At 46.5% G+C, this 288,358-nt stretch overlaps 1 protein-coding gene across 2 annotated transcripts; it reads left to right on the top strand.

Moving 5' to 3' along the window:
* The first annotated feature begins 85,057 nt into the window (after positions 1-85,057).
* B9d1 (B9 domain-containing protein 1) lies at positions 85,058-239,928 on the top strand. 2 transcript variants are annotated; one of them, XM_084603911.1, is made up of 8 exons: positions 85,058-85,670; positions 196,864-196,931; positions 213,448-213,516; positions 216,653-216,764; positions 232,115-232,211; positions 234,680-234,810; positions 238,266-238,395; positions 239,817-239,928. In XM_084603911.1, coding segments are annotated over exons 1-8 (726 nt in total). In that variant the 5' UTR covers positions 85,058-85,552; the 3' UTR covers positions 239,818-239,928. The 2 variants fall into 2 exon arrangements, with proteins under 2 accessions (XP_084460037.1, XP_084460036.1); XM_084603910.1 differs by lacking the exon at positions 239,817-239,928 and having other exon boundaries at positions 238,266-238,399.
* The last annotated feature ends 48,430 nt before the right edge of the window (positions 239,929-288,358 follow it).

Raw genomic sequence — 288,358 nt, 5'->3', positions numbered from 1 at the left:
GTGGATTTCCTGGGTAACAAATAGCGTCTTCGTCACTTTCTTTAGTTGTTTTATGGCGGCTAAGGAGTCTGTATAGATGTGGGCTTCTGTTATCGAATCTATTTTATTTATGGCCTCCATAGCATCGCGGATTGCATAGAGTTCCATCACAAGCGGGTCCGCGTATTCTAAAAGATACTCTTTATGTACCTTTAGTTCGCTGTGTGTTGGACTAGTAGCTGCTGTTCTACCGCCATTTTCTATAATTGATGCGTCCGTATATGCAATTAAGGTACCTGGAAGTGCATCAACCAGAGGTCGAGATGCCAGCTTTTCTTTGCGACAAAGCCGAGTGGTCTTGTTTGTCGTGATAGTAGTGAATTCCCAAGGAGGGGGGTCAGCCATTGGTGGTGTTCGAACTGCCACTTCGTTGTACAAGGATGCTATGGGATGCTCATCTAAATTTTTTAAGACACGAATAGTGGCTGTCACTGTCGTTGTAAAAAAGAAGAGTTCCAAAGCTGTTATATACGGTTCCTTCATATCAATGAGGCAGCGCGATTTCCAGAATCAAGCCATGTATCAAGTGCACTTGCAGGTCTGGGCTCCAGGCTGACTGAGACAGTGCGCATTATTAGCCGAAGACAGTGCGTAAGACAGTGGGCAATATTAGATTAAAATCCCATTTTTAACATAAGCTTTACCTCGTCAAACCTGCATCGCGACCTTGAACAATGAGAAACTGCCAGCTTGTTGCTTATGGGCGCTGCGTCGAAGCTGCGCTTTGGAATGGCACGCAGTTATTTTTCCATGATGTGTTTATCAAAAGGTGGTTTTGTTTACCACAACGGTCTTACCTAACCCCTTCTCACTAAAAAAATATATATATATTTATCATATTTATAATTTATGAAGATTCGCTAGACAGATTTTGGTTGGCATGGATTCCGGTGTCCTCCGAAATAGCGCTAAGATGGTGTTTTTGGTCTTAAAGAAGATCCGTTTCCCGTCACCTGAAGAAATTTTCAAACCTATACACGCAACCTTCTACGCTCCGAGAATGTGTATGAATTCGAGATTTTGGTGGTGGCCCACCTAAATTTGGAAATCTCCGTTTTGACAATAATCGACTAAGTTAGAGACCGATGCTCTTAAAGCCAAATTTTTGGGTACGGATACACATTTTCTACGGACACGTTGTGCGTACCAGTTCTGTACACGCTTTTCCGCACGCGCATGAGCTGTGTAAGCTTACACATTAAAAAGGCTTCCCTTGACCATGCCGTCAACGTACTACGTCTCTGATTAATTGCGGTAACAAAATGTCCCATAGGCCTTATGAAGAACTGTTGCCACATATCGGACCGTTAGGGAACCGCGTAACAAGACGCCATGTTTAATGCTTGAATCGGCTGCGCTGCTGAAGTCGCGCAAGTTGCACCTATTTTGTGCTGAGAGTTTCGTTCTGTTCGCTTGCATCCAGAGCAAAAAATGACGGAATAATAAAGGCCGTAATTTTACACGCTGCCTACATCCCCATTTTATTTCGTAAAGTGATACTGCGTTGCCAAAACTTATCGCGAACGGCAACATCAACGTGGCCACAAAAAGCAGAACAGTCGCTACCGCCATTTAATTTTCCTCGCTACTCCGTCGAATTTCTTACCACACTGCTCGAATAAGCGTCTATGAAATATATTGATATTGTTTTCGATCGTAATAGACGTACACCTGTGATTACGCTGCGTCAGCCGCCCCACGAAACTTTCGAGCCCAGTACAGGCCGGGCTCAACTTGTTACTGCGCCCGATGCTCGGCCTTGATATTTGGCGTTCCATGCTACTGTGCGAACAGGTTTACTCGAAAGTGTTTGATATTGTTTATGTTTTAAAACAGATTATCGGCGCATCTTGTATAACCCAGAGAGAAAAAAAGTTCACAATGGCTTAGCTGTAGTTAAGCCTAGGAGATTGCGAAAGCAAGAGAGGTGAAGTGTCTCCAATGGAAGACGACATCGATGGATGGATGAAATATAGGAGCGTCCTCTTTGAAACGGGGTGGTAGCAGTTGCTATCATGCTCCTGTTACGTGTCTCGAGTTGCACAGGCAGACGCCATGATCAATTCGGTGAATGTACAGGGTCGTCCACTTCTAGCTATAACACGGTCACTGATTTCAAAGCAACATTGCGCCCGACGTAGGCATATATCGATGCAAAGCGATTCGAGCACAGAAGGACCCGGGCGTGTTGCTTCACATGGTCTGCCACTAAGCTATATTGCTTGGCCGAGTCGGACGTAATGACGCTTTGAAAGCAGTGACCGTGTTATAGCTAGAAGTGGACGAGGCTGTACGTATAGCACAGACTGCGCTAGGAAAACCGGAAAACCCCGCGGAGGTCGCTATATGGCAGCACTTTTGCATAAGGTCTGTTGTTATAGTGCCATTGAAGTATGGTAGGGTTTTAATTCATTTAAACCGGGTAGTACGTGCGAAAGCTCTTGGGCCCAGATGGTAGCTGAGGGAGGCGACGACGAAGTCCACTGCGCGTCAGTGTGTTGTAGTTTGCACGCGAGGCAATGGGATGCGCTGTTTTCGAAAGATGGTGCCGTCTTACTTTTCGCTGGCGCATTCAGAGGTATTGCATCTTAATTGGTATTTTCCCTTAGCTACATTTTTTTATTTTGAACAAGAAATAAAAAATTAAAGATGTGTTAAGCAGAACGTTCTTTACTCGCCCCCCACGAGAAAATCTCGGTCTTGAATACGCTACGGCTTTTTTTCCTTTACTGCGGAGGCAACAAAAGCGCTAGGTGATTTTGCTGGGCTGTGTCCGGGGAGCAGCGTTGAACCAGTGATAATGTGCAAAGACACTGTTTGAATTGCCCGCGCCTGAACACATGGATTGTGACGTCACAATCTGGTAGGCTCATGAGGCGTCAGGCGCGAATACTTGCTAGCCTCTGATAATGTATAGCAGTGCTTTTGCACAATTAATTTTTTTTCTTGTGGTACGAAATAATTACTGCAGGCAAAGTGGAATAACTCTTCCTATACTAATTTCGTATATCAGCTAATTAAATATTTCCTACATCAGTGACAGCGAGCAGCACAGCAGCACACTGTGGAGAAATAGCTACGGCTTTTCACATGGTGTGGCATGCCAATTAAATCCCTTTATCGATAAACTTCCTAATTCCAATTTGGAGCAGTGGGAGGCCATTCTGCACAGCGAGGACCCCGACCAACAACGAGGACTGGTTCGCAGGGCCCACGCTGCGGCGCAGGCCACTGAGCTGCCGGAATAGGCGGACCACCCACAACTCCGAGAACTCCCATGCACTCAATAAAGATTTCAATCAATCAATCAATCAATCAATCAATCAATCAATCAATCAATCAATCAATCAATCAATCAATCAATCAATCAATCAATCAATCAGCACAGCCGCGTCGTATAAGATATCGCATATGCTTTGAGGGTTTGTTTCTTGCGGCTTTGCATGCTGAAGTTTTGTTCACTCACCTGCAAACATAACATATTTATCCTATGTTCTGTTCGTATAGGTGGTAGGAATTCTATATACATAATCAGGGCTGCCCGTACAATAAGTGAATAAGCCAAGAATGCTCAAAAGCAGGAGTCGTGACCAAACATCTAATTTTTGAAAGCCAGAGCAAGTTATCCGAAGCAGACAATGATGAACGAAAGTGAATGCGAACAAACGTTATAATACGTTCTCTAAAACTGTGCTTTCACGTTTGAAGCACGAAACGGCCTAAGCAAAAAGATAAATGGATACAAATAAAACAATGTTAATGACATGTTATTCAGTCTCGTTTATTTAGCCCAAATACAAAGTTTCAGAGCTTTATCAAATCCACTATTGCCAAATGAGGAAGAAATATTGCAAGCACTGTAAGTAAACTTCATCTGAGCGTAATCATCATCGGTCATTGGGCCATGAAAGACAAAGTGGTGATGAGGTGTGGCTAGTCGATAGCTGCTGCTTCGGCTTATCTGACATAGAAAGGTGAATTTGCTGGTGTGCTCCGACTTAATAATTTTGTGATTTTAAGGTACAGCCTTTGTCAAAAGTTCAGAGCACAGAGGGTTGCTTTTAAACCATATATTATGACTTCTTTAACAATTATGAAAGTACTAGCCATTGGAGAGGGTAGGACGAAACATATTCTTGCCTTCAGCAAGTTTGGAAACCTGGGAATTCATTACGAGCGAGGTAGTATGGCTCTGATGTAGACCCCGTGGGCTCAAGACTTTTGACAAAGGGTGTACGGGATATTATACCGAAAACAGCAGGGAAGGATAACTGATTATAATCAAAGTGGATTGTAGGGCGAGTTGGCTGGACATAATGATCGTAATCCTCACCCTTTGAAAACGTGGGAACTTCCGCTCTTTCTTTTCCTGAATTGTCGTCACAGTCAGCTTTACTGGCGAAGGTTCCGGACTTTGACCACTGTAAAGGTCTGAAAAAAGCTGGAAAGTAGTGGGGTAGGAAACCACATGTTAGTGCACATACTCTTACCGTATATTAGAAGGGTAAGGAAAGAATGCAGAGAGCACTGTGGAATCAAAACTGCAGGAATGCGAAAGCCGAGGCTCTCTGGTGCACAGGGGGCTGGATGGTTTGTGGTTTGTGGGGTTTAACGTCCCAAAGCAACTCAGGCTATGAGAGACGCCGTAGTGGAAGACTCCGCAATTTTTGACCACCTGGGGTTCTTTAACGTGCATTAACATCGCACAGCACACGGGCGCCTTGCTTTTCGAAGCTTTTCGCTTCTATCGAAAAGCTGCCGCCGAGGCCGGGATTCGATCCCGTCCTTGGGAACAGTAGTCAAGCGCCGTAACCACTGCACCACCCCGGTGGGCACAGGGTGCATCACGTTTGATATCATTATTATTATCAACTAAATGAACTGCGGATTTTCAGAAAGTAGCAAGGAGAGATAAGAATGCCTTCCTGAACATACAGTGCCAAGCAGTTGAGGACAACAGCCAATTAAGGAACACTGGAGCTCTGTATAAGACAATCAAAGATATCAAAGGAAGCTTCTGTGCTAAGCTGGGTGTGATAAAGGACAAACAAGGCAAGGACCTCACTGAAGCCTCAGAGATAAAGAAGAGGTGGCAGGAATACACAGAAGAACTGTACAAGAAGGACCCGAATGTGCAAACCCAACATAAGACGGTTGTGATTACTGATCTCGAGCCGGGCATCCTGAAGAGTGAAGTTGAATGGGCCTTAGCCAGCCTTGCTAAGAACAAAGCTAGCGGAATTGATGGCATTCCAGCTGAGTTGCTTCAAAACCTCAACCATGACGCTGTTAACATTCTGCATACATTATGTCGGAAGATTTGGACAACCGTGCAGTGGCCACAGGATTGGAAGAGGTCAGTTTATATCCCCATTCCAAAGAAAGGCAGTGCCAAAGATTGTTCCAACTACCGCACGATCGCGCTTATTTCGCATGCTAGCAAGGTGATGTTGAAAATCCTCCAAGGTAGGCTGCAGCAGTATGTGGATTGGGAGCTTCCGGACGTGCAAGCTGGGTTTCGCAAGGGCAGAGGAACTAGAGACCAAATTGCTAACCTTCGCTGGATCATGGAAAAAGCAAGAGAGTTCCAGAAACCCATCTACTTCTGCTTTATTGATTATGCGAAAGCGTTTGACTGCGTAGATCACAGCAGATTGTGGCAAGCTCTCCAAGAGATGGGAGTTCCAATTCACCTCATCTGTCTCCTCAGGAACCTGTATGAAGGGCAAGAGGCCACAGTCAGAACTGGGCTTGGTCTTACTGATTGGTTTCCGATCGAGAAAGGAGTGAGGCAAGGCTGCATACTGTCGCCCTGCCTATTTAACCTATATGCAGAGTGCATCATGAGGAAGGCCGGTCTGGACGAGTCTTCAGCTGGAGTGAAGATTGCTGGAAAACGTATCAACAACCTTAGATATGCGGATGATACCACTTTAATGGCAGAAAGTGAAGTGGAACTCAAGAGACTTCTGATCCGCGTACAAGAAGAGAGTGAGAAGTTTGGGCTTAAACTGAACATTAAAAAGACAAAGATCATGGCGTCTTGCCCTATCAAGTCCTGGAGCATCAAGGGACGTGAAGTGGAAGCTCTGACAGATTTTCTGTTCTTGGGCTCCAAGATTACCTCGGAAGGAGACTGCAGCCATGAAATTAGGAGACACCTGCTTCTGGGAAAGAGAGCAATGGTGAGCCTTGACCACCTAGTAAAGAGCAGAGACATTAGTCTGCCAACCAAGATCCGTATAACTCGTGCTATGGTCTTTCCAGTGGTGATGTATGGATGCGAGAGTTGGACTGTGAAAAAGGCTGACCGCCGAAGAATTGACGCGTTTCAATTGTGGTGGTGGCGAAGACTCTTGAGAGTTCCTTGGACTGCCAGAAGATCAAATCAGTCGATATTGTCGACCATAAACCCTGACTGCTCATTGGAGGGTCAAATTTTAAAGTTAAAGCTCAGCTACTTTGGTCATCTGATGAGAAGAGAGGAGTCGCTGGAGAAAGATTTGATGTTGGGAAAGGTTGAGGGTCGCCGGAGAAGGGGTAGGCAGCGAACGCGTTGGTTAGATGGCATCCTCGAGGCACTGCAGATGAAGTTATGTGATGTTAGGAAGATAGTGAGTGACCGGAAAGCGTGGCGTGACATGGTCCATAGGGTCACGAAGAGTCGGACACGACTGAACGACTAAACTGAACTGAAATGAACTGTCATTATCATTGCTAACGTCATCGTTGTCATAATCACGAACTGTAGTGTCCTTATCATCGGTATTATTATCATCGCAGTAGACAAGAATTAAGATGTGCGTTTCACGATCGCGGGCTTGCCACAGTTGGTTAAAGCGCTCGTGTGGGGATGAAAGGGATGGAGGTTCTATTCCTGGTGAATAAAGGATTTTTACCTTTTCTGATGACGCCATTTTACTGACAGCAATAGTGTGACTGAACGCAGACAGTATGAGCAATTAAAGGCTTTCGCCCTAAAAAGAAATAAAAATCTGATGTGTTTTGTTAAACGGATGGGCGACTAAGGAAACGTTCACATGCCAACCAGTGCGCAGCAAAAAATCGCGATCACGGCATTGACAGATGCTAGTTGGCAAATCACAAAACCGAACACTGATTGGTGGGCAGGTGATTTGACGTCGAGACAACACGTCATATGTTAGATTTGGCACGCGCTGTCTGCTCAGGCTTCGCTTTTACTCAGGGGGTGAGATATGGAAGTCGAACCTTCCTGGACCTTTTGATCACGGGTCAACGTAAGTTTGCTCCCGCAGATACTAAAATTGTTAAGTAAATAAGTAAAATAAGAATGCGAAGGGAGTATATCTGGCTGTTAATTTCCTATCATCGACGAAGGCTTACTCAGAGAAGGCTCAGAGAACAGGAAACTATATAACCGTTGTATTTTAGCGTTCGTCAGGGATCAGGCAGAAACATGGAGGTTAACATAAAGGGTTCAACATAAACTGAGAACCGGCAACGATCTAGACAAAGGAACATATTAAATCGAACTATTAAAGATAAGAAGCAAGTACAGCGTATCAGAGAATAATCGTGAGTGATTGACATCATCATCGAAGTCAATAAGGAAAAATGGCTTTGTCCATTGCCGGTAACGCGATGGTATGGTAACTCATTACGTACAACTGACTGTACTATTAGGGAACGTCAGCGTAGCAAGCGAGCAGAAAGATATATGCGAAAATGAAATTTAAATACATCAGGGAATAAAAAGGTACCGTCTTTGCCATAAGTAACCAGGCTGCTCCGAAGGCTGCCGGAGCAAGCACGTGGCCATGTGGCGGCGTTGCGCTTGCTGTGGCTTATCGGTGCTCGTCAGCTCCGAAGGTACAACAGCTGATGTAACTTCGCACCCTCACTCTCGCCCATTGGATGATAAAAACTAGGCTCGTATGGTGTCCCGGCGGCGGCTTCACGTGTGCAAAGCCTGGTAAATGCCCAGTGAGGGCGCTCAGTATAGAGACGGGGCTATTCGCTCTTTTCATCAACTGCCCTGAAGCAGATATGTCGCGTTTCTCGCTACACAATTATACTTGCTTGTGTTCTGTAATTCGCTGCTGAAACGCACCAGCACAATTGCACTTTCCTGCGTGTTTTATACGCCTGTACATTAAAGAATGATAGCGCATCTCGAAATTTCACTATGCTTTCTCCAAGGTGTCTTGCGTACTGCCACTTTACGGGCCGTGACTCCGGTACAAAGATATAAGAGAACTTGTGTAAAATTTTGTTAGCTCCTTGGGGAGGCTGTGTATAAGTAAGTGAAATGATTGATTCTAACAAATTCTTGCATTTTTTTGTAGGTAAGGTCTGGTTAAAGTACCGAACTATAATGAAACCTTCCTCACGCTTAGCCATTAGATGCACATGATTACTTTCTCGTTCTAGGAACCCTTATTTCAGGGCAACACACTGACTGGCAAACCTAGCAGATATTCGTCCCAGAAACGTGCAACTAGAGCTCACTGTGTCTACTATCACCTGCAGTTCAGTTTTTCGCAGTTGCCGAGAATAGCGAATAGCCCCGTCTCTATACTGAGCGCCCTCGCTGGGCACAACAAGGCTTCGCACACGTGAAACCGCAGCCCGCGCTTCATACGGGCGTAGTTTTTATCATCCAAAGGGCGAGAGTGAGAGTGCGAAGCTGCGTCAGCTGTTGTACCCTCGGAGCTGACCAGCACCGATAAACTACCACAAGCGCAACGCCGCCACACGGCCGCGTGCTTGCTCCGGCAGCCTTCGGAACAGCCTGGTTACTTGTGGCAAAGACGGTACATATTGCATAGGAAAACCTGAGTTCAATAGCTAGCGCATATTTATTTCCTCTGCAGGTGTTGTGTTTAAGGTGGCTATGAATATTATAGCTTGTACTTAAAAAGCAGCGACTAATTACAGCTTACAAGAATTTTCTTTCTATCTGATAAATACGACAGAGTGACTCTTCTTAGATTTCTTATTGTTGCAGTCTTGCGCCAATTTCATTTACAAACCTGACAAGCTTTTATAACGACCGATATGAACATTCGTCCACTAACTGAAAAATGTTTCATAACAGTGTGTACATGGCTCCTTTAGTGGGCCCCTAATGCCAGTTAATCTTGTTGGACATCTATAGGTTTCGTCAAATTGGTGTTTTAGACGTTCTTACGTTCTTGATAGGGCACGAAATGAAGCGGATGATGGTATAAGGATCAGCTTGGCTGCCCATTCAAGCATGCTACTCCAAGTCTAAGCCGCCACGCTCATGCGGCTTGGTTAAAACAGGGCTTTATTTGTCGGGTGGTAGCCTATGCTACTGCGTCACAGTCCTAAATGCAATGCCTCAAATGCAATGTGTCCCCATTATTTATTTCAAACACTGTTCATCCAACATTTATGGTATTCGCATATACTATATCCACATTCCTGGCTGTCTGAAACTACACTTTCTTGTACTCTCGCTGTACCATGTACTTCGAGCACATAGTGAACAGAAGCACATCTGCCTAAACTATCAGCTTTTGAAGCAAATGTCAGCCACGTTAAAAATCCCCTTGTGGTAGAAACTACTCCGCAGTCCTCCACTACGGCTACGCTTCTCTATTTCCCCTTCCACTCTCATTTTCCTCCCTTCACTCACGGCGCAGCTCAGGTGTCCACAGAGCATATGTGACAGATACACACTACTTTCGTTTCCTGCGAACTAATTATTACTATAAGAGGGTTCCGTGTGCCGCGGGATGTCAGAGCGCGTCAAATATCCCCAGGTGGTTGAAATAACTCCTAAGCCATCCTGTACGGCTCCCCTTGTTTCTTTCCATTTCCACTACCACCTTATCGTTTTTTACAGCGCTCAGGTGTCCACAAAACAAGTGTATAGATACAGCGCCTTCCCTCTCCTATCAACCAATTACAGGAAAAATTAAGAAAAGACCGCGGATTGAAAAAACGGCGCTGCAGAAGCTATTTCTGCAACCTGACAGCTTTCCCTCTATCACTAGATTTAAGGCATGCTGAAACTCCCAATTTTGTTGTAATTTATAGCACCAACGCTGAATAAAAAGCTCATGATCACCTAACGTGAAAGAAAAGAGAAAGCATTTAATATTTATTCGTGTGTGGTCCGACATTCTTAACGTCCGAAATTAGCCACAGCCTGATTATCATCCTTGCAGTTTTTGGGCCCAGAGTTGAGAATAACAAGAGCGTCACTGGCACCTCTAGAACAAGGCTACACCAGAGGAAGCACTTAGAGGAAATCAAGGTTTTCTTAAGTTGATATGTATAATTTTAGTGAGATGCCAGCAAACGACGGTTTAATGCGTCGTGATGCTGGCCAAGCGTCGACCCGTGGTTATAATCCTACTCTGCATTATCTCATTTTGGCCCGTTTGTAGTGGGCCGTGAGGCTTGTACTTCTCGAGCGAACCCCGGGCCTGCTGGACGGCCTATAGTTGACTGTCCTTGTCTGACATTGCACAGCACTTTGATCTTCGGGTAGGTTACAACAGTAGATATTCGATCCCTGTGGCCACTTGAGTGCTCCCCTGAGGAACCTAGTGCGGACATAGGCAACCTGTGTAACTGATATAAAGATTTTGTTTCCGTCTACCAAACGTTATTCAGTGGCGTAAGGGTAGTGTGTCTGTTTAGTGACCGAAGGGTCAAAGGTTGCGTTGGACCGTTCGATTACCAAATTTCCTTAAATAACTTCACCACGTACAGCTTCATGTCGATGTCGCAACCTCATTCTACCAACTAGGTTTTTTAAGAACCCCAAACGGCGCCTATAGCGCCAAACGGGACAGTTAAAGCTTTCGCGTTAAAAGCTGGTTAAGGAAGGCATGATTTCCGCTGAGCACCGCTGGCGCGATGCTTTAGAATCCGACCGAGATCACATTGAAGTGGAGTATACAGGGTGTTCGGTATTTATGTGCTCGAGTTGTAAAAAAATTCTCCTGCAGAAAGTACCTGACTATTCAGACTCAAACACCGATCACAATGTAACTTCTGACGGAATACGCGTTTAGATGATATAATGTAACGTATACTTGCCTGCATTTTCCGCATCGGCGAAACATTGCCCTATTAGCCTGCGGCTGAACGTGTCGTCGTGGCGAGCAGACCAGCCGATTCGACAGGCTGCGCCATCTGGAAAACTGCAAGGCCGGCCTCGCATTATGCAGGATATTGGTCGCATTGCACTTCGAGCTATGATGCAGCCTGTAGAACCCTCTTATCTGCTCGCCACGAAGAAACATTCCGTCGCAGGCGACTGAAGTTTTTCGCTGATTCCGAAGAATGCCGACAAGGTCAGACGTTAAACTCCTTGATCTTATCCAGAAACATAAACCATCAAAACGTTTCTTGTGGTCTGCGTTGAAGCCCGAAGAGTCCAGTTTGCGCAGGAGAATTTTCCCAACTTGGACGGATAAACGCGGAATACCGTGTATGTTTAACAGATACATGGCTGTAATATTTAAGGACCTCACACACGAGCTGAGCATGACATATAGCGCTAATGGGCCCTGAGTAAGTATTTCACTTATTGTGAACATCTGCAGCCATTCAGATTTTTCGGAACCAACGTAGAACAGTCGTATATGATAATACGAAACAGTTTCTATCCTTGCTGCACATGCGCAATAAACCTTCCGTATTTACCCTGCAGTACTGCAGGATCAAATGTGTTCATCATGTCGAGGATGCCGCACATCCGAAACGTTTCCACATTATCAGATGCCCTTCGCCTGTCGTTGCACTTCTGATTCATTGCGAATAGGGAAGGAGTTCATTGCGCTCCTAAACGACATATCTAAATATATTTTCTTTAACAGAGGCATTTCTAGACAATCAATAAATATGCAAAGCTGCGGCACATGTCTGATGAACAGAGAGTTCAACTCATCAAAGATCTTCGCTTTATCCAGGACAACTTCTTGGCCTTCTTCGTCGGTTCTGGTGATTGGCGGCTGGACGCAAACTCGTAAGGACTCGTTTCGCCCGACGGCAAGATCTGTTGTAAGGAGGAAGTAAAAAGTGCTCAGGTTACTTTTTAGCAATGTAGGTTTTCCTGTTTAGCTTTAAAAACAGTCTTCGGTTGTCCAAGGTCTCAACCCCGATGCGAAAAAGAGCGAGGCAGAGGTAAGGCTAGGCGGTTAACCCAGTGCTTTGTCTAGTTGCCTATCCTGCATGGTGCAAAATTGAAGATGGGCGTATAAGAAAAAGCTATTAAGCTTACTATTGAGCACTTAAGCTTGCCTTTTTGGGGGCATAACGTTAGCGTAGCCGCATACTCGGCGTACAAAACCCGGCTTGAACCAAGCCGTATGAACTGTGCCTGCATGACATCGGTGCATTGTGCCCAACTCGATAGACACTACAGCACTGGAAAGTTTATTCTCATTCCACCTTCCAACTTCAAATGAGGAATTAGCCGAGTAGGCAGCTCTTTCCAACTTTCTCTTATGTGGCGCCGTTAGGTCGCTTAATCATCCAATAGTCAAGGCCTGGCAAAGCGAACCACCGCCTGCCAGTATCATGTCAGTGATTTTTTTATTACGACGGTGACGCCCGATTTTCTGACAGCACGTTTACCGCTATGGCATTAAAATGCGAAAGAGAAAAGTACAAGTCACAGAGAACTGCAGAAATGTCATGAGCACTACCCGCTGCAGCAACCTTCGACCTCAACGGAAAAAAGCATCCGCGTTCCTACAGGAACCGTAGGACATTCGTAAAGCGAAAGATCTATACAGCGAAGCAGCTCTGCTTAACAGGCAGGGTGCTAGTCCTGGAATAGGGTTACACCTTCGATGGTAAAGGTTTGGGCGATATCAATGCATTAAAAGCTCACCAGGAAAGTAGGAGGCACAGCCGATAATCGGGGGAGCTTTGCTCAGCCTATATATCTGGAAAGTGCGCTTAGGCTTTTTTGTTTGGATTTCGGGACCATTCGCAAGTAGCCTGAGGTCGCGATATTGGTTGCTTTTGTCCTACCACTTTCTTGTAGGCCCATGCTGGCCGCATTATGATTACAGAAGGAAGTATGTACATGACGAGGCTCAAAGAAGCAACGCATTTCACTCGTCACCGCGAGCCGATAGACAACACTTATGCGTTGTGATTATATGTGCAGGAAAGAGAGAGCCTTGATTTACTCGGTTTATCTTTTTCATATCTTGATTAGGACTGACGGTGCCGTCTTCTCACCGTAAAGTCGCTCGTGACGTGTGTGGAGAGAGTTCTCGCCGCAGAGTAGCCCGTGACAATTGGTGTGCTTCTTGTCCTGGACTTTGCTGAGTAATGAAAAAAAAAAAAACAGTATTTTGTTTGCCTTATAGACAGCGCTTATAATGCACGTGATGGTCCATCCTGTCGGAAAAAACGAGTTACAGGTTTTAAATGTCATGTTTTGGACATTTTTTTTAGGTAATTCAGAACATTCGCGCTTTCTTACCGAAAGAAGGTAGTGAAGGCTGCGACACTATACTTTTACAAGTAGTTGTTCATGGATGTAATTGTATTTACTTTCACTCACTCCATCAACTATTTCAGGGTGATATGCGAGGACGGCTGGCCGCCAGCTCTAGGTAAGGCTGCGTGATAAAAAAAAAAGCTGGGTTACGAATCCACTTCAGATTTAATGCGTACACTAATCAAGGAGAGAAATCTGGAACGTAAATCAGAAATAATCTAGCATTATGCACTTAAACTTCAGAACTAAAACTAGCGTAGGTTCAATGCAAATACCATATTTAGGCATTCGTAAGTTTATTATGACGATGAACGTCATTTATAGACTTGGAAGAACAAAATATTTTGCAGGTGCATTATTGTACAGGAAGTCCAAAACAAGCTTAAAAGTACAAATATAAGATAAATGTGAGTGGCAAAGCGTATGGGATACCGCTGAGAAGTGCTTAGGGAGAAAAGAGGCGCCAGATATAGCGCTATATTTCCAGGCCAGCTGAAAGACAATTATAAGGACGCAATCTATAGAAAAATAATTGAATAATGACTGCACAGGTTTCCCACAAAGACAGCCTGCGACATCAAAGAAAAGCTGCTCAGGTTCGGAAGAAATCCTGAATTTTACGTATCCTGCCCTAATCCGTGGATCAAAACTGGGAACCGCATTTAAAATTGATAGTCGCCCTGTCTAGCCTCTGCTCCCAGCAAGTAAAATAATAGAGCAGGTCGTATTCGTCAATAGCATCACAAGAGCGTTGCTGGATGGACCTGTTTAGGGGACTCGGACGAATGACGAAACATTTGAAGTAGAATAGAAACTATTCTTTCACTAGCATAGTATCGAGAGCGACTATTTCGGAAATATTCGGGATTGATTAACAGTATCATTTCTAAATTTAATTAGGCGAAGATAATTTTGCAAGCCATGGGCAGATTTTAGGAAATCTATAATGCCGCGCCTGGGTCAATTTTCATAAGCAACAATTCCTTTCCTGCAAAACTATTCTGTTTTAGATGCTTTCGTGAATGCATATGGAGCGGTAAAACATGTGGAGTATATAATATAAACGACACAACTGATGTAGTGATATGAAAATAATTTACGTGAAAGTAATGTTTTGCGTACAGCAGAAAAGCTCGATGCTAGATCACGTATCGCAGGAGTATATTAACCCTACCGGCGACATGCGGGTGGGCTGGGGACTGGTTATGATTGCCTCACCGACCGTATCCTGGAGTCCTTTTCGAAAGTTTATCAAAGTTGACTCTGAACGATAGCATTTTACAAAAGAAAAGTATTAGCAAATGCCTACAACGCTTCAAGGAAGATGCAGAAAATGCTTTCTACTTTGGCAGCGAATGCCGTTCTTTACATCCTTTGTTTTAGCTTTTTCCGGGTTTTCGCGTTTTTAAGCAAAATGGCTTCAAACGTGAAAATTCATCAGAACTTTTCTGTTAACGCATATGTAACGGTAGAACGTGTAGAGCTCGTGTTTTTTTTCGGCTTCACTGCACAGGTTGAAGTATTTTCTACATACGGAATGTTTTCCGAATGCTCATTTACTAGTCAGTATGTAAGTGATTCCAGTTTGCTACTTGTGTGCGAAATGAGCTGAGTAGAAGTCATATACGGTTTATGTGATATATTTACAGGTATATCGTTGAAGGTACTGACATATTTTTTGCAGCATTTAATTGCTTCATAACCAAAACTGATTCTTTCTGCAGGGTACAACAAAGTCAGGCATAAGACAAGATTGAATCCTTAGAAGTGACGACTATAAATGATCCATTTGATCAATATTATGTTAAATACATTAATCAAAAGCAAAGCTACGTAATGTGCGCTTGGCCAGCAGAATAATGAAGATCAATAATAAAAGCTGAAATAAAAATATCCACTCACTTCATCCCTTGACGACTTCAGCTCAGGATCACCTTTGAGTTGCTTTTCTTTAAAGAAAATTAAGAAGCGTTTTTTAGGTTGTGCTTTCCAGTAAACACACCGAAGTGTATGTTTTTGTAACAAGCGTTTCGTTTTGGGTTAAAGGATTTAACTTCCAAAAGTGGATTAGGCTATGATGGACGACGTAGTGAAAGGCTTCCGAAATTTTGACCACCTGGAGTTTGTTAACTTGCACTTACTCTGCACAGCAAAAGTTTCTTTGGACGTTTTGCCCCATCGACGTTCCTAAGCGCTTACAGCGCTCAACTGCTCAAGCGTAAGACACGGGAACTAATCTCGGCAGAGGCCGCTTTTGATGGAGGAAGACGTGGACGAATGAAGAAGCCCAGGTGGTCGAAATTTCCGCAGCCGTCCACTGCGGAGTCCCTCATAGCCTGAGTCGATTTGGAACGTTAACCACATACACGAAGCTAAACCGGCCGTTTATATTTCTGCTAATGGCTGAAATAATGGAGACAATATGACGGGGGTATGCGCTTTGTTACCAGTGCTTTTTAAGACATGCGAGTTGTCATTAGTACAGAGCACAGTTCGGTAGGATAAGTTTAGCAATGAGCTCAGTATTGAAGAAAAACGCTACCTAGATGCCGAAAAATTACATGTACAGAGTGTATAGCAATTAATGTGGATTACTCTCTTGTCAGTTCGTGAAGCACTCCTGGAAAGTTTGAAACTCTGAAAAATAGAAGGATATTAATTTTCACAGTCCATAGCGCAATCAGTTCGATAAGTTTGGAACAGATGAAAATCAACTATTTTGGCATCAAGATCCCTAAATTCATAGAATACTTTAGAGGAACCCTGGGCTTCGCAGCCCACATACCTAAATATTAACGGTAATAAATGAGATGGACGGGTATAGTAGATAAATGCAGAGCTCTGAATACTGCTCAATATAAATGCCAGGTGGCTGCGTATATTTAATCTCAGGACTTAAAGAAACTTCCAGACAAAGCTAGACAGTTTTTAACGCCGCTCTGTACTCATTAATATCGATTTTGCTAATAAATAAATCAATACCGGCACCCTAACACGATATCTTTTTGAAAACTTCATCTGCAACGGAACCATCACATGCCGTTCAAGCGAAGCCTCATAGAAGGAGCATGCTTTTTTATCTCACCATGCTGTGGTCGGGGGACGATGCACTTCCTACGTCGTGAGCCTGACCCAACCGCTTCGGGATTTCCCTTTGTTTTGAGTGTGATGTTTCATCATGACAGCACGTCCCAGTCTTGCTTCCACGAAGCCTTGCGGGGAGTACCAAACCACCAGCCTTTTTCTTCTTCTTCTTTCTTTGCGCTCGTTCACTGTTAGTGTCACTGCGCATTGCCGTTCCCCTAAAACTGCAGCAACGAAGATGGCGGGTACGTTACTAAAAATAAAACGCAACAAAAATTAAGTCAGTTAAGATTTAAGCTTTGTTCGAGCATACAGCGAAGTACGCGCGCACTGAAATGCGCTATTATAAAATAGTTTTCTGAATTAAAATCACTTGCGGTAGAGAGCTTAATACATCGGTAGTGTCCGTTGCGCCAGCTTTGCTATGTTGAATAAGTTACCTTGGATATCGGTGCGGCGCGCAGGCATAGTGCCCCACTAGGCTTTATGTCGGAGTCTGGCGCCCTCAACCTCACCTAACCCTACCGCTTCCCCTCTAGACATGAGGTCATCCTTATGAATACAAATTTATGAATGAATGAATGAATGAATGAATGAATGAATGAATGAATGAATGAATGAATGGCGCAATTCTGTTTTCTCAACGGTAGGGTTCGGCAGCTTCTTTCTCCTCACTGGTTGTTCTAAGCGAGTAAAACGGCGGCTTTTGCTGAGAGATGTCTCTGAAGGCAACCTGAAGGTAACATACACTCACTGAAGGCAGAAAGTGATTATGCTGAAGGTAATTACATTGTGTAACCGTTATCATACCGTCACCTCCTGGCTGCGTTCTTGGCTGGTTTTGTGGCTTTTAAGAAGAAAAAAAACATCACACTATGCAACCTACCAAATAACACACTCCAGGAAAGGTGTTTGTAACTTATTTGCATGCTTTGAAATAAAGTAAAAAGCTGCACTCACAGGATTTGAATACATGTTTTAGTGTTGAGATAAGTAGGTTAATCCTTTGCGCGACAGAGTTGTTTCTTTATTGCAAGGAAAGACTTGAAGCTCAATTTGACCAGGTCGCATCCCGCAACCTGTCATACACAGTAGCACCAGCATCGAGCTCTCACTTTGCCCACACATCAAAATGCCGGGAGACATATACATGCATCGTGGAAAGATAACCAGGCAGGACGTCGGTCCTACGCAGCATATAGCCCCGAACCATAGCACATTGTTCTCTGAACAGAGACTTCGATAAACGTGGTGGCTCTGCGTGAAGATGTCATGCTGTTCTTCCTCGGGCTAAACAGTCCCATGAGTACAAAAAGATCACATCGCACCAGAGAAGCTTCCATTGTAGGCAGAAATCTTATAGTATAGGGCGTAATATCAATGTCCTTTTTGAGAATCCGCTGAAGAATGTCCGAAAACAACACTGCATCACAGCAATACACAAAGCGATGATCGATAGGTTCTGGCTGCTGACACAGGCGACAATCTACTGACCATGGCTCAAAAGTCCATCTTGCACGAAGCCACATTTTTCAGTTAAGCCTCACACGTGAACTTCACGTGTGAGGCTTAAAAAAGACGGTCCTTGGGGCCTTTTTATATACATTTGTTGTACCCTCTTTAATACACCATTGACTAGAAAGGGCAGATAGGGCTACAAAAGCGACGAGAATCGCGGGTTTTACTGTCCTTTGGTGTTTTTCTCTCTTCGTTTGGTTGTTATACCTTTATAATCCAAGAAAGAAACAGTCCCTGGAGCCAGTCCCTGGAACCGTCGACGGAGCGATGCACTGGGGTGGGCACAGGGCTGGCGCGACGTCTTTCAGATGGAGACTCTTGCATAGGTGATCGTACCCAGCAGCTCCACCAGAATGTCACGTACAAGGTGATTGAGGATACCAAGAATAGCAAGGGGTTAGTCCAGACACAACGGCAGCGAGCAGAACAGACGCAAACGCGCAAGCGACACTTCGTCGTCCTTTCAACTTTGTCCTCCTTCACTCAGTCATGCGCCACCTGGCAACGCTAGGTGGCAGGTTTTTTCATCTCATATCTAACAGCATAAATCCTTTTCTACTGGATTCATGTGTGGCCAATCCCCCTCGTGGGTATGTGCCATTATCTCAGGGCATAACAAAAACACCAACTACCTAGTAGCGTTGAGCTGTTCTTGGCGAGAGAGGTAGCGTGTGTGATCTCGATGTGCGCTAGCGTGGCTTACGATGCAGGATTTCGTTGGCTAGGTATTGGGCGGCTGGTCCTGTTGTTCGATTTCCCCTGCGTCTTTGCGTCTTTTACAGTGTAGCAACGCTCGCGGTGAAATTGTAATCCTAAATTCATTTCTATGTTGTTTCCCGGCCAGGGGAGCTCCCCCTGGTCGGCTTCTGCCACAGGAAGCTTTCCAACGCTCCGGCGTTCGAAGCATTCCTGTAGCGTTGGTGCCTAAGGATGTTGACGTCTTCAAAATCGCCAACCTTGGAGCTGTTTGAGCTATCCTGCAGGCAGCCTCTTCCCTGCATGATACAATTACGGAAGTGAGGCTGTTCGGACATGGCTGCATACTGTACCGATCAACAGACCTTGATTGCGTTAAGGGTCTCTTGAAATTCACTTCATTTGGATCTGTTCTGGTGAGAAGTTTTATCCCTTCTCATCTTGCTTGCTCAAAAGGAATGGTCCGAAGAGTAGACGCTCCTTTGCTAAGAATCCTGACCTTCTCTGTGCGGCTGCTGTTGTTGCGGTATATCTATGCAGCCGGGACGTTATTAACATGTGGGTCCCAACCGAGTCAGTAATTTCCACATTTGCCGGAAACTTCATACCCGTCAAAGGTAAAGGCATGGATTTTGATCTTTCGTGTTGATGCTCTTCCATCTAAGCCACAACATAGCACCAATTGATGGCGGTATGGTCATAGTGCACGTGGTTGCAAGTCCACCTTGCGGTGTTGCACATGCGGCGATGGTCATTTTCGTTATCATGGCCAGACAAACGGTGCTCTGCGGTGGAGCCCATGCAACGAATCCCCTAGGATTACTCATCACGAACTCAGGAATTACCAAATTCTAAATGGGATAGGACGAAAATGATGTTCACGACGTGTTAGCGATGACAGAAGTTAGAGAGATTACATGGCAATGTATGTGTGTCAGCCCAATAAGGTGGGCCACTAGACGAAAAAATTTCAAAGGCAATAATGACTGTTGTGGAGGCCTCTATGGCTAAAATGGTGGACGCAATAGTTACTACTGCCTTATAGTGTTTTACTAACTTTCTGGCAGTTCCACTTACAAAATCCTGCCAAACTGGAACGGCCCCTTTCATGTTAAACACGCCTTTTGAAATGTATTAGCCTCAAGAAAGAACTACTGTTGATTTTCCTCACAGGCCTACTGCTCCAGGTGAGGGTGTAATAATTAGTGACGCAGAGATGGCGAGGTCAGATGCAAGAATTGTAAAACGTAGCGGTTCTCCCATGTACAACGCTTCTTCTCCGCAGTCCCAGCCAAAATAAAAGAAGCATCGGCTTGACCCTAAGCCAAAGGAGAGTATTCTGGCGCAGCCAGCTGTGGCTGCACAGATTTCGCAATCATAGAGGTGCTAAAAGTTATCAAGTGGAACTGTCGATCGATTCTATAAGCTTCAACAGATTTTCTTTACATTTCTTGAAACTGTAATCCAAGCGTAATTATTTTGCATGAAACTTGGTTTATAATACTTAGGACAAAATTGAATTTTGAAAGTTATATGCAATACAGCACAACACGCCACACCCGTAACAAACACGAAATGACTATCTTGATGCCGCGATGCCGAACAAAACCATAATTTTGTTCCTTTTTTTCACGCACCATTTCCGAATGAAACCGACTGCCAAGCGATTTTGCCAACCTGGTATCTTCAGAAACTTTCTTGTCTGCTGTCACATCTCCAGTATCGAAGTAGCGCGTCTAGTACATATAGTGTATATCGGTTTCTTCGTTTTATTCTGTTCACCCCGTCTGCTTGACGTCGGATGATTTGGCGATTTTCTTTGCTTCCTGTTAGTTTTAATGAATTGTCATCGTACTGAAGTCCCCCTTTGTTGCTGTCCTTTTGTTGTTAGTACTTTGTAATTCTTTTGAACGTTTTTCACTCCTGCCTGGACCGCCAAAGGGCAGTTGGGAGTATGTATGAAATAAATAAATAACAGCTGATAACTATTCCCTTTTACAAAATTACCGCTCATTCCGACAAGATCAACACTCAAAAGGATATCGGTTTAATTACACCCGTTTCTTCGAAATTCTGTCACAGGGCAAATATTTCTTTCCAGCTATTTTCCCTGGATGTTGAGTTAATGGCTCTTGAGTTTAAAATTCCACTGCGCTGCCCGTTTTCATTAGTGAATGCTTATTTCCCTTGCGATGCAGAAGATACTAGACCTCTAGATCTTGTAATATTTAATTGTCGGAAGTCTGTTTTTTTAGCTGCTGATTTTATCCGGATATGTCGAGCGACTACAATACCGATATCTGCGGCAAGCGTTTTTAGGATACGGTAAAAAAATTGTAGCAGTCCTGACGAAGATGAACAGGATAGCAGAATACATTGATAAATGTTCAGAAAGACTCGTGTAGGCCGCGCAGCCGTTGACCAGCAGAGTTTCTGCCTTGTCGGCTTTTTCAGCACTCAGTCGAACCACGGTCGTACCAAATTGAAGCAGGTGCTAGATACGCCTACCCTAACGACGCATCTTCACCGCTGAAGCCTCGCCGGACCCTTCGCCTCACTTCTCTCTCTCCCAATCAAGTGAGAATGCAGCTGACTACTGAGCAGTCCCGTCGATCCTAAGTCGATGCAGCACACCCACAATACATTAGAGCTTAACATTTCCGCTGGTAGTTCAGCGTTTGTTTTTAGGAGGTACCAGCGCGTGTATGTATTAGTTTCTCCCAGATAGCTGCCGCATCATCACTGCTTTCGCTTCTACACAAAAAGGTACCTTAATTTTATGCTACAGGCCTCCGTATCGGCAGGAGTTGAAAAAAAATAAAATACTGGTGCCGCCCCGAACGTCGGAACTTCTCGCAGCGACGCATAAACAGCGGTAACCCGTATCCAAGAAGGACTTTTGAAAGCGGCCCCTATACGGCCTTCAGTGGTGCCCCTATATTCGGTGCACGGGGCGTATAGTAACCAATTATTTTCGTAATTGTTAAGTTACTTTTAGGGGCCTAAACTGACAACAAAAATGTCTAATTTAGAGAAAATAATTGTAATAATTTACTTTCTGTAACATGTGCAATACTCCTGCACAAACACTTTGAAGTGAAACCCCTAATATTTAAGACAATGCAACATACCCTAGTATAAGAGTCAACAGTGAAATTAGATTCATGCTAATAAGGCAACTACTGCTGAAAGTGATACCAAAATGTTTATGTGGATCTTTGTATATTTCTTTGCGCAATCGTTTCGTACTGCGAAGCAGAGGGCAGTGACTCACAGGAAGTCAAATCTCCGACTTGGGTTTTTTATAACAGAAACTATGCAATGGTGAGAGCAAATCTAGTCTCTGTGCCCCTGCTGCAGTGCGAGCATCATCTGTAGAGCTGAGTAGCTGTGTAAATATTTCGCTGCCTTTATGTGGCAGGGCAGTGCTCAAGCACTCTGGAAATGTGCTGACAGTTGTGCGTGATGGGATATGTGATGATGAACAGAGTTTAAGAGGGTAACGGAGCTTGTTATGAGGTGCAACGCCGACGACGACGACGACGACGCGAAACCCAGGAACGAGCGCCGAAAAGCTGCGCTCTAAAACATAGGGCGGTGGAGCGCCTTCGTGGTTTTTCTGATTCCGCTGCGCTGCAGCCCGCGGCTCAGCAGACGACCGTTCGCCGGAGTGGAGCGTGATGCTGGCCTCATTATTTAGTTGTACTACATGCGCGCTTCTTCGTACTTCCACCTTCTTGGCTGGCGATAACATGCGTATACCTTGACGACAGCTCTTTCACAGCTCGCGGAGTGGCTTCTCCAATTTTTCATTTGTTGGCAATTAACTGCGCGTGAATCAGGGTAGAACGCGCAAAAGTTGTATTTGCTTATGAAGGGTTCTTGTTTCTGCGTTATATCTAGCTACTCCTGTCGACCCTTCTATTAGTGATCGTGTTCAGTATCCTCAAGTACATGACGACCCGCGAATGTTGGGGATTCAACGTATGTTACTGACATTTCTGCAAAGTATTACGTACAGTTTACGCTGTATAAACAGTCAGGGTCCGTTTTGATTGCTTACACTCACCTTCCTGCTCTCAAGAGAATGGAAAGAGTACCCATGTTGGCAGAAAACAAGCGGGTAACGAATGCTTTTAAACAACGCGAGGTCATGTCTCAAATGCTTCAGATTAGGCGACGTGCTATTCAGCCTGTCCCTGGCTGTTTGGCTCCTCGCTTCCTGTCGGGCGGACTAATATATTCGTCACCGCCGCGAGGCATATAGTCAATATATGGGATTGCCTGTATATGCATTGCTGTTGCCATCGGGCTGCGGACATTTCGACTTTCGTTTGGGGATTAGGCAGTCGTACACCTTCCCAATATATACGTAAGGCATCCCTGACAGCAATGAGCTTATACGTTTTTACCGTCACCTTTAAGTTGCCCAGCAAAAATGCATGCGATGACAGTGCAACGGCGTGGAAAGGGGACATATATGCACGACTATGTTCTTAAAATTTAATGAGTGACCTCCAGAGAACAGATAGCGACACTTTCGATAACGACGCAAACTCGTAATACGGGCCCAGGTCAGGACGTTTGCGTACGAAACTTTATATATACCGCATGAAGATATATTGCCAGCATTCTCACGTTAGACTCCATCTCTCTCTCACTGTGTGCATTGCGTTAATATTTTATTATGAATATGTACTTACAAGAACAATATCCAGCGAGCCGCAGGAGTGTCAGAACAGGTGTCTTCGGCTTGGCTCCTTGCACACATTATTTCGAAGAAAAATGCCATCGTTTGCAGACTGAGGATAATGCGAAAAGGTTTGGTCACCATCGCGAAATACACGTTTAGGTTTGAAAACTTTAGTTCCGTAGCGTATAATAAAACTAATGTGAACAGCCTCTAAAAACAAAAACCTGATGCAGACATGCGCTTTGCGAAAGGTGACAAGTAGTAATCTAGAGCCCACTTTCCAAATCTTTTCTGGCGACTTACGCTAATCTCAGCCACCTCAGTGCACCGCATTCCAAGTCGCGGTAGTAAGCACTCAGGATTAAGCGGTGATACCTTTAATATCGCCAGCATGCTTTGAGCACAATAGCAGTAGCTTTTGTTAGCGACCGGAGACTATTTGTGTGTAATAAAGTTCTTTCTCAATGCCAAGCCAGCCTACCATAGTTGGGTTATCTACTGCCAATTCATGCGCGAATAAGTAGCACTGGAGTGCATGTTTCCAAACGTCATAAGAATATGATAGAGAACGATAGAAACATATGGTACTGCACCATGACAGTCGCAATGTCTTCTGTAGTTCTCACAACAGCGCGCACTGCACTGAACCACACTAAACTGTATTAAATGCGATTAGTATAGCCAAAAGTTCGCTGCCACGAGTACAAAAAGAAACGTGCAAGCAGCTCTGCCCTATAGCGGAGCCTGAAAGATATATTCAGGAAGGTAAAGAAAGCACAGACTGAGAACAAAAGTCGCTATGTGGTACACTTGGAATCCAAAAAGTTCTAGATAGGATGAAGATCTACTCCATAAATTCATAGTGCTTCGCAATGTCTAGTTGTTCTTTGTAGTAGAGGGCGAGCCCCGAAGCCACAGTGACCGTGGTGAACACCAAAACAGCGAGCGACCTGCCCACAGGTGCTATGTCCCAACAGCTGATGCTCAAGTTTTGCTGGCGTGCTGCAGCACATGCAAGCGCGCCCGGAAGGCTGAGCTCTGGCTGGTCGCACAGTTTGTACGCTAGTGTGTCTATGGTCTCCAGGGCCTCGAGGTGCAGCCTGGAGCCAGCCTCCGAAAATAGAAGCCACAATGCCACGATGAGCACAAGGTTGACCAGGATCAAACTCATAGGCACCAAGGCCGATGCGCTGGCTTTCAGGCAGAGCGATATGGTTTCCGCAATGAACACCGCGGTCCACATGAATGCGATCGGTCCAAGAGCGTTGTCAACAACGCTTATCATGCTGCAGAGTAATCCGTATGCCTGGCGGGCCCCGTCCATGGCGCGCACGCTTAGTGGACCGTCCAGAAAAAGGGCAGCATTGAGGCTCTTCAGCTTCGAGGTCAAAACGAGGCAGAGGCTTGATGTGAGAACAGCTCCAATCCAGATGTGGTTCCTTACAACGATGCATCGAAGGCATGTCACGGGTGTGGCTAGTGTAACGTTGACTGGACGGGAAAGGTCGGCTGCGGTCATAGATGCCTGCGCGATCCAGGGAACGAACGCAAGACCAAATACCAGCGAGCGCATTTGTGCTGTGAGTCTGCACGGACCCAGAGCTCGCACGACTGCCGCCAAGCCTGCTGAATGTCTCTGCATTTGGTACTGAACGCCCAAAGCTGACAAGACTCCGATGAGGTCATTGATGAAGCGGACATCGACGAGAAAAGGTTCCATACTTGACATCTGTAAGCCCCACATAGTTATGTAGGCGACGAGAAGGGCCCAAACGATAACCTTCCAGAGGACGAGGCGTGTGCTCCCACCTCCAACCCACAGACCAAGAGCTGCCATATCAGCAAAGATGGGCTGAAAGTCACGCACCGCGGGGTTTTCTTCGTCTGGTTGCGGGTTTAGAGTCATGCCTCAGGCAGCGCGATGCTCCAAGCCCGTCTACGAAAAGAACTGTTCTCGCACGACAAATTCGTGACTGTAGGACTCGCGCATGCGTAGGAAGCCGTGCCATATTTACATCAGCGTATCAAGGACGAAGGCAAACACTTGGGTGCTGGATACGGATGTGTTAGCAGGTCCCGTCACTGTTAAAAAAAAGAATATCAAATGCAAATAACGTGCGCACAAAGTGGCGTTGCGAATGGATTTCCACCAGGTGCGGTCGATTCGGAAAAGTGCCAATGAGGAACGCGCACGCGATGTGCCTGTCACAGGGACTGATCGAACACTGCCACGCTTTCCACGCATCGATCCTTAATGGTGAAAAACATTTCTGGAGTTGAGTAGCATGTATTCATCGGGACGGAGAAATTCAAAACCTTTAATTATTTCCAGTAGAAAATGTAATATGCGCATATTCATATTTATGTGTGGAACAAAGTGAACCGGTTTTAGATTCGTGGGCTTTCAGCAACAGTCATTTGAACAATAGAGAACAACGCAAACTATCCTAATTTATGGAACGAAAAGGAGGAGATTGTAATTTGCAGATGCAATCGCAAGTCGCATGCTGATAATTTATCGCATGAAAAACCCTGATGCGTGCGATGCGATATTTACATAAATAATGGGGAAATGATTTTATTTTTAGAAACACACGTCCAAAACATAAGCTGGAAAACCAGAACTGAAAGTGTTTGATAGTGTTAGATCGGCTGTGCAGGCACGGGTGCATTCCCCAAGCTAGGGAGGCACTTTTGTATTTTAAAGCTGGTCAGAACCGAACTGTTAGTATCTGTAAACATGCCTGAAAGAGCAAAAAGGAGCTTTCAAGAGACTAGACGTTAGGTGTTGTATGTTTCGCGACACAAATAATTAATTTTGGGTCTTACTCGTAACATTTTATTCCACTTTGTAGGCCAGACTTCATATTTTAAGTTAGACCTCACCATATTTTGTCTTGATAATCATCTTACAAAGCTTTTCAGTATCAGTTCCTGTTGTGAAGAAATCTGGCTTTTTCTGCACCCTCAGAAACAGAACAAATGAACTTCATACCATTTCCCTTGCCTACATGATGCTTGAAGCTGCAGCTGCGGCTTTTTTTCCATATGAAGACAGTTCATCTATTAAGAAAATGTCCAGAACAGCAGCTTGGTATGCACTGACATGATTACTTTGACAACACTATATGTATGAATCAGTCCACAGAGTACGCTTCAGAGCGTAGCTTTACAGGAAATGCAGCGGAGGATTTTTTGTACCAGAATGTGAGCAGTGCTGTGTGGCTGTCTTTAATGAAGGTCCATAAACAAAGAGCAGTTAATCTTCACTTAACCTGGTCGAAGGCATGAAGTAGTGAGCCGTGCTAGCAGAGATAGAGGGCGCTTCTGTGTTTTATTGTAATACATGTACCGAAATGCTGATTTTGAACCGTTATCATGCAGCATATTTGAATAAATAGCTCTTGCCGAGGTAATATAAAAAAATAACAGAATGAGCATGCACATTGACATCCTGACAACGCTAGGGGTACCTTGTGCACTATGAATATGAAATCAGGTTGGCCATTGTTTCTGATGGGAAAACAGTGTGTACAGAGTGCATGTATATCAACTAGATTTCCTCGTGTCCTATTTATCATTCTCGTCTCATTTGGAAGAGTAATGACTCTTGGCGTATACGAGTACGTAAGCTTGTTTTTTCAAGTATCTATGCGGAATCTCCCATGGTGCTCTGTGAGAGCGTTAGGTGTCACTTTTTTGTTCTTTGCATCACTCTGGTGTTCTTTCATGCATCTCATGAAATAGCCTGCCTTACCTATGCAGGAAGCGTCGCCTACTTGAAAAAATCATTACACATGCAAATGACAGCCACAGCGATAAATATGACACAGGAAAATCTACCCGAGATATTTATCTGACCTGTATGCAATATTTTTTCATTTAGGAAGCGAAGGCCATTCCGTTTCATCTTCATTGCGAGCAAGGCACCCGTAGTGGTGTTGAAGCGTTGATGCTTTTATGTTTTATTTTGCTCTGATATCTCGCCGAATGGTGTTTCTTCAAATATGCCATATTTCCCTTTCCGGATGTGTTCCCATCAAATCCTGAACTCTGTATTATACAGTATAACGATGGCAGGAACAGGAAACGAAGAATATATTGGCTGCTCATTATTGTGACCCCTGTTAATTGGACAATTCAGATTACAGACAGTTTTTCTAGGGACTAAACTGTTGCATAGTTACTAGGCAAACTAGCTGTCTCTGGGGTGGGAAATGAGATAATTCGCATAACCCTTAAAATGTACATGTATTTTTGTCTCATTAATAAGGACAGTGACGAGCACGAAATCTGTACTGCCTAACCAGGTACATCACATTCTGCATTCTATGTGCACGGAATTCGAGGAATGTAGTGAAAAATTGAAGATTACTGAGTGATGGCTTTTTTTCTTCACTGGTTCCATGTATAATACTGAAACCTTGCCGAGTAGATGCGTCTTACTATTTTTATTCTCATGATTTACAATGAATAAAACTGTGTAGACACTGCCAGGTAGAAATTCACAACTATCAGCTGTTAGCTGACTGAATGTAGATATTTAGTTGTGGCTGCTGGGATGTGAACATTCATAGTAATTGTTAGGCTGTTTGTTAAAATATTCCTTTATGTCAAAATATTTCAGGCCCAATGGCAACCAGAATAACTACTTGTAATTCCTAAATTTATAGTTTATGTCAATTTCACCCCTCACAGTACAATGCACAGAAGCAGGCCTTGAGCAGCGTGTTTTTTCTTAATCTTTTTTTGCAATTCGTTATTAAGAATGATTCAGTTTATGGAAAGTTTTGCTAGGAATCAGTGTCCGTGTTACAAGGCATGACTGTACTGTGTCCTGCAGTAAATACCCTCGTTGGCTTCAGTTTGGATGAAATAATCCGACACATATCTTTAAAAAGACAAATGTGTAATTGGAGAATGAAGATCACAGAATTGGATGCCTCGGAATTGATTTTGACCACTTGGGGGAAGCGAGTTCAAGGGGGTTTAACCTGCACCAACCCTCAACACACGACCAGGTTTCCATTTTTAGAGCGCAGCCTTTTGGCGCCCGTTCCTGGAGGAGGAGGAAAAAACATTTATTTAAACCCAGTAACTAGGCACTGGTGATTAGGTGGTCGTGTCCACTTCAGGCGGCCTCCTCAGTCCAGGATGCCGGCAGCTGCTGCTATCCCGCGCGCCCGCTCGATCAGCCGTTGCTGATCTTGCAGGTGTGAGCTAGACAGAGCAGCTTCCCAAGAGGAGACGGTGGGGCGGGGAATGGGCGGGAAGCCTTGCGGCTTTGGACACGCCCATATGGAGTGGTATAGTGTTGGTTTGGTGCTGGCGCATGATTGGCAGATTGAAAGGTACCGCGAGGGAAAGAAAAGGTGTTTATGGTAGAGGTTCGGGAATGTGTGCGTTTGAAGTTGACGCCAAGCAGTGGCATCTGCTCTGGAGAGAGATTTGTGCGGTGCGGGTAGTGTTCTTCGTTGTTGTCTGTAATATTCGAGGGTAAGTGTGTAGGTGAGTGGTTCTGTGGTGGTTGATAGCTGAGAGCTTGATGGTGGCCTCGGAGCATCTTCCTCTCCGGTTTCCGTATTAGCTGGTAATCGGCCGTCTTCAGTCTTCCCTCCTGGTGCCCGGCAAGTTAGTTCGCGGGCGAGCGCGTGAGCGCGCTCGTTGCCAGAAAGGAATGCGTGACCTGGTGCCCAAAGTATTCGAATAAGCGGCGTTTGCGTCTTTTCTTTGCACTGACGAAGGATTTAGTGGGTTTTGGGAGACAGCATACCGTTTGAGAAGGCTCGGCATGCTGCCTGTGAGTCTGTGACAATAGTGCAGGTTTTCAGGTGTTTGTTCAGGGGCTTTGATGAGATGTATCGGATGGCGAGGGCTATGGCTGTCTCTTCCGCCGTTCTGATCGAGGTCGTGAGGATGGAGCCTGTTACTTGTACCTGACCGTCATCGTTCGTGACGGCCAGGCTCGCAGCAGGTTTGCCGGGGTAGCTTGTTGCGTTGGTGTATAATACGAATTCATTATTTCTTAATGTACGTTGAAGTGCCCGTACTCGGGCCTGCCGTCGGCCAGCGTTAAGATCTGGATGCATGTTTTTCGGGATTGGGGCCACTTGGATCTTTGCTCTCATTAAGGGGTCCATGGGCTCCGGATCTGGTGGTAAGGGGGCGCTGGCGGCTGGATAGCCGAGTCTCGCGAGTAGGGCGCGTCCGGTGCGTGTGCTTCGTAGTCTAGTTACCTGTCCTACCCGCTGTGCTTCAATTAATTCTTCCACCGTATTGTGGATGCCTAAGTGAAGAAGGCGTTGAGTGGCCGCGTGGGAAGGGACACCCAGTGCCGTCTTTACCGCCGACCGGAGTGCCGCGTTAAGTTTTTCTAGTTCGGTCCGATTGAGGTGATGGTACGGGAGGTGGTACGTGAGGCGACTGATGATGAGCGCCTGAACTATGCGAAGCGTTTCCCTCTCCTTAAGACCGCTTCGTCGGTTGGAGACCCGCTTATCATGTGGGTGATTTGAGACATTTGTTTGCGGAGAAGATGTACTGTGTGTGTGGCTCTACCATTAGATTGGAGGTGTAGCCCCAGCACCCGAAGCCTCTCCACTTGTGGTATTGGCGCACCTTTAAGGAAAAGGTCGATCACTGGAGGCTGTTTTCTCCTTCCATGGCTGTTCTTGCTTATAACCAAGAGTTCGGACTTCTCCGCTGCGCAGGTTAGCCCGCCAGCAGCGGCGTACGTCTGGACCACGTCGATGGCTTCCTGAAGCGCGTCTTGCACATCGCCGTCAGAGCCCAGGGTCCGTGACCCAGATTGTGACGTCATACGCGTAGAGAGCATTACGAACCCGGGGGATGTTGTCTAGCAGAGGTGGCAGTTTTGCCATCGCCACATTGAAAAGAGTCGGAGAGAGGACCGAGCCCTGTGGCGTCCCTCGGCCTGTAAGAGCGATATTGTCGGAGCGTAGTTCGCCTAGTCCTATGGTGGCCGTGCGGTCCGTCAGAAATGCTCTGATGTAGTTGTACATCCTATTCCCACAGTGGGACGATGCCAGGTTGTCAAGGATGAGGTCATGTGCAACGTTATCAAAAGCGCCTTTTAAGTCGAGCGCAAGTATCGCCCTCGTTTGCAGCTTGCTAGGATGGTCCATTACTTCCTCCTTCAGTTGCAGCATGACATCTTGTGTGGATAAATTTGGTCGGAAACCAAACAGAGTGTCCGGGAAGAATCTTCGTGCTTCGAGGTGGGGGTGGAGCCGGGATAATACGATGTGTTCGAATAGTTTTCCGATACACGAGGTGAGCGAGATTGGCCGAAGAGTTGCGAGTGAGAGTTGTTTGCCAGGTTTGGGAATGAGCGTAATTTCGGCGTGCTTCCACTCTTGAGGGAGGGCTCCCGTCGTCCAGGCTTTGTTGTAGAACGACGTCAGCTGGGAGATTGATTGGTCGTCCAGGTTTCTAAGTACCTTGTATTGAATGCCATCCGTACCTGGCGCCGCATTCTTTGTGACATTTTGTAGAGCTGCTCGGACTTCGGCCTCTGTTATGTCAGCGTCGAGTGGACTGTTCTCGTCGTCGTAGGGGTAGTCCTTGTACTGGGGGCGCGGGCCAGAGCTGATGTAGCGCTGTTCTAGTTGGGCGAGGACAGCGTCGTCTTCACACTGTTCCTTGCGCAGGAGCGTACGTATCGCCTTGCTCGTCTCGGATTTGGATTGTTTGGGGTCTAGTAAAGCGCAGAGCAGCGACCACGTGCGAGCCATGCCGAGAGTGCCTTGGAGATGGTCGCAGAAGCGGTGCCAGTTGTTATTTGTCAGCTCGGCAGCATAGTTCTCTGCTTCGGCAGTGATTTGGGCTATTCTTAGCTTCAGCTTCCTGTTGTGTTTTTGCCGTTTCCACCTCTTGACGAGCCCCCTGCGAGCCTCCCACAGGTGGAGCAGGTGGTTGTCTACGTCAGGTGTAGTTGTAGTGGCTGAGACCGTAGTAGTGGCTCGTCGTAGGTCTTTTTGTATTTCTTGCACCCATTCCGGAAGGGGCAGAGGTGAGGGCGGATTGGGTGTTCCTTTTACCCCGTTACACCCTCTATCCGTCGCGGTCCCTCTTGTCTGTCAATCCCGGCGGAAGGAGTCCCAGTTGGTTAATCTTGTCTTGCGACCAACCTTGCGGGTGCCGGCTGTTTTAATATCGGCGGTTATTATGTAATGATCGCTACCCAACGTCTCTCCTAAGTTCAACCACGTGCTCGGGGTATTTGCTCTGGCCAGTGTGAGGTCGGGGCACGTGTTCCTGTTTACACTGTTTCCCATGCGGGTGGGTTTGTCCGGCTCCGTTAGTAGGGTGAGTTGATTTCTGGCGATAGTCAGGGCAAGTTTGCGGCCTTTCGGGGTCTCCGATTCGTAGCCCCACATTGGATGGGCCGCGTTGAAGTCTCCCACAATTATAACTTGATTTCTCTTGCTGGCTAATTTTAGGGTAGCTTCTATTATTTCGTCGAATGCATCCCGTTTCCCTCCTTTAGGTGGACTGTACAAGTTAAGGATGAACAGGGATGCCTGGTTGCGTTTGGCGGGGACTACCTCGAGCAGAACGTGCGCGATGTGCGTGTTCTCGATAGTGTGTTCTACAGCGGTGAGGTGCTTGGATACCAAGGTAGCTACTTTGGGTGGCGTCGTGTCTGCTTCGTCGTGCATTCTTGGCTTATTGGCGTGTGCTGTGAAGCCTGTGAGGGTGGGTTCGCAGTTTACTTCTTGCATTGCTATTATATCTGGATGGGGAAGCGGGGAGGAAGGGTTAGATAGACTGGCTAGGTACTGTGTGAGGAGTCCCTTCTTGCGTCGGTATCCTCGACAGTTCCACTGCCATAGCCGAATGGGCGGATGGCCTACTTGTATTTTTGTTTTAGTTTTTCGTTCAAGCCTGCTATCCATGCTGTTGTTGTTGTTGGTGATTATGAGGCGGAGGCGTCAGATATGGCTTGACTGATGCCTGTGGTGAAGTTATCGCGATATCGGCGGTGCCAGTGTCGGCTACCGTCGGTAGGGCTTGTGCAGCGGCAGCGACGATCAGTGAGGTGGGAGGCGGTCGCGCATATGGGTGCAGGCGTCGTGCTTCACGGTTGTCGCGCTCGCCGTGCGTGTCTACCGGGAGATTTACCTCAGGCGGACACTGTGCCGGAGGGGAGAGTGTAGGGGGTTGTTGATCTGTCGTGAGAAACTGGCGCAACAGCACAGTCTGTTGATGCATCTGTTGTTGCATTCGCTGGTCAATATGTTGGAGAAGTCGTTCGAATGTATCTTCCCTTTCCCTCCTGACTTCCTCATGGAGGCTCTCTACCATTGTTTTTGTTTCGGCTCGAAGAGTAACGGTCATGGCCTCCATCGACCGGTCTATCATAGCTTGAATCTTTTCGATAGAGAGATCTGGGGAGGGAGGGGCAAGTGGCGCTGTTTTTTCAACCGTTAATGGAGTGAGGGGTTTGGTGTTAGGTTGTGATGAGGAGGTGTGAGAATTTTTAGTGGAGTTTGTTTGTGGCTTGCGTGATTTGTCTGCGGTGGTTGAATTGGGAGGGGTGGCTTTGGGGAAAGGGCGAGGAGGGAAATGCTCTGTCGAGCTCACCTTCAGATGGCTTCGATTTTCATAGCCCTTGTTTTTGGACGGGGGCTGCCGTGTCGGGCTTTCCCAGCGGGACCCTCGACCGGTGCTAGTTTGTTGGGGTGGTGGCGCAGCAGAGTCCGTCCCCGGGCCTTTCTTTTCCTGAAGTGTTTCACGGTTGCCTTCTGGGTGCGAGCCTCCCGTCGTCGCTGTCACTGCAGCTGCCACGTCGGGGGCGTTGCTGCGCGACTGGTGCTGATTTTCCCGGTTTGAGTGTTGTGCTGGGGGACCGTTCGAGGCACTCCCTTGTAGTTGGGATTCTTTTTGCTGATTGTGTGCGATTGCCAACTTCTTGTTGAAGGGCTTCCGCTGTCGGCTTGGGCAGCGGGGGTCCGTGGCCGGGTGTTCGCCGCCGCAATTGATGCAGCAGGTTTGGCACTGGTGGCTTTCTCCGGGATCGTTTGCGCCGCATTTGGCACATCTTGTTTTTTCCGGGTTGGGACACACGTCTGCCCTATGGCCCATGCCGAGGCATACACTGCACACTTGGCGCCTGGGTTTGTGTGGTCGGCATCGATATTCGGCGCCGCCGTATTTCACGTAGTAAGGGACGTGGAATCCCTCGAAGGTGATCAGGGCGGCGGTGGATTTTCCCAACATTCTGGCGTGTAGGATCTTCGTGTCTTTTACTCGCAGTTCTGCCATGAGGTTGTCAATGCTGGTTCCCTCCTCCACGCCCGTGATCACCCCTTTGCATGAGGCTTCCGGGGTTGCCACGTACGCGACGACTTCATATTGCTTGTTGCCGAAGTCTAGCGAGCTGATACCGCGTAGCCGGTGAGTGAGCTCTTCACTCGGGGTGCTGATGACCGCCAGGTTTTGTTCTGGTCTTACTCGGATTATTAGTTCGCGCCGGGTTTCTGCCGGAAGCTGTGCTGCAGCACCGATGGCTAGGGCGATTTGATGTGTTGTCCAATTTCGTAAGTTAAGTCCGTCTCGGGGTCTTATCACAGTTTTGAGGTCGTCAATTGGTTTTGATTGTCGTCGTCGTCGGCGTCGACCGCGTCGGCCTCGGAACCAGCTCCGCCCCCCTTTCATCCCCCAGTTCGAGCCGGCGCTTCAGCAACAGGAGCCTTGCAAGAAGAGAGGAGGGGGTACACTCAGCGGCGAACGATGAGGGCAGCTGCGCGCGCAGCAACCGGAGAACACGAGGAAAGGAAGGGGGGGGGGGGTCGCCAGAGGCATCGCTAGCAGCGACTGACTGATGCCGCTGACGCCGCTAGCGCGTTCCAGAAAACCCTCGCAGCTGAGTACCCCTTGCAAGAACTCTACAATAGTATGCAAAGTTACTGTCGGTGCAAATGCAGCTTCAGGCCACTTCGAGTTGTAATCAGTAATGGTTATTATGTATCGACAGTGCCCATTCGAAAGGTTTACCAATGTCCATCGCGAGATTTCGCCTCGGTTTGTCTGGGAATGTCACAAGTTGCAAAGGCGCGAAAGAGGGTTCAGCAAGCTTATGGAGTGTATGAAAAATCTGACAGTGGCTTATAACTTCAACTTGCTTGTCCATGCTGGGCCACAGGGTGGTTTTCGTGTGCAAAGCTGGCAAGCATAGTATTCAGCTCGTAGGAGATTACAAACTTTTCTTCTGTGAGCAACCAGCCATTAACCTGGTGCAGTTCCCATCGCACGTCACTGTAAAGAAGGGCATCAAGTGCCACAGACGTTTTCGGGGGCCGCCCTTTCGTGACGTATCTCACAACTTATTGTAATAGCTCGTTTGTAGCAGTAGCAAGCTGTAGCTGCTCTTATGTCACAGATGATGACACGACAGACGCATTTTTTTTTCGTTTAGGGGTTCATTTGAAGCGCTTTATTAGGCAGGCGTGAAAGTGTGTCTGCAATGACATTTCGAAGCCCTTTGTGAAGCTCGATCGAAAAGTTTTAGTACAGTAAGCGAGCAAGCCATCGGGATAAAGGGGCCGACGTCCTGCGCCAGCTGACGAAAGCAATTACTAAAGCTTGATGGTCTGTGGGCAACACAAAATGTCTTCTCCAAAATTCTGTGGTGTCTGGTGTTCAAACAGAGGGAATGAACAGCCTCAGTTGACAGCTCCTGTAGAATGTTTATTTACAACAGAGAGTGTGAGCGTCTTTTTTAGAGAAAGGGCTGATGATGATAGAATAGGCTTTATGGAAAATTAAACGGAAACTTATGCGGGATGCATAAGTATCCATATGTTGTATTAGTCCTGCAGCAGTCTTCTGCTGTTGTTGTTGATGTAGTGGTTATTTATTGTATGTATACAAAAGGAAGGAAAAGGCGTTTTCCAGCCCTAGTATCTGCTATCTGATATTTGAAGCACCTGAACTTGGGCGGCGGAAATAAATGGATAGCGAGAAAAGGGTACAGAAAATCTAAGAGTTGAGCGATAGGGGGAAAGAAAAGGGTAAGTAAAAGAAAAAAAAAAACATATGGTACAGTGTACAGTAGTTTGCTTGAGGCCAACCCGCAAATGTCTTAGGTCACTGAGCACTCGGTTCATAGGGCGGGCCTCCGCAATAGCTCTGCGTCCATGCAACTGTTCACGACGCACGCACGTGCACACAGTACAAAACACTGACGGTCGACGTGGGGCGATCGAAAAAAATTTTGATGTTACTTCAAAAATTTCGGCTGTCACAAGTTCACTGTGAAAAACTGCACAGAGATTGTGCTGTGACGACAGAAAGTTTTGTAGTATTTTCGACAGGTATTAACGCAAACTTTATTGAGCAACTTAAGAATAAGTAGGCGAGCGGAATGAGGCCGATGTAGAGGGGAGGGAGGCTATGGCTAGAAGAAAACAGTCAAACGTTTACCCTATTTTGTTTCAATTTCTAGAGATATAAAGAATGTTCGCATTCATAAAATTATGGGATCAATACCACAGGTGAGATTGTGGTAATACGTGTAAAAACTCGAGTGTAATAACACACCGGCAAGAAATAAGAGGAACAGCCGCTCCGAGCTGGGCGTCGACTACATTACGTAAAAACGGGCATGTGCTACAAGATTCAAATTTGCACACCAAGAACAATCGAATAAGCACGTTTACAGTTATTTTCGCTTATCGCAGCAGAGAAGTGCAAAAATTAAACATTTGCATGATTTTGGATTTCTTTATATACGGCAATAATTACTGCAATAATATGAACAGGCTTTCGGTTCACACGGAAAGATTTCGGTGCATCATGTCACGGCGAAATATACCACTCGAACACGGAATCGTTTCTGCTTTGCGGGACATCTACTGAAATTCTGAAAACACTCTAAGAAAAACGCTGCTTTTCACTGATTCAACCCGAGTAGGACTGTTGGAAACGCGCAAGTGCAATGCAGACCTAGAGAGTGCGTTGGAAGCTAACACGCTGGCTCAACAGATGCTGAGCAGGTGCCTGTTCTCAGTAGCTGCAAGCAACATTCTGATTGAGCTTCACTGTGCGAAGTAGTCATTTCCCACTAAAGAAAATTTAATCTCGACCTCATAGGAGTAAAGCCATGACATGAAGCTGTGTCTCCATGTCGCCTGCAGAGAATCAAACTGCTGTTAAATGGTAAATTTAAGCTGCGCAGGTTTCTAAATATATTCTCATTTCATTTTGGCAAGGTTTTACTAAGATCTTGTAGCGGTCGCAACTGCTTGTGATTATTCCGTATTCAGTTACGCTTTCTCACCGACTTGAAAGAGTGCTAAATAAAATCAGCAATTTCAAGGCCAGATCCGCGAAATAGCATATTTATATCTCCTTGCCCATGATAAGCCAGAGCAATCCAGAATATTTGCCAAATGCTCCTCCTCCTTTCTGTATGCCTACTTTCCGCATGCTTACAGAACAACAGAACGATATAGCTCTCGTGTGATGTAAACAGGAGCGAGGACAGCTGTTTATGCACTGCGCACAAAAAGTAAAGATAAACTTCAACGCCCCTATATCTGCCACATGAAAACACAGGATAGACGATGCTAGGCCCTTGTTATGCGCCCACGCCACGATAAAACTAGACATCTACCTCGTAGTGTGTAGTGAAGGTTTGGTTTGGTTTGGTTTTGGGGTTTAACGTCCCAAAGCAACTGAGGCTATGAGAGATGCCGTAGTGGAGGACTCCAAAAATTTCGACCTCCTGGGGTTCTTTAACGTGCACTGACATCGCAGAGCACGCGGGCGCCTAGCTTTTCGCCTCCATCGAAAAGCGGCCGCCGAGGCCGCGATTCAATACCGCGTCCTTGGGCCCAGTAGGCGGCTTTGATGTAATACGCCGTCAGGCATACACAGAAGATTACGAGGACCCCAAATGAGTCTAATTGCAGGAGTGCGGCTTATATGAAGCACCTCTTTACACCTAAAGGCACGTTTCATATTCGATTCTCGTATAGCAATTTGTGGAGAAAACTGTCTGCAACTGCGTCACCTAAAATAAATATGAGTGATGGTACCGATTGAAAACGCGCACAGAAACACTGATGTTCTGTCGCTTTATTCATCAAGCACAGATGACTAAAGCGAATATTTCAGATGGAAATGCACTTACCTTCAAGGAGAGATTTCAAATCTGTCAAGGTAACAAGAGGATATTCAGAATAGTTTATTTTCCATACAGTCGCCTCAATGCCAGCACAGATAGTCAGGAATGTATTCGAAAATGAAATGTGAAACTCAGCTTCATTAGCTCCTTTTTGTACTAAGAAACACGGGTGAAACGAGGTGGTGATAGCATATTTCAAAATGTATATTCATTAAAGACGTACTACGAATATAGAGAAAGCGAGTCGTGTTTAGCGTACAGCCAGGACACCCATTTCGCCAAAGTGTATTTAACACTGGATTCGACTCCGATATAGACAATTTATAACTCTAGGAATGTTCAATGCCAAATAAGGGACTCAGACCCTTTTTGGAAAGACTGTGCAGCTCCACGCCCTGCACTCATTCTCCGAAGTATCTATGCTGCATTCATAACCATTATATATATTTACGAAGATTCGAGGCTCATACAGTGACTCAAGACTTGTCTAATTGCCCGAGGCAGCATGCGGAACTCCGAGTGTTCTCTTTAGGTTGTCAGCAATTATTTCTTGTCGTTCAAACATTGATGTAAATGAAAAGGTTAAAGACAATTCATACATTGCGCGAGTCATCATTAGGGATTAACCGAATGCGTTGTTGAAGAAGAGAGGTGCTGTATAAGTATCCAATTGAGGCACACAGCGAGAAGGGAGAATAGAGAGCATAGTTCATAATACTTTCAACACTAATCAGGAACAAAGCCAAGGTCACTGTAGTTTAACTTTTCTGAACCACATAAGACAGAGCGAAAGCTCCGTCACACTCGGCTGCACATTGTGAAACGTAACCAATCGTAGCCAAGTGCTAAGGAGCTTTCGACGTTGGGGCTATTGTTGACTGCAGATGGGGTTAACCTGGCGGGTTCTGCCAGTGATTGTTCCATCCTAACACCATTTAACTAGTAATCAGGGTAAAAAAATCAGGCACCTACACAAAGTCGCATGTAATAGTCACACATGGAGTCCAGGACTGAGTCGTGCGGGAAAACTAAAAGGCATGCGAAATCCTTTCTACAAGACCGATTTTTGCACAGACAGACCATGTTCTGAAGTGAACTATGGTGGACTCCTGTTTTCGTGAGAGTATGCCCTCGAAAGCACATTTTTCAATGTTGTATACCCTCGCACACAGTACATGTGGAACACAGCTGATGGATGGTTATAATCAGAGCCCGTATGAATTTCATATATTTATGTCGCATTGGAACATTTTATTTATTTGGTAACGCATGCCTTGTAGAGTGAACTCCAAAATAATGAAAATCTGCAAAGGCTGTTTCTCTGAATAGCAATTTAGTGCCTTGAGGAACCATTCTTGATGGACGCCCTGAGAGCTCTTCACGGGCTAAGTTGTTGCCACCTCGATGCCTATGACATCCAAGTGCTAGGGCACACATTGGGAACGTTTTGAAAAGCCTCTGCTCTGCAGAGTATGCGCCAAGTACAGAAAGGTGAGGGTCACGTCATTTATGCACAACTCACGCTCTCACCTTCGAAGGGAATATTTGAAACCCGTCAAAATCACAACAGTTTGAGCCGGATGTGACTTTATCGTCCGTAAAGCCGCCTTAATGGCAACACCTTCGGCCGTTTTAAAGACACGACTTCAGTAAAGCGTAGAAACCATGAATTTTTCAAAGGAATGTGAAAACGCGCTCTGCTGGCTTCTCTACCCTTGCCCACAGAACCATCAGTGAAAAGATTAAGATGGCGGGCATACTCTCTTTCCAAAATCTCACGTACGAACCAAATCGTTGTTGCCAAAGGAAAACTGCTTTTGGAGCGCACGGGAGCTAACGGAAGGTAATGTCGATTTGAAAACGACCAGGTTCAAAGGATTTTTTATTATTCTATCATTAAGGGCTAGAAAACTAAGTGTTTAAAATGCTAGTAGGCTCAAGTCTCAGTACTTTTGCGCAACCACTGGAGATGCGCTCGTACAGCTACAGACACCCTGAATAGGCCAAATTGCAACAGTAGTATCTGTAAAGCGATCAGCCTAAAATATTTAGACAGTGCCTCATTTCGCTGTGTCTTACTTGGCTTAGGACAGATATCCCACGGTGGTTTCTGCAGAAGCAGCTCGGTCAGTCACATCTGCAAGGTGATCTCAAGCAGCCTACGCAACAAGCTAACCGCTCACTGGGCCGCCAAATATAGCCGTGTAAAACTGTCCTCCATGGCGAGGTGCATAACCGACACGCCCCCTCTCTTTTCAAGTGAGCAGCGAATCATGTTATTCGTCTCATGGACATGGTCGGCGAGGCGGAGTTCGGCGCAGCAGGAGCAGTTCTAGCGCTTCATGTGTATGATGTCACGACACACCTTCGGCGCCCCTGGGAATGAAGGTCAAATTATCACACCCGATGAGATTGTCGAAGCAAGGTATAGTGCAGCTTTCTGCTTAAAAAAGGTTCATGTGAATAAACAGGCGAAGGCACGAGTTCCCGTGAATAATGTTTCCTCAGGCGCCTTTTGACGGTAACCTCGTACTGAAGTTAGGATCTATCAAACTACCAGGGCTAATCGCTAATGTTAGTAGATAGTGTGGCAAATCTCACACCATCGAACACGTGACAAACTAAGGCTCCAGGCCACAGTGCTCATTCACGAAAATGCTTATGTGCCCAAGGAACATTTAAGTGTTATACGTAAGCTGCTTATGTACCGAAATGCGAATTCATTGCCAGTTTCGTGCCTAGTTCTGTTATGAGTTCTGTGCTTTGTTGATCTGTACTTTTCCATGGTTGCTGCTGCTATGGTCAATGTCGACCAAAGTTAAACTTTGGGGGTCAAGGATGGCCTTTCTAGGATGGCCTAGCAAATTTGGAAGTCATCATTGAGTAGCCCATAGTCAAATTAAGCTAGGCGGCAATTGCAGTCAATATTGGCCGAAGTCAAATTTCACGGGTATAAGGGGGCTAAGTTTGGGAAAGGCTCAAGTCCCCATTAATTTGACCATACATTAATTAAGTTAGACACCAATTTTAGTCATATTCTAAGTCATATTTCATGGCTCCAGGTAAGCCAAAGTTTGGAGGTGGCCCGCTAAGTTTGGGGATCGCTCCTGAACTAGGCGTACTCGATAGGCCAGACATTGAATTTGGTTATATTCTGACGAGGAAAAATTTGGAGGGACTTGAGGTCCAAAGGCACAACCTTGCAATGAAAACTGTGAAAATTAACAGTGCGAGACTCCGGCGCAAAAATAAGGTTGTCCTGCGACTCCTAATGCAGGACAGCACAGCACCTCCTAGCGGGCATCTACAGACATGGCCTCGTGCTCGAACAGCTACGTGCAGTCAGCTTGGTGCAGCAAGTGCTTGACGGTGCGAGCTGATCACAACCGCCTGACACAGTTGCAACTGCTTTGCTGTCTCCTCGCGCTGCGACCTCGCACATACAGCTCAAACTCTGACGGACTGTGGCATCGTTCTTCGTCTTGCCTCACAGGACGTGGCACATGGCCACTGCTGGAGGGAATTGTCAGGGTTTGGGCTTGGAAACGAAAATCTTACAGCAGTGCTCTGTCGTTTTGTTCCTTGAAGCTTCCTTTAGAAGGGTCCGCTATGGTTAATGGTAAGCGACACTCGAGCAGCCAAAAGGCTAATCAGAGTTGATAAACCAAATTGTCTTCATATATTGTTATACTCACTTGACTCGGATACTTTGCCAGATCATGAATACTGCTGCCATTTCAAGGTTATTGTGCGTAAGGGAGATAACACGCTCTCAAGCCTCACCTCATGGCATAACCTCCAGCACTATAGAAATAGTGTTTCAGAAGTATACAGTGATCATAACAACTAGGCCTACGGTCAGCGCAGACCACCCATTTATAACAAAATACGACGCGTCTGTGCAGATCCCATAGCTTGATATTTGCCGAATATGCAGAGAATAGGGGCAACCCTACTGAAAAACCAAAAGTTCTACCAGAAAATAACCTTATAAAATCTCATCTAATCGCACAGGCACTCATATAGTGGACATCATGATAATAAAATGTCGTACATAATTTATGATAATGTACAAGAAACTATGAGACCTTATTCAATTATATGCGACTTATAAGGGATTTGTTGTATGAGTTGAGTGAGATTGTGTGAGAAAATGTGAGATTACAATTTTTCATACAATTTTTTCAGCAGGGAAGCATTCATAAAGTAAAATTTGCAGACGTCACGTTGGACGCATGCCAGAGCAGACGTTCATTTCTTCATTCCTCCCGTCATACGCCACTACTCGAATATTCGACTCCCCTAGCGGAAGTAACCCTTGTCGAGATTATTAGCTCTTTTTGTATTCAAAGGAAAGAAACTTTAGGCACAGTTTTTCTTCCAAACACAAGAATTTTATTGATGGCTTAAATAAGAACATCAATGGTGCGAATATGCTTCGAGCTGTGTGCACCAGCAGAAGCTTATGCCTAGCGATGATCGAAGGACCTGGTGTCGCAACGTAGCTCTGTTTGTAAGCCACGCTGGCGATTACGAATAACAACAGCGATTCATGAGTATGTGGCAGAAAGGTGGGCTGTGGACATCGCATATCTGACGCGGAATGCTGTCGTCTTTGAATCATGGAGAAATTGTCCTCAGGCTAACAAAAAGACTAGCATACACTCGACAGAATGGGACGTCACGCTAGCCAATGAGCAGCGTTGTTAGGTTGCCGGAGAAGCGGTATCAAATTACCGCCTCCACATTTGGAGCAGGGGCTAAACGTTGATTGACGATACTCAGGTTGAATAGGATTGCCGCGTGCACCATCCATCCAGTTGTCCTTACGGAGCTGGGAATCAGGCCCGTGCATTCCATGGACGCTGTCACCGTCGACTCTACTTGTTGTTACCTGTGTTTGCTACGAAAGACTGTAGCAGGTGCAGCAAGTTTCTGCTTGGCACAACGGATGGTCGAATATGCCATGCCTTGAGGTAAATCCATCTCTTATCTGATGGTTCTCACAGAGAGAACATCATCTCTCCGGCGAATAGGGGGCTATCAACATCATCAGCTGAAATGTGTGAACATTTCTTGTTTCGGAAATATTATCTTGTTGCCTTTGATATTTATCTTCTGAACAGCTTTGTGATAGAATCTTGCCTTACACAACTTTTGTATACTGTGTTGATACTTCTCCAGATAGCAGCGGTTATCAAGACATGCCGCAGATTGCTCGCTTTGCGAAAGTTACCGCAGAAGCTCATGCACATATCGAAGGATACTCTCTTCTCATTTGGAAACGTATTTCTTACACTCAAATATAAAACGAGTAGCCTGTCCTCTCATAAAAGCGGTGGTATGACAAGTGAAAAAGTCCGTTCGTGGAAGGGCAAAAGCCAAGCCTGCGGAAACGGCTGATGTACAAGCTAGAGCAATTCCCCTGTATTCCTACGCGCGCGCTCAGAACAGAACGAGCACGCTACAGAACCCACAGGAAATAAAAGCACAATCTTATGGTGTAGCTGATCAAGAAACCTCTTCTTGTGGGGTAGCGTTCCAGTTTCCGAAACATGTTGCAAAATTAGTTTTACACGGAAGGGTTAAATCGACTCCAACAACCAAGAATCAACTCGAAACAAAACAGGAACACCGAACTGCACATCAAGCACATGAAAGTGGAGAGGAACGCTAATAATTCATGTATTTGAGCGATTCGATTCTCGCCTTCTTTTTCGCTACAGTACTTACTTTCAGTTGACTCCTGACCACAATTTTTCGGCTGGAAATGGAACGGAGGCAGTTCTGTCTCGAACAATCTCTGGAGGAGTTTGTCGTAAGGCTTGGCGAAACGATAGCCCTTTCTAAAAGGAATAGAGGCAAAAGCAAGATTTAATGATTCTCGTGACTCAACGAACTGTCCACCTGGTGCCTCGTGTAAGCAGCGCTCAATCGCACACATAACGCAAACAAAACCACTCCTGTTTGCACATCTCAGGCAGTCCACGGGGTATTGAAATAAAAGAGAGGTCCGTTCCTGATGCCGCTTGAACGCCTTCCCCAGCTTTGCAATGAGAGTGTCCTTGCCGTATGGGGTGCTGCCATCTACCTCCATCTGCACGCAACCGTCTTGCCGCATGCATGGCGTAATCTCTCTTTTGTCGAGCGCCTCTTCTAGCTCATCCAGAGTGTCGATAGGATTTGGCGGAATGGCCACGGCCAGTAGGGATGTCAGCTCACTGCGGTAGTAAAAGGACACCGGCATGATTCCCAGCATCCATACGCTCAACAGGATGGCACGTGACAACCTACCTGGTTTCTGCCTATGATCTGTATTCGCCGTATGTATTGGTACCGACGTCGCCAGGAAAGAAGCGATCAGAAAGAGTGCTGTATCTATCGACCAGTCCAATCGAAAAGCACGAGATTCGAAGTAGTAGCCTAAGTTCCATGCTAGCCAAACCGTGAGCATGCCAAAGATAAGTGTCAGAAAAGCCCACTCAGAATTCTTAAGTACTCCGAAAAATGTTATATCCGCATTACCGCACTTTTTAACAACGTAGAATGTCTGGTATGTGTAAACGACCGGACGAGAAATGAGTAGGAAGGCCGAAATAATGTCGTCCGCTTTTATAATCGCGAGGTAGACATCCGCGGTGCCATCAATGAGAGCAAAAACCGCTTCAGGCCTGTTTCTGAATATCCTGAAACCTAACGTCACGTTCAGTGCTACAAGTGCCTCTTGTATTCCTTTTGAAATGCCGTATTCGCAGCTTGAGTACACCGAACCTCTTTGCAATCGTTGGGGAGTGCAGGCAACAAAGATCTGCTGCCCGGACAACGACGAGAATGAATCGTACTGACCGTTGTCCGGGAAGCCGTACTTCATGGTCAAGGCGGTCGCTCCGACCAGCGACAGCAGGACATATTTTTGTTTTGATGACTGAGCGGAAGTCCCGTGGTTTGAAAATGACCTTCGTACTGTGGATGTCGACTTGCCGCCATAAGCAGGCAAGACAATCCAATCTGTAAGATATTGCCAAAAGCGGTTCTTCTGGACGCGTTTTGCACACAGCTCCTGCTCATCGGGGGAGCTCAGCAGAAGAACCACACTCCTTACGTTCTTATGTGTGTTCTCCTTCAGCTCTCGGTACAGTCTGGGGCTTGGAGAGGTCCAAAACGTTCTCGTGGTTGGAAGAACTTTCAATACTGGATAGTGCAGGATTTTATGGCAGTTAGAGCACGTGAGAAATATTACGGCATCGCGAGGTGATACCCAGTACTCAATGCTGTTAGATGCACGGAGAGATTCTCTCCACCGAAACGAGGCAGAGGTAGTGGACAGGCTGCTGGATCTTACTGCTAGAAGAGTGAAAATGAATTGAAGGCGAGTGCCGTTAGAAAGCATCGTTTTTTGATTAAAAAGGGCGGTCTGCAAATCACAATTTTCTATATTTTGCACGATTTCCGACCAAATGCACACGACCGACGAGCACGGCTGTGACGTTTTCTTTGCTGGCAGAATTACGAAATGGGAGAACGGCGAGCGTCGATGATGTCAAGTGCTTTCGTGTGGCCCTTGATACGCAATAATGTGCGGCCCTTTCCGCTAACAAAATATGCACTCTAGAAAGTGATGCACCCTAGAAAGAATACGGTGATGAAAGCGTAAACATTGACTGCTCTATTCAGTGAATCTTCTCAGCTCGAAAAAATCGATCATGTGTTGGCTTGACGAAACCGAGCGAATCAGCAATTTTAATGCAGCAATATTCCATGACGGCTGCACTTTGAGGTAAATTATTCCATCGAGCCGGGAAAGAGCTTCTTTATTGGCTGCACGAGTGTGACGCATGTAGAGGAAACAAGGTTAGAAGCAAAACAAAAGTAGTGTGCGTCGCTGCTTAACAAAAAATTATCAGTAGAAAATTATTTTCTAATTTTACTTGATTTGCAGAGAAACGTTCACTCGAGCAAGGACCATTGATTATCATACCCCCGGTCTGGAAGGTACAGAGGCAAGAGCAGAAAGAAGGCTAAACTACGTCTAATCCTTCACCGTAACCGGTGACCCTTCGCAGCTATGAAGATGCGCGTTTTCTGCGGTGCATGACGTAGTTATGACAACCGGGACTGGAGAGATGGCGCGCGTTATTTGGTGCAGCATAATAACGCACAGTGGATCGATCATGGGCTAAGTCGATTGAAAATACTGAATCAGCAATTCTAATACAAGAAAGTTTGCCGATAATGGTGTTGCGCCTGTCTTATGCGTTGCTTATAGACCCCTACCCAAAAGTTACTTTATGCTTTATATGCATAGCCAAAGTGCACATTATTGGACGGAGAAGGCCCAAATGCTTAGAAATAGAGCAGCGTTAGGAGCAAGGACTGAATAAGCGAACAACACACGCGCTGAATATTAAGAGGACAGGGTTAGGTCTTTCTTTTCTAAGGCGCGGACGTGGCCACCAAACATGTAGTCAAAATCGCGCGAGATCGGCTTTCGGTCAATGGAAGGGCGTGAGATGATGCGGGATAGGAGAAAGGTGGCAATTTTCAAAAGATCGCATTACATTTCTTTCTTCCCTAAATCATCTTAGAAAACTAAATGTAATGTTTCGTTTTATTTGGGAAGTTAAACCTTAAATACCAAACCAAAAGCCAAACCATTACACTCAATTTACTAAGGGTCCCGGATGCGTATTTGGGTTTGCTCGGTACGGTGGCTCCGCAAGGGACAAAGCGACAGAAGAGACGAAGAAAGAGGGCTGTTCCGACTAGCATCTACCGCTCCCAGGAGCCGAGCAGCCTAGCAATTAGCGGCGCATGCTTTTTCAATGGGCGTCATGTTAGACGCGGCACTAGCTTGACAGAGCCTACAATGCTGTTACTTCTACTACTACAAAATACTGATAATAATAATACACAAAGTAATACTTCTCTGCTAATGATTATTATTAATATTATTATTATTAGTAGTAGTAGTAGTATAGAGGAAGACTCGTTTTACGAAGTTGGCAATAAATTGTCTGTAGGTAACGGTCGAATTAACTGGCTAAATATTATCTTCACAGTTTTAATAATAATAATAATAATAATAATAATAATAATAATAATAATAATAATAATAATAATAATAATAATAATAATAATAATAATAATAATAATAATAATAATAATAATAATAATTAATTCACAGGAAGGGAAAGGCGCAGTATCTGTCAGACTTGTGTCTGTGGACACCTCAACTACTCCGTAGCCCTCCACTTTGGCTCCTCTTTCTCCCTTTCCACGTTAACTCCCACCTTCATCCCTTCTCTTAGGGCGCGGTTCAGGTGTCCACAGACACAAGTGTGACACATACTGCGCCTTTCCCTTCCTGTGAATCAATTACTATTATTATTAATAATTAAAACTGTGAAGATATTTAGCCAGACAATTCGCCCGTTACATAGACAATTCACTGCCAACTTCGTGAAACGAGTCTTCCTCTATACTACTACTACTACTGCTACTACTACTATTACTACTACTACTACTACTACTACTACTACTACTACTACTACTACTACTACTACTACTACTAATAATAATAATAATAATAATAATAATAATAATAATAATAATAATAATAATAATAATAATAATAATTATAATAGTAGTAGTAGCAACAGTAGTAGTAGTATAGGCTTTCTCAAGCTAGTGCCGCGTCCAGCATGACGCCCATTGAAAAAGCATGCGCCGCTAATCGCTAGGCTGCTCGGCTCCTGGGGGCGGTAGAAGCTAGTCGGAACAGCCCGCTTTCTTCGTCTCTTCTGTCGTTTTGTCCCTTGCTGAGCCACCGTACCGAGCAAACCCAAATACGCGTACCGGATACCAAACTGCACGCGCGGCGCACACTAACATGGTGTTTTGCTACTTTGCGTTCATCTTTCTCGCTGTTGCTACCATAGCCCCTGTTGCTACCATAGCCCATAGCCCATCTTTTAGTTTCATTATTTAATTAAGGGTGCGATTTGGCCGCGTTGGTACTGATTTGTAGTGAAAACAGCGCGGGAAAACGAGACGAACGAAGAAAGACACAACGCAAGCGCTGACTCGCAACTGAATATTTATTCGAAAGAATCATTCCCCAAATGCTTGCCTATCCAGGAAATCACCAAAAGCAAAGGAAGACAACAAAAACTACTAATCAAACATGATAATGACAAGACGCACAATCATCACCATGGCGCATGCACGTGAGACAGTTAGATGCCTTTCGGGATTAATAAGAGAACTCTTTATCATTGAGAGCGATAGAAGGAGCGCTGATGCCACCGCCATAGTTATCATGGGTATGAAATGCCTCTATAATTTCACGTGCTAACTTATTTTTAGGTTTGGAGAGGGTGACGGTGTTAGAGAAAAGAGTGAATGTACCTTTCTTCCAATGGCGGGCAAGATTGCATAAATAATCATTGGAATGGCAGTTGTAATTTTCACTGATACGAACATTTATTCATCGCCTCGTCTGGTCTTAAACCGCTCCGCAATTACAAGGTATCCTCTACACCACCCCAGCACTGCATGGTACAAGGCGACTCTGATGGTTAATCTGGCAACCACGCATCGTTTTCTTTTTTGTGATTGTTCCCTCCGCTTTTACCTCCACTAGCCTGCACACGCGGTGATGTTTGCTTGGTGCTGAAAACACAACGTCAATGTTGTATCTTTCTGCAACATTCTCTAACCCATGTGCTACACCATGAGTGTACGGCACTACCACAAACTTCTTTTTTTCTTTCTTTTTCGGTGAAGAATGGTGATAAGCCGAAACGGGAAACAAAGAGGTTTAGAAATGTGGTAGCTCTATTAGCCAACAGGCAGTATATTTACATGCATTGGTTAATGTGGAGATTCGGAATTTGGTTTTTACCAATTGAAGATGATAATGGCCTACCGCTGGACGTGATCATGTTATTGGGCCTGCACAGTATCTGGCGATCCAAAATGGCTTTCAGGAATGCAGGCGTTGATGCGAGGAAAATACGGCAGTATTTTAGCGAAGCCGTTGCGAGTGTTATTGAAGTTCTCAAGACACAAGATGAAGTGCCTGAGTGGCTTCCGAGAATGGAAGTGTTGCTGCACATGCCTGATTTGTAATGGATCACGCAGCCCGAAATCGTGTGGTTTTAACCCACGTTGTGTGTTCGTGAAGTAATATTCTTTCTGTGTAAAATCTGCTTATAAATTCGTCGATAAAGAAAAAAAAAAACGAGGGCGATGCAGTCGACTTTACCATGAACGCAATTAGGTCGGGTGTAATGGTAATGAATGATGTAACTGATGAAAAACGTACATTGCAATGGAGTGAGACACTAAAACATGAAAGACCATAAATATCTCGGTGTATGGATAAACGAAGGACACTATACTTGGAAAAGCATGAACATGTCATCAGGGAGAAGGGAAAAATGATGCCGGATATTGAAACGCAGAGCAATATGGGAGTGCAATAGATGTGAAGCATTTAAGGGTATTTGGAAAGAAATAACGGCATCAGGGCTTCCATTCGGGAATGCGGCTTTGTGCTTAAGGGCAGGCGTCCAGTCGGGGGTTGAAATAAACTGCAGGTCTTTGGGAAGGTTAGCACTTTGAGAACAGGGCAAAACTACAAAGGAACCATTACAGGGAGACATAAGCTGGGTTTATTTCGAGGCACAAGAGGCTCACAGCAAAACATTGTACGAAGAACGCCTCAGGAAAATGGGCAATAGGTATGGACAACTAAAGTATTTAAATACTTCTGCCGAAAGGGCATTGACTCACAGTGTCAAAAAAGACAAATAAAGAATATGACTCAGCAATATGGAACCCCCACCAGGCCTACTTGATCCAGACGCTCGAAGCCATCCAGAATCGTGCAGCACGCTTCATAACTTCCCAGTATTCAGCTCGACACAGCGTTGCTGACTTGAAATCATCTCTCGGCCTTCAGCCCTTAGCGCTTTGTCGGAAACTTGCGATCATTTGTCTTTTACATACATTATATTTCAACTTTCCTGCACTCCGAGAAAACCCATTACGTGCTCCTTTCCGCTCATCTCGCCGTTTATTTAACACCCGTAGCATACAACGTTTGCATGGTTGAACAAACGCCTTCAACCAATCCTTCCTCCACATTACCACAGAGGAATGAAACATACTTCCCGAAAGCATCGTTACCGAGTCTAATCCCTCCAAATTTAGGCAGTTACTGATCATTTCGACCTGCCATGGACAGTTTTTCTTGCGGTCCATTATTAGCAATCCGATTTGCGTGCACTGTTGGGTCAACGTCTAATTTTCTGTATATCATCTTTTTGCCACTATTGTTTACTATAGTTAATTTTACTACATATCATTATTTTGTTATGCCTTGCTACATGCTTATCTGTATTTTGTGTACACTGTATCGGTTGCCCGACCTTTCGTCTTCCCTTAACGTTTTTTGTTTCCAAATTTGTCAATGTTATGCACTTTTGTATACTTTCCCTTTGTTTTAATGCTAATGTATGACCCTTTCTCACCCTTGTCTCCCCCCCCCCCCCTTATGTAATGTCCCTGATAGGGATCTTTAAGGGAATAATAAATGATGATTATGATGATTAAACGAAAGATAAACAATATACAGGAATATAAATAAAAAAGCTGGCTCCCGATATATACAGGAAATTTCAAACCTCGGATCAAGAAGGAAACCTTCTGTGACAACTCAAGAGGCAGCGGCCTTCACTTCGAAGCTAGAGCCCGGTGTCTTAGAACCCGAAGTTAAAGAAGAAAGTTCAGTCAAGAAGATGAAACTTGTGCTACGTGCTGCAGGTGCCCAATAACAATTGAACATCTTATACTGCAGTGAGCAGCGTCCATTTTGATGTCCATGCGGACATAGTCACTCTAGCCGAGCGGATAAATAGCAGGATGGGACGCATGTAAGCAAAATCGAAATTAAATAATGTATTTAAAGATAACCGGTGTCGAAAAGTAAAGTTGTTAAAGTTCAAGCATCGCCTCGGTTAAAAAGCATAAATACAAAAAGTTGAACTTGGTGGATACTATCACCACCCCGCTTCGAAGAAGACACTCTTATCATCAATCCAACCATTCAGCGCGTGCCGATCGCGTCGAGACCTAATAATGCGGGGGCACTCTCGGTATAAGGAATCCCGTTACTCGAGAAACGTAGACAGCAACACGCAACATGGTCTCCTAGACGTGTCGGATGACTGCCCTTTCCCTTGCACTACTCTGCGAGGCAAAAGAGTGCATATCATGTGGCGCAACACCAGCTGCAGTTTGTATCGAGTGTCGCAGCTAGGGCACACGCCATTATTGGACGTCGACTTTGCATACATTGTCACGTAGCCGTAGGTCCGTAACCAGAAGGTTGGGTTTTAATGGGGGGTTGATGTAGCAGGCGTAGGAGAGCAGGTCCTGAGCACCGAGAGACAGCAGCGAACTTCAGCTTCTTCTCATCGAACGCCACGGGGCCACCTCTTCGAGTCCGCGCACAAGACTCTCGATGAGCAGCCGCCTAGCGGCTGCAGTTGCACACGCTACAATATCATCCTGCGCGTCTTGCGCTTAGTTTTGATTTCGCACTAAACATACGTCGAAATGCTCGTGCTGCAGTGCTTTCTAAAATGAGTTTTATTAACTTCAATAACTGGTACGGCTTCGCCTTGTCACCAGCTTCAAACTCCTCATTGCGACTAACCACCAACTGCGATAATTGTTTACTGTAGGAGTAGAAATTATGTCGTTCGTTCCTTTTCGGAAGGTTCTAAAGAACGCTTCCTCTTATGTAGTTCGGCGTATAGGTGCCCAGGAGGCGTATTTGAAGGTGATGATGGTAGAGCATATGTTTACAGCATGACATATATATATATATATATATATATATATATATATATATATATATATATATATATATATATATATATATATATACAGAGTAACACCGGAACATGAAATGAATTTACAAAAACAACACTCTGCGCTACTTTACTCTTCGACCTAACTGGCTAGAGCCTAAGCAGAACAGCCGCGTTACATGCCTACGCATGGAGTCCCAGCTCAGACTGGACTGAACTCTCTTGGATCACGTCTAATTTTACACCTTCACAAAACAAAGAAGTAGGGGCGGTCATTTTCAGAGGCCAGCCACACACATCAACTGTCCAATAAGAAAATATCCTAGATGGGCCCAGCCCCATGAGTTGGCCTTAGCCTCTAACCCATAGCCCCACTAGCAATACAAATTACAACAAAGAAAGCACAGCGAAACTCTTTCCCAAGTGAGCGTGCCGAACCCTCTCCTCTCAGAAGACTTTCTTCCCACTTGTCTCCCGCACACAGCCGCCTCATCCACGCTGCCGATGCTGGCTGAATCCTTTCCACAGTGCATTGCCCCGCGCCACCCGTGTTTACTACTACGAGCGAGCCGACATTCTGCAGGTCTGGCGACGGATTAAAGGGGAGCTTCTGGCTTGCCCGCTCTGAGCACAATACCCGAGTCAACTCCTGAATGCTTCTTCGGGCGCCCTTTTGTCGCAACTGCAGACAGGATAAAATTCCTTTCGCACTGCTCAAAGTCGCAGTGTAAAAAAAAATGCCGAAGGGTCATTTGGGTGCTCGCTACCAACCAGTACGAAGGATGCCATACATGCGAGCACCCAGCAGCACGTTCCGCTACGCATGTTCCCATGAATGACCTTCCGGGTAAAACGGTCCCACAAATCCGGCGCCGATGGTCCGGTCAGCTCTCCCCACCCGCGGTGCGCTTGTAGTAGGGGAATCGCTTTTACAATACCAGAAGCAGACAGTCGGGTGGCGCCGCCGTGCAGAGACGCGCAACTGCAAGTGGTTATCCTTGGGCGCGGCCCTACACGCCCCTTCTAAGAGTATAACCGAGCTTGCTATCAGCTCGTTCATACTAACTCTTCACAAGGGCCGCACTACCTTCACGGCAGCAATGTCATTCCTGTTGGAGCGCCAATATCTACACGTCACCGCGACACTCAGAGAAAAACATATACAACGAAGTAAGCAAATCACAAAACACAACATTGGTGCATGCTGTTGTCCAGGTCTGCTAAGCAGTCAGCAATATCACTTTGCAGGGAGTCCACATTCATGTACACCGGCGTACACACAAAGTCATATTGTTCATCGCGGCTCGCATGTCCGCGCACACAACACTGACGACACTAGCTGAATATCAGCGAGAAATCTCTTCCAAGTGTCCGATATATCACATACACAGCCCACCGCACCCAGCGTCGGCTGAGTAGGAACGTTCACGCTTGTCTAGGTTGGCATGGTGGCATCGCTAGTTCTGAGTCTCAGGTCAATCTTAGGACCCATGGATAGCGCATCTGCATTTCCATTCCCGATGCCTTTTCTGTGTTTCACCGTTATGTTGCAAACGCTGGAGTGCCAGCGCCCACGTATCTAATTTAGCCCCGAGTGGAGTGCACGTAATCAGGCGGTTGTCAGAGAAGACATTGTCTTCAGCGCCAAAGAGCCCGTGATCGAGTTCCATCATCATCAGCCTGATTATACCCACTGCAGGGCGAAGGCCTCTCCCACATTTCTCCACTTAACCCGGTTCTGTGCTAGCTGCATCCACTTGACCCCTGCGAACTTCTTAATCTCAACCGCCCACCTAACTTTCTGCCGCCCCCTGCTACGCTTTCCTTCCCTTGGAATCCAGTTTGTTACCCTCAGCGACCATCGGCTATCCTCTCTTCGCACTACACGTCCTGCCCATGTCCATTTCTTCTTCTTAATTTCCACTAGAATGTCGGTAACTTGAGTTATTTCCCTGACCCACTCTGCACGCTTTCTATCTCTTAATGTTATCCCTACCATTTTTCGTTCCATAGCCCTCTGGGTTGTCCTCAGCTTAAGTAGAACTCTCTTGGTTAGCCTCCACGTTTCAGCCCCATAGGTGAGTACAGGCAAGATGCAACTGTTGTATACTTTTCTCTTGAGCGATACCGGTAAGCTGCTAGTCATAATCTGCGAGTGCTTGCCAAATGCGCTCCATCCCAATCTTATTCTTCTTGTTATTTCCTTTTCATGGTCCGGATCTGGGGTTACTACCTGTCCTAAATAGACATATTCGCCTACTACTTCCAATATTTCGCTACCTAATGTAAACTGCTGTTCCTTCCCGAGGCTGTTGAACATTACCTTAGTCTTCTGCATATTGATTTTCAAGCCTACCTTTCTACTTTTCCTGTCTAGGTCATCAATCATTATTTGCAGTTCATCCCCCGAGTTGCTTAGCAAGGCAATGTCATCAGCAAATCGCAGATTAATGAGGTATTCTCCATCTACCCTTATCCCTAACTGCTCCCATTCCAAGTCTCTGAATACTTCCTCTAAACAAGCTGTGAATAGTACTGGGGAGATTGTGTCTCCTTGCCTAACACCTTTCTTTATGGGAATTTGTTGCTTTCCTTATGCAGAACTATGGTTGCTGTGCAGCCACTATATATATCTTCCAGCACTTTCACGTACGGCTCGTCTACCCCTGATTTCGCAATGCCTGCATCACGGCCGAGGTCTCAACTGAGTCAAATGCTTTTTCGTAATCAATGAATGCTATGTATAGGGGCTGGTTATATTCCGAGCATTTTTCTATCACCTGATTGATGGTATGGATATGATCGATAGTAGAGTACCGTTTCCGAAACCCTGCTAGATCCTTTGCTTGATTGCAGTCTAAGGTTGTCCTGATTCTATTAGCGATTACCTTAGTAAATACCTTATACGTAACAGACAGTAAGCTGATTGGTCTGTAATTTTTAAGGTCCTTAGAGTCCCCTTTCTTGTGAATGAGGATAATGTTTGCATTCTTCCATGGTTCCGGTACCGTCGATGACACCAGGCACTGCGTATACATGGTGGCCAGTTTTTCTAGCACGATATCCCCCCCGTCCTTAAGCAAACCTGTAGTTATCTGATCCTCTCCAGCTGATTTCCCCCTTTTCATAGTTTCTAGTGCTTTCTTGACCTCGTCCTTCGTCACTGGTGGAACGTCTGACTGTTTTTCCCTACCGCCAATCTCATTACGGTCCTGAATACTTTGGCTACTGTAGAGATCTTTACAGAACTCCTGTATAGATTAGGCTTAATAAGCGGTATAAACTGAAGGTTGTACAGGCCTATGCACCTGCATGTAGTTATGATGACCAGGCAGTTGAAAGCTTCTATGAAGATGTAGAATCGGCAATGCGAAAAGTAAAGACGCAGTATACTGTACTAATGGGCGACTTCAATGCCAAGGTAGGGAAAAAACAGGCAGGGGACAAGGCAGTAGGTGACTATGGCATTGGTTCTAGGAATAGCAGGGGGGAGTTACTAGTTGAGTTTGCAGAGCGCAATAGCTTACGAATAATGAATACCTTCTTCAGCAAACGGAAGAACCGGAAATGGACATGGAAAAGTCCTAACGGAGAGACTAAAAATGAAATCGACTTCATAATGTGTTCAACCCCCGCCATTGTGCAGGATGTAGAGGTAATCGGGAAAGTGCGATGTAGTGACCACAGGATGGTGAGGTCCCGAATTAGCCTAAATCTGAAGAAGGAACGCAACAGATTAGTAAGAAAGAAACCCATCAACGTATTAGCGGTGAGGGGGAGGGCAGAAGAGTTCAGGATCTCGCTACAGAATAGGTATTCAGCTCTAACTGAGGATGGCGGCATTACCCTAGAGGCAAGGAACAATAACTTCAGAGATATCATTACTGAGTGCGCGGTAGAAGTAGGCGGTAGGATAGTTAGAGAGGATACCGGTAAGCTGTCTAAGGAGACGAAAGATTTGATTTAGAAACGCCAGAGTATGAAAGCTTCCAATCCAACAGACCAGATCGAATTGGCCGAGATATCAAAGCTAATCAATAAGCGCAAGGTGGCCGATATAAGGAAGTATAACATGGAGAAAATTGAGCATGCTTTAAAGAACGGGGGAAGCCTTAAAGCGGTAAAGAAGAAATTGGGCATAGGCAAAAACCAGATGTATGCGATAAGGGACAAGGCGGGCAACGTCATCACTAATATGGACAAGATAGTCAAAGTAACCGAGGAGTTCTATACAGATCGAGTTTATCTAGAGCGCAAATAGTGAACGCCTCGCTCTCTCTGGTCGACCAACTCGCCAGAGCCGCGCCGAAACGATGACTTGCGAACGCTATAGGCCTCTCATCGCACTTTTCCGTCGCGTGTGCGAAACAAGTCCCAGCAACCGTTGCTGATGCTCAAGTGAGCAGCCAGTATGGCTAGGGAGGTTGCGGAGCGCTCAACGCCACAGTTCTGCAGAGCGAGTCCTTCGGCTGTTCTAATGCGCACTGCGCATAATCCGACCGCGGGTCAAGTTGGAAACTCCTCGCTTTGTCAGCGCCTTCAGTGGGCCAGCTATTTTAGCATGCCCAGGCACATTCTCACATACATTTCTCGAGCTCTCATTGCCGACCTGCACTGTTAGAAACCTTACAAGCTGGCTAGACAACGAAACTGCATCTTCTTTCTCACTTGAATCAGCTTCCTCTCGTGGATAGCCGACGTTCATTGCCCCGCCTACTTCGCATACCAGTGCCGCAGATTTCTGATTTTTTGCGTTTCCAACTTCTGCAACCGGCGGACCACCGACTTCAGCACGGGTATTTGTGCACGCCGCCTCACTGGTCTCATTTAGCAGTTGTCAGTCCTCTAACGACAGCAAACAGTTCACCTCATCGGTCAGCTCATCAGTGAGGGCACATACTATGCCTATTTTTTGATTTGCAACTGTTCCTGGCTTAGATATTTTGATAGGAATCGTCGCCAACTTCGCCTGAATTGAGCTGCCGAAAGCCGACATTAGCTTCACTGTCCCTGATGGTTGCGTCAGCTCCTGTGGTAGTATTACCGTTCTCTCGTATTACAGTTATTTCACTACCCGTATCATGAACTGCCTCTGTGCGAACGTCTCCACACACCATGTCTACAAACTGAAGTTTTGATGATGCTGCCTTCGATCTTTGCATCGGCACTTCAACTCTAGCAGTTAAACCCGTAATTTGGTTAACCACTGGTTCTTTTACCTCTGTCTGATCGACCAGCGCGACCTTCTGCACCCTTTGCCCGTGCCCATTTTCTTGTTTCGGGCGCGGTTCATTTCCCGTTGCTTGCGGGCAATTCCTAGCAATGTGCCCCTGCCCATGGCATAGGTGACTTTTTACTGTGCGCTTTTCAGCATTAATCTGATTTTGGCTCACTTGCTGTACTGGTACCGCAAACTGCTTTGTAGCCCGGCCTTTACCTTTTGTCTGTTTAAAGATTTGTAGATCCTTTGATAGCTCTTTAGGCTTCAGCCAACTCTCTCCTTTTGCGAAGGAGCACATATTCAATTCCCTCCGTGCTGAGACCGGCCTTAATGCGATCGGACGCCATTAGATCGGTCAGCGCCTCCTTTGAGTCCACCTCTCTAGCCTGGATGTAGTATGCTAGGTACGTTTTCACGCGCGATACAAACTGAGCCCATGTCTCCTCCTTCCTTTTCACAGCCTTTTCATATCTTTCAAGGTACTCAGTGGGGGTTAGCTTTAGTTCACTTAGAACCGCTCCTTTTACGGCCTCATAGTCCGTACATTCCGCTCCGTCGAGGTTACGAAGCAAGTACCGGACTCGCTCTGTCAGTGCCTGCATAATTAAACGCACTCGGCTACTGTACGGCACACTGAATATAGCGAACAGCTTCTCCACCTCCTCAAACCACAATAGCACATCAGCATCACATGGCATTTTATAGCCCTTAATGACTTTCGCACACTGTGTTATTGAATCTTGGCCTATACCTCGCTCATCGCTCCGTCCCGACCCAAGCGGTGACAGTCGACCATTTGACAGTCCAAGCTCCATTTGCTTTAAGGCTAGTCGCTCTCAAGATTCAATTCCACGAATTCATAGCTCCATTTCCAACTCCATAGGCGAATAGCCATCCTCTCTGTCTCGGCTCCTGTCGCGTCTAGTGACAATGTTGGTCTCTGGTCGCCGACCTGTAACCTGTTCACCACATTTCAATCACCCTCCATAGTCACTACCTCACTCTGATCAGTAACCATTTCTACTCCTCCCCCTAGCAATTGCTGCTCCTGTTGAGGATTTGACCTCAATTCACTCTCAGGATTAGATTCGCTTTGTTTAGCGGCTAGCATTCTCCTCGTCTCAACCATAAGTGCCACAAACCAACCACCATGCCAACTTAAACAAACGCAAGAAATCCCACTCACCCAGCGCAGATCTTTTGTTGTCTGCCGCCCAGAGCCCGGATGATGCGTCCGCTCCAACGGCGTCGGTGGCAGCCGAGGTAGAATCGTCCCTTGACGGTTCCTCGCTGCTCCGTGTCGAAGGGCCTGTGGTTGCCGGTGCGATGCTTGTCCTTGTAGATGAGACGTGCCGAACCCTGTCGAGCTGCGCCAGTAGACTTTATGTCGTTTGTTCTTTTTCGGAAGGTTCTTTAAACCCTTCCTGTTGTGTAGTTCGGCGTAGAGAAGACCATGGAGGCTTACTTGAAGGTGATGATGGTAGAGCATATATTTACAGCATGACACACACACACATATATATATATATATATATATATATATATATATATATATATATATATATATATATATATATATATATATATATAGTAAAACTGGAACATGAAATGAATTTACAAAAACAACACTCTGCGCTACTTTACTCTTCTACGTAACTAGTTAGAGCCTAAGCAGAACAGCCGCGTTACATGCCTACGCATGGAGTCCCAGCTCAGACTGCACTGAACTCTCTTGGATCACGTCTCATTTTACACCTTCACAAAACAAAGAAATAGGAGCGGTCATTTTCAGAGGCCAGCCACACACATCAACTGTCCAATAAGAAAATATGCTAGATGGGCCCAGCCCCATGGGTTGGCCTTAGTCTCTAACCCACGGCCCCACTAGCAATACAAATTACAACAAACAAAGCACAGCGACACTCTTTCCCCAGTGAGGGTGTCGAACCCTCTCCTCTCAGGAGACTTTCTTCCCACTTGTCTCCCGCACACCGCCGCCTCATCCACGCTGCCGCTGCTGGCTGAATCCTTTCCACAGTGCATTGCCCCGCGCCACCCGTGTTTACTACTACGAGAAACGACATGGAAAGAGAAAGATCCACCAGCCGCCATTCTGCAGGTCTGGCGCCGTATTAAAGGGGAGCTTCTGGCTTGCCCGCTCTGAGCACAATAACCGAGTCAACTCCTGAATGCTTCTTCGGGCGCTCTTTTGACGCATCTGCAGACAGGATAAAATTCCTTTCGCACTGCTCTAAGTCGCAGTGTAAAAAAAAAGGGCCGAAGGGTCATTTGGGTGCTCCCCACCGGCCAGTACGAAGGGTGCCATACATGCGAGCACCCAGCAGCACGTTCCGCTGCGCATGTTCCCATGAATGACCTTCCGGCTAAAACGGTCCCGCAAATCCGGCGCCGACGGTCCGCTTTTACAATACCAGAAGCAGACAGTCGGGTGGCGGCGCAGTTCAGAGACACGCACCTGCAAGTGATTATCCTTGGGCGCGGTGTTACTTGTGATGTGATAATTGTTAATTGTTACTTGTTAATTGTGGTGTTACTGTCGTAACATCACAATTTTCTGCAGAACTATAGTTATTTCAATTGTTGTATAGTTTTTTTGTAGTATCTGTGGTGTCCGGTATCCGGACGGAGGGAACGAACAGGCGCAGATGGCAGCTGATTTATGATTTATTTATAGGAAGGAGAAGGCGCTGTAACTGTCTCACTTGTTTTCTGTGGACACCGCAACCGCGCCGTAAGGGAAAGGAGGAAGGTGGGAGGGAAAGTGGAAAGAGAGAAAGAGTAGCCGTAGTGGAGGGCTACGGAGTAATTTCGACCGCCTGGGGATCTTTAACGTGCGCTGACACCGCACAGCACACGGACGCCTTTTCGTTTCGCCTCCATTGAAACGCAGCCGCCGAGGTCGGGCTCGAACCCGGGTACTCCGGCACAGTAGTAGGGCATCTTAACACTGCACCACCCCGGCGGGGCCGCAGATGGCAGCTGGTAGGTTTTGTTTACAACAGAGAGTTACGCGTTCGGGCTTCATATAGGAGACAGAACAGTGCTGTTGATGATAGCACAAGCTATATGGAAAACGAAACTGAAACCTGAGCAGAATACATCGCATCCCACTTTAAAAGATGAGACGCACTAAAAGCACAGTATGCGCAATAACCACAAGAGTAAAGTCAGTATTGAAGTCTGTCAGGTGGGCAACGCTCTTATGCATTTAGACGCAGCTGTTTTCCCGTGTCGTTGCTTTGCGCAGGAGTTGAGCTTGCTTCAACCATTGGAGAAGTAGAATGCGGTTCAGACATCATTGTTCGAACTTGCGTTGGTTCTGCGAGATCTCCAGAGGTAGTTTGCTCATTGCTTAGAGACATTGACAGGGCGGTGTAGGAGTCAGAGCTGTTTTTTTTGGCACGCGAGTTAATTTAGATGCATTCCAGATGCGGCAGTCAATTAGGACAAATTCCGGCCTATCTTTCTGACTACTTTAACTGGACCAGTGTATGAGAGCAATGGCTTGCCTGCAGCTGTGGGAACTGATACTCAACGAGGTCACCGTTTCGAAATGTTGGGGCCCTATAACCGCATCTCCTATCCGTATACAGTTGGGTGTATGACTGCTTAGCTTGAAACCTTTCGAGAACTGACTTCAGCCCAGCCGTAGAGTGCACGTCGCTCCCAGAGGGCATTTCAGCAATACTGAGCCATGTTTGGATTAACGACATTGTAGGAGCTTCACAGGTGACACGCCAGTCGTCGCGTCCTGATTCGACCTATATGTTCCAAGGTAGTCGACCAAGGAAATTTGCAAAAGACGTTTTTCCAATCTCGCCATTTGTCTCTGATCTTTGAGCACCGTGTTGAATATTTCTATTGCACCATTTCCGGGAAAGTAGTAGGCTGAAAAGAAATGATGAATAATGCGTTCCTCGAGCAAGGATACCTCGAACATTTGGGATTTGAACTGTGGTCTGTTGTTCGTTACAATTTCTCCCGGAAAACTCCCGCAGCTGAATATCCCTTGCAGGAAGTCTACAATTGTATGCGACGTTACTGTCGGTGCGAATGCAACTTCAGGCTATTTTGAGTTGTAATCAGTAATGGTTATTATATATCGACAGTAGTAAGGTGCCCATTCGAAAGGTTTTACAAAGTCCATCGCAAAATTTCGCGTCGGTTTGCCTGGGATCGTCACAGGTTGCAAAGGCACGAAACAGGGTTAAGCAAGCTTATGGACTGTATGAAAAAACTGGCAGTGGCTTATAACTTCAACTTGTTTGTCCATTCTGGGCCACAGGGTGGTTTTCGTGTGCAAAGCTGGCAAGCGTAGTATCTTTTCGTAGAATCTTTTCTTCTATGAGCAACCAGCCATTAACCTGGTTCAGTTCTCATCGCACGTCAGTGTAGAGAAGGACATCAGGTGCCACAGACGTTTTCGGAGGCCGCCCTTTCGTGACGTATCTCACAGCCTATTACAATAGCTCGTCTGTAGCAATAGCAAACTGTAGCTGCTCTTATGTCACAGATGATGACACGACAGACACATTTTTTTCGTCTACGGGTTCATTTGAAGCGCTTTTTTAGGGAGGCGTGAAAGTACATCTGCAGTGACATTTCCAAGCCTTTTACGATGCTGCATTGAAATGTTGTAGTACAGTGAGCGAGCAGACCATCGGGATAATCAAAGGGGCCCACGTCCTGCGCCAGCTGACGAAAGCGATTACCAAAGCTTTATGGTCTGTGGGCAACCCAATATTTCTTATCCAAAATTATGTGGTGTCTGGTATCCCAATGGAGGGAATGAACAGGCTCAGACGACAGCTCCTGTAGACTGTTTATTTACAACAGAGTGTGAGCGTCTTTGTTAGAGAAAAGAGAGAAATTGCTGATGATGATAGAATAGGCTTTATGGAAAATGAAAATGAAACTTGTGCGGGGTGAAACAGCATCCGTATGCTGTATTAATCCTGCAGCTCTCTTCTGCTGTTGTTGTTGATGTAGTGGTTATATATTGTATATACAAAAGGAAGAAAAAGATGTTTTCCAGCACCGGTATCTGCTATCTGATATCTGAAGAACCTGAACTGGGGCGGCGGAAATACAGGGTAGCGAGGAAGGTTAGAGGAAATCAAAGAGATGAGCGATAGGGGGAAAGAAAAGGGTAAGTAAAAATAAAAAGAAATATATACTTCAAGGTTAGTTTGCTTGAGGCCGACCCGCACATGTCTTTGTTGACTGAGCACTCGGCACATAGGGCGGGCCTCCGCAAAAGCTCTGCGTCCATGCAACTGCTCACGACGCACGCACGTGCACACTGTACACAACACTGACTGCCGACGTGGGGCAATCGGACAAAATTTTGATGTTACTTCAAAAACTTCTGCTGTAACAAGTTCACTGTGAAAAACTGCACAGAAATTGGGCTGTGACGACAGAAAGTTTTGTAGCTGTTTTCGACAAGCATCAACGCAAACGTGATTGAGTAACTTAAGAATAAGTAGGCGAGCGGAATGAGGACGATGTAGAGGGGAGGGAGAGGCTATGGCTAGCCAAACCTCTATGGCTATGGCTAGCCAAAATAGCCAAACGTTTGCCCTATTTTTTTTTTTCAATTTCTAAAGCTATATAGAATGCTCTCATTCATAAAATTATGAGACTACTACCATAGGTGAGACTGTGGTATTACGTGTAAAAAAATCGAGTGTAATAACACAACGGCAACCAAGCTGGGCGTCAACTACATTACGTAAAAACGGCCATGTGCTACGAGGAGATTCAAATTGGCACACCAAAAACAATCGAATAAGCACGTTTATGGTTATCTTCGCTTATCGCAGCTGAGAAGTGCAAAAATGTAACATTCCCATGATTTTGGATTTCCATTATACGGCGATGATTACTACAATATTATGAACAAGCTTTCAGTTCACACGGAAAGAGTTCGGAGCATCAAGTCACCGCGAAATATGCCACTCGAAGACGGAATCGTTTCCGCTTTGCGGGACATCCACTGAAATTCGGAAATTCTAAATTCGGAAATCCACTGAAATTTAACCCGAGTAGGACTGTTGGAAATCATAGAGTTTCTTACACTAACTAGAGGGAAAGCTGAGGGCGCTGCACTTCAGCCACCATGGGCGCGCTACGAGTCATGGGCCGGTGTGCTACTTGTTGCGGAACAGTCGGTTTTTCCCGGATACATAGAGTGGAGTTACTATATTATTTCTTTTTCATCATCATTATTATTATCATCATCATCATCATCATCTCGAGGTGCATACATAGACTGCAAAAGCCATAGTAGCGAAGGTGCAAAAGCGGACGTCGCTACTATGGTTTCTGTTTCCCGAAATGCCACTAAAAACTTTTTAAAGTAATGCACAACTATAAATATTTCCAAAACGTTTCTTTTCAAAGTGTGCCTATTAAGTGCAAAATATTGGTATTTGTGCTGCTCAAAACTACGCCAATAGGAGTAAGATCCATCGCTTATATTGGATAAATCTCGCACTGACGTGCCGTTTCTCTGCCTTTTTAAAATTTATAGTCACAATGTTGAATGATAGGACATTATTTACGGTAGAACAAAGTTTATCTTTGAATTAGTTTCGGCTAAAAGTTGTAGTTCTGCACTCGGTAGCTCTCCGGCCCATGATGCTTTGCGCGCCCATGGTGGCTGAACCGGTCGTCTGGAAACTCCATGTAAACTGCCATAGATGGCTGCAAACCTTTCCCTCTAGGTAAGAGTAAGAAACTCTATGTTGGAAACGCCGAAGTGCAAAGCAGACCTGGAGAGTGCGTTGGAAGCTAACACGCTGGCTCAGCAGATGCCGAGCAGAAGAATGTTCTCAGTAGCTGCAAGCAACATTTTGATTGAGCTGACCTGTGCGAAGTAGTGATTTCCCATTAAAGGAAATTTAAACTCGACCTCACAGAAGTAAAGCCATGACATGAAGTTGTGTCGCCGTGTCGCCTGAAGTGAATCAAACTGCTGTTAAATGGCAAATCTAAGCTGCAGGTTTCTAATTCATTTTCGCAAGGTTTTACTAAGATCTTGTAGCGGTCGCAACCCCTGATAATTATTCCGTATTCAATTACGCTTTCGCCGCGACATGAAAGAGTGCTAATTAAAATCAGCAATTTCAAGGCCAGATCAGCGAAATAGCATATTTATATCTCCTTTCCCATGATCAGCCAGAGCAATCCAGAATATTTGCCAAATGCTCCTCCTCCTTTCTGTATGCCTAGTTTCTGCACGCTTACAGAACAACAGAACCGTATAGCTCTCGTGTGATGTATACAGGAGCGAGGACAGCTGTTTATTCACTGCACAGAAAAAGTAAAGATAAAGTTCAAAGCCCCCATAACTGTCAAATGAAAACACACGATAGATGATATTAGGCCCGTCTGATGCGTCCACGCCGGGGTAAAACCTGACATCTTCCTCGTATTGTGTAGTGATGGTTTGGTTTGGTTTTGGGGTTTAACGTCCCAAAGCAACTCAGGCTATGAGAGATGCCGCAGTGGAGGACTCCGGAAATTTCGATCACCTGGGGTTCTTTAACGTGCACTGATATCGCAGAGCACGCGGGCACCTAGCTTTTCGAATCCATCGAAAAGCGGCCGCCGAGGCCGGGATTCAATACCGCGTCCTTGGGCCCAGTAGTCGGCTTTGATGTAATACGCCGTCAGGCATACACAGAAGATTGCGAGGACCCGAACGAGTCTGCAATGCAGGAATGCGGCTTATATGAAGCACCTCTCTACACCTAAAGGCACGTTTCTTTATCGATTCTCGTACAGCAATTTGTGGACAAAACTGTCTGCAACTGCGTCACCTAAAATAAGTATGTTTGATGGTACCGACTGAAAACGCACACAGAAACCACTGATGCGCTGTCGCTTTATTCATCAAGCACAAATGACTAAAGGGAATATATCAGGCGGAAATGCACTTACCTTCAAGGAAAGATTTCAAATCTGTCAAGGTAACAAGAGGATATTCAGAAGAGTTTATTTTCCATATAGTCGCCCCAATTCCAGCACAGATAGTCAGGAATGTATTCAAAAATGAAATGTGAAACTCAGCTTCATTAGCTCCTTTTTGTACTAAGAAACACGGGTGAAACGAGGTGGTGATGGCATATTATATTTCAAAATGTATGTTCGTTAAAGAATTACTTCGAATATAGAGAAAGCGAGTCGTGTTTAGCGTACAGCCAGGACACCCATTTCGCCAAAGTGTATTTAACGCTGGATTCGATTCCGATATAGACAAGTTATGACTCTAGGAATGTTCAATGCCAAATAAGGGACTCAGACCATTTTTGGAAAGACTGTGCAACTCCACGCCCTGCACTCATTCTCCGAAGTATCTATGCTGCATTCATAACCATTATATATTTACGAAGATTCGAGGTTCATACAGTGACTCAAGACTTGTCTAATTGCCCGAGGCAGCATGCGGAACTCCGAGTGTTCTCTTTAGGTTGTCAGCAATTATTTCTTGTCGTTCAAACATTGATGTAAATGAAAAGGTTAAAGACAATTCATACATTGCGCGAGTCATCATTAGGGATTAACCGAATCCGTTGTTGAAGAAGAGAGGTGTTGTATAAGTATCAAATTGAGGCACACAGCGAGAAGGGAGAATACAGAGCATAGTTCATAATACTTTCAACACTAATCAGGAACAAAGCCAAGGTCACTGTAGTTTAACTTTTCTGAACCACATAAGGCAGAGCGAAAGCTCTGTCACACTCGGCTGCACATTGTGAAACGTAACCAATCGTAGCCAAGTGCCAAGGAGCTTTCGACGTTGGGGCTATTGTTGACTGCAGATGGGGTTAACCTGGCGGGTTCTGCAAGTGATTGTTCCATCCTAACACCATTTAACTAGTAATCAGGGTCAAAAAGTCAGGCACCTACACAAAGTCGCATGTAATAGTCACGCATGGAGTCCAGAACTGAGTCGTGCGGGAAAACTAAAAGGCATGCGAAATCCTTTCTACAAGACCGATTTTTGCACAGACAGACCATGTCCTGAAGTGAACTATGGTGGACTCCTGTTTTCGTGAGAGTATGCCCTCGAAAGCACATTTTTCAATGTTGTATACCCTCGCCCACAGTACATGTGGAACACAGCTGATGGATGGTTATGATCAGAGCCCGTATTAATTTCATATATTTAAGTCGCATTGGAACATTTTATTTATTTGGTAACGCATGCCTTGTAGAGTGCACTCCAAAATAATGAAAATCTGCAAAGGCTGTTTCTCTGAATAACAATTTAGTGTCTTGAGGAACCCTTCTTGATGGACGTCCTGAGAGCTCTTCACGGGCTAGGTTGTTGCCACCTCGATGCCTATGACATCCAAGTGCTAGGGCACACATTGGGAACGTTTTGAAAAGCCTCTGCTCTGCAGAGTATGCGCCAAGTACAGAAAGGTGAGGGTCACGTCAGTTATGCAAAACTCACGCTCTCACCTTTGAAGGGAATATTTGAAACCCGTCAAAATCACAACAGTTTGAGCCGGATGTGACTTTATCGTCCGTAAAGCCGCCTTAATGGCAACACCTTCGGCCGTTTTAAAGACACGACTTCAGTAAAGCGTAGAAACCATGAATTTTTCAAGGGAATGTGAAAACGCGCTCTGCTGGCTTCTCTACCCTTGCCCACAGAACCATCAGTGAAAAGAATAAGATGGCGGACTTACTCTCTTTTCAAAATCTCACGTACGAACCAAATCGTTGATGCCAAAGGAAAACTGCTTTTGGAGCGCACGGGAGCTAACGGAAGGTAATGTCGACTTGAAAACAACCAGGTTCAAAGGATTTTTTATTATTCTATCATTAAGGGCTAGAAAACTAAGTGTTTAAAATGCTAGTAGGCTCAAGTCTCAGTACTTTTGCGCAACCACTGGAGATGCGCTCTTACAGCTACAGACACCCTGAATAGGCCAAATTGCAACAGTAGTATCTGTAAAGTGATCAGCCTAAAATATTTAGACAGTGCGTCATTTCGCTGTGTCTTACTTGGCTTAGGACAGATATCCCACGGTGGTTTCTGCAGAAGCAGCTCGGTGAGTCACATCTGCAAGGTGATCTCAAGCAGCCTACGCAACAAGCTAACCGCTCACTGGGCCGCCAAATATAGCCGTGTAAAACTGTCCTCCATGGCGAGGTGCATAACCGACACGCCCCCTCTCTTTTCAAGCCAGCAGCGAATCATGTGGTTCGTCTCATGGACATGGTCGGCGAGGCGGAGTTCGGCGCAGCAGAAGCAGTTCTAGCGCTTCATGTGTATGATGCCACGACACACCTTCAGCGCCCCTGGGAATGAAGGTCAAATTATCACACCCGATGAGATTGTCGAAGCAAGGTATAGTGCAGCTTTCTGCTTAAAAAAGGTTCATGTGAATAAACAGGCGAAGGCACGAGTTCCCGTGAATAATGTTTCCTCAGGCGCCTTTTGACGGTAACCTCGTACTGAAGTTAGGATCTATCAAACTACCAAGGCTAATCGCTAATGTTAGTAGATAGTGTGGCAAATCTCACACCATCGAACACGTGACAAACTAAGGCTACAGGCCACAGTGCTCATTCACGAAAATGCTTATGTGCCCAAGGAACATTTAAGTGTTATACGTAAGCTGCTTATGTACCGAAATGCGAATTCATTGCCAGTTTCGTGCCTAGTTCTGTTATGAGTTCTGTGCTTTGTTGATCTGTACTTTTCCATAGTTGCTGCTGCTATGGTCAATGTCGACCAAAGTTAAACTTTGGGGGTCAAGGATGGCCTTTCTAGGATGGCCTAGCAAATTTGGAAGTCATCATTGAGTAGCCCACAGTCAAATTAAGCTAGACGGCAATTGCAGTCAATATTGGCCGAAGTCAAATTTCACGGGTATAAGGGGGCTAAGTTTTGGGAAAGGCTCAAGTCCCCATTAATTTCACCATACATTAATTAAGTTAGACACATATTTTAGTCATATTCTAAGTCATATTTCATGGCTCCAGGTAAGCCAAAGTTTGGAGGTGGCCCGCTAAGTTTGGGGATCGCTCCTGAACTAGCCGTACTCGATAGGCCAGACATTGAATTTGGTTATATTCTGACGAGGACAAATTTGGAGGGACTTGAGGTCCAAAGGCACAACCTTGCAATGAAAACTGTGAAAATTAACAGTGCGAGACTCCGGCGCAAAAATAAGGTTGTCCTGCGACTCCTAATGCAGGACAGCACAGCACCTCCTAGCGGGCATCTACAGACATGGCCTCGTGCTCGAACAGCTACGTGCAGTCAGCTTGGTGCAGCAAGTGCTTGACGGTGCGAGTTGATCACAACCGCCTGACACAGTTGCAACTCCTTTGCTGTCTCCTCGCGCTGCGACCTCGCACATACAGCTCAAACTCTGACGGACTGTGGCATCGTTCTTCGTCTTGCCTCACAGGACGTGGCACATGCCCACTGCTGGAGGGAATTGTCAGGGTTTGGGCTTGGAAACGAAAATCTTACAGCAGTGCTCTGTCGCTTTGTTCGTTGAAGCTTCCTTAAGAAGGGTCCCCTATGGTTAATTGTTAGCGACACTCGAGCAGTCAGAAGGCTAATCAGAGTTGATAAACCAAATTGTCTTCATATATTGTTATACTCACTTGACTCGGATACTTTGCCAGATCATGAATACTGCTGCCATTTCAAGGTTATTGTGCGTAAGGGAGGTAACACTCTTTAAAGCCTCACCTCATGGCACAACCTCCCATCACTAGAAATAGTGTTTCAGAAGTATACAGTGATGATAATAACTAGGCCTACGGTCAGCGCAGACCACCCATTTATAACAAAATACGACGCGTCTGTGCAGATCCCATAGCTTGATATTTGCCGAATATGCAGAGAATAGGGGCAACCCTACTGAAAAACCAAAAGTTCTACCAGAAAATAACATCATAAAATCTCATCTAATCGCACAGGCACTCATATAGTGGACATCATGATATTAAAATGTCGTACATAATTTATGATAATGTACAAGAAACTATGAGACCTTATTCAATTATATACGACTTATAAGGGATTTGTTGTATGAGTTGAGTGAGATTGTGTGAGAAAATGTGAGATTACAATTTTTCATACCATTTTTTCAGTAGGGAAGCATTCATAAAGTAAAATTTGCAGACGTCACGTTGGACGCATGCCAGAGCAGACGTTCATTTCTTCATTCCTCCCGTCATACGCCACTACTCGAATATTCGACTCCCCTAGCGGAAGTAACCCTTGTCGGGATTATTAGCTCTTTTTGTATTCAGAGTAAAGAAACTTTAGGCACAGTTTTTCTTCCAAACACAAGAATTTTATTGATGGCTTAAATCAGAACATCAATGGTGCGAATATGCTTCGTGCTGTGTGCACCAGCAGAAGCTTATGCCTAGCGATGATCGGCGGACCTGGTGTCGCAACGTAGCTCTGTTTGTAAGCCACGCTGGCGATTACGAATAACAACAGCGATTCATGAGTATGTGGCAGAAAGCTGGGCTGAGGACATCGCATATCTGACGCGGAATGCTGTCTTCTTTGAATCAAGGAGAAGTTGTCCGTCTGGCTAACAAAAAGACTAGTATACTCTCGACAGAATGGGACGTCACGCTAGCCAGTGAGCAGCGTTGGTAGGTTGCCGGAGAAGGCGGTATCAAATTATCGCCTCCACATTTGGAGCAGGGGCTAAACGTTGATTGACGATACTCAGGTGGAGTGGGATTGCCGCGTGCACCATCCATCCAGTTGTCCTTACGGAGCTGGGAATCAGACCCGTGCATTCCATGGACGCTGTCACCATCGACTCTACTTGTTACCTATGTTTGCTACGAAAGACTGTAGCGAGTGCAGCAAGATTCTGCTTGGCACAACGGATGGTCGAATATGCCATGCCTTGAGGTAAATCCATCTCTTATCTGATGGCTCTCACAGAGAGAACATCATCTCTCCGGCGAATAGGGGGCTATCAACATAATCAGCTGAAATGTGTGAACATTTCTTGTTTCGGAAATATTCTCTTGTTGCCTTTGATATTTATCTTCTGAACAGCTTTGTGATAGAATCTTGCCTTACACAACTTTTGTATACTGTGTTGATATTTCTCCAGATAGCAGCGGTTATCAAGACATGCCGCAGATTGCTCGCTTTGCGAAAGTTACCGCAGCAGCTCATGCACATATCGAAGGATACTCTCTTCTCATTTGGAAACGTATTTCTTACCCTCAAATATAAAACGAGTAGCCTGTCCTCTCATAAAAGCGGTGGTATGACAAGTGAAAAAGTCCGTTCGTGGAAGGGCAAAAGCCAAGCCTGCGGAAACGGCTGATGTACAAGCTAGAGCAATTCCCCTGTATTCCTACGCGCGCGCTCAGAACAGAACGAGCACGCTACAGAACCCACAGGAAATAAAAGTACAATCTTATGGTGTAGCTGATCAAGAAACCTCTTCTTGTGGGGTAGCGTTCCAGTTTCCGAAACATGTTGCAAAATTAGTTTTACACGGAAGGGTTAAATCGACTCCAACAACCAAGAATCAACTCGAAACAAAATAGGAACACCGAACTGCACATCAAGCACATGAAAGTGGAGAGGAACGCTAATAATTCATGTATTTGAGCGATTCGATTCTCGCCTTCTTTTTCGCTACAGTACTTACTTTCAGTTGACTCCTGACCACAATTTTTCGGCTGGAAATGGAACGGAGGCAGTTCTGTCTCGAACAATCTCTGGAGGAGTTTGTCGTAAGGCTTGGCGAAACGATAGCCCTTTCTAAAAGGAATAGAGGCAAAAGCAAGATTTAATGATTCTCGTGACTCAACGAACTGTCCACCTGGTGCCTCGTGTAAGCAGCGCTCAATCGCACACATAACGCAAACAAAACCACTCCTGTTTGCACATCTCAGGCAGTCCACGGGGTATTGAAATAAAAGAGAGGTCCGTTCCTGATGCCGCTTGAACGCCTTCCCCAGCTTTGCAATGAGAGTGTTCTTGCCGTATGGGGTGCTGCCATCTACCTCCGTCTGCACGCAACCGTCTTGCCGCATGCATGGCGTAATCTCTCTTTTGTCGAGCGCCTCTTCTAGCTCATCCAGAGTGTCGATAGGATTTGGCGGAATGGCCACGGCCAGTAGGGATGTCAGCTCACTGCGGTAGTAAAAGGACACCGGCATGATTCCCAGCATCCACACGCCCAACAGGATGGCACGTGACAACCTACCTGGTTTCTGCCTATGATCTGTATGCGCCGTATGTATTGGTACCGACGTCGCCAGGAAAGAAGCGATCAGAAAGAGTGCTGTATCTATCGACCAGTCCAATCGAAAAGCACGAGATTCGAAGTAGTAGCCTAAGTTCCATGCTAGCCAAACCGTGAGCATGCCAAAGATAAGTGTCAGAAAAGCCCACTCAGAATTCTTAAGTACTCCGAAAAATGTTATATCCGCATTACCACACTTTTTAACAACGTAGAATGTCTGGTATGTGTAAACGACCGGACGAGAAATGAGTAGGAAGGCCGAAATAATGTCGTCCGCTTTTATAATCGCGAGGTAGACATCCGCGGTGCCATCAATGAGAGCAAAAACCGCTTCAGGCCTGTTTCTGAATATCCTGAAACCTAACGTCACGTTCAGTGCTACAAGTACCTCTTGTATTCCTTTTGAAATGCCGTATTCGCAGCTTGAGTACACCGAACTTCTTTGCAATCGTTGGGGAGTGCAGGCAACAAAGATCTGCTGCCCGGACAACGACGAGAATGAATCGTACTGAACGTTGTCCGGGAAGCCGTACTTCATGGTCAAGGCGGTCGCTCCAACCAGCGACAGCAGGACATATTTTTGTTTTGATGACTGAGCGGAAGTCCCGTGGTTTGAAAATGACCTTCGTACTATGGATGTCGACTTGCCGCCATAAGCAGGCAAGACAATCCAATCTGTAAGATATTGCCAAAAGCGGTTCTTCTGGACGCGTTTTGCACACAGCTCCTGCTCATCGGGGGAGCTCAGCAGAAGAACCACACTCCTTACGTTCTTATGTGTGTTCTCCTTCAGCTCTCGGTACAGTCTGGGGCTTGGAGAGGTCCAAAACGTTCTCGTGGTTGGAAGAACTTTCAATTCTGGATAGTGCAGGATTTTATGGCTGTTAGAGCACGTGAGAAATATTACGGCATCGCGAGGTGATACCCAGTACTCAATGCTGTTAGATGCACGGAGAGATTCTCTCCACCGAAACGAGGCAGATGTACTGGACAGGTTGCTGGATCTTACTGCTAGAAGAGTGAAAATGAATTGAAGGCGAGTGCCGTTAGAAAGCATCGTTTTTTGATTAAAAAGGGCGGTCTGCAAATCACAATTTTCTATATTTTGCACGATTTCCGACCAAATGCACACGACCGACGAGCACGGCTGTGACGTTTTCTTTGCTGGCAGAATTCCGAAACGGGAGAACGGCGAGCGTCGATGATGTCAAGTGCTTTCGTGTGGCCCTTGATACGCAATAATGTGCGGCCCTTTCCGCTAACAAAATATGCACTCTAGAAAGTGCGTCATATAGATACGGTGATGAAGGCGTAAACATTGACTGCTCTATTCAGTGAATCTTCTCAGCTCGAAAAAATCGATCATGTGTTGGCTTGACGAAACCGAGCGAATCAGCAATTTTAATGCAGCAATATTCCATGACGGCTGCACTTTGAGGTAAATTATTCCATCGAGCCGGGAAAGAGCTTCTTTATTGGCAGCACGAGTGTGACGCATGTAGAGGAAACAAGGTTAGAAGCAAAACAAAAGTAGTGTGCGTCGCTGCTTAACAAAAAATTATCAGTAGAAAATTATTTTCTAATTTTACTTGATTTGCAGAGAAACGTTCACTCGAGCAAGCACCATTGATTATCACACCCCCGGTTTGGAAGGTACAAAGGCAAGCGCAGAAAGAAGGCTAAACTACGTCTAATCCTTCACCGTAACCGGTGACCCTTCGCAGCTATGAAGATGCGCGTTTTCTACGGTGCATGACGTAGTTATGACAACCGGGACTGAAGAGATGGCGCGCGTTATTTGGTGCAGCATAATAACGCACAGTGGATCGATCATGGGCTAAGTCGATTGAAAATACTGAATCAGCAATTCTAATACAAGAAAGTTTGCCGATAATGGTGTTGCGCCTGTCTTATGCGTTGCTTATAGACCCCTACCCAAAAGTTACTTTATGCTTTATATGCATAGCCAAAGTGCACATTATTGGACGGAGAAGGCCCAAATGCTTAGAAATAGAGCAGCGTTAGGAGCAAGGACTGAATAAGCGAACAACACACGCGCTGAATATTAAGAGGACAGGGTTAGGTCTTTCTTTTCTAAGGCGCGGGCGTGGCCACCAAACATGTAGTCAAAATCGCGCGAGATCGGCTTTCGGTCAATGGAAGGGCGTGAGATGATGCGGGATAGGAGAAAGGTGGCAATTTTCAAAAGATCGCATTACATTTCTTTCTTCCCTAAATCATCTTAGAAAACTAAATGTAATGTTTCGTTTTATTTGGGAAGTTAAACCTTAAATACCAAACCAAAAGCCAAACCATTACACTCAATTTACTAAGGGTCCCGGATGCGTATTTGGGTTTGCTCGGTACGGTGGCTCCTCAAGGGACAAAGCGACAGAAGAGACGAAGAAACAGGGCTGTTCCGACTAGCATCTACCACCCCCAGGAGCCGAGCAGCCTAGCAATTAGCGGCGCATGCTTTTTCAATGGGCGTCATGTTAGACGCGGCACTAGCTTGAGAGAGCCTACAATGCTGTTACTACTACTACTACTACAAAATACTGATAATAATAATACACAAAGTAATATTTCTCTGCTAATGATTATTATTAATATTATTATTATTATTATTAGTAGTAGTAGTAGTATAGAGGAAGACTCGTTTTACGAAGTTGGCAATAAATTGTCTGTAGGTAACGGTCGAATTAACTGGCTAAATATTATCTTCACAGTTTTATTAATAATAATAATAATAATAATAATAATAATAATAATAATAATTAGTTCACAGGAAGGGAAAGGCGCAGTATCTGTCACACTTGTGTCTGTGGACACCTCAACTACTCCGTAGCCCTCCACTTTGGCTCCTCTTTCTCCCTTTCCACGTTAACTCCCACCTTCATCCCTTCCCTTAGGGCGCGGTTCAGGTGTCCACAGACACAAGTGTGACACATACTGCGCCTTTCCCTTCCTGTGAATCAATTACTATTATTATTAATAATTAAAACTGTGAAGATATTTAGCCAGACAATTCGCCCGTTACATACAGACAATTCACTGCCAACTTCGTGAAACGAGTCTTCCTCTATACTACTACTACTACTGCTACTACTACTACTCCTACTACTACTACTACTACTACTACTACTACTACTACTACTACTACTACTACTAATAATAATAATAATAATAATAATAATAATAATAATAATAATAATAATAGTAATAATAATAATAATAATAATAATTATAATAGTAGTAGTAGCAACAGTAGTAGTAGTATAGGCTTTCTCAAGCTAGTGCCGCGTCCAGCATGACGCCCATTGAAAAAGCATGCGCCGCTAATCGCTAGGCTGCTCGGCTCCTGGGGGCGGTAGAAGCTAGTCGGAACAGCCCGCTTTCTTCGTCTCTTCTGTCGTTTTGTCCCTTGCGGAGCCACTGTACCGAGCAAATCCAAATACTCGTACCGGATGCCAAACTGCACGCGCGGCGCACACTAACATGGTGTTTAGCTACTTTGCGTTCATCTTTCTCGCTGTTGCTACCATAGCCCCTGTTGCTACCATAGCCCATAGCCCATCTTTTAGTTTCATTATTTAATTAAGGGTGCGATTTGGCCGCGTTGGTACTGATTTGTAGTGAAAACAGCGCGGGAAAACGAGACGAACGAAGAAAGACACAACGCAAGCGCTGACTCGCAACTGAATATTTATTCGAAAGAATCATTCCCCAAATGCTTGCCTATCCAGGAAATCACCAAAAGCAAAGGAAGACAACAAAAACTACTAATCAAACATGATAATGACAAGACGCACAATCATCACCATGGCGCATGCACGTGAGACAGTTAGATGCCTTTCGGGATTAATAAGAGAACTCTTTATCATTGAGAGCGATAGAAGGAGCGCTGATGCCACCGCCATAGTTATCATGGGTATGAAATGCCTCTATAATTTCACGTGCTAACTTATTTTTAAGTTTGGAGAGGAGGAAGGTGTTAGAGAAAAGAGTGCATGCACCTTTCTGCCAATGGCGGGCAAGATTGCATAAATAATCATTGGAATGGCAGTTGTAATTTTCACTGATACGAACATTTATTCATCGCCTCCTCTGGTCTCAAACCACTCCGCAAGTACAAGGTATTCTCTACACCACCCCCGCACTGTATGGTACAAGGCGACTCTGATGGTTGATCTGGCAACCACGCATCGTTTTCTTTTTTGTGATTGTTCCCTCCGCTTTTACCTCCACTAGCCTGCACACGCGGTGATGTTTGCTTGGTGCTGAAAACACAACGTCAATGTTGTATCTTTCTGCAACATTCTATAACCCATGTGCTACACCATGAGTGTACTGCACTACCACAAACTTCTTTTTTTCTTTCTTTTTCGGTGAAGAATGGTGATAAGCCGAAACGGGAAACAAAGAGGTTTAGAAATGTGGTAGCTCTATTAGCCAACAGGCAGTATATTTACATGCATTGGTTAATGTGGAGATTCGGAATTTGATTTTTACCAATTGAAGATGATAATGGGCTACCGCTGGACGTGATCATGTTATTGGGCCTGCACAGTATCTGGCGATCCAGAATGGCTTTCAGGCATGCAGACGTTGATGCGAGGAAAATACGCCAGTAATTTCGCGAAGCCATTGCGAGTGTTATTCAAGTTCTCAAGACACAAGACGAAGTGCCTGAGTGGCTTCCGAGAATGGAAGTGTTGCTGCACATGCCTGATTTGTAATGGATCACGCAGCCCGAAATCGTGTGGTTTTAACCATGTTGTGTGTTCGTGAAGTAATATTCTTTCTGTGTAAAATCTGCTTATAAATTCGTCGATAAAGAAAAAAAAACGAGGGCGATGCAGTCGACTTTACCATGAACGCAATTAGGTCGGGTGTAATGGTAATGAATGATGTAACTGATGAAAAAACGTACATTGCAAAGGAGTGAGATACTAAAACATGAAAGACCATAAATATCTCAGTTTATGGATAAACGAAGGACAGTACACTTGGAAAAGCATGAAAATGTCATCAGGGAGAAGGGAAAAATGGTGCCGGATAATGAAACGCAGAGCAATATGGGAGTGCAATAGATGTGAAGCATTTAAGGGTATTTGGAAAGAAATAACGGTATCAGGGCTTACATTCGGGAATGCGGTTTTGTGCTTAAAGGCAGGCGTCCAGTCGGGGGTTGAAATAGATTGCAGGTCTTTGGGAAGGTTAGCACTTTGAGAACAGGGCAAAACTACAAAGGAACCATTACAGGGAGACATAAGCTGGGTTTATTTCGAGGCACAAGAGGCTCACAGCAAAACATTGTACGAAGAACGCCTCAGGAAAATGGGCAGTAGGTATGGACAACTAAAGTATTTAAATACTTCTGCCGAAAGGGCATTGACTCACAGTGGCAAAAAAGACAAATAAAGAATATGACTCAGCAATATAGAACCCCCACCAGGCCTACTTGATCCAGACGCTCGAAGCCATCCAGAATCGTGCAGCACGCTTCATAACTTCCCAGTATTCAGCTCGGCACAGCGTTGCTGACTTGAAATCGTCTCTCGGCCTTCAGCCCTTAGCGCTTTGTCGGAAACTTGCGATCATTTGTCTTTTAGATACATTATATTTCAACTTTCCTGCACTCCGAGAAAACCAATTACGTGCTCCTTTCCGCTCATCTCGCCGTTTATGTAACACGCGTAGCATACAACGTTTGCATGGTTCCACAAACGCCTTCAACCAATCCTTCCTCCCCATCGCCATGGAGCAATGGAACATACTTCCCGAAAGCATTGTTACCGAGTCTAATCCCTCCAAATTTAGGCAGTTACTGATCATTTCGATCTGCCATAGACAGTTTTTCTTGCGGTCCATTATTAGCAATCCGATGTCCGTGCACTGTTGTGTCAACGTGTAATTTTCTGTATATCATCTTTTTGCCACTATTGTATACTATAGTTAATTTTACTACATATCGTTATTTTGTTATGCCTTGCTACATCCTTATCTGTATTTTGTGTACACTGTATCGGTTGCCCGACCTTTCGTCTTCCCTTAACGTTTTTTTGTTTCCAAATTTGTCAATGTTATGCACTTTTGTATACTTTTCCTTTGTTTTAATGCTAATGTATGACCCTTTCTCACCCTTGTCTCTCCCCCCCCTTATGTAATGTCCCTGATAGGGATCTTTAGGGGAATAATAAATGATGATTATGATGATTAAACGAAAGATAAACAATATACAGGAATATTAAATCAAAAAGCTGGCTCCAGATATATACAGGAAATTTCAAACCTCGGATCAAAAAGGAAACCTGTGACAACTCAAGAGGCAGCGGCCTTCACTTAGAAGCTAGAACACGATGTCTTAGAACCCGAAGCTAAAAACGAAAGTTCAGTCAAGAAGATGAAACTTGTGCTACGTGCAGTAGGTGCCCAATAAAAGCAATTGATTATCTTATACTGCAGTGAGCAGCGTCCATTTTGATGTCCATGCGGACATAGTCACTGTAGCCGAGCGGATAAATAGCAGGATGGGACGCATGGAAGCAAAATCAAAATTAAATAATGTATTTAAAGATAACCGGTGTCGAAAAGTAAAGTTGTTAAAGTTCGAGCATCGTCTCGGTTAAAAAGCATAAATACAAAAAGTTGAACTTGGTGGATAATATCACCACCCCGCTTCGAAGAAGACACTCTTATCATCAGTCCAACCATTCAGCGCGTGCCGATCGCGTCGGGGCCTAATAATGCGGGGGCACTCTCGGTGGGAGGAATCCCGTTACTCGAGAAACGTAGACAGCAACACGCAACATGGTCTCCTAGAGGTGTCGGATGACTGCCCTTTCCCTTGCACCAATCTGCGAGGCAACAGAGTGCATATCATGTGGCGCAACACCAGCTGCAGTTTGTATCGAGAGTCGCAGCTAGGGCACGCGCCATTATTGGACGTCGACTTTGCATACATTGTCACGTAGCCGTTTAGGCCCGTAACCAGAAGGTTGGGTTTTAATGGGGGGTTGATGTAGCAGGCGTAGGAGAGCAGGTCCTGAGCACCGAGAGACAGCAGCGAACTTCAGCTTCTGCTCATCGAACGCCACCCAAGCAGCACGCCGTCAATGGACCACCAATGGTCCAATATTGGGATATATTGGTCCCAATATTGGTCAATATTGGCGTCTGATTGGGGCGCACAAAAAGCCAAGATATATGCCAACCGATTTGATCGGCTCTCCTATCAAAACCAGTATTGGCATACTACCTTGTTTACTGGCATTCAACGGCACTCAATGGCTACTCAATATCTTCCACCCAAGCTCACTCACTGGTTGTTATATCACGGCCATCCCGCCAAGCTCACTGGCCATCCAATATCTTGTATCCATGCTTATTCACTGGATATTCACAACTGGCATTCAGCCAGATTTATCGGCTACCCAATATTTCCAATCCAATCTTGCCCAATGGTTTTGCATTATTGGCATCCAGCCAGAGCAATTGGCAATCCAGCTAGTTGCTTTTTCGTGCTATGACTAATAGGCACCTGCAAAGCCATCCCCTACTTAGGCAGTGCAGATATTTTTCATGCAGCTTTTTATTTAAATAAAGCATGCTGAGGATATCCATGCACAGAAAATTATACAGCTGAAAGGTTCACTGCATGATGATTTATTAGGTGTGCACATGTTACAGGGCATGGAAACATTTAGGCAGAACTCTTAGACTTCAGTGCTGCTCCTGTCTTTGCGTCCCTTGGCAAGGTGTTCTCAGGTCCCAGGTTGGAGGAAGGCGCTGCGTTCATCGCAGCTTCTTTTGTGGTCGGTTGTAGGGGCAGCAGCTCCATGCAGCCTTTAAAGATATGGACTTGAGCAGCGTGCATAACAATGCATTTCCTTTCGCAGATGGCACCTGGAAATAAAAGCAACATTCATAAATCCCATTAAGACAGAAAACTTTTGGAAAGTGGAAGTGCAGCTAGACCGTGGAGTAAAAATGCAAAATAAAGCACTACCTGTTGGCCCTCAGGCAACTTTCTTGTCTGATTTATTCAGGTTGAAATAAGCTGCATGCTCAGGGAGGCCGGCCATATTAACGTGGTTACATTGGTTGCGACATCTGGCAGTGGACGGCTTCCCATGTGGATGTGTTGTTGACGCTGGAAACATAAAACAAAATGATATTTGTCGTTATCTATTCGTTAAAAGGTAGTCAGTGCTCGCCCCCTTATACTTGTAGTGCCTTTGTGATCGAACACCTGTAGAAGAAAGACGTCGTCATAACTGGAAGCTTCAAATCAATAGCTTTCATTTGAATAGATTGCCGCAAGAACTAAAAAGAAACTACAAAGGAAAAAACAGACACAAAAAATGGCAGTCGCACTTCGACCGCGGCTACTAAATTTAGTGTGCACCGCATCATTACTGCAAACAGAACGTTTTAAAAGTTGTCAAGGCTGCAGCCAAAACAACGTACGACACAGATGCTTTGGGGTTTGTATTATACACTCGAACTGAAAAAAATAAAGAAATCCGTAACTTAGCATCACGTTTGTTGTGGGAACAAGTTTGTACGTGTGGTAAAGTATAAGAACTATGGTAGCAACTGTAAATAGCCTATTTTAAGCGGCTATTTTATGACACTTCTACTACTCGGAATTAGCGCAAGAGAAAGATCAAACACGTGAATAAGCTACGCGTCGTTTAGACCAATTCAATAGCGCATTCATAACGGCAAATTACAATATTAAATATTCGCTCGCAACTAAAAATCATGTCCGAGAAAGCTAGACTTTACTCTGAGTTTTGAATATAGTTTGTAAAAGAAACTGACCACTTCAGGCACACAACACACGCGCGACGAAGTTGTAACCTGAAAATCACACAAAACACGCGTCATGTTTTACAGGACCACGTTTTTCTTTTGCAATACAAATTGGCCACCTCTGCGCCGTAAATTTTGTCATTATGACCAGAGTTTATGCATACAAAATAGTGCGCTGAAAATACAGTTCAGAACTGACTGGCGTGGTGCGGTCGAAATAAATGACTTTCCGTTCTCGCAAGCATATCGGTTATTGACATGATGATCAAGGCTGACAACATACTGCACCAAATAATGCAAAAAAAGTATCTTACCATACGGCTAGCGCAGATTTGCAGACCTCAGTTGCAACAATCCAAAATGAATGCTGCCACGCAAAGTACAGGGATCTCCCAGGGATCTGATGCTTTATACACCTGGTAAGAAAAAGCAGCGATCTTACAAGGAGACAAAGCAAGAAATAATCTCAGAGAGCTCAGTTATGAACAAACAACTTAAAATGCTGGTGGTACTCACAAATATCCTCTTTCAGGCATGGCCATTAAAACGAATCGGAATTTTCACAAGGCTTGGTTTTTCGGTTCTGCTGTCCAAAGCTGCGGGAGCTCGAGCAGCTCGAGCGGGTGGGGATTGTGTGGCCGACCAGACGCCTCTGAATCAGCAGCTTCTGTCGAGTTTTTAGGCACGATTGGAAGGGGGCAGAAGGATGGTTGTGTTTTCTCTCCCTCTTTTTTTTTTTTTGCTTGAGATCTGTCGAAAGAGTAGGCATAAAGCTCGAAAGGGGGTGAGAGAAATGAAAGAGGTCCCGCAGGACCACGTGACCCCAGAAGGCTGCCGGCCAGGAAAGTTGGCGGGAAGGAAGGGAAGAGTGAGGGGGAGTAGAGTGGGGGGCATTGTGAGCAACGCCTGCCCCGGGAGGAAAGAGAGGGCAGTGAAGGTCGCTGGCCGTCCGCGATGACTGCTTTACGGGGAGAAAAGGCTACAAGACGGGAAGTTGAAAGCGGTTTGGAGAATTGCTTTAGTCAAGGCCCTCGGGTGGAGAGGCGACAAAAGGACGAGAGAATGGAAACCATATGTTCTTTGCGCCAAGCGTGTGAGGAGGAATGCGCAGAGTTTTGCCCTTGGCTTCGCTAAAACAACGAGGAGTGCGTTCGGAGCTCTTTGGTCGCCTCGACTGTTGGCTGGGTAACATTTTCAGTGGAATGATAATTTCGTTATATTTTTTTTTGTTAATGCAAAATAAGTTTCAAATAATAATCACATACGTAAAACAATCTTCAGTTTTCACGGAATCGTCCTCGGTTCGAACAAATGGACATATTTTTTTATTAAAGATGGACACAGGTCGCTGTTCATACGGAATGCTCTTGAAACGTCATCACGCGCAACTGAGCGATGCAACAGCCCGTATACTTGCTGTATTCCTATTAAGGAAAAGAAAAACGAAAACGACCATAACTACGAGTACTTCAAGGTTAAAATTCCCATGTTATTCTTTTTTTTTTTTTTTTGCAAATCAGCTGGACATTTAGAGGAAGAAAAAATCCGCGTAGAACTAAGCGTGGGCATATCAAGAAATACAAAATACTCGACGAGCTAAGATCCGAAGAACTAAATTTGCAGTAAAGAAAAAAATAGAAAGAAAGCAAGGGTCAACATTGAAACTATATGTACGAACTTGGAACAAGGTTGTCCTCAGAAAGAAGCGCGGTATAATAATCTTTCAGCCCGCGGAAGCAGCGCTTGTGAAAGCGGCAGAATATTTCACAAATGAACCCTAATTCCCAATCATGTGTTAAATTCTTCGAGAGTGGTGTCCTCTAAAAATGCCTCAAAACTGCTAAAGTAACGCACTCGCATTACTTTTAATATATATGAATTGCAATTAGCTGCCTGGTTGACATGATGGGATAGAATTATATAGTTCTCTGAAGGGAAACGCCTTCGGTGCGGTGATTATATGGTTGGATAATAAGGCAATGAATGTTTGAAGAATAGTTTCTGAACAATGCTTAGGAGAGCGCTGTCAAACGCTGGTCAAATGCATCATTATGAGTCATATATTACAGCTTTCGAACAAAAATAACTTCCATAAAGAACATCGTTATTATGCAATTTTAATTTTGTTACCATATATGCTGGCGACACATGTACGCGCATTCATTACACTATAGGTAATTGTTTCAAATTTTATTTCTTTTTTCGTTTGCCTTGCCCCATGCAGTGCTGTTGATTATTTTTATTATCTTGTACATGTACACTACTTTTTGGCAGTGTGCGATTTACGTCGCATTAGAATACGAACTATTCCAGGACAGTTCAGATTTGTTTACTTGTCAACTGAATTAGCTAGACATAGCGTAGAATATATGTTTCTTGTATTTTTTCTTTGAGCTGAAATATTTTATGCGCTGCTGCACCGATGGCCAAAGTCGTTCAGTCTGTCTGTTGCTGAAGCCCACAGCAGAGCGCAAAAGAGCACAGTACAAATTTGTGTTTAGTAGATATTAGAAATCGAAGGCCCTGAAAGCAGCCCAACATATCTGTCTATAAGAACAGCTAGTACTGAGGCGTGGTATAGTCGGTGCTTATGCTGAATGCCGGAAACAGCTAGGGTAATGGCGAATCATGCAGTGCGTGTTTGATTGGCTAGCGCGATCGATCTCTCCCACCTCTGCTCAGCTTGAACATGTTGGGTTTCTTTCCATCACGTAAAAAAAAGGCGGAAATAATGATGCTACGCGTGCGTGTTTTCAATCATGGACAAACGTTTACAGGATGTGGATTCACCGGATATATTCGATCGTTTCTGCGTTTACTATCCAAACGTAACCCCTGGTGTTTGTTCAAGCGACACACACGTTCTGTTGCGTTCTTTGCATTTGAGTACCTTGCGTTTCTTGACTGCGCAGGACTTTTTTCGCGGACACGCATCTATTAAACATATGCTTGTCAGATCAGATGTGTGCTCGAGCGTGCGCGTATGCTTGTACTCGTATGCGTATAAATAGGCCCATGGAACGAAATCCCGTGCGCGAGAGTTGTGCGCGAGATGTGTTCGAGATCTGTGCATGGATATATCTGTGCATCGGATCTGTGCATTGATGTGTCAATCACTTTCAATCATCCTGATTTGACGAGATCAGAAAAACAAATCGTCTTCACCGGGAATCGAATTCCTAGCCTAGTTAACGCTTTAACCAACTGCGCCAAGCCCTGAATCGCGAAACTGGCACCATACGTAATTCTCATTGTCTACCGTGAGGATAGCGACGAGAATGACGCTGCAATTAGTGATAATGACAATGATGACAGAATCAATGGTAATGACGCTGCGTTTAGTTGATAACGATAATGATACGTAATGCACCGTATGCAGTAGCATTAATCTCGCCTTCGCTAATTTCTGCAGTGTAGATTCCATGTGCTGTCAGAATTTTTTCAACGCTTGGCTAAAGTTTGGAACACTATCTTTGATAGCTACGTCCACGCGTGATCGACATCCGGGCCTCTAGTCTGCAGGAATTGTCTCGAAGATATTATATGCAGAATTTTACATAACAATTAATCGTGCCTAAAGTCGTAAATTTCTCTACCAAAATTGTCAAGTATAATCGCAGGTCATCCACAGCAATTAGCGAATCACGAAAAATGTATTCAGAAAAATATATTCTACATTTTCCGTGATGGGCACTTCTGATCATTTTGTCTGGTCAGCTCAATCAAACAATTTTAGGACAATCTATACATTAATCCCAATAAACATTATATATATGGTGGCCCAAATTACGTATGGCGTATGAATATCTTCTACAGTTGAACGTAAACTGACGTCCGGGCCAGCGAAAAATTTAGTTGCGACGAAATTAGCCCCAACACACTGTCATATTGAGATGCAAGCATTAGAAATGTCTCTGTCGGTCAGAGCTGCTTCTACTGTTTTTTTAGCGCCGCCGCAGCTTGAAATGTGCAAAGGTGGCCAGCCATCAAAGCTCGTTAGACAATATCGACCACTAGAAACCATGATATATAAAATGTTGGGATGCCATCAAAGCTGATGGGACAATATTGACCAATCTATGTCAAGATATATGCAATGTTGACAAGCCATCCATATTGGCAGAACATTATTGCCCAACCTATGCCATTAGGGTGTAATGCTGGCTAGCCATCACAGTCCATCGAACAATATTGAACAATATAATGCATATGTATACATTGTTGGCAGGCCGCCATGACAGGTGGGTCACTATTGACCAATATATGCCATGATTTATTTATTGCTGACAAGACAATCATAATGGCCGGACAATATTAACCTATTAATGCCATTGCATGTGCAATGCTGGCCAGCCATCAGACATCATTAGGCAATATTGACCGCTATAATCCAAGATATATACAATGTTAGGATGCCACCAAAGCTGGTGGGGCAATATTGACCAATGTATGCCAAGATATATTCAATGTTGACGAGGCAACCATAATGGCCGGACAATATTAGCCAAGCTATGCCATGATATGTGCAATGCTGGTCAGCCATCAAGGCTCATTAGACAATATCAACCACTAGAAACCAAGATATTACAATGTTAGGAAGCCGCCAAAGTTGGTTGGACATTATTGACCACTGTATGCCTAGATATATTCAATATTGAGAAGCCACTGTTATTGACCGGACAATATTTACCAGGATATACCATGGTGTGGAAGATATTGGCAAACAATTGCAGCTGGTTGGCCAATAATGACCAGGCTGCCTCATTGTGTATACAATAATGGCAACTGTTCAATATGAATGGGCATTATTGACCGCTCTTAGCCGGTTGAATGCCAATAACGGATATGGGTGAAAGTTCACTGGGCCAATAATGATTATGGTATAGCATGGCTGCACATTATTGGTGGCTCAATGGCACCATTGGGCCACTTGTGGGCCAGTAATCCCCAATCAATCCCCATTATTGGGCCGATGAAATGTGCTGCCTGGGCACGGGGCCACCTCTTCGAGTCCGCGCACAAGACTCTCGATGAGCAGCCGCCTAGCGGCTGCAGTTGCACACGCTACAATATCATCCTGCGCGTCTTGCGCTTAGTTTTGATTTCGCACTAAACATGCGTCGAAATGCTCGTGCTGCAGTGCTTTCTGGAGTGCTTTCTGGGAGTGGGCTTGGCGGCACCGGTTTGACAACGACAATGACCAACCCTCTTCTGTTGTTCGCACAGGTGCTGCTGCTGCTTTGTTCTTCGCCAGAGCCGGCCAGCGGTGAATTCTTCACAGTAAAGCCAGACCAGGATTCCTCTATCAAGATCGACAAATTTGACCATCACAGGCATTTTCCCGCCGAGTTGCCGGCGGTCGACGATTTCACTTGGACAACGCCAGGAAAATGGACATCAACAGAGGGGGCGTTTTCTTCGGGCCGGGATTTCCGTCGTACCGTCAGTGGGCTTGGCGGCACCGGTTTGACAACGACAATGACCAACCCTCTTCTGTTGTTCGCACAGGTGCTGCTGCTGCTTTGTTCTTCGCCAGAGCAGGCCAGCTGTGAATTCTTCACAGTAAAGCCAGACCAGGATTCCTCTATCAAGATCGACAAATTTGACCATCACAGGCCTTTTCCCGCCGAGTTGCCGGCGGTCGACGATTTCACTTGGACAACGCCAGGAAAATGGACATCAACAAAGGGGGCGTTTTCTTCGGGCCGGGATTTCCGTCGTACCGTCAGTGGACTTGGCGGCACCGGTTTGACAACGACAATGACCAACCCTCTTCTGTTGTTCGCACAGGTTGGTGAAAAGCGTTTTATATCTACTATCAGAGACGACTGTCGTGGTCTACTTGTGCTGCCAAGCCCACAGGCACTTTGTGTAATTATTGCTGATTTTTGGGACACAATGGCACTGTTGCTGAAGTGTTGCGGGGATATTGAAGCAAGTCCAGGTCCTGACGGTGACATAATAGGTATGATGCAGATGCTTTTGGACGGGCAGCATGAAATTAAAGAGGGTATAGCTGAATTGAAGCAAAAGCTCGTTGACCTAGAAATGGGGCTTTCGAAGACCTCAGAAGAATGTAAAAGGATTGAGCAGGCTGAACATGATATTGTAGATTTGAGCTCCAGTGTTGGGGGCGTATCAAAAAAGCTTGATGACATTGAAAATCGCAGCCGCAGTAAGAACTTGGTGATCCGGGGCATTCTTGAGGTACAAAATGAAACCGAGGAACAATTGAAGCAGAAAGTGATTGCGGGAGTCTTCGCGCAAAAACTTAACGTAGCAGTGACGAGTGCAGAACGGGTACATAGAATTGGAAAGCCTTCTACGGGAAACTCGAGACCAGTCATTGTGCGGCTTGGGAATTATAACGAAAAGAAAGAAATACTGCGCTACCGGACCAGACTGCAAGGAACAAAGATCTTTATTGACGAAGACTTTTCATACGAAGTAAGAAGAAGACGACAACGTCTTTGGAGCAGCGCAGTAAACGATAGGAAAAGTGGAAAAAAAGTTACACTTGTTTTCGACAAGATTAAGATAAATGGTGTAACTTACGCGTGGGACGAAGCGACAAACCGGCGCTGTCGTGTGAAAGAACAGCTATCTGATAAAGCGCGAGTGGCTCACGCAGGGGATTGACTTGCGCATGACGGAGTGTTCACGGTGCTGAATCTTAACGCTCGTAGCCTTGTAAACAAGTGTGTTGATTTTGAACATGTGCTGATTGAGCATGACCCTGATGTTGTTGTCATGACCGAGACCTGGTTGCACGATGATGTACGTGACTCTGAAATATGCCCGCCTGGTTACAACGTGCTTAGGAACGACCGTGGCAGCAGAGGGGGCGGGGTAGCTATTTTCATTAAAAGGTCTATTAATTACACATTCATTTGCAAAATGACCGACATTGAAACATTATTGTGTAAAATCTTTTTAGGAACAAAAGAGCTGTTTTTAGCGGCTGTGTTTCGTGCACCTGGGTCCGGTTCACACGGTATTAATAAGCTAAATTATTTTCTTTATTACCTGCGCGCACAGCACAAACATGTTGTTGTTGCTGGAGATTTGAACCTTCCGGATGTAAAATGTGATGAAATGGAACCGGGTTCACGGGAGAATGAAGCTGGGATAGCTGCTGTTGACATGTGTTTTTTCCACGGGCTGACACAGGTAGTCAGGGAGCATTCTTGTGTTCACGGTGATGGTGGATCGGTTCTGGATCTAGTCTTCATAACAGACAGTGTCTCATCATGGCTGCACAAAGTTGCCATTCTACCTGGAATCTCGGATCATTCCTCGGTTAGTGTAACTTTGCAGTTGGGTCCATTCTCTTGTACGCAAAAACACCTGACATACTACAGAGATTTCAATAGAGCTGATGACACTGCCATACTTGACGAATTAAGCTACCGTTATGACTACTTTGACAAATTAAGCCACGATGAGTCCGCACACATAAATGAACTATGGCTAACTTTCAAAGAAACTGTTCACAAATGTATAACACAATATGTACCCTTGAAATGTAAGAAAAAACGTATCCACAACCCGTGGATTACGAGAGAAATTCTTCAACTAAAAAGAAAAGTGTCCAGACGTAAAGCAAGGTTGCGGCGATCACTGAACCCGGCGTTACGTGAGGACTTAACGACATTAAGTGAAAGGTTGAAATTAATGATTAAAGAATCGAAACATAAGTTTTACAACATCACAATGAGTAAATATCTTCGTGAATCTCCCCAAAAGTTTTGGAGACACTTGTCGGCAACCAAGACACAAATAACAAAAATGAATACGCATCAGGGTCTCACTGAGGATAAGGCTAAAATTGCGGAGGCTTTCAATGGGTTCTTTGCAAGTGTTTTTACTTCGGATGACGGAGAACCGACACAGTTTGCGTCGCATAACAATTTACCCGAATTAGACGAATTGCAAGTGTCATAAGAGGGAATTCTGGCTTCACTGCTGAAGCTAGACACTTCAATGGCTGCAGGCCCGGATGAAATACCGAATTTATTTTTAAGGAGGTACGCTGAATGGACGGCCAGGTATCTCTTCGTAATTTTTAAGAAATCTTTAGCCACAGGTATGCTTCCTGATGATTGGAAGATTGGTAAGGTTACCCCAGTTTTTAAGGATGGTGACGCTGCTAACGTTTCAAATTTCAGGCCAATAGCACTAATATCAGTGTGCTGTAAGCTTTTAGAGCATATTGTATCAAAACATATTCGCCAGCACTTAACGCGCAATGATTTTTTTAGTGAATACCAATATGGCTTTCGGGAGGGCTTGTCAACAGTGACACAACTATTGGAATGTTGTCATGATTTTTGTAAAGTGGTTGATTGCAGGGGCCTGATGGATGTTATATTCTTAGATTTCAAAAAAGCCTTCGACAAGGTTAACCACAGAAAGCTTCTAATTAAGGTAAAAACTGTTTTGGGACATAACTGTGTAGTTCGATGGGTCGAGGACTTCCTAAGAGGTCGCAGACAGTATGTTGTCATTGGGGATAAGAGGTCCGATTGTTGCGAGCTTAGATCAGGTGTACCCCAGGGGTCAGTTCTTGGCCCCCTCTTATTTCTGATATACATTAATGACATGATCCGGGATTCACCAGTAAAAGCGAGGCTATTCGCAGACGACTGTATTATCTACCATGAAATCAGATCCGTTAATGACCAAATTCAGCTTAATGATTATCTACTCCAAATTGATAATTGGTGCACGGAATGGCAGATGTCACTAAACCCACACAAGACAGTTTGCATGACAATTACTCACAAGCTTGAGCCCCTGAAGTATGTGTATAGCTTGCAAGGTAGCCCGCTTTCCAGAGTAAATGAATGCAAGTACCTCGGCGTGACCATCACCTCAAATCTTAGCTGGGCAAAACATATTGACAACATTGTCGCGAAGGGAAACAAGCGATTAGGCTACATTAGACGCGTCCTAAAACAGGCTTCTACGGACACAAAACTGACAGCGTACAAGATGCTTGTACGGCCTTTACTTGATTACGCATGCGAAAAATGGGACCCATATCACAAAAAAATCTGTCTCTAAGCTTGAGCAGATACAGAGACGGGCGCTACGGTTCATTTTCTCCCGGTATCGACGATTGGATTCAGTGACCCCTCTTTATGCTCAAGCCGATGTGTCTCTTCTTTCCCACAGACGAAAAGAAAAAAGACTAACTTTGTTTTATTGTGTAATAAATGGTTTAGTCCTGGTTAAGAAAGAACGATACATAAACGAAGCAAAGACGCGCATCACTCGTAATAAGCATAATAAACACGTCCAAGTAGAAAAATTTTTTAAGGACTGTTTTAAATACTCTTTTTTTCCTGCCACATCATCCGACTGGAACAGCCTTCCTAACCACGTTGTGAACGCTCAATCCCGAGAGCAATTTGCTACCCTTATATGCAAATATTTAACGCAGGAGTGCACATAATTTGTACATTACATTGACTGTATTTTATGAACCGTGTTTTATTGACTGTACTTGCTGTTTTATCGTACTGGCCTGCGTTTATGAATTTTGATGTCAAACCCACTTCTTAGTCCAGATGGACTGATAGTATGTACAAATAAATAAAAAAATAAAATGAGTTTTATTAACTTCAATAACTGGTACGGCTTCGTCTTGTCACCAGCTTCAAAATCCTCATTGCGACTAACCACCAACTGCGATAATTGTTTACTGTAGGAGCAGATTTTATGTCGTTCGTTCCTTTTCGGAAGGTTCTAAAGAACCCTTCCTCTTATGTAGTTCGGCGTAGAGATGCCCAGGAGGCGTACTTGAAGGTGATGATGGTAGAGCATATATTTACAGCATGACATATATATATATATATATATATATATATATATATATATATATATATATATATACATAGAAAGTAAAACTGGAACATGAAATGAATTTACAAAAACAACACTCTGCGCTACTTTACTCCTCGACCTAACTGGCTAGAGTCTAAGCAGAACAGCCGCGTTACGTGTCTACGCATGGAGCCCCAGCTCAGACTGGACTGAACTCTCTTGGATCACGTCTCATTTTACACCTTCACAAAACAAAGAAGTAGGGGCGGTCATTTTCAGAAGCCAGCCACACACATCAACTGTCCAATCAGAAAATATGCTAGAATGGGCCCACTACTACTACGAGCGAGCCGACATTCTGCAGGCCTGGCGACGGATTAAAGGGGAGCTTCTGGCTTGCCCGCTCTGAGCACAATACCCGAGTCAACTCCTGAATGCTTCTTCGGGCGCCCTTTTGTCGCATCTGCAGACAGGATAAAATTCCTTTCGCACTGCTCAAAGTCGCAGTGTAAAAAAAAAAAAAGGCCGAAGGGTCATTTGGGTGCTCGCTACCAACCAGTACGAAGGATGCCATACATGCGAGCACCCAGCAGCACGTTCAGCTACGCATGTTCCCATGAATGACCTTCCGGGTAAAACGGTCCCACAAATCCGGCGCCGATGGTCCGGTCGGCTCTCCCCACCCGCGGTACGCTTGTAGTAGGGGAATCGCTTTTACAATACCAGAAGCAGACAGTCGGGTGGCGGCGCCGTGCAGAGACCCGCAACTGCAAGTGATTATCCTTGGGCGCGGCCCTACACGCCCCTTCTAAGAGTATAACCGAGCTTGCTATCAGCTCGTTCATACTAACTCTTCACAAGGGCCGCACTACCTTCACGGCAGCAATGTCATTCCTGCTGGAGTGCCAATATCTACACGTCACCGCGACACTCAGAGAAAAACATATACAACGAAGTAAGCAAATCACAAAACACAACATTGGTGCATGCTGTTGTCCAGGTCTGCTAAGCAGTCAGCAATATCACTCTGCAGGGAGTCCACATTCATGTACACCGGCGTACACACAAAGTCATATTGTTCATCGCGGCTCGCATGTCCGCGCACACAACACTGACGACACCAGCTGAATATCAGCGAGAACTGTCTTCCAAGTGTCCGATATATCACATACACAGCCCACCGCACCCAGCGTCGGCTGAGTAGGAACGTTCACGCTTGTCTAGGTTGGCATGGTGGCATCGCTAATTCTGAGTCTCAGGTCAATATTAGGACCCATGGATAGCGCATCTGCATTTCCATTCCCGATGCCGTTTCTGTGTTTCACCGTTATGTTGCAAACGCTGGAGTGCCAGCGCCCACGTATCTAATTTAGCCCCGAGTTGAGTGCACGTAATCAGGCGGTTGTCAGAGAAGACATTGTCTTCAGCGCCAAAGAGCCCGTGATCGAGTTTCATTATCATCAGCCTGATTATACCCACTGCAGGGCGAAGGCCTCTCCCACATTTCTCCACTTAACCCGGTTCTGTGCTAGCTGCATCCACTTGACCCCTGCGAACTTCTTAATCTCATCCGCCCACCTAACTTTCTGCCGCCCCCTGCTGCGCTTTCCTTCCCTTGGAATCCAGTTTGTTACCCTCAGCGACCATCGGTCATCCTCTCTTCGCACTACATGTCCTGCCCATGTCCATTTCTTCTTCTTAATTTCCACTAGAATGTCGGTAACTTGAGTTATTTCTCTGACCCACTCTGCACGCTTTCTATCTCTTAATGTTACCCCTACCATTTTTCGTTCCATAGCCCTCTGGGTTGTCCTCAACTTAAGTAGAACTCTCTTGGTTAGCCTCCACGTTTCAGCCCCATAGGTGAGTACAGGCAAGATGCAGCTGTTGTATACTGTCCTCTTGAGCGATACCGGTAAGCTGCTAGTCATAATCTGCGAGTGCTAGCGAAATGCGCTCCATCCCAATCTTATTCTTCTTGTTATTTCCTTTTCATGGTCCGGATCTGCGGTTACTACCTGCCCTAAGTAGACATATTCGCCTACTACTTCCAGTAATTCGCTACCTAATGTAAACTGCTGTTCCTTCCCGAGGCTGTTGAACATGACCTTAGTCTAGTGCATAATGATTTTCAAGCCTACCTTTCTACTTTTCCTGTCTAGATCTTCAATCATTATTTGCAGTTCATCCCCCGAGTTGCTTAGCAAGGCAATGTCATCAGGAAATCGCAGATTAATGAGGTATTCTCCATCTACCCTTATCCCTAACTGCTTCCATTCCTAGTCTCTGAATACTTCCTCTAAACAAGCTGTCAATAGTACTGGGGAGATTGTGTCTCCTTGCCTAACACCTTTCTTTATGGGAATTTTGTTGCTTTCTTTATGCAGAACTATGGTTGCTGTGCAGCCACTATATATATCTTCCAGCACTTTCACGTACGGCTCGTCTACCCCCTGATTTCGCAATGCCTGCATCACCACCGAGGTCTCAACTGAGTCAAATGCTTTTTCGTAATCAATGAATGCTATGTATAGGGGATGGTTATATTCCGAGCATTTTTCTATCACCTGATTGATGGTATGGATATGATCGATAGTAGAGTACCGTTTCCGAAACCCTGCTTGATCCTTTGCTTGATTGCAGTCTAAGGTTGTCCTGATTCTATTAGCGATTACCGTAGTAAATAACTTATACATAACAGACAGTAAGCGGATTGGTCTGTAATTTTTAAGGTCCTTAGAGTCCCCTTTCTTGTGAATGAGGATAATGTTTGCATTCTTCCATGGTTCCGGTACCGTCGATGACACCAGGCACTGCGTATACAGGGTGGCCAGTTTTTCTAGCACGATATCCCCCCCGTCCTTAAGAAAACCTGTAGTTATCTGATCCTCTCCAGCTGATTTCCCCCTTTTCATAGTTTCTAGTGCTTTCTTGACCTCGTCCTTCGTCACTGGTGGAACGTCTGACTGTTTTTCCCTACCGCCAATCTCATTACGGTCCTGAATACTTTGGCTACTGTAGAGATCTTTACAGAACTCCTGTATAGATTAGGCTTAACAAGCGGTATAAACTGAAGGTTGTACAGGCCTATGCATCTACATGTAGTTAGATGACCAGGCAGTTGAAAGCTTCTATGAAGATGTAGAATCGGCAATGCGGAAAGTAAAGACGCAGTATACTGTACTAATGGGCGACTTCAATGCCAAGGTAGGGAAAAAACAGGCAGGGGACAAGGCAGTAGGTGACTATGGCATTGGTTCTAGGAATAGCAGGGGGGAGTTACTAGTTGAGTTTGCAGAGCGCAATAACTTACGAATCACGAATACCTTCTTAAGCAAACGGAAGAACCGGAAATCGACATGGAAAAGTCCTAACGGAGAGACTAAAAATGAAATCGACTTCATAATGTGTTCAACCCCAGCCATTATGCAAGATGTAGAGGTAATCGGGAAAGAGCGATGTAGTGACCACAGGATGGTGAGGTCCCGAATTAGCCTAAATCTGAAGAAGACACGCAACAGATTAGTAAGAAAGAAACCCATCAACGAATTAGCGGTGAGGGGGAGGGCAGAAGAGCTCAGGATCTCGCTACAGAATAGGTATTCAGCTCTAACTGAGGATGGCGACATTACCCTAGAGGCAAGGAACAATAATTTCAGAGATATCATTACTGAGTGCGCGGTAGAAGTAGCCGGTAGGATAGTTAGAGAGGATACCGGTAAGCTGTCTGAGGAGACGAAAGATTTGATTAAGAAACGCCAGAGTATGAAAGCTTCCAATCCAACAGACCAGATCGAATTGGCCGAGATATCAAAGCTAATCAATAAGCGCAAGGTGGCCGATATAAGGAAGTATAACATGGAGAAAATCGAGCATGCTTTAAAGAACGGGGGAAGCCTTAAAGCGGTAAAGAAGAAATTGGGCATAGGCAAAAACCAGATGTATGCGATAAGGGACAAGGCGGGCAACGTCATCACTAATATGGACAAGATAGGTAAAGCAGCCGAGGAGTTCTATACAGATCGAGTTTCTCTAGAGCGCAAATAGCGAACGCCTCGCTCTCTCTGGTCGACCACCTCGCCTGAGCCGCGCCAAAACGATGACTTGCGAACGCTATAGGCCTCTCATCGCACTTTTCCGTCGCCTGTGCGAAACAAGTCCCAGCAACCGTTGCTGATGCTTCAGTGAGCAGCCAGTATGGCTAGGGAGGTTGCGGAGCGCTCAACGCCACAGTTCTGCAGAGCGAGTCCTTCGGCTGTTCTAATGCGCACTGCACATAATCCGACCGCGGGTCAAGTTGGAGAATCCTCGCTTTGTCAGCGCCGTCAGTGGGCCAGCTATTTTAGCATGCCCAGGCACATTCTCACATACATTTCTCGAGCTCTCATTGCCGACCTGCACTGTTCGAAACCTTCCACGCTGGCTAGACAACGAAACTGCATCTTCTCTCTCACTTCAATCAGCTTCCTCTCGTGGATAGTCGACGTTCATTGCTCCGCCTACTTCGCATACCAGTGCCGCAGATTTCTGATTTTTTTCGTTTCCAACTTCTGCAACCGGCGGACCACCGACTTCAGTACGGGTATTTGTGCACGCCGCCTCACTGGTCTCATTTAGCAGTTGTCAGTCCTCTAACGACAGCAAACAGTTCACCTCATCGGTCAGCTCATCAGCGAGGGCACATACTATGCCTATTTTTTGATTTGCAACTGTTCCTGGCTTAGATATTTTGATAGGAATCGTCGCCAACTTCGCCTGAATTGAGCTGCCGAAAGCCGACATTAGCTTCACTGTCCCTGATGGTTGCGTCAGCTCCTGTGGTAGTATTACCGTTCTCTCGTATTGCAGTTATTTCACTACCCGTATCATGAACTGCCTATGTGCGAACGTCTCCACACACCAAGTCTACAAACTGAAGTTTTGATGAGGCTGCCTTCTAACTTTGCATCGGCACTTCAACTCTAGCAGTTAAACCCGTAATTTGGTTAACCACTGTTTCTTTTACCTCTGTCTGATCGACCAGCGCGACCTTCTGCACCCTTTGCCCGTGCCCATTTTCTTGTTTCGGGCGCGGTTCATTTCCCGTTGCTTGCGGGCAATTCCTAGCAATGTGCCCCTGCCCATGGCATAGGTGGCTTTTTACTGTGCGCTTTTCAGCATTAATCTGTTTTTGGCACACTTGCTGTACTGGTACCGTAACCTGCTTTGTAGCCCGGCCTTTACCTTTTGCCTGCTCAAAGATTTGTAGAACCTTTGATAGCTTTTTAGGCTTCAGCCAACTCTCTCCTTTTGCGAAGGAGCACATATTCAATGCCCTACGTGCTGAGACCTGCCTTAATGCGATCGGACACCATTAGATCGGTCAGCGCCTCTTTTGAGTCCACCTCTTTAGCCTGGATGTAGTATGCTAGGTACGTTTTCACTTTCGATACAAACTGAGCCCATGTCTCCTCCTTCCTTTTCACAGCTTTTTCAAATCTTTCAAGGTACTCAGTGGGGGTTAGCTTTAGTTCACTTAGAACCGCTCCTTTTACGGCCTCATAGTCCGTAAATTCCGCTCAGTCGAGGTTACGAAGCAAGTACCGGACTCGCTCTGTCAGTGCCGCATAATTAAATGCACTCGGCTACTGTACGGTACACTGAATGCAGCGAACAGCTTCTCGACCTCCTCAAACCACAATAGCACATCAGCATCACATGGCATTTTATAGCGCTTAAGGACTTTCGCCCACTGTGTTATTGAATCTTGGCCTATACATCGCTCATCGCTCCGTCCCGACCCAAGCGGTGAGAGTCGACCATTCGACAGCCCAAGCTCCAATTGCTTTAAGGCTAGTCGCTCTCGGGATTCAATTCCACGAATTCGTAGCTAGATCTCCAACTCCATACGGCGAATGGCCATACTCTTTGTCTCGGCTCCTGTCGCGTCTAGTGACAACGTTGGTCTCCGGTCGCCGGCCTGTAACCTGCTCTCCACATAGTAATCACCCTCCATAGTCACTACCTCACTCTGATCAGTAACCATTTCTACTCCTCCCACTAGCGATTGCTGCTCCTGTTGAGGATTTGACCTCAATTCACTCTCAGGATTAGATTCGCTTTGTTTAGCGGCTAGCATTCTCCTCGTCTCAACCATAAGCGCCACAAACCAACCACCATGCCAACCTCAACAAACGCAAAAAATCCCACTCACCCGGCGCAGGTCTTTTGTTGTCTGCCGCCCAGAGCTCGGATGATGCGTCCGCTCCAACGGCGTCGGTGGCAGCCGAGGTAGAATCGTCCCTTGACGGTTCCTCGCTGCTCCGTGTCGAAGGGCCTGTGGTTGCCGGTGTGGTGCTTGTCCTTGTAGATGAGACGTGCCGAACCCTGTCGAGCTGCGCCAGTAGACTTTATGTCGTTTGTTCTTTTTCGGAAGGTTCTTTAAACCCTTCCTGTTGTGTAGTTCGGCGTAGAGAAGACCATGGAGGCATACTTGAAGGTGACGATGGTAGAGCATATATTTACAGCATGACATATATATATATATATATATATATATATATATATATATATATATATATATATATATATATATATACAGAGTAAAACTGGAACATGAAATGAATTTACAAAAGCAACACTGCGCTACCTTACTCTTAGAGCCTAAGCAGAACAGCCGCGTTACATGCCTACGCATGGAGTCCCAGCTCAGACTGGACTGAACTCTCTTGGATTATGTCTAATTTTACACCTTCACAAAACAAAGAAGTAGGGGCGGTCATTTTCAGAAGCCAGCCACACACATCAACTGTCCAATAAGAAAATATGCTAGATGGGCACAGCCCCATGAGTTGGCCTTAGCCTCTAACTGAGGGCCCCACTAGCAATACAAATTACAACAAACAAAGCACAGCGAAACTCTTTCCCCAGTAAGCGTGTCGAACCCTCTCCTCTCAGGAGACTTTCTTCCCACTTGTCTCCCGCACACCGCCGCCTCATCTACGCTGCCGCTGCTGGCTGAATCCTTTCCACAGTGCATTGCCCCGCGCCACCCGTGTTTACTACTACGAGAAACGACATGGAATGAGGAAGATCCACCAGCCGCCGGATTAAAGGGGAGCTTCTGGCTTGCCCGCTCTGAGCACAATAACCGCGTCAACTCCTGAATGCTTCTTAGGGCGCTCTTTTGACGCATCTGCAGACAGGATAAAATTCCTTTCGCACTGCTCTAAGTCGCAGTGTAAAAAAAAAAAGGGCCGAAGGGTCATTTGGGTGCTCCCCACCGGCCAGTACGAAGGGTGCCATACATACGAGCACCCAGCAGCACGTTCCGCTGCGCATGTTCCCATGAATGACCTTCCGGCTAAAACGGTCCCGCAAATCCGGCGCCGACGGTCCGGTCGGCTCTCCCCACCCGCGGCACACCTGTAGAAGGAAAACCGCTTTTACAATACCAGAAGCAGACAGTCGGGTGGCGGCGCAGTTCAGAGACACGCACCTGCAAGTGATTATCCTTGGGCGCGGTGTTACTTGTGATGTGATAATTGTTAATTGTTACTTGTTAATTGTGGTGTTACTGTCGTAACATCACAATTTTCTGCAGTACTATAGTTATTTCAATAGTTGTATAGTTTCTTCTGTAGTATCTGTGGTGTCCGGTATCCGGACGGAGGGAACGAACAGGCGCAGATGGCAGCTGATTTATGATTTATTTATAGGAAGGAGAAGGCGCTGTAACTGTCTCACTTGTTTTCTGTGGACACCGCAACCGCGCCGTAAGGGAAAGGAGGAAGGTGGGAGGGAAAGTGGAAAGAGAGAAAGAGTAGCCGTAGTGGAGGGCTACGGAGTAATTTAGACCGCCTGGGGATCTTTAACGTGCGCTGACACCGCACAGCACACGGACGCCTTTTCGTTTCGCCTCCATTGAAACGCAGCCGCCGAGGTCGGGATCGAACCCGGGTACTCCGGCACAGTAGTAAGGCATCTTAACACTGCACCACCCCGGTGGGGCCGCAGATGGCAGCTGGTAGGTTTTGTTTACAACAGAGAGTTAAGCGTTCGGGCTTCATATAGGAGACAGAACAGTGCTGTTGATGATAGCACAAGCTATATGGAAAACGAAACTGAAACCTGAGCAGAATACATCGCATCCCGCTTTAAAAGATGAGACGCACTAAAAGCACAGCATGCGCAATAACCGCAAGAGTAAAGTCAGTATTGAAGTCTGTCAGGTGGGCAACGCTCTTTTGCATTTAGACGCAGCTGTTTTCCCGTGTCGTTGCTTTGCGAAGGAGTTGAGCTTGCTTCAACCATTGGAGAAGTAGAATGCGGTTCAGACATCATTGTTCGAACTTGCGTTGGTTCTGCGAGATCTCCAGAGGTAGTTTGCTCATTGCTTAGAGACAGTGCCAGGGCGGTGTAGGAGTCAGAGCTGTTTTTTTGGCACGCGAGTTGATTTAGATGCATTCCAGATGCGGCAGTCAATTAGGACAAATTCCGGCCTCTCTTTCTGACTACTTTAACTGGACCAATGTATGACAGCAATGGCTTGCCTGCAGCTGTGGGAACTGATACTCAACGAGGTCACCGTTTCGAAATGTTGGGGCCCTATAACCGCATCTCCTATCCGTATACAGTTGGGTGTATGACTGCTTAGCTTGAAACCTTTCGAGAACTGACTTCAGCCCAGCCGTAGAGTGCACGTCGCTCCCAGAGGGCATTTCAGCAATACTGAGCCATGTTTGGATTAACGACATTGTAGGAGCTTCACAGGTGACACGCCAGTCGTCGCGTCCTGATTCGACCTATATGTTCCAAGGTAGTCGACCAAGGAAATTTGCAAAAGACGTTTTTCCAATCTCGCCATTTGTCTCTGATCTTTGAGCACCGTGTTGAATATTTCTATTGCACCATTTCCGGGAAAGTAGTAGGCTGAAAAGAAATGATGCATAATGCGTTTCTCGAGCAAGGATACCTCGAACATTTGGGATTTGAACTGTGGTCTGTTGTTCGTTGCAATTTCTCCCGGAAAACTCCCGCAGCTGAATATCCCTTGCAGGAAGTCTACAATTGTATGCGACGTTACTGTCGGTGCAAATGCAACTTCAGGCTATTTTGAGTTGTAATCAGTAATGGTTATTATATATCGACAGTAGTAAGGTGCCCATTCGAAAGGTTTTACAAAATCCATCGCAAAATTTCGCGTCGGTTTGCCTGGGATCGTCACAGGTTGCAAAGGCACGAAACAGGGTTAAGCAAGCTTATGGACTGTATGAAAAAACTGGCAGTGGCTTATAACTTCAACTTGTTTGTCCATTCTGGGCCACAGGGTGGTTTTCGTGTGCAAAGCTGGCAAGCGTAGTATTCAGCTCGTAGAATCTTTTCTTCTATGAGCAACCAGCCATTAACCTGGTTCAGTTCTCATCGCACGTCAGTGTAGAGAAGGACATCAGGTGCCACAGACGTTTTCGGAGGCCGCCCTTTCGTGACGTATCTCACAGCCTATTACAACAGCTCGTCTGTAGCAATAGCAAACTGTAGCTGCTCTTATGTCACAGATGATGACACGACAGACACATTTTTTTCGTCTACGGGTTCATTTGAAGCGCTTTAATAGGCAGGCGTGAAAGTACATCTGCAGTGACATTTCCAAGCCTTTTACGATGCTGCATTGAAAAGTTGTAGTACAGTGAGCGAGCAGACCATCGGGATAATCAAAGGGGCCGACGTCCTGCGCCAGCTGACGAAAGCGATTACCAAAGCTTTATGGACTGTGGGCAACCCAATATTTCTTATCCAAAATTATGTGGTGTCTGGTATCCCAATGGAGGGAATGAACAGGCTCAGACGACAGCTCCTGTAGACTGTTTATTTACAACAGAGAGTGTGAGCGTCTTTGTTAGAGAAAAGAGAGAAATTGCTGATGATGATAGAATAGGCTTTATGGAAAATGAAAATGAAACTTGTGCGGGGTGAAACAGCATCCGTATGCTGTAATAATCCTGCAGCTCTCTTCTGCTGTTGTTGTTGATGTAGTGGTTTTATATTGTATATACAAAAGGAAGAAAAAGATGTTTTCCAGCACCGGTATCTGCTATCTGATATCTGAAGAACCTGAACTGGGGCGGCGGAAATAAAGGGTAGCGAGGAAGGTTAGAGTAAATCAAAGAGATGAGCGAAAGGGGGAAAGAAAAGGGTAAGTAAAAATAAAAAGAAATATATACTTCATGGTTAGTTTGCTTGAGGCCGACCCGCACATGTCTTTGTTGACTGAGCACTCGGCACATAGGGCGGGCCTCCGCAAAAGCTCTGCGTCCATGCAACTGCTCACGACGCACGCACGTGCACACTGTACAAAACACTGACTGCCGACGTGGGGCGATCGGACAAAATTTTGATGTTACTTCAAAAACTTCTGGTGTCACAAGTTCACTGTGAAAAACTGCACAGAAATTGGGCTGTGACGACAGAAAGTTTTGTAGCTGTTTTCGACAAGGATCAACGCAAACGTGATTGAGTAACTTAAGAATAAGTAGGCGAGCGGAATGAGGACGATGTAGAGGGGAGGGAGAGGCTATGGCTAGCCAAACCTCTATGGCTATGGCTAGCCAAAATAGCCAAACGTTTGCCCTATATTTTTTTTTCAATTTCTAAAGATATATAGAATGCTCTCATTCATAAAATTATGAGACTACTACCATAGGTGAGACTGTGGTATTACGTGTAAAAAATCGAGTGTAATAACACAACGGCAAGAAATAAAAGGAATAGTCGTACCAAGCTGGGCGTCAACTACATTACGTAAAACCGGCCATGTGCTACGAGGAGATTCAAATTGGCACATAAAAACAATCGAATAAGCACGTTTATGGTTATCTTCGCTTATCGCAGCTGAGAAGTGCAAAAATGTAACATTCCCATGATTTTGGATTTCCATTATACGGCGATGATTACTACAATATTATGAACAAGCTTTCAGTTCACACGGAAAGAGTTCGGAGCTTCAAGTCACCGCGAAATATGCCACTCGAAGACGGAATCGTTTCCGCTTTGCGGGACATCCACTGAAATTCGGAAATTCTAAATTCTGAAATTCACTGAAATTTAACCCGAGTAGGACTGTTGGAAATCATAGAGTTTCTTACACTAACTAGAGGGAAAGCTGAGGGCGCTGCACTTCAGCCACCATGGGCGCGCTACGAGTCATGGGCCGGTGTGCTACTTGTTGCGGAACAGTCGGTTTTTCCCGGATACATAGAGTGGAGTTACTATATTATTTCTTTTTCATCATCATTATTATTATCATCATCACCATCATCATCATCTCGAGGTGCGTACATAGACTGCAAAAGCCATAGTAGCGAAGGTGCAAAAGCGGACGTCGCTACTATGGTTTCTGTTTCCCGAAATGCCACTAAAAACTTTTTAAAGTAATGCACAACTATAAATATTTCCAAAACGTTTCTTTTCAAAGTGTGCCTATTAAGTGCAAAATATTGGTAATTGTGCTGCTCAAAACTAAGCCAATAGGAGTAAGATCCATCGCTTATATTGGATAAATCTCGCACTGACGTGCCGTTTCTCTGCCTTTTTAAAATTTATAGTCACAATGTTGAATGATAGGACATTATTTACGGTAGAACAACGTTTATCTTTGAATTAGTTTCGGCTAAAAGTTGTAGTTCTGCACTCGGTAGCTCTCCGGCCCATGATGCTTTGCGCGCCCATGGTGACTGAACCGGTCGTCTGGAAACTCCATGTAAACTGCCATAGATGGCTGCAAACCTTTCCCTCCAGGTAAGAGTAAGAAACTCTATGTTGGAAACGCCGAAGTGCAAAGCAGACCTGGAGAGTGCGTTGGAAGCTAACACGCTGGCTCAGCAGATGCCGAGCATTAGAATGTTCTCAGCTTCAAGCAACATTTTGATTGAGCTTACCTGTGCGAAGTAGTGATTTCCCACTAAAGGAAATTTGAACTCGACCTAACAGGAGTAAAGCCATGACATGAAGTTGTGTCGCCGTGTTGCCTGCAGTGAATCAAACTGCTGTTAAATGGCAAATCTAAGCTGCGCAGGTTTCTAAATATACTCTCATTTCATTTTGGCAAGGTTTTACTAAGATCTTGTAGCGGTCGCAACTGCTTGTGATTATTCTGTATTCAATTACGCTTTCGCCGCGACATGAAAGAGTGCTAATTAAAATCAGCAATTTCAAGGCCAGATCCGCGAAATAGCATATTTTTATCTCCTTTCCCATGATCACACAGAGCAATCCAGAATATTTGCCAAATGCTCCTCCTCCTTTCTGTATGCCTAGTTTCCGCACGCTTACAGAACCACAGAACCGTATAGCTCTCGTATGATGTACATAGGAGCGAGGACAGCTGTTTATTCACTGCGCAGAAAAAGTAAAGTTCAACGCCCCTATATATGCCACATGAAAACACAGGATAGACGATGTTAGGCCCGTCTGATGCGTCCACGGCGCGGTAAAACCTGACATCTTCCTCGTATTGTGTAGTGGTGGTTTGGTTTGGTTTGGCTTTGGGGTTTAACGTCCCAAAACAACTCAGGCTATGAGAGATGCCGTAGTGGAGGACTCCGGAAATTTCGATCACCTGGGGTTCTTTAACGTGCACTGATATCGCAGAGCTCGCGGGCACATAGCTTTTCGAATCCGTCGAAAAGCGGCCGCCGAGGCCGGGATTCAATACCGTGTCCTTGGGCCCAGTAGTCGGCTTTGATGTAATACGCCGTCAGGCATACACAGAAGATTGCGAAGACCCCAAATGAGTCTGCAATGCAGGAATGCGGCTTATATGAAGCACCTCTCTACACCTAAAGGCACGTTTCTTTATCGATTCTCGTACAGCAATTTGTGGACAAAACTGTCTGCAACTGCGTCACCTAAAATAAATATGTTTGATGGTACCGACTGAAAACGCACACAGAAACCACTGATGCGCTGTCGCTTTATTCATCAAGCACAGATGACTAAAGGGAATATATCAGACGGAAATGCACTGACTTTCAAGGAAAGATTTCAAATCTGTCAAGGTAACAAGAGGATATTCAGAAGAGTTCATTTTCCATATAGTCGCCTCAATGCCAGCACAGATAGTCAGAAATGTATTCAAAAATGAAATGTGAAACTCAGCTTCATTAGCTCCTTTTTGTACTGAGAAACACGGGTGAAACGAGGTGGTGATAGCATATTATATTTCAAAATGTATATTCGTTAAAGAAGTACTACGAATATAGAGAAAGCGAGTCGTGTTTAGCGTACAGCCAGGACACCCATTTCGCCAAAGTGTATTTATCGCTGGATTCGATTCCGATATAGACAAGTTATGACTCTAGGAATGTTCAATGCGAAATAAGGGACTCAGACCATTTTTGGAAAGACTGTGCAGCTCCACGGCCTGCACTCATTCTCCGAAGTATCTATGCTGCATTCATAACCACTACATATTTACGAAGATTCGAGGCTCATACAGTGACTCAAGACTTGTCTAATTGCCCGAGGCCGCATGCGGTACTCGGAGTGTTCTCTTTAGGTTGTCAGCAATTATTTCTTGTCGTTCAAACATTGGTGTAAATGAAAAGGTTAAAGACAATCCACACATTGCGCAAGTCATCATCAGGGATTAACCGACTCTGTTGTTGAAGAAGAAAGGTGTATACGTATCAAATTGAGGCACACAGCGCGAAGGAAGAAATGAAAGCATAGTTCATAATCCTTTCAACACTAATCAGGAACAAAGCCCAGATCACTGTAGTTTAACTTTTCTGAACCACCTAAGACAGAGTGAAAGCTCCGTCACACGCGGTTGCACATTGTGAAACTTAACCAAGCGTAGCCAAGTGCTAAGGAGCTTTCGACGTTGGGGGCTATGGTTGACTGCAGATGGGGTTAACCTGGCGGTTTTGCCAGTGATTGTTGGTTTGGTTTGGTTGGTTTGTGGGGTTTAACGTCCCAAAGCAACTCAGGCTATGAGAGACGCCGTAGTGGAGGACTCCGGAAATTTCGACCACCTGGGGTTCTTTAACGTGCACTGACATCGCACAGCACACGGACGCCTTGCTTTTCGCCTCCACCGAAAAGCTGCCGCCGAGGCCGGGATTCGATCCCGCGTCCTTGGGAACAGTAGTCGAGCGTCGTAACCACTGCGCCACTCCTAACACCATTTAGCTAGTAATCAGTGTCAACAAGTCAGGCACCTACACAAAGTCGCATGTAATAGTCACACATGGAGTCCAGAGCTGAGTCGTGCGGGAAAACTAAACGGCACGCGAAATCCTTTCTACAAGACCGGTTTCCGCACGGACAGACCATGTCCTGAAGTGAACTATGGTGGACTCCTGTTTTCTTTAGAGAAGCGAACAGCACACTATGCCCTCGAAAGCACATAATTCAATGTTCTATACCCTCGCACATATACATGCGGAACACAGCAGAGACATTGCTAGGCTCGTCTTGTACTTCCATGGATAGTTATGATCAGTGCCCGTATGAATTTCATATAACTAAGTCGCATTTGAACTTTTTATTTATTTGGTAACGCATGCCTTGTAGAGTGAACTGCAAACTAATTAAAATCTGCAAAGGCTGTTTCTCTGAATAGCAATTAAGTGTCTTGAGGTACTCTTCTTGATGGACATCCTGAGAGCTATTCACGGGCTAGGTTGTTGCCACCTCGGTGCCTATGACATCCATGTGCACTCGTTGGGAAGATTTTGAAAAGTCTCTGTTCTGCAGAGTATGCGCAAAGTGCAGAAAAGTAAGGGTCACGTCAGTAATCCAAAACTCACGCTCTCACCTTTGAAGGGTATAGTTGGAGCCTGTCAGAATCACGACAGTTTGAACCCGGTGTGACTTTATTGTCCGTAAAGCCGCATCAATGGCAATACCTTCGACCGTTTTAGAAACACGACTTCAGTAAAGCGTAGAAACCATGAATTATTCAAACGAATGTGAAAGCTCGGTCTGCTGGCTTCTTTTCCCTTGCCCAAAGAGCCATCAGTGAAAATGTTAAGCTGGCGGGCATACTCTCTTTCCAAAACCTCACCTACAAACCAAAGCGTTGACGCCAAAGGAAAACTTTTTTAGAGCGCACGAACGCTAACGGACTGTATGGTCGATTTGGAAATGACCAGGTTCAAACCACTGACTCTCCTTGTATCATTAAGGACTAGAAAACTAAGGGTATAAAATGGTAGTAGGCTCAAGTCTCAATTCTTTTGCGCAACCACTGGAGAGGCGCTCGTACAGCTACAGACACCCTGAATAGGCCAAATTGCAATAGTAGTATCTGTAAATCGAGAAGCCTAAAATATTTAGATAGTGCCTCATTTCGCTGTGTCTTACTTGGCTTATGACAGATATCCCACAGTGTTTTCTACCGAAGCAGCTCGGCGAGCCACATCTGCTTGGTGATCGCAAGCAGCCTGCGGCATATGCAACAAGCTAATCGCTCACCGGGGCCTCAAAACCTGCAAGACTGTCCTCCATGATGAGGTGCACAGCCGAAACGCTCCCTCTCTTTTTAAGCGAGCGGCGAAGCATGTGGTTCGTCTCATGGACATGATCGGCGAAGCAGAATTCGGCGCAGCAGAAGCAGTTCTGGTGCTTCATGTGTATGATGTCACGACACACCTTCGGCGCCCCTGGGACTGAAGGTCAAATTGTTACACCCGATGAGATTGTCGAAGCAAGGTATAGTGCAGCTTTCTGCTTAAAAAAGGTTCATGTGAATAAACAGGCGAATGCACGAGTTCCCGTGAGTAATGGCTCCTCAGGCGCCTTTTGACGGTAACCTCGTAGTGAAGTTAGGATCTACCGAACTACCAGGGCTAATCGCTAATGTCAGTAGATAGTGTGGCGTAGCTCACACTATCGAACACGTGACGCACTAAGGATCCAGGCTACAGTGCTCATTCACGAAAATGCTTATGTGCCCAAGCAACGTTTAGGTGTTATACGTAAGATGCTTATGTACCGAAATACTAATGCATTGCCAGTTCCGTGCCTAGTTCTGCTGTGAGTTCTGCGCTTTGTTGATCTGCACTTTTCCATAGTTGCTGCTTCTGTGGTCAATGTCGACCAAAGTAAAACTTTTGGGGTCAAGGATGGCCTTTTTAGGGTGGCCTAGCAAATTTGGAAGTCATCATTGAGTAGCCCATAGTCAAATAAGGCTAGAAGGCAATTTGGGTCAATATCGGACTAAGTCAAATTTCACAGGTATAAGGGGGCTAAGTTTTGGGAAGTTTGGGTAAATGTGAAGCCCCATTAATTTGACCATACATTAATTAGGTTAGACACCAATTTTAGTTGTGTTCTAAGTCAAATTTCACGGCTACAGGTATGCCAAAGTTTTGGGGTGGTCCGCTAAGTTTGGGGATCACTCCTGCACTATCCGTAATCGATAGGCGAGACGTTGAATTTGGTTATATTCTGACGAGGACAAATTTGGAGGGACTTGAGGTCCAAAGGCACAACCTTGCAATGAAAACTGTGAAAATGAGCAGTGCAAGACTCCGGCGCAAAAATAAGGTCGTCCTGCAACTCCTAATGCAGGACAGCACAGCACCTCCTAGCAGGCGTCTACAGACATGACCTCGTGCTCGAACAGCTACGTGCAGTCAGCTTTTTGCAGCTAGTGCTTGATGGTGCGAGCTCATCACAACAGCCTGACACAGCTGCAACTGTTAGCTGTCTCCTCGCGCTGCGACCTCGCACATACAGCTCAACCTCACACGGACTGTGGCATCATTCTTCGTCTTGCCTCACAGGACGTGGCACATGGCCACTGCTGGAGGGAATTGTCAGGGTTTGGGCTTGGAAACGAAAATATTACAGCAGTGCTCTGTCGTTTTGTTCCTTGAAGCTTCCTTTAGAAGAGTCCGCTATGGTTAATGGTAAGCGACACTCGAGCAGCCAAAAGGCTCATCAGATTTGTTAAACCAAATTTTGTTCATACAGTGTTATACTCACTTGACTCGGACACTTTGCCTTATCATCAATACTGCTGCCATTTCAAGGTTATTGTGCGTAAGGGAGATAACACGCTTTAAAGCCTCACCTCATGGCACAACCTCCCAGCACTAGAAATAGTGTTTCAGAAGTATACAGTAATGATAACTAGGCCTACGGTCAGCGCAGACCACCCGTTTATAACAAAATACGACGCGTCTGTGCAGATCCCACAGCTTGATATTTGCCGAATATGCAGAGAATAGAGGCAACCCTACTGAAAAACCAAAAGTTTTACCAGGAAATAACCTCATAAAATCTCATCTAATCGCATAGGCTCCCATACGGTGGACATCATTATAAAATATCGCATATAATTTGTGATAATGTACAAGAAACTATGCGACTTTATGCAATTATGCGCGACTTGTATGTGATTTGTTATGTGAATTGAGTGAGATTTTGTGAGAAAATGTGAGATTATTGCCTCATACAATGTTTTCAGTAGGGAAGCATTCAAGAAGTAAAATTTGCAGACATCATATTGGGCGGATGCCAGTGCAGAAGTTTCTTTCTACATTCCTTCCGTCGTACGTTGCTACTCGAATATTCGACTCCCCTAGAGGAAGTAACACTTGGCGGGTTTATTAGCGCTTTTTGTATTCAAAGGAAAGAAACTTTAAGCACAGCTTTTCTTTCAAACACGAAAACTTTATTGGTGGCTTAAATCAGAACACCAATGGTGCTAATTTGTCTCGTGCTGTATGCACCAAGCAGAAGCCAATGACCAGCGATGATCGGTGGAGTTGGTGTCGCAACGTAGCTCTATTTGTGAGCAACGCTGGCGATTCTGACAAGCAGTAGCGATTGATGGGTATGCGGCATAAAGGTTGGTTGAGGACATCGCAATCTGACGCGGAATGCTGTCTTTTTTGAATCAAAGAGAAATTGTCCGTCTGGCTAACAAAAAGATTAGCATACACTCGACAGAATGGGACGTCGCGCATGCCAGTGAGCAGCTTTGTTAGGTTGCCGGAGAAGGCGGTATCAACTTATCGGCTCCACATTTGGAGGAAGGGCTAAACGTTGATTGACGATACTCAGGTGGAATGGGACTGCCGCGTGCACCATCCATCCAGTTGTCCTTACGGAGCTGAGAATCAGACCCGTGCATTCCATGAACGCTGTCATCATCGACTCTACTTGTTGTTACCTATATTACCTATCGAGGCATTGCAGATGAAGTTATGTGATGTTAGGAAGATAGTGAGAGACCGGAAAGCGTGGCGTGACATGGTCAATAGGGTCACGAAGAGTCGGACACGACTGAACGACTGAACTGAACTGATGTTTGCTACGAAAGACTGTTGCGAGTGCAGCAAGATTCTGCTTGGCCCGACGGATGGTCGTATATGCCATGCCTTGAGGTAAATCCATATCTTATCTGATGGTTCTCACAGAGAGAACATGATCTCTCCGGCGAATAGGGGGCTATCAACATCAACAGCTGAAATATGTGAACATTTCTTGTTTCGGAAATATTCTCTTGTTGCCTTTGATGTTTACCTTCTGAACAGCTTTGTTATAGAATCTTACTTTACACAACTTTTGTATACTGTGTTGATACTTCTCCAGATAGCAGCGGTTATCAAGACATGCCGCAGATTGCTCACCTTGCGAAAGTTACCGCAGCAGCTCATGCACATATCGAAGGATACTCTCTTCTCATTTGGAGACGTATTTCTTACCAATAATATAAAACGAGCAGCCTGTCCTCTCATAAAAGCCGCGGTATAACAAGTGAAAAAGTCCGTTCGTGGAAGGGCAAAAACCAAGCCTGCAGAAACGGCTGGTGTACAAGCTAGAGCAATTGCCCTGTAGTTCTACGCGCGCGCTCAGAACAGAACGAGCACGCTGCAGAACCCGCGGGAAATAAAAATACAATCTATGGTGTAGCTGATCAAGAAACCTCTTCTTGAGGGGTAGAGTTCCAGTTTTCGAAACATGTTGCAAAATTAGTTTTACACGGGAGGGTTAAATCGACTCCAACAACCAAGAATCAACTCAAAACAAAATAGGAACACCGAACTGCACATCAAGCACATGAAAGTGGAGAGGAACGCTAATAATTCATGTATTTGAGCGATTCGATTCTCCCCTTCTTTTTCGCTACAGTACTTACTTTCAGTTGACTCCTGACCACAATTTTTCGGCTGGGAATGGAACGGAAGCAGTTCTGTCTCGAACAATCTCTGTAGGAGTTTGTCGTAAGGCTTGGCGAAACGATAGCCCTTTCTGAAAGGAATAGAGGCAAATGCTAGATTTAACGATTCTCGTGACTCAACGAACTGTCCACCTGGTGTCTCGTCTAAGCAGCGCTCAATCGCACACATAACGCAAACAAAACCACTCCTGTTTGCACATCTCAGGCAGTCGACGGGGTATTGATATAAAAGAGAGGTCCGTTCCCGATGCCTTTTGAGCGCCTTCCCCAGCTTTGCAATCAGAGTGTTCTTGCCCCATGGGGTGCTGCCATCTACCTGCGTCTGCACGCAACCGCCTTGCCGCATGCATGGCGTAATCTCTCTTTTGTCGAGCGCCTTTTCTAGCTCATCCAGAGTGTCTATAGGATTTGGCGGAATGGCCACGGCCAGTCGGGATGTCAGCTCACTGCGGTAGTAAAAGGACACCGGCATGATTCCCAGCATCCACACGCTCAACAGGATGGCACGTGACAACCTACCTGGTTTCTGCCTATTGTCTGTATTCGCCGTATCTATTGGTGCCGACGTCGCCAGGAAAGAAGCGATCAGAAAGAGTGCTGTATCTATCGACCAGTCCAATCGAAATGCACGAGATTCGAAGTAGTAGCCTAAGTTCCATGCTAGCCAAACCGTGAGCATGCCAAAGATAAGTGCCAGAAAAGCGAACTCGGAATTCTTAAGTACTCCGAAAAATGTTATATCCGCATTACCACACTTTTTAACAACGTAAAATGTCTGGTACGTGTAAACGACCGGACGAGAAATGAGTACGTAGGCCGAAGTAATCTCGTCCGCTCTTATAGGCGCGAGGTAGACATCCGCGGTGCCATCGATGAGAGCAAAAACCGCTTCAAGCCTGTTTCTGAATATCCTGAAGCCTAAAGTCACGTTCAGTGCTACAAGTGCCTTTTGTATTCCTTTGGAAAGGCCGTATTCGCAGCTTGAGTACACCGAACCTCTTTGCAATCGTTGGGGAGTGCAGGCAACAAAGATCTGCTGCCCTGACAACGACGAGAATGAATCGTGCTGACCGTTGTCCGGAAAGCCGTACTTCATGGTCAAGGCGGTCGCTCCAACCAGCGATAGCAGAACATAATCTTGTTTTGATGACTGAGCGGAAGTCCCGTCGTTTGAAAATGGCCTTTGTACTGCGGATGTCGACTCTCCGCCATCAGCAGGCAAGACAATCCAATCTGTAAGATATTGCGAAAAGCGGGTCTTCTGGACGCGTTTTGCACACAGCGCCTGCTCATCGGGGGAGCTCAGCAAAAGAACTACACTCTTCACGTTCCTATGTGTGTTCTCCTTCAGCTCTCGGTACAGTCTGGGGCTTGGAGAGGTCCAAAACGTTCTCGTGGTTGGAAGAACTTTCAATACTGGATAGTGCAGGATTTTATGGCTGTTAGAGCACGTGAGAAATATTACGGCATCGCGAGGTGATACCCAGTACTCAATGCTGTTAGATGCACGGAGAGATTCTCTCCACCGAAACGAGGCAGAGGTACTGGACAGGCTGCTGGATCTTATTGCTAGAAGAGTGAACATGAATTGAAGGCGAGCGCCATTAGAAAGCATCGTTTTTTGATTAAAAAGGGCGGTCTGCTAATCACAATTTTCTATATTTTGCACTGTTTCCGGGCACACGACCGACGAGCCCGGCTGTGACGTTTTCTTTGCTGGCACAATTCCGAAACGGGAGTACGGCGAGCGTCGATGATGTCAAGCGCTTTCGTGTGGCCCTTGATCCGCTAACAAAATATGCACTCTTGAAGGTGCGTCATATAGATACGGTGATGAAGGCGTAAACATTGACTGCTCTATTCAGTGAATCTTCTCAGCTCGAATGAATCTATCATGTGCTGGCTTGACGAAACCGAGCGAATCAGCTATTTTGATGCAGCAATATTCCATGACGGCTGCACTTCGAGGTAAATTATTCCATCGAGCCGGGAAAGAGCTTCTTGATTGGCAGCACGAGTGTGACGCATGTAGAGGAAACAAGGTTAGAAGCAAAACAAAAGTAGGGAGCGTCGCTGCTTGACAAAAAAATTATCAGTAGAAAAGTTATTTTCTAATTTTACATGATTTGCAGACAAAAGTTCACTCGAACAAGTGACCATTGATTATCATACCCCCGGTTTGGAAGGTAGAAAGGCAAGCGCGAAACGAAGGCTAAACTGCGTCTAATCCTTCCCCGTAACCTGTGATCCTTCGCGGCTATGAAGGTGTGCGTTTTCTACCGTGCATGACGTAGTTATGGCAACCGGGCCTGTAGAGATGGCGCGCGTTATTTGGTGCAGCATAATAACGCACAGTGGATCGATCATGGGCTAAGTCGATTGAAAATACTGAATCAGCAACTCTAATACAAGAAAGTTTGCCGATAATGGTGTTGCGCCTGTCTTATGCGTTGCATTAGACGCCTACCCAAAAGTTACTTTATGCTTTATATGCATAGCCAAAGTGCAAATTATTGGACGCAGAAGGCCCAAATGCTTAGGAATAGACCAGCGTTAAGAGCAAGGGCTGAACAAGCGAACAACACACGCGCTGAATAGTAAGAGCACAGGGTTAGGTCTTTCGTTTCTAAGGCGAGCGTGTGTCAACCAAACATGCAGTAAAAATTGCGCGAGATCGGCTTTCGGCCAATGGAAGGGCTTGATATGATGCGGGATAAGAGAAAGGTGGCAATTTTCAAAAGACCGCATTACATTTCCTTCTTCCCTATATCCTCTTATAAAACTAAATGTAATGTTTCGTTTTATTTGGGAAATTAAACCCTAAATACCAAACCAAAAGCCAAACCATTACATTCAATTTACTAAGGGTCCCGGATGCGAAACTGCACGCGCGGCGCACACTAACATGGTGTTTAGCTACTTTGCGTTCTTCTTTCTCGCTGTTCTACCATAGCCCCTCGTTCGCAATGCCACGCTGTTGGGAATTTCAGTACAGCCCATTATTTAGTTTCATTATTTATTTAAGGGTGCGATTTTGCCGAATTGGTACTGATTCGTAGTGAAAACAGCGCGGGAAAACGAGACGAACGAAGAAAGACACAACGCAAGCGCTGACTCGCAACTGAATTTTTATTCGAAAGAATCGTTCCCCAAATGCTTGCCTATGTAGGAAATCACCAAAAGCAAAGGAAGACAACAAAAACTTCTAATCAAACATGATAATGTCAAGACGCACAATCATCACCATGGCGCATGCACGTGAGACAGTTAGATGTCCTTTCGGCATTAATAAGGGAACTCTTTATCATTGAGAGCGATAGAAGGATCGCTGATGCCCCCGCCACAGTTATCATGAGTATGAAACGCCTCTATATTTTCACGTGTTAACTTATTTTTAGGTTTGGCGAGGGTGACGGTGTTAGAGAAAAGAGTGAATGTACCTTTCTTCCAATGGCGGGCAAGATTGCATAAATAATCGTTGGAATGGCAGTTGTAATGTTCACTGATACGAACATTTATTCATCGCCTCCTCTGGTCTTAAACCGCTCCGCAAGTACAAGGTATTCTCTACACCACCCCCGCACTGCGTGGTACAAGGCGAGTCTGATGGTTCATCTGGCAACCACGCATCGTTTTTTCGTTTGGTGATTGTTCCCTCCGCTTTTGCCTGCACTAGTCTGCACACGCGGTGATGTTTGCTTGGTGGTGAAAACAACGTTAATGTTGTATCTTCCTGCAGCATTCTCTACCCCATGTGCTACACCATGAGTGGTGGTGGTGGTGGTGAAAACATTATTATAATACATATAGGTATGTACATTAGGTGGGATGCCTACACAGGCACTCCATTGGCGTTTGCCGCAGCCCGGGCGCGCTACGTTAAGACCTTTTGGGCCTCTAGGGTGCTAGCAGCCGGACAGGGTCGCCTCCCAGTTCTATCGGGTGGGGTTGGGGATAGGGGGCAAAGATGGGGTTTTCTGGCAGGCCCACACCATGTGGTAGATGTCAGACACCTCCCCACAGTGCGAGCACAGCCCGTCGAATTGCGGATCAAAATGTTTTAGAGTAGCCGGGCACAACATTGTATTGGTAAGCAGGCGCAGGAGCACCCGCTCGTTAGCCTTTTCCAGCCCTTTGCACGGGGTGGGAAGAGTTTGGTGCGTAGATCTGTAATATTCACATATTTCTTTAAATTTATACACTGGGCTAAAATCAAAATCCCGGTCCGCGTCCGGTCCCGTGGGAAATGCCCGGAGAGAAAGCGCGCGGGCGGCGGCGTCGGCTGCCTCATTCCCTTGGAGACCTTGGTGACCTGGAGCCCAAACGATAGATCGGTACGCGGGATCCGAATCTTGACTGCAATTTTTTTATATGCGGTAAGCTAGAGGAGAAGTCCACCCTTGCTGGACGTTCCGACAAGCCCCTCGCGAGTCGGTTATGATGTATTTGGAGGAGGAGTCAGAGGCTGCGAGGGCGATGGCAACCTCTTCTGCGTGTGTTGGTGACTGGGCCGTGAACGTAAGGCCATCTACTGTTTTGCCCTTGTGGATGACCGCGGCTGTGTACCAACCCCTAGGGTTTGAGCCGGAGACATCCACATAGAAAACTCCTGGTCTGCTTCAATAATGGCGGTCCAAGGCTTCCACCCGCGCCAGGCGCCGACCATTATGGTCCTCTTTGGACATGTTGGCGGGGAGAGGCCGCACATGGAGGGCGCGTCTCCATTTTTCGGGAATGCGACATCTCTCCTCTGTGAGTTGGGTGTGTTGGATGTGAAGTCGGGCAAGAAGACGGCGACCCGACTGTGTCTTTGTTAGACGCGTGTACTGATTGGTGAGGTGGGCCTCCCGAAGCTCCTTGAAAGTATTCACCATACCCAGCGCCATGAGACGGCTGGTAGAGGTGGAGACCAGGAGGTCCAGTGCTCGTTTCATGATTTTACGGAGGATAACTTCGAGAGTATCCTCCTCCTGTTTCCGCAGGTGGAGGTAGGGAGTCGAATACAAGATTCGACTGGTCACGAATGCGTTCGCCAGCCGCAAGGAGTCCTTGCATCGTAACCCACCGCGCTTGTTGGAAACCCGGCGGAACATGCGGCCCACCTGGTCCGCCACCTGCCGGTCACCATGAGTGTGCGGCACTAGCACAAACTTCTTTTTTTCTTTCTTTTTCGGTGAAGAATGGAGATAAAGCGAAACGGGAAACATAGAGGTTTATGGTAGTGGTAGCTTTATTAACGAACAGCCAGATATATTTACATGCATTGGTTAATGTGGAGATTCGGAATTGGATTTTTACCAATTTATGATGGGCTACCGCTGGACGTGATCATGTTATTATCCCTGCACAGTATCTGGCGATTCAAAACCACTTTCAGGAATGCAGACGTTGATGCGAGGAAAATACGGCATTATTTTCTCGAAGCCGTTGCGAGTGTTATTGAAGTTCTCAAAACATAAGACGAAGTGCCTGAGTGGCTTCCGAGAATGGAAGTGTTGCTGCACATGCCTGATTTGTAATGGATCACGCAGCCCGAATTCGTGTGGATTTAACCCATGTTGTGTGTTCGTGAAGTAATGTTCATTCTGGTGTAAAATCTGATTATAAATTCGTCGATAAAGAAAGAAAACGAGGGCGATGCAGTCGACTTTACCATGAACGCAATTACGTCGGGTGTAATGGTATTGAATGATGTAACTAATAAAAAAAAGTGCTATGCAAAGGAGTGAGATACTAAAACAACGAAGTCCATAAATATCTCGGTGTATGGATAAACGAAATACAGTATACATGGAAAAGCATGAACATGTCATCAGGGAGAAGGGAAAAATGATGCCGCATAAGGAAACGTCGAGCAATATGGGAGTGCAATAGATGTGAAGTATTTATGGGTATTTCGAAAGAAATAACGGTATCAGGGCTTCCATTCGGGAATGCGGTTTTGTACTTAAGGGCAGGCGTCCAGTCGGGGGTTGAAATAAATCGGAGATCTTTGGGAAGGTTAGCACTTTAAGAACAGGGAAAAACGACAAAGGAACCATTACAGGGAGACATAAGCTGGGTTTTTTTCGAGGCACAAGAGGCTCACAGCAAAACATTGAACGAAGAACGCCTCAGGAAAATGGGCAATAGGTTTGGACAACTAAAGTATTTAAATACTTATGCCGAAAGGGCATTGACTCGCAGTGGCAAAATAAAGAAATAAAGAATATGACTCAGCAATATGGAATCCCCACCAGGCCGACTTGATCCAGACGCTCGAAGCCATCCAGAATCGTGCAGCACGCTTCATAACTTCCTAGTATTCAGCTCGACGAAGCGTTACTGACTTGAAATCATCTCTCGGCCTTCAGCCCTTAGCGCTATGTCGGAAACTTGCGATCATTTGTCTTTTACATGCATTATATTTCAACTTTCCTGCACTCCGAGAAAGCCCATTACGTGCTCCTTTCCGCTCATCTCGCCGTTTATTTACCTGCCGTAGCATACAACGTTTGCATGGTTCCACAAAAGCCTTCAACCAATCCTTCCTCCCCATTACCACAGAGGAATGAAACATACTTCCCGAAAGCATTGTTACCGAGTCTAATCCCTCCAAATTTAGGCAGTTACTGATTATTTCGACCTGCCATAGAGAATTTTTCTTGCGGTCCATTACTAGAAATCCGATTTGCGTGCACTGTTGTGTCAACGTCTAATTTTCTGTATTTCATCTTTTTGCCACTTTTGTTTACTATAGGTAATTTTACTACATATCGTTATTTTGTTATGCCTTGCTACATGGTTATCTGTATTTTGTGTACACTGTGTCGGTTGCCCAACTTTTCTTCTTCCCTTAACGTTGTTTTTTTTTTTCAAATTTGTCAATGTTATGCATTTTTGTATTCTTTTCCTTTGTTTTTATGCTAATGTATGACCATTTCTCACCGTTGTCTCCCCCCTCCCTTATGTAATGTCCCTGATAGGGATCATTAAGGGAAAATTAAATGATGATAATTAAACGAAAGGTAAAAATATCCAGGAATAATTAATCGAAAAGCTCGCCCCAGATACATACAGAACATTTCAAACCTCAGATCAAAAAGGAAACCTTCTGTGACAACTGAAGAAGCAGCGGCCTTCACTTCGAAGCTAGAACCCGGTGTCTTAGAACCTGAAGCTAAAGAATAAAGTTCAGTCAAGAAGATGAAACTTGTGCTACGTGCAGTAGGTGTCCAATAACAATTGAACATCTTAGACTGCAGTGAGCAGCGTCCATTTTGATGTCCATGCGGACATAGTCACTCCAGCCGAGCGGATAAATATCAGGATGGGGACGCATGGAAGCTAAATCGAAATTAAATAATCTATTTAAAGATAACCGATGTCGAAAAGTAAAGCTGTTAAAGTTCAAGCATCGTCTCGGTTAAAAAGCATAAATACAAAAACTTGAACATGGTGGATACTATCACCACCCCGCTTCGAAGGAGACACTCTTATCATCCATCCAACCATTCAGCGCGTGCCGATCGCGTCGGGACCTAATAATGCGGGGGCACTCTCGATGGGAGGAATCCCGTTACTCCAGAAACGTAGACAGTAACACGCAACATGGTCTCCTAGAGGTGTCGGATGACTGCCCTTTCCCTTGCACTACTCTGCGAGGCAAAAGAGTGCATATATGTGGCGCAACACCAGCTACAGTTTGTATAGAGAGCCGCAGCTAGGTCACACGCCATTATTGGACGTCGACTTTGCATACATTGTCACGTAGCCGTTTAGGCCCGTAACCAGAAGGTTGAGTTTTATTGGGGGGTTGACCTAGCAGGCGCAGCAGAGCAGGTCCGGAGCACCGAGAGGCAGCAGCGAACTTCAGCTTCTTCTCATTGAACGCCACGGGGCCACTTCTTCGAGTCCGCGCACAAGACTCTCGATGAGCAGCCGCCTAGCGGCTGCAGTTGCATACGCTACAATATCATCCTGCGCGTCTTGTGCTTAGTTTTGATTTCGCACTAAACATGCGTCGAAATGCTCGTGCTGCAGTGCTTTCTAAAATGAGTTTTTATTAACTTCAAAAACTGGTACGGCATCGTCTTGTCCCCAGCACCAAACTCCTCATTGCGACTAACCACCAACTGCGATAACTGTTTACTGTAGGAGTAGAATTTATGTCGTTGGTTCCTTTTCGTAAGGTTCTTTAAACCCTTCCTGTTATGTAGTTCGGCGTAGAGATGACCAGGAGGCGTACTTAAAGGTGACGATGGTAGAGCATATATTTACAGCATAACATATATATATATATATATATATATATATATATATATACCGGGTGTCCCAGCTAACTTGAACCAAGGGTTAAAAAATAATATATTTGCGGTAGGTCAGTGAAACCATTTGCATACAACTGCCAGCCTGTTTGTGCACTACAGGCAATTTTTTGTTTTGCAAATACTTAATTAGCTAATTATGTTCATTTTTCTAATTTATTAAATATCGACTTTTGACCAAAAATGTGAATAGGAAATTTGTAGACCACCTTCAGAAACCCCCATTCCATTATTTGCGATAAAGAAAGTCTCACGTGTATCTTTTTTTCCGGACTCAGAAGAAAGCCCGCGAAATACAAATAATACCACGTGACTAGCGCATTTGTGCGCCGCGATTGTGGTGCTCTCAGTCGTGGTTTAAGCGAACGAAATCAGCTGCGGCCGTGACCGGATGGTCCCGTCGCAGCGGCAGGCAGAAATGTTGGCGATGGTTCGAGCGAGTTCGAGCTCGCCCGTCGCCACGGCGATATTGGCCAGGGCTGCGCACCGCAGCAGCTTACATTTACGACAGGCGGATGACGATAAAGAACAGCAAATGAAGGTGCAGCGCTAATTTTAGTCGAGTCACATGATGTCATCTCGCCCCTTTACCCAAGCGTGTATGCGCAGATTCAGTGGCTGATACCTTATCGCTCATCCGTTTGTCGTGGCGTTCGCTGATGGGAGAGAAGGAGGCCTTGTTAGAATCTAGGTGGTGTCGGCTCGCCGCTATCGCTACTACTGCACCGTCACGTGGGCCGTTGTCTGACGCGGGCGAAAAAGCCATCGCAGGCATAACGGCCTGCCGCTTTAACGGATCCAGGAAGACACAGCCGCAGCTAATTTCGTTCGCTCAAACCACGACTGAGAGCACCACAATCGCGGCGCACAAATGCGCTAGTCACGCGGTATTATTTGTATTTCGCGGGCTTTCTTCTGAGCCCGGAAAAAAAAGATACACGTGATACTTTCTTTATCGCAATTAATGAAATGGGGGTTTCTCAAGGTGCTCTACAACTTTCCAATTCAAATTTTTGGTCTAAAGTCGATATTTAATAAAAATGAGAAAAAATAACATAATTAGCTAATTAAGCAATTACAAAACAAAAAATTGCCTGTAGTGCGCAAGACGGCTGGCAGTTGTATGCAATCGGTTTCACTAACCTACCTCAAATATATTATTTTGTACCCCTTGGTTCAAGTTAGCTGGGACACCCGGTATATATATATATATATATATATATATATATATATATATATATATATATATATATATATATATACATAGAGAAAAACTGGAACATGAAATGAATTTACAAAAACAGCACTCTGCGCTACTTTACTCCTCGACCTAACTGGCTATAGCCTAAGCAGAACAGCCGCGTTACATGCCTACGCATGGAGTCCCAGCTCAGACTGGACTGAACTCTCTTGGATTACGTCTCATTTTACATCTTCACAAAACAAAGAAATAGGAGCCGTCATTTTCAGAGGACAGCCCAACACATCAACTGTCCAATCAGAAAATATGCTAGATGGGCCCAGCCCCATGGGCTGGCCTTAGCCTCTAACCCAGGGCCCCACTAGCAATACAAATTACAACAAACAAAGCACAGCGACACTCTTTCCCCAGTGAGAGTTTCGAACCCTCTCCTCTCAGGAGACTTTCTTCCCACTTGTCTCCCGCACACCGCCGCCTCATCGACGCTGCCGCTGCTGGCTGAATCCTTTCCACAGTGCATTGCCCCGCGCCACCCGTGTTTACTACTACGAGCAACGACATGGAAAGAGGAAGATCCACCAGCCGCCATTCTGCAGGCCTGGCGCCGGATTCAAGGGGAGCTTCTGGCTTGCCCGCTCTGAGCACAATACCAGAGTCGACTCCTGAATGCTTCTTCGGGCGCTCTTTTGTCGCATCTGCAGAGAGAATAAAATTCCCTTCGCACTGCTCAAAGTCGCAGTGTAAAAAAAAAAAGAGCCGGAGGGTCGTTTGGGTGCTCGCTACCGGCCAGTACGAGGGTGCCATACATGCGAGCACCCAGCAGCACGTTCCGCTACGCATGTTCCCATGAATGACCTTCAGGCTAAAACGGTCCCCCAAATCCGGCGCCGACGGTCCGGTCGGCTCTCCCCACCCGCGGCACGCCTGTAGTAGGGGAACCGCTTTTACAATACCAGAAGCAGACAGTCGGGTGGCGGCGCCGTGCAGAGACGCGCACCTGCAAGTGATTATCCTTGGGCGCGGTGTTACTTGTGATGTGATAATTGTTAATTGTCACTTATTATTGTGGTGTTACTGTCGTAACATCACAATTTTCTGCACTACTATAGTTATTTCAATAGTTGTATAGTTTCTTCTGTAGTATCAGTGGTGTCCGGTATCCGGACGGAGGGAGCGAACAGGCGCAGATGACACCTGATTTCTGATTTATTTATAGGAAGAAGGCGCGGTAGCTGTCTCACTTGTTTTCTGTGGACACCGCCACCGCGCCGTAAGGGAAAGGAGGAGGGTGGGAGGGAAAGAGGAAAGAGAGAAAGAGTAGCCGTAGTGGAGGGCTACGGAGTAATTTAGACCGCCTGGGGATCTTTAACGTACGCTGACATCGCACAGCACACGGACGCCTTTTCGTTTCGCCTCCATCGAAACGCAGCCGCCGAGGTCGGTATGAACCCCGGCTACTCCGGCACAGTAGTCGGGAGTCTTACCACTGCACCACCTCGGCGGGGCCGCAGATGGCAGCTCATGGTAGGTTTTGTTTACAACAGAGAGTTGAGCGTTCGGGCTTCACATAGGAGACAGAACAGGGCTGTTGATGATAGCACAGGCTATAGAAAAACGAAACTGGAACCTGAGCAGAATACATCACATCCCGCTTTAAAGGATGAGACGCACTAAAAGCACAGCATGCGGAATAACCGCAAGAGTAAAGTCAGTATTGAAGTCTGTCAGGAGGGCAACGCTCTTTTGCATTTCGATGCAGCTGCTTTCCCGTGTCGTTGCTTTGCGCAAGAATTGAGCTTGCTTCAACCATTGGAGAAACAGAATGCGGTTCAGACATCATTGTTTGAACTTGCGTTGGTTCTGCGAGATCTCCAGAGGTAGTTGGCTCATTGCTTAGAGACAGTGCCAGGGCGGTGTAGGAGTCATAGCTGTTTTATGACACGCGAGTTGATTTAGATGCATTCCAGATGCGACAGTCAATTAGGAGAATTTCCGGCCTCTCTCTCTGACTACTTTAACTCGACCAATGTATGAGAGCAATGCCTTGCCTGCATCTGTGGGAAATCATACTCAACGAGGTCACCGTTTCGAAATGTTGGGGCCCTATAACCGCATCTCCTATCCGTATAGAGTTGGGTGTATGACTGCTTATCTTGAAACCTTTCGCGAACTGACTTCAGCCCAGCCGTAGAGTGCACGTCGCTCCCAGAGGGCATTCCAGCAATACTGAGCCACGTTTGGGTTGACGACATCGTAGGAGCTTCGCAGGTGGCAAGCCAGTCGTCGCGTCTTGATTCGACCTATATGTTCCGAGGTAGTCGACCAAGGAAATTTGCAAAAGACGTTTTTCCAATCCCGCCGTTTGTCTCTGACCTTTGAGCACCGTGTTGAATCTTTCTATTGCACCATTTCCCAGAAGGTATTAGGCTGAAAAGCAATGATGAATGATGCTTTTTTCGAGAAAGGATTCCTCGAACATTTGGGACTTGAACTGTGGTCCGTTGTTCGTTAAAATTTCGCCCGGAAAACTCCCGCAGCTGAATATCCCTTGCAGGAAGTCTACAATTGTATGCGACGTTACTGTCGGTGCAAATGCAACTTCAGGCTACATCGAGTTGTAATCAGTAATGGTTATTATATATCGACAGTAGTAAGGTGCCCATTCGAAAGGTTTTACAATGTCCATCGCGAAATTTCGCGTCGGTTTGCCTGGGAATGTCACAGGTTGCAAAGGCGCGAAACAGGGTTAAGCAAGCTTACGGACTGTATGACAAAACTGGCAGTGGCTTATAACTTCAACTTGTTGGTCCATTCTGGGCCATAGGGTGGTTTTCGTGTGCAATGCTGGCAAGCGTAGTATTCAGCTCGTAGGGGATTAAAATCTTTTCTTCGGTGAGCAACCAGCCATTAACCTGGTGCAGTTCCCATCGCACGTCAGTGTAAAGAAGGACATCAAGTGCCGCAAACGTTTTCGGAGGCCGCCCTTTCCTGACGTATCTCACAACCTATTGCAATAACTCGTCTGTAGCAGTAGCGAACTGTAGCTGCTCTTATGTCCCAGATGATGACACAACAGACACAATTTTTTCGTCTACGGGTTCATTAGAAGCGTTTTAAGAGGCAGGCATGAAAGTATATCTGCAATGATATTTCGAAACATTTCATGATGCTCGATCGAAAAGTTGTACAGTTAGCGAGCCGACAATCGAGATAATCAAAGGGGCCGACGTCCTGCGCCAGCTGACGAAAGCGATTACCAAAGCTTGATGGTCTGTGGGCAACCCAATATTTCTTCGCCAAAATTATGTAATGTCCGGTATCCCAATGAAGGAAATGAACAGGCTCAGAGGAGAGCTCCTGTAGACTGTTTATTTACAACAGAGAGTGTGAGCGTCTTTGTTAGAAAAAGACAGAAAATGCTGATGATGATAGAATAGGTTTTATGGAAAATGAAAATGAAACTTGTGCGGGGTGCAACAGCATCCGTATGCTGTATTAATCCTGCAGCTCTCTTCTGCTGTTGTTGTTGATGTAGTGGTTATATATTGTATATACAAAAGGAAGAAAAAGATGTTTGCCAGCCCCGGTATCTGCTATCTGATATCTGAAGAACCTGAACTGGGGCGGCGGAAATAAAGGGTAGCGAGGAAGGTTAGAGGAAATCAAAGAGATGAGCGATAGGGGGAAAGGAAAGGGTAAGTAAAAATAAAAAGAAATATATACTTCATGGTTAGTTTGCTTGAGGCCAACCCGCACATGTCTTTGTTGACTGAGCACTCGGCACATAGGGCGGGCCTCCGCAAAAGCTCTCCGTCCATGCAACTGCTCACGACGCACGCACGTGCACACTGTACAAAACACTGACTGCCGACGTGGGGCGATCGGACAAAATTTTGATGTTACTTCAAAAACTTCTGCTGTCACAAGTTCACTGTGAAAAACTGCACAGAAATTGGGCTGTGACGACAGAAAGTTTTGTAGCTGTTTTCGACAAGGATCAACGCAAACGTTATTGAGTAACTTAAGAATAAGTAGGCGAGCGGTATGAGGACGATGTAGAGGGGAGGGAGAGGCTATGGCTAGCCAATCCTCTATGGCTATGGCTAGCCAAAATAGCCAAACGTTTGCCCTTTTTTTTTTCAATTTCTAAAGATATATAGAATGTTCTCATTCATAAAATTATGAGAATACTACCATAGGTGAGACTGTGGTAATACGTGTAAAAAAATCGAGTGTAATAACACAACGGCAAGAAATAAAAGGAATAGTCGTACCAAGCTGGGCGTCAACTACATTACGTAAAACCGGCCATGTGCTACGAGGAGATTCAAATTGGCACACCAAGAACAATCGAATAAGCACGTTTATGGTTATCTTCGCTTATCGCAGCTGAGAAGTTCAAAAATGTAACATTCCCATGATTTTGGATTTACATTATACGGCGATGATTACTACAATATTATGAACAAGCTTTCAGTTCACACGGAAAGAGTTCGGAGCATCATGTCACCGCGAAATATGCCACTCGAAGACGGAATCATTTCCGCTTTGCGGGACATCCACTGAAATTCTGAAATTCTATATTCTGAAATCCACTGAAATTTAACCCGAGTAGGACTGTTGGAAATCATAGAGTTTCTTACACTAACTACAGGGAAAGCTGAGGGCGCTGCACTTCAGCCACCATGGGCGTGCTACGAGTCATGGGCCGATGTGCTACTTGTTGCGGAACAGTCGGTTTTTCCCGGATGCATGGAGTGGAGTTACTATATTATTTCTTTTTCATCATCATCATCATCTCGAGGTGCGTACATAGACTGCAAAAGCCATAGTAGCGAAGGTGCAAAAGCGGACGTCGCTACTATGGTTTCTGTTTCCCGAAATGCCACTAAAAACTTTTTTAAGTAATGCACAACTATAAATATTTCCAAAACGTTTCTTTTCAAAGTGTGCCTACTAAGTGCAAAATATTGGTATTTGTGCTGCTCAAAACTAAGCCAATAGGAGAAAGATCCATCGCTTATATTGGATAAATCTCGCACTGACGTGCCGTTTCTCTGCCTTTTTAAAATTTATAGTCACAATGTTGAATAATAGGACATTATTTACGGTAGAACAACGTTTATCTTTGAATTAGTTTCGGCTAAAAGTTGTAGTTCTGCACTCGGTAGCTCTCCGGCCCATGATGCTTTGCGCGCCCATGGTGACTGAACCGGTCGTCTGGAAACTCCATGCAAACTGCCATAGATGGCTGCAGACCTTTCCCTCTATGTAAGAGTAAGAAACTCTAAGTTTGAAACGCCGAAGTGCAAAGCAGACCTGGAGAGTGCGTTGGAAGCTAACACGCTGGCTCAGCAGATGCCGAGCAGAAGAATGTTCTCAGTAGCTGCAAGCAACATTTTGATTGAGCTGACCTGTGCGAAGTAGTGATTTCCCATGAAAGGAAATTTAAACTCGACCGCACAGAAGTAAAGCCATGACATGAAGTTGTGTCGCCGTGTCGCCTGAAGTGAATCAAACTGCTGTTAAATGGCAAATCTAAGCTGCAGGTTTCTAATTCATTTTCGCAAGGTTTTACTAAGATCTTGTTGCGGTCGCAACCCCTGATAATTATTCCGTATTCAATTACGCTTTCGCCGCGACATGAAAGAGTGCTAATTAAAATCAGCAATTTCAAGGCCAGATCCGCGAAATAGCATATTTACATCTCCTTTCCCATGATCCCACAGAGCAATCCAGAATATTAGCCAAATGCTCCTCCTCCTTTCTGTATGCCTAGTTTCCGCACGCTTACAGAACCACAGAACCGTATAGCTCTCGTGTGATGTATACAGGAGCGAGGACAGCTGTTTACTCAATGCGCAGAAAAAGTAAAGATAAAGTTCAACGCCCCCATATCTGCCACATGAAAACACAGGATAGACGATGTTAGGCCCGTCTGATGCGTCCACGGCGCGGTAAAACCTGACATCTTCCTCGTATTGTGTAGTGATGGTTTGGTTTGGTTTGGTTTTGGGGTTTAACGTCCCAAAGCAACTCAGGCTATGAGAGATGCCGTAGTGGAGGACTCCGGAGATTTCGATCACCTGGGGTTCTTTAACGTGCACTGATATCGCAGAGCACGCGGGCACCTAGCTTTTCGAATCCATCGATAAGCGGCCGCCGAGGCCGGGATTCAATACCGTGTCCTTGGGCCCAGTAGTCGGCTTTGATGTAATACGCCGTCAGGCATACACAGAAGATTGCGAGGACCCGAACGAGTCTGCAATGCAGGAATGCGGCTTATATGAAGCACCTCTCTACACCTAAAGGCACGTTTCTTTATCGATTCTCGTACAGCAATTTGTGGACAAAACTGTCTGCAACTGCGTCACCTAAAACAAGTATGTTTGATGGTACCGACTGAAAACGCACACAGAAACCACTGATGTGCTGTCGCTTTATTCATCAAGCGCAGATGACTAAAGGGAATATTTCAGTTGGAAATGCACTTACCTTCAAGGAAAGATTTCAAATCTGTCAAGGTAACAAGAGGATATTCAGAAGCGTTTATTTTCCATATAGTCGCCTCAATGCCAGCACAGATAGTCAGGAATGTATTCAAAAATGAAATGTGAAACTGAGCTTCATTAGCTCCTTTTTGTACTAAGGAACACGGGTGAAACGAGGTGGTGATAGCATATTATATTTCAAAATGTATATTCGTTAAAGAAGTACTACGAATATAGAGAAAGCGAGTCGTGTTTAGCGTACAGCCAGGACACCCATTTCGCCAAAGTGTATTTATCGCTGGATTCGATTCCGATATAGACAAGTTATGACTCTAGGAATGTTCAATGCCAAATAAGGGACTCAGACCATTTTTGGAAAGACTGTGCAGCTCCACGCCCTGCACTCATTCTCCGAAGTATCTATGCTGCATTCATAACCATTATATATTTACGAAGATTCGAGGCTCATACAGTGACTCAAGACTTGTCTAATTGCCCGAGGCCGCATGCGGTACTCGGAGTGTTCTCTTTAGGTTGTCAGCAATTATTTCTTGTCGTTCAAACATTGATGTAAATGAAAAGGTTCAAGACAATCCACACATTGCGCGAGTCATCATCAGGGATTAACCGACTCTTTGTTGAAGAGGAAAGGTGTATACGTATCAAATTGGGGCACACAGCGTGAAGGGAGAAATGAAAGCATAGTTCATAATCCTTTCAACACTAATCAGGAACAAAGCCCAGATCACTGTAGTTTAACTTTTCTGAACCACATAAGACAGAGTGAAAGCTCCGTCACACGCGGTTGCACATTGTGAAACTTAACCAAGCGTAGCCAAGTGCTAAGGAGCTTTCGACGTTGGGGGCTATGGTTGACTGCAGATGGGGTTAACCTGGCGGGTTTTGCCAGTGATTGTTGGTTTGGTTGGTTTGTGGGGTTTAACGTCCCAAAGCAACTCAGGCTATGAGAGACGCCGTAGTGGAGGACTCCGGAAATTTCGACCACCTGGGGTTCTTTAACGTGCACTGACATCGCACAGCACACGGACGCCTTGCTTTTCGCCTCCACCGAAAAGCTGCCGCCGAGGCCGGGATTCGATCCCGCGGCCTTGGGAACAGTAGTCGAGCGTCGTAACCACTGCGCCACTCCTAACACCATTTAGCTAGTAATCAGTGTCAACAAGTCAGGCACCTACACAAAGTCGCATGTAATAGTCACACATGGAGTCCAGAACTGAGTCGTGCGGGAAAACTAAACGGCACGCGAAATCCTTTCTACAAGACCGGTTTCCGCACGGACAGACCATGTCCTGAAGTGAACTATGGTGGACTCCTGTTTTCTTTAGAGAAGCGAACAGCACACTATGCCCTCGAAAGCACATAATTCAATGTTCTATACCCTCGCACATATACATGCGGAACACAGCAGAGACATTTCCAGGCTCGTCTTGTACTTCCATGGATAGTTATGATCAGTGCCCGTATGAATTTCATATAACTAAGTCGCATTTGAACTTTTTATTTATTTGGTAACGCATGCCTTGTAGAGTGCACTGCAAAATAATTAAAATCTGCAAAGGCTGTTTCTCTGAATAGCAATTAAGTGTCTTGAGGTACTCTTCTTGATGGACATCCTGAGAGCTATTCACGGGCTAGGTTGTTGCCACCTCGGTGCCTATGACATCCATGTGCACTCGTTGGGAAGATTTTGAAAAGTCTCTGTTCTGCAGAGTATGCGCAAAGTGCAGAAAAGTAAGGGTCACGTCAGTAATCCAAAACTCACGCTCTCACCTTTGAAGGGTATATTTGGAGCCTGTCAGAATCACGACAGTTTGAACCCGGTGTGACTTTATTGACCGTAAAGCCGCATCAATGGCAATACCTTCGACCGTTTTAGAAACACGACTTCAGTAAAGCGTAGAAACCATGAATTATTCAAAGGAATGTGAAAGCTCAGTCTGCTGGCTTCTTTGCCCTTGCCCAAAGAGCCATCAGTGAAAATGTTAAGCTGGCGGGCATACTCTCTTTCCAAAACCTCACCTACAAACCAAAGCGTGAACGCCAAAGGAAAACTTTTTTTAGAGCGCACGAAAGCTAACGGACTGTATGGTCGATTTGGAAATGACCAGGTTCAAACCACTGACTCTCCTTGTATCATTAAGGACTAGAAAACTAAGGGTATAAAATGGTAGTAGGCTCAAGTCTCAATTCTTTTGCGCAACCACTGGAGAGGCGCTCGTACAGCTACAGACACCCTGAATAGGCCAAATTGCAATAGTAGTATCTGTAAAGCGAGAAGCCTAAAATATTTAGATAGTGCCTCATTTCGCTGTGTCTTACTTGGCTTAGGACAGATATCCCACAGTGTTTTCTACCGAAGCAGCTCGGCGAGCCACATCTGCTTGGTGATCTCAAGCAGCCTGCGGCATGTGCAACAAGCTAATCGCTCACCGGGGCCTCAAAACCTGCAAGACTGTCCTCCATGATGAGGTGCACAGCCGAAACGCTCCCTCTCTTTTTAAGCGAGCGGCGAAGCATGTGGTTCGTCTCATGGACATGATCGGCGAGGCAGAATTCGGCGCAGCAGAAGCAGTTCTGGTGCTTTATGTGTATGATGTCACGACACACCTTCGGCGCCCCTGGGACTGAAGGTCAAATTATTACACCCGATGAGATTGTCGAAGCAAGGTATAGTGCAGCTTTCTGCTTAAAAAAGGTTCGTGTGAATAAACAGGCGAATGCACGAGTTCCCGTGAGTAATGGCTCCTCAGGCGCCTTTTGACGGTAACCTCGTAGTGAAGTTAGGATCTACCGAACTACCAGGGCTAATCGCTAATGTCAGTAGATAGTGTGGCGTAGCTCACACTATTGAACACGTGACGCACTAAGGATCCAGGCTACAGTGCTCATTCACGAAAATGCTTATGTGCCCAAGCAACGTTTAGGTGTTATACGTAAGATGCTTATGTACCGAAATACTAATGCATTGCCAGTTCCGTGCCTAGTTCTGCTGTGAGTTCTGCGCTTTGTTGATCTGCACTTTTCCATAGTTGCTGCTTCTATGGTCAATGTCGACCAAAGTTAAACTTTTGGGGTCAAGGATGGCCTTTTTAGGGTGGCCTCGCAAATTTGGAAGTCATCATTGAGTAACCCATAGTCAAATAAGGCTAGAAGGCAATTTGGGTCAATATCGGACTAAGTCAAATTTCACAGGTATAAGGGGGCTAAGTTTTTGGAAAGGCTCAACTAAATGTGAAGCCCCATTAATTTGACCATACATTAATTAGGTTAGACACCAATTTTAGTCGTGTTCTAAGTCAAATTTCACGGCTCCAGGTATGCCAAAGTTTTGGGGTGGACCGCTAAGTTTGGGGATCACTCCTGCACTATCCGTAATCGATAGGCGAGACGTTGAATTTGGTTATATTCTGACGAGGACAAATTTGGAGGGACTTGAGGTCCAAAGGCACAACCTTGCGATGAAAACTGTGAAAATGAGCAGTGCAAGACTCCGGCGCAAAAATAAGGTCGTCCTGCAACTCCTAATGCAGGACAGCACAGCACCTCCTAGCAGGCGTCTACAGACATCACGTCGTGCTCGAACAGCTACGTGCAGTGAGCTTTTTGCAGCTAGTGCTTGATGGTGCGAGCTCATCGCAACAGCCTGACACAGTTGCAGCTCCTTTGCTGTCTCCTCGCGCTGCGACCTCGCACATACAGCTCAAACTCACACGGACTGTGGCATCATTCTTCGTCTTGCCTCAGAGGACGTGGCACATGGCCATGCTGGAGGGAATTGTCAGGGTTTGGGCTTGGAAACGAAAATCTTACAGCAGTGCTCTGTCGTTTTGTTCGTTGAAGATTCCTTAAGAAGAGTCCGCTATGGTTAATTGTTAGCGACACTCGAGCAGCCAAAAGGCTAATCAGAGTTGATAAACCAAATTGTCTTCATATATTGTTATACTCACTTGACTCGGATACTTTGCCGGATCATCAATACTGCTGCCATTTCAAGGTTATTGTGCGTAAGGGAGATAACACGCTCTAAAGCCTCACCTCATGGCATAACCTCCCAGCACTATAGAAATAGTGTTTCAGAAGTATACAGTGATGATAACAACTAGGCCTACGGTCAGCGCAACCACCCATTTATAACAAAATACGACGCGTCTGGGCAGATCCCATAGCTTGATATTTGCCTAATATGCAGAGAATAGAGGCAACCCTACTGAAAAACCAAATGTTTTACCAGGAAATAACCTCATAAAATCTCATCTAATCGCATAGGCTCCCATACGGTGGACATCATTATAAAATATCGCATATAATTTGTGATAATGTACAAGAAACTATGCGACTTTATGCAATTATGCGCGACTTGTATGTGATTTGTTATGTGAATTGAGTGAGATTGTGTGAGAAAATGTGAGATTATTGCCTCATACAATGTTTTCAGTAGGGAAGCATTCAAAAAGTAAAATTTGCAGACATCATATTGGGCGGATGCCAGTGCAGAAGTTTCTTTCTACATTCCTTCCGTCGTACGTTGCTACTCGAATATTCGACTCCCCTAGAGGAAGTAACACTTCGCGGGTTTATTAGCGCTTTTTGTATTCAAAGGAAAGAAACTTTAAGCACAGCTTTTCTTTCAAACACGAAAACTTTATTGGTGGCTTAAATCAGAACACCAATGGTGCTAATATGTCTCGTGCTGTATGCACCAAGCAGAAGCCAATGACCAGCGATGATCGGTGGAGCAACGTAGCTCTATTTGTGAGCAACGCCGGCGATTCTGACTAGCAGTAGCGATTGATGAGTATGCGGCATAAAAGTTGGTTGAGGACATCGCAATCTGACGCGGAATGCTGTCTTTTTTGAATCAAAGAGAAATTGTTCGTATGGCTAACAAAAAGACTAGCATACACTCGACAGAATGGGACGTCGCGCATGCCAGTGAGCAGCTTTGTTAGGTTGCCGGAGAAGGCGGTATCAACTTATCGGCTCCACATTTGGAGGAGGGGCTAAACGTTGATTGACGATATTCAGGTGGAATGGGACTGCCGCGTGCACCATCCATCCAGTTGTCCTTACGGAGCTGAGAATCAGAACCGTGCATTCCATGAACGCTATCATCATCGACTCTACTTGTTGTTACCTATGTTACCTATCGAGGCATTGCAGATGAAGTTATCTGATGTTAGGAAGATAGTGAGAGACCGGAAAGCGTGGCGTGACATGGTCAATAGGGTCACGAAGAGTCGGACACGACTGAACGACTGAACTGAACTGATGTTTGCTACGAAAGACTGTTGCGAGTGCAGCAAGATTCTGCTTGGCCCGACGGATGGTCGTATATGCCATGCCTTGAGGTAAATCCATATCTTATCTGATGGTTCTCACAGAGAGAACATGATCTCTCCGGCGAATAGGGGGCTATCAACATCAACAGCTGAAATGTGTGAACATTTCTTGTTTCGGAAATATTCTCTTGTTGCCTTTGATGTTTACCTTCTGAACAGCTTTGTTATAGAATCTTACTTGACACAACTTTTGTATGCTGTGTTGATACTTCTCCAGATAGCAGCGGTTATCAAGACATGCCGCAGATTGCTCACCTTGCGAAAGTTACCGCAGCAGCTCATGCACATATCGAAGGATACTCTCTTCTCATTTGAAGACGTATTTCTTACCAATAATATAAAACGAGCAGCCTGTCCTCTCATAAAAGCCGCGGTATAACAAGTGAAAAAGTCCGTTCGTGGAAGGGCAAAAACCAAGCCTGCAGAAACGGCTGGTGTACAAGCTAGAGCAATTGCCCTGTAGTTCTACGCGCGCGCTCAGAACAGAACGAGCACGCTGCAGAACCCGCGGGAAATAAAAATACAATCTATGGTGTAGCTGATCAAGAAACCTCTTCTTGAGGGGTAGAGTTCCAGTTTTCGAAACATGTTGCAAAATTAGTTTTACACGGGAGGGTTAAATCGACTCCAACAACCAAGAATCAACTCAAAACAAAATAGGAACACCGAACTGCACATCAAGCACATGAAAGTGGAGAGGAACGCTAATAATTCATGTATTTGAGCGATTCGATTCTCCCCTTCTTTTTCGCTACAGTACTTACTTTCAGTTGACTCCTGACCACAATTTTTCGGCTGGGAATGGAACGGAAGCAGTTCTGTCTCGAACAATCTCTGTAGGAGTTTGTCGTAAGGCTTGGCGAAACGATAGCCCTTTCTGAAAGGAATAGAGGCAAATGCTAGATTTAACGATTCTCGTGACTCAACGAACTGTCCACCTGGTGTCTCGTCTAAGCAGCGCTCAATCGCACACATAACGCAAACAAAACCACTCCTGTTTGCACATCTCAGGCAGTCGACGGGGTATTGAAATAAAAGAGAGGTCCGTTCCCGATGCCTTTTGAGCGCCTTCCCCAGCTTTGCAATCAGAGTGTTCTTGCCCCATGGGGTGCTGCCATCTACCTGCGTCTGCACGCAACCGCCTTGCCGCATGCATGGCGTAATCTCTCTTTTGTCGAGCGCCTCTTCTAGCTCATCCAGAGTGTCTATAGGATTTGGCGGAATGGCCACGGCCAGTCGGGATGTCAGCTCACTGCGGTAGTAAAAGGACACCGGCATGATTCCCAGCATCCACACGCTCAACAGGATGGCACGTGACAACCTACCTGGTTTCTGCCTATTGTCTGTATTCGCCTTATCTATTGGTGCCGACGTCGCCAGGAAAGAAGCGATCAGAAAGAGTGCTGTATCTATCGACCAGTCCAATCGAAATGCACGAGATTCGAAGTAGTAGCCTAAATTCCATGCTAGCCAAACCGTGAGCATGCCAAAGATAAGTGTCAGAAAAGCGAACTCGGAATTCTTAAGTACTCCGAAAAATGTTATATCCGCATTACCACACTTTGTAACAACGTAAAATGTCTGGTACGTGTAAACGACCGGGCGAGAAATGAGTACGTAGGCCGAAGTAATCTCGTCCGCTCTTATAGGCGCGAGGTAGACATCCGCGGTGCCATCGATGAGAGCAAAAACCGCTTCAAGCCTGTTTCTGAATATCCTGAAGCCTAAAGTCACGTTCAGTGCTACAAGTGCCTTTTGTATTCCTTTGGAAAGGCCGTATTCGCAGCTTGAGTACACCGAACCTCTTTGCAATCGTTGGGGAGTGCAGGCAACAAAGATCTGCTGCCCTGACAACGACGAGAAGGAATCGTGCTGACCGTTGTCCGGGAAGCCGTACTTCATGGTCAAGGCGGTCGCTCCAACCAGCGATAGCAGAACATAATCTTGTTTTGATGACTGAGCGGAAGTCCCGTCGTTTGAAAATGGCCTTTGTACTGCGGATGTCGACTCTCCGCCATCAGCAGGCAAGACAATCCAATCTGTAAGATATTGCGAAAAGCGGGTCTTCTGGACGCGTTTTGCACACAGCGCCTGCTCATCGGGGGAGCTCAGCAAAAGAACTACACTCTTCACGTTCCTATGTGTGTTCTCCTTCAGCTCTCGGTACAGTCTGGGGCTTGGAGAGGTCCAAAACGTTCTCGTGGTTGGAAGAACTTTCAATACTGGATAGTGCAGGATTTTATGGCTGTTAGAGCACGTGAGAAATATTACGGCATCGCGAGGTGATACCCAGTACTCAATGCTGTTAGATGCACGGAGAGATTCTCTCCACCGAAACGAGGCAGAGGTACTGGACAGGCTGCTGGATCTTATTGCTAGAAGAGTGAACATGAATTGAAGGCGAGCGCCATTAGAAAGCATCGTTTTTTGATTAAAAAGGGCGGTCTGCTAATCACAATTTTCTATATTTTGCACTGTTTCCGGGCACACGACCGACGAGCCCGGCTGTGACGTTTTCTTTGCTGGCACAATTCCGAAACGGGAGAACGGCGAGCGTCGATGATGTCAAGCGCTTTCGTGTGGCCCTTGATCCGCTAACAAAATATGCACTCTTGAAGGTGCGTCATATAGATACGGTGATGAAGGCGTAAACATTGACTGCTCTATTCAGTGAATCTTCTCAGCTCGAATGAATCTATCATGTGCTGGCTTGACGAAACCGAGCGAATCAGCTATTTTGATGCAGCAATATTCCATGACGGCTGCACTTCGAGGTAAATTATTCCATCGAGCCGGGAAAGAGCTTCTTGATTGGCAGCACGAGTGTGACGCATGTAGAGGAAACAAGGTTAGAAGCAAAACAAAAGTAGGGAGCGTCGCTGCTTGACAAAAAAATTATCAGTAGAAAAGTTATTTTCTAATTTTACATGATTTGCAGAGAAAAGTTCACTCGAACAAGTGACCATTGATTATCATACCCCCGGTTTGGAAGGTAGAAAGGCAAGCGCGAAACGAAGGCTAAACTACGTCTAATCCTTCCCCGCAACCTGTGATCCTTCGCGGCTATGAAGGTGTGCGTTTTCTACCGTGCATGACGTAGTTATGGCAACCGGGCCTGTAGAGATGGCGCGCGTTATTTGGTGCAGCATAATAACGCACAGTGGATCGATCATGGGCTAAGTCGATTGAAAATACTGAATCAGCAACTCTAATACAAGAAAGTTTGCCGATAATGGTGTTGCGCCTGTCTTATGCGTTGCATTAGACGCCTACCCAAAAGTTACTTTATGCTATATTTGCATAGCCAAAGTGCAAATTATTGGACGCAGAAGGCCTAAATGCTTAGGAATAGACCAGCGTTAAGAGCAAGGGCTGAACAAGCGAACAACACACGCGCTGAATAGTAAGAGCACAGGGTTAGGTCTTTCGTTTCTAAGGCGAGCGTGTGTCAACCAAACATGCAGTAAAAATTGCGCGAGATCGGCTTTCGGCCAATGGAAGGGCTTGATATGATGCGGGATAGGAGAAAGGTGGCAATTTTCAAAAGACCGCATTAGATTTCTTTCTTCCCTAAATCCTCTTATAAAACTAAATGTAATGTTTCGTTTTATTTGGGAAATTAAACCCTAAATACCAAACCAAAAGCCAAACCATTACATTCAATTTACTAAGGGTCCCGTATGCGAAACTGCACGCGCGGCGCACACTAACATGGTGTTTAGCTACTTTGCGTTCTTCTTTCTCGCTGTTCTACCATAGCCCCTCGTTCGCAATGCCACGCTGTTGGGAATTTCAGTACAGCCCATTATTTAGTTTCATTATTTATTTAAGGGTGCGATTTGGCCGAATTGGTACTGATTCGTAGTGAAAACAGCGCGGGAAAACGAGACGAACGAAGAAAGACACAACGCAAGCGCTGACTCGCAACTGAATTTTTATTCGAAAGAATCGTTCCCCAAATGCTTGCCTATCTAGGAAATCACCAAAAGCAAAGGAAGACAACAAAAACTTCTAATCAAACATGATAATGTCAAGACGCACAATCATCACCATGGCGCATGCACGTGAGACAGTTAGATGTCCTTTCGGCCTTAATAAGGGAACTCTTTATCATTGAGAGCGATAGAAGGATCGCTGATGCCCCCGACACAGTTATCATGAGTATGAAACGCCTCTATATTTTCACGTGTTAACTTATTTTTAGGTTTGGCGACGGTGACGGTGTTAGAGAAAAGAGTGAATGTACCTTTCTTCCAATGGCGGGCAAGATTGCATAAATAATCGCTGGAATGGCAGTTGTAATGTTCACTGATACGAACATTTATTCATCGCCTCCTCTGGTCTTAAACCGCTCCGCAAGTACAAGGTATTCTCTACACCACCCCCGCACTGCGTGGTACAAGGCGAGTCTGATGGTTCATCTGGCAACCACGCATCGTTTTTTCGTTTGGTGATTGTTCCCTCCGCTTTTGCCTGCACTAGTCTGCAGACGCGGTGATGTTTGCTTGGTGCTGAAAACAACGTTAATGTTGTATCTTCCTGCAGCATTCTCTACCCCATGTGCTACACCATGAGTGGTGGTGGTGGTGGTGAAAACATTTATTATTGTAATACATATAGGTATGTACATTAGGTGGGATGCCTATACAGGCACTCCATTGGCGTTTGCCGCAGCCCGGGCGCGCTGCGTTAAGACCTTTTGGGCCTCTAGGCTGCTAGCAGCCGGACAGGGTCGCCTCCCAGTTCTATCGGGTGGGGTTGGGGATAGGGGGCAAAGATGGGGTTTTCTGGCAGGCCCACACCATGTGGTAGATGTCAGACACCTCCCCACAGTGCGAGCACAGCCCGTCGAATTGCGGATCAAAATGTTTTAGAGTAGCCGGGCACAACATTGTATTGGTAAGCAGGCGCAGGAGCACCCGCTCGTTAGCCTTTTCCAGCCCTTTGCACGGGGTGGGAAGAGTTTGGTGCGTAGATCTGTAATATTCACATATTTCTTTAAATTTATACACTGGGCTAAAATCAAAATCCCGGTCCGCGTCCGGTCCCGTGGGAAATGCCCGGAGAGAAAGCGCGCGGGCGGCGGCGTCGGCTGCCTCATTCCCTTGGAGACCTTGGTGACCTGGAGCCCAAACGATAGATCGGTACGCGGGATCCGAATCTTGACTGCAATTTTTTTATATGCGGTAAGCTAGAGGAGAAGTCCACCCTTGCTGGACGTTCCGACAAGCCCCTCGCGAGTCGGTTATGATGTATTTGGAGGAGGAGTCAGAGGCTGCGAGGGCGATGGCAACCTCTTCTGCGTGTGTTGGTGACTGGGCCGTGAACGTAAGGCCATCTACTGTTTTGCCCTTGTGGATGACCGCGGCTGTGTACCAACCCCTAGGGTTTGAGCCGGAGACATCCACATAGAAAACTCCTGGTCTGCTTCAATAATGGCGGTCCAAGGCTTCCACCCGCGCCAGGCGCCGACCATTATGGTCCTCTTTGGACATGTTGGCGGGGAGAGGCCGCACATGGAGGGCGCGTCTCCATTTTTCGGGAATGCGACATCTCTCCTCTGTGAGTTGGGTGTGTTGGATGTGAAGTCGGGCAAGAAGACGGCGACCCGACTGTGTCTTTGTTAGACGCGTGTACTGATTGGTGAGGTGGGCCTCCCGAAGCTCCTTGAAAGTATTCACCATACCCAGCGCCATGAGACGGCTGGTAGAGGTGGAGACCAGGAGGTCCAGTGCTCGTTTCATGATTTTACGGAGGATAACTTCGAGAGTATCCTCCTCCTGTTTCCGCAGGTGGAGGTAGGGAGTCGAATACAAGATTCGACTGGTCACGAATGCGTTCGCCAGCCGCAAGGAGTCCTTGCATCGTAACCCACCGCGCTTGTTGGAAACCCGGCGGAACATGCGGCCCACCTGGTCCGCCACCTGCCGGTCACCATGAGTGTGCGGCACTAGCACAAACTTCTTTTTTTCTTTCTTTTTCGGTGAAGAATGGAGATAAAGCGAAACGGGAAACATAGAGGTTTATGGTAGTGGTAGCTTTATTAACGAACAGCCAGATATATTTACATGCATTGGTTAATGTGGAGATTCGGAATTGGATTTTTACCAATTTATGATGGGCTACCGCTGGACGTGATCATGTTATTATCCCTGCACAGTATCTGGCGATTCAAAACCACTTTCAGGAATGCAGACGTTGATGCGAGGAAAATACGGCATTATTTTCTCGAAGCCGTTGCGAGTGTTATTGAAGTTCTCAAAACATAAGACGAAGTGCCTGAGTGGCTTCCGAGAATGGAAGTGTTGCTGCACATGCCTGATTTGTAATGGATCACGCAGCCCGAATTCGTGTGGATTTAACCCATGTTGTGTGTTCGTGAAGTAATGTTCATTCTGGTGTAAAATCTGATTATAAATTCGTCGATAAAGAAAGAAAACGAGGGCGATGCAGTCGACTTTACCATGAACGCAATTACGTCGGGTGTAATGGTATTGAATGATGTAACTAATAAAAAAAAGTGCTATGCAAAGGAGTGAGATACTAAAACAACGAAGTCCATAAATATCTCGGTGTATGGATAAACGAAATACAGTATACATGGAAAAGCATGAACATGTCATCAGGGAGAAGGGAAAAATGATGCCGCATAAGGAAACGTCGAGCAATATGGGAGTGCAATAGATGTGAAGTATTTATGGGTATTTCGAAAGAAATAACGGTATCAGGGCTTCCATTCGGGAATGCGGTTTTGTACTTAAGGGCAGGCGTCCAGTCGGGGGTTGAAATAAATCGGAGATCTTTGGGAAGGTTAGCACTTTAAGAACAGGGAAAAACGACAAAGGAACCATTACAGGGAGACATAAGCTGGGTTTTTTTCGAGGCACAAGAGGCTCACAGCAAAACATTGAACGAAGAACGCCTCAGGAAAATGGGCAATAGGTTTGGACAACTAAAGTATTTAAATACTTATGCCGAAAGGGCATTGACTCGCAGTGGCAAAATAAAGAAATAAAGAATATGACTCAGCAATATGGAATCCCCACCAGGCCGACTTGATCCAGACGCTCGAAGCCATCCAGAATCGTGCAGCACGCTTCATAACTTCCTAGTATTCAGCTCGACGAAGCGTTACTGACTTGAAATCATCTCTCGGCCTTCAGCCCTTAGCGCTATGTCGGAAACTTGCGATCATTTGTCTTTTACATGCATTATATTTCAACTTTCCTGCACTCCGAGAAAGCCCATTACGTGCTCCTTTCCGCTCATCTCGCCGTTTATTTACCTGCCGTAGCATACAACGTTTGCATGGTTCCACAAAAGCCTTCAACCAATCCTTCCTCCCCATTACCACAGAGGAATGAAACATACTTCCCGAAAGCATTGTTACCGAGTCTAATCCCTCCAAATTTAGGCAGTTACTGATTATTTCGACCTGCCATAGAGAATTTTTCTTGCGGTCCATTACTAGAAATCCGATTTGCGTGCACTGTTGTGTCAACGTCTAATTTTCTGTATTTCATCTTTTTGCCACTTTTGTTTACTATAGGTAATTTTACTACATATCGTTATTTTGTTATGCCTTGCTACATGGTTATCTGTATTTTGTGTACACTGTGTCGGTTGCCCAACTTTTCTTCTTCCCTTAACGTTGTTTTTTTTTTTCAAATTTGTCAATGTTATGCATTTTTGTATTCTTTTCCTTTGTTTTTATGCTAATGTATGACCATTTCTCACCGTTGTCTCCCCCCTCCCTTATGTAATGTCCCTGATAGGGATCATTAAGGGAAAATTAAATGATGATAATTAAACGAAAGGTAAAAATATCCAGGAATAATTAATCGAAAAGCTCGCCCCAGATACATACAGAACATTTCAAACCTCAGATCAAAAAGGAAACCTTCTGTGACAACTGAAGAAGCAGCGGCCTTCACTTCGAAGCTAGAACCCGGTGTCTTAGAACCTGAAGCTAAAGAATAAAGTTCAGTCAAGAAGATGAAACTTGTGCTACGTGCAGTAGGTGTCCAATAACAATTGAACATCTTAGACTGCAGTGAGCAGCGTCCATTTTGATGTCCATGCGGACATAGTCACTCCAGCCGAGCGGATAAATATCAGGATGGGGACGCATGGAAGCTAAATCGAAATTAAATAATCTATTTAAAGATAACCGATGTCGAAAAGTAAAGCTGTTAAAGTTCAAGCATCGTCTCGGTTAAAAAGCATAAATACAAAAACTTGAACATGGTGGATACTATCACCACCCCGCTTCGAAGGAGACACTCTTATCATCCATCCAACCATTCAGCGCGTGCCGATCGCGTCGGGACCTAATAATGCGGGGGCACTCTCGATGGGAGGAATCCCGTTACTCCAGAAACGTAGACAGTAACACGCAACATGGTCTCCTAGAGGTGTCGGATGACTGCCCTTTCCCTTGCACTACTCTGCGAGGCAAAAGAGTGCATATATGTGGCGCAACACCAGCTACAGTTTGTATAGAGAGCCGCAGCTAGGTCACACGCCATTATTGGACGTCGACTTTGCATACATTGTCACGTAGCCGTTTAGGCCCGTAACCAGAAGGTTGAGTTTTATTGGGGGGTTGACCTAGCAGGCGCAGCAGAGCAGGTCCGGAGCACCGAGAGGCAGCAGCGAACTTCAGCTTCTTCTCATTGAACGCCACGGGGCCACTTCTTCGAGTCCGCGCACAAGACTCTCGATGAGCAGCCGCCTAGCGGCTGCAGTTGCATACGCTACAATATCATCCTGCGCGTCTTGTGCTTAGTTTTGATTTCGCACTAAACATGCGTCGAAATGCTCGTGCTGCAGTGCTTTCTAAAATGAGTTTTTATTAACTTCAAAAACTGGTACGGCATCGTCTTGTCCCCAGCACCAAACTCCTCATTGCGACTAACCACCAACTGCGATAACTGTTTACTGTAGGAGTAGAATTTATGTCGTTGGTTCCTTTTCGTAAGGTTCTTTAAACCCTTCCTGTTATGTAGTTCGGCGTAGAGATGACCAGGAGGCGTACTTAAAGGTGACGATGGTAGAGCATATATTTACAGCATAACATATATATATATATATATATATATATATATATATATATACCGGGTGTCCCAGCTAACTTGAACCAAGGGTTAAAAAATAATATATTTGCGGTAGGTCAGTGAAACCATTTGCATACAACTGCCAGCCTGTTTGTGCACTACAGGCAATTTTTTGTTTTGCAAATACTTAATTAGCTAATTATGTTAATTTTTCTAATTTATTAAATATCGACTTTAGACCAAAAATGTGAATAGGAAATTTGTAGACCACCTTCAGAAACCCCCATTCCATTATTTGCGATAAAGAAAGTCTCACGTGTATCTTTTTTTTCCGGACTCAGAAGAAAGCCCGCGAAATACAAATAATACCTCGTGACTAGCGCATTTGTGCGCCGCGATTGTGGTGCTCTCAGTCGTGGTTTAAGCGAACGAAATCAGCTGCGGCCGTGACCCGATGGTCCCGTCGCAGCGGCAGGCAGAAATGTTGGCGATGGTTCGAGCGAGTTCGAGCTCGCCCGTCGCCACGGCGATATTGGCCAGGCCTGCGCACCGAAGCAGCTTACATTTACGACAGGCGGATGACGATAAAGAACAGCAAATGAAGGTGCAGCGCTAATTTTAGTCGAGTCACATGATGTCATCTCGCCCCGTTACCCAAGCATGTATGCGCAGATTCAGTGGCTGATACCTTATCGCTCATCGGTTTGTCGTGGCGTTCGCTGATGGGAGAGAAGGAGGCCTTGTTAGAATCTAGGTGGTGTCGGCTCGCCGCTATCGCTACTACTGCACCGTCACGTGGGCCGTTGTCTGACGCGGGCGAAAAAGCCATCGCAGGCATATCGGCCTGCCGCTTTAACGGATCCAGGAAGACACAGCCGCAGCTAATTTCGTTCGCTCAAACCACGACTGAGAGCACCACAATCGCGGCGCACAAATGCGCTAGTCACGTGGTATTATTTGTATTTCGCGGGCTTTCTTCTGAGCCCGGAAAAAAAGATACACGTGAGACTTTCTTTATCGCAATTAATGAAATGGGGGTTTCTCAAGGTGCTCTACAACTTTCCAATTCACATTTTTGGTCTAAAGTCGATATTTAATAAAAATGAGAAAAAATAACATAATTAGCTAATTAAGTAATTACAAAACAAAAAATTGCCTGTAGTGCGCAAGACGGCTGGCAGTTGTATGCAATCGGTTTCACTAACCTACCTCAAATATATTATTTTGTACCCCTTGGTTCAAGTTAGCTGGGACACCCGGTATATATATATATATACACAGAGTAAAACTGGAACATGAAATGAATTTACAAAAACAACACTCTGCGCTACTTTACTCTTCGACCTAACTGGTTAGCGCCTAAGCAGAACAGCTGCGTTACATGCCTACGCATGGAGCCCCAGCTCAGACTGGACTGAACTCTCTTGGATCACGTCTCATTTTACACCTCCACAAAACAAATAGGGGCAGTCATTTTCAGAGGCCAGCCCCATACATCAACTGTCCAATCAGAAAATATGCTAGATGGGCCCAGCCCCACGAGTTGGCCTTAGCCTCTAACTCAGGGCCCCACTAGCAATACAAATTACAACAAACAAAGCACAGCGAAACTCTTTCCCCAGTGAGAGTTTCGAACCCTCTCCTCTCAGAATACTTTCTTCCCACTTGTCTCCCGCACACCGCCGCCTCATCCACGCTGCCGCTGCTGGCTGAATCCTTTCCACAGTGCATTGCCCCGCACCATCCGTGTTTACCACTAAGAGCAACGACACGGAAAGAGAAAGATCCACGAGCCGCCATTCTGCAGGCCTGGCGCCGGATTCAAGGGGAGCTTCTGGCTTGCCCGCTCTGAGCACAATACCAGAGTCAACTCCTGAATGCTTCTTCGGGCGCTCTTTTGTCGCATCTGCAGAGAGGATAAAATTCCCTTCGCACTGCTCAAAGTCGCAGTGTAAAAAAAAAAGAGCCGGAGGGTCGTTTGGGTGCTCGCTACCGGCCAGTACGAAGGGTGCCATACATGCGAGCACCCAGCAGCACGTTCCGCTACGCATGTTCCCATGAATGACCTTCAGGCTAAAACGGTCCCACAAATCCGGCGCCGACGGTCCGGTCGGCTCTCCCCACCCGCGGCACGCCTGTAATAGGGGAACCGCTTTTACAATACCAGAAGCAGACAGTCGGGTGGCGGCGCCGTGCAGAGACGCGCCCCTGCAAGTGATTATCCTTGGGCGCGGTGTTACTTGTGATGTGATAATTGTTAATTGTCACTTGTTAATTGTGGTGTTACTGTCGTAACATCACAATTTTCTGCACTACTATAGTTATTTCAATAGTTGTATAGTTTCTTCTGTAGTATCAGTGGTGTCCAGTATCCGGACGGAGGGAGCGAACACGCGCAGATGACAGCTGATTTCTGATTTATTTATAGGAAGAAGGCGCGGTAACTGTCTCACTTGTTTTCTGTGGACACCGCCACCGCGCCGTAAGGGAAAGGAGGAAGGTGGGAGGGAAAGTGGAAAGAGAGAAAGAGTAGCCGTAGTGGAGGGCTACGGAGTAATTTAGACCGCCTGGGGATCTTTAACGTACGCTGACATCGCACAGCACACGGACGCCTTTTCGTTTCGCCTCCATCGAAACGCAGCCGCCGAGGTCGGTATGAACCCCGGCTACTCCGGCACAGTAGTCGGGAGTCTTACCACTGCACCACCCCGGCGGGGCCGCAGATGGCAGCTTATGGTAGGTTTTGTTTACAACAGACAGTTGAGCGTTCGGGCTTCACATAGGAGACAGAACAGGGCTGTTGATGATAGCACAGGCTATAAAAAAACGAAACTGGAACCTGAGCAGAATACATCGCATCCCGCTTTAAAGGATGAGACGCACTAAAAGCACAGCATGCGCAATAACCGCAAGAGTAAAGTCAGTATTGAAGTCTGTCAGGTGGGCAACGCTCTTTTGCATTTCTACGCAGCTGCTTTCCCGTGTCGTTGCTTTGCGCAAGAATTGAGCTTGCTTCAACCATTGGAGAAACAGAATGCGGTTCAGACATCATTGTTTGAACTTGGGTTGGTTCTGCGAGATCTCCAGAGGTAGTTGGCTCATTGCTTAGAGACAGTGCCAGGGCGGTGTAGGAGTCAGAGCTGTTTTTTACACGCGAGTTGATTTAGATGCATTCCAGATGCGGCAGTCAATTAGGAGAATTTCCGGCCTCTCTTTCTGACTACTTTAACTCGACCAATGTATGAGAGCAATGCCTTGCCTGCATCTGTGGGAATTCATACTCAACGAGGTCACCGTTTCGAAATGTTGGGGCCCTATAACCGCATCTTCTATCCGTATACAGTTGGGTGTATGACTGATTAGCTTGAAACCTTTCGCGAACTGACTTCAGCCCAGCCGTAGAGCGCACGTCGCTCCCAGAGGGCATTCCAGCAATACTGAGCCACGCTTGGGTTGACGACATCGTAGGAGCTTCGCAGGTGGCAAGCCAGTCGTCGCGTCTTGATTCGACCTATATGTTCCGAGATAGTCGACCAAGGAAATTTGCAAAAGACGTTTTTCCAATCCCGCCATTTGTCCCTGACCTTTGAGCACCGTGTTGAATCTTTCTATTGCACCATTTCCCGAAAAGTAGTAGGCTGAAAAGCAATGATGAATGATGCTTTTTTCGAGGAAGGATTCCTCGAACATTTGGGACTTGAACTGTGGTCCGTTGTTCGTTACAATTTTGCCCGGAAAACTCCCCCAGCTGAATATCCCTTGCAGGAAGTCTACAATTGTATGCGAGGTTACTGTCGGTGCAAATGCAACTTCAGGCTACGTCGAGTTGTAATCAGTAATGGTTATTATATATCGACAGTAGTAAGGTGCCCATTCGAAAGGTTTTACAATGTCCATCACGAAATTTCGCGTCGGTTTGCCTGGGAATGTCACAGGTTGCAAAGGCGCGAAACAGGGTTAAGAAAAGCTTATGGACTGTACGAAAAAACTGGCAGTGCCTTATAACTTCAACTTGTTTGTCCATTCTGGGCCACAGGGTGGTTTTCCTGTTCAAAGCTGGCAAGCGTAGTATTCAGCTCGTAGAATCTTTTCTTCTATGAGCAACCAGCCATTACCCTGGTGCAGTTCCCATCGCACGTCAGTGTAAGGTAGGAGATCAGGTGCCACAGACGTTTTCGGAGGCCACCCTTTCGTGACGTATCTCAGAACCTATTGCAATAACTCGTCTGTAGCAGTAGCAAACTGTAGCTGCTCTTATGTCCCAGATGATGACACAACAGACACAATTTTTTCGTCTACGGGTTCATTTGAAGCGCTTTAAGAGGCAGGCATGAAAGTATATCTGCAATGATATTTCGAAACCCTTTATGATGCTCGATCGAAAAGTTGTAGTACAGTGAGCGAGCAGACCATCGGGATAATCAAAGGGGCCGACGTCCTGCGCCAGCTGACGAAAGCGATGACCAAAGCTTGATGGTCTGTGGGCAACCCTATATTTCTTTTGCGAAATTATGTAATGTCCGGTATCCCAATGGAGGGAATGAACAGGCTCAGACGACAGCTCCTGTAGACTGTTTATTTACAACAGTGAGTGTGAGCGTCTTTGTTAGAGAAAAGAGAGAAAGTGCTGATGATGATAGAATAGGCTTTATGGAAAATGAAAATGAAACTTGTGTGGGGTGCAACAGCATCCGTATGCTGGATTAATCCAGCAGCTTTCTTCTGCTGTTGTTGTTGATGTAGTGGTTATATATTGTATATACAAAAGGAAGAAAAAGGTGTTTGCCAGCCCCGGTATCTGCTATCTGATATACGAAGAACCTGAACTGGGGCGGCGGAAATAAAGGGTAGCGAGGAAGGTTAGAGGAAATCAAAGAGCTGAGCGATAGGGGGAAAGAGAAGGGTAAGTAAAAATAAAAAGAAGTATATACTTTATGGTTAGTTTGCTTGAGGCCAACCCACACGTCTTTGGTGACTGAGCACTCGGCACATAGGGCGGGCCTCCGCAAAAGCTCTGCGTCCATGCACCTGCTCACGACGCACGCACGTGCACACAGTACAAAACACTGACCGCCGACGTGGGGCGATCGGACAAAATTTTGATTTTACTTCAAAAACTTCTGCTGTCACAAGTTCACTGTGAAAAACTGCACAACAATTGGGCTGTGACGATAGAACGTTTTGTAGCTGTTTTCGACAAGGGTCAACGCAAACGTTATTGAGTAACTTAAGAATAAGTAGGCGAGCGGAAGTGAGGACGATGCAGAGGGGAGGGAGAGGCTATGGCTAGCCAAACCTCTATGGCTATGGCTAGCCAAATAGCCAAACGTTTGCCCTATTTTTTTTTTAATTTCTAAAGATATATAGGATGTTCTCATTCATAAAATTATGAGACTACTACCATAGGTGAGACTGCGGTAATACGTGTAAAAAAATCGAGTGTAATAACACACCGGCAAGAAATAACAGGAACAGCCGCGCCAAGCTGGGCGTCGACTACATTGCGTAAAACCGGCCATGTGCTACGAGGAGATTCAAATTTGCACACCAAGAACAATCGAATAAGCACGTTTATGGTTATCATTTCATTTCATTTTCATTTATTAATACTGTCAGCCACCATAAGGGGCTGTAACAGGAGTGGGAAATACAAAACGAAAAATGAGCAATATAGAACACGATGAAAATCAATAGTCAATCAAAAATTGTCTCTGAATGCACACACAAACAAAACAAAAACGAATTACACAGAAATCGGAACAGCAGCCATCCTACACAACAGCAATAGAACCTCACCACCCTGTGGTAGTGCCATAGATGAAATTTTCTAAAGAGCGTACAAATTCAGATAATGATGATGATTGAACAGCAGAATCTGGAAGGGAGTTCTAGTCCTTACAAGTTCGCGGGAAATAACTAAACTTGAAGCAATTATTTTTTATAGCCGGCAATGGAATGAACCTACTATGACGATGCCTTGACGTCTCATTTGTTTTGATCTCAAAGTAGTCTGATTTATTATTTTTACACAATTATTGATAATGAGGTAAAAAGTTTTTAGTCTTTCATACCTGGTTCTGCTTTCTAACATTGGTAGTTTGGCTTGTTGGCAGAGGTCTGTTGAAGAATGGTTACGGCGGTATTTATTATATATAAACCTTGCAGCGAGCCGCTGAATACTATCTAGCTTGTCAATGTTAGTTGCTGTGTGAGGATCCCATACTACTTTGGCATATTCAATAATTGGTCTGACTAGGATTTTGTAAGCCAGGCACTTTACATCCGGCGTAGCACTGTGCATTGTGCGCCACAGGTACCATAGTGTTTTAAAAGCTTTGGAGATGACATTTTCAATGTGGGTATTCCATCGTAGGTCTGATGTAAAAGTTAAGCCTAGGTATTTATACTGATCAACTCTTTCGAGCATGTAACCATTTATTTGATAATTGAAATTAAGAACATTCTTTTTCCTAGTTACTGACATGAACACAGACTTTTTAAGTTTAACTCCATCTGCCAGTCGTTACACCAATTGACTATTCTTTGTAGGTTTAAATTTAATTTAATCTGATCATCAATCGTATTTACGTATACTGTACATCACGCAGTCGCCAGCAAACAGTCTTATTGGAACATCAATGCTACTTTGCAAATCATTAATGAAGATGAGAAAGAGGAGTGGGCCTAAAACGGTACCCTGCGGCACACCAAAAACAACAGGAAGAGTGCTAGATTCACAACCTCTAACAAAAACATACTGTTCACGAGAGGATATATACGCGGAAAACCACAGTGTGAGTGTTTGATTTTTAAGGATCGCATTAACCTTATATAACAATTTTTGGTGTGAAACTTTATCAAATGCTTTCGCAAAGTCAAGGTATATAATGTCTGTTTGACCACGTGAATTTATTGCTTCTGCGAGGTCATGAACTATTTCTATCAGTTGGGTAGTTGTGGACAGTCCCTTTCGGAATTCGGTCGAGGTAGTTGAGCAGGTGTTTAGATATGATATGTTCAAGCAACTTCGAAACTGTACTAGTGAGCGAGATTGGGCGATAATTGCCAACAGCATTATTTCCGCTTTTATGGACTGGTATAACTTTTGCTCGCTTTCAGTCAGTTGGGAAGCATCTGCTAGTAAAAGAAGACTGAAATATTTTGGTCAAGTATTTAGATACCCATTCAGCGTACCTATATAAAAACTCGTCAGGGATACGATCTGGACCTTGTCTTTTCTTGATGTCAATATGTAATAACAGATTTAGAACACCTTGCTCATCAATTTGTAAGTTAGTAATAGGAGGCCTCTCAGTTTCAGCATTAAAAGGAGGCAGTACACCATTATCACGTATGTAAACAGATGAAAAATATAAATTAAAATCTTCGGCACGTTTATGGGCGTTCTCCTCGGTCTCAGCATGGTGCAGAACCTTTGACGGATTTATATAGCGCCAAAATTTACCAGGTGACTCGCGAAGAAACATTCCCATGATTTTGGATTTCCATTATACGGCGATGATTACTACAATAATATGAAGAAGCTTTCAGTTCACACGGAAAGAGTTCGGTGCATCATGTCACCGCGAAATATACCACTCGAAGACGGAATCGTTTCCGCTTTGCGGGACATCCACTGAAATTCTGAATTCTGAAATCCACAGAAATTTAACCCGAGTAGGACTGTTGGAAATCATAGAGTTTCTTACATTAACTAGAAGGAAAGCTGAGGGCGCTGCACTTCAGCCACCATGGGCGCGCTAAGAATCATGGGCCGGTGTGATACTTGTTGCGGAACACTCGGTTTTTCTCGGGTACGTGGAGTGGCGTTACTGCGATGTTTCTTTTTCGTCATCATCATCATCTGAAGGTGCGTACATAGACCGCGAAAGCCATAGTAGCGAAGGCGCAAAGCAGACGTCGCCAATAAATGGTTTCTGTTTCCCGAAATGCCACTAAACACTCCCTTAAGTGATTGCACAACGATAAATATTTCCAAAACGTTTCTTTTCAAAGTGTGCCCATTAAGTGCAAAATATTGGTATTTGTGCTGCTCAAAACTAAGCCAATAAGAGAAAGAGCCATCACTTATATTGGATAAATCTCACACTGAGATGCTGTTTTTCTCCCTTTTTTGAAATTTATAGTCACAATGTTTACTGATAGGACATTATTTACGGTAGAACAACGTTTATCTTTGCATTAGTTTGGGCCAAAAGTTGTAGTTCTGCACTCGGTAGCTCTCCGGCCCATGATGCTTTGAGCGCCCATGGTGGCTGAACCGGTCGTCTGGAAAATCCATGTAAACTCCCTAGATGGCAGCAGACCTTTCCCTCTAGGTAAGAGTAAGAAACTCTATGTTGGAAACGCCGAAGTGCAAAGCAGACCTGGAGAGTGCGTTGGAAGCTAACACGCTGGCTCAGCAGATGCCGAGCAGAAGAATGTTCTCAGTAGCTGCAAGCAACATTTTGATTGAGCTGACCTGTGCGAAGTAGTGATTTCCCATGAAAGGAAATTTAAACTCGACCGCACAGAAGTAAAGCCATGACATGAAGTTGTGTCGCCGTGTCGCCTGAAGTGAATCAAACTGCTGTTAAATGGCAAATCTAAGCTGCAGGTTTCTAAATATATTCTCATTTCATTTCAGCAAAGGTTTTACTAAGATCTTGTAGCGGTCGCAACCCCTGATAATTATTCCGTATTCAATTACGCTTTCACCGTGACATGAAAGAGTGCTAATTAAAATCAGCACTTTCAAGGCCAGATCCACGAAATAGCATATTTATATCTCCTTTCCCATGATCAGCCAGAGCAATCCAGAATATTTGCTAAATGCTCCTCCTCCTTTCTGTATGCCTAGTTTCCGCACGCTTACAGAACAACAGAACGATATAGCTCTCGTGTGATGTAAACAGGAGCGAGGACAGCTGTTTACTCAATGCGCACAAAAAGTAAAGTTCAACGCCCCCATATATGCCACATGAAAACACAGGATAGACGATGTTAGGCCCGTCTGATGCGTCCACGGCGCGGTAAAACCTGACATCTTCCTCGTATTGTGTAGTGATGGTTTGGTTTGGTTTGGTTTTGGGGTTTAACGTCCCAAAGCAACTCAGGCTATGAGAGATGCCGTAGTGGAGGACTCCGGAAATTTCGATCACCTGGGGTTCTTTAACGTGCACTGATATCGCAGAGCACGCGGGCACCTAGCTTTTCGAATCCATCGAAAAGCGGCCGCCGAAGCCGGGATTCAATACCGTGTCCTTGGGCCCAGTAGTCGGCTTTGATGTAATACGCCGTCAGGCATACACAGAAGATTGCGAGGACCCCAAATGAGTCTGCAATGCAGGAATGCGGCTTATATGAAGCACCTCTCTACACCTAAAGGCACGTTCCTTTATCGATTCTCGTACAGCAATTTGTGGACAAAACTGTCTGCAACTGCGTCACCTAAAATAAATATGTTTGATGGTACCGACTGAAAACGCACACAGAAACCACTGATGCGCTGTCGCTTTATTCATCAAGCACAGATCACTAAAGGGAACATATCAGACGGAAATGCACTTACCTTCAAGGAAAGATTTCAAATCTGTCAAGGTAACAAGAGGATATTCAGAAGAGTTTATTTTCCATATAGTCGCCTCAATGCCAGCACAGATAGTCAGGAATGTATTCAAAAGTGAAATGTGAAACTCAGCTTCATTAGCTCCTTTTTGTACTAAGAAACACGGGTGAAACGAGGTGGTGATGGCATATTATATTTCAAAATGTATATTCGTTAAAGAAGTACTACGAATATAGAGAAATAGAGTCGTGTTTAGCGTACAGCCAGGGCACCCATTTCGCCAAAGTGTATTTAACGCTGGATTCGACTCCGATATAGACAAGTTATGACTCTATGAATGTTCAATGCCAAATAAGGGACTCAGACCATTTTTGGAAAGACTGTGCAGCTCCACTCCCTGCACTCATTCTCCGAAGTATCTATGCTGCATTCATAACCATTATATATTTACGAAGATTCGAGGCTCATACAGTGACTCAAGACTTGTCTAATTGCCCGAGGCCGGATGCGGTACTCGGAGTGTTCTCTTTAGGTTGTCAGCAATTATTTCTTGTCGTTCAAACATTGATGTAAATGAAAAGGTTCAAGACAATCCACACATTGCGCGAGTCATCATCAGGGATTAACCGACTCTGTTGTTGACGAAGAAAGGTGTATACGTATCAAATTGGGGCACACAGCGTGAAGGGAGAAATGAAAGCATAGTTCATAATCCTTTCAACACTAATCAGGAACAAAGCCCAGATCACTGTAGTTTAACTTTTCTGAACCACATAAGACAGAGTGAAAGCTCCGTCACACGTGGTTGCACATTGTGAAACTTAACCAAGCGTAGCCAAGTGCTAAGGAGCTTTCGACGTTGGGGCTATGGTTGACTGCAGATGGGGTCAACCTGGCGGGTTTTGCCAGTGATTGTTCCATCCTAATACCATTTAGCTAGTAATCAGTGTCAACAAGTCAGGCACCCACACAAAGTCGCATGTAATAGTCACACATGGAGTCCAGGAAAACTAAACGGCACGCGAAATCCTTTCTACAAGATCGGTTTCCGCACGGACAGACCATGTCCTGAAGTGAACTATGGTGGACTCCTGTTTTCGTGAGAGAAGCGAACAGCACATTATGCCCTCGAAAGCACGTAATTCAATGTTCTATACCCTCGCACATAGTACATGCGGAACACAGCAGAGACATTGCCAGGCTCGTCTTGTACTTCCATGGATAGTTATGATCAGTGCACGTATGAATTTCATATAACTAAGTTGCATTTGAACCTTTTATTTATTTGGTAACGCATGCCTTGTAGAGTGAACTCCAAAATAATTAAAATCTGCAAAGGCTGTTTCTCAGAATAGCAATTTAGTGTGTTGAGGTACTCTTCTTGATGGACATCCTGAGAGCTATTCACGGGCTAGGTTGTTGCCACCTCGGTGCCTATGACATCCATGTGCTAGGGCACTCATTGGGAACATTTTGAAAAGTCTCTGTTCTGCAGAGTATGCGCAAAGTGCAGAAAAGTAAGGGTCACGTCAGTAATCCAAAACTCACGCTCGCACTTTTGAAGGGTATATTTGGAGCCTGTCAGAATCACGACAGTTTGAACCCGGTGTGACTTTATTGTCCGTAAAGCCGCATCAATGGCAATACCTTCGACCGTTTTAGAAACACGACTTCAGTAAAGCGTAGAAACCATGAATTATTCAAAGGAATGTGAAAGCTCGGTCTGCTGGCTTCTTTGCCCTTGCCCAAAGAGCCATCAGTGAAAATGTTAAGATGGCGGGCATACTCTCTTTCCAGAACCTCACGTACGAACCAAAGCGTTTGTGCTGTTATCATCTGTTTTGGTTTGGCTTGGCTTGGCCAAGCCAAACCTGCCTGGCGCTGGCGTTGACGTGGGCAGCGGAAAGGTTTGATGAGTATATACGTGGTCTGGAAGTTGTTTTTGAAACTGACTATAAGCCCTTGGTGTCGCTGTTGGGTCACATGGCAATCGACGCTATGCCCCCAAGAATTCAACGTTTTCGTCTGCGCCTGATGCGATACAGTTTTTCTGTATTATATGTACCAGGCAAATCGCTAACCACTGCTGATACTCTTTCACGTTCGCCGTTAGCTCGTACGAAAGTGGAAAGCTGTTTAACTGTCTCAGAGGTAACCGCTTACTCGAAAGCTTGTTTACTGGGTTTAGAAACAGGCGACGATTTCTTGAAAAGAGTAAAAGAAGGTCAAGCAAAAGACGAAGTGTGTCGAAGCTTGCGCACAGTGTGCAAAAAAGGGTGGCCCAGGAAACAAAATGTTCCCTGTTATCTTCTGCCATACTGGCAGGAACGTGCATGCATTACTTTGGTGAACGGGTTTCTACTCAAAGGTATGAGGCTTACCATTCCTCAGACCCTTCGCAAGGAAGCGCTAAGCAAACTGCATGACGGTCACCAAGGCATCTCGCGATGCCGCAGTGTGGCTAAAGGTTCTGTCTGGTGGCCGGGACTTAGCACTGAGATAGCGTCATTCGTGAAACAGTGCAGCGTTTGCGCGAGGCATGCGCCAGAACAGATCGAACCGATGATTGCATCGCCAACGCTCTCTTTTCCTTGGGAGAGAGTAGGGGTCGATCTGTTTCAAATTCAGGGACAGCAATATCTTGTCGTAGTAGACTATCTTTCGCGATACCCAGAGATTGCCATTCTTCCGTCAACAAAGTCTGCTACCGTGATAAGCCGAATGAAAAGCATTTTTGCGAGACATGGCATTCCCGAGTGTGTGGTGACCGACAAGGGTCCCCAATTTGTCAGTGCCGAGTTCGAGAAATTTGCAAAACTGTATGGCTTCCGTCATGTCACCTCGAGTCCGAGGCACCCCCAGGGAAACGGGGAAGTCGAACGTATGGTAAAGACGGTTAAGAATCTCATTCTAAAATCGGACGACCCTTACTTAGCCTTGCTGGCTTATAGGGCCACACCAGGTGTTCTGAACGTCAGCCCAGCGGAGATACTGATGGGGAGAAGGCTTAGGACGAGAGTCCCAATGCTGCCTTCGCACCGCAATCCGGGACAATGCTGTCTACAAGAAGCGGCAGCCAAGGACCGTAAAGTCAGAAAGGAGCAAAGCTGCCACTTCGACCGACGTCACCGGTCTAAAAATCTCCCAAAGCTGGAAGCAGGTGATGTGGTGTGGGTGACTGATCTCCGTACCAAAGGTACAGTGCTCGGAGCAGCACCACAGTCGCGTTCATACCGTGTTCAAACGGAAAACGGGGTTGAAGTCCGTCGAAACAGGAGAATGCTTAACCGTCTCCTAAAAGACCGGGTAGATAGCAGGAACTACTAATTTCCGGATAGTCAGGAACAGCCCAGCAGGGCCGGATTGGTAACTGGAGTAGACAACCAATTTGACGAAGCTCCGGAAGCTTTGGTGCCTCTAACTCAGACGGAGACTGACGGTGGCAATTCTCAAGCTAGAATTGTAACTACGACCAGATTTGGAAGAGTTGTTCGCAAACCCATAAGGCTGGGCGTGGACGACTGATGCTGGAGTGACTGTGTTCTGTCGTGTTTTCTTGGGTGTGTTCCAATGTTATTTTGAAGTGTATGCATGTAAAGTTAATAGTGCTTGAAAAGGGGGATGTGCTGTTATCATCTGTTTTGGTTTGGCTTGGCTTGGCTGGCAGCTGCGACTGCGATAGTGGCGCTAGTGTATCTGTGGCGCAAGTGTGGCGCAAGTGTATAAAAGCGGAGTGCGAGAATAAACGGGGGTTCATTTCGTCGCTTGGGAGCTCGGTGTCTGGACTGCTTTCTCTGGCAGCGTTCCGGCGCGGGTGCAACGGCGCACCCCTGCCTGGGCTAACACGACAGCGTTGACGCCAAAGGAAAACTTTTTTTAGAGCGCACGGGAGCTAACGGACTGTATGGTCGATTTGGAAATGACCAGGTTCAAACCACTGACTCTCCTTGTATGATTAAGGACTAGAAAACTAAGGGTATAAAATGCTAGTAGGCTCAAGTCTCAATTCTTTTGCGCAACCACTGGAGAGGCGCTCGTACAGCTACAGACACCCTGAATAGGCCAAATTGCAATAGTAGTATCTGTAAAGCGAGAAGCCTAAAATATTTAGATAGTGCCTCATTTCGCTGTGTCTTACTTGGCTTAGGACAGATATCCCACAGTGCTTTCTACCGAAGCAGCTCGGCGAGCCACATCTGCTTGGTGATCTCAAGCAGCCTGCGGCATATGCAACAAGCTAATCGCTCACCGGGGCCTCAAAACCTGCAAGACTGTCCTCCATGATGAGGTGCACAGCCGAAACGCTCCCTCTCTTTTTAAGCGAGCGGCGAAGCATGTGGTTCGTCTCATGGACATGATCGGCGAGGCAGAATTCGGCGCAGCAGAAGCAGTTCTGGTGCTTCATGTGTATGATGTCACGACACACCTTCGGCGCCCCTGGGACTGAAGGTCAAATTATTACACCCGATCAGATTGTCGAAGCAAGGTATAGTGCAGCTTTCTGCTTAAAAAAGGTTCGTGTGAATAAACAGGCGAATGCACGAGTCCCCTTGAGTAATGGCTCCTCAGGCGCCTTTTGACGGTAACCTCGTAGTGAAGTTAGGATCTACCGAACTACCAGGGCTAATCGCTAATGTCAGTAGATAGTGTGGCGTAGCTCACACTATCGAACACGTGACGCACTAAGGATCCAGGCTACAGTGCTCATTCACGAAAATGCTTATGTGCCCAAGCAACGTTTAGGTGTTATACGTAAGATGCTTATGTACCGAAATACTAATGCATTGCCAGTTCCGTGCCTAGTTCTCCTGTGAGTTCTGCGCTTTGTTGATCTGCACATTTCCATAGTTGCTGCTTCTATGGTCAATGTCGACCAAAGTTAAACTTTTGGGGTCAAGGATGGCTTTTTTTAGGGTGGCCTAGCAAATTTGGAAGTCATCATTGAGTGGCCCATAGTCAAATAAGGCTAGAAGGCAATTTGGGTCAATATCGGACTAAGTCAAATTTCACAGGTATAAGGGGGCTAAGTTTTGGGAAGTTTGGGAAGTTTGGGTAAATGTGAAGCCCCATTAATTTGACCATACATTAATTAGGTTAGACACCAATTTTAGTCGTGTTCTAAGTTAAATTTCACGGCTCCAGGTATGCCAAAGTTTTGGGGTGGCCCGCTAAGTTTGGGGATCACTCCTGCACTATCCGTAATCGATAGGCGAGACGTTGAATTTGATTATATTCTGACGAGGACAAATTTGGAGGAACTTGAGGTCCAAAGGCACAACCTTGCAATGAAAACTGTGAAAATGAGCAGTGCAAGACTCCGGCGCAAAAATAAGGTCGTCCTGCAACTCCTAATGCAGGACAGCACAGCACCTCCTAGCAGGCATCTACAGACATCACGTCGTGCTCGAACAGCTACGTGCAGTCAGCTTTTTGCAGCTAGTGCTTGATGGTGCGAGCTCATCGCAACAGCCTGACACAGTTGCAACTGCTTAGCTGTCTCCTCGCGCTGCGACCTCGCACATACAGCTCAAACTCACACGGACTGTGGCATCATTCTTCGTCTTGCCTGAGAGGACGTGGCACATGGCCACTGCTGGAGGGAATTGTCAGGGTTTGGGCTTGGAAACGAAATTCTTACAGCAGTGCTCTGTCGTTTTGTTCCTTGAAGCTTCCTTAAGAAGGGTCCGCTATGGTTAATGGTAATTAAGCGACACTCGAGCAGCCAAAAGGCTCATCAGATTTGATAAACCAAATTTTGTTCATATAGTGTTATACTCACTTGACTCGGACACTTTGCCGGATCATCAATACTGCTGCCATTTCAAGGTTATTGTGCGTAAGGGAGGTAACACGCTTTAAAGCCTCACCTCATGGCATAACCTCCCATCACTAGAAATAGTGTTTCAGAAGTATACAGTAATGATAACAACTAGGCCTACGGTCAGCGCAGACCACCCGTTAATAACAAAATACGACGCGTCTCTGCAGATCCCACAGCTTGATATTTGCCGAATATGCAGAGAATAGAGGCAACCCTTCTGAAAAACCAAAAGTTTTACCAGGAAATAACCTTATAAAATCTCATCTAATCGCATAGGCTCCCATACGGTGGACATCATTATAAAATATCACATATAATTTGTGATAATGTACAAGAAACTATGCGACTTTATGCAATTATGCGCGACTTGTATGTGATTTGTTATGTGAATTGAGTGAGATTGTGTGAGAAAATGTGAGATTATTGCCTCATACAATGTTTTCAGTAGGGAAGCATTCAAAAAGTAAAATTTGCAGACATCATATTGGGCGGATGCCAGTGCAGAAGTTCCTTTCTACATTCCTTCCGTCGTACGTTGCTACTCGAATATTCGACTCCCCTAGAGGAAGTAACACTTGGCGGGTTTATTAGCGCTTTTTGTATTCAAAGGAAAGAAACTTTAAGCACAGCTTTTCTTTCAAACACGAAAACTTTATTGGTGGCTTAAATCAGAACACCAATGGTGCTAATTTGTCTCGTGCTGTATGCACCAAGCAGAAGCCAATGACCAGCGATGATCGGCGGAGTTGGTGTCGCAACGTAGCTCTATTTGTGAGCAACGCTGGCGATTCTGACTAGCAGTAGCGATTGATGAGTATGCGGCATAAAGGTTGGTTGAGGACATCGCAATCTGACGCGGAATTCTGTCTTTTTTGAATCAAGGAGAAATTGTCCGTCTGGTTAACAAAAAGACTAGCATACACTCGACAGAATGGGACGTCGCGCATGCCAATGAGCAGCTTTGTTAGGTTGCCGGAGAAGGCGGTATCAACTTATGGGCTCCCCATTTGGAGGAGGGGCTAAACGTTGATTGACGATACTCAGGTGGAATGGGACTGCCGCGTGCACCATCCATCCAGTTGTCCTTACGGAGCTGAGAATCAGAACCGTGCATTCCATGGACGCTGTCATCATCGATTCTACTTGTTGTTACCTATGTTACCTATCGAGGCATTGCAGATGAAGTTATGTGATGTTAGAAAGATAGTGAGAGACCGGAAAGCGTGGCGTGACATGGTCAATAGGGTCACGAAGAGTCGGACACGACTGAACGACTGAACTGAACTGATGTTTGCTACGAAAGACTGTTGCGTGTGCAGCAAGATTCTGCTTGGTCCGACGGATGGTCGTATATGCCATGCCTTGAGGTAAATCCATCTCTTATCTGATGGTTCTCACAGAGAGAACATGATCTCTCCGGCGAATAAGGGGCTATCAACATCAACAGCTGAAAACATTTCTTGTTTCGGAAACATTCTCTTGTTGCCTTTGATGTTTACCTTCTGAACAGCTTTGTTATAGAATCTTACTTTACACAACTTTTGTATACTGTGTTGATACATCTCCAGATAACAGCGGTTGTCAAGACATGCCGCAGATTGCTCACCTTGCGAAAGTTACCGCAGTAGCTCATGCACATATCGAAGGATACTCTCTTCTCATTTGGAGACGTATTTCTTACCCACTAATATAAAACGAGCAGCCTGTCCTCTCATAAAAGCGGCGGCATGACAAGTGCAAAAGTCCGTTCGTGGAAGGGCAAAAACCAAGCCTGCGGAAACGGCTGGTGTACAAGCTAGAGCAATTGCCCTGTAGTTCTACGCGCTCGCTCAGAACAGAACGCGCACGCTGCAGAACCCGCGGGAAATAAAAATACAATCTTATGGTGTAGCTGATCAAGAAACCTCTTCTTGAGGGGTAGAGTTCCAGTTTTCGAAACATGTTGCAAAATTAGTTTCACACGGGAGGGTTAAATCGACTCCAACAACCAAGAAACAACTCGAAACAAAATAGGAACACCGAACTGCACATCAAGCACATGAAAGTGGAGAGGAACGCTAATAATTCATGTATTTGAGCGATTCGATTCACGCCTTCTTTTTCGCTACAGTACTTACTTTCAGTTGACTCCTGACCACAATTTTTCGGCTGGGAATGGAACGGAAGTAGTTCTGTCTCGAACAATCTCTGTAGGAGTTTGTCGTAAGGCTTGGCGAAACGATAGCCCTTTCGGAAAGGAATAGAGGCAAATGCTAGATTTAACAATTCTCGTGACTCAACGAACTGTCCACCTGGTGTCTCGTCTAAGCAGCGCTCAATCGCACACATAACGCAAACAAAACCACTCCTGTTTGCACATCTCAGGCAGTCGACGGGGTATTGAAATAAAAGAGAGGTCCGTTCCCGATGCCGTTTGAGCGCCTTCCCCAGCTTTGCAATCAGAGTGTTCTTGCCCCATGGGGAGCTGCCATCTACCTGCGTCTGCACGCAACCGCCTTGCCGCATGCATGGCGTAATCTCTCTTTTGTCGAGCGCCTCTTCTAGCTCATCCAGAGTGTCGATAGGATTTGGCGGAATGGCCACGGCCAGTCGGGATGTCAGCTCACTGCGGTAGTAAAAGGACACCGGCGTGATTCCCAGCATCCACACGCTCAACAGGATGGCACGTGACAACCTACCTGGTTTCTGCCTAAGGTCTGTATTCGCCGTATCTATTGGTGCCGACGTCGCCAGGAAAGAAGCGATCAGAAAGAGTGCTGTATTTATCGACCAATCCAATCGAAATGCACGAGATTCGAAGTAGTAGCCCAAGTTCCATGCTAGCCAAACCGTGACCATGCCAAAGATAAGTGTCAGAAAAGCGAACTCGGAATTCTTAAGTACTCCGAAAAATGTTATATCCGCATTACCACACTTTTTAACAACGTAGAATGTCTGGTACGTGTAAACGACCGGACGAGAAATGAGTACGTAGGCCGAAGTAATCTCGTCCGCTCTTATAGGCGCGAGGTAGACATCCGCGGTGCCATCAATGAGGGCAAAAACCGCTTCAAGCCTGTTTCTGAATATCCTGAAACCTAACGTCACGTTCAGTGCTACAAGTGCCTCTTGTATTCCTTTTGAAATGCCGTATTCGCAGCTTGAGTACACCGAACCTCTTTGCAATCGTTGGGGAGTGCAGGCAACATAGATCTGCTGCCCTGACAACGACGAGAAGGAATCGTGCTGACCGTTGTCCGGGAAGCCGTACTTCATGGTCAAGGCGGTCGCTCCAACCAGCGATAGCAGAACATAATCTTGTTTTGATGACTGAGCGGAAGTCCCGTCGCTTGAAAATGGCCTTTGTACTGCGGATGTCGACTCTCCGCCATAAGCAGGCAAGACAATCCAATCTGTAAGATATTGCGAAAAGCGGTTCTTCTGGACGCGTTTTGCACAGAGCGCCTGCTCATCGGGGGAGCTCAGCAGAAGAACTACACTCTTCACGTTCTTATGTGTGTTCTCCTTCAGCTCTCGGTACAGTCTGGGGCTTGGAGATGTCCAAAACGTTCTCGTGGTTGGAAGAACTTTCAATACTGGATAGTGCAGGATTTTATGGCTGTTAGAGCACGTGAGAAACATTACGGCATCGCGAGGTGATACCCAGTACTCAATGTTGTTAGATGCACGGAGAGATTCTCTCCACCGAAACGAGGCAGAGGTACTGGACAGGCTGATGGATCTTACTGCTAGAAGAATGAACATGAATTGAAGGCGAGCGCCGTTATAAAGCATCGTTTTTTGATTAAAAAGGGCGGTCTGCAAATCACAATTTTCTATATCTTGCACGATTTCCGACCAAATGCACACGACCGACGAGCACGGCTGTGACGTTTTCTTTGCTGGCACAATTCCGAAACGGGAGAATGGCGAGCGTCGATGATGTCAAGCGCTTTCGTGTGGCCCTTGATACGCAATAATGTGCGGTTCTTTCCGCTAACAAAATGTGCACTCTAGAAAGTGCGTCATATAGATACGGTGATGAAGGCATAAACATTGACTGCTCTATTCAGTGAATCTTCTCAGCTCGAATGAATCGATCATGTGCTGGCTTGACGAAACCGAGAAATCAGCAATTTTAATGCAGCAATATTCCATGACGGCTGCACTTTGAAGTAAATTATTCCATCGAGCCGGGAAAGAGCTTCTTGATTGGCAGCACGAGTGTGACGCATGTAGGGGAAACAAGGTTAGAAGCAAAACAAAAGTAGTGAGCGTCGCTGCTTGACAAAAAATTATCCGTAGAAAACTTACTTTCTAATTTTACATGATTTGCAGAGCAAAGTTCACTCGAACAAGTGACCATTGATTATCATACCCCCGGTTTGGAAGGTACAAAGGCAAGCGCGGAAAGAAGGCTAAACTGCGTCTAATCCTTCACCGTAACCTGTGACCCTTCGCGGCTATGAAAATGCGCGTTTTCTACGGTGCATGACGTAGTTATGACAACCGGGACTGAAGAGATGGCGCGCGTTATTTGGTGCAGCATAGTAACGCACAGTGGATCGATCATGGGCTAAGTCGATTGAAAATACTGAATCAGCAATTCTAATACAAGAAAGTTTGTCGGTAATGGTGTTGCGCCTGTCTTATGCGTTGCTCATAGACTCCTACCCAAAAGTTACTTTATACTTTATATGCATAGCCAAAGTGCAAATTATTGGACGCAGAAGGCCCAAATGCTTAGGAATAGAGCAGCGTTAGAAGCAAGGACTGAATAAGCGAACAACACACGCGCTGAATAGTAAGAGGACAGGGTTAGGTCTCTCGTTTCTAAGGCGCGGGCGTGGCCACCGAACATGTAGTAAAAATCGCGCGAGGTCGGCTTTCGGCCAATAGAAGTGCTTGAGATGATGCGGGATAGGAGAAAGGTGGCAATTTTCAAAAGATCGCATTAGATTTCTTTCTTCCCTAAATCCTCTTAGAAAACTAAATGTAATGTTTCGTTTTATTTGGGAAGTTAAACCCTAAATACCAAAGCAAAAGCCAAACCATTACATACAATTTACTAAGGGTCCCGGATGCCAAACTGCACGCGCGGCGCACACTAACATGGCGTTTAGCTACTTTGCGTTTTTCTTTCTCGCCGTTGCTGCCATAGCCCCTCGTTCGTAATGCCACGCTGTTGGGAATTTCAGTATAGCTCATTTTTTAGTTTCATTATTTAATTAAGGGTGCGATTTGGCCGAGTTGGTACTGATTCGTAGTGAAAACAGCGCGGGAAAACGAGACGAACGAAGAAAGACACAACGCAAGCGCTGACTCGCAAATGAATTTCTATTCGAAGGAATCGTTCCCCAAATGCTTGCCTATCTAGGAAATCACCAAAAGCAAAGGTACACAACAAAAACTACTAATCAAACATGATAATGACAAGACGCACAATCATCACCATGGCGCATGTACGTGAGACAGTTAGATGTCCTTTCGGGATTAATAAGAGAACTCTTTATCATTGAGAGGGATAGAATGATCGCTGATGCCCCCGCCACAGTTATCATGAGTATGAAATGCCTCTATAATTTCAGGTGTTAAGTTATTTTTAGGTTTGGCGAGGATGACGGTGTTTGAGAAAAGAGTGCATGCACCTTTCTTCCAAAGGCGGGCAAGATTGCATAAATAATCTTTGGAATGGCAGTTGTAATGTTCACTGATACGAACATTTATTCATCGCCTCGTCTGGTCTTAAACCGCTCCGCAAGTACAAGGTATTCTCTACACCCCCCCCCCCCCCCCCCGCACTGCATGGTACAAGGCGACTCTGATGGTTGATCTGGCAACCACGCATCGTTTTCTTTTTTGTGATTGTTCCCTCCGCTTTTACCTCCACTATTCTGCACACGCGGTGATGTTTGCTTGGTGCTGAAAACACAACGTCAATGTTGTATCTTCCTGCAATATTCTCTAACCCATGTGCTACCCCATGAGTGTAAGGCACTACCACAAACTTCTTTTTTTCTTTCTTTTTCGGTGAAGAATGGTGATAAGCCGAAACGGGAAACAAAGAGGTTTATGGTAGTGGTAGCTCTATTAGCCAACAGCAAGATATATTTACATGCATTGGTTAATGTGGAGATGGAGATTCGGAATTGGATTTTTACCAGTTGAAGATGATGATGGGCTTCCGCTGGACGTGATCATGTTATTGGGCCTGCACAGTATCTGGCGATCCAGAATGGCTTTCAGGCATGCAGACGTTGATGCGAGGAAAATACGGCAGTATTTTCGCGAAGCCGTAGCGAGTGTTATTGAAATTCTCAAGACACAAGATGAAGTGCCTGAGTGGCTTCCGATAATGGAAGTGTTGCTGCACATGCCTGATTTGCAATGGATCACGCAGCCCGAAATCGTGTGGTTTTAACCCATGTTGTGTGTTCGTGAAGTAACGTTCTTTCTGTGTAAAATCTGATTATAAATTCGTCGATAAAGAAAAAAAACGAGGGCGATGCAGTCGACTTTACCATGAACGCAATTCATCATCCTCATCATCATCAGCCTGATTATACCCACTGCAGGGCGAAGGCCTCTCCCATATTTCTCCACTTAACCCGGTTCTGTGCTAGCTGTATCCACTTGACCCCTGCGAACTTCTTAATTCATCCGCCCACCTAACTTTCTGCCGCCCCCTGCTACGCTTTCCTTCCCTTAGAATCCAGTTTGTTACCCTCAGCGACCATCGGTTATCCTCTCTTCGCACTACATGTCCTGCCCATTTCCATTTCTTCTTCTTAATTTCTACTAGAATGTCGGTAACTTGAGTTATTTCTCTGACCCACTCTGCACGCTTTCTATCTCTTAATGTTACCCCTACCATTTTTCGTTCCATAGCCCTCTGGGTTGTCCTCAACTTATATAGAACTCTCTTGGTTAGCCTCCACGTTTCAGCCCCATAGGTGAGTACAGGCAAGATGTAACTGTTGTATACTTTTCTCTTGAGCGATACCGGTAAGCTGATAGTCATAACCTGCGAGTGCTTGCCAAACGCGCTCCATCCCAATCTTATTCTTCTTGTTATTTCCTTTTCATGGTCCGGATCTGCGGTTACTACCTGTCCTAAGTAGACATATTCGCCTACTACTTCCAATATTTCGCTACCTAATGCAAACTGCTGTTCCTTCCCGAGGCTGTTGAACATTACCTTAGTCTTCTGCATATTGATTTTCAAGCCTACCTTTCTACTTTTCCTGTCTAGGTCATCAATCATTATTTGCTGTTCATCCCCCGAGTTGCTTAGCAAGGCAATGTCATCAGCAAATCGCAGATTACTGAGGTATTCTCCATCTACCCTTATCCCTAACTGCTCCCATTCCAAGTATCTGAATACTTCCCCTAAACAAGCTGTGAATAGTACTGGGGAGATTGTGTCTCCTTGCCTAAGACCTTTCTTTATGGGAATTTTGTTACTTTCTTTATGCAGAGTTATGGTTGCTGTGCAGCCACTATATACCGGGTGTCCCAGCTAACTTGAACCAAGGGTTACAAAATAATATATTTGAGGTAGGTCAGTGAAATTAGTTGCATACAACTACCAGCCTGCTTGCGCACTTCAGGCAATTTTTTGTTTTGCAGTTACTTAATTGGCTAATTATGTTAATTTTTCTAATTTAATAAATATTCAGCTTAGACCAAAAATGTGAATTGGAAAGTTGTAGAGCACCTTGAGAAACCCCCATTCCATTAATTGCGATAAAGAAAGTCTCACGTGTATCTTTTTTTCCGGGCTCAAAAGAAAGCCCGCGAAATACAAATAATACCACGTGACTAGCGCATTTGAGCGGCGCGATTCTGGTGCTCTCAGTCGTGGTTTGAGCGAACGAAATCAGCTGCAGCCGTGACCCGATTGTCCCGTTGCAGCGGCAGGCAGAAATGTTGGCGATGGTTGGAGCGAGCTCGATCTCGCCCGTCGCCACCGCGATCTTGGCCAGGCCTACGCACCGCAGCAGCCTACATCACGACAAGCGGATTACGATAAAGAACCGTCAAATGAACATGCAGCGCTAATTTTAGTCGAGTCACATGATGTCATCTCGCCCCTTTACCCAAGCCTGTATGCGCAGATTCAGTGGCTGATACCGTATCTCTCATCCGTTTGTCGTGCCGTTCGCTGATGGGAGAGAAGCAGGCCTTGAATCCCCGTGGTGTCGGCTCGCCGCTCTCGCCGCTACTTGCACCGTCACGCGGGCCGGCTGTCTGACGCGGGCGAAGAAGCCATTGCAGGCATATCGGCCTGCCGCTTTAACGGGGCCGAGACACGGCCGCCGCTAATTTCGTTCGATCAAACCACGACTGAGAGCACCACAATCGCGGCGCACAAATGCGCTAGTCACGTGGTATTATTTGTATTTCGCGGGCTTTCTTTTGAGCCCAGAAAAAAAGAAACACGTGAGACTTTCTTTATCGCAATAAATCGAATGGGGGTTTCTGAAGGTGCTCTACAAGTTTCCAATTCACATGTTCGGTCTAAAGTCGATATTTATTAAATTAGAAAAATTAACATAATTAGCTAATTAAGTCATTGCAAAACAAAAAATTGCCTGTAGTGCGCAAGGAGGCTGGCAGTTGAATGCAATTGGTTTCACTGACCTACCTCAAATGTATTATTTTGTATCCCTTGGTTCAAGTTAGCTGGGACACCCGGTATATCTTCCAGCACTTTCACGTACGGCTCGTCTACCCCCTGATTTCGCAATGCCTGTATCACCGCCGAGGTTTCAACTGAGTCAAATGCTTTTTCGTAATCAATGAATGCTATGTATAAGGGCTGGTTATATTGCGAGCATTTTTCTATCACCTGATTGATGGTACGGATATGATCGATAGTAGAGTACCGTTTCCGAAACCCTGCTTGATCCTTTTTCTTGATTGCAGTCTAAGGTTGTCCTGATTCTATTAGCGATTACCTTAGTAAATACCTGATACGTAACAGACATTAAGCTGATTGGCCTGTAATTTTTAAGGTCCTTAGAGTCCCCTTTCTTGTGAATGAGGATAATGTTTGCATTCTTCCATGGTTCCGGTACCGTCGATGACACCAGGCACTGCGTATACAGGGTGGTCAGTTTTTCTAGCACGATATCCCCCCCCCCGTCCTTCAGCAAATCTGTAGTTATCTGATCCTCTCCAGCTGATTTCCCCCTTTTCATAGTTTCTAGTGCTTTCTTGACCTCATCCTTCGTCACTGGTGGAACGTCTGACTGTTTTTCCCTACCGCCAATCTCATTACGGTCCTGGCTACTTTTGCTACTGTAGAGATCTGTATAGAACTCCTCGGCTACTTTGACTATCTTTTCCATATTAGTGATGACGTTGCCCGCCTTGTCCCTTGTCGCATACATCTGGTTATTGCCTATGCCCAATTTCTTCTTTACTGCTTTAAGGCTTCCCCGTTCTTTACAGCATGCTCAATTTTCTCCATGTTATACTTCCTTATATCGGCCACCTTGCGCTTATTGATTAGCTTTGATATCTCGGCCAATTCGATCTGGTCTGTTGGATTGGAAGTTTTCATACTCTGGCTTTGCTTAATCAAATCTTTCGTCTCCTTAGACAGCTTACCGGTATCCTCTCTAACTATCCTACCGCCTACTTCTACCGCGCACTCAGTAATGATATCTCTGAAATTATTGTTCCTTGCCTCTAGGGTAATGTCGCCATCCTCAGTTAGAGCTGAATACCAATTCTGTAGCGAGATCCTGAACAATCTATACATTAATCCCAGTAAACGTTATATATACGGTGGCCCAAATTACGTATGGCATATGAATATCTTCTACAGTTGAAAGTAAACTGACGTCCGGGCCAGCGAAAAATTTAGTTGGGACGAAATTAGCCCCAAAACACTGTCATATTGGGATACAAGCATCAGAAATGTCTGTGTCGGTCAGAGCTGCTTCTGCTGTTTTTTTAGCGCCGCCGCAGCCAGAAATGTGCAAAGGTGGCCAGCCATCAAAGCTCGTTAGACAATATCGACCACTAGAAACCATGATATATATAATGTTGGGATGCCATCAAAGCTGATGCGACAATATTGACCAACTTATGTCAAGATATATCCAATGTTGACAAGCCATCCATATTGGTAGCACATTATTGCCCAACCTATGCCATTAGCGTGCAATGCTGGCTGGCCATCACAGTCCATCGAACAATTTTGAACAATATAATGCATATGTATACATTGTTCGCAGGCCGCCGGGACAGGCGGGTCACTATTGATCAATATATTCCATGATTTATTTATTGCTGACAAGACAGCCATAATGGCCGGATAATATTAACCTATTTATGTTATTATATGTGCAATGCTGGCCAGCCATCAGACCTCATTAGGCAATATTGACCGCTATAACCCCAGATATATGCAATGTTAGAATGCCACCAAAGCTGGTGGGGGAATATTGACCAATGTATGCCAAGATATATCCAATGTTGACGAGGCAACCATAATGGCCGGGCAATATTAGCCAAGCTATGCCATGATATGTGCAATGCTGACCAGCCATAAAAGGCTCATTAGACAATATCGACCACTAGAAACCAAGATATTACAATGTTAGGAAGCCGACAAAGTTGGTTGGACATTATTTGACCACTGTATGCTTATATATATTCAATATTGAGAAATAATTGTTATTGACCGGATAATATTTACCAGGTTATACCATGGTGCGGAAGATATCGGCAAACCATTGCAGCTGGTTGGCCAATAATGACCAAGCTGCCTCATTGTGTATACAATAATGGCAAACTGTTCAATATGAATGGGCATTATTGACTGCTGTTAGCCGGTTGAAGGCCAATAACGGATATGGGTGAAGTTCACTGGGCCAATAATGATTATGGTATAGCGTGGCTGCACATTATTGGTAGCTCAATGGCACCATTGGGCCACTTGTGGGCCCGTATCCCCAATCAATCCCCATTATTGGGCCGATGAAATGTGCTGCCTGGGTCAGAGGACTTTCTTCCCACTTGTCTCCCGCACACCGCCGCCTCATCGACGCTGCCGCTGCTGGCTGAATCCTTTCCACAGTGCATTGCCCCGCGCCCCCGGTGTTTACTCCTACGAGCAACGACATGGAAAGAGAAAGATCCACCAGCCGACATTCTGCAGGCCTGGCGCCGGATTAAAGAGGAGCTTCTGGCTTGCCCGTTCTGAGCACAATACCCGAGTCAACTTCTGAATGCTTCTTCGGGCGCTCTTTTGACGCATCTGCAGACAGGATAAAATTCCTTTCGCACTGCTCAAAGTCGCAGTGTAAAAAAAAGGGCCGGAGGGTCATTTGGGTGCTCGCTACCGGCCAGTACGAAGGGTGCCATACATGCGAGCACCCAGCAGCACGTTCCGCTACGCATGTTTCCATGAATGACCTTCCGGCTAAAACAGTCCCGCAAATCCGGCGCCGACGGTTGGGACGGCTCTCCCCACCAGCGGCACGCCTGAAGAAGGGGAACCGCTTTTACAATACCAAAAGCAGACAGTCGGGTGGCGGCGCCGTGCAGAGACGCGCACCTGCAAGTGATTATCCTTGGGCGCGGTGTTACTTGTGATGTGATAATTATTGATTGTCACTTGTTAATTGTGGTGTTACTGTCGTAACATCACAATTTTCTGCAGTACTATAGTTATTTCAATAGTTGCATAGTTTCTTCTGTAGTATCAGTGGTGTCCGGTATCCGGACGGAGGGAACGAACAGGCGCAGATGGCAGCTGATTTCTGATTTATTTATAGGAAGGAGAAGGCGCGGTACCTGTCTCACTTGTTTTCTGTGGACACCGCAACCGCGCCGTGAGGGAAAGGAGGAAGGTGGGAGGGAAACCGGAAAGAGAGAAAGAGTAGCCGTAGTGGAGGGCTACGGAGTAATTTCGACCGCCTGGGGATATTTAACGCACGCTGACATCGCACAGCACACGGACGCCTTTTCGTTTCGCCTCCATCGAAACGCAGCCGCCGAGGTCGGGTTCGAACCCGGCTACTCCGGCACAGTAGTCGGGCGTCTTACCACTGCACCACCGCGGCGGGGCCGCAGATGGCAGCTCATGGTAGGTTTTGTTTACAACAGAGAGTTGAGCGTTCGGGCTTCACATAGGATACAGAACAGTGCTGTTGATGATAGCACAGGCTTTATGGAAAACGAAACTGAAACCTGAGCAGAATACATCGCATCCCACTTTAAAAGATGAAACGCACTAAAAGCACAGCATGCGCAATAACCGCAAGAGTAAAGTCAGTATTGAAGTCTGTCAGGTGGGCAACGCTCTTTTGCATTTCGACACAGCTGCTTTCCCGTGTCGTTGCTTTGCGCAGGAGTTGAGCTTGCTTCAACCATTAGAGAAATGGAATGCGTTTCAGACATCATTGTTTGAACTTGTGTTGGTTCTGCGAGATCTCCAGAGGTAGTTGGCTCATTGCTTAGAGACAGTGCCAGGGCGGTGTAGGAGTCAGAGCTGCTTTTTTGACACGCGAGTTGATTTAGATGCATTCCAGATGCGGCAGTCAATTAGGAGAAATTCCGGCCTCTCTTTCTGACTACTTTAACTCGACCAGTGTATGAGAGCAATGCCTTGCCTGCAGCTGTGGGAATTCATACTCAACGTGGTCACCGTTTCGAAATGTTGGGGCCCTATAATCGCATCTCCTATCCGTATACAGTTAGGTGTATGACTGCTTAGCTTGAAACCTTTCGCGAACTGGCTTCAGCCCAGCCGTAGAGTGCACGTCGCTCCCAGAGGGCATTCCAGCAATACTCAGCCATGTTTGGGTTAACGACATTCTAGGAGCTTCGCAGGTGGCAAGCCAGTCGTCGCGTCTTGATTCGACCTATATGTTCCGAGGTAGTCGACCAAGGAAATTTGCAAAAGACGTTTTTCCAATCTCGCCATTTGTCTGTGACACTTGAGCACCGTGTTGAACCTTTCTATTGCACCAATTCCCGGAAAGTAGTAGGCTGAAAAGCAATGATGAATGATGCTTTTCTCGAGCAAGGATTCCTCGAACATTTGGGACTTGAACTGTGGTCCGTTGTTCGTTACAATTTCGCCCGGAAAACTCCCGCAGCTGAATATCATCCCTTACAGGAAGTCAACAATTGTATGCGACGTTACTGTCGGTGCAAACGCAACTTCAGGCTACTTCGAGTTGTAATCAGTAATGGTTATTATATATCGACAGTAGTAAGGTGTCCATTCGAAAGGTTTTACAATGTCCATCGCGAAATTTCGCGTCGGTTTGCCTGGGAATGTCACAGGTTGCAAAGGCGCGAAACAGGGTTAAGCAAGCTTATGGACTGTATGAAAAACTGGCAGTGCCTTCTAACTTCAACTTGTTTGTCCATTCTGGGCCACAGGGTGGTTTTCGTGTGCAAAGCTGGCAAGCGTAGTATTCAGCTCGTAGAATCTTTTCTTCAATGAGCAACCAGCCATTAACCTGGTACAGTTCCCATCGCACGTCAGTGTAAAGAAGGACATCAGGTGCCACAGACGTTTTCGGAGGCCGCCCTTTCGTGACGTATCTCACAACCTATTGCAATAGCTCGTCTGTAGCAGTAGCAAACTGTAGCTGCTCTTATGTCCCAGATGATGACACAACAGACACATTTTTTTTCGTCTACGGGTTCATTTGAAGCGCTTTAAGAGGCAGGCATGAAAGTATATCTGCAATGATATTTCGAAACCCTTTATGATGCTCGATCGAAAAGTTGTAGTACAGTTTGCGAGCAGACCATCGGGATAATCAAAGGGGCCGACGTCCTGCGCCAGTTGACGAAAGTGATTACCAAAGATTGATGGTCTGTGGGCAACCCACTATTTTTTCTCAAAAATTATGTGGTGTCCGGTATCCCAATGGAGGGAACGAACAGGCTCAGACGACAGCTCCTGTAGACTGTTTATTTACAACAAAGAGTGTGAGCGTCTTTGTTAGAGAAAAGAGAGAAAGTGCTGATGATGATAGAATAGGCTTTATGGAAAATGAAAATGAAACTTGTGCGGGGTGCAACAGCATCCGTATGCTGGATTAATCCAGCAGCTCTCTTCTGCTGTTGTTGTTGATGTAGTGGTTATATATTGTATATACAAAAGGAAGAAAAAGATGTTTGCCAGCCCCGGTATCTGTTATCTGATATCTGAAGAACCTGAACTGGGGCGGCGGAAATAAAGGGTAGCGAGGAAGGTTAGAGGAAATCAAAGAGCTGAGCGATAGGGGGAAAGAGAAGGGTAAGTAAAAATAAAAAGAAGTATATACTTTATGGTTCGTTTGCTTGAGGCCAACCCACACATGTCTTTGGTTACTGAGCACTCGGTAGTTAGGGCGAGCCTCCGCAAAAGCTCTGCGTCCGGACAAAATTTTAATGTTACTTCAAAACCTTCTGCTGTCACAAGTTCACTGTGAAAAACTGCACAGAAATTGGGCTGTGACGATAGAAAGTTTTGTAGCTGTTTTCGACAAGGGTCAACGCAAACGTTATTGAGTAACTTAAGATAAGTAGGCGAGCGGAAGTGAGGACGATGTAGAGGGGAGGGAGAGGCTATGGCTAGCCAAACCTCTATGGCCATGGCTAGCCAAAATAGCCAAACGTTTGCCCTATTTTTTTTTTTCAATTTCTAAAAATATATAGAATGTTCTCATTCATAAAATTATGAGACTACTATCATAGGTGATACTGCGGTAATACGTGTAAAAAAATCGAGTGTAATAACACACCGGCAAGAAATAACAGGAACAGCCGCGCCAAGCTGGGCGTCGACTACATTACGTAAAACCGGCCATGTGCTACGAGGAGATTCAAATTTGCACACTAAGAACAATCGAATAAGCACGTTTATGGTTATCATTTCATTTCATTTTCATTTATTAATACTGTCAGCCACCATAAGGGGCTGTAACAGGAGTGGGAAATACAAAACGAAAAATGAGCAATATAGAACACGATGAAAATCAATAGTCAATCAAAAATTGTCTCTGAATGCACACACAAACAAAACAAAAATGAATTACACAGAAATCGGAACAGCAGCCATCCTACACAACAGCAATAGAACCTCATCCCCCTGTGGTAGTGCCATAGATGAAATTTTCTAAATGGCGTACAAATTCAGATAATGATGATGATTGAACCGCAGAATCTGGAAGGGAGTTCCAGTCCTTACAAGTTCGCGGCAAATAAGTAAACTTGAAGCAATTATTTTTTATAGCCGGCAATGGAATGAACCTACTATGACGATGCCTTGACGTCTCATTTGTTTTGATCTCAAAGTAGTCTGATTTATTAATTTTTAGATAATTATTGATAATGAGGTAAAAATTTTTAGTCTTTCATACCTGGTTCTGCTTTCTAACATTGGTAGTTGGGCTTGTTGGCAGAGGTCTGTTGAAGAATGGTTACGGCGGTATTTATTATATATAAACCTTGCAGCGAGCCGCTGAATCCTATCTAGCTTGTGAATGTTAGTTGCTGTGTGAGGATCCCATACTACTTTGGCATATTCAATAATTGGCCTGAATAGGGTTTTGTAAGCCAGGCACTTTACATCCGGGGTAGCACTGTGCATTGTGCGCCGCAGGTACCATAGTGTTTTAAAAGCTTTGGAGATGACATTTTCAATGTGGGTATTCCATCGTAAATCTGATGTAAAAGTTAAGCCTAGGTATTTATAATGATCAACTCTTTCGAGCATGTAACCATTTATTTGATAATTGAAATTAAGAACATTCTTTTTCCTAGTTACTGACATGAACACAGACTTTTTAAGTTTAACTCCATCTGCCAGTCGTTACACCAATTGACTATTCTTTGTAGGTTTAAATTTAATTTAATCTGATCATCAATCGTATTTCCGCTACTGTACATCACGCAGTCGTCAGCAAACAGTCTTATTGGAACATCAATGCTACTTTGCAAATCATTAATGAAGATGAGAAAGAGGAGTGGGCCTAAAACGGTACCCTGCGGCACACCAAAAACAACAGGAAGAGTGCTAGATTCACAACCTCTAACAAAAACATACTGTTCACGAGAGGATATATACGCGGAAAACCCCAGTGTGAGTGTTTGATTTTTAAGGATCGCATTAACCTTATATAACAATTTTTGGTGTGAAACTTTATCAAATGCTTTCGCAAAGTCAAGGTATATAATGTCTGTTTGACCACGTGAATTTATTGCTTCTGCGAGGTCATGAACTATTTCTATCAGTTGGGTAGTTGTGGAAGTCCCTTTCGGAATTACCATGCTGGCGATAATAAAGGATGTCGTACTGGTCGAGGTAGTTGAGCAGGTGTTTAGATATGATATGTTCAAGCAACTTCGAAACTGTACTAGTGAGCGAGATTGGGCGATAATTGCCAACAGCATTGGGAATTGTGCGATTGGGAATTGCGGTGGGAATTGTGCGATTGCAGCTGTTTTCTCCGGGTCTGGTCGAATACCGCCCTTGCTAACTACGTGACCTAGGAACCGGAGTTCTTCGTAGGCGAAGTGACACTTCTCTGCTTTTAGCGTTAGTCCCGATGACTTGATGGCTTCCAACACTGTCTGTAGTCGTTTGAGGTGGTCTTCAAAGGTTGACGAGAAGACAACAACGTCGTCCAAACATACCAAACAAATTTGCCACTTCAAGCCTGCCAAGACTGTGTCCATTACTCGTTGAAACGTGGCTGGTGCGGAGCAGAGGCCAAATGGCATCACCTTGAACTCATAAAGGCCGTCCGGTGTGATGAATGCGGTCTTCTCGCGATCTCTTTCGTCGACCTCAATTTGCCAATATCCGCTCTTTAGGTCCATCGTTGAGAAGTACCTTGCATTGCAGAGCCGGTCGAGAGTGTCGTCGATGCGGGGAAGCGGGTAGACATCCTTCTTCGTTATGCTATTCAAGCGGCGGTAATCAACGCAGAAGCGAAGTGTGCTGTCTTTCTTCTTGACCAAAACGACTGGTGCCGCCCAGGGGCTGTTCGATGGCTGGATTAGGTCATCACGCAGCATTTCCTCAACTTGATTGCGAATGGCCTGCCGTTCTCGCGGCGATACACGATAAGGGCTTTGGCGCAGAGGTCGGTCGTGTTCGTCCGTTATAATGCGGTGCTTGGCCAGTGGTGTTTGTCGTACTTTTGATGATGACGAGAAGCACTCCCTGTAGTTTCGAAGAAGACTGCAAGTCTGGTTTTTCCTGCTGTGGGTCAATACTGAGTTGATGTCAAATGTGGGCTGACGGAATTGGTCCGGTGCGTCTTCCAGTGGTTGGTCGTGGATGGCGAATACGTCTTTAAGGGCCGCTAATTCGTCGAGAAAAGCGATGGTCGTGCCCTTGTTGAGATGCCGGTATTCTTCAGTGAAGTTTGTTACCAGCACCTGAGCTTGTCCTCTCCGGAATTTCGCAATGCCTCTTGCGATGCCGATACCTCGTTCCAAGAGCAATTGGATATTTCCTTCGACGATGCCTTCAGCGGTTTCGATGTCTGTGCTACCTACACTGACGGCCACGCTTGATCGGGGCGGCACGGTCAATTCTCCGTCGAGGACGTTTAGAGCTACGTGTTGCGTCGAAGTCGTCGTAGCAAGTATGGCTTTGTCTGCAGAGAGCTTGATGAGCTTGGATCGGAGGTCAATGATAGCCCTATTTTCATTTAGGAAGTCCATGCCTAAAATCACGTCGCGGGAGCACTGCTGCAAGACCACAAAACTGGTGGGGTAAGTACGCCCATTTACAGTTATTCTTGCAGTACACCGTCCCGATGGAGTAATCAGGTTGCCACCTGCGGTGCGAATCAGCGGGCCATCCCAAGCGGTTGTAACTTTCTTGAGATTTGAGGCTAACGGTCCACTGATGACTGAATAGTCAGCTCCGGTGTCTACAAGGGCAGTGACTCTGCGACCGTCGATATCAACTTCAAGGTCACTTATTCGCGTCCTCGCATTGCACGTGGGCCTTAGTGTCCGATCTCTGCTCCGTCGTTTCTTCAGGTCATGGCCGGGGCATACCGTTATTATTTCACTGGGCGGCGGTGTAGGCTTGCACTCTGGTCGTGTTGTCGTCGATGTCGTCGTGTGGAGCGGCAATGAAATAGCTGCGTTGTCGTTAGTGGTTGTCGGCGGCAGAGGATGTTCGTCTTTTCGCCATTGAGCAACCTCACCTCCAAAGGTTGCTGCCTTTAGTTTCCCCTACGGGGACTAGGAGACCATCCTTGCACGTAACCGCGGCCCGGCGATGCAAATCGGGCATTGTACGGTGATGGGGATCGTGATAGACGCTTTGGCGACGAGTGCTCTCCGCTGCGCAGGAAGTCGTTGATTTCCTGTGGTCGCTCGCCAGGACGGTGTCGTGGGGCGTCGACAGCGAAACCACGGAGGCCGATCCGCCTGTACGGGCAGTGACGGAGGATGTGTCCTGCCTCACCACAATGGAAGCAGAGCGGTCGGTTGTTTGCTGTCCTCCAGGCGTCGCACTTTCTGGGGCTTGGGGGTCGTTGGTAGGCTTGGCGGGCGGGGGCCAAGGGGTGGCTTTCGGGAACAGGACGGTTGCGGCGAGGGCTCGGAAAGTCATCACGTCGGGGTGGAGGGCGACGTAATGCACCAGCGTAGTTCATCGCTGTTGCCTCGTGTGCTGGAACAGTAGCAGCCATCGCTTGAGAAACGCCCAGCGCCTGCTGGACTTCACGGATGACGTCCGCGAGCGTCGCCACCTGCGGTTGTTGCGATGATGGCATCAGTCGGCGGAGCTCCTCTCGCACGATCTCCCGGATGAGGTCCCGAAGGTTCTCTCCGCTTGTGGATGCGTTGGGGTAGTGGTTTGAGCAGTCCGGCTGAAGCGGTCGCTCGTAGTGGCGCATCCGGGTGGCCTACGTCTTCTCGATAGTAGACGGATCGAATGGGGTCAGGCAGCAGACCGTGTTCGGGTTGTAGGCCTTGAAGTCGGCGGCTAGCTCGCTGACCTGTAGGCTGGTCTTCCAGGGCGGCAGGAACACGGCTTGGGTCTTCGCTCGAAGGATCAAAGGCAGCACCTCCACCAGATGTCACGTAGTGGTGACGAGGTCGACGACACAAATGAAGGGGTCGATGGTTGCACTAACGAAACTCTTTATTTGGGCTGACTTGCGCCCGCAAAAGAACTAAGCAACTCGGCGGCGGCGATAGAAACAAATGTGCTCGTCGTTCGTCGGACAAAGAATGCTCGTCACACTCGGCAACGCTCAATTTAAAGGCTGCACAGAACAATCTAGATAACGTCGCAAACAGCTACCAGCACGGGCTGGAACATTTTGGAGAGACACCCGAGTGGCCGGAACCTTCGAGACAGATCTCGGTGCATCTTGTGCTGCAACAAAACTGATAAAGGTGTGACTCGCGACATCGAGCATTAACAAACAAAGATTACGGAACTGATACGCGGTCCAGAATCAGAGTGATAAGCCTGTATGCCGGCGGCCGTTAAAAAATAACAAATACTGTTTTGAAGGTTTCGCGGCAATATTTACGAAGATTCGAGGCTCCTACAGTGACTTAAGACTTGTCTAATTGCCCGAGGTCGCATGCGGAACTCCCAGTGTCCTCTTTAGGCTCTCTCGAGAAATTATTTCTTGTTGTTCAAACATTCATGTAAATGGAAAGGTTGAAGACAATTCACACATTACGCGAGTCATCATAAGAGATTAACCGACTCCGTTGTTGAAGAAGAAAAGTGTTGTATAAGCATCAAATTGAGGCACACAGCGAGGAGGGAGAATAGAGAGCATAATTCATAATCCTTTCAACACTAATCAGGAACAAAGCCAAGGTCACTGTAGTTTAACTTTTCTGAACCACATAAGACAGAGCGAAAGCTCCGTCACACTCGGCTGCACATTGGGAAACGTAACCAAGCGTAGCCAAGTGCTAAGGAGCTTTCGACGTTGGGGCTATTGTTGAATGCAGATGGGGTTAACCTGGCGGGTTCTGCCAGTGATTGTTCCATCCTAACACCATTTAACTAGTAATCAGTAGTCAACAAGTCAGGCACCTACACAATGTCGCATGTAATAGTCACACATGGAGTCCAGAACTGAGTCGTGCGGGAAAACTAAAAGGCATGCGAAATCCTTTCTACAATACCGATTTCCGCACAGACAGACCATGTCCTGAAGTGAACTATGGTGAACTCCTGTTTTCGTGAGAGTATGCCCTCGAAAGCACATAATTCAATGTTGTATACCCTCGCACACAGTACATGTGTAACACAGCTGAGACGTTGCCAGGCTCGTCTTATACCTCCATGGATGGTTATGATCAGAGCCCGTATGAATTTCATATATTTAAGTCGCATTGGAACTTTTTATTCATTTGGTAACCCATGCCTTGTAGAGTGAACTCCAAAATAATGAAAATCTGCGAAGGCTGTTTGTCTGAATAGCAATTTAGTGTCCTGAGGAACCCTTCTTGATGGACGTCCTGAGAGCTCTTCACGGGCTAGGTTGTTGCCACCTCGGTGCCTATGACATCCAAGTGCTAGGGCACACATTGGAAACGTTTTGAAAAGCCTCTGCTCTGCAGAGTATGCGCCAAGTGCAGAAAGGTGAGAGTCACGTCAGTTATGCACAACTCACGCTCTCACCTTTGAAGGGCATATTTGAAACCCGTCAAAATCACAACAGTTTGAGCCGGATGTGACTTTATCGTCCGTAAAGCCACCTTAATGGCAACACCTTCGGGCGTTTTAAACACACGCCTTCAGTAAAGCGTAGAAACCATGAATTATTCAAAGGAATGCGAAAACGCGCTCTGCTGGCTTCTCTGCCCTTGCCCACAGAACCATCAGTGAAAAGAATAAGATGGCGGACTTACTCTCTTTTCAATATCTCACGTACGAACCAAAGCGTTGACGCCAAAGAAAAACAACTTTTGGAGCGCACGGGAGCTGACGGAAGTTAATGTCGATTTGAAAACGACCAGGTTCAAATCATTTTTTCTTCTTCTATCATGAAGGGCTAGAAAACTAAGGGTATAAAATGCTAGTAGGCTCAAGTCTCAGTTCTTTTGCGCAACCACTGGAGAGGCGCTCGTACAGCTACAGACACCCTGAATAGGCCAAATTGCAATAGTACTATCTGTAAAGCGATAAGCCTAAAATATTTAAATAGTGCCTCATTTCGCTGTGGCTTAGGACAGATATCGTACAGTGGTTTCTACAGAAGCAGCTCGGTGAGTCACATCTGCAAGGTGATCTCAAGCAGCCTGCAGCCTACGCAACAAGCTAACCGCTCACTGGGCCGCCAAATATAGCCGCGTAAAACTGTCCTCCATGGCGAGGTGCATAACTAACACGCCCCCTCTACTTTCAAGCGAGCAGCGAATCATGTGGTTAGTCTCATGGACATGGTCGGCGAGGCGGAGTTCGGCGCAGCAGAAGCAGTTCTAGCACTTCATGTGTATGATGTGACGACACACCTTCGGCGCCCCTGGGACTGAAGGTCAAATTATCACACCCGATGAGATTGTCGAAGCAAGGTATAGTGCAGCTTTCTGCTTAAAAAAGGTTCATGTGAATAAACAGGCGAAGGCACGAGTTCCCGTGAATAATGTCTCCTCAGGCGCCTTTTGACGGTAACCTCGTACTTAAGTTAGGGTCTATCGAACTACCAGGGCTAATCGCTAATGTTAGTAGATAGTGTGGCGAAGCTCACACCATCGAAACGTCACGCACTAAGGATCCAGGCCACAGTGCTCATTCACGAAAATGCTTATGTGCCCAAAGAACATTAAAGTGTTATACGTAAGTTGCTTATGTACCGAAATGCGAATGCATTGCTAGTACCGTGGCTAGTTCTGATATGAGTTCTGCGCTTTGTTGATCTGTACTTTTCCATAGTTGCTACTTCCATGGTCAATGTCGACCAAAGCTAAACTTTGGGGGTCAAAGATGGCCTTTTTAGGGTGGCCTAGCAAATTTGGAAGTCATCATTGAGTAGTCAAATCAGGCTAGACGGCAATTTGGGTCAATATCGGACGAAGTCAAATTTCACGGGTATAAGGGAGCTAAGTTTTGGGAAAGGCTCACCTAAATGTGAAGTCCCCATTATTTTCACCATACAAAAATTTTGTTAGACACCAATTTTAGTCATGTTCTAAGTCAAATTTCACGGCTCCAGGTGAGCCAAAGTTTTGGGGTGGCCCGCTAACTTTGGGGATCGCTTCTGAACTAGCCGTACTCGATAGGCCAGACATTGAATTTGGTTATATTCTGACGTAGGACAAATTTGCAGGGACTTGAGGTCCAAAGGCACAACCTTGCAATGAAAACTGTGAAAATGAACAGTGCGAGACTTCAGCACAAAGATAAGGTCGTCCTGCGACTCCTAATACAGGACAGCACAGCACCTCCTAGCGGGCATCTACAGACATGGCCTCGTGCACGAACAGCTACGTGCAGTCAGCTTGGTGCAGCAAGTGCTTGACGGTGCGAGCTGATCACAACCGCCTGACACAGTTGCAACTCCTTTGCTGTCTCCTCGCGCTGCGACCTCGCACATACAGCTCAAACTCTGACTGACTGTGGCATCGTTCTTCGTTCTTGCCTCAGAGGACGTGGCACATGGCCACTGCTGGAGGGAATTGTCAGGGTTTGGGCTTGGAAACGAAAATCTTACAGCACTGCTCTGTCGTTTTGTTCCTTGAAGCTTCCTTAAGAAGGGTCCATTATGGTTAATTGTTAGCGACACTCGAGCAGCCAAAAGGCTAATCAGAGTTGATAAACCAAATTGTCTTCATATATTGTTATACTCACTTGACTCGGATACTTTGCCAGATCATGAATACTGCTGCCATTTCAAGGTTATTGTGCGTAAGGGAGATAACACGCTCTCAAGCCTCACCTCATGGCATAACCTCCCAGCACTATAGAAATAGTGTTTCAGAAGTATACAGTGATGATAACTAGGCCTACGGTCAGCGCAACCACCCATTTATAACAAAATACGACGCGTCTGTGCAGATCCCATACTTTGATATTTGCCGAATATGCAGAGAATAGGGGCAACCCTACTGAAAAACCAAAAGTTCTACCAGAAAATAACCTCATAAAATCTCATCTAAACGCACAGGCACTCATAAAGTGGACATCATGATAATAAAATGTCGTACATAATTTATGATAATGTACAAGAAACTATGAGACCTTATTCAATTATATGCGACTTATATGTGATTTGTTGTGTGAGTTGAGTGAGATTGTGTGAGAAAATGTGACATTACAATTTTTCATACAATTTTTTCAGTAGGGAAGCATTCATAAAGTAAAATTTGCAGACATCACGTTGGACGCATGCCAGAGCATACGTTCATTTCTTCATTCCTCCCGTCATACGTCACTACTCGAATATTCACTCCCCTAGCGGAAGTAACCCATGTAGGGTTTATTAGCTCTTTTTGTATTCAAAGGAAAGAATCTTTAGGCACAGTTGTTCTTCCAAACACAAGAATTTTATTGATGGCCTAAATCAGAACATCAATGGTGCGAATATGCTTAGTGCTGTGTGCACCAGCAGAAGCTTATGCCTAGCGATGATAGAAGGACCTGGTGTCGCAACGTAGCTCTGTTTGTAAGCCACGCTGGCGATTACGAATAACAACAGCGATTCATGAGTATGTGGCAGAAAGGTGGGCTGAGGACATCGCATATCTGACGCGGAATGCTGTCTTCTTTGAATCAAGGAGAAATTGTCCTCTGGCTAACAAAAAGACTAGCATACACTCGACAGAATGGGACGTCACGCTAGCCAGTGAGCAGCGTTGTTAGGTTGCCGGAGAAGGCGGTATCAAATTATCGCCTCCACATTTGGAGCAGGGGCTAAACGTTGATTGACGATACTCAGGTGGAATGGGATTGCCGCGTGCACCATCCATCCAGTTGTCCTTACGGAGCTGGGAATCAGACCCGTGCATTCCATGGACGCTGTCACCATCGACTCTACTTTTTGTTACCTATGTTTGCTACGAAAGACTGTAGCGAGTGCAGCAAAATTCTGCTTGGCACAACGGATGGTCGAATATGCCATGCCTTGGGGTAAATTCATCTATCTGATGGTTCTCACAGAGAGAACATCATCTCTCCGGTGAATAGGGGGCTATCAACATCATCAGCTGAAATGTGTGAACATTTCTTGTTTCGGAAATATTATCTTGTTGCCTTTGATATTTATCTTCTGAACAGCTTTGTGATAGAATCTTGCCTTACACAACTTTTGTATACAGTGTTGATATTTCTCCAGATAGCAGCGGTTATCAAGACATGCCGCAGATTGCTCGCTTTGCGAAAGTTACCGCAGCAGCTCATGCACATATCGAAGGATACTCTCTTCTCATTTGGAAACGTATTTCTTACCCTCAAATATAAAACGAGTAGCCTGTCCTCTTATAAAAGCGGTGGTATGACAAGTGAAAAAGTCCGTTCGTGGAAGGGCAAAAGCCAAGCCTGCGGAAACGGCTGATGTACAAGCTAGAGCAATTCCCCTGTATTCCTACGCGCGCGCTCAGAACAGAACGAGCACGCTACAGAACCCACGGGAAAAAAAAGTACAATCTTATGGTGTAGCTGATCAAGAAACCTCTTCTTGTGGGGTAGCGTTCCAGTTTCCGAAGCACGTTGCAAAATTAGTTTTACACGGGAGGGTTAAATCGACACCAACAACCAAGAATCAACTCGAAACAAAATAGCAACACCGAACTGCACATCAAGCACATGAAAGTGGAGAGGAACGCTAATAATTCATGTATTTGAGCGATTCGATTCTCGCCTTCTTTTTCGCTACAGTACTTACTTTCAGTTGACTCCTGACCACAATTTTTCGGCTGGAAATGGAACGGAGGCAGTTCTGTCTCGAACAATCTCTGGAGGAGTTTGTCGTAAGGCTTGGCGAAACGATAGCCCTTTCTCAAAGGAATAGAGGCAAAGGCTAGATTTAATGATTCTCGTGACTCAACGAACTGTCCACCTGGTGCCTCGCCTAAGCAGCGCTCAATCGCGCACATAACGCAAACAAAACCACTCCTGTTTGCACATCTCAGGCAGTCGACGGGGTATTGAAATAAAAGAGAGGTCCGTTCCTGATGCCGCTTGAACGCCTTCCCCAGCTTTGCAATCAGAGTGTTCTTGCCATATGGGGTGCTGCCATCTACCTCCGTCTGCACGCAACCGTCCTGCCGCATGCATGGCGTAATCTCTCTTTTGTCGAGCGCCTCTTCTAGCTCATCCAGAGTGTCGATAGGATTTGGCGGAATGGCCACGGCCAGTAGGGATGTCAGCTCACTGCGGTAATAAAAGGACACCGGCATGATACCCAGCATCCACGTGCTCAACAGGATGGCACGTGGCAACCTACCTGGGTTCTGCCTATGGTCTGCATTCGCCGGATGTATTGGTGCTGACGTCGCCAGGAAAGAAGCGATCAGAAAAAGTGCTGTATCTATCGACCAGTCCAATCGAAAAGCACGAGGTTCGAAGTAGTAGCCTAAATTCCATGCTAGCCAAACCATGATCATGGCACAGATGAGCATCAGAACGGCCCCTTCGGAATGTTTAAGCACTCCGAAAAATGTTATTTCCGCAATATCGCACTTTTTCACAACGTAGAATGTCTGGTATGTGTACACCACCGGGCGAGAAAGGAGCATGAAGGTCGAAGTAACATCGTCCGCTTTTATAGGCGCGAGGTAGACATCCGCGGTGCCATCAATGAGAGCAAAAACCGCTTCAGGCCTGTTTCTGAATATCCTGAAACCTAACGTCACGTTCAGTGCTACAAGTGCCTTTTGTATCCCTTTCGAAAGGCCGTATTCGCAGCTTGAGTACACCGAACCTCTTTGCAATCGTTGGGGACTGCAGGCAACAAAGATCTGCTGCCCTGACAACGACGAGAATGAATCGTGCTGACCGTTGTCCGGGAAGCCGTACTTCATGGTCAAGGCGGTCGCTCCAACCAGCGATAGCAGAACATAATCTTGTTTTGATGACTGAGCGGAAGTCCCGTCGTTTGAAAATGGCCGTTGTACTGCGGATGTCGACTCTCCGCCATAAGCAGGCAAGACAATCCAATCTGTAAGATATTGCCAAAAGCGGTTCTTCTGGACGCGTTTTGCACACAGCGCCAGCTCATCGGGGGAGCTTAGCAGAAGAACTAGACTCTTCACGTTCTTATGTGTGTTCTCCTTCAGCTCTCGGTACAGTCTGGGGCTTGGAGAGGTCCAAAACGTTCTTGTGGTTGGAAGAACTTTCAATACTGGATAGTGCAGGATTTTATGGCTGTTAGAGCACGTGAGAAATATTACGGCATCGCGAGGTGATACCCAGTACTCAATGCTGTTAGATGCACGGAGAGATTCTCTCCACCGAAACGAGGCAGATGTACTCGACAGGCTGCTGGATCTTACTGCTAGAAGAATGAACATGAATTGAAGGCGAGCGCCGTTAGAAAGCATCGTTTTTTGATTAAAAAGGGCGGTCTGCAAATAACAATTTTCTATATTTTGCACGATTTCCGACCAAATGCACACGACCGACGAGCACGGCTGTGACGTTTTCTTTGCTGGCACAATTCCGAAAAGGGAGAATGGCGAGCGTCGATGATGTCAAGCGCTTTCGTGTGGCCCTTGATACGCAATAATGTGCGGTCCTTTCCGCTAACAAAATGTGCACTCTAGAAAGTGCGTCATATAGATACGGTGATGAAGGCGTAAACATTGACTGCTCTATTCAGTGAATCTTCTCAGCTCGAATGAATCGATCATGTGCTGGCTTGACGAAACCGAGCGAATCAGCAATTTTAATGCAGCAATATTCCACGACGGCTGCACTTTGAAGTAAATTATTCCATCGAGCCGGGAAAGAGCTTCTTGACTGGCAGCACGAGTGTGACGCATGTAGAGGAAACAAGGTTAGAAGCAAGACAAAAGTAGTGAGCGTGGCTGCTTGACAAAAAATTATCCGTAGAAAAGTTACTTTCTAATTTTACATGATTTGCAGAGCAAAGTTCATTCGAACAAGAGACCATTGATTATCATACCCCCGGTTTGGAAGGTACAAAGGCAAGCGCGGAAAGAAGGCTAAACTGCGTCTAATCCTTCACCGTAACCTGTGACCCTTCGCGGCTATGAAGATGCGGGTTTTCTACGGTGCATGACGTAGTTATGACAACCGGGACTGAAGAGATGGCGCGCGTTATTTGGTGCAGCATAGTAACGCACAGTGGATCGATCATGGGCTAAGTCGATTGAAAATACTGAATCAGCAATTCTAATACAAGAAAGTTTGTCGATAATGGTGTTGCGCCTGTCTTATGCGTTGCTTATAGACTCCTACCCAAAAGTTACTTTATGCTTTATATGCATAGCCAAAGTGCAAATTATTGACGCAGAAGGCCCAAATGCGTAGGAATAGAGCAGCGTTAGAAGCAAGGACTGAATAAGCGAACAACACACGCGCTGAATAGTAAGAGGACAGGGTTAGGTCTTTCGTTTCTAAGGCGCGGGCGTGACAACCAAACATGCAGTAAAAATCGCGCGAGATCGGCTTTCGGCCAATGGAAGGGCTTGAGATGATGCGGGATAGGGGAAAGGTGGGAATTTTCAAAAGACCGCATTACATTTCATTCTTCCCTAAATCCTCTTAGAAAACTAAATGTAATGTTTCGTTTTATTTGGGAAGTTAAACCCTAAATACCAAATCAAAAGCCAAACCATTACATACAATTTACTAAGGGTCCCGGATGCCAAACTGCACGCGCGGCGCACACTAACATGGCGTTTAGCTTCTTTGCGTTTTTCTTTCTCGCTGTTGCTGCCATAGCCCCTCGTTCGTAATGCCACGCTGTTGGGAATTTCAGTATAGCCCATTTTTTAGTTTCATTATTTAATTAAGGGTGCGATTTGGCCGAGTTGGTACTGATTCGTAGTGAAAACAGCGCGGGAAAACGAGACGAACGAAGAAAGACACAACGCAAGCGCTGACTCGCAAATGAATTTTTATTCGAAGGAATCGTTCCCCAAATGCTTGCCTATCCAGGAAATCACCAAAAGCAAAGGAAGACAACAAAAACTACTAATCAAACATGATAATGACAACACGCACAATCATCACCATGGCGCATGCACGTGAGACAGTTAGATGTCCTTTCGGGATTAATAAGAAAACTCTTTATCATTGAGAGCGATAGAATGATCGCTGATGCCCCCGCCACAGTTATCATGAGTATGAAATGCCTCTATAATTTCACGTGTTAACTTATTTTTAGGTTTGGCGAGGATGACGGTGTTTGAGAAAAGAGTGCATGCACCTTTCTTCCAAAGGCGGGCAAGATTGCATAAATAATCTTTGGAATGGCAGTTGTAATGTTCACTCATACGAACATTTATTCATCGCCTCGTCTGGTCTTAAACCGCTCCGCAAGTACAAGGTATCCTCTACACCACCCCCGCACTGTATGGTACAAGGCGACTCTGATGGTTGATCTGGCAAAAACGCATCGTTTTATTTTTTGTGATTGTTCCCTCCGCTTTTACCTCCACTATTCTGCACACGCGGTGATGTTTGCTTGGTGCTGAAAACACAACGTCAAAATTGTATCTTTCTGCAATATTCTCTAACCCATGTGCTACACCATGAGTGTAAGGCACTACCACAAACTTCTTTTTTTCTTTCTTTCTCGGTGAAGAATGGTGATAAGCCGAAACGGGAAACAAAGAGGTTTATGGTAGTGGTAGCTCTATTAGCCAACAGCAAGATATATTTACATGCATTGGTTAATGTGGAGATGGAGATTCGGAATTGGATTTTTACCAGTTGAAGATGATGATGGGCTTCCGCTGGACGTGATCATGTTATTGGGCCTGCACAGTATCTGGCGATCCAGAATGGCTTTCAGGCATGCAGACGTTGATGCGAGGAAAATACGGCAGTATTTTCGCGAAGCCGTAGCGAGTGTTATTGAAATTCTCAAGACACAAGATGAAGTGCCTGAGTGGCTTCCGATAATGGAAGTGTTGCTGCACATGCCTGATTTGCAATGGATCACGCAGCCCGAAATTGTGTGGTTTTAACCCATGTTGTGTGTTCGTGAAGTAACGTTCTTTCTGTGTAAAATCTGATTATAAATTCGTCGATAAAGAAAAAAAACGAGGGCGATGCAGTCGACTTTACCATGAACGCAATTCATCATCCTCATCATCATCAGCCTGATTATACCCACTGCAGGGCGAAGGCCTCTCCCATATTTCTCCACTTAACCCGGTTCTGTGCTAGCTGTATTCACTTGACCCCTGCGAACTTCTTAATTCATCCGCCCACCTAACTTTCTGCCGCCCCCTGCTACGCTTTCCTTCCCTTGGAATCCAGTTTGTTACCCTCAGCGACCATCGGTTATCCTCTCTTCGCACTACATGTCCTGCCCATTTCCATTTCTTCTTCTTAATGTCTACTAGAATGTCGGTAACTTGAGTTATTTCTCTGACCCACTCTGCACGCTTTCTATCTCTTAATGTTACCCCTACCATTTTTCGTTCCATAGCCCTCTGGGTTGTCCTCAACTTAAGTAGAACTCTCTTGGTTAGCCTCCACGTTTCAGCCCCATAGGTGAGTACAGGCAAGATGCAACTGTTGTATACTTTTCTCTTGAGCGATACCGGTAAGCTGCTAGTCATAACCTGCGAGTGCTTGCCAAACGCGCTCCATCCCAATCTTATTCTTCTTGTTATTTCCTTTTCATGGTCCGGATCTGCGGTTACTACCTGTCCTAAGTAGACATATTCGCCTACTACTTCCAATATTTCGCTACCTAATGCAAACTGCTGTTCCTTCCCGAGGCTGTTGAACATTACCTTAGTCTTCTGCATATTGATTTTCAAGCCTACCTTTCTACTTTTCCTGTCTAGGTCATCAATCATTATTTGCAGTTCATCCCCCGAGTTGCTTAGCAAGGCAATGTCATCAGCAAATCGCAGATTACTGAGGTATTCTCCATCTACCCTTATCCCTAACTGCTCCCATTCCAAGTATCTGAATACTTCCCCTAAACAAGCTGTGAATAGTACTGGGGAGATTGTGTCTCCTTGCCTAAGACCTTTCTTTATGGGAATTTTGTTACTTTCTTTATGCAGAATTATGGTTGCTGTGCAGCCACTATATATATCTTCCAGCACTTTCACGTACGGCTCGTCTACCCCCTGATTTCGCAATGCCTGCATCACCGCCGAGGTTTCAACTGAGTCAAATGCTTTTTCGTAATCAATGCATGCTATGTATAAGGGCTGGTTATATTCCGAGCATTTTTCTATCACCTGATTGATGGTATGGATATGATCGATAGTAGAGTACCGTTTCCGAAACCCTGCTTGATCCTTTTTCTTGATTGCAGTCTAAGGTTGTCCTGATTCTATTAGCGATTACCTTAGTAAATACCTGATACGTAACAGACAGTAAGCTGATTGGTCTGTAATTTTTAAGGTCCTTAGAGTCCGCTTTCTTGTGAATGAGGATAATGTTTGCATTCTTCCATGGTTCCGGTACCGTCGATGACACCAGGCACTGCGTATACAGGGCGGCCAGTTTTTCTAGCACGATATCCCCCCCCGTCCTTCAGCAAATCTGTAGTTATCTGATCCTCTCCAGCTGATTTCCCCCTTTTCATAGTTTCTAGTGCTTTCTTGACCTCATCCTTCGTCACTGGTGGAACGTCTGACTGTTTTTCCCTATCGCCAATCTCATTACGGTCCTGACTACTTTTGCTACTGTAGAGATCTGTATAGAACTCCTCGGCTACTTTGACTATCTTTTCCATATTAGTGATGACGTTGCCCGCCTTGTCCCTTATCGCATACATCTGGTTTTTGCCTATGCCCAATTTCTTCTTTACTGCTTTAAGGCTTCCCCGTTCTTTACAACATGCTCAATTTACTCCATGTTATACTTCCTTATATCGGCCACCTTGCGCTTATTGATTAGCTTTGATATCTCGGCCAATTCGATCTGGTCTGTTGGATTGGAAGTTTTCATACTCTGGCTTTGCTTAATCAAATCTTTCGTCTCCTTAGACAGCTTACCGGTATCCTCTCTAACTATCCTACCGCCTACTTCTACCGCGCACTCAGTAATGATATCTCTGAAATTATTGTTCCTTGCCTCTAGGGTAATGTCGCCATCCTCAGTTAGAGCTGAATACCTATTCTGTAGCGAGATCCTGAACTCTTCTGCCCTCCCCCTCACCGCTAATTCGTTGATGGGTTTCTTTCTTACTAATCTGTTGCGTGTCTTCTTCAGATTTAGGCTAATTCGGGACCTCACCATCCTGTGGTCACTACATCGCACTTTCCCGATTACCTCTACATCTTGCATAATGGCTGGGGTTGAACACATTATGAAGTCGATTTCATTTTTAGTCTCTCCGTTAGGACTTTTCCATGTCCATTTCCGGTTCTTCCGTTTGCTTAAGAAGGTATTCGTGATTCGTAAGTTATTGCGCTCTGCAAACTCAACTAGTAACTCCCCCCTGCTATTCCTAGAACCAATGCCATAGTCACCTACTGCCTTGTCTCCTGCCTTTTTTTTCCCTACCTTGGCATTGAAGTCGCCCATTAGTACAGTATACTGCGTCTTTACTTTTCGCATTGCCGATTCTACATCTTCATAGAAGCTTTCAACTGCCTGGTCATCATAACTACATGTAGGTGCATAGGCCTGTACAACCTTCAGTTTATACCGCTTATAAAGCCTAATTACGATGCCTGCAACCCTCTCATCAATACTATAGAATTCATCTATATTACCCGCTATATAATTATTGACAAGGAAACCTACTCCTAGTTGTCGCCTCTCTGGTAAACCTCGATAACACAGTACATGCCTATCCTTCCGTAGAGTATATGCCTCATTCGGCCTCCTAATCTCACTAAGCCTTATGACATCCCATTTCATGCCCTCTAGTTCCTCTAACAGCATTGCTAGACTAGCTTCACTAGCCAGGGTTCTAGCATTAAACGTTGCCAGGGTCAGTTTCCAATGGCCGCCTGTCCAGCGGAGCCAGGCTTTCTTAGCACTCTCTGCTGCGTCACAGGTCTGACCGCCGCCGTGGTCAGTTGTACCGCAGCCGCTGGTGACTGAGGGCCGGGGTTTTATGGAGCTTATCATAGGAGGTTGCGGCCAATTACTGCACCAGGGTGGCCAACTCCTGTTCTGGTGAGGGAGTGCGTTGCCGGAGGTGTTCACCGGCATCAGGTCGCACCCCAAACCTGCCTATGCAATTCCATCGACAGGCGGATTTTTTTTTTTTTCATCCGGTGGAGAATTGCGCGGCACCGGGATTTGAGCCCCTGTCCTCTTGCATGCGAGGCGGATGTTCTACCGCTACGCCACCGCTCCACTTCGGTCGGGTGTAATGGTATTGAATAATGTAACTGATAAAAAAACGTACATTGCAAAGGAGTGAGATACTAAAACATGAAAGACCACAAATATCTCGGTGTATGGATAAACGAAGGACAGTATACATGGAAAAGCATGAACATGTCATCAGGGAGAAGGGAAAAATGATGCCGCATAATGAAACGCAGAGCAATATGGGAGTGCAATAGATGTGAAGCATTTAAGGGTATTTGGAAAGAAATAACGGTATCAGGGCTTCCATTCGGGAATGCGGTTTTGTGCTTAAGGGCAGGCGTCCAGTTGGGGGTTGAAATAAATCGGAGATCTTTGGGAAGGTTAGCACTTTGAGAACAGGGTAAAACTACAAACGAACCATTACAGGGAGACATAAGCTGGGTTTATTTCGAGGCACAAGAGGCTCACAGCAAACCATTGTACGAAGAACGCCTGAGGAAAATGGGCAATAGGTTTGGACAACTAAAGCATTTAAATACTTATGCCGAAAGGGCATTGACTCAAAGTGGCAAAAAAGAGAAATAAAGAATATGACTCAGCAATATGGAACCCCCGCCAGGCCTACTTGATCCAGACGCTCGAAGCCATCCAGAATCGTGTAGCACGCTTCATAACTTCCCAGTATTCAGCTCGACACAGCGTTACTGACTTGAAATCATCTCTCGGCCTTCATCCCTTAGCGCTTTGTCGGAAACTTGCGATCATTTGTCTTTTACAAACATTATATTTCAACTTTCCTGCACTCCGAGAAAACCCATTACGTGCTCCTTTGCGCTCATCTCGCCGTTTATTTAACTTCCGTAGCATACAACGTTTGCATGGTTCCACAAACGCCTTCAACCAATCCTTCCTCCCCATCGCCATAGAGGAATGGGACATACTTCCCGAAAGCATTGTTACCGAGTCTAATCCCTCCAAATTTAGGTAGTTACTGATCATTTCGACCTGCCATAGACAGTTTTTCTTGCGGTCCATTATTAGCAATCCGATTTGCGTGCACTGTTGTGTCAACGTCTAATTTTCTGTATTTCATCTTTTTGACACTTTTGTTTACTATAGTTAATTTTACTACATATCGTTATTTTGTTATGCTTTGCTACATGGTTATCTGTATTTTGTGTATACGGTTGCCCGACTTTTCTTCTTCCCTTAACGTTTTTTTTTTTTTCAAATTTGTCGATGTTATGCATTTTTGTATTCTTTTCCTTTGTTTTTATGCTAATGTATGACCCTTTCTCACCGTTGTGTCCCCCCTTCCTTATGTAATGTCCCTGGTAGGGATCTTTAAGGGAAAAATAAATGATGATGATTAAACGAAAGGTAACACTATACAAGAATAATTAATCGAAAAGCTGGCCCCAGATACATACAGAACATTTCAAACCTCGGATCAAAAAGGAAACCTTCTGTGACAACTGAAGAAGCAGCGGCCTTCACTTCGAAGCTAGAGCCCGGTGTCTTAGAACCCGAAGCTAAAAAAGAAAGTTCAGTCAAGAAGATGAAACTTGTGCTACGTGCAGTAGGTGCCCAATAACAATTGAACATCTTATAGTGCAGTGAGCAGCGTCCATTTTGATGTCCATGCTGACATAGTCACTCTAGCCGAGCGGATAAATAGCAGGATGGGGACACATGGAAGCTAAATCGAAATTCAATAATGTATTTAAAGATAACCGGTTTCGAAAAGTAAGGTTGTTAAAGTTCAAGCATCGGCTCGGTTAAAAAGCATAAATTCGAAAAGTTGAACATGGTGGATACTATCACCACCCCGCTTCGAAGAAGACACTCTTATCATCCATCCAACCATTCAGCGCGTGCCGATCGCGTCGGGACCTAATAATGCGGGGGCACTCTCGATGGGAGGAATCCCGTTACTCCATAAACGTAGACAGCAACACGCAACATGGTCTCCTAGAGGTGTCGGATGACTGCCCTTTCCCTTGCACCACTCTGCGAGGCAAAAGAGTGCATATATGTGGCGCAACACCAGCTGCAGTTTGTATCGAGAGCCGCAGCTAAGGCACACGCCATTATTGGACGTCGACTTTGCATATATTGTCACGTAGCCGTTTAGGCCCGTAACCAGAAGGTTGAGTTTTAATGGGGGGTTGACCTAGCAGGCGCAGGAGAGCAGGTCCGGAGCACCGAGAGACAGCAGCGAACTTCAGCTTCTTCTCATAGAACGCCACGGGGCCACTTCTTCGAGTCCGCGCACAAGACTCTCGATGAGCAGCCGCCTAGCGGCTGCAGTTGCACACGCTACAATATCATCCTGCGCGTCTTGCGCTTAGTTTTGATTTCGCACTAAACATGCGTCGAAATGCTCGTGCTGCAGTGCTTTCTAAAATGAGTTTTTATTAACTTCAAAAACTGGTACGGCATCGTCTTGTCCCCAGCTTCAAACTCCTCATTGCGACTAACCACCAACTGCGATAATTGTTTACTGTAGGTATTACGTCTTTGTTAATTGGCTAGAAAACTGGAAGATTTTTGAAGCATATTTTGTAAGCCGCTGTTGAGAGATTATTCCAGCAAGTACTTCGTTATTATTCTGAACTTACTGCTTTCGGGAATTTTAAGTGTTCGCAGCAACACTGTGCTTCGCATTTGGGAAACAGCTAAATAGGCTGCAAATTTTGTACCACATAATAATTTAACTCGATTGAGTGAATATCAAACAGAATATCAGAATATCAGCCGCCTACTCAAAGTCACCTTTACTTTGTAAATAATGTAAAAAGCTCCCCTGTCCTTTCTTCCTTTCGCTCCCCTCTCTACTTCCCCTTGCTATCCTCTCCCTATCCCCTTTTCCTTCCCGCCGGCCGCAGCTCAAGTGCTTCAGTTTGTTAGATAGCAGTTGCCGCGGCCGGCAATACTCTTTTCCTTCTTTTTGATTATTTTTAAAAAATAATAAATCAACCACTACTACCCTTACCTATCATTCTGCCATATCAAGCAGCGGAATCGAAGCTACAATGACCTCTGCATGATTTATATAAACACCACAAAGAACCAGTAGAAGACGAAATTCTGCGAAAAAAAACTTTACACTACAATATGTATTGGAAGTTAGACAATTCAAGCTGTTCATACGTTTACAAGCAGTGTCGTGGCGTTCTTCCTAGTGTTGGAGGAGCCCCACACGTTTGTCTATTCGCAACAAGGCTTCTCTTCGAGGGATAAAGTTGGCGACTTTATGTTTCCCCGAATATTTTGTACTTCCGCTCTGGTGACGTCACTTCCCTATATCCAGTCATCTACTCTCATGACGTAAAGTCAGGGACAAAATTTTTTGCTGGACCTGGTTTTTTTGAAAAACATTTATTTCTTCGTTTCCTCGCTAGTCTGTCGCCTGATAATTTTTTTTCTGAATGGGGCATGTGCCTCCCCTAGTTATTCAGGACATTTCATTCAACATTTGCCCGAGCAGTCAAATAAATAATTTTTCATGAACTCGCGTCCCGCGAATTTTTACCTCTGGCTGCACGTACAGTTCTTTATTTTTTTATTTCCCGATGAGGCTTTTAATGTCATCGTCCTATAAAGGCACCGATAACGGTAACTGGTGCACCTGAGAACCTACTGATCACGAACATCCTTCACATGACGAACAAGAATGGTGGACACGATTCGCCTAGGGCGTTGCTTTTTTTTTTTGCGGTCACATTGCCGTATCTGTGCAACGGTGCTTGAGTTTACGCCAATAGGAATATGACACTCGTCTTTAATCTGTGATGCACAAGCGTTTTACTTCTGCTTGTTCCAACATTATCTACTCTGAAGAATACAGAGTATAAAATTCTTCAGAATCTTTAATTCATCAATTTTACAGCTCAATGCCGTTATTGTTGCTTTCAATATGTCGATAACACTGGCTGCAGGAAGAAGAAAACTAAGAAATTTTGTTATGCTGGAAAATGACACAAGTTACGATGTGCGTAAGTAATGCTACCGCTCCTAAATAATTGTTCCGCAACCATGCCTTTATAAGCCACTTATTTTACGAGCGGAATGAGAAACGTGTGTTCGTCTCCTTCCACAGTGTTCAAATTTGTTATAGAAATGCCTGGCCACCTTCATTATTATTCTACCTTCCAAAAACCTCAGCCTATCTGCTCTTCCGATAAGCAAGGTTGCCAAATGTAACCTTGCTGTTTTTTTTTTTTTCGTGGTTCATTTTGAGAACTATTTATGGTTGTAAAACCCTTCGTTTCATATCCTTTGTGATACATCATACTGAAAGCCTATGCATTCCCTTTTATTTTCCCTGCACTAACGAGAAAATTGTTTTTTACACTAAACAGCGGGTTCTAAGGCGACAGCGTTAAAATTTCCGCATACAAATTCCATAGTCGGAGGTGTTAGCGTTGTCAGAATGGTAAGTGAAAAAAAAAAATTGGTTGTGGTTTAATTGTGGTTGTGGTTTAATGGTTAAGTTGAATTGCGATAGCAACGGCGGAAGCTTAGTTTGCCTGCTACATTATTCCCCTATCCCGCCCTATCAGTGTAAGGTGCTATATTATTGGGGCAACTTCAGCTCATCCTTTGAGAGTATGAGGGGAGAGCGTAAGCTACCAGCGCACATATAAATGAGAAGGGTTCAATGCTGCTGAACCGAATGCGGAGCGAAAGCATTAGCTGCCGGTTGATGATGATGATGGTGATGATGACCTCAGACAAAATGGCACATACCCACGGCGGGGGATGGGCCAGGGTGCATTGTAGATTGTAAATATATATGTTCAAGGACTGAAGTATTTATATAATTATGGATGTTTAACTAGAATTTGGAAAAAATAAAAAGTAAAAGAAAAGGTAATGAAATCATACCTAGCATAGGAATCTACCTGTTGAAATTATATAATGATGAATGGCATCGCACACTGGTTTTAAGGCATATCCCTTGACGCTTGCCCCGAAGGAGAGGAGAACTGGAATGGTAAGTGGAAGGCCTAATCTCAAAAAGGGAGTTGCTAAGTAAATTTTGCGTAGAGGCGCGAACCTCCGGCAGAAGAGAAAAAAAAAAGATCGATGGATTCAATTTCTTTCCAAGACTCACGGAGATTAGTAGAGGATAGCCCCGAACGACATAAATGCAGATTTAGTTTCGGTAATCTGCAGCGCAAGAGAGTTATAGACACTTCGCATAGCCTTGAAACACACATGCGGCCACGCCAAGGCCATCTGATGTGTTGGTAATCTGGTGCAGAAAGGAGAGGCTCGTTACTGAGGTGATGGAGACGTTGAAAATTTTGAAATCGTGCTAAAGTTAAGTAAACTATATTTGTTATGAATGGAACAAGAGGTCCACTAAGAGCGGATTTTGCTAAACAATCTGCCCTTTCATTATATGTAATACCACAGTGGCCAAGGACCCATTGAAAACGCACATCTGAAATGTGAGGAGGAAGAGCAATATAAAGGGAACGGGAAAGCAAAATGTCCCTCGAATTTTCGAGCGATGACAAAATGAATAAGCTGTCAAAGAAATATAGCCTTAGAAACATTACTAAGGATTTTAGTCAAGGCCAACTCAATAGCCAGAAACTCAACAGCGAAAATTGGCGTATAGTCGTGGACCCGAAACGAATAACTCCAATCAAGAGCATCGGAGTATATGCCAATAGCTGCTTTTTCATCCTGCTGAGACGCATCTGTAAAAATGGCGATATGGCTCGGAAAATTGTCTAGGTAATCCTCTATAAGGGCATTTAATACATTGGCAGACAAATGCTTAGCATTCCCTGGGAGGGTGACATCAAATGAGATTATAGTATCAGGCCGCCGGTGGTTAACTAGTACTAAAGAGGTTACTGATACTGAAAGTTTCGACAGCAGGGAATTAGTAAACACAACCTGAGGGAGCTTATACCTAGGCCAAATGTTATCAAAGAAGTATGATAGGATGGAAGTAAATATAGGGTTAGCCACTCCAGGGACTGGCTCTAAAGACCTTAAATATGCTCGCACAGTTGGAAGCTGAAATCGCGAATTTAGATTAGGTATCCGAGCTTCCAAGTATAGCAAAGCATTGGCCACTGATTTGGGCAAACCTAAAAGCTGCCAGTTACCGAGCGTTCTTTCTTCTTCTTCTTCTTCTTCTTCTTCTTCTTCTTCTCCTTCTTCTTCTTCTTCTTCTTTTTCTTCCACTTCTTCTTCTTCTTCCTCTCCTTCTTTTTCTTCTTCTTCTTCTTCTTCTTCCTCTTTTTCTTTTTCTTCTCCTTTTTCTTCTTCCTCTTTTTCTTCTTCTTCTTCTTCTTCTTCTTCTTCTTCTTCTTCTTCTTCTTCTTCTTCTTCTTCTTCTTCTTCTTCTTCTTCTTCTTCTTCTTCTTCTTCTTCTTCTTCTTCTTCTTCTTCTTCTTCTTCTCCTTCTCCTTATCCTTCTTCTTCTTCTTCTTCTCCTTCTTCTTCTTCTTCTTCTTCTTCTTCTTCTTCTTCTTCTTCTTCTTCTTCTTCTTCTTCTTCTTCTTCTTCTTCTTCTTCTTCTTCTTCTTCTTCTTCTTCTTCTTCTTCTTCTTCTTCTTCTTCTTCTTCTTCTTCTTCTTCTTCTTCTTCTTCTTCTTCTTCTTCTTCTTCCCGGCTGTTCAAGGTGAAACGTGGCCCTTCACGAGACGACGCGACGGGACGCGGGTATTGCTGTGGCAATAAAATCCCCAGCATGCATCTTGAGGGTAATACTTTGTGGAAGACAAGAAGCCCTGATTGGTAGGCGGGTATGATGAGGTCGCGAGATTAACATGACGTCAATGAAGTGGCAGAACTATATGAGTTGGGAGGATCACTAAAATCGATGCCAGTGCACGTGAATCCCGATAAGGACACGCTCCTTCTGTGTCACGAAGGCAACATCGTATAGCTTAGTTAAAGCCATGCTTTATATCTGGGTATCATGGTGTGGTAGCACAACTGTGTGCTAATGATGATATTTTAGATAATAGAGGTACAAAGAAAAGAATTATTAGCATGTATATTTACACATTTCGAGTCAGTTTCGGACATTACAAGTAGTCGTTTAACATATTGGTGGTTCCGCAGTAATGCTGAGTCACGCGTAGTCATTATCACTGATAGCGAGGCACATTTACTCTTTTCCAGTCAGGTGCGGCCATTAAAAGTCGTCGTTTGACGTAGTGGTCAATCCGTAGTCTTGCTGAGTCATGCTTAGTCATTACAGTCATTACCACTCATAGTTAGGCATGGTTAGTAACTTATTTCTAGCCAGTCGTGCGGTTTTCACAATACTTCCTCAATATTAGATTGTCATTTTTATAAATATAAAAATGATTTCTTCGTAGTGGCACGATTTTTTTTAAATAAAAATACGACACTAAAATTGATTAAATTGACGAAAATGGGATAATAGGGCCAAGAAACAACACAAACACATGCGCAGAATAGGATTGATTAAGTGAGGACTTCAGGAGACGAGCCCGGAACGACAGAAGCAGCCAAACTATTGCCACAAATGACAGCTCAGAAAAGGGTTAAGAGAGGATAGGAAAGTGCCCGATGTAAAGAAATGTACACAATTGTAGAGGAGAGTCGGGCGGTTCATAACGATGAATACGACATTACTGCGCTATCAGACGGGACGGGAGAGAAATATACGTTTCTATCTTGAAGAAGGCGACACTCTCTCGTCCAGTGGTTGTTTCATTATGAACCAGACATCCCGACTCAGCCTCTTCTGGACTGGGATAATTGCGAGACCTCAGGAACACGCTACATGAACCACATATAAAATGACAAATTGTCGTTTGAAAAATAACAGCCAATTTGTTCTGCAAACAACCTCTCTATCTTAAGGAGCCGTGTGCAGAGTATACAATGACCGGGTGAGCTTTGCAACGTTTACAAGCACAAAAGTGCGCAAGCACGTGTAAGCTGTAACTACAAGTCGCACTGGTAGAAAAGTTTCCCACTTTCTGTACTGCCAATCTCATCTTTTTTCTACCCGTTACACGGTTCAACGATGTGAAGCTCGACAACAAACCCCAAAGATGTGTGTTCCAAACCCGGCCGTGGCGGCCTCTTGTCGATGGAGGCAAAAATCAAGGAGTCCATGTAATGTTCAAACGTCAATGCACGTTACACCACAAGATGGCCGAAATTTTAGGATCCCTCCACTACGGCTCCCTCGTAGCCTGAGTCACTTTGGAATGTTAAACGCCACACACAAAAATATCATTTTTGCTCTAGAGAACAGCTTTGAAATTAATTTGATGCAAATAAGACTCGTGTCGAAGTTCCTCAAATTTTGTTGGTTTTTCTGCGTTTTTCCCCTTATCCAATTACTTGCATTTCCAATGCGATATTGCTGTGCTACACAACATTTGAATTAAACACGTTGCGCTAGTCGTTTAAGCTGTCAGCAGATGGCGCCAGCGTACGCGACAGCTGCACTTAGCACGACCACCGCTGTATGGTTGGTCTCCATGGCGACGTGTTTGTTGCGGTTCGCTGCACGCGCGTGTTGCCGGCGTGCTTGCGCGCGGAAACGAGTGGCTCCTCTCCCTGTAGTCGTCGTTTTGCTTGGAAGCTGCGATTGGTAAGCCACCAACACGTTCAGTCCTCATGCACCTCGTCAGTGCCAATGGTTCTAGATTCCTGACAACATTCGTGGTCATGACTAGTTTAAAAACTTCACAACAAATGCGGCAGACGGAAGTCGTGAATGAATGCAAAGCCATCTTCTACGACTCAAGAAAGCGGTACTGTGGATTCTAAAGGACGATTGCGGCAGTTAACTCAGTTTAGAGAACGTTTTAGTGTTGGCCACTTTCACTGAGCAGAGATTTTGTGCGTGTTGTGTGGTGTAGTGTTTTATGCTGCGTAACAGAAGGATAGGATAGGATAGGAAATACGTTAGTTTCCCTAGGAGGGTCTTGTGCTAGTAGCAGAAGAGTTCCATCTTCCGCCTTCTCACAGGGTCGGTGCCCCTATTCCAGGGCTCCGCTGAGCTTCGCTGCTCGCTGGGCGTGCTGGATTAGACCTAGTTGGCAATCCAAATCGCCGCTGGAGAGCCGGCTCTCCCACTGTTCCGCACTCGGGTCTTTACGAAAGCTGTCGTTATTTATGCATTGCCACGTGATGTGGTATAACGAAGGTGTGCTACCACACCATGGACAGGTGTCCCGATATTGTGACGGGTAAATTTTGCTTAGGATATGCAGGTTAGGGAATGTTCCTGTCTGCAGTCTTCGCCAGTACACTGCCTCCTGTTGTTTTAGACCCCGATGAGGCGGCGGATAGCGGATCCGTACCCCCTTATAGTAATTCAGAATATCTGAGTACGTAGGGCCGACTCGCTCGGGTAGATCGTCCGATTGGGGAGGAAGCTCGGCTCGTGTACCCTCGAGCTACCTGATCGGCGCGTTCGTTCCCCTGCGTAACAGAAAAGTTATTTTCGCCATTCTCATTTCAAGATTGCAAGCAAGAAGACCGTTAAGGAAAGGATTTAAGAACTATGTCATGAATTGAAATATATCACTGCGAACCGAATTTCAAAATGGAGAAAATTTTTTTATTTTTTTGTAGCCCTCGATTTTCTGCTTTTTGATTTACTCTCCGCAGAACAGTTCACCCTTAAAGACCGATTCAGTGATTAGCATAATAACATTCTTGCTTTCAGAGAGCTCGCTTGCCAGTCCCAGTGTTAAGGTCATCTGCTACATCGGTGTGACATGTAAGGCGGCGAAATAGATGCACTAGGCAGACTTTATATACCAGGGTTCCGAATCTTGTTCATTACAGATATCAACGTTATGGAGGCCAACGTCCTTTTCATGCTGAATGTCAGCGGGCAAATAGAATCGGCTCAGGTAAGCAACATTTTTATATATCAGCAGGATTACATTTTACCTGCCGTAAAACGAAAGTCCATGCAAATAATGTGAAGCGAGAAAGACTTTCTATTGCGTATACAGCTACACGAATGCTGATACTCTCAACAGTAAAAAAAAAAAAAAAAAAAAAAAAAGAAGTTGAATTCGAAAAGTGGGCGCTAAACGCTCATTTTCGGTTTTGCTTTATATTGCACATAGAACAAGAACCCATTTCCTTTATTTTACATCAGACAGCTAGCCGTTCAAGTTTCGCAGGTGTTCTGAATAATGTAAAGAGCACGCTATCCTTAATATATCTGAACGCCCGCAGTATTATTCGTTAAAGACGAGCCATGACCACGCAGCACTTCTTTGCTCTAACTATTTCGACTCGCAGATGAATCTTCTGAGACATTCTAAGCTGCGCTACTGAAATTGATCCTAACAATAAGGAATGTGATTCTTGTCTGCAATTATAGTGCGCTTTGATACTAACTGTATTTCTACATTACATGAAGGTTCATGGTTTCTCGAGCACTCCCAAACAAAAATTTTTAGCGCGCAACCTGCGTACATATATTTCAGACTTAGTTTAAACGCAGAGCGTAACAAAAGCGGACTTAGGAGGCAGAAAACGAGTCCTCATTGAAAGGTTGTCTAGAAATTTTGTTTTTTAAGAAAATGAGAAGGTATCGTTTGGGACCCAAAGTGGCGACGTCGTGGTCCAAGAAGCTGCAAAGATAAAGTGAAACGTATTTTTATTTTCACTTTTTTCTTCGTGGTCAGCTGATTAATAGTTATGACCAAATTATCTCACCGTGGACGTGCCCCATTAAGAGGATCATACATACGTGAAACACTGCTGCTGGTTCTTTTCAATTTTTTTCTTTTTCGTTTTCTTTTCGCTTCGAATTTGTTAGTAGTGACCCTCATTCTAGTGTGCACTTTATGAGGTTATACAATATATGTTAAAATGCAAAAAGGTGTGCATGGCTGGCTCTAATCTAACCTCGCTCTATAGATAGACAGACATTAATTCTCATCTTCACCTTCTCGAACTACATGCAGAGCTGGCCATCGGTTCCAATTCTATCAGTGAGTGTTGCTCGAATAGCAGGGTTCCGTCCGTTATCTACGATAGTACAAGGGTACAGTGTTGATAGGTAGAGCAAACTATAAGAGAATACATTCAATGAGGCGCCAGTTGAGAAAAACAATATCTAAGGTCCACTTGATTTCTTCAATCAAGACTTGTATTTCAGTAAGCGCTTCCGTAAAAGTATTCAGTGGTATACGAGTATACACAGTTTTAGAAAAACGTAGTCACTTTTCAGAAATAAGCCCACCCCTCATGTAAAGTCCCATAATGGGGCCTTTGAAATATCAATAAATAAAAATAAATATATAAATAAACGAAATAGTGGCATCCAAAATAGGTCTAAGTTTTCTCTACTGGCAAGAGCGTTTATAGCTTTAAGAACATAACAGATAAAGTTACTCCAAAGCCTAGAAAACAAGCTTGCAAAACATATACGTCAAATGAAAAATCGCTTGGTCCTGGTAATGTGTACTTATTGCCAAATGTAAGCAGGCGTATAGTTTGCTTTTGCCTCATGTTGTGGAACTATCAAGGCTTCAATGAACAACAAAAGTTATTAAAATTGTGATAATAATGATTGCATTTGCCTTTGAGGAACTTATAGGTGGAGAAGCAGGACTCTGAAGTGCTGTCACTCGGTCACTCGGACGAATCAGGGGACAATGCGGCGGCACATGCCGCGGCTGTCTTGGCAGGTGGGATGTCCACATTTACTTCCCCACCCCCCTTGATTAATCCTTACTCGACCTTGGGCGGGCAACTCACCCCTTCTCTTGCCCTTATGCACTATACTCGGACCAGTCTTCGTAGCTTCAGTCATCATCGCATGTAGGTGGCCACACCAGAACCACCTTTTACGAGAAAAACCCGCCTCACCCGAAGCCAAAAAGTCTTTTTGAACAAGCTCATTGCCTATGCAGCTTACACGCCACGTATTATGGCCCGCTGGCGTCAGTATACAGAGAAAATGATTACGTGCCCCCACTGTACGACTCTAACTCGCGGCGGCATATCTCATCTACTCTGGGATTGCCCTACTTTTCCTACTGGACGCTCCGAGATCAAACCCTACCGCCTGAACTACCGTTCCCTTCTAGAAACTGATGCTAACACACAGATGATATTTGCCAAGTATGGCTGGCTTAGTGGCCTGATTAGAGCAATGTGATTTGAGTGACGACCTAAACAATGAAGATTCTGTCTACTTCCCTTTATCCCCATCCCTGGCCATGAGCCTTCCCATTCAATAAAGGACATTCAATCAATCAATCTTTCGGTAACGCTGTCAAGGTCGGTAACAGTTCAGTTAGTAAGAGCACCAGCTACGTTGTTGTTGTTGCTCTAGGAACAAAGAAAAGAAAATGCACGGGCCTGCTACTGGCTCTGTAGCTGAGCCACCTCCGCTGCCTCGTGCGGACAGAAGAGGAAACAGACAAGAAAGAAAAAAAGAAGAAGAGGGAGAGAAAGACACGCGCCGCAACAACAGCCGTCATCCGCCACCACCGAAGCGGTGGCGGGTGCAATGACAGCCTACAACAGAAAAAAATGAGTGGCTGGCTAGCCCCCTCCGTAAGCGGCATTGACCTACCGTCCCAGCCCCGTAGGGCCAGGAACCGCCACCCTTCCCCAGCTACGTGATATTCGGAGGTCGTGGCTTCTGTCCCCAGAATCGGCGCGTTCTGTTTACTTCGACTTTGTATTTAATTACTGATTACCGCAGTAATCAGTGGACTGGTGTTCGTGATATAATACAAGAAGTTGCTACTAAGGTAGTTCCAAAGCAAATGAAATGCAAGAAAGCAAACTGGTTATCTGAAGAGGCTTTGCAAATAGCTGAAGAAAGGAGGATGGCAAAAGTTATGGGGGAAAGAGAAAGATAAAAGGTTCTCAATGTGGATTTTCAGAAAATAGCAAGGAGAGATAAGAATGCCTTCCTGAACATACAGTGCCAAGCAGTTGAGGACAACAGCCAATTAAGGAACACTGGAGCTCTGTATAAGACAATCAAAGATATCAAAGGAAGCTTCTGTGCTAAGCTGGGCGTGATAAAGGACAAACAAGGAGAGGACCTCACTGGAGCCTCAGAGATAAAGAAGAGGTGGCAGGAATACACAGAAGAACTGTACAAGAAGGACCCGAATGTGCAAACCCTACATAAGACGGTTGTGATTACTGATCTCGAGCCGGGCATCCTGAAGAGTGAAGTTGAATGGGCCTTAGCCAGCCTTGCTAAGAACAAAGCTAGCGGAATTGATGGCATTCCAGCTGAGTTGCTCAAAACCTCAACCATGACGCTGCTAATATTCTGCATACATTATGTCAGAAGAATTGGACAACCCTGCAGTGGCCACAGGATTGGAGGAGGTCAGTTTATATCCCCATTCCAAAGAAAGGCAGTGCCAAAGATTGTTCCAACTACCGCACATCGCGCTTATTTCGCATGCTAGCAAGATGATGTTGAAAATCCTCCAAGGTAGGCTGCAGCAGTATGTGGATCGGGAGCTTCCGGACGTGCAAGCTGGGTTTCGCAAGGGCAGAGGAACTAGAGACCAAATTTAATAACCTTCGCTGGATCATGGAAAAAGCAAGAGAGTTCCAGAAACCCATCTACTTCTGCTTTATTGATTATGCGAAATCGTTTGACTGCGTAGATCACAGCAGATTGTGGCAAGCTCTCCAAGTGATGGGAGTTCCCATTCACCTAATGTGTCTCCTCAGGAACCTGTATGCAGGGCAAGAGGCCACAGTCAGAACTGGGCATGGTCTTACTGATTGGTTTCCGATCGAGAAAGGAGTGAGGCAAGGCTGCATACTGTCGCCCTGCCTATTTAACCTATATGCAGAGTGCATCATGAGGAAGGCCGGTCTGGACGAGTCTTCAGCTGGAGTGAAGATTGCTGGAAAACGTATCAACAACCTTAGATATGCGGATGATACCACTTTAACGGCAGAAAGTGAAGTGGAACTCAAGAGACTTCTGATCCGCGTACAAGAAGAGAGTGAGAAGTTTAGGCTTAAACTGAACATTAAAAAGACAAAGATCATGGCGTCTTGCCCTATCAAGTCCTGGAGCATCAATGGGCAAGAAGTGGAAGCTGTGACAGATTTTCCGTTCTTGGGCTCCAAGATTACCCCGGAAGGAGACTGCAGCTATGAAATTAGGAGACGCCTGCTTCTGGGAAAGAGAGCAATGGTTAGCCTTGACCGCCTAGTAAAGAGCAGAGACATTAGTCTGCCAACCAAGATCCGTATAACTCGTGCTATGGTCTTTCCAGTTGTGATGTATGGATGCGAGAGTTGGACTGTGAAAAAGGCTGACCGCCGAAGAATTGACGCGTTTGAATTGTGGTGCTGGCGAAGACTCTTGAGAGTTCCCTGGACTGCCAGAAGATCAAATCAGTCGATATTGTCCACCATAAACCCTGACTGCTCATTGGAGGGTCAAATTTTAAAGTTAGAGCTCAGCTACTTTGGTCATCTGATGAGAAGAGCGGAGTCGCTGGAGAAAGATTTGATGTTGGGAAAGGTTGAGGGTCACCGGAGAAGGGGTAGGCAGCGAACGCGTTGGTTAGATGGCATCCTCGAGGCACTGCAGATGAAGTTATGTGATGTTAGGAAGATAGTGAGAGACCGGAAAGCGTGGCGTGACATGGTCCATAGGGTCCCGAAGAGTCGGACACGGCTGAACGACTAAACTGAAACTGAAACTGAAACAGCAGTAATAACCGGTACATCATAACGAGCCCTCACTTCTTTCTCAAGCTATACATACATATATATATATATATATATATATATATATATATATATATATATATATATATATATATATATATATATATATTTATTGTGAGCCTTCTGTCGACCTTCTTTCATTTGTACATGCCATGATCTTCTTCTTTCATTTGTACATACCATCATCATCGTCCCGCGGCGCCGGCTCCGGCGCGCGCCTGGGTTCGTGATCGGATTAAAGCGCTAGACAAGGCTTGGCTGTCCTTGCCGCCACGACCTTGCCATCTCGACCTAGCCTTCTTTTACAAGTGGTGGAGGCGAAATTTGATCCCCTTGCTGCCTTGGGCCCTGCCTCTCGCTGGAGCTACGTTCCGGTCGCCGTTTGGCAACTGCCACAATCGCTATGTCTACCGACAGTACCCACGAACAAGCCGGACCCTCTACCTCGGCTGCACCACCCCCTCCGACTGTGCCCACACGACAGCGCGACCCGCCGCTGTTCGCTGGTCGTCGCGATGAAGACGTCGATGACTGGCTTGACACCTACGAACGCTGCAGTGCCTACAACCGGTGGGACGATGCTCTGAAATTTCTCAACATCTCGTTCTACCTTATTGAGGTCGCCAGGACTTGGCTCATCAACCGCGAGCCCCACGCAACTAACTGGACCACCTTGAAACAGCAGTTCCGACAGTACTTCGCCGACCCGGCAGTTCGGACTGAGATCGCGAAGACCAAGCTCGCTTCACGCCGTCAAGGTCCTGATGAGTCATATGCGTCTTACATAGAGGCCATACTTGCACTCTGCCGGCGTATTAGTCCCACCATGGCGGAACATGAACGAGTACACCACGTCTTGAAAGGAATCAATTCTACGGCGTATAACATCCTAGTTGCTCAGAATCCTTCAATTATTGATTCCATTATTACGACCTGCCAACGCATCGACCAGCTGCAGTCCTCCCGATTGCAGCCCGCCAACGCTACTGGCCCGACCTATGCTGATCTCGACCTGCGGGCACTTATTCGAGCCATTATCCGCGAGGAGCTCCAGGCGCTCAAGCCTGTCTGTCGACACGGGTGCGAACACTCTTCCGCAACATCTAATGACGCAGGTCTTCGCAGCATCATCAAAGAAGAGCTGGCAACAATCACCGAACCTATAACATCTGGCCCTCCGGCACCCCGCTCAGTACCGACTTACGCGCACGTCGCAGCATCCCCCCCTCCTTTAGTTCCCCCGCCTCGACCGGCACCAAACTACAATCACGTCGATGCAATAACGACGGCTCAACCTGCAACACCCTATTACGCACCTTGGCGCCCCTCCCGACCAATTTGCTATTACTGTGGCATTAGAGGACATATATCTCGCGTCTGTCGTCGCCGCCTCCAGAACGAGCGCCGTGGTTACGATACCTTTGAAAGTGACATCCCTCCAACGTCATATTATAAACGCCGGTTTACTCCAAGCTCACCTCGAAGGTCATCCCCACCTCCGGAATCCTCGTCTGAGCCTCGTGGAACCCATGCATCCCGACGTCGGTCCCTATCTCCATACCGCCGCTCAGTTTCCCCTCTCCGACCCGCAACAACTATCCCTGTCCGCCATCCGGAAAACTAAGCGCTGCAGTTTCTGGAGGTCAAACTGCACTCTGCGAACTTACCAAAAGTCCTCCAGATCGCCCGTATAATGTGATTTCTGTTTTCGCTGAAGGATTACCGGTCGAAGCTATAATTGATACAGGAGCTGCAATTTCTGTCATTCACGCTGATTTGTGCTACCGTTTGCGAAAAGTGACGACACCATATGATGGGCCTGAACTCCGTGGAGCCAATGACGTCCCTTTGCGCCCTTTAGCAATGTGCACCGTACGAATTGTTATTGACGGCGTCCGCCATCATGTGCAGTTTGCTGTGCTCTCACCATGTGCGCATCTGATGATTTTAGGATGGGATTTTTTGTCAACCGCTTCGGCGTTAATTTCTTGTGGCGACCGTGTTATCCATATGACAGACAGCGATTTTTCATCTGAAGTTTCTGAACGACATCATCCCCTAGTTGCCGCCTCTGATACTGTTTTGCCTCCTCAGAGCGAAAAACTGCTTACCGTTGTTTCTGACCACATCACTGACGGGGACGTACTCATCGCACCATCTCATCGTCATCTTGCACGCGGTATCGCCTTCCCGTCTAGCCTTGTGAGGTTCTGCAACGGCGACAGTAGCGGCCACTAACACTTCACGTGAATCCCTCGTGCTCCGAAAAGGAACTTCTCTCCCCTGCATGCTGGATGTTCAACCTTCGTCCTTGATGGTGCTCACCGCCCCTCTGCCTCAGGGCCGTGTTTCGCCAGACGTCTCTCTTTCTGTTCTCACAAAGACTATTAATCCTAACCTCACGCCGAACCAACGCCAAGAACTGCTGACATTGCTTCGACACCACCAAGCCATTTTTGATGCCACTTCTCCACCACTGGGACGGACTAGTGTTGCGCACCATCGCATCATTACTAAAGGTAACTCTATCGTTCGCCGACGGCCTTATCGGGTTTCCCTCTCTGAACGAAAAGTAATTGAAGAAAATGTAAATGACATGCTCTATCGCAATATTATTCGTCACTCGACAAGCCCATGGTCCTCCCCAGTAGTGTTAGTTAAAAAAAAGGACGGCTCGGTACGCTTTTCTGTTGATTACCGGGCACTCAACAAAATTACCCGCAAAGTTGTATACCCAATGCCAAGAATTGATGACGCCCTTGACTCTCTCCAAGGCGCCGAATATTTCTCGACTTTGGACCTACGCTCAGGTTATTGGCAAATACCTATGCACGCGGACGATAAAGAAAAAACCGCTTTCTCAACTCCCGATGGCCTTTACGAATTTAATGTTATGCCTTTCGGACTTTGTAACGCACCAGCGACATTTGAAAGAATAATCGACACTGTACTTCGTGGCCTAAAATCGAGAACCTGTTTATGTTACTTGGATGACATTGTCATCTTTTCGTCAACTTTTAACGACCATCTCACGCGCCTGAATGAGGTCCTCACGTGTCTCGCTTCAGCGGGCCTCCAGCTCAACACCAAGAAGTGCCACTTTGCACAGAAGGAAATTAAAATGTTGGGACATCTAGTCAGCCATGACGGCATTCGTCCAGACCCTGAAAAAATCGTCGCGGTCTTGAACTTTGCTCGTCCACAACGGATTACAGATATGCACAGTTTTCTCGGCCTGGCGTCTTATTTCCGGCGTTTTATAAGGCATTTTGCAAGTATTGCTGCTCCACTTCGTGAACTACTTAAAGCACGCAGCACTTTCGTGTGGACTGAACAGTGCGAAGCCGCTTTTAATAATCTGAAGCACGCCCTCACATCAGACCCTGTTCTTGGCCACTTCAGTGACAGCGCTCCAACCATCCTGCACACTGATGCTAGTGGTCTCGGTCTTGGAGCTGTACTACTGCAGCGCGATGCAGCTTCGCGTGAGAAAGTGATTGCCTTCGCCAGTCGGACTATGACTCCAGCTGAGAAAAACTACATCATTACCGAGCAGGAGTGCCTTGCCGTCGTCTGGGCTGTCCAAAAATTTCGCCCTTACCTATATGGTCGGCATTTCACAGTTGTGACCGATCACCATGCTCTTTGCTGGTTGTCTTCGCTCAAAAATTTGACAGGCCGACTTGGCCGTTGGATTCTACGCCTGCAAGAATACAATTTCGACGTCACTTATAAATCGGGTCGCCAACACCAAGACGCCGACGCTCTTTCTCGCTGTCCACTTTCGGAATCGGCTTGCTGTTTTTTTTCCCAATGCATTTCCACCTATGACCACAGCCGACCATCTCTTTCGTCGACGTATATCACAACAGTTTCATTTGATGACTCTGAAAACAAACACGCTCTCCGCTCACAGCAATTCGCCGATGCCTACTGCCGACCCATCATCGACCGCCTTATTGGCGCTTCGGACCCACCCAATGCTCGGCTTCGCCGACAACTTCGCAATTTTAAGCTCGAAGATGGCATCCTACTCCGCTTCGTGTATTGCCCTGATGGAACTCGCTGGATCCCAGTCGTGCCGCGTGTGCTTCGTCCACGTATACTGGCGGCTCTCCACGATGACGCTACTGCAGGTCACCTTGGTGTTGACAAAACCTACGACCGAGTGAAAAAAACGATTCTTTTGGCCTGGCCTATCTTCCTGCGTTGCCGAATACGTCGCATCCTGCCCTCTGTGCCAACGTCGCAAACGGCCGACGTCTTCGCCCGCTGGCCTTCTACAACCTGTTCCCTGTCCCGCCACGCCATTCGACGTAGTCGGCATTGACTTATATGGTCCCCTACCTCTCTCCGATGGGGGTAACCATTGGATTATAACAGCTGTCGACCAGCTTACACACTACGCTGAGACAGCACCTGTACCGACCGGTTCCGCTCAAGAAGTAGCAAATTTCTTTTTGCGATCAATTGTATTGCGTCATGGCGCTCCTCGGGTGCTCCTAAGTGACCGCGGGACGGCCTTCTTTTCGGCAGTCGTTGCCGAAGTTCTTCACGCGTCATCCACCCTTCATAAGACAACCTCAAGCTACCATCCCCAGACTAACGGGCTGACTGAGCGATTTCACCGCACCTTATCGGATATGATCTCCATGTACATCACACCGGATCATCGAAATTGAGACACTATTCTACCATTCGTCACTTTCGCCTATAACACAGCAGTACAGCGGACTACCGGTTATTCTCCATTTTTCCTCGTTTATGGCCGTCCTCCCACTACAATTCTCGACGCTTCCTTCTTCTCTACGCCCGACTACTCCACATCAGTACCTACCCAGTTCTTATCTCGTGTGGCCAGATGCCGTCATCTTGCCCGCCTCAACACAGCAGCGTGCCAGGAAGACCGCAAGAGTCGCTACGATTCTACGCATCGCGTGGTCTCTTATCGTCCCGGTGACTAAGTACTGCTGTATACACCACTGCGCACCCCTGGCCTTAGTGACAAATTCCACCACCGCTACCTTGGCCCCTACAAGATTATCAGCCAAACTTCTCCAGTTAACTACAAAGTCACGCCTGTTGATCCCCCAGCCGATCGACGCCACCGTAGAACTGAAATTGTTCATGTTTCTCGCCTGAAACCGTTTGTGCGCCGCGGTACATCGGTTAATTAGGAGCGACCAGGCTGGCCGCTTCCGTCCCCCCGGGCAGATTGTGTGAGCCTTCTGTGGACCTTCTTTCATTTGTACATGCCATGATCTTAATTCTTTCATTTGTACATACCATCATCATCGTCCCGCGGCGCCGGCTCCGGCGCGCGCCTGGGTTCGTGATCGGATTCAAGCGCTAGACAAGGCTTGGCTGTCCTTGCCGTCACGACCTCGCCGTCTCGACCTAGCCTTCTTTTACAATATATATATATATATATATATATATATATATATATATATATATATATATATATATATATATATATATATATATATATATATATATATATATATATATATATATACCCTGTCGAGGTAGGGCAGTGATTACAGCACTCGACTACTGTTCCCAAGGACGCGGGATCGAATCCTGGCCTCGGCGGCGGCTTTTCAATGCAGGCGAACAGCACGGCGCCCGTGTGCTGTGCGATGTCAGTGCACGTTAAAGATCCCCAGGTGGTCGAAATTCTCCACTACGGCGTCTCTCATAGCCTGAGTCGCTTTGGAACGTTAAACCACACAAACCAACCATATATATATATATATATATATATATATATATATATATATATATATATATATATATATATATATATATATATATATGAATCTAGGAAATATACATAGGAATTAAAGATCCCCAGGTGGTCGAAATTACTCCGTAGCCCTCCGCTACGGCTTCTCTTTCTCTCTTTCCACTTTAACTCCCATCTTCCTCCCTTCCTTTACGGCGCGGTTCAGGTGTCCACAGACACAAGTGTGACCGATACTGCGCCTTTCCCTTCCTGTGAACCAATTATTATTATCTTTACCGTGCGCTGACATCGCACAACACGCGGACGCCTCCTCTTATCTGCAAATTTTTTACGCGATCCAGGCAAATTTTGAGGGTGGCGTCTCTACTCTGGTATGGCGAGGCTCCCGTTCATGCTTCCTGGTCTCTTCAGAAGTAACGGTACGTCTGGAAGAAGCAGTGTTACGAGGCAACTGTTGTCACTGACGTCAGCCCACAAGATGCACAGAAGCGAAACACTCTGTGCATCAGTGTCATCTAGTCAATATTTAGAGCTGATCGTTACTAGAAGCGCGCGGCTTTAATGACGGTTCCTCTGTTGCATCCGCCAGCCAGTACTACTGCAGTCTGTTATTGTTAGCCGCCTTCGCACGCCGCGTGACGGCCACCTCCGTTGCGAGAGCAACTGACCGAGCTCCACTCTGTCACTTTCACCCTTACCCATATTGCCGTTTTTCTCCTTTCTACGCGTGATGCTCCGCGGTGTTCTTTCCATACCACCATTGTCCCCACACATTAGTCCCCATTAAGAATTCCAATCCAAGTCCTTCCATGATTGCGCATATCTTAATATTTGTCTGTCGAACTCTTGTAACAACCTGTCCTTCGTGAGGGAAGAGTTGCGCGCATCCCCAATCGTCTTGCTGTCATAAAGTTCTGGGCTTTAGGTTGAAACAAACCGCCTTCAGTGGAAAGCCGCCAATTTCAGTACAAACATTTGCAGATAGAAATGTAGAATAGTATTAGTGTGTAATACAGCGTAATGTTTGGAAACTGCCGCTCTTGTCGGCTCCAACAAAATTAAATTCTCATTTGATACTCCTAATTGTGAGCTGGCCTACTTCTCACCTTCCTTTTATTTTCAACGCGAGCGAAGACAACATCGTTTTTTCTTACTTGCAGTCTTCTTTATTAAACCGATTTTAATAGCGAAAAGCTTTACTACTCCTCACCCTATCTTCTTCACCGTGCCCGCCGTATGCGCGTGTTTGACCTTGAACCGAGCAGAAACCCCGTGGAAACTATGACGTCACTCAGCCACCGTCAAAACCGGGGTAACCGCGCGCTCTCCTCTGCCTGTGCACGTGACAACGGTGACGTCATTCAATTGTAGCTAATCTGGAGCGGTGCCGTTCACTCTGTCTGATAGCTGGTGCAAAAAGATCGAACAGCTCTCAACAATTTAACGCTTGCAGTCCTCATGGATGATCCAGGCGAGACGCGTAATGAACAGTGTGCGCCTCAGAGGTTGCGAAGATGACAGGCCGAATATGATCATTAGTGGACGTAGCTCGCCCAGAGGCTGCTGTACAAAGACGAAGAGGGGCAGGGTCGAACGAAACGTGCCGTCACTTTTGCTTTGGTTACTTAGGTTCAGCTGGGTTGAACCTTTTGCCCAATTTTTCTCACCCATGTAAGGCTGAAGTCAATGACCGGGGTACAGCTGTTCTCCTTGCCATCCCGTCTGTGTGGGCGGAATCCGAACATGGTGCCTGCGAATGCATGTTTTTGTTCAAGATATTCAGATAGCCGGTCCCGCACCATCGTCTCCATTAGTCTGCCCACACGGGAGGTGAGAGAGATGTGATGGAGGTTATCTGTGTCAATTGGTTTCCCTGATTTAGGAATAAAGGTTACCAGAGCCGTTTTCCAGTCGCTTGGCAGGGGGGTGTCCCCGCGCCAAATCGCATTGATGTAGTCGAGGAGGGACTGGTATGCCGAGTCGGAAGGTTCGTCAAAAGCTTGATGGTGACCTTATCCCTTCCCGGGGCAGTGCCCCGTTTCATTTTGGCGAGAACCGCCCGCAGATCATGGAGCTGGAAATGTTGATCCAGCTCTGTGTTCTCTCTGCCTGCATAAGAGTATGATGATCCACGGGGGTCTTGGGCTGTACACAGATACTGGTCCCGTAGTTTCTGTGCCAGTTGAGTCGTGTTGCCAGAGAAAGCATGCATGGCTCTCTGCAAATGTTTCTGTGTTTCGGTTCGTGCTTGGGTTCGGTCGATGAGGGCTCGAAAGAGGCGCCATGTGTTGCGGCTAGACATTTTATCGCGCAGCCGTGTTGCATCTATCCACCCAGTTGGAGTCGGCGAGATGGGCCGCGTACTCAGCCGCTTTCTGGGTGAGCTCGGCAATTCGAGCTTTAAACTTTCTGTTGTGTTTCTGGCGTCGCCAACGGCGGACGAGGCTGCGACGGGCTTCCCAGAGGTGTAGGAGGTGGTTATCCACGCCCGTAACCGCCTCTGAGAGCTGGATCTGTGTTTCATGTGAGCGAAGGTGTGTCAGCAGCTGTTGGGACCATGCTGAGTAGCCCTGCTCGGAAATGGGTGTGTTATCAAGTGAGTCAAAATTTTGCCTGAATTTCATCCAATCTGGGATACGGGCTTGTGTTGTGGGACGTTTGAGCGGGCGTGTGTGTATTGTAATGATAAGGATGCAGTGGTCACTGCCGAGGGTTTCCTCGGTGTTGAGCCAGTCCGCGTGTCTTATGTTGCGAGTGAAGGTTAAGTCCGGACACATATCCCGTGTCACGAGGTTCCTAACCGTCTTGGGCAGACCGGGTCAGTGTGGAGGGTGAGGCCCAACGTGGACGCAAGTTCCGCCAACTTACGTCCACGCTACTCCTCCTTGCGATACCCCCACAGCTGACTGGGAGCGTTAAAGTCGCCCACGATCAGGAGGGGATCGCGACCCGCTACTCTTAGCGCGCGGCTGAAGAGGTCCGCGAATGTCACTCGCTTGAGTTTGGAAGGGCAGTACACGTCGAGTACATGCAATGGCGGGCCCCTGCGACGGAGTGGTAGGATTGTCACCATTACATAGGAATAATCTAGTTGGAGATCGAGATCCACTAAGTTGGCTGTGCATGCTTTGTGTATGAGAAGACAAGACGCGGGATCCTGTTGGAACGTCGTGTAATTTGAAAGTGTGGCGCCCAGGCCTGGCTCCTGGAAGGCAACCACGGCTGGTACCGACTCGAATGTTTCAAGGTAGAGGCGGAAATTGGCCCGCTTAGTGCGGTCCTTAAAGCCTCTACAGTTTCATTGTGCTATTAATGTTGAGATGGCCGAATTGGAGGTAGAAGAGCGCCTGTAACTAAGGTGTCTCGCCATGATTGAACATTTTTGGAGGGGAGGAGGAGGGAGTGGCTGCCCCAGAGCCAGCTACCTGCGGCACCAAGGGGGTTGCGGCAGGAGCGGGGCAGCTGTCCTCATTGTCCGAATCAGTGATCCGACGGTTGAATTTTGCAGGACGGAATAAGTCCTTAACGGGCTCCGACCGACGGAGGAGGCGGGGGTTGTCCGAGATGTGTTTTGAGACGACCGCGGGTATGGCAGTTATGACCTTAGTGAAGATCTGGTCCATAGCGGCCTCGATCATAGATTGCATTCTTGAGGATAAGCGTTCCTCCATCGCGGAGATCGCTGTCACGAGGGCTGGCGAAAGCTCCGCATCGCTCTCCATCACATCCGAGTTCTGCGGGCTCGGAGCGGCGGACGCCAATTTTGATTCTAAATTTTCAATTTTGTTCAGTAAAATTTCATTCTGTGCCCGAAGCACATCAATCTGTTTTTTGTATTCCGCATCGAGCGCGGAGACGGTGAGTGGGGAAGAGGGGGGCTGGGGAGAAGAGGAGGCGATCCCCGCCAAGTTGCTCTCCTGTTTGCCATGTTGGGGCGCGGATGCCCGGGCGCCGGCAGCGCCACCCGTCTTGAGAGCCGGGAAGTGGTGGTTGTCCGTGCCGCTGAGCGGTGGCGGTGGAGGCGCCTTTTTTCCAGGCGGCGTTTTCATGTCGGTGGCAGGAGCAGCAGGCGGCGTTCCGCCATTGCCACCTGAAGCTTGTTGCCTTGGCTGCCGCCGTTTTGCTGGGGGCTCACGGCGTTTGGCCCAACACACCACACTCATGGAAGACAGGTGTCGCATCCCAGAATTGTGGAGACGCGCCCTCTGCCAGCGAATATGTCACACGAAGATCATAATGGTCGGCGCCTGGCACGAGCGGAAGCCCTAGCCCGACATAATGGCAACAAAACAGGTGTATACTACGTGGACGCCTCCGGCCCTCACCACGGGGGATGGTACACGGCCGCTGTAGTTCACAACAGCAAAACGGTTAACGGTCTCACCTTCAGAGCCCACAGTACAACACACTCAGAAAAGGTGGCGATTGCTCTCGCGGCCTCTCATTCCGACTCAAAATACATAATTACCGACTCGCGAGGAGCCTGTCGGAACATCAGACAAGCCTGTACTCCCTTACTAGCCTATAAAATTTACTTAAATTGCATACGGGATACGGACCCCGCACACCGCTACCTTATATGAGCCCCTGCTCATCAGGGTTTGGCAGGAAACGAGGCAGCAGACGCAGCCGCCCGCGCGCTCTCTCACCGGGCTGTTTTCTCCTCCCTACCTGATCAGGAACCCGATTTTAATCCGGCCCACACCTTCAAAGATATCACGACGTACTTTCAGAATTGTCATCGGCTTCACCCCAGCCCATGTAAAGGTCTAAAAAAGGCGGATGAGCGGCTCCTTCTCCGCCTTTTCACCAATACATTGCTGTGCCCGGCAGCCCTAAAACATTTTGACCCCTCCTTTAGTGCCAGCTGCCCACACTGTGGAGCGGTGTCTTCTGTCATCTATCACATGGTGTGGGCCTGCCCCTCCAACCCGGCTATTCCCCCCATCCCCAACCCAACCCGAGAGAACTGGGAGGTGCTCGGCTGCCACGACTTACAGGCCCAACAAGCCTTAGTCGGACGCGCCCGAGCGGCGGCAACCGCCCCTGGGGTCCCCAACTAGAGACCTCCACCTAGTGCTTGCAAGGACCGGTCCCTTATGGGCCGATCCAAACATACCTCCTGTCCCTTGTGTAAATAAATGTTCTTACCACCACCATCCCATCTGTCATGCTTTGGAAAACTTCAACGTCGTAGTGAGCGCTGATTTTCACTAGAGGATAAATCAAAGCCAAAGAGGGTGGCCTCTTCTGCAAGCCAGCGCACATATCTTAAGCTATTTCACAATATTTTTATAGGCGCAACATATTAGCCTAAAGATTTACACATGAAAGCTCCCAGCTATATATCCTCCCGTTTAGATCATTCTTTAAAGATTCAAGAATACCAGTGCCGTATAAATGTCTTTAAAAACTCGTTTTTTTCCCAAAAAGTGCCTGACTGGAATAAATTGCCAGAAGTTTTCTTAGCCCCGCAATCTTCGTTTGAAAATGCTTTGTCGCGCCTTTTGTTGAAACAACCTTCTTTTTTATGTGCTGTGCTGCTGTGCGTTTTCAAAAATATTTTGTTTTTGTATACGATTGGTTATTATTCAATACGTCATTTTTTGCTTCTTCCTTGATTTCATGATTCTTTTGTTATGACTTTGCTCAGTAATGAAATGCGTTGTACTTTTTATCATTTTTATTGTTTTTTTTGCAAGTTGTCATCTGCACGACAATGTATGCTTTTATACTGTATCCCACCTACAAAAACGCCCTCGACGGGTGCTTTAGGTACATGTATAAATAAAAAAATAAATAAATTGTTACATATTTTGATTAGCCAAGAGGGCCTGAACTGACATGTCTGTCTGTCTTACAGGCATCTGTTTTGAAAATATTTCATTTCTGAAGCACGAATTGTTTTCTTTGGTGAACTTTCTCTATAGCTGACGGGAGCCGATGACGTCTACTGTAAGTACTCCTTCGTGCACGGAGCCGACTGGACCGTCGCTGCGGTAAGATTATCCCATGGAGAGTCTGTTATAACCTTTGATTTATCAATCAGGATGCGAGGCTATTTTACTTGTGCACGCTACGGCACGCAGAAACGTAAATACAACTTACCAGGGCTGAACCTCTAACGCGGGATTTTTTTCTTTAATCGTACGCATGAAACCAACCAGCACATCTTTCATAATCATTTAAAGATAAAACGCAACCAGTCTCTCAATAATGGCGCCAAGGGGTCATTTTTAAGGCCGGCGCTGACAGAAAATGTAGACATTTCAAAGACGTTACGGCACCCCCTAAAGCGAAATTTGAGCAGCTGTTTTAGCTTTCTTTGCGATGTACTAGGGCAAATAATTTGAGATTCTTGTATGTATGTATGTATGTATGTATGTATGTATGTATGTATGTATGTATGTATGTATGTATGTATGTATGTATGTATGTATGTATGTATGTATGTATGTATGTATGTATGTATGTATGTATGTATGTATGTATGTATGTATGTATGTATGTATGTATGTATGTATGTATGTATGTATGTATGTATGTATGTATGTATGTATGTATGTATGTATGTATGTATGTATGTATGTATGTATGTATGTATGTATGTATGTATGTATGTATGTATGTATGTATGTATGTATGTGCAGTTACAAAGGACTCTTCATTTTTCTCACGAAGCTAAGAGAATTTCTCAGGAGAGAAAGAAGAGCGACGGAACGAGCGGTGCAGATCTTGTGGCTCCTGTACCGTTCTTTCTTTGGCTCGTGACCCTGTTTCCCTCGATTACACCGGCAACGACAGCAACGGAGAAGCGGCCGAACCTCCAATTGGGCGCATGAAAACTGCATTCTGAAAATGTGCGTCGAGTCAAAAACGATCATGGCGTTACGTGAACAGTCGTCGTATTCCAAACAGACCAACCGCCTCTGACACACAGTTCGTTTGCATAACAGACTGAACAGGTCACCAGATGAATTTTATGTTATTTAAATGAACGAACAAAACATAACCAAATAGGAGCCCTATGTCACTAAACCTAAGCAAAAAAACCTTAAATATTAGCAAAGCTTCTCAAGGAGGCGGCCAAATATTGTCTTTCTGTCGTAACACCAGACGTTTCTGCAGTCCTAAAGCACTGCTTTCTAGTTTTGTAGTTTTTCTGGAGTATTTTTATATAGGCTGTTGTTCTGCAGTAGTTTGCAGTTGAAACAACACATAACTGTGATTTTAATAGACATGTTTCTGTCGTCACAACAACTTCACTGTCTAAAACCGCACATAAGTTTCGTTATGGCAATGGAAAATTTTGTGTAGTTTTTCGACTGATACTTTTTCATATATAGCTATGGTTACCTCAGAATTACATCCCCTAATATGTGATATAAGGTTCATATGTCCCTTTTCGCCATATATTTCTGTTTGCACTGCTTTCGGCTGTACAATCGAGTTTGGTTGGTAAATATAGTTTTCTCAAAATATTTATGGTATTTTCTACTCCTACCTCCTGGTTAGGTTCCTTGGTTACATTTAATTGTCCATATTCCGGAACCACAGGACCAAACATTGATTTGCTCGATTTTAGCCTAATACTGGTACTTACGCGTCTATGCCATATCGTGGATGATTCCATTAGGATAATGAAATCCGTAAGGAATGGAGATATAACGCAGTATTCCTATATATGCGCCAACAGCATTCCGATGCCTACATCGCTGAGGGAAGTTGCATTGATCTAAAGCACTAGCAGTCAAGGGCCCAGCAGTCATCCTTTTCTCTTCTCCACCCAGGCGGTACATTGAAATTTCAGGAAGCGTTGTTTATTACTTGAATTACGCCTTCCTTGTAGTGCTGTCTCCACTCACCACGCCAATGTCCGTCCTTCTTTGATCGCCTCTGAAAAATCCTCCCTTTGGACCCTCTTCATCAAGAAGGCCCTGTCGCTGTCGCTTGCTTGCGGAGTTTAAAAGCAATTGTGTGAGAAACACCGTGAGGTCGAGTCTCGTAATGGAAATGAGGACTCGTCGAGCAAGGGTGTCCCCGTTATTCGAATGCCAGCGCCAATGAGTTGAGGTAGTGCTGTCGTATCAGCGGCCGTTTGTTTGCGGGGGGCAAAAGTTTCACTGAAGCTGCATTTAACCTCAAATAGTCTTACCGGTGCTGCTCTACAGAAAAAATTGTATGAGGCAATAACCTCACATTTTCTCACACAGTATCACTCAATTCACATAAGAATCACATACAAGTCACATATAATTGCATAAGGTGTCATAGTTTTGTTTTACATTAACATAAACTATGTACGATATTTTATGATAATGATGTACACTGTACGAGAGTCTATGCGATTAGATGAGATTTTATGAGGTTATTCCGGTAGTACTTTTGGTTTCCCAGTAGAGTGGTCCTGCAGTACCTGCCCTAATCGCCCTCTGCGACAATATTTCTTTCGCCTGATTACCTGATTTGCCCACAGATGCACACATCCCTGTCGTGCGCAGCAGCCAAAACACGGGCAGTTTCGAGAGAAAATACGCTATTGTAGATAATTGCTTCAGTTGCTGGAAGGCCATAAAAACCGCATATTAAGAACTTTTAGTGCGAAAACAATTTACGATAGTCTGAGGAGAGCGAAGATCTTTGCGGTTCCTCGCCTGATTACTATAGTAACGGTGACGTCCGAGGTTGTCAAGACATCGAACGAGCATGTATACATATATAGGAAAATACTGTTCACACTAGATACCCCTGTGGCATGGCCCCTCCACCTATCCCCACTGGCGCGCCAATCTCTCGTATGGCATCACTAACTACAGGATTGGCTCTCTTTCTTATCAAAATCGGAACGGAACCCTTCTTCGCGAAGCCTTCTGTGTGGCGCCATGCCATTTCGGTTGCAATTAGCATCCACAGCTATTATCAAGGCGGAGGCTAGTTGCAGATAGAGGCACGAACCGATCACATATATACCTCCTCTGTATGCTGTGTAATAAAAATGTTAAACACTGCTGGAAGGTCTGTACAAACCTCTAATTTCTAAGCTGCAATTTAAAAGCATGCCAAACAGTGCTTTAGTGCGTCTTATTCGGTATACATAAGTTTAAACCACGGCTAATTGTTTTCTTTCCTCCACAGGGAGTCGAAGAAGGGATCTCGCAGGTGACGAGGAAAAGCCGAGATTCCCGCCGTATTTTCATCTGGAACTTTCCCATCGAAATCACATACAAGAGCAGCAATGTTTGGGGATGTAAGTACAAAACTGCCCCGCCGCGGTCACGCAGTGGTTAGGCCTCTCGACTGCTGGACCTAAGAAAGCCGGATCAAAATCCGGCCGCGGCGGTCACTTTACGATGGATCCGAAGAGTACGGCACTCTTGTGCTGTGCGAAGTCTGCGCACATTGAGGATCCTCAGGTGGTCAATTTTTTCCGCAGCTTTTCCCTGCAATGTCTCTCATAAGGAACCTGCACTGCAGTTTTCCGCGTATCAGTAGCGTTTATAGCCCAGAAGTGCAAGATGCCGGGCTAGTTGGTACTGCATAATGAAATAAAACAGCGCAAGGAACTGGACGAAACACGGAGGGAAAGCAACACGGACACGGACGCCGGTGTTCTTGTTTCTTTCCCTCCGTGTTTTTGTCCCGTTCCTTGCGCTGTTTTACTTCATTATGTTTATAGCCACTGTGGCTACTGCGGCTGTAGAGTGGAAAGGCAGCGAATAATTTCCGAAACCGAAGTAGACCGTTAGACCATGATTCAAAATGTTTTGTCTTCGATTCCGCAGTAGCCGCACAACGGAGGTTGACAGCCGGATTATTGATGCAGCCGGACGAGTACTCTCGGTCCGTTTGCTTGACGCTTGCACGCTGTGTTAGGGTGCTTCATAGTCTGACTTCACCTGTCGTACGTGTACATGACGTTTAGTTCATTCGCTTTTTATCATTTTTACAGTCCGAGGTAAGAACGTGGTATGAAGGGCGCTTGTGCGAACTGCATCTGAGCTCGGGCCTCGCGCTTGAGGTCACGCTACTGACAAACTTGACAAAACATGCATTTGCATGCCCGGTCTTTCCCGCTAATATCCTGTGACTTGTCGGTCCCTTACACGTCCCTCCTAATGTTCTACAACGAGGCCGAATGGCGCCTTTTAGAATTACTCATTCAAGGGACCGAAGCAGGCTTGCACCACCTGAGAGTTGGCCACTATTGATTGAGGGAAGATACAATACATTACAACTGGGCTAGCACCGTACCTCGGACCGGACGATGTTGATTGTACCGTAACATACCAGCTCGCATAGGCACAAAAAAAAAAATTGGCAGTGGCTTAGCTTGGTTAAGCCTGGTAATTGCAAAAGCCATAGCTATGGCTACGCCTAGGTTCAGCTAGTGGTGTAGCTGCTTGTGGTGCTTGTGGTTATGGTAATGGTTATGCAGTGATAATACTCCCTCTTCCTTTTCTTTCTTCTCTATTTTCTCTTCTGTCTGCACGAGGCAGCGGAGGAGGGTTCGAACCCGACCTCGGCGGCTGCGTTTCGATGGAGGCGAAAAGAAGAGGCGTCCGTGTGCTGTGCGATGTCAGCGCACGTTAAAGATCCCCAGGTGGTCGAAATTACTCCGTAGCCCTCCACTACGGCTCCTCTTTCTCTCTTTCCACTTTCACTCCCATCTTCCTCCCTTCCTTTACGGCGCGGTTGCGGTGTCCACAGAAATCAAGTGAGACAGTTACCGAGCCTTTCCCTTCCTATAAATAAATCAGTTTTTTTTGAGTGAGACAGTTTATGTGCCTTTCCCTTCCTCTCACGGTGTAAATGCTTCCTATATATCAATGAGTTTTTCTGTTTATTGCTTGGTTAAGAGGTCCGCGAACTGTGAACGATACTGTGCCGTCTCTTTGCTGTCAACCAATTTTAAACGCCGCTGATGGCTGCTGTACTGCATCTATTCCTGTATGCTGTGTAGTGCGGCGTTCGAGGAAGCGCCAAATGAAAGGTGCCGCACGGACGCCTGGATCGAACGCCTGGTGAGGTTTGCTTTGTACATGCGTGAAGTTCCTGATGATATCATCACTCATAGCATCATTACCGGGTATGACGTTTTTATCACTTCTGGTTATTACACATGACCGGATGTAACATCACGATGGGGCCACACGGGTCATGACGTCACGGCGGATGACGTCACAATGTGATGGCGTCATATCTGTCATTAATCATGACTATTTAGTCACGACTAACGACCGATTAGTGGTGCTTAATGAATGGTTAATCATTAGTGAGTAGTATTTAGTGACTAGTTAGCCATTAGTACTGGTACAGTATATTTCTAGGCACTATAGTACTGGTTAGTGCCACGGAGAAAGAGGGGATGGAGCTGGTTACGAGGCCAACAGCGACGACGATGTGAAATGCAGTAACGGGCGTGAAAGAGCAGCGCTCTAAAAACAAACACTAAACCAAGCAAAGTAAACCAAATACACTATCCCTCGCAAAAGGTGTTTCAATTATGTTTAACCGAAGCAATGCATTCAGGGCGATAGCCTTATGTATGTAAAGGAACGCGGGGCGCGTCACCGAAGTTGTGGAGCCGAATGTCACGTGAAGTGCCATGATCTCATGCATTCAACAATAAGTGTGATACTGTAGGAATAACGCGAATGTGGGTGCAGTACGTTGTGATGCGATGTAATAAAATCTGGTTTGTGGTTGGTCCCGGTTTTACGTCCGAAAGCTACTCAGGTTATGAGAAACGCCGTAGTGGAGGACTGCGGAAATTTCGACTACCTGGGGTTCATTAACGTGCGCTGACATAGCACAGCACACGGGTGCCTTGCTTTTCGCCTCCAGCGAAAAGCGGCCGCCAAGGCCGGGGTTCGATCCCGCATTCTTGGGAACAGCAGTCGAGCGCTATAACCACAGCGCCACCCAGGCGGGGTAATAAAATTGAGATATGCTATCGTGCCTCGCTCCACATTGTCGAGGCTCGCAAATCTGAGTGTTGCTAAGGCAATTCTTATGACCGCCATTTTTATTGCGAAAGCAATACTGCTTTCACTTTTCAGCCCTTCGCGTAGCGAGGCGGTAGCTACCGTTCTTTAGCGTGAACTTTGGAGCGCCGCCAAGCACAGCTGCGCAAAAACAGGGGCCCCAACTCGCGCCCTCAACTCGCGAGGCGGTAGCTACCAAACGTGGCCTAACTCCCGCTCCCTCCGTGAGGGAGCGCTATAGCCGGAGTGACGTCATCCCATCTGCCGCAAAAACAGGGCCCCCAACTCGTGCCGTCAACTCGCGAAGCGGTAGCTACCAACCGCGGCCTAGCTCCCGCTCCTACCGCAGCTACCGCCGGGGGTGCAACGTTGGATACTATAGGAGGTGGCCTAGCGGCAGGTGGAAGCAATGCAGTCTTCAGGGATGCTTTCATTTCTCTGGCGTAAAGAATGCCGTTGCAGCCTGTGTCGGAGCGGCAGTTGTATATTCTGTCCTAACCTCACCAACAACCAAGTATATCGTTGCAGCCACGGCACGCCTTGCCTCGCTACTAGTTTATACATAGAATAACCAGGTAGAACCCCGCAATAAACAAGAGTTGAACAAGCATAACCATAAGCATCACAACCAGCTACACCACCAGCTGAACCTAGGCGTACCCACAGCTATTGCTTTCGCAATTACCAGGCTTAACCAAGCTAAGCCACTGCCAATTTTAAGCCACCGAAGCGCATACACCAGAGATATAACAGTAGTGTGGCCTCACTAGTACATTCGGGCAGCACTGACGATTCCCCATTTTGGACCACATATGACTTCGTTAGTTTGCAAACTGTGGCGCATGCTGTCGCTAACAGGTCTCCCCGTTGGACCAGCTATGACTTCACTCGTATGCAAATTGTGACGCACCATAGGTTCACAAAGTGTTCCGGGCTGCATCACACCATTTCTCTGCCCAATTGGCACGTACCTACTTGTCTAGTTAGTGGTAGAAATGGAAATCAATAGATATATGCCTCCGATTATTCACCTTAATTAGCTAACTAAACATGATGGCCTAATGCATCGGGTGTCTGCAGAAATGGTGTGTCCCACATAGATTCCAGTTTCGTTTTCTATGCAGCCTGCACTGCCATCTAAAGTTTTTTCTCTTCTCCATTGTCTACGAGTCTCTAGTGTCTCTTTGGGCGGCCAGTAGCGCCTGTTCGCTCCCTTAACCAGGATCCGCGCCGCATCAAGAATGCGGATGAGAACTCCAGGATAGTTTATTTTGATAACGTTATTAATGCGTAAGCATTGTATGGCTACGTACCGGGTTTGGCATGGGCGTGGCCTTGTCGGAACCCTATAAAAGGAACTAGTTGGTGTATCAGAAAAAGAGTCGTGCCATCAGATAGAGCGTCAAGGAGAGGAGTACAAGTGGTATGTTTGATGTGTGTTAATTAAGCAATTAGTATAATCAGTTAGGTGAGTAATTGTGAACCAAAAGGCCGTCAGCCATGTTCCGCCGAAATAGCCCGGTGGGGTAATGTTATTTAAATTGGGTCATTTGGTGCTCGAATTTCGGTGACGTAGGCCTAACATCCTGTGGTGGGATATTTGAAATGCTTGAGATCAAACGAGCGGGAAATGGCGTGATTTGCGCGCGCAAATGAGTGGGAGTGGTTATAAGTGCGAACAGAGGGAATCAACCAACTGCAGTCTGGAAAATTCTGAGAGTACTGCAGAATCTTCCGTGTTACACGAAGTGCGAAAGCCCGAGCGTTGCGCTGCACACGGTACATCGAACTCCCTTTGTCGAATACAAACAGCGTTTCCTTGAACGCATCAAAGCTCTCCGACGTTCTATAATTAGTTTACAGGAAAGGAAAGGCGCAGTATCTGTCACTCGCGGAATCCCACTGGTACAACTCTCGGACAAAGCAAGAACGCTCAAGCTTACACAATTCTCAAGGGCAGATTCTGCAGTAATCTCGGGAAGCCTTTTTATCGCCATAAAACATAACGGTTGTAAAAAAAAAAAGAAAAAGTGGGGGATGTTAAATAAATAGAAAATGTTAGCCGAGAATAAGATAACAGCGCAAGTACGACATGTATCACACAGAATATCTCTATAGCAAATTGGAAATAATTCTGTTTGGGCATGTTATAACCACCGACGGACGGTATCATATTACCGCGAAGTAAGGAGTAATAAGTCATTTTTTGAAAACATTTCCACACAAAAGAGAAATCATATCACATACACATCATCCTGATATATGGTACGTACCAACTGACCTCAGAACTTATTCCTTTCAATCAGTAGCCTACAGACTTCCAGCCCTCCTGAGTAATTATGCTCAACAGTTTATTGATGTGACGAATCTGCCCAGAAAATTATTGAAAACTAATTTTTGTGATGTTATTTACTTTATTAGCCTTACGAGTATGTCTGCTACTGAAGTGATCATTTTGTCGTTCTCCTTCTTGTTATTTATTCTTTGTGTCCAGCTGTTGACGAGTATGTCTGCGGCTGAAGTGATTATTTTCTCCTTCTCCTTCTTGTTATCTATTATTTATGCATAAAAGTTGATGCTTGTACACTTTCGATGTGTTTTTCGTCTTATTGCTGCGTATAAATCACTGTTTATTGTGCCAATGCTGCCGTTAAGAATGGGACAGCCGCCTCGTCAAGCTGCTCACAGCAGCAGCCTTTTGTGGCGGCTCCATCCTTGTATCTTGCACAAAGCAAAATTAAATTTGATTTGATTTTATTCAATGACGTTGAGGAGGGAGCCTTGACGAGGCCCGTGCGTCGAAGCAATATAAGAGGATAGTTTCGCGTTCTGAGAACCGCACCTTTGGAAACATGTTGGTCGGATCCCTCCCGCCAACCTCACCCTTTGCTTAAGGGCAGGTGAATATGGAGCTCTGCAGGCCCTTGGTCAAACGCTGCGTCAAGTGTTGACGAAGACACTTTCATTGCTGCTGTTCATACGCTGTATATTCACAAGAACAACAAATGAGCAAGTAGAACGTCACCATTTTTGTAAGTGCAGACAACTACCCGTGAGATTTTGCAAGCTTGCGTAAATGTCCTCGATAAATTTCCGCGCTACGGAATTTGGACACTCGAACAGATAGCACGATCCTCGACCACCTAATTAGGGAAAACTTGTCAAAAGATGCGATAGCACCAACTTTACGAGGGATCGTCTCTCAATCTTCAACATACGGTAGGTCCTGCAAAGCAGACCGATAAAGCCGAAATAATAATAATAATAATAATAATAATAATAATAATAATAATAATAATAATAATAATAATAATAATAATAATAATAATAAAGAAGAATTGGTTGACAGGAAGGGAAAGGCGCAGTATCTGTCACACTTGCAATGTGGACACCTGAACCGAGCCGCAAGGGAAGGGAGGAAGGTGGGAGTCAAAGTTGAAAGGGAGAAGTGGGAGCCGTAGTGGAGGGCTATGGAGTAATTTCGACCACCTGGGGATCTTTAACCTACGCTGACATCGCACAGCACACGGACGCCACTTCCTTTCGGGGTCGGGTTCGAACCCGGGAACTCCGGCATAGTAGTCGGGTGTCTTACCACTGGCACCACCCCAGCGAAGCAAGCACAATAGCAACAGGAAGGTTTCGGCGTCAGCTCTACAGTGAGCCGAGCTTGAGAAATGGGAGCGGTAGCATTGAGCTCCTGGCATGGCACCTGCTACTGTTGTGGTGCAGCTTCGAGGAGGAGGAGAAAGAATAGCTTTATTTGGTGTCTGGCGGGTTTTAACGCGACCGGGCCTAGGTCTTACACGTGAGAACATCGAGAGGCCTGCTGGATGGCCCAGAGTTGGTCGTTGAGGCTGGAGCTGCGCAAATCGGCGCACCACCTTGACGATAGGATTTCAGGATTAACGCCTTTCAGTTCTATCTCGCACTCCCAGAGTATGTGCTTAAGTGTTTCGGTGCTTGTCTTGCAGTCCTTGCATGTGTTGGTGTCATATTTTTGGGGGGTAAATCCTGTGTAGTAATCCCGATCGCCATCAGCTCGCGCGCCAACCCGAAGAGGTAGACGAAATGGAGCCGGAGCCTTGTTGGCACTGCCCTGTTGATTAGAACGCTACCCCCGTCGCTTTGGTTTGCGGACGTTGCTTGCGGTCTTGTTGCTCCTATAAACACCTTACACTTGGTGGAGGTTCGGTCGTCGCCCCAGTCCTCCTCGCAAATTTCACCCTGGAACTTCGGAACCGCACGCTACCGCCTTCGGTCACAACCATGCAGGACGCTCCCAGCCGACCATCGACGCCCATCCCTGCCACTCCTGCCTCCATCTTCTGTCCTGGGGCACAACGCCCCCGTGACCCACCTTTCTTCAGTGGTACCGACGACCACGACGTTGACGACTGGCTGGCCTCTTTCGAGCGCGTCAGCACTTACAACCGCTGGGACGATTCCATCAAACTGAGCAACGTCCTCTTCTACCTCACGGACGTGGCGAATCTGTGGTTTCGAAACCACGAAGCCGATCTTCCGACGTGGTCTGTCTTCAAGAAGAACTTCGCGGATGTCTTCGGCCGTCCTGCGGTACGTAAACTCCGCGCCGAACAACGCCTCCATGCACGGCTTCAACGTCCCGAAGAAACGTTTACTAGCTACATTGAGGACGTGGTTGACCTCTGCAAGCGGGTCAATCCGTCAATGCCCGAGCCCGAAAGAGTCACACATGTTCTAAAAGGTCTCACTGATGATGCGTACTATATGATGTCGGCCAGAGACCCTACTTCCGTATTCGACATTATAACACTGTGCCAGAGGTTTGACGAGCTACGAAAGCAACGCGCTTCTACGCGGCGGGCTGCCACACCTGCCGGCATTGCTGGCTTGGCACTGGCTACGCCGTCTGCGGAACAGTCTCAATTTATGCAGAATATCCAAGACTTCATCCGCGAAGAAGTTGCACGCCAGCTGTCCCTCCTCCACCCAGTTCAGCCGACCGTCTGCACTTCGCAATTAGCGCCGGCCAACGAGCCATCCATCTCGCCGGCTATCCGCCAAGTTATCGAGGAGAAAGTCGCTGAAGCGCTGCCTTCTAGTGTTCCCATCGCTCCTGTGCAAGCACCACTCACTTACGCTCAAGTAACCGCTAGAACGCGCTGTCCGCTTCCAACATCGTCGTACCAGAACGGCCCTACATTTTATGCTCCACCTCGTTTCCTGGCCCCTCAGTCTCAGATCCCTCGACCGCGACGCCGCATTACGAACCCATGGCGAACCGCCGACAATCGCCCAATTTGCTATGCTTGCGGGCTCCCGGGTAACGTTGCTCGCCTTTGCCGTCAGCGCCCGCTTCATCCTGAGAACACAGTTCGTCAGTACCACTACGATCCCGAGTCGCCCTTGAGCAACGTCTCTTCTGGATCGTCTCCACCTCGGGCTCAGTACTCGACACGCCGTTCGCCTTCACCTCGCCGACGTTTCATTTCGCCAATGGTCCGGCGACAGGGCCCTACGCAAGGGGAAAACTGAATGCCGCAGTTCCGGAGGCAAGAACTGCGCGTTTGACGAACTCGTTAAGTCCTCCGCCTTCTCCCGCCAACGTCATTGAAGTGTTCGTAGAAGGTTTTCCCGTTCTTGCGCTGGTGGATACCGGTGCTGCCGTTTCCGTCATTAGTGATGCCCTTCGCCGGAAAATTCGCAAGGTCACGACGCCGCTTTCTGCCTTTTCGCTTCGTACGGCCAGTTCAGAGCGCATCACCCCAGTGGCAGCGTGCACGGTACGAGTTTGCATCAAAGACATTACGTATCTCGTCGAGATGGTGGTGCTTTACGACTGCTCCCACGACATCATCCTCGGCTACGACTTTCTGTCAACTCACAGTGCTGTGATTGTGCCCGTGCTGAAGTTGAGCTTTCCCCTGTGTGTAATGTTTTCCTGTATGACCCGCCTGTGCGCCCTGCTAAACTCCTTGTAGCTGCAGACACCGACATTCCTCCCTTTTCTTCTGTTCTCGTTCCCCTTATTTAGACATCTGCCCTCCCTAGTCCTGTTCTCTTTACGCCCAAACTCGCCTCCGCCCACCATAACCGCCTCCTTCTTCCTTTCGCCGTTCTAACAATTTCTGATGGCAGCTGTGTCATCTATGCTTCCAACCCTTTTCCCTGCCTAACGGCTGTTCTTCGCGGGGAGTGCCTCGGCTACATTGAAGAGCTGGACCCTGATCGCACTTACATGTTCTCCGAACCTGAAGTTTTTCCTAACGTCGCTGCCCTGACGTCTTGTGCTGCTACGAGTGATGAGCTTCCTGTCGACGCCCTTCATCGAGCTATCGCGACCGACCTTACGTCCGCCCTACTGGACCAAATAGTCGCCCTCCTTCAGCGCTTCAGTGCATCTTTTGACGTTTCCCAGCCTTCCTTGGGCCACGCCTTGACCGTTTCTCATGCAATCGACACTGGTCCTCATGCTCCCCTGCGGCAGCGACCATATCGCGTGTCGCCCACTGAGCGCCGCGTCATTCGTGACAATGTCGCCGATAAGCTTCAACGGGGCATCATACGACCATCTCATAGCCCTTGGGCCTCCCCCGTAGTTTTGGTGACGAAGAAAGATGGCACGATCCGCTTCTGTGTGGACTACCGGCGTCTGAATAAGATAACCCGCAAAGATGTTTACCCACTACCACGAATTGACGACGCGCTAGATTGTTTGCAAGGAGCAGAGTTCTTTTCGTCGCTAGATTTGCGCTCTGGCTATTGGCAAGTACCGATGGCTTCCGCTGACCGCCCGAAAACAGCCTTCATCACTCCCGATGGATTGTATGAATTCAATGTGATGCCGTTCGGACTGTGCAACGCCCCCGCCACCTTCGAGAGAATGATGGATAACATTCTCAGTGGGCTCAAATGGGAAACGTGTCTTTGTTATCTAGATGACATTGTCGTTTTCTCGAAAGATTTCCCTTCCCACCTTCTGCGCCTTCAGCGTGTCCTTATGTGCCTTACTGAAGCCGGCCTACAGCTCAACTTGAAGAAATGTCACTTTGCCGCTACCAAGCTCACAATACTTGGTCATGTCATATCCAAGGATGGCGTTCTACCGGATCCTACCAAACTTCGTGCCGTCTCAGACTTCCCCAAGCCCACAACCTTGAAAGAACTTCGAAGTTTTATCGGTCTATGTTCGTATTTCCGCCGTTTTATCCGCAACTTCGCCAGTATCATCGCCCCTTTAACGCAACTACTCGCCGGAGGCCCGAACCTCTCCTTTTGGTCACCAGCCTGTGATGCTGCGTTCAGTACACTACGCCGTCTACTGGTCTCTCCCCCTATACTCCGCCACTTTGACCCTGCCTGCTCGACCGAAATACACACTGATGCAAGCGGCGTAGGTCTGGGCGCTGTTCTTGCTCAACGGAAACCTGGATATTCCGAGTATGTCGTCGCGTACGCTGGTCGTACCCTCACGAAAGTGGAATCGAACTATTCTGTGACCGAAAAGGAGTGTCTGGCCAACATATGGGCTATTACCAAGTTTCGTCCTTATATTTACGGTCGCCCATTCTACATTGTTACCGACCACCACGCGCTCTGTTGGCTATCCTCCCTCAAAGACCCCTCCGGCCGCCTCGCCCGCTGGGCGTTACGTCTTCAGGAGTACGATATCCACGTCATCTATCGACCTGGACGCAAGCACACCGACGCTGATGCCCTTTCCCGTTCACCGCTTCCTAACGACTCGACGGCTGGCTTCGTTTGTGCCTACGATATGTCGCCGCTCAACATTACCAACATGAAATCTGAGCAGCAGAAGGATCCATGGATATCCTCCCTCTTAACATTCCTGTCTACGCCCGCAGAGCTGTCTCCGTCACGTGCACTTCGTCGTCAGGCCCACCACTTCGTCACTCGTGATGGACTTTTATACCGCCGCAATTACCATCCTACAGGGCGAAAGTAGCTTCTCCTGATTCCGCGACATCTCCGTGCCGAAATCTGCGCCTCTTTCCACGCCGATCCCCAATGCGGCCATGCAGGTGTCATGAAAACCTATTCTCGACTGCGTATGAGATATTACTGGCGCGGCATGTACCGCTTCATTCGTCAGTATATCCGATCCTGTACCGCCTGCCAACGTCGCAAGAATCCATCCCCTCAGCCAGCTGCTCCGTTGCAGCCATTGCCTTGCCCCAGCCGCCCTTTTGACCGTGTCGGTATCGATATGTGTGGCCCGCTTCCGACCACGTCGGCTAACAACCGCTGGGTCATCGTAGCCGTTGACCTCCTAACCCGTTACGTGGAAACATCGGCCTTGCAGTCTGCCACCGCACGGGATGTTGCTTCGTTCATTCTGCACCGCCTCGTTCTTCGTCACGGCGCACCGAATGAATTGATCAGTGACCGCGGACGTGCGTTTCTTTCCGACACTGTCGAAGCCCTCCTCAAACAGTGCCAGATCATTCACCGGAGCACCACAGCGTATCACCCCCAAACGAACGGCATGACTGAGCGATTTAATCGCACTCTTAGTGACATGCTAGCCATGTACGTTGATAGCGCTCACTCTAATTGGGACCAAGTGCTGCCTTTCCTAACGTACGCCTACAATACGACTACGCAGACTACGACTGGGTTCTCCCCCTTCTTTCGTTTATATGGTCGTGAACCCACGTCCACCATGGATACTATCCTGCCCTACCAACCCGACGCTTCAGAGACCACTCTACTGTCTGAAGCGCACACATTTGCCGAAGAATGCCGACAATTGGCGCGCTCCTTCACAACGGAGAACCAGGCTCAACAAAAGCATAACCGGGGCCCTACAAATCCAGCGCCTTCATATCCCTCAGGTGCCCTCGTTTGGCTCTGGGTGCCTTCCTCTGCACCCGGCCTCTCATCCAAACTCCTATCGCGCTATCATGGACCTTACCGCATTCTCGAACAATCTTCTCCCGTCAATTACGTAGTAGAGCCCTTGAACCCATTTCCAGATCATCACCGCCGCGGCCGAGAAACTGTACATGTCGACCGCCTCAAGCCGTATTATGATCCCCCTACCCTTTCTTCACCATGAGTCGCCAGGATGGCTCCTTTTCCGCCGGGGGGTATTGTAGTAATCCCGATCGCCATCAGCTCGCGCGCCAACCCGAAGAGGTAGACGAAGTGGAGCCGGAGCCTTGTTGGCACTGCCCTGTTGATTAGAACGCTACCCCCGTCGCTTTGGTTTGCGAACGTTGCTTGCGGTCTTGGTGCTCCTATAAACACCTTACACCTGTTTTACTAGAGCGGGTTCGGGTATGTATTTGTTAGTAATAGCCTCCAGGCGACTGCCTGATCGAGCTCTGAATAGTTTGCCGCTAGGAGGAGGGAATGTTCGACGGGCTAGGTAGAAGGCTGCGGCTAATTCATTAAAACTCTCAGCCTCTCAGTCTTCTTCGCCATGAGTATCTCCGGCACGGTACGTGAGAACGTGTGCTACGAAGTGAGCAACTTCATTGAGGTTGGTGAGATACTACTTTTTCGCACTTATGCGCAAAACCAATCATTACCACGAGGTGCATCCTTCTTTTTACGTATTTATATCTATTTCGCCGAGGTTTATGCGCGAGAGTTGGACCAGAATCGCTGAGTGTGTGACCCATTCGGATGCGCTTTCGAGGCAGAGTCCGAGGATGGATTTGGTAAAATGGATCTTTTCGTCCAGGATCTGATGTTTCAGCTGGAGCATAGCGTCCTGCGTCTACATGGTGTTGGTGAACAACGTTTAATGTATCAAAAGGGGATAAGGGTATGCATGCGCCGGACCTTGAAGATCCGGCCCTTGCAAATATTAGGGGGGGGGGGGGGGGGGGTTCTTAGTACGGGACCCCGGTGGCGTCTGCTGCTGCCCGGGCGCGCTCGCCCAAGGCCGTTTGGGCCTGTAGGTCATAGCAGCCGAGCAGGGTCGCCTCACAGTCCTCCCGAGTGGGTTTGGGGTGAGGAGAAACAGCTGAGTTTGATGGTCACGCCCACACCATGTGGTAGATGTCTGAAGACCTCTCCGCACAGTACGGACAACTGCCCGTGAAGGAAAGAATAAAATATCTGCTGCCGGGCACAGCAGTGTTGGTATAGAGATGGAGTAGAAGTCGCTCCTCCGTCTTAGATAAACCTTTACTCCGACGAGGGTGAAGACTATAACACGACTAATAATAAAGAGCAATGTCTTTAAAAGAATACCCAGGTTCGAATTCTAAATAATGACATAGGGAGTCGAGAGAGGAAGCCCTGAAAGAGAGCGCGCGGGCGGCGGCGTCGGCTGCCTCATTCCCTTTGAGACCCTATGAGCAGGGGCCCATACTATGTTTCGCTGAGCGAGGATCGACGCAGGTATAGGCGCAATTTTAAAATAGTCGGGGGGCGAAGTATGAGCCCAGCCTCGTTTGACGTTTCGAGAGGCCCCTCGCGAGTCGGAGATAATTGTTTTGGAATCAGTGCGGGTCGCAGCTAGCGTAACGGTGACCTCCTTCGCGTGAGATATGTCGCGGGCGCGAGATATAAGCCTGTTGAGTGTTTTGGACTGGTGGATCACTGCGGCCATGTACCATCTCTCATTGTGAGCACCGGAATCGTTCACGTAATAAGTGCCGGGTTTCGACCCATAATGGCGGCCCAGGGCATCCGCTCGCGTAAGGCGCCGCTCATTGTGGAAGTCACGTGTCATGTTAGGAAAAGGGTGCAAGTGGAGGGTGCATTTCCACTCGAAAGGGAGACGTACACACTCTTCCATAAGGGTATGTTGGAGGTGTAGCCGGGCGAGGGGGCGGCGACCCGACAGTGACTTAGGAAGACGTGTGTCTTGGTTGGTTAAGTAAGCCTCTCTGATCTCCCAGAACGTATTCATCATGCGCAGGCCCAGGAGACGATCGTTGAAGGTGTTCACCGGGAGATCGAGGGCTCTTAATAATTTTGCACAGCATGACTTCGAATGCAGCCTCGTCTTGTTTCTGAAGGTGGAAATAGGGAGTCGAATACAGGATTCGAGTGGTCGTGAATGCATGCGCCATCCGCAAGGCGTCTTTGTACCGCAACTCCCGCGTTTGTTAGAAACGGTGGACAATGCGGCCCACGTGGTCACCCATCTTGCGGAGTTTGGTCAGGGTAGTATCCGACCGTCAATGTTGGTGAATGAAGAGCCCCAGTACCGGGACTTCTGTGCCTTCAGGAATTGGTCCTGTCTCCAGAAAGAGCTCAATTTTGGCCGTACACTTTGGTGAGGGCGTATGTGTAAAATTTCAGATTTTCAAGGGGAGGTGACGTAGGTTAGAGGTGACGTAAAAGGACACTGACTTATTGGTCAGCTGGCAATATGCCGCCAAAGAATCACGTGGCATAACCGAGAGGACATGAAGTGAAGGGGTAAGATGAGAATCAAACACGAAGCTTGTGGATACCATATCAGGCGCGCTAGTACTATCCCGCGTAGGCACTTTTTAAGGCTTTCTTCAAACAGGACTTAACGTCTAACTTGGATGGTCTTGTACATAACATGTAAGCTTACGATTTTATTGCAGTTGAGAGTCGCGGAGCGCGTGTGTGAGGAAGAGGATTCGAAAGAGGAGACGCAGATTGAAGCATGATTAAGGCCGTCCCGTAATGTCACTAATTGTAACTGAATACGTCTCATAATTATTTACATTTAGCAGTAGATAACTGCTTTACAGTTTACTGCGGTGATGAATAGGTTACAAATGCTGTTAACACAACATTTTGGCATCTTCCATCTGCTCGCACTAACACACTGGGCGCACACCCTATGGCAACTTTTTATCTTTCGTAAACATTTTTGCTGCTGCCACCTCTTCCTGCTAGAAATTCGTCATATCCTGGTGCATTGTCGTCTTGTCTAGTTCAGGAAAGAAGTTGGGGATCGGGTATGGTTAGATCTAATAGCTAGGTGCGTGGTTCTGCTGTGAAAGAAATTAAATTAACACGGAACATTGCCTCAAAAATGCTTAAAGCGTCAGTAGCTGTCCCTTTCCTGCTTCTTTTGAACCTAAAATACGTTGTTCGTTAATGTTTGACCTTTCCTCGCTTATGTAAAACGCTGGTGGTGCAGTCAAGATTGGCGCGTTTATTTATAGACTGCTGATAGCCTTGCTATAAAGCCAGTAGCATCCAAATATTTTATGATATATTGCACTCAGAACGATCAAACTAACAAATGGCAGCACTAGCTACTCCGGCATACGCATCAAATGTGTGACAATTTGAAATAAGTTATTAAAAACACAGTCGATTGAAAAAAAAAGGTACCTAAGAAAACAGTTCTTTAATGTACAACAAAGAAAGTATCAATTTTTGTAGTTCTGTCTAGTGTTTGTGAAGGCAAATAAGCCAGGCCAAAGGAGTTTAGGCTTTATATTTTGTGCAGCAAACAACCTGTCTGTATTCTTGAGGTATCTTAGTATTTGATATTTCTTTGTTGCATTAGCATATTTTCTACGCATAGAAGGGCTGTTTCATAAATTTTCTATAAAGTGAAGCATAGAAGAGGCTTGGGCTAAGGTGAAAGATTTGGTGTATGGCGTAAAGGAGTAGATATTTCTTTTATCCCTTTCTTCGACGTCTTCTCTCCAAACAGGGCCGCAGCTCGTCCTCGCCGTCTACGGCTTGGATGCCTTCGCGAATGACGTGGTCCGTGGGTACGGGGCAGTCCACGTGCCCCCTTTGGCCGGAACGTGAGTTTCATGAAACTACTAAAAAGGAAAAAAGAATAATAATGATTCCGCGGTGCTCCTGGAGCAAAGCAGAAAATAGGGCTCACATTAGCAGCTTCATAAGTAACGTGTAAAGTGGTTGAGCGGAAGAGCACGAAGAAATACTCTTACTGAAGGGTAATACAACGGCATCCAAAGACCTAAATCTGCAAACATTGCAAAAGGAAATGCTTTGTCAACGGTTCGTATGATTCGCCTATAGGCGAATTGTGTGGTGTCAATCAGTTTCAAGACGTCGCTTTTCTTATCGTTTAACAGACAAAACTGTCTTTCGTCTGCCATTTTCGAATTGGTTAGTAACCCGGCTGGGATCGGAACCGGTTGGGGCCAATATATATAGAGCGTCTGCTTTGAGGGACATTCGCGTCTGCATTATTAAGTAGTATCCGACTATCTTCGCGAAATGACAGCTGATGACCCCATTTAATGCATCTCTCGAAATTCCTTTAGCACGTAATGCAATTTCCATTAATATGAACAAGAATCATTCGATTACCGCACCCCTTGGGCAGACAACATATTGGAAAGTCGCGTATGGTACGTCGCAGATTTGGAAGCATTGGCAGGGGATAAGTATTTGGATGATCGCTGTTTTTAGAGCTGCAGTACAACATTGCACGTTATAAGTACGTTCTCAAAGGTTCGTTGACATTAAAGGTTTACTGCACGAGGAGAAAACAATTGACAAAAATAGAAACAAATTCCTGGTTCGTCTCGCTCAGAATTGTCTCTTTCCGCATTTCGTTGACAAGCTGGCTGTTTTCTATGTTCTCCTGAAATTAACAAAGCGAATAATAACTGCAGTCTTCGTCTCATCAACGGTGAAAATAACTTTAAGCAAGATTCAGAAGAAGAAAGGTGACCGCGCGTTATTGCAAAATTACCGTCCGATATCACTTCCATCGTCATGTTGTAAACTAATTGAACATATTATTGCCAACCAGATTAATGATTTTTTAGATGCGCAAAACGTCCTCTCTAAATTTCAACACGTGTTTAGAAAAGGATACTCAACAATAACGCAACTGTTGACAGTAATACACTCACTTGCTTCATGTCTTGATAAGAACTGTCAGATTGATGCAATATTTCTAGATTTCAGAAAATCTTTCGATAGAGTCCCACATGACAAACTAATATTAAAACTTCGAAGCATTGGCCTACCTGAAATTTTGATCATATGGATAACAAACTATTTAACCAATCGGTAGCAATTTGTAGAAGTTAATGAGGAACAATCAGGTTGCCTTCCGGTCGGCTCTGGGGTGCCCCAAGGAAGTATGCTGGGGCCATTATTGTTTTTATTATATATTAATGATCTTACAACCCTCCTTGATCACAACGTGCATATCAGGCTGTTTGCAGATGATTGTGTGCTTTTTCAAGAAATAACTTCTATTAATGACCAAATTCATCTTAACTCCTCTATCGGTAAGACTTGTGAATGGTGTAAAACGTGGGACATGAAAGTTAACACTGATAAGACCGTCGTTCCTCGCTTCGCTCGCAGAAAATCTCCGCTCTCCTTTATCTACAGGCTAGGTTCTTCGCCTTTGTAGGAATAGGCCAAGTACAAGTATTTAGGTGTCGCGCTTACTAATACTTTGTGATGAAACTTACATATAGATAACATCTGCTCTTCCGCTTTACGTAAACTATACTTTCTAAGACATAAGCTTAAAACTTCTCCCTCGAGCGTAAAACTAATTGCTTACAATTCACTAATTAGACCGAAACTTGAATATGCTTGCGTTGTTTGGGACCCGTTTACTAAACACAATATCACCCGTTTAGAAAAGGTACAAAGAAAAGCTGTGAGATTCATTTACTCTAAATTTTCTCCGTATGAACCACCCTCTGAATTAATGCAGGTTAATGGTATTGAACGTCTTGAGCAACGAAGAAAAAATTTACGCTTGCAATTTCTTTCCGCGCTTTGGAATCGGGACCTAGCTATTAACCCTTCCCCATATCTGTCGCTTTTATCATCGAGGCGTACGCGCCACCATCATCCTAACTCGCTGACGCCGTATTTCGCACGAACTGATTTATTCAAGTTTTCATTTTTTCCTCGCACAGAACCGACTGGAATAATTCATTATTGCCTTTCTCCACACTTTGATGTTTATTACTTTTGTTATTATTGTTTTGTTGCCATGTTTCGACCCTGCTTGGACCTGTACAAGGTTCGCAGTAGTGAATAAAAAAAGAAGAGACATGGCAGTGTCGTGTTCCTGTTCCCTTACAACTGCGGTACCACTGATCACCTTTTTAGTTTCTGCAAAAGCCCTTTAATGATCTCTGTACGAAATGCACGCACACATACATTTTGTAGAAAGTTTTTTCTCTAGAAAAACTTCCTTGTAACACACTTACAACATCATTAACAAAACAAGTCTTTGAAAAATTGTCTTTGTGGTCATTCGCAGGCATAGGAAGTGCGTTCCTCTCTTTGTTCCGGAGTCCTCGTCCACAATGCACAAGATGACTAGCTGGCTCACAGGAAGACGACCTGAGTTCGTCGACCCCAAGGTCGTCGCGCGAGGTGAAGGACGAGAAGGTAAGCTTTTTAAGCGAATATCAGTGCTACAAGTTCTTTTATACCCACATTGTAAAAGGGCAAAAATAAAAACCGAGAAAAGCACTATCCCACAAATCACTTGACGTATCCTTATAGTCTTTAGCAGAAACTAACCGAATCAGAAGGGAATAGCAATGAAACCAAGTGGTATATTCACCCTCATTTCACTACATAACCGAATATATTCAAAAAGCGAATATCTATTTGAAGCAAGAAAGCCTTAAAGATGATGCTGTGGTACGGAGCCATAACTCGCACAGTTATGCATATTTGCCGTAAGACGCAATTGTGATTATGAGAAGTCGGGGCGTTGATTTTACTAGTGATGCTATGCTACGAAATATTAACATTTTATTGTTGAAGGCGCCATTGAAGGACGCCGTAGGTACCTCCACACGAGAAGAGTGACAGCAACGGGCAGGTTCCGCTGAGAGGGGAGCGGCGCTGAACATTACGTACCGTTTAGACTAACGACAGAAGAATTAAACGCAGCGCTTCATTTTTTTGAGCCGCTGAAGCAGAAATGTGGATTTTTCTCAGTGAAAACTTCAATTTTTTGAATAAATCCGAAAATATTGAACGATATTAACTCTTAGTGGACTAATATTGAACACGGGGTATATTAATCTTCCAGCTGTTTGAAAAAAGCTATTCCATTCATTGCTCGAAACTTTTTTAAATATTAGCATAGTTGTATATAATATATAAGTATATGGCAGTGCGCAGTTAAATGAAGTTAGGATGTAGCACTCTCCAAATATACTGCGTTTTGCGTCTCAGTGACGGTCCGAAACACTTTTGAACAGATGGCGTATCGGTTGAGCTGACGACCCAGACCTGATTCATTAGCTATTGACTCAGCAATCCGGTACTTATATGACTAAAAGCGCGAAAAATCCCTACAGACCGTTCTACTAGTCGTAAGTACTTGCTACAACTGGCCGAAACTAGCCACACTCCTGTCAGCAAAAACTAAAACTACAAAAACGTAAAAACAAATTTTTTTCCTCTGCATTTTGGCGTGATATCGAGAGGATGATTGTTTTCACACATGCAACGTTAGGATATTTTCATTCTACCAGCAATATAAAGAACCAACTACCGGTACGGACTCCAAGAACCTCTGAAAGGTTTTTGAAGAGGTTTCTGCCATAACATACCTTAGAATAAAATCTTGCCGAGAACACTCGTCTTGAGAAGATAATAGTAAATTAGTGGCATTGTGCGTGGTTATGGTTTGCCTACAGAAAAGAATAATAAAGGTGGTAAGAAACGTTTCCTATGTACGCGGGCTTAAACAGCAATTTGCGTGCAGAAGCATGACAGAATGTTAAATAGACAACACGATGTAAGGAATAAATATGATATGACTTTAGTTGTGCTAATACCTAAAAAAAAAGTAAAAATAAAAAACGAACTCAAATATCGAAAGCAGGGTGCTGATTGATATAAGTGGAAGAGCATTTCCTAAGCAATTCCTCTTAGCTATGCAAAAAATATGGAACAGAGCGCACACTGAAAAAACTAACAGTGAAATCAGAAGCTAAAATTCAACCCGGGCTGGGCTTCCAGAAAATCAATCGCCTCAGTTATTTGGGCTCTTGCTCTTTTCAAAAATATTCTATTTTTCGCTAGGTAGCGTAGCTGACTTCCAGTGCTCATAGTGTACAATTTGATGATGTGCGCAACTCTGTATATGCCAATAGCGGGACTACAGAAGACAATGGTAAGAAAAAAAATGCAACTCCTCCACGCGTCAGAGTTAGCAGTGTAGATAGCAGTGGCGCAACTGCTTTGAGTTAGCTGCATAAAGTAACCTACTCATCCTGAGTGTAATCAGCAAAGGAAACCAGTAGAAAAAGTGACCTGGATTCGACTTATAAGTACTTGAAACCTTAAAACAACTTTATGTCAGACAATTAATCCGCTGAATTTTGATACGGGACCTAGAAGTTTTACAATGTGCGCTGCTGCGTCAAAACTGCAGGTGTAAATGACGTAAATATGCATCATACTAAACAGGACGACTAACTCAGTCTCTAACTTAGTGAGAGAAAAAATAATTACCATTGATGGAAAACCATTTATAAATGACACCGGAATTAACCGAGATTATAAATTTTTAGCTCTGTTAGCTATGGTTTTATTACAAACTATGGTTTTATATAAAAACAATTAATGTCCGTTAACCAACTAAGACGGGGAAAAGCTCTTTTTGGCATGGTTTAGCATGGTTTTGTTTGGTGGTGTAGCACTGCGAAACTGGCACAGATTTTAAAAAAAAAAACAATATTGCATGTCTTTAGTGGGCGGCGTGAAAATTAAAATATACTTGTCGTCAGTTGGATTGCCTGTTGAAAACTATCTTCCAACTTGACAAACAGATGGCTGCTAAATGCAAAACGAAATGATGTGACATCACTCTGAACGTTGCGTGAAAAACAATTCCGTCGGAATTTTCGATGCAAAAGACGGGTTAGAATGCTCCGCCAATCACATTTTTCCTTTTTTTTTGTTTTACCACTGTGGTTAATTTGGTTGTTAAAGTTTGTCTTCCAATATATTCTTAAAACTCAAAACGCTGCCTTCATTTATAAACGAACGCGGCGAATCTGGAGTTCTGAATTCCCCTTTCGTTAAAGTACCTCTTTCACGCACTATTACTAATTTTCTCTTCCCATGAAAAGTGTACCATGGGGATAAAGTTCATAATATCGAAAGCTGTTTCTTCATGATTCTTTCCCCCGTATTCTACTTTATTGCCACCTTTTTACCACCTAATTACTTACTCCGATGGCAGTGGAAGGGAGGCTAATTAGGCGTTTTTCAAAACACTGAAGTGAATAATTTTTGGAGGACTCATTATGATGTATGCGAAAGAATTAACTGGAAACAATTTTCTAAGCAAAGCTTTTATAATCAATTATTCGGATCAAGAGAAATTTGCATCTACACGCCAGCGCCGTTACAAATGCAATGTTCAGAGATCATTAGAAAATTAGCAGAGAAAATTACTTATTTAATAAAGTACATTTTATCCATTTTAAACTTTTTGCCATCGTTATTCCTCGTTATTGCCATCGTGTTTCGTTATTCCTTTTTGAGAGTCTGTGCATTACTGTTCTCGTGTCATTTTCTTGTTTATGCAATTCGTTTACCATTTCCCCTCTATTCTTATTTTATGTGGCGCCAAGGTTGCGTAGCACTTTGCGTAATAAAGACTTGGACCTGCATTTCTTCTTAAATGGGAAAACCGCCGCTGGCAACACACCAAACTTCATCAAAGAGTTACGGTGGAGTGCCATAAATATGATTTTTGCAGGAGTGTAATATTATCTTGGTTATTTATTAAGAATACAACCACAAAATGTCAAGACTGCATGGCCGCGAGCAAACCCTCGCGTCTAAGAACTATCGGTCCTATCTTTGCGCAGTTACCAGGACCACCTCGAGCGGAACCGTAAACGTGGTATTCAACGTACTCACAAAGGACCTGAAGAAGCTAGGCTACAACGTTGGCACCTGTGCAGCGACGCAAAGTGCACAAGTTGGACTCCCTTTCTGGTAAGTGGCCACTGCTGTCTTCGCTGGCGATTTAAATGACTGAGATGCACGTGCGGCACGTGCAGTACGTGTATTATAAGAACATCACTCTTGGATTTTTTTAGACTTGGCAAACGTCGTGTACATCTGCCGCTCGATGGCGCGATGCCCAAGACTGGTTCCCTGATTGTTAGTTCTAATAATAATTAGGTTGACTCTTCGTTCATGTATGAATGGTAGCTTGGACTATATTTGGCATTCTGCGATAGTATAAAAAGGTGAGAAATGCTAAAATCGTAACACGATGCAAGGAAATGTCCCCTTTCCTTTTGGAATTGCTCCTCCTGCTTGTATACAGTATGCGTCTGTTTTGTAGCCTGTGTGTACAGGTAAACCTCCACTCTTAAGCACTGCGAGGGAAGAGGTCGTGAAATCAATGCGGAAAGTTCGCAGGGCCGCTGAAGCAGCACGCAAGCGCAAAACACATTAAAAGAAAAAAAAACAGATGGCTGTATGCACACGTGAATGGCGTTACGTGCAACATTGCAGCAGGGAGACACATACAAGAAATGTCGAAGACCAGGATAACTGTTTCGACAACGACCGGCTAGGCAAAGCAGGCCAGGATTTCTGGAACCATTCTTCCTTGTCCCGAAAAAAGGCAGATCACTTTTCTGCTTTATACATGAGAATGAGGTGTTTGAGTCGTGTTGAAGAGCAGGTGCATCAGTATGCGTGTGTAACCAAGCACAGGTGGCGCTTCAGTTCAGTAATGCATGTTGTCGGGCGAATCCATCGTGTGCTGTTTAGTAAAAAAAAAAAAAAATGCGTGGACCAGACTGGACGATCGATGAAGATGACAAGGAGAGAGCACAGGTACAGTTTTGGTTGAAGGCAGCCAATTTAGGCTCGTTGCACCCCTCACCCCATAACAGACAGGAAAGGTTCTTTTCTGTGAAAGCAAGACCACCACTTAAGAATTTCAAAGCCTTGGTGAGATATTTTTTTACCGTTGTTCAGTTTGGATCAGGCATCTTTGAAGTCCTGCACAGAATCGACTTTTTTACCTATCTCACATACAAATTTAAAATAGTTTTTCTCTGTGGTACCCACCATTACCCAGTCACAAGTGGCTTAGTGATAATTTTAAGCTCCTGTTTTATCTTCTCCTGAGCAGCGCCATTCACATCGTTAATTTGGTACTGGCTTGTGGAATGACAGGATTAAAAGAGCAGTGTGTAATAGGGCTTAAATAAATTGTTTGCAAACTTAATCCAAGGACCTCAGCGCAGCTGTTTATCTTGACAAAGTTCAGGAGTTTTCCATGAAGGCTTTCCGAATTACAAGTTTTAGGTTTCTTGACCTGTAGATAAAATACATTTTCCTTATCCTGAGACTCTTTATTCAAAATGCTCTTCCGTGTCATTTTTTTCCTTTTTCAGATCAAGAAGTAGGACTGGGACTCGAAGCATTCTCAGCTGTATGTATTTCTACGATGTGTTTCAATCAAATGCAGGTCATATATGTACCGCACCTCAAATAAAAGTTCATACCAAATTACATCCCGGTAATTTCTGCGTATCCTTAACAGGAAATCAAGCTCCGTGTTTCTTATCTTAAATGTGCGCAATCTTATCAATCTGCTTCCAAGCAAGACTGCTCTTCTGCCACATTGTTTTATGTGAGATATTTAGTAGCGATTATTTTTCTCATACTTTTGTTGGAAGGTATCAAGACGCCAACGCATGTGACATTAAGAGGTCGTTTTTGGCTCTATACAGAAGCGCAGCGGCGGCCAATGAAACTAACGGCCAAGCACCACCAAGACAAACTAACGTTTAAAAAAATTACGAGGGTCTTTATAGACTAAAGTAGTGAAAGGCGAAAGCCTGAGTGCCGCATTCTGCTACGCAATTGGCACTAATTAGTAATTGATTAATTACTAATTTTTAGTATATAATTATTTGTACATTATAAGTTATTGTTGATTTCAGTTCAGTTCAGTCGTGTCCGACGCTTCGTGACCCTATGGACCATATCACGCCACGCTTTCCGGTCTCTATCTTCCTAACATCTGTTGTTGATTTACTTAGTAATTACTTATTAATAATAATTCAATTATAATTAATTATTCACAATTAATTATTCATTGACCATTGATTAGCATACGGCCACATAAGGGATGCATTCGCGCATACTGTGGTGGTGCTCTGTGATTGGTCGAGACCTCTGTGACGTCATCCTACCTCGGCCAATCAGAGCCGCCGCAAAAGCGAGACACATTTTGTCCACGACAGCGTTAACGTTCAGTTGAGGAATTGAAAAAATACAGACGTTTCGGTGTTCTTTAAAAACCGTAACTGTGGGGCAACGAGCTCTACGCGAACATGGATTTCTTTGCCAAAAACTTAAGGGTGCAACCAGCAGCTACAAATTAGTAGCCTACAATACACTCAACAGAACGAAACTGCAATATGCCGCTAACACTTCGGCCCTGTAGGGCAGGCATTTGTAGGTCACCGCCGTTTATTTGGGCTGGGGCTAGCCTGCCACTGGATTTGTATCTGTTGTAGGCCGCCACCGCTTAGGTGGTGGCAGTGGTAAGAACATTTATTGGCTATACAAGGGCCAGGAGGTATTTTTGGATCAGCTCATAAGGGACCGGTCCTTACAAGCACTAGGTGGAGGTCCCTAGTCTGTGACCCCAGTGGCGGTTGCCGCCACCCAGACGCGCCTGACTAAGGTTTGTTGGGCCTGTAAGTCGTGGCAGCTGAGCAGGATCGCCTCTCAGTCCTCCCAGGTTGGGTTGGGGATGGGGGAACTAGCCGGGTTCTCGTTCTCCGAGAAATACTTGAACGCACATGTGTACCAGAAAAAATCTGCTTACCGTCAAGTACAAAATCGAGACTTGCCAGCGGATAACGTGTGTCGCTTCGCTCTTTGCACAGCTGAAACACACATTTCGGCCGCTTCTATAACAGAAGAAACACATACCGTTGGTCATCTTTGATCGAATATCGCATCACACCACGCGATAGCTTGACGACATTGAGAAAAACACAGCGAGTTGTCACCAGACGAGACCAAACACTCAGCACCACGCCACCAGCAGCCGATTGTTTTGTCCACCAAACCACAAGGCGGCAACCGTCTTCGCTCCTCCCCAGAGACGTCATCCATGACGTAGTCCAGGAGAGGTCTATTGCATATAATATTATATGGTTCCATCGTTACCATAAAATATATTTAATAATTATGAAAATGTACGATCTTCTATGAGATTTACATGCAATGTTTATGCGATTTCTGCAGGATTGGGTTAGAAAATGTGAGATTATTGTCTGATGGCACCTTTTTTCAGTAGGGTCAGGATCCTGTCAGAAGTGTTCGAAGGTAGTTATCTTTACCCTAATCCGGCGAAGCACACAAGATAGGCACCTGGGAAAGAAAGGTAACAATGCCAGAAAGCACATTAAAATTGGCCTGCTTCATCAGGCAAGTGTTGCGGGAAGCCTTGCACCGTACTCAACTGCTCTCACTCAAGTATGAACAGGAAACAGCAACTAACCACTACATTATCTCCTAGGGGTAACAATGTGCCTCATAAAGACCTCATAAGAAATTTTTCGATCGCACTGTATAGGCAACTGAAAATAAATCACCTGCAACAATGCAATATCATACACCAGGCGTGCTACTCCCTCTGTTTCTCACACGTAACGTGGCATCGTAGAAGGCCGGGACTTCTTAGTTCTTTATAATCTCAGGCATTGACGTACATGGTTATTTCCTTTTTCCCTTCGCATTCGAATAACTCAGCCCGTAACTTATTTTGGGCTTAAACTGGACATTAAAAAGACAAAGATCTTGGCGTCTTGCCCTATCAAGTCCTGGAGCATCAAGGGACGAGAAGTGGAAGCTGTGACAGATTTTCTCTTCTTGGGCCCCAAGATTACCCCGGAAGGAGACTGCAGCCATGAAATTAGGAGACGCCTGCTTCTGGGAAAGAGAGCAATGGTTAGCCTTGACCCAACTAGTAAAGAGCAGAGACATTAGTCTGCCAACCAAGATCCGTATAACTCGTGCTATGGTCTTTCCAGTTTTGATGTATGGATGCGAGAGTTAGACTGTGAAGAAGGCTGACCGCCGAAGAATTGACGCGTTTGAATTGTGGTGCTGGCGCAGACTCTTGAGAGTTCCTTGGACTGCCAGAAGATTAAATCAGTCGATATTATCGACCATAAACCCTGACTGCTCATTGGAGGGTCAAATTCTAAAGTTAAAGCTCAGCTATTTTGGTCATCTGATGAGAAGAGAGGAGTCGCTGGAGAAATATTTGATGTTGGGAAAGGTTGAGGGTCGCCGGAGAAGGGGTAGGCAGCGAACGCGATCGTTAGATGGCATTCTCGAGGCGCTGCAGATGAAGTTACGTGATGCTAGGAAGATAGTGAGAGATCGGAAAGCGTGGCGTGACATGGTCCATAGGGTCACGAAGAGTCGGACACGACTGAACGACTGAACTGAACTGAAAAAAAAGAAAAGGCTTAGCTTGGTTAAGCGTGGTTATTGCGAAATCTACGCTTAGTTCAGCTTACGGAAGTCACTACGTATCCTCGAGAGAGATACGCTACTCTTTGCAGTATCGCTATCCATGGCGTTTAGCATACTCATAAAGTTAGGACGCTCGTCCATAGATTTTTCCGTAGATTCTGCTGTCGAGGCTGCACGTTGAGCTAGAGATACGCTTCTCCCTTCTGTATCGTCATCCATGGTGTTGAGCATACTAATAAGAGTAACTTCCGTAGAGGGTTGCCGTTGAGCTAGAGATACGTTGCTCGCTTCTGTATCGTCATCCATGACGTTAAGCGTACTCATAAACGTAAGTCCCGTAGAAGCTGCACGTTGTCGCCGTGCGGCATACTGGGCACGCCGCTTAGAAAGTCTGTTCACGCTCTTCTTCGGTCTCCGCAGCTCGCCGTTGAGAAAGAAACCATGCAGCCTGGTTACGTTTGGCAAAGACGGTACATTTCCCTGACTGAGCTTGTAATCATGCTTAGCAATGCAGACATCTTTATTTATGCAATATGGGGCACCGTCCGGACGAATAAAGTGGGATGAGGCGAAAGCTTCTATTGCGATGTGGTCTGAAGCCACCCACTATGGTACCTCTCTATCTCTATTTTCACTCCCACCTTCATCCTTTTCCTTATGACTTGGTTAACGTGTTCGGGGGGCCCCGCCGGGATGGTGCAGGGCAAGACGCCCGACTACTGTGCCGGAGTACCCGGGTTCGAACCCGACCGCGGGGGCTGCGTTTCGATGGGGGCGAAACGAAGGTGGTGGTGCTGGTGGTGACAAACGTTTATTGGTCAAAAAGGGGTGGATGGATCTATGAACATCCAGCCCTTACAGATACTGGGTGGGGTCCCTAGTACGGGACCCCAGTGGCGTCGGCCGCTTCCCGGGCGCGCTCGACCAAGGCCTTTTAGCCTGCAGGTCATAGCAGCCGAGCAGGGTCGCCTCCCAGTCCTCCCGAGTGGGGTTGGGGTGAGGAGGAATAGCTGGGTTGGATGGGCAAGCCCACACCATGTGGTAGATGTCCGAAGACTTCTCCGCACAGTGCGGACAACTGCCCGTGAAGGAGGGATTAAAATGTTTTAGTGCTGCCGGGCACAGCAGAGTGTTGGTGTAAAGACGGAGTAGAAGCCGCTCCTCCGTCTTAGATAGACCTTTACTCGGGCGAGGGTAAAGGCTATGACAAGATTGATAATAAAGAACAATGTCTTTAAAAGAATACGCGGGTTCGAATTCGAGATCCTGATCTAGGGGGTCGAGATGGGAAGCCCGGAAAGAGAGCGCGCGGGCGGCGGCGTCGGCTGCCTCATTCCCCTCGAGACCCATATGAGCAGGAGCCCATACTATTTTCCGGTAAGCGGGGTCCCCGGTGTAGGTGCAATTTTGAAGTAGTCGGTAGGCTAAGTATGGAGCCCAGCCTTGCTCGACGTTCCGACAGGCCTCTCGCGAGTCGGAAATAATTGTTTTAGAATCAGTGTGGGTAGCCGCCAGAGCAATGGCGACCTCCTCCGCGTGGGTTATGTTACGGGCGCGAAATGTAAGCCCGTTAACAGTTCTAGACTGGTGGACTACTGCGGCCGTGTACCATCCCCCATGGTGGAGGTGGAGGCGTCCACGTAGTAAATGCCGGGTTTCGACCCATAATGGCGGCCCAGGGCTTCTGCCCGCGCCAGGCGCCGGCCATTACGGTCTTCACGTGTCATGTTTTTAGGAAGAGGACGTACGTGGAGGGCGCATCTCCACTCGAAAGGGAGGCGTACACGATCTTCCATAAGGGCGCCACTCCCCATCGATTGGAAGAGTGCTCTGGTCACTTTCATTCCAAAAGCTGGCAAGGCTATCAACACGGACAACCTTCGCCCCATCTCTCTAACCTCGTGTGCGGGCAAACTAATGGAGACGATGGTGCGTGACAGGTTGTCCAAGTTCATGGAAAATCAACACATCTTCGCAGACTCCATGTTCGGATTTCGCCCGTACAGGTCCGCACAGGATGTTTTGCTGCAACTTAATCGGGACGTTCTTGACCCGGTCGAATGCCCTCACAACGACAGGGTCATACTCGCCTTAGACTTGAAAGGAGCCGTCGACAATGTTACTCATGAGGTAATACTCACTCATCTTTCACAACCCGGTTGCGGACGCAACGCGTTCAGATACATTCGGCAATTTTTGACAGATCGCCAATCCTACAATAAAATCCAGAACACCGAACATGGCCCGTTCCAACTTGGAACCAGAGGAACACCAGAGGGTGCAGTGCTGTCTCCTCTCTTATTCAATCTGGCTATGATGCACCTGCCGGCCCAGTTGGGTGCTGTCGCTGGTGTGCAGCATGCGCTGTATGCCGATGACATCACCCTGTGGGCCACGCAAGGTTCTCTTGGAGATATTGAGGCCAACCTGCAGCAAGCGGCAACCATAGTGGACCGTTATGCTCGCCGCTGCGGCCTTCAATGCTCCCCTCAAAAATCTGAATTTGCACACATACGCCCCTCACCAAAGTGTACGGCCAAAATTGAACTCTTTTTAGAGACAGGATCAATTCCTGAGCGCACGGAAGTCCGGGTACTGGGGCTCTTCATACACCAACATAGACGGTCGGACACTACCTTGGCGAAACTCCGTAAGGTGGGTGACCAGGTGGGCCGCATGGTCCGCCGGGTTTCTAACAAACGTGAGGGTTGCGGTGCAAAGACGCCTTGCGGCTGGCGCATGCATTCGTGACCAGTCGAATCTTGTATTCGACTCCTTACCTCCACCTTCGGAAACAAGACGAGGATGCACTCGAAGTCATCCTGCGCAAAATGTTTAAGAGAGCCCTCGATCTCCCCGTGAACACCTCCAACCAGCGTCTACTGGGCCTGGGCATGGTGAATACGTTCCGGGAGATCCGAGAGGCTCACTTAGCCAACCAATACACTCGTCGTTTTAAGACACTGTCGGGTCGCCGCCTCCTTGCCCGGCTACACATCCAACATACCACCCTTATGGAAACGAAGAGGCGTCCGTGTGCTGTGCGATGTCAGCGCACGTTAAAGATCCTCAGGTGGTCGAAATTACTCTGTAGCCCTTCACTACAGCTCCTCTTTCTCTCGTTCATCTTAACTCCCACCTTCCTCCCTTCTCTTACGGCACGGTTCAGAGAGAGAGAGATATTTTAATGGCAACAGGAGATGTCTGCCTGGTGGAAAGCCTAGCATGCTACTCCCGATGAGGGTTGAGGGATGAGGGTGACAGAGTGGGGGAGGGGAAGGGGAAATAAATGAGAAAAAAAGAGAATCGGTGTCGCACACTTTCACACGCACATAATCACACACAGAGATGAGTTTTAAACGGTATTGATCAACCCTGTGTCCTTAAGAAAAGTTAACTTTCACACGCACATGATCACACACAGATGAGTTTTAAAGGGTATTAATCAACCCTGTGTCCTTCAGAAAAGTTAGTAAGACCTTGGTAGCTCGCGCAGCAGACGATCCGTCGCACCAAGGACCCAGGATATGTTCAAGGCGCAAGGTTGTGTCTTTAGGTAAGCTTAAATTATTGCGCAGTGCCCTGCGATGGGCAGTAAACTGTTGACAGGAGGTTACCAAATATTCAAAATTTTCACACACATCACGTGTAGAGCACAGAGGCCTGCTCTCTATGCCTATTTTGTGTAGGAAGTAGTTTGTGTATGGCACATTCAAGCGAAATCGGTGTAGACAGTTTCGATGCCACCTGTTCAAATTATGAGGAATTCGAAAGACGCAAGTGGGATCTATTCGGTGTAGAGGTCGATATTGATGGTTCGGGTCACACCACAGAGAGCGTTGCAATCGCCATGATTCAGTTGCTACAAGTCTTGCTGCATCTCTTCGTGAGAATGGTACTAAAATTGTGCTTGTGGAATCTTTTAGTTCTTTTGCAGCGGCGTCAGCGAAGTCGTTGCCCGCGATGCCGCAGTGAGCAGGTAACTACTGTAGCACAATGCTGTGACTCAGGTCATAGGCCTCTGTGTGTAGCTTATTTATGTCAATGACGAGCTCTTCCTGAGTTCTTGACGATTTAAGCAATTGTAGTGCAGCGCGACAATCGCTGAAGATAACCCATGCTGCAGGGTGTTGTTGTAGAATATATATAATTGCTTCTCGCAGAGCTGTTAACTCAGTAGCCACAGCTGAAGTGCGATGACTGAGTGTTGCCGAGATTGTAGTGTGCATTGATGGTATCCACACGCCGATGGATGAAGAAATAGCTGTGACAGAGCCATCAGTATAGATGTGGCAATAATGACTGTAGCGTGCACAGATGGCTCAAGGGCGAAGTAATTAAGTGCGGGTCCTGGGGTGTGGGCTTTTCTTTTGATGCCAGGTATAGTTGTCCAAATTTGCCATGAAGCAAACCTCCATGGCGGGAAAGATGACGGTACTGCGCGTTGATATTGCGCAGGCAGTAGATGGGAGAGTGATGTCATAATTTCCTCTGAAAACGGGTGGGTAGGTTCACGTGCAAAGCGCAGCTGGGCGCGAAGCAGCTCCTGCGGTATCAGCACGGTTACAGATAGATGTCTGCTCTCCGCCAGAGTGCCCACTGTGGAAGTGTTCTTTCGAAGACCAAGGCACACTCTCAAAGCTTTGGCCTGCATGGCTTCAAGTAGTTTAATGCTTGACTGCGAGAGGTCTTGAAGAACAGGGAGGCTATAACGCAGGAGACCTTCACAAAGTGCTCCATAAAGCCGTAATAAGGAATCGGTAGAGCAGCCTTCTGGTCGTTGAGAGCATACGGAATATAGATACGTATGAGGAGAGTTTGGTCTTAAGTTGCTGAACGTGTGGTGACCATGAAAGAGACCTATCAAAGGTCACACCTAGAAATTTTTGATGGTTGACATACGGTATAGGAGTGCCAGCAACTTTCAGTACATAACGGGAGAGATCACGTCGTGAAAATGAAATTGCTGCGCACTTTTCTGGAGAAATAACAAGACCTCGCTTGTTTAAAAATAATGCAATGCCAACTATTGCTTTTTGTAGCTGAGCATGCACAATGAGCCTGTTTCTTCCGGAGCACCATATACAGATGTCATCTGCGTAGAGGGAGATTTCAACAGTAGGTGGCAAGGACTTGTCCAAACCAAGAAGAGATATATTGAAGATGGTTGGACTTAAAATCCCTCCCTGAGGAACGCCACGAGACACATGATGTAAGGACGTGTCACCTTGATCCATTGACATGTAAATGGTCCTATCACGAAGATAATCAGAAAGCCAGTTATACATTCGTCCAGCAATGCCAATTGAACGCAAGGCTGAATGAATCGCCACGTGCGTGACATTATCAAATGCTCCTTTAACGTCAAAGAAAACGGCAATAATTAAAGACCGCTCAGCTTTGCTGCGCCTGACACAGTTGGCAAGAGCAATAACATTATCAATACTGCTTCGGCCTTTTCGGAAGCCAGACATTGATGGAGGGTAAATTCCCCTATTCGTCAAGTCCCAGGTAAGGCGTGAATGAACCATTTTTTCCATCAATTTCCCAACACAGCTTAGCAGTGCAATAGGACGATAAGCGTTTAGATCAATTGATGGCTTACCAGGTTTAAGGACGGGTATTACGCGCGCAGTCTTCCAGCTCTCTACAAGGCTGCCAGCTATCCAAGAGTTGTTATAGATGGTAAGCAGCTGAGTTTTGGCTTTTCTTCCAAGACGCGACAGCGAAATGTAGCTAACACGGTCAGGCCCTGGGCAAGATCTTTCGTTGGTAACTGGTAGCGCAGCTTGAAGTTCTTCCATCGTGAACAATTCGTCTAGGAAAGAAGTGTTGGGCGACGGGACAAAGGTGGGGAGCACATTTTGCAGTGAAGGAGCTGGTAATGGAACAATCATCTTTGAACAGAAAGTCTCTGCTACATGAAGACAAGTTGTATTGGCATTTAGAGCCACGCACTCGAAAGGATGTAGTTGTGAAGGCTGACTTCTTAAGCTTCGTACAATACTCCATACTTTGGATAGTGGCTTTCTAGGATCTAATTTTGCACAAAAAGATGTCCATTTCCTTCTTTCTAGCTTGTCCAAATGGCGTTGAACGTGTTTTTGTGCTTGCCTAGAAGTCCTGATATCGTCTCTAGAAAGTGTCTTGCGCGCTCGTCTTTCTGCTCTGCGACGTATTGCTCGAAGTTTTTCATATTCGGCGTCAACAGCTGAGTACACCTTTGGCAGGTGGAGGACTCTCGTTTGAGCATGTGCTACTGCAGCAATGAAGGAGTCATAATTTAAGTTTGACAGATCCTTCTTTTCTACGGCATCAGCGAAAGCTTCCCAGTTCGTGTAGTGAACTTTATGCCACTGAGAGGCGAGAGAAAAGCCACAAACCTCAATATATGTAGGTAGGTGATCGCTGCCATGAGTCTCGATGTCCACAGACCAGGTTGTTGAAGCTGACAGATCAGCAGAGATCATGGAGATGTCAAGAGCACCGGACCGTGCTCCTTGATAGTAAGTTGCTTGGCCGTCGTTGAGAAATAATAAATTGTTGGAAAGTGCGAAGTCGAATAGCTGCCGGCCTCTGGCTGTCGATCTGACGCCTCCCCAAGCAGGATGATGCGCGTTGAAATCTCCCATTATAATGTGTGGCACAGGGGTACTTCGCATGATATCTTGTAGGCGTTCAATATTGAAATTAGCACGAGGTGGTATGTAGGCAGCAATTACTGTAAATTGCATGTTCATGCACTTTAAAGTGGCTGCAACGTACTCATTATGTGGATCAGTTGGTATGGGATGCTGGATGAAGTTCACGTCTTTCCGGATAGCCAGAAGAACTTTACTGAGGTCTGTACCAGTTGTTGATTGCAGTACTGTGTAGCCTGAGAGACGGATTGTAGTATTAAGCCGAGATTCTGATATAGCAATTATAGGAAAACGATGCTTGAAGACGAAGTGTCGAAAGTCAGAGAGACGGGGGCGGAGGCTGCAGGCATTCCATTGAAAGATGGTGGCCTTATTTCGGATGGCTTGCACGCTGAGTGGAGCAGACGACTGATTGTCTGCTACCGCCATTGCGCGAGGAGAGGAGATATGAAATCAAGAATTGTAAGGATGGCTTTCGCCACCGGTGAGGAGAGTGGTATAAGAAAAGCACGAACAGTCTCAACAAGTGAGCACAGTTGGGAACTAGAAATGTCAGAGTTTCTGCGAATAGAGGTTTCGCATGAACGGTTCCGGGATGCACACCTCGAATGAGGCTGCAGTGCAGTAATTTTTTGTGGGCTTGGTACAGATGATTGTTGAACCTCCGATTGTTGTGGGAGAGGAGGAAATTCAACCACGTCATCAATTCTTGGATGACCAGCAGCATCTTTCTGTGACTGTCCTTGTGATTTCTTTCCCGTCAATGGTTTTTTTCTGTGATGGCTACTCCTGATTTGATTTTGGTCGATTAAAGCAGCTTTTGCTGACTTGTAGCCGGTATTGTTGGATATCTTGTAATTATAGATTAGTTTCTCCTTTTGGTAGGCAGTGCAGCTGGAAAACGTTGCCTCATGCTGCTTTCCGCACTTGGGACAAATGGGGATGTCACTTGGGCACGTGGTACGGTCATGATTTCCTCCACAGCGTGGGCAGCGCAAGGCTAGTCGGCAAGCAGTAGTCACATGGCCGAAGCGCTGACATCTACCACATTGTCGTGGTTTTTGGATGTATTCATGCACACGGTATCTTGTATATCCAAGAATAACGTATTCTGGCTCAGATTCTGTCACAAAAACAATGCGGATATTTTCGGAATTTCCCAGACGGCGCACTGATTTTATTGGAACTCTCTGCAGTAGCGCCGAGTAGATATCTTCTTGAGAAAGATCCAGAGGAACACCCTTGATTACTCCTACGCCACAGTTGTTTGGTCGGGGCTCGTATGCTTGCACTGCAATTCCTGCTATTGATCGTATTTGTAAAAGGCGGTCAGTAGCGACCGCGGTTCGGGTTTCAACTGCCAGAAGATTAAGCCGCTCGTTGGGGCGAACTTGAAGGACGGCATCTGGATCCAGAGATTCAAATGCTTGCCTCATTGCCAGCGGATTAAAGCGAGTAATACGGTATCCGGCATCTACTGGTTTTATGATTACTGTGAGGATGCACTTGAGCGCTTTAGAAGCGTTAGTTGCGTCGACACTGAAATTCGACAGCCTCGAGCTGCGGCGACGCTTCGATGGCACTTCAATAAATTTGTCTGATACGGTATCCGGTGTCTACTGGTTTTATGATTACTGTGAGGTTGCACTTGGGCGCCTTAGAAGCGTTAGTTGCGTCGACACTGAAATTCGAACGCCTCGAGCTGCGGCGACGCTTCGATGGCACTTCAATAAATTTGTCTGGCTCTTGAGCAGACTTCACCGCAGCATCTATACAGGTAATGGCAGACGAAGTATCTGAGCTATCAGGAAAATCATCCTGACCTGTAGGCATCAGCCGATCCCAGCTTGCGGTGGAAGGACCAGATGCGTGTTGTAGATGAGCATCAGAGGGTGAGAGTCCTGAAGTACCTGGTGATGACAGGTGGCCGCATGATACACAGGTTGGGATGACGGGTGATGATTGCAGAGCTGGCACAGTCTGCAGAGGTAGGCCTGACGCTACGCCAGAAGAACACTCAGGTGATGATCCAGGGTGCGGCATCGGTGGAGCCGCACCCGCCGCTGATAACATGTCAGGATCTTGCAATATAGGCTACCTGGGACATATATATCGAGTATTAAATGGAAAATCAAACAGATTTCGAAGAGACGAGCAGGCAGCGACTTCCGAATGACTTGAATCGAAACTCCCTGCCTACCACACACAAACAAAGTCTAGTACAACCAGACACGGTTCAGATGTGCGCAGAAAACAAGTGAGACAGTTACCGCGCCTTTTCCTTCCTATAAATCGATCAGCTTTTTTAACGTGTTCGGGGCCGCCGGGGTGGTGCAGTGGTAAGACGCCCGACTACTGTGCCGGAGTACCCGGGTTCGAACCCGACAGCAGGGGCTGCGTTTCGATGGAGGCGAAACGAAGAGGCGTCCGTTTGCTGTGTGATGTCAGGACACGTTAAAGATCGCCAGGTGGTCGAAACTACTCTGTAGCCCTCCACTACTGCTCCTCTGCTCTCTTTTCACCTTGACTCCCGCCTTCCTCCCTTCCCTTACGGCACGGTTCAGGTGCCCACAGAAACAAGTGCGACAGATACTGCGCTTTTCCCCTCCTGTGAACCAATTATAAAATAAGTTAAATTGGTTCACAGGAAGGGAAAGGCGCAGTCACTGTCACACTTGCTCTGTGGACACCCGAACTGCGCCGTAAGGGAAGGGAGGAAGGGGGGAAATGAAAGTGGAAAGAGAGAAAGAGGAGCCGTAGTGGAGGGCTACGGAGTAATTTCGACCACCTGGGGACCTTTAACGTGCGCTGACATCGCACAGCACACGGACGCCACTTCGTTTCGCCTTCATCGAAACGCAGCCGCCGCGGTCGGGTTCGAACCCGGGAACTCCGGCACAGTAGTCGGGCGTCTTACCACTGCACCACCCCGGCGGGGCAACCAATTATTCGCACGTCAAGATTCTCACTGCTTCCGGTACAACCCTGCCCTTTGCGTAATTGTACATAGCTGTTTTGTTTTCGCTAATTATGAATTTTCCTTCCGGTCCTATGTAAGCGAGCGCTATTGCAACTTATTCAGCTGTTTCAGAGTTGCGCCTTCTGATAGTGGCTGCCGGTACTGGGCCGCCTCGGCCGTCGACTACAGAGGCTACAGCCGCACCCGACTTCCCACTCGCCGCATCTACGTATGCAACTGCAATACTGTGGAGTGGCTTTAAGTGCTTTTTATGGCGAAGCAATACTACTTTAGCTACCACCTCAGCCCGTGCCATGCCGCGGCCGCATAGCCACGCTTCACCTTTCGCGTGACCTCCTTGCGTGCCGTCATACCCTGTGTAAAAACGGGGCCCCATCTCACGCCGTCACCTTGCGCGGCGCATAGCCAGGGCCGCGGCCTGATCCCGCTCCTCTCACCAGGGGCGCTGCACGCTATGTGACGTCAACCATCTGTGTGAAAACGGGGCCCATCACACGCCGTCGCCTTGCGCGGCGCATAGCCACGGCCGTGGCCTGACTACCGCTCCTCTCAAGAGGGGCACTGCGCGGTATGTGACGTCATACCATCTGCTTAAAAACGGGGCTCCATCTCACGCCGTCGCCTATGCGCGGTCAAGACCTGACTTCAGCTCTTCTCGTCAAGCCCATGAGATGCCGCCTCCAGCCTATACGCTTCGGCAGGTTGCAAGGAGAAAGCATCAGCGAGCTACGGAGACGGAAGAAGAACGAGAAGAACGGCTTTCTAAGCGACGAGCTCAAGATGAAGCCAGGCGAAAAAGACGCTCAGCGTCTTCTGCACCAGAATCAACGGCAGAAGCAAGTGAGGAAATTATAAGTTTGGCCGACAGTGTGGAATGTGCACCTCGTTCCAGCACTACTAGTTCGGTTTGAATAAAAGCTGAAAACGAGTGACATTTGTGTGTTGTCATTCTTATCTGTGCGTGTTTATACCCATGCCAAACATAGCAGAAACATAGCACAGCCAAGAGTATCACCATAGCCATACTAGCATAAACATAACCAGAGCATCACCACAAGCGGTACAATAGCAGAACCCACGTATTGCGTCGCAATTACCAGGCTTAACCAAGCTAAGCCACAGCCAATTTTTAGTGCTGCTACTATCTTTTGCCTCCTTTTTACGTTGTATACAGGGTGCATGTTTCGAGGAGGGGGGGGGTGATAGGTTATCACGGTATATCTTTGGGATGCTAGACTTTTGTTGCATCCCTCTGTCTGCAGGCCTACCATATTTATATTGGCTCTGCCTTTAGTTGTCTGGCTTGGCCTTCCGAGTTGCGACACTCTGACTGCCTCTGCTGTTTCTTCCCAGCTTCTCAGTGGACGTACGCCTTGGTAGGTCCAGGGCCCTCTTTATGCTTCGTCTAATAAATGCTTCTTTCTTTTTTCCTCTGTTCTGAGGTTTAAATATGGCGTTTAAATATGCGGCTTGTCACATATGCCGGAATAAGTTTGATCAGCTTCTTTCTTTCAAGCCTCAGCCTTTCAATGTTATTCTCCTGAATATGCCTAGCATTCATGTGGCGTAGCCTTCCAGTTGCTTTAGTATCACGTCCCAAGATTGCTTTGGCGTCCCTAGATCGTGAGTCTGTTATATCGTGTTTCAGATGGAGCATCGCATCCTGCGTGGTCAAGCCTGGTCGGAAACCAACGATCTCGTACGGCCACAGGTTGTTTTGCTCCATGAAACGCGTTAGTCTGGTTCCACGTGTTCTGTTAATTTACCTACACACGAAGTTAAAAAAATGGGGCTTAGGTTTTCCAGGTTTGGGGGTTTGCCCGTTTTTAGTATTAGGATTACATTTGCCGCTTTCCATTATTGTGGTAGCTCTCCTTTGGTCCAGATTTCCTGCATGTACTCTGTAAAGACTATTATCAAGTCACTGATTCCTCAGGCTTTCGTTGGTGACTCCGTCGGGTCCCGCGGCTGATTTGACTGCAAGTCCTAAATGTTCCGCTCTGACCTCTCCTTCTGTGATAGGCGCGTCAATTTCCTCGTTAGCGGCTCCACTGCACTCTGAGAGGGCGATCAAATTGGTGTCCCCATGTACGTGTTTGTTACTTTGCCCCAGGAACTCCTCGTCCATCCCCTCGGAAGCATGTCTAGTTTTCGATAATCCGATTCCTGATTGGGTTTTTGAATTAGTTGGGTTTAGCAGGTGTCTCAATAGACTCCACGTTCTAGATAGGCTCATGCCTGCTTCTATATTGTCGCATCGGTAATACCAATTGTGTTCACAAAGTTTTATCGCGTACTCATCGATCTCCCTATTATCTCTGGCAAGCCTCCTTCTTAGGCTGCGATTACAACTTTGCTTTTTTGGTCTGTGTTCCATGCTCTTTTCGCCTTTAACATATGCAGTATTTTGCTATCGACTATTTCTGGAACGCCTTCCCCTTCGAGCATTTTCGTTGCCTCTTCAACAATACCTTAAAGGGCCACTGTCCAGGGAAGTCCCTTTCAAGCTAAGGAGCCCAGTGTTTCGATCAGGTACCGGAGATAGTCTGTGCAAAATGCTACAGTGACACGCGTGCCGCAAAGCAACGAAAATACAAATCAAAGCTCTCTCATGCTCTCCTTCGAGAAGCCAGCTTTCCCGTTCCCTGCGCTGGCCCGTCGAGCTGCAGCAATGACGTATTTGTCAAGAACAACGTTCATTGGTCCGTCTCGCTGTCTGGGAGTGAAGGATGGGTGTCTAACGCTCGCTGCGCGCTTTTCCCTCGCCACGTCCAGACTGAATCCAGCGACGTGCGCTCCTTCGCCCGTCTTTTTCTTTCTTTTTTTTTTTTGCGCACGCGGAGTGCCACGCCCCACCTCCCGCCAAACGCGGAGGAGGAAGGGGAATTTGTCTAGCGGAGGCTAGACGACTGGGCAGGAGAGTGAAAAACCTTTACGATGGAACGGAAGGAGAGAAGCACGACAGAATAGGGTGATTGCGGCGGCTTTAACTGCTTTGTTAGTTACTCTTTTCAAAAACAATTTGCGGCCCTGCGTTCTGGGGGCGAAGTCTCGCAGTCACCGGGAAAGAAAGTATTTTCGACCGGAGGGTGGACAGTGGGCCTTTAAGGGTTTTTGTCCAGTCCTCTAGGTTCGTGATTCTTCGTATGAAGTATCCTTCTCGTATTTCTCTGAACTTCTCCCATTGCTTTAATTTTGGTTGACCCGTCCTGACCCCCTTTTTGAGGACCGAGGCTAGGATTAAGTATTCGCTGCCATAATTGTGCTCTGAGATATACCAATTTAGGTTTGTCAAGTTTTTTGAGAAGGTTAGGTCTGGGGAGGTATCTGCACACACGCTATTTCCCACTCTAGTTAAACACCCGTGGTATGTGTGTGGGTGAGTTTCAGTTCATGCGCATCCTCCCACAGTTGCCTGCCATTAAGGTTGTGCGTCGCGTAGCCTCATTCTTAGTGTCTAGCGTTAAAGTCTCCCACTATTATCAAGGGCTTGGTTTCTGCCGCTTTGATCGCCTTGTGAAAGAGGGCCCTGAACCTCACCTTCTTCTTTGGGGTAGAGCATAGGATTAGAAGGAATAAGCTTGGTTCCTCCTTTCGTTCCGTTAACATTTCTAACAGCACTGCTTTTACGTCTTTCGAATTGACCTCGTTTTCGACGCTTGCAATTTTCCTTTTAACGAACGTGGTGATTCATGATTTCTCTCCCCTATCACTATGAAAGGCCTGATAGCATGAGAGCATGGCTGCTTTATCCGTCTCTTGTAAGGCTATGGCTAGCGGTTTTTCACTTATTAGCGATAGGTGCTGTTGCAATAGCTCTCGCTTACGTTGAAACTCACGGCAATTTCGCTGCCAGATGATTGAATAATTGGTTTCGTTTTTGTCAATTTTGAAGCTGTATAACTGTTTCCTCGGCATTTCGCACTCTGCGTGGTTAATGGGTTTGGTACTTTGTAGTTGCAGCCCAGCTGGTATTATTTCTTCCTGCCTCTGCTCCATCCTTTGGTGCATCTGTTTCAGTCTCTGACGCAAATGGTCAAATTTTCCAGTCAGCTCTTCTCTTATCAGATTAATTCTCTCCCATGATTGCTGCCATGAACGTTTTGACCTCAGCGTGATTGGCGTCTGCCTCCTGTGTAAGTGTCGGCAACGGGTCAACGTCTCCCTTCCCCTTAAGTTTAGTTGGAGGTGGTCTAACAGATTTCACTACCATTTTCTCGTCCTCCGGGGTAACTGGTCGTTTCGGGGTTGCCGCCATTGAAGCCGGATAGTTTACATTTGAAGCTCCAAATATAACACAAGCAGGGGAGGTTGACATCGCGTTAGCAGCAACAACACACTTTGATTCCAAGACAATCATAACAGACTCTCGAGGGGCATGTAGGAAAGTTCAGCAGGGCTGGGTTTCGTACAAACCGGCTACTGCAAAACAGCTTGCACCTGGCCTACCGGCTACTGCTGAACAGCTCGTATGCAGGAGGTCCAACCCGCCGCTTCATATTCTGGGCTACGGCTCACTCCGGGCTAGGAGGAAATGAGGCAGCACATGCCGCCGCACGCGCGCTCTCTAACCGGGCAACATCGTTCCCCTCCTCCTCCTCAAAAGAGGAATGCACACCGGGCTAAATGTTCAGACAAATACCTCAACTTTATCAAGACATACACAACATTTACCCCCAACCATGTAAAGGATTAACCAGAGCGGATGAGCATGTGTTTCTCCGCCTCCTTACGAACACCATGATGTTCCCGACGAGGCTTAAACGCTTTAACACTGCCTTCTCGGGGGAGTGGTCGCACTGGAGGGAAATATCCTTGCACCTCTTCCACATAGGGTGGGCGTGCCCCTCCAACCCTGCCCTTACACCCAACCCAAACCGCACACTCGGGAGGACTGGAGGGCGACCCTACTCGCCTGTTCTGACCTGAGAGTCCAAAAGGCAATGGCCAAACAAGCAATGGCGGCAGCGGAATCCACTGGGGTCCCGCACTAGGGACTGCACCTAGTGTTTGTGAGTGGAAAGGCAATAAGCCTGATCGCAGAGCAACCACGGTGTGACGGCCTTTTTAGGTGCAATAAACGTTTTTACTCCCCACCGTTTGCTTCTGTATGCTGCGCGGTGCGGCGTTCGAGAAAGCGCCAAAGGAAGAACGCCGCACGATCGCCAGAACCAGTGCGATGCGATAGCGTGAGCTACCAGCCAGCATATTAGGCCACGCTTTAACCGAGCCGTATGACCCTCCCTGCCTGGCCTAGGGATAACGTGGATGCGAGAGTCTTCGCAGGTTGATTTTGAGATCACCCTCCCATATATGAGGGGAAAGGACCGAGTTGGCAGCTCCTGCCAAATACCCCGTTAGTCCTCGGCCATGCCACTTGCCAGATACCGCCCCCACGTGACGAAAGCATTACGAACGGATGATGGACGCAATCGTAGCTGCGAGCATGACCCATTAAACACTATCGCCTTAATACAAACGCTTACAATCTGTTGTTTAAGACCAATTTTGATAAACCCTAATACGCGTTGTACAGAAGTGATATCGTATTCGTGATATGCCTTCTCACCTCTTCCTGGGTTACTTGCTAAGTATCAATTGATACCGAATGTAGATTGGACAACTCGGTTGCGAGTGTAATGAATTCCTGCTTGCAATATAACGCCAGACATCGGTATAGAACCGACAGAAATGCGGGGAGCAGTACGCACGAGTGTCTCTCAGGACAGCTCTAGAAAAGGGAGGTTGCGGATATAGGGTGACGATTCCTTCTTGCCCAATGACGTTTGACTTCTTCGACAGGTAAATTGAAGTCATTGAAGCTCGCTCACATGAATTTCGGATGTTTCTGTTTGTCGCTTTTTGACTCATGTATACTTCTATACCTATTTTATTCAGTTTGGTATTGAGTTATTTTCAACAGCATTGTCTTGTATCACACTTTGCCATGCACTTACTTTTGTTTGGTTTCACTGTCCTCACCGCCTTCTGTACGCAGTCGGAAAAGACTGCGGAACATTTTCTATTTTTACGACACAATTACTGTGTGGTGTTAAAACAGAACTTTCCGTAATAAAAGCAAACTTTTCTGCAGTTACAACAGAGAAGGGCTACAGAACTACAGAAAACCGATAACTACTCTCGAAAAGACTGCCGAACTGCAGAAAATAATGACATTGACAATAGAACTTCAGAAACTTTTGTCGTATTTTTGACACGGTTCTCCAGTTTTTCGACTAAGAAATGCAAAAGCCCTGAGGGGTAAATTAATGAATGAATTATTTAATTAATAATTATTTAATAATTGTCTCCTTTTCAGAGGCGTGGAGTGGAGACGCCGCAAACCTAGATTAATGTCTGAGGATTTGCGAAGTGGGCCTTTTCGGAATAAACTACTTTGCTGCCCCGATATTAAAACCGAAGCTAGATAAGCTGGGCTAGACTGGAACGATTTCAAGTCCGCCGAGCCCCTGGTGCGTCTGAGATTTTACACATCTGTAGCTGATGCGTATCGCGGCGCCTAATAACGCGGAATGACCCCATGAGGAGCCTTTCTGCTCAGCATTTTCCTATGCTGACAAGGGGTAAGTGAGCCGTATTATCCTCGTTGATACTAGTTCTCGCGGATGGATTCGCCGACACAAGCTCCGAGGAGGAGGAGGAAACATTATTGAGGAGAATTTGGAAAGTTCTTCCTACGTGGGAGTTCGCTTCTCCTCAAGCCGCCCCAGGAGTGGTGATGATGATAATGATAACAACTTTATTTTCCACCAGATTAGGAGGCCCCCAATTCCCGCCCCCGGCACGCAGGCCTAAGGGACGGGAGCAGAGACCTCCGCGATCAGAAGCAGGCAAAGGTCTTGGCTCTTTGCGGCTTCTTCCGCCAGGCGGATGGCTTGTAGCTGTGGAGCAGGGACCTCGCTCCGTAGCAGGGCTTACCAGGCTTCTCTACAATTTATATTTGTTTTAGCCCCTGGGGAGCTAGTACATTCCCAGATTATATGGTCGAGGGTCCCTCTTTCCCCACAGTGCTTGCATTTATCGTTTCTCCTATCTTCCATTTGGACATAATATGCCCAGACCGGGTTTACAAAGTTCCCAGCTTGCAGGCGCCGCCATGCGACTGCCTCCCTATTGTTTAGACTTTTATCCGCTGGTGGCACCAGTCTCCTGCTTAACCTGTAATTTTGAAGAACCTCCGTATAATTTTGCAGACGCTCGTCCATGTTCAGGCAATCGGGCGGTTCCACAGTTACCCGGAAGAAGAGAGCTCGGGCTAACTCGTGGGCCCCTTCGTTGCCAGGAACGGACGTGTGTGCAGGGGTCCAAATTAGGCGAATTTTCCTGTTTAGTCGTGTACTGGCCAGAATCCTTGCCGCTTCCGGCGAGACCCTACCCTTTCCAAAATCCCAAATAGCCGTTTTGCTATCGCTGATTATAAAATTGGCTTGTGTTCCGACGCAAGCGAGCGCTATTGCAACTTCTTCAGCCGTTTCGGCGTTGCGGCTTCTAATGGTGGCGGCTGATACCGGGGCACCTCGGCCGTCGACCACCGAGGCGACCGCCGCCCCCGTTTTGCCACTTGCAGCATCCACGTACGCAACCGACTTGCTGTACATCGAATCGAAGCGTCTGATTAGTGCTTCTGCTCTCTTCTCCCTTCTCTCTGTGTTGAATATGGGATGCATGTTACGAGGGAGGGGGGGGGGGGGGGGAATGAATAGATTTTCTCGGCAGTCCTGTGGGATACGTGATTTTTCGCGTAGTCCCCTATCTGTCTGCAGGACCATTTCGAGTATAGCTCTGCCCGTGGTCGTTCGACTTAATCTTTCCAGCTGCGAAACTCTGACAGCCTCCGCTATTTCGTCCCAGCTATTGTGCACTCCCATAGAAAGGAGCTTCTCTGTGGATGTGGTAATTGTTAAGCCCAGGGCCCTCTTTATGCCCCGTCGAATGAGAGAGTCTAACCTCTTCTTCTCCTCCGACCTGATATTTAAGAATGGAGTGGCATAACTCACGCGACTTAATTACTTAAGCTGGGGTTAGTTTAAGCAAGCTTCTTTCCTTCAGGCCTCGTCCTTTCAACGCGATTCTTCTAAATATTCCAATGGCTTGTGTGGCGAATCCCTCTAGCTTTCTGATTGTTCCATCATTATATCCATTTTCCTGAATGAATAGTCCTAAGATTCTGATTTCATCGCTCGATGGCGCTCGACGACCTCCTTGGCCCAAGTCGTGATGGCGTGTTGCCGGCTTGGATCAGAGCTAAGCAATGCGGCCTCCCACTGTTCCGAATTGGTAATCTGCAGGCCCTCCGGCGGATGCATGCTTTCACATTTAAACATGATGTGTTCGAGATCTGCGTCACCGCAAAGTGAACATGATGGGCTGTATTCGCCTGGATACCATTGTGCTAGCTTATACGGATTAAAGCACGTATTTGTTTGAAGTTTTCTAAGTAGTGTTTGTTGTGATTTGCTGAGTTCGGGGACGGACGCGGGGCTGCTCGTGTCTATGTTTCGCGCGTTCGCGATGAGTTCGACCTTGTGTACACGTGAAAATGCAAGCGTAGGACAGCGCAGCCCGCGCACGAATCCGTCCCCGGCCACGAGGCGGCGCACGAGCTAGCCCGAGCTCTCTACTTCCGGGCAATCGTAGAGCCGCCTAATTGCGATGAGATGGACGAGAGGTTGCAAACGTATAAGGAAATTTTAGAACACTGCAGACTTAGCAGAAGGTCCCTGCCACCACCGGACCGAACGCTTAATAACAAGGAGGCCGTCGCTTGCCGGCGCCTGCAAGCTGGGAATTTCCCATGTCCCGTCTGGCTTTTCCACACGCAAGTGAAGGAAAAGGCGGACGATAAATGAGAAACCTGCGGAGAAAGGGGTGCTCTGGATCACATAATCTGGCAATGCCTTGATTCCCCTGGCGCCAAGGAAAACATAAATAGTAGAGAAGCCTGGGAACTGCTACTGCGGAACGAGTCCCCCGCCAACCAGCAGAGAGTTATCCGCCTGGCGGCTGAAGCCGCGAAGAAACACTGTCGCTTCGCCTGTCTTTTGTCGCGGAGGCCCCGGCCTCCGTCCCATAGGCCTGCGTGCCGGGGGCGGGGCGTAGGGGGCCTCCTACATCGATGTAAAAATAAAGTTCTTAACAACAACAACATACATGGGGCTGTGGCTCGGCTCCTCACGGAGACACCGCTAGGGGGCCAGATGGAGCGGACGCGCTCCACATGACCACCTGCTTCGACGCCGTATTTTACGCGGAAGACATCAACGTTACAGAAAGTGGGATACTCCATCGGCTTCCACTAATCAAGCTGAATCTGCTGATAACAGATTTTCATCTGTAAGTCCAGATTTCACCACCTTCTGGCCGTTCGCAGATCCGAAGCGGAGAACGCCGCGCTAAGCCTAGCAGCTTCGGGCCATCGGCCCGACGAAACGCTGCTCAAGCTCACGCGGGAGCCTCCAAGGATGGCTGCTGACAACGCAGCGGCATCGACCGGAGCCACGACATCGACTCAAGAGACAGAACACGAAGAGAACGCTACCAACGACTCACAGAAGACACTCGACAACGGAGGATGGTTCGTCGCAAAATACCACAAATCGGGGATGACTGCCGTTCCGGAGACCGGGACTGAAGCGGCAGGCAAACCACCACCGAGCCAGCCGAAACAAAAGGAAAATCTTATTCGCAAGGGCAAACTACCTCCACTGCCGAAAGCAGACTTCAAAATCATTATTAGACCAAAGAATGGGCTCGACATCAGCCAGCTGAGCACGCATCAGATGGTCCGGGCTATAACTAAAGCATGTGGAAACCCAGACATCTGCAACGAAGGCAGCCTACTTATACATCTGCACAACGGATCTAACATCGCCATAATCAGCACGCCAAGCAAGGAGACTGCCAACGTTGTACAGAACATTCCAAGACTACGCTTCGGTGCAAAAGACTACGCTGTGACGGCTTACGTTGCCGCGCCGGACAATTCATGCAAAGGAGTGACCCACGGACTGGATGCCGGTACAACACCTACCGAATTGCTGTCCCATCTTAGGGTACGCACCCAAGGAGTGAAAATCCTTTATGCACGAATGCTTGGAAAATCTCAAAGCGCCGTCATAACATTCGAAGGCAAGATCGTTCCCCGCTACGTTTATTACTACGGCGCTGAGACGCGTTGCTACCTCTACCGATCATCGCGCCAAGTTTGCTATATATGCTCCAAGCCTGGGCATAGGGCGGACGTATGCCCGACACCTGACGCCGTTGTGTGCTCGAACTGCGGTGAACCAGTCATCGAGGACGGTCATTCGTGTGAGCCCAGGTGTGGGCTGTGCAAGGAAGCGCATCCCACAGGGGCAAAGGAGTGCAAGCAACGCCTAAGAAAACCGAGGAGTCCACGGACCAGAACGAAAGAGGAAACCGACAGCGCAGCAAAGGGCGATGGCGGCACGGGCGGACGCGGCCGGGCTCGGAAACGCTGGTTCAGCTCAGATGCTACTTCGCCATCCAGGTCCAGGTCGGCGTCGCGCTCGAGATCAAGGACCAGGGAGCCACCACAAACAAAAAAGGGGCAGCAGCAGAAGAAGATAAAAAAGGAGGAAGAGAGTAAGTTGAGCTGGGCAGCGCAGCTTTTCTCTACTTCTCCCACTGTTAAGAACACGAACGCGCAGGCACAATTCAGTAAAAACACTAGTGGACAACTTATCGAAGTGCAAGAACTAAGACAAACCATTCAGACACTCAGGGCGGAAAATGCTGAACTGAGACAGAAACTTAACGACCTTATAGAAGAGCTCGAAGCCCAGAGAACAGGGCAGACTGACACGAACGCGCGAACAGATGAAACTCAGCCAGCCACCATAGGGTGGCAAGAATTCGCAACTGCCATGGCAGCCATGAACAACTCACTAGCTAATCTTAGTAATCTCATTTCTAACATCCAGGCAGAGGCGCAAAGAGATAGAGAACGCCTAGTACAATTCACGAGCATGAAATCCAGAGGCAAACCCTATGATAGGCCATTGACCGAGCATGGCGAGGCACCGTAAGAGCTCGGTCAAGTTGGAAACCCTTGAAATATGGCAATGGAACTGCCGCGGGATCAGCAAAAAGCGGGGTCTTCTTAAACAACATATCACAAATTGTACAGTACCGCCAGACATAATCGCCCTAAAGGAAACCGGCTGCTCACCTACTCTCCCGGGTTACTCAGCATATGAGGGGCAGGTAGAAAGCAAGGTCGCCACGCTTGTTGCCAAAACTATCACCGCAATCAGACACGACATCGACGGAACGGACATTGACCACGTTCTTATCGAAGTCATTACCTAAAAGAGAAGCCAAGAAAGCATCTTCCTGCTTAACGTATGCAGCCCGCCCAGCCAAAAGAACGCTAGCTTCAGCTACCTGCTGGGCAAGGCAGAACATCAGCAAGCAAGAGGGGCCTTCTCATCCTTGGGGACTTTAATGCCTGGCATAAAAGCTGGGGCTATGTCAGAGAAACTCCGAAAGGCAAGGATCTAGCCAGAGAAGCTGATCGCAGAAGCCTCAGCCTAATCACAGATCACACCCAACCAACGCGAGTGGGAAATAGCATCAACCGCGATTCGTGCCCAGACTTAGCGTTCGTCAAAGGAATAAGACAGGCAAGATGGGAAAACGACGGGGAGACGCTAGGCAGTGACCACTGCATCTTGCGCACCCAGATAGAAACTCTTCCGATCAGGAAAAATTATGGCCAAGCTAGACTCACACAGTGGGAAGCCTATAGAAAGATCAGGGCGGAGTCCGAGGATACAGATATCAAGGACATTAAGGATTGGGTAGAGGGTATCAAATCCGACTGGGAAAAAGTCACTAAGAAGGTCACTCTCACCAACAAAACGCCCAACGTGGATAAACATCTCTTACACCTCTGGGATGCTAGACGGGGGTTGCTAAAGAGATGGAAAAGGCAGAAGCACAACAGAAAGCTCAAGCTAAAGATCGCCGAGGTCACAAAACAAGCCGAAGAATATGCGATGGAGCTCTCGAAACGGGACTGGGACCAGAAATGCAACGATCTACAGGGGACTCTAGGTTTGGCCAAGACTTGGGCATTGCTAAGGGCTCTCATAGACCCAACTAAGACCAAATGTGAAAACCATAAGACAATCCAAAGGATCGCGCACCAATTCCAAGGTACAGACCGGGAACTGCTAGAGAACATCAAGCAGCGATACATCGGTGACGAAACGGGCGCCGACTACAGCTCGCCATACACGGGAGAAGCAAATCCCACTCTTGACGAACCCATTACTATAGAAGAAGTCAGACACGCTGTTATGTCTGCCACAAAAAACACCACCCCAGGCAAGGATGGCATTACCAACGCCATGATTAGGAACTTGGACGAGAATTCAATCCACAGATTTACTGAATTCATCAACACACACTGAGAGCAGGGGACCATTCCGAAAGACTGGTCTCATGCGGAAATAGTAATGATTCCTAAATCCGGAAAAACTCCCAGCCTGGAAAATCTACGACCTATTTCATTGACGTCATGTTTGGGAAAGGTATACGAAAGAATTGTGCTTCAGAGGTTGCAGACCCACCTGGAGGACAATGACCTCATGCCCCACACTATGTTCGGATTCCGAAAACATCTATCCACACAGGACATCCTCCTGCAGATCAAGGAGGAGGTGCTTAACACGGTCCCGAAATACGGAGGAAACATCTTGCTCGCGCTCGACCTCAAAGCGGCATTCGACAATGTCAGTCACAGGGCAGTGCTAGAAGGGCTCTGCAACTTAGATTGTGGGCAGAGAATACACAGCTACGTGAAAGCCTTCTTGAGTAACAGAACCGCCACCAATGGAATAGGCGGCATCAGGACAGACACCTTTCCGACCCCCAAAAAGGGAACACCGCAAGGCTCAGTGATATCCCCTATGCTCTTTAACATTGTTATGATCGGCTTAGCAAAAAAACTCGAGAAAATTGAAGGAGCCAGACATGCTATCTATGCTGATGACATCACGATCTGGGTGAAGGAGAAAAGCAAGACTGTCTGCAGAGAGCAGCAGACGCTGTCAACGCATACGCTCGACATTGCGGCCTTGAATGTTCTCCGGAGAAATCTGAGGTGCTCAGAGTCCACAGAAGAGGGTACGATCTGCACAACTCCATAGACATCTACATAGGGGAAAAGAAGATCCCGGAAGTATCGCAAATAAAAATCCTAGGCATGCGGATACAAAGCAATTGCCGTTTAGATCAAACAATCAGGCAGCTAGCAAGTACCACCGCGCAGATCACGCGAATGATAGCAAGAATCTCCAACAGAAGACGAGGCATGTCCGAGGAGGACACATGTAGGCTAGTACAGGCCCTCGTTGTAAGCCGAATTATATATGGCGTCCCCTACCAAATTCCGCTCGAACAGGAAAAAGAACTGGAGGCAATCCTGAGGAAAGCCTACAAATGCGCTCTTGGACTACCGGTCAACACCTCGACCGAAAAATTCAATAAACTGGGCAAGAGCACATCAAACAGTGCAAGAGCACATCGAGGCCCACCTTCTCGCGCAGAAAATAAGACTCATGCCGACGCAAAAGGGAAGGAACACGCTAAATATACGGGGCATGAGAGATGCTTGCAGAGAAATAAACAGCACAGGGAGCATACCGAAAGAAATAAGAGAGATCATTAAGGTCAACCCGATTCCGAAAAACATGCATCCGAAAATACACAAGGCCAGAAGAGAGGCAAGATCCGAGGCACACGAAAGAAGCCTCGCAGGAAAAAAAAAAAAAAACATTGTACGTCGACGCGACCACATATAAAGAACAACGCGGAGCAGTAGCCAGTGTGGTTGATCACCAGCTTAAAGAAGTCAACTGCGCCTCGATCAAGAGCAACAACATTCTCGAGGCTGAGGAAGCGGCAATCGCTCTCGCTATCACCCACCAGGGTGAGGAGGCTACCACAAAAATAATTACGGACTCGCAAGAAGCATGCAGAAGGTATAGCAGCGGACGCATATCCACTGTGGCCATCCGCATACTCAAGGCAAGAAAAATCACCTTTTCGAGATGCTTCATAACGTGGACACCAGGCCATGAGACTGTCAAAGGTAACCAACGTGCCGACGCCAATGCCCGAGCATACGCCAACCGGGGGGCGCACAACGACGGGGAACCGGACGCAGTCACTAGACGCTATGGAGCCATCCTTGAACATCAAAGAGCCTTAAGGAGGATCTATCCACCTCCCCACGAAGACCTCAATAGAGAGCAGTCGGTTGCCTGGAGACAGCTACAGACTAACACATACCCCAATCTGAGTCTACTCAGTAAAATCCACCCCACTACTTATGAAAATAAATGCCTACTATGCGGAGAACCCCCTACACTCTACCATGTTACATGGGCCTGTTAAAAAACACAGGTAGCACCAATAAACACCACACCAACACCGGAGCAGTAGGAGGCTGCGCTGTCCTGCTCGACGCCTGACGACCAGCTCAAGCTGATTGACAGAGCGCGCAAGACGGCAAAGGCCACTGGGGCCCTGGACTGAGGGCCCCGCCAACGCCGGGAGAATTCCCTTTGTGTAAATAAAGTTTTTCATTCATTCATTCATTCGGCTCCTCGCAGTAGTCGGGGCGGATCATGCGTATAAAGCGAGGCTGGAACAATCTACTGCAGCCAAGCGGCGGCGCCGCGCTGAAGAAACAGAAGAACCGACTGGCTAGATTTGGCTCAACTAGGCGTAGCTTGAATGCTTAGCTGAACTGGTTGTTCTATGTATAAGCAGGAGCAATTGGCACCCCGCCGGGGTGGCGCAGTGGCTACGGCGCTCGACTACTGTTTCCAATGACGCGGGATCGAATCCCGGCCTCGGCGGCAGCTTTTCGATGGAGGCGAAAAGCAAGGCGCCCGTGTGCTGTGGGATGTCAATGCACGTTAAAGAACCCCAGGCGGTCGAAATTTCCGGAGTCCTCCACTACGGCGTCTCCCATAGCCTGAGTTGCTTCGGGACGTTAAACCCCACAAACCAAACCAAACCAATTTATTTATCAATTCCCCGGGCTTAACCAAGTTGAGCCACAGCAAACTTTTTTTATTCAAGAGGACGTATATAAGGACGGAACTATAAAAAAAACTACATACGCGGCGCAAGTAACAGGGATATTTAGGAGGATTGCACTCAAAGGCAGGGGCCTCAAAGAGAGAGGCCACTTGAGACTTATGCAGGCGTACATAATAAACCGAATATGCTACGCCACACTGTTCCTCTCCACCAGGACCATTGAAAAAGATAAGATAGACGTGCTCATCAGGTGTTGCATCAAGAGGGCACTGCGTCCACCCATCTCCATCTCTACCGAATGCCTGCTAGGAATGGGAGTGCAAAATAGCTGGACTGCACCTGCTGAAGCGGTGAGAATCGCCAACATGGGAGATTAAGTAGGACAAACATGGGTCGACCCATCTTATAATGGGTAGGTCGAAAAACAGATAGGGGCACAACCGACAAGGTTGTCCTACCGCCACAATGCCGCGAGAACGTCATTGTCCCTCCTTTCCCCCACAACTTACACCCAGAATATCACAAAGAGAGATGGGACAAGAGAGCAGAAGCGCTGGTTAAAAGAGCAAGAGAATTAAGAGTAAACGAAGTCGCCTACGTAGACGCTGCAAGTGGCCGACAGGGTAGCTGCTCCTGGCCCTACGGGGCTGGGACTGGTAGGCCACTGCCGCTCGCGGCGGGGACTAGCCTGCCACCATATTTTTATCTGTTGTAGGCCGTCATTGCACCCGCCACCGCTTCGGTGGTGGACGCTGGTTGTTGTTGCGGCGCGCGTCTTTCTTTCCCACTTCCTTTTCTTTCTTCTGTATTTTCTCTCTTGTCTGCACGAGGCAGCGGAGGTTGGTCGAAATTACTCCGCAGCCCTCCACTACGGCACCTCTTTTTCTCTTTCCACTTTCATCGCCACCTTCCTCCCTTCCCTTACGGTGCGGTTGAGGTGTCCACAAAAAACAAGTGAGGCAGTTACCGCGCCTTTCCCTTCCTGTAAATGCATCAATCAGGTGGGTCACAGCCAGCGCAGGTAGCTCAGACACAGAGCCAGTTGCAGGCCCATGCATTTTCTTTTCCATCTTTCTACAGCCACAACAACAACAACAACAACGACCCTCGTAATAAAGCTTGTATTGCAAAAGCAATACTGCTAGCACTTTTCTGCCGTTGGTGGAGGTCGTTCCTTTGCTCCGGCTATCACGTGACAGCGTGACGTTACGACCAGAGGAGACCAGGGGCCCCAGCTTGTCTCTTCGGCCGTAGTCGTTCCTTCGCTCGGCGCGGCGGCTACCATGTGACGGGCTCCTCGGCCCACCGCGTGGGGCGCTCGCTAGGAGAAGATAAATGAGGGGCCGCAGGCGCGCTCCCCTTAGTCATGTCTGAGTTCTACAAGGCGTCGCTGGAGCGACGTGCTGCGCGCAAACGCCGGCGCCGTGCCGAGGAGACAGATGAAGGCAAAAGAGGTTGGCTAAGCAACGCGCCTATGCTGCAGAATGGCGAGCCCGTCGGCGTTCCTACAAGTTCAGTGAGCGAGCCAGTGTTCAGACCAAGAGTCACTACTTTACGGACCACCAAAGCGTGCTCATTAAAATAAACAAACAGTTTAAACCATGTTGTGTCCAGAGTAAACTCTTTAGTTGCACAAAAGGCGAAGCCATGCCAAGCCACCAGCAGAGCCAAGCGCAGCCAGGAAGTATCTCAAATGATCCCACCCGAATCTCGGCCCCAAGATGGCAGGACGTCGACAGGACATTAAGGTGTGACAGTGGAACTGCAGAGGCCAAGCGTAGTAATCTGCAGCTCTACATTCAATCCCTTCCAGCCGATGAAACACCAGCGGTAATCGCACTGCAGGAACAAACTCCCCTGTAAAACTGCTCAATTACACTCCTCATACACCAACAAACTGTCCTCAGTACAGAGTGGCGACGCTGGTTCACCGCAACTACACAGCAACTGATCACAACATGGACGTTGTAGATATCGACTTCCATTTGATAGAGCTGCTTCCCAAAGGGCGGAAAGGAACGAGTCTATTCATTCTGAATATCTACAGCCCCCCGAAAGGGAAAACTGCTCCTCTAATGGCGGCCATGAAAAAAGCCCTTCAAATCAGCGCTAACCAACCATTGATAGTTGCAGGAGACTTTAATGCCCGCCATTTCACATGGGGATACAAAACGACTTGCAGTAAAGGCGCCCGACTCTGGACACGTCTCCAAAATGAGGGCATAACCCTTGTCAAGGATACACAACAGTACACGCGCATCGGCAACAGTGCACAGAACAACACCACCCCCGATCTTACACTCACGAAAAACATAACACAATGCTATTGGACAAACACACAAACCTCTCTTGGTAGCGATCACTATATATTTGAGACCTCTTTCTCACTATCATCCATAACCCCCCGTGTAAAGAGGAAACTCAAAATCACCAACTGGGATCGCTTTCGCGATCTTCGTAAAGCGGCCCCGAAGCATATAGAACACCTTACAAGTTGGCTGGCTAGCCTCAACAAGGACGTGAACATGGCCACATCGGAAATGCCGTGCACACAAACCTCGGAGGTGATTGACAGCCGATTACCCCACATGTGGGAAGCTCACTCGAGCTTACAGAAGCGATGGCTTAAAAACAAACACAATCGCGCCCTGAAGCTAGGCATCTCCGCTCTCATAAGGAAAATGGAGACGAACGCGGCACAGCTCAGTCACCACCAATGGGGTCAAGTATGCGACCGCCTTGCTGGAAACCTAGGACTTAAGGACACGTGGCGGTTGCTACGATGCCTTCTTGAACCCGATCACGCCAAGAATGTACAGCAGAAAAATGTGACGCGTCTTATCCATGGCATAGACATGGACAACGACAACATTATTCAATCCTTAAAAGATACATACCTCACAACCACACCGAAGATACCCTTACCACAGTACCTTGGAACCCAAAACCATGAGCTAGACGAAGACATCACAAAGTATGAAGTCAGAGCAGCCATGCTCCAAGTCCGCACTACGTCTGCTCGAGGAGCCGATCAGGTCACGAACAAAACACTTAGAAACCCCGATGAAAACTCCATCCAGGCAATAACGGAACTCTTTAACAAACACTGGCAACAGGGAACGCTTCCCTCAGAGTGGACGCACGCTCAGGTTACCTTTATACCTAATCCCGGCAAACCGCTCACTCTTTCAAACCTTAGGCCCATGTCTTCATGTCTTCATGTCTTGGTAAACTTTTTGAACACGTTGTCTTGAATCGGCTACATACACACATGCAAACCCGCAACCTTTTTCCTCACACAATGCTGGGTTTCCGCAGCTACCTATGCACCCAAGATGTCATGCTACAGATATCAGAAGAAATTCTCCATCCCCGACACTGCAAACGCACAAGAGCATTGCTGGCTCTAGACTTGCAAAAGGCATTTGACAATGTCTATCACTCCTCTATATTGGATGCACTATCCACTCTGAATGTGGGAAACCGAACACATGCTTACATTTCAGCATTTCTCTGGGATCGCACAGCAGAAATTCAGTTCGGTCCCCTAAAATCCCCCCTTTTACCATCGGTAATAGAGGCCCCCCGCAGGGATCAGTCCTTTCCCCTTTTTTATTTAACATCACACTCATCCCCATGGCTAAAAAGCTGTCACAGATCCCAAACCTCTCCCATTCTCTATATGCAGATGATATCACCCTGTGGACCACCACTGGGAATGTAGGTAGCATGGAAGAAACTCTTCAGGAGGGGGCAGACATGGTGTCAAGATGCGCAGCTTCAATAGGCCTTGCATGTTGCTCCACCAAATCCGAGCTCCTGATACTCCACCCAAGCCCGCGGAAACACCCCCACCCCCCTATGCTCATCACCGTAGATGGTCAGCCAGTACCACAAGTTCACAAACTTCAAATACTAGATATGTTCATACAAGACAACGGCCTTAACACGGATACACTCTCCAGACTGACTAACACAACATATCAGATCACCCGCCTAATCAAAGGTATAGCCAACAAGCACTGTGGAATGCGCGAGCATGACCTCAGACGCTTAGTACAGGCATTTATTATAAGCTGCATTCCTTACTCGATTCCGTATTTATATCTAACAAAAACAGAGACAGACAAGGTGGATGCTCTCATCAGACAGGCTTATAAGGCAGCTCTCGGCTTACCTAAGCGCACCCCAACCTATCAACTCTTAGGCATGGGAGTTCATAACACCCATAACACACTGGTGGAACCCCACCACATCGCCCAACTAGGACGGCTCTCCACTACCCCAACTGGTCGCCACAATTTTTCCTTTCTCCAACTTAGACCGTTAGGTGCCCCTCCATAGAAACTTATGCAGTTCCAAAGACAGTCCGCGATCACCTCACTGTCCACCCACTTCCGAAAAACATGCATCCCCTTCATAACCAGGCCAGACGGAAAGCGAGAGCACGTGCCCTACACAGAGCATATGCGAACGAACCCGACACGGTCTCCGTGGACGCCGCAGAATATCCACACCGCTCAACTTATGCGATATGCGCGGTATCCAGCCGCTTCGAACACATCACATCAGCCTCTATCATTACCCGAACGTCCGTAGAAGCGGAAGAATCCGCTATAGCCATCGCGATAGTCTCTTCCACTGCCACCCTTATCCTCAGCGATTCTAGAACTGCTATACAAAATTTCGCCCGAGGCCAGCTACATGCTACCTCTCACAAAACCTTAACTACCAACGTTCAACCACCCCGACCCATAGACCTTGTCTGGGTACCAGCCCATTCGGGCAACCCCGGTAACGAAGCGGCCAATTCTGCTGCTCGAGCGTACGTCGACCGAACAACAGATACCGAGGACCTAGGCAGTGCCAGAGATCGGCTGATCACCTACAACGACATTACACTACACTACCGGTCTGAAAGACTTCACTACCCTCCCCCACACCCCTCCTTAACTAAACCACAACAAATAACATGGAGACGCCTTCAATCCCGCACCTTTCCCTCCCCAGCACTGCTGGCACTCTTCTCCCCCTCTACTCATCAGGCCGAATGTTCCCTCTGCGAGGCCTTGAGAGCTACATTCGAACACATTTTCAGATGCCCGGAGTTTCAACCACCGGCCGAATGGCGCCTTACGGACAACGAGGCTTGGGAGATCATGGTCTCCAGCTCAGAACCGGCTCCACAAAGGAGACTGGTCGACTGGGCTGAAGCGGTCGCCGTCAGGCACTGCCTGCTGGCCACCACCCGTGATCAGGAGCCGGCCCAGCCCTTGTAACGAGTATTTCGCGGCTCCACCAAATAAAGTTTTTCACCACCACCACCTTTCGCAATCACTCAAGCTTAACCAGAGCTAAGCCGCAGCTAATTTTTGCTTAAAAAGAGAAAGAGGTGCCGGTAGTGAAATGCTTCGGACGGTCACAAAGCTTCCTTCATGACAGTCCAGAGCAGTTAGTGGTGTGTTTCTTGAAGGAATGTGTGTGAAAAATTAAAAACGTTGTCTGCAATTGCACATACATGTCTCGCTCAAACTATTTGCATCAATCTATAAAAAGATGAAACAGCTGATGAGCTGTGCTCAAATTATGCATTAGGAAATGACCCAATCGTCGGCAACTTTTCTTATTGCGAAAGCAATACTACGACAGCCAAAGCGAGACCGGGTGGCCGCAGCTACACCGTTGTTGCGACTAAAGGAAGAAGGAAAAGAAAATTGCACGGGCCTGCTACTGGCTCTGTAGCTGAGCTACCTCCGCTGCCTCGTGCAAACAGAAAAGAAACGGAGAAAAAAAAGAAAAATGGGTAGAAACACGCGCGTCGCAACAGCCGTCGTCCACCACCGAAAAAGTAGCGGTTGCAATTGCGCCCTAACCTACTGAAAAACGAAACGCTTTACGGGGCAATAACCTCACACAATCTCATCCAATCACTTAGACTCTCGTATGGCTTACATCAATATAATAAAATATTTTCTATAAGTCATGTTAATGTACAAGAAACTATGAGATCTTACACAATTATATGAGACTTGTATGTGATTTCTAACGCGAGTTGAGTGATACTGCTTGAGAAAATGTGAGGTCATTGCCGCATACAATTTTCTCGACAGATAAAATGAGAAGCCCAACTAGTGATTGCGAGAAGTTGCCCCGGCTACCTCAAGCTTCCTTCAGAAATAAAATAAAGATTTTCACACACGCACACACAACAGATAAAAATATGGTGGCAGGCTAGCCCCCACCGCAAGCGGCAGTGACCTACCAGTCCCAGCCCCGCAGAGCCACGAGCAACCACCCTGCAGCTACACCTCGGGAAGATGCGTAGCTACGGTCTCCTCATAAAAAAGGGTCAACACGCAAGCGTTCTCCCTGATTTCACTGGAAGCAAACGCCCGGTCGTAGCGGGAGAATGTTTCAAAGCGGTTCAGATAAAGTTGGAGAACACTGTACTATAAAATTTGCCGCCAAAATTTGAACGCAGCTCATCAGCTGTTTCACCTTATCGATAGATTGAGGCAAATATTTCGAGCAAGACATGTATGTAAATTAGAGACATTTTTTAGTTTTATTGCGCAAGCAATACTACGCTCATGAACTGCCTTTCGTGTAGCGGCAGCCGGTAGCCACGTTTGACCTTTAGAATGACCTCTGACGTCCTACCAGGATGAGAGACGGGCTAACTGGGCTGCCCCGCCTGGGTGGTGCAGTGGTAAGACGCCCGACTACTGTGCCGGAGTTCCTGGGATCGAATCCCGGCCTCGGCGGCTGCGTTTCGATGGAGGCGAAACGAAGTGGCGTCCGTGTGCTGTGCGATGTCAGCGCACGTTAAAGATCCCCAGGTGGTCGAAATTACTCCGTAGCCCTCCACTGCGGCCCCCCTTTCTCTCTATCCACTTTCACTCCCACCTTCATCCCTTCCCTTACGGCGCGGTTCAGGTGTCCACAGAGCAAGTGTGACAGATACTGCGCCTTTCCCTTCCTATGAACCAACCAACCAACCAACCTGGGCTACCAAGTCGAGTCATCGCGTAACGGCGGTCGGTAGCCACTAGAGCACTGTAGCCACGGCACGCCGCGCTCCTCCCGCTAGAGGCGCTGTGCGCTAGACCTCTGACGTCATACCGCGAGCGAGAGACGGACTACCTAGCCGTCACATAGCGGCGGCCGGTAGCCACGCGAGAAGACACGGCGCGCGCATTGCGTTCATACTGTTGGAGCACCACCACCTAGACTAGTTGGAGGCGCTGCGCTCGCTTTGACGTCACAATATAGAGGTAGGTGGTGGCGACGGCGGTATTATACTCGCATTCACTCTCACTATGCCTCCGAAAGAGAAGACGCGTCACCTCGCTGCTGCTAGTTTTGGCTAAGCCTATTAGGTTGCGCAACCTACCAGGCTTAGCCAAAGGTAAACCCCAGCCACTTTTTTTTCACACATATTCCTTCAAAAACACTTCACTAACAGCTATTAGGCGAAAGCCTGTAATGGCTCATACTGTCGTGGATAAAGTGTGTCCCGCTTTTGCGGCGGCTGTCGCGCGGCGTTCCTTGGCACGCATTCAAGTGTGGGATTGCAGATGACAGGAAAGCTAGACAAGATGACACTTCTGGAGGAAAACCGCAGTGCCTGTCACACTTTTTCGACAAGTATGTGTTTGGTTGGTACTCCATCGTTCCTGTCGCGTGGCGTTCCTTGGCGCGCGTTCAAATGTGGGATTGCAGATGGCAAGAACGCTAAAGATGAGACTTCTCAGCCTTTCGCCTCTTAATACTTTAATCGCTAATGTCCCTCATAATTTTTAAACGCCGCTGATGCCTGCAGTAGTGCGTCTATTTCTATATGTTCTGTGGTACGGCGTTCGAAGATGCGCCAAATGAAAGGCCCTGCACGGAAGCCGGGATCGAATGCCCGGCGGGGTCAGCTTCGATGCGTGATTCTCCTGGTGACGTCATGACCGGATGCGGCATCTTTATCACATCAGGTTATTAAACAGGGCCTGATTTGACATCATGATGACGTCACATCCTGCCATGACATCATGGCCGATGACGTCACCATGTCACGAGGCCGACTGCAACGGTTTTGAAGCGTGACTTTATTTGTGGGCTGGTAGCTTACGCTATCGCGTCATACCAACAAATGATGAGGTTAAGTATCCCCAATAATGTCGAAGCCTTACACTGATAAGACGTGATAGCGGAACAGTGTAGCAGGCAAAAAAAGCTTCCGCGGTTGCTTTCGCAATTCAACTAGGTTTAACCAGAGCTAAACCACAACTAATTTTCTCACATCACATCAATTCTCGCGGACAGAAGTACATGAGATTAAAGCTTTCGGGTTAAAGTATTTCCCAAGAAATAACATGCCAGCGACGTATTGCACGCGATATTGCTAGCCACAAAAACTGGCGCCTGCTGGCCACAGCATTAAACGCGTTTCAATGTAAAAATAGGCTTCCAGACAATTGCAAATGATTCCGAATTCGCGTGGTTTCGCTAAACCTAGACGCAATAGGAACATTGCGTTTCTGCCACTGATCGCAGTTTTATTCCACCAGAGCGTGTTTCTCTGAAGAATAACATGGTTTGCGGAAACATTTTTTTTGTTATGCTGCTTTCGATTATACCTACACTATGGCCATCAGCGCTAAAGTGCTTTCGGATAAGTTGTTGTTGTTGTGGCTGTAGGAAGAAGGAAAAGAAAATGCACGGGCCTGCTACTGGCTCTGTAGCTGAGCCACCTCCGCTGCCTCGTGCAGACATAAGAGAAAATAGAGAAGAAAGAAAAGCAAGAGGGAAAGAAAGACGCGCGCCGCAACGACAGCCGTCGTCCACCACCGAAGCGGTGGCGGGTGCAATGACGGCCTACAACAGATAAAAATTCGGAGGCAGGCCAGCCCCCGCCGCAAGCGGCGTTAGTGGCCTACCTGCCCCAGCCCCATCAGGGGAGTCTCTGCCGGCTAAGATCAAAAAGAAAACAGCGAGAAGGCCATTTCCACACTGAAATTATGTCAACTGGGTTATTGGAAAGGGAAGGCACAGTATCTGTCACACTTGTTTATTTGGACACCAGATCGCGTCATAAGGAAAGGGAGGAAGGCGCCGCATTGAGGAGGTGGAGCGGCCGCAGAGCTGTAGTAGAAGCCGCTCTCTCTCTGTGTCCATCCATCTCTCCATGAACTTGAAGAAAAGGAAGGGAAAGTGGCAACGTCCGCATGACATGACTTAACACTTGAGGGGTGGAGCGACCGCATGATGCACCCAGTTAGAGAGTGGCAGGGAGAGAGGGGAGTGTCAGTCGCGGACGTGGCGGCCCCGTCGCTGGGCAGCGTTGCACAAGCCTGTGTGCGTTTGCTTCGCGTCGCAATGGATGAAGCCGGGCCATCTGGCACAATGGCGCAGGTTCGCCGTGCTCGACGTTCTGAAGTACAACGGTCAGGAAGTCAGAACCGAAAAGCCAGAGGCCCATAAATCTACAGTCTGCGGAGACGCGGCCGTTTGGACGCTCAAGTTCACACAATTAAGGCCCCGCCGGGGTAGTGCAGTGGTAAGACGCCCGACTGCTGTCTGGAGTACCTGGGTTCGAACCTGACATCGGCAGCTGCGTTTCCATGGAGGCGAAACGGAGAGGCGTCCGTGTCCTGTGCGATGTCAGCGCACGTTAAAGATCGCCAGGTGGTCGAAATTACTCTGTAGCCCTCCACTATGGCTCTCCTTTCTCTCCTTCCACTTTCTCTCCCGCCTTCCTCCCTTCCCTTACAGCGCGGTGCAGGTGTCCATAGAAAGAAGTTTGACAGATACTGCGCCTTTCCCTTCCTGTGAACCAAATATTATTATTATTTTATATGGCAGCGAGCTGACAGCGGAGGAGCATAGATCACGGTGGAAGAATATTCTTCCACCGTGGCATAGATCCCCTTTGTCGGCTCCGCAGAATTCCCAATCCAAGGGTAGTTTAGTGTGTCTCTCGGTTTGAGGGAAAAGGGCGTGGTGGCCATAAATAGCGGCGAAACACGGGCTGGGGAGAATGTGCGGCAGAGGGGGCTGCTGTCGGTGCCTTCTCGGGGTGAAACCTGGACATACGTCCCTCTGAAAGCTCCGCTCGCGCGCAACCGACCAAGGCAGCGATCGGAATGTTTGGGCCTTAGGTTTGTGCGTTGTTTATTTTAGAAGCGCAACCTTCGGCGCTTTGTCTTTGCGACTTCTTTCCACGTCTTGCGTGAGCTGAGGGAAGATAGGACAGAGTAAATCGCAGATTTGTGTGGTAATGCATGAAAGATTTAACGGGGATAAGCGGTGCCACGCATCTACTTCGTATTTGATTAACTATTCAAATCGGCGATATTTTTTTTCTTTTCCTTCACCTTCCTACAGCCACAACAACAGCCCTGTCATCACACAGCACACTGGCACCTCTTCGTTTCACCTCCATGAAAACGAAGAGGCATCCATATTCTATGCGAAGTCAGCACTGAAAGTTCCGATTATTTGGTTAGGGTTGCATCGCACAGCATTTGGTGGTGGTGGTGCTGAAACTTTATTTAGTGAATGCTAAAGAACATATGCTGCCGCAGTTCTGTGGTTAACTTTCTGGCTGCTGGCGGTGGCTTCCAGTCACGTTTAACGTCGACTTCGCTGCTCAGGTCGTAACTGCACTCGGCTATAGTGCTCTGGAGGCTAACCAAGAGAGTTCTACTTAAGTTGAGGACAACCCAGAGGGCTATGGAACTAAAAATGTTAGGGGTAAAATTAAGAGATAGAAAGCGTGCAGAGTGGGTCAGAGAAATAATTCAAGTTACCGACATTCTAGTAGAAATTCAGAAGAAGAAATGGACATGGGCAGGACATGTAGTGCGAAGAGAAGATAACCGATGGTCGCTGAGGGTAACAAACTGGATTCCAAGAGAAGGAAAGCGTAGCAGGGGGCGGCAGAAAGTTAGGTGGGCGGATGAGATTAAGAAGTTCGCAGGGGTCAAGTGGATGTAGCTAGCACAGAACCGGGTTAAGTGGAGAAATATGGGAGAGGCGCCTTCGCCCTGCAGTGGGTATAATCAGGCTGATGATGATGATGATAGTGTTCTAGGAGATTTTAGAGCACTATACCACGGCTGCCCCACCAGCCTCTTTTGACTCGCGTCCCTGATTGAACTCGCCTGCCTGGGTTATTCATTTGAGAGCCCTAACCACTCACGGTATTAATACAGAAATGGACTCTAGTACTGATTTATTCGGTGTGCGGTCTGCAAAATGTCTGAAACGATGAAAATGCCGTGGACATTAAATATTGCGCGTTGACACATTCTCCGCGTTCGCAAACCTGAGAGCTAAATATTCTGCCTTACATCACTTGCGAATCGGGGTCAGCTGAAATATTTTATGGCGCAGGTTTACCTTGTTGCAGCTAGTTATAAGAGGAGAACCTTAATTACGGCGTTTAATTCTATTCTTGGCACATATTAAGGGCACCAAAAAGACCTTTTTAAATGTTCTGGCATGCCTTCCTGCTCACTCCACATTCGTCGTGACCCTCTCACGTCCCATTTGTGATATAAACTCTGTTGCCAGCCGTTGTTTAGTCATTAATGTGCGTAATAATAATGGCGCTCAGAAAAAATTCAAAGTGGTTTATTCATAGACATAAATACCGTAATACATGGTTCAAAGGGAACTGTAAGACTCATGTTATCCTTGTGAGTGAAGGCTAAACATTCTACATCTAGATCGCACATTTGCATAGACGATAGTAAAGGTAACCCCCCCCCCCCCCCCGCCACGTTTTAAGGTGTCCGCATCTTGTATGCAAATTTCACAAGCAAGATTAAAGCTAAATACACCGTCCGATACAAATTGTAAAAGCGTCACCGGCCTCGCGAGGCCCGATTGGCATCGGCCGCCGATGGCACCGACGTGCAATAGAATAGACCCCCATCTCGCGCAGTTCTGGCTGGCTCAATGTACCATACAATGTCCTAAAGCTTCACTGAGTAAATTATCAGTTGTCCTAATTTCGCTGGCATCCCACTGGTGGATGCGAAAAAGTAGTGACGTGTCGTCTGCTATAACTCTTTCGCATCATGACCAATGCCGACTGCAGTGCTTCCGACATCCTTGACGTTAATCTATTTTGTCACTTTGCTTTCCAAAGTTTTCGGTGGCAGAATTCTAGCTCTGGCTCGTCTATGTGAACAGAGAGCTCACTTCTGCGCGGATCAGCTCCTAGACACAGATGTTTCATCACCTCGCTGCGTTGCTACCCCCTGAGATTGCTGCCGAGGCCCAAGAATAATAAAAAGAGAAAGAGGTGCCGGTAGTCAAATGCTTCAGACGGTCACAAAGCTTCCTTCATGACAGTCCAGAGCAGTTAGTGGAGTGTTTCTTGAAGGAATGGTGTGTGAGAAATTAAAAACGTTGTCTGCAATTGCACATACATGTCTTGCTCGAACTCTTTGCATCAATCTATAAAAAGATGAAACAGCTGATGAGCTGCGCTCAAATTATGCATTAGGAAAAAGCGCTATCGTCGGCAACTTTTTTTATTGCGAAATCAATACTACGACAGCCAAAGAGAGACCGGGTGGCCGCAGCTACACTGTTGTTGCGACAAAATGAAGAAGAAAAAAAATTAACGGGCCTGCTACTGGCTCCGTAGCTGAGCTACCTCCGCTGCCTCGTGCGGACAGAAAAGAAAACGGAGAAGAAAAAGAAAAATCGGTAGAAAGACGCGCGTCGCAATAGTCGTCGTCCACCACAGAAATGGCAACGGTTGAATTTCGGTCTATCCTACTGAAAAACGAAAGGTTCTACGGGACAATAACCTCACACAATCTCATCAAATCACATAGACTCTCATATCGTGCACATCGTTATCATAAAATATCTTCTATAATTTATTTTAATGTACAAGAAACTATGAGATCTTACGCAATTATATGCGACCCGTATGTGATTTCTCACTTGAATTGAGTGATACTGTGTGAGAAAATGTGAGGTTATTGCCGCATACAATTTTTTCGACAGATAAAATCAGAAGCCCACCTAGTGATTGCGAGAAGTTGCCCCGGCTACCTCGAGCTTCCTTCCTGAAATAAAATAAAGTTTTTCACACACGCACTCGCAACAGACAAAAATATGGTGGCAGGCTAGCCCCCACTGCAAGCGACAGTGACCTACCAGTCCCAGCCCCGAAGGGCCACGAGCAACCACTCATGCAGCTACACAGGGAAGATGCGTAGCTACGGTCTCGTCATAAAAAAGGGTCAACACGCAAGCGTTCTCCCTGATTTCACTGGAAACAAACCCCCGGTCGTAGCGGGAGAATGTTTCTAAGCGGTTCAGATAAAGTTGCAGAACACTGTAATATAAAATTTGCCGCCGATTAAGCTACCTAATGCGAAATTTGAGAGAAGCTCGTCAGCTGTTTCACCTTATCGATAAATTGAGGCAAATATTTCGAGCAAGACATGTATGTAAATTAGAGACACATTTTTTAGTTTTATTGCGAAAGCAATACTACGCTCATGAACTGCATTTCGCGTAGCGGCGGCCGGTAGCCACGTTTGACCATTATAATGACCTGTGACGTCCTACCAGGGTGAGAGACGGGCTACCTGGGCTACCAAGTCGAGTCATCGTGTAACGGCGGCCGGTAGCCACTAGAGCACTATAGTCACGGCGCGCCGCGCTCCTCCCGCTAGAGGCCCTGTACGCTAGACCTCTGACGTCATACCGAGATCGAGAGACGAGTCCTCAGATAGCGGCGGCCGGTGGCCACGCGTGAAGACGCGGTGCGCTTTGCGTTCATTCTGTTGGAGCAACACCACCTAGACTAGGTGGAGGCGCTGCGCTCGCTTTGACGTCACAATAGAGATGTAGGGGGTGGCGACGGCGGTATATACTCGCGTTCGCTGTCACCATGCCTCCGCAAGCGAAGACGCGTCGCCTCGCTGCTGCTAGTTTTGGCTAAGCCTATTAGGTTGCGCAACCTACCAGGCTTAGCCAAAGGTAAACCCCAGACACTTTTTTTTCACACATATTCCTTCAAAAACACTCCACTAACAGGTATTAGGCGAAAGCCTGTAATGGCTCATACTGTCGTGGATAAAGTGTGTCCCGCTTTTGCGGCGGCTGTCGCGCGGCGTTCCTTGGCACGCGTTCAAGTGTGGGATTGCAGATGGCAGGAACGCTAGACAAGATGAGACTTCGGGAGGAAAACCGCAGTACCTGTCACACTTTCTTCGACAAGTGCGTGTTTGGTTGGTACGCCATCGCTCCTGTCGCGTGGCGTTCCTTGGCGCGCGTTCAAATGTGGGTTTGCAGATGGCAGGAACACCAGACAAGATGAGACTTCTGGATGAAAACCGCAGTGCGTGTCACACTTTCTTCGACAAGTGCGTGTTTGGTTGGTATGCCATCGTTCCTGTCGCGTGGCGTTCCTTGGCGCGCGTTCAAATGTGGAATTGAAGATGGCAGGAACGCCAGACAAGATGAGACTTCTGGAGGAAAACCGCAGTGCCTGTCACACTTTCTTCGACAAGTGCGTGTTTGGTTCGTACGCCATCGTTCCTGTCGCGTGGCGTTCCTTGGCGCGCGTTCAAATGTGGAATTGAAGATGGCAGGAACGCCAGACAAGATGAGACTTCTGGAGGAAAACCGCAGTGCCTGTCACACTTTCTTCGACAAGTGCGTGTTTGGTTTTTACGCCATCGTTCCTCTCGCGTGGCGCTCCTTGACGCGCGTTCAAATGTGGAATTGAAGATGGCAGGAACGCCAGACACGATGAGACTTCTGGAGGAAAACCGCAGTGCCTGTCACACTTTCTTCGACAAGTGCGTGTTTGGTTGGTACGCCTTCGTTCCTGTCGCGTGGCGTTCCTTGGCGCGCGTTCAAATGTGGAATTGAAGATGGCAGGAACGCCAGACAAGATGAGACTTCTGGAGGAAAACCGCAGTGCCTGTCACACTTTCTTGGACAAGTGCGTGTTTGGTTGGTACGCCATCGTTCCTGTCGCGTGGCGTTCCTTGGCGCGCGTTCAAATGTGGAATTGAAGATGGCAGGAACGCCAGACAAGATGAGACTTCTGGAGGAAAACCGCAGTGCCTGTCACACTTTCTTCGACAAGTGCGTGTTTGGTTGGTACGCCATCGTTCCTGTCGCGTGGCGTTCCTTGGCGCGCGTTCAAATGTGGAATTGAAGATGGCAGGAACGCCAGACAAGATGAGACTTCTGGAGGAAAACCGCAGTGCCTGTCACACTTTCTTCGACAAGTGCGTGTTTGGTTGGTACGCCATCGTTCCTGTCGCGTGGCGTTCCTTGGCGCGCGTTCAAGTGTGGAATTGAAGATGGCAGGAACGCCAGACAAGATGAGACTTCTGGAGGAAAACCGCAGTGCCTGTCACACTTTCTTCGACAAGTGCATGTTTGGTTGGTACGCCATCGTTCCTGTCGCGTGGCGTTCCTTGGCACGCGTTCAAATGTGGAATTGAAGATGGCAGGAACGCCAGACAAGATGAGACTTCTGGAGGAAAACCGCAGTGCCTGTCACACTTTCTTCGACAAGTGCGTGTTTGGTTGGTACGCCATCGTTCCTGTCGCGTGGCGTTCCTTGGCGCGCGTTCAAATGTGGAATTGAAGATGGCAGGAACGCCAGACAAGATGAGACTTCTGGAGGAAAACCGCAGTGCCTGTCACACTTTCTTCGACAAGTGCGTGTTTGGTTGGTACGCCATCGTTCCTGTCGCGTGGCGTTCCTTGGCGCGCGTTCAAATGTGGAATTGAAGATGGCAGGAACGCCAGACAAGATGAGACTTCTGGAGGAAAACCGCAGTGCCTGTCACACTTTCTTCGACAAGTGCGTGTTTGGTTGGTACGCCATCGTTCCTGTCGCGTGGCGTTCCTTGGCGCGCGTTCAAATGTGGAATTGAAGATGGCAGGAACGCCAGACAAGATGAGACTTCTGGAGGAAAACCGCAGTGCCTGTCACACTTTCTTCGACAAGTGCGTGTTTGGTTGGTACGCCATCGTTCCTGTCGCGTGGCGTTCCTTGGCGCGCGTTCAAATGTGGGATTGCAGATGGCAAGAACGCTAAAGATGAGACTTCTCAGCCTTTCTCCTCTTAATACTTTAATCGCTAATGTCCCTCATAATTTTTAAACGCCGCTGATGCCTGCAGTACTGCGTCTATTTCTATATGTTCTGTGGTACGGCGTTCGAAGAAGCGCCAAATGAAAGGCCCTGCACGGAAGCCGGGATCGAATGCCCGGCGGGGTCAGCTTCGATGCGTGATTCTCCTGGTGACGTCATGACCGGATGCGGCATCTTTATCACATCAGGTTATTCACAGGGCCTGATTTGACATCATGATGACGTCACATCCTGCCATGACATCATGGCCGATGACGTCACCATGTAACGAGGCCGACTGCAACGACTTTGAAGCGTGGCTTTATTTGTGGGCTGGTAGCTTACGCTATCGCGTCATACCAACAAATGATGAGGTTATGTATCCCTAATAATGTAGAAGCCTTACACTGATAAGACGTGATAGCGGACTGTAGCGGGCAAAAAAAGCTTCCGCTGTTGCTTTCGCAATTCAACTAGGGTTAACCAGAGCTAAACCACAACTAATTTTCTCACATCACATCAATTCTTGCGGACAGAAGTACATGAGCAGATTAAAGCTTTCGGGTTTAAAGTATTTCCCAAGAAATAACATGCCAGCGAAGTATTGTACGCGATATTGCTAGCCACAAACACTGGCGCCCGCTGGCCACAGCATTAAACGCGTTTCAAAGTAAAAAGAGGCTTCCAGACAAATTGCAAATGATTCCGAATTCGCGTGGTTTCGCTAAACCTAGACGCAATAGGAACATTGTGTTTCTGCCACTGATCGCAGGTTTTATTCCACCAGAGCGTGTTTCTCTGAAGAATAACATGGTTTGCGGAAACATTTTTTTTTGTTAGGCTGCTTTCGATTACACCTACACTACGGCCATCAGCGCTAAAGTGCTTTCGGATAAGATGTTGTTGTTGCTGTTGTGGCTGTAGGAAGAAGGAAAAAAAAATGCACGGGCCTGCTACTGGCTCAGTAGATGAGCCACCTCCGCTGCTTCGTGCAGACAGAAGAGAAAATAGAGAAGAAAAGCAAGAGGGAAAGAAAGACGCGCGCCGCAACGACAGCCGGCGTCCACCACCGAAGCGGTGGCGGGTGCAATGACGGCCTACAACAGATAAAAATTCGGAGGCAGGCCAGCCCCCACCGTAAGCGGCGGTGGTGGCCTACCTGCCCCAGCCCCATCAGCGGAGTCTCTGCCGAATAAGATCAAAAAGAAAACAGCGAGGAGGCCATTTCCACACTGAAATTATGTCAACTGGGTTATTGGAAAGGGAAGGCATGGTATCTGTCACACTTGTTTATTTGGACACCAGATCGCGTCATAAGGAAAAGGAGGAAGGCACCGCATTCAGGAGGTGGAGCAGCCGCAGAGCTGTAGTAGAAGCCGCTCTCTCTCTGTGTCCATCCATCTCTCCATAAACTTGAAAAGGAGGAAGGGAAAGTGGCAACGTCCGCATGACATGACAACACATGAGGGGGTGGAGCGACCGCATGATTCACCCAGTTAGAAAGTGGCAGGGAGAGGGGAGTGTCAGTCGCGGACGTGGCGGCCTCGTCGCTGGGCAGCGTTGCACAAGCCTGTGTGCGTTTGCTTCGCGTCGCATTGGATGAAGCCGGGCGATGTCTACTTCGGATCTTCGAGGGGAACGGACACGCGTCTTTCGCTCCCCTTCGACTAGGCGCGTTTCGCGTCAGTCGCCTCTCAGAGCTAGGCGAGAGCGGGTGCGTGCGGCGCTCGCTCCGGCGAGCTCGTGCGTTCCCGTTCTCGCCGCGCTTTCGTCAGCCTTGACCGTCCCTCACGTATTCGTGCGTCCTGCTCACCCCTTCGGGGGTTCAGTCCTCCCTGCTCCAGCCCGCTGGTGCATATTCCCTGGGCCATCGTCCCCATCTCGCTGGCTTCTGCCAACCTTCCTGCTGCCGTGGTGCCCCGGACCCGTGACTTCCTTAGCGCACTTCGTAGCTGCTGCGTGCGAGGTGCGACCCAGTGCTGCAACCGACTCCAGGATCACCGGACCCTCACAGTGCGCCCCTTCCGCCCTCGATTCGTCGACCCAGTGCTGTGCCGGTGACCTGGATTTCCCCGCGGCACACCCCTCGTTGCCTCCACGTTTGCGGCGCGCCCCTGCGTTGGACCGGGCTCATGGCTACTGCGGCGGCCCACTGCAGCTCCTCCGTGGGCGCAGCCCTGCTGGCCATTGCCAGTCTCCCGCGGACTTCAAGGTCCACGGGCCCTGACGCACCCGCGTCCCCTGCCGCTCCTGCGGTCCCCCCGCTGCTTCGCCAGCATTCCCGTGGGCCTTGTGCTCACTGCCCTCGACGCGCCGCCTTGCCAGCGGCTTCTCCAGCGTCATCCGCCGCACCTCTGCCATGGCAGAGTTAAATCAGCGGTCCTCCCTGCTGCCGCCCGGATTCTCCAGCGACACAGTTGACCGTGGGCTCCCAGCTCGCGGGCCTCGGCGCGCTGTCTACGGACGGTCTTCACAGCGCCACCCGCCGCACTGCTGCCTATCGCGGTCCCCTCCTACTGCGGCGGTTGCCCCAATCGCCGTGGTGTCCTGCTGTCACCAGCAGTCCTTCCTGTGCCTCGCAGAGGCACAGTACCAGGCTTCGCCTGCACCACCCGCAAGCGCTGCTGCACCGGAGGCTGCGCACCGGACCACCGACCTGCCGACGCTCACCGGGCTGTTTGCTTGGTGCGGGCCAAGACGACAAGACGATCTCCCCCCCCCCACCCCTCCCAACATCCCGCTTCCCCATCCCCCGGACACCAAGAGTGCCGCCGCGACATTAGGCCGGCACAACCCGTGTCCGGTTTCCCCCCCCCACCCCCCGTGAATGTCCCAAAGTTCCCAACCAACCAACCAAGCCGGGCCATCTGGCACTGCGGTGCAGGTTCGCCATGCTCGACGTTCTGAAGTATAACGGTCACGAAATCAGAACCGAAAAGCCGGAGGCCCATAAATCTACAGTCTACGGAGACGCGGCCGTTTGGACGCTCAAGTTCAGACAAGGCCCCGCCGGGGTAGTGCAGTGGTAAGACGCCCGACTGCTGCCTGGAATACCCGGGTTCGACCCGACCTCGGCGGCTGCGTTTCCATGGAGGTGAAACGGAGAGGCGGCCATGTCCTGTGCGATGGCAGCTCACGTTAAAGATCCCCAGGTGGTTGAAATTACTCTGTAGCCCTCCATTACGGCTCCCCTTTCTCTCTTTCCACTTTCTCTCCCACCTTCCTCCCTTCCCTTACGGCGCGGTTCAGGTGTCCACAGAAAGAAGTGTGACAGATGCTGCGCCTTTCCCTGCCTGTGAACCAATTATTATTATTATATATGGCAGGTAGCTGACAGCGGACGACCATAGATCCCCTTCGTCGGCTCCGCAGAATTCCCAATCCAAGGATAGTTAAGTGTGCCTCTCGGTTTGAAGAAAAAGAGCGTGGAGACCATAAATAGCGGCGACATTTGAAGAAAAAGAGCGTGGAGACCATAAATAGCGGCGACACACGGGCTAGGGAGAATGCCCGGTAGAGGGGGCTGCTGTCGGGGCCTTCTCGGGGTGAAACCTGGACATAAGTCCCTTGCCCCGCCGGGGTGGTGCAGTGGTAAGACGCCCGACTACTGTGCCGGAGTTCCCGGGTTCGAACCCGACCTCGGCGGCTGCGTTTCGATGGAGGCGAAACGAAGAGGCGTCGTGTGCTGTGCGATGTCAGCGCACGTTAAAGATCCCCAGGTGGTCGAAATTACTCCGTAGCCCTCCACTACGGCTCCTCTTTCTCTCTTTCCACTTTCATTCCCACCTTCCTCCCTTCCCTTACGGCGCGGTTCGGGTGTCCACAGAGCAAGTGTGACAGTTACTGCGCCTTTCCCTTCCTGTGAACCAATTTAACTTTAACATAAGTCCCTTTGAAAGCGCCGCTCGCGCGCAACCGATCAAGGGCAGCGATCGGAATGTTTGGGCTTTAGGTTTGTGTGTTGTTTGTTTTGGAAGCGCAACCGTCAGCGCATTGTCTTTGTGACTGCTCGCCACCTCTTGCGTGAGCTGAGGGAGGATATTGGACAGAGTGTAAATAGCAGATGTGTGTGGTAATGCATGAAAGATATAACGAGGATAAGCGGTTCTACGCACCTACTTCGTATTTGATTAACTATTCAAATCGGCAATATTTTTTTTATTTTGCTTCCTACAGCCACAACAACAACAACAACAACAGCACTGCCATCACACAGCACATTGGCACCTCTCGTTGCACCTCCATGAAAACGAAGAGGCATCCATATTCTATGCGAAGTCAGTACTGAAAGTTCCGGTTATTTGGTTAGGGCTGCATCGCGCAGCAGGTGGTGGTGGTGGTGGTGTTGAAACTTTATTTAGTGAATGCTAAAGAAACTATGTTGCCGCAATTCTGTGGGTAACTTTCTGGCTGCTGGTGGTAGCCGGCAGTCATGTTTGATGTCCACTTCCGCTGCCCAGGTCGTAACTGCACACGGCTATAGTGCTCTAGGAGATTCTAGAGCACTATAACATGGCTGCCCCACCAGCTTCTTTTGACTCGCGTTCTTATTGAACTCGCCTGCCTGGGTTATTCATTTGAGAGCCCTAACCAC

This window comes from Amblyomma maculatum, chromosome 5, assembly GCF_055883805.1.
Source record: "Amblyomma maculatum isolate TAMU_Amacu chromosome 5, ASM5588380v1, whole genome shotgun sequence".
Classification (NCBI taxonomy): Eukaryota; Metazoa; Arthropoda; class Arachnida; order Ixodida; family Ixodidae; genus Amblyomma; species Amblyomma maculatum.
Note: the sequence above shows the minus strand (reverse complement) of the source record. Positions and strands in the feature narration are given on the sequence as shown.

What these genes read in the sequence shown, in the direction of transcription:
- B9d1 (XM_084603910.1), top strand. Translation starts at nt 85,553, where the DNA reads ATGGACATCAACAAAGGGGGCGTTTTCTTCGGGCCGGGATTTCCGTCG. An exon ending in CTCTTCTGTTGTTCGCACAG is followed by an intron (nt 85,671 to 196,863) that starts GTTGGTGAAAAG and finishes TGTTCATTACAG; the next exon opens with ATATCAACGTTATGGAGGCC. An exon ending in GCGAGGTGAAGGACGAGAAG is followed by an intron (nt 234,811 to 238,265) that starts GTAAGCTTTTTA and finishes ATCTTTGCGCAG; the next exon opens with TTACCAGGACCACCTCGAGC.